Raw genomic sequence first — 243793 nt, forward strand, 5'->3', positions numbered from 1 at the left:
TTTCTGTCAACTTGAAAAAGAATTAAAAAAACCAAAGTGTGTTTTAAAAAAATGTTTCCAGTGTACCGCCTCTAAACAAGCATTTGCAATGCAATCGGTCTCGCATTGACGAGAGTTAGAGCGATTGGCGTTGTAAATGATAATAGGGCATATGTAGGTAATCCTTTTTGAAAAACAGGGGACCCCTACTAGAGAATGCGTTCGCTACACGTAGGGAATAATAATCATTTGGAAAAAAGGAACTGTAGCAAACAAATATATACTCTATACTACTATTATAAAGAGAGAACAGAAACCTTTTGGCAAGGTAAACTCGGGAACCACAGCGCCAATCCACACACCCAATACATTATTGTAATCCTCCGGGTGTGTAGATGGACATAGGCTGCATAAAATTAAAAAAAAACGTAAATTAAAAAGTGTAACTTTAAAAACAAAGTAGTCCCCTTAAAGTAGCGCCGGCCGCGACATAGCGCTGGCCGCGACCTAGCGATGTCCGCAATGTGCGTGATGACAACAGGCGGGGAGGAGTGGTGACGAGCAGCGAGGAGTGGCGGTGAAGTCCGGAGCGCGGGGAAGAGCGGCAGCTCAGGTAAGGCAAAGGAAAAGGCGAGGCGGGAGGGAGGCGGAAGGCGGTCTGGGCAATGTCGGGGCGGGCGGGAGTGCACCCAAGCCTGAAATGTTGCCCCCAGCCCACTTCTGCCCCAGGCAACGCTGGGGCGGGCTGCTAGTTATATCTAAAATGCCATTTCCTGTAAGGTGAATATCTATATCAACATGAAGTACACAACAACATGAAAAGACAACTAATGATTAACTGAATATTATAAAAATATATTTTGTTTATTCGTTTTTTCTTACTTTATCTGCATTTTGAATAGATTTGATATAATTTTTGACTCGATATTATCAACAAGCCCATAAAGAAAGACTATACAGAAGGAGAACATAAACAAAACCAAATGACTAGTTGGTTAGAGGGCTATTGATGATGGTTGTAACACTACGCGCGTTTCGGCCACTGCCTTCATCAGTAGACCGTCATTTGCAACAAAACAAAAAGAGGGGAAGAACACTGAAAAAAGTATAAAGAAATATATCAAAAATACAGTTGTGTACATTATTATACAGTATACATAGTTATAATAAAAAGAAACACCTTTAGGCATGGTCATATTTTTACATCAATAGTACATTGGTTATAGGTTTGTCATCTAGAACAGCAGCTAAACACTATGTAGTACATTATCAATTGATACTTATTTAAAGAATTAAACATGCACGGTTTTTCTTATTCTTTTCAATGAAAAAAGTCAATATGAGAATTAATTATTAAAAACCTAGTAGAAAATACTTCTGTTGTCACACAATCATAATTTTCTTATTATCATATACAGTGGATTTCAGTTTTAGTTCGCAATACATGTTTATACATTAGAAAAAACGAAGGTATCACTGACAGTTATGTACATGGACCAATCTAAAAAACATATAAAAAAAGCTTCATTGACATGAACCTAACAGAATATAATCTTATCCTCAAACCAGCAAATGAACCCATAGAAGAGATAAAGTAAAAATAAAAGCAAGTAAAGAAAGGCAATTATAAGGGCAGCTGAAACCCTATGGTATGGTTGTTAGATTATTTTAGACCATTTAACAAAAGAAATGGAAGGATTACACATTAACTTACTATTTTCTTGCTCCAAGTAAATATGGGTCTGTAATGAGTCAATGGAGGTAGTAATCGATGTAATAGGCTTCTATTTCATGAAAGATTTATTCGATTTCTTTTTAGTGTCTAGAGGTAAATCAAATCCTAATTAGCGACTATTCTCATTGTGCATTTAACAAACTAGCGCTATTAATTGTAGATAAGATAGATTACCAATGTGGAGAAGTGTGGGTCACTGGTTAGAGCGGAAGACTCTGAAGCAGAGATCAGGCCCTGGACCAGGGTTCAAGTCCCAACGCGGCAGGGTCTTGGGCTCAATGTCTGCGGACTCGATAATTCTCGCCTCAGCGCCTTCTCTAATCATGGGTCCCACGCTGCAACTCTGGGCAATAGCTTGCTTAATCTCCACAACAGCCTGTACAACACTGGGATGCCTGGCTTCACCTTGGGTGTGCCCAGGAGGGGCATCTCACAGGGAGAGCCAGGAAGGGTTCCACAGCGTTATACAGTGCCGGGACGCCCCGTTGGGGAAGCTGTGCTTTACAAAATACACTACATGTCATTTATTGCGGCAAACATCAAGACATCTAATCTCAAGTTCAGAAAAGGAGGTATTCAGACTGTTCCCATGTCCATTTAATTTTTAGTTAGAGAACAATTTTTTCCTAAATGGGCATAACATGAGAATTATCAGTACGAGTGATGACACTTTTAACAGTAGTAAACGGAAGAACAAAGAAAAGTAAGTGAGCATATACCTGATATAAATAAAGGGCAAATATCGATGTCTAGCGTGGTATTGTTCACACAGCTAAGACATATTGGAAAGCGATGTCTATCCGGCTGCTGTACTTCCTGAGAGTTAGAGGATAGTTTTAAATATCTAAATGGATGACATATAAAGGGGGGGGGGGAAGAAAACCGGTATTGGTAATTTCATCCAAATATGTACCTGGTAGTTCTACATTACATGGAAAAACCATTAAAAAGGATTACCTTCAGAGTCAGCTTTCTCCTTGGCAGAGGTTCTTTCTTGATTCCAGGATGATCTAATTTTCTGTTGTCAGAGGTCCTGTACTTATACCCCTAAAGTCTTTGTTCTCTCTGTGCATGTGGGCCCTGAGCCCGGTCTGAACCAGTTCTGGGTGGATCCTGAGCACTTTGTTTTGCTGGCTGCATCTTTCCTTTCAGAGTGAGGGGCAGTACCAGGGTCCACAGAGGAATTGTGGGTACCACAGCCAAAGGTGGGCAGGGTCCCCAGCAGAAGAGTGGGGGAGGGACAAGGGTAACCAAAAGGAGTTCTCACAAGGGCCCCAAAATAGTTCCCAGGAAAAGGATTCCCAACCCCCCAAATCTAAACAGCCATGGCCCTCTAAGGGCAGGCGGGACAATAGAGACAGGAGAAATAACCAGGGTCCTCCTACCTGCTATCACTGCAATGAGGTGGGCCATATTGCTCCAAAATGTCCCAAGAAGAAGCCTGCACCCACTGGTGCTCCCGCCCCAGCGTTAGCTAGTGTAGCTTTGGGTGAGGATTTTGTTTCTAGTGACTGGGGGGAGCTAGCAGTCATGACCCTTGTCTCTCTAGGAGACCAAGAGATGGTCCAGGGAAACCTTACTGCCCTCTAACACTAAGAAATATGGGCAGAAGGTGACCATCAATGGGAGGGAGGTTGAGGCTCTGAGAGACACCGGAGCCAGCGTGACATCCGTGAGGTGTCAGTGGGTGTCTGAAGAGCAAATCATCCCTGGTGTACTCCGCCCTGTAATGGCAGCTGACAGCTCAGTGCGCCTCTGCAAACTGGTGAAGGTTTCCTTTGAATGGGGAGGAGTCTCTGGTCTTTTGGAAGTAGTTGTCAGTGATGCCTTGCCTGTGGACTGTCTGTTAGGCAACGACCTGGAGAGTTCTCCATGGAAAGACATAGAACACAGAACTCACTTGGAGATGTTGGGTCTGCCTGCGTGGATCTGCGTGACCACGCGTGCTATGGCAGCCAGTAAGGGTGAATCAGCAGAACTGGAGCCTGAAACAGTGGCCCAGAGACCTGTCAGGAGAGGAAGAGGCAGAGGGCACGGGAAACCAGCCCCAGCCGTTCCCACTGTCCAGGAGGAAGCAGAACCTGTGGGGGATGCCCTGGAACCTACAGGGGAACAGGTGGCCGATCTGGGAGACCTACCTGAGCTGACCCATTGGCAGCAAGAAGGTGGTCCCTCCAGGGAGGAGTTCTGCCAGGCGCAGAAGGAATGCCCTTCCCTCATTGGTCTGCGGCAACAGGCTGTAGATCAGGCGGCAGGTGGAGCAGTCAGAGATCACTATGTTTACTGGGAAGGTGACCTACTTTATAGCGAGCCTAAGTTTGCTGAGCCCGGTGTAGCCCATGTGCTGGTGGTACCCGAGCGCTTCAGAAACTTCCTAATGGGTCTGGCTCATGACGTACCTCTTGCAGGACATCTGGGGCAAGACAAGACCCTGAACCGGCTTGTCACCCACTTCCACTGGCCCCAGATGAGAAAGCACGTTGGTTCCTTTTGCAGATCTTGCCAAACCTGTCAAGCTAGTGGCAAGACTGGAATGAAATTGAAGGCCCCCCTTCAACCCTTCCCAGTGGTGAGCACCCCTTTCGAGCGGGTGGGCATAGATATCGTAGGGCCCCTGGACCCCAAGACAGCCTTAGGCAACAGGTTCATCCTGGTCTTGGTGGACCATGCCACCCGGTACCCGGAAGCAGTCCCTCTCAGGACAATCACAGCCCCCGTGGTGGGCCGTGCATTGATGGGGATCTTTTCCCGTGTGGGGTTCCCCAGAGAGGTGGTCTCCGACCGGGGTACCAACTTCATCTCTAAGTACATGAAGTCTCTGTGGGAGGAGTGTGGGGTAACTTATAAGTTCACCACTCCTTACCACCCTCAAGGAAATGGGCTGGTTGAAAGGTTCAACCGGACCCTGAAAGGTATGATTATGGGCCTAGCGGAGCCCATGAGATGGAAGTGGGACGTCTTGTTACCATGCCTGTTGTTTGCCTACAGGGAGGTGCCTCAGAAGTCCTTAGGGTTCAGTCCCTTTGAACTCCTGTATGGCCACCCTGTTAGAGGACCTCTCTCACTGGTGAAGGAGGGTTGGGAAAAGTCCCATGGGAAAACCCCCCAGGAGGTGTTCAGCTATGTGCTGGCCATCCGCAACCAGACACAACGCTTCAGGAAACTCGCTCAGGCGAACCTGGAAGCAAGCCAGGAAGAAATGAAAAGATGGTACGACCAGAATACCACTCTGGTCGAATTTCAACCTGGGCAGAAAGTGTGGGTGATGGCGCCAGTGGAGCCTTGCGCGCTCCAAGACAAGTGGTCTGGGCCATATGAGGTGGTGGAAAGGAAGAGCGAGGTAACCTACCTGGTTAACCTGAAGACTCCCAGGCAGCCCCTGAGAGTCTTGCATGTGAACCGCCTCAAACCACACTTTGAGAGGTCTGAAGTAACCATGCTCATGGCTACAAATGCGGGAATGGAAGAGGATAGTGATCCTCTCCCTGACCTCCTGGCAGTCAAAGAGCAAGATGGGTCAGTGGATGGTGTGGTCCTCTTGCCCACCCTGACCCCAGTACAGCAGAATGACTGTCGCCAAGTGTTGGGTCAGTTCTCCTCTCTGTTCTCCCTGACCCCAGGAGTCACCAACTGGTGCGTCCATGATGTGGACACTGGAGACAGTCTGCCTGTGAAGCAAATATTTTACAGGGTAGCTGACAAGGTCAGGGCCAGCATCAAGGAATAGGTTTCCAAGATGTTTGCGCTAGGGGTGATTGAGCCCTCCAGCAGCCCCTGGGCTAGCCCAGTGGTCTTGGTTCCCAAGAAAGCTGCTATCCCCCGGTGGCCCTCCAGAACTCCGGTTTTGCGTGGACTACCGTGGGCTCAATGCGGTCACGAAGACTGACGCACACCCTATCCCCAGAGCTGATGAGCTCGTGGATCGGTTGGGAGCTGCCAAGTACCTCAGTACATTTAATTTGACTTCGGGGTACTGGCAGATTGCCTTAACTGATGGGGCCAAAGAGAGGTCAGCATTTTCAACGCCAGAGGGGCACTTTCAGTTCCGTGTCATGCCCTTTGGGTTGAAGAATGCCCCTGCCACATTCCAGAGACTGGTTAACCAGGTACTCTCCGGGCTGGAGGAATTCAGCGCCGCATACCTGGATGACATTGCTGTGTTCAGCTCCACGTGGGAGGAACACTTGCAACACCTCTGCGAAGTGTTGAAGGCTCTGCAAAAGGCAGGCCTCACTATCAAGGCCAGCAAGTGCCAGATAGGGCATGGATCTGTGGTGTATTTGGGACACCAGGTGGGGAGCGGCCAGGTGGCGCCCCTACAGGCAAAGATTGATACCATTCTGGCTTGGGAGCCCCCCAAGACCCAGACAGAGGTGAGAGCCTTTTTAGGACTCACCGGGTATTACAGACGGTTTGTCAAGGGATATGGCACCATTGTTGCCCCCTTGACAGAACTCACTTCCAAGAAGTTGCCCAAAAGAGTTGACTGGACTGACGCCTGCCAAACTGCTTTTGATGCCCTGAAAACTGCGATGTGCACAGCACCGGTGCTCAAGGCACCTGACTTTTCCAGTGAGTTCATAGTTCAGACGGACGCTTCAGAGCATGGTGTGGGAGCAGTACTCTCACAAGCCACTGAGGAGAATGGAGACCAGCCAGTAGCTTTCATTAGTAGGAGGCTACTCCCCAGGGAACAGAAGTGGAGTGCGATTGAAAGGGAGGCTTTTGCTGTGGTCTGGGCTCTGAAAAAGTTGAGGCCCTACCTGTTTGGGACTCACTTCCGTGTTCAGACCGACCACAGGCCCCTCAGGTGGTTAATGCACATGAGGGGCGAGAATCCAAAACTGTTGAGGTGGTCCATCTCCCTACAGGGAATGGACTTTACGGTGGAACACCGCCCTGGTACAGAACACGCCAACGCTGATGGTCTGTCCAGGTTTTTCCGCCTTAGTGAAGAGAACTCCCAAGAGGGTGGGTAGTTCTCCCCACTTTCAGCTGGAGGGGACACGTGTTAGACCTGGAATCTTTGGCGGATTACCCCTATCTTTTTGCCTCTGCCTCCTGTATTTTTTGATGCTGTGCTGGATTCGTTTTTGCTGGTTTAGATGCTTTGGACACTCTGCCACTGCTGATCAGTGCCAGAGTGTAAGTGCTCCCTATGTAAATTGTTATTCTGATTGGATATACATGTTTGGCATATTTGTATCACCATGAAGTCCCTAGTAAAGTGCACTGGGTGTGCCAGGGCTGGTGATGACAAATGCTACTAGTGGGCCTGCAGCACTGATTATGCCACAGACAGGAGTAGCTCTAAAAATAGTGTCTCGGGCCTGCCACTGCAGCGCCTATGGGCAGTTTAGAACTGCCATGTCCTCCTGGTCAGCGTCCCCGCTGACCAGGCCTAACCCTTCCCTTTTCGTGCACATCAGTCACCCCTATGGAAGGCCCAAGGTACCCCCCTGGGCAGGGTGCAGTGTATGTGCAAGGTAGAGCATGTACTAGTGCAGGTGACATGCTCTGGTAGTGAATTACAGCCATTTTCGTTTTTCACTATTGTAAGGCTATCTTGCTCAATAGGTTAACATGGGGGATGCTGGCTACAGTGGTTAACAGCATTTCTTCCCATAGGAACAAGATAGGACATAAGTATCTAGTATCCCTGAACTCAGAATTTAATAATACATCTTTTAGGAAAGGTGTTTTTTAAATCCTGTGTTTGAGAACAGCACTTTTAGAAAGTTGCTGTTCTCTTGTCTGACCCTTCTGTGTGCCTGGGCCTGTTTGTGTATTGACTGTCTGGGTTGTGAGTGACAGGGGCTGGGGAATTCCCCCAGAGGCTGGATGAGTTAGCACTAGGCTGAATGAATGCAATTGCAACCTGAGTGGTGGGAGGAGTTAGCACCTGGGCTGAATAGGGCTGTGCCTGCCTGCCACAATGCTGGCTCCACCTCCTGCTGGGCGGCTGAGGACCCTGCCCCTCACTCTGAAAGGAAAGATGCAGCCAGCAAAACAAAGTGCTCAGGATCCACCCAGAACTGGTTCAGACCGGGCTCAGGGCCCACATGCACAGAGAGAACAAAGACTTTAGGGGTATAAGTACAGGACCCCTGACAACAGAAAATTAGATCATCCTGGAATCAAGAAAGAACCTCTGCCAAGGAGAAAGCTGACTCTGAAGAAGGAAGACTGTCCTGCTGTTGCTCTGCTGGACTGACCTGCTGTTGCTTTGCTGCCATTGAGAGGGGAAGGACTTTGCTGTGAGCTGTGTCCCCTGTCTTGAAGGAATCTCCAAGGGCCTGAGAAGAGCTGGCTCCCTGTTTTTGAAGTCCCAGGAACAAAAGGACTTCACCCCCAGTTTCCCTGAACTCTGCTGAGAGAGTTCTGTCCTTCCTAGAGTGCTTGATCCAGTTGTGGGGCCTCTGGAAGTTGAACCTGAGCTGGGAAGCTTGAAACTAAGCTTGAGAGACTTTTGAAGCTGAAAAGTGTTGCATCGCTCGCTTGCGGAGCACATCCCCGACAGTGCGAGAAGTTTCCCGCCGCTACGAAGGTCGAGATCGGCGCAGCGCCTGACGCCGCTGCCGGAGCTGTCGCATCCTTCGTTTGCGGGACGCACCAGACCGGTGCGGGAGAATCGAACATCGCTGCGAGTGTCGTCGCAGAGCCTGTCATCGCTGGGTGAGATCACCGCACCGCTTGCTTGCGGACCGCATCACGTCGCTGCGAACATCGTCGCAGAAACGTCGCATCGAGGAGCTGCGAGAGAGAGGATCACCGCTGGACCGCGCATCGTCGCCCCGGAGATCGTCGCAGCCCCTACAAGATCATCGCATCGTGCCTTTGCGAGAACAGACTTCCTACGGAACCTACCCACCGGAATCCACGCAAGCGGCCTTCCTCCCCATACAGACCGGATTCGTCGCAACACGCCCGCTGCTGCAGCGGAGCTGTCGCATCGCCTCCCCAGGGTCTCAGGAGTAACGCATCGCTTGTTTCCACCGCACCAGCTTCCTGCTTGTGGAACTTTGTTGCATCTAAAAGGTACTGTGAGTAAACGTGACGCAACTGTGAACTTTTCACGCATCTGTGGATTATTTTAACGCAACTTAAAGAACTTTGATTACAACCTGAAGAACTCTTGTGAAACCATATTCTTGAACTGTGTATGTTGGATTTTTGTCGTTTTGGTCTTGTGTAGTTTAGAATAAATATCTTTATTTTCCTAAACTGTTGTGGAATCAGTTTGTGGTGTTTTCACTGTGTTACTGTGAGTGTTGGCACAAATACTTTACGCATTGCCTCTGGTTAGCCTAGACTGCTCAGGCCAAGCTACCTAGAGGGCGAGCAGGGGTTATCTAAGAGGGTTATCTCCTTGCCCTGACTAGAAGCAAGGGTCCCTATTTGGACAGTGGTACCTACCTCTGCCAACTAGAGACCCCCAGTTCTAACATTAACCCTAAATACCGGTCGGTAACAGCCAAAATTCGGTAATTTCGGCCTTTACCGACCGGTATTGGGCTACCTACATCTGGCCCAATGTCTTTTACCCATGTGTTTTGGATTTCAGTGGAGTGGATGTATGCGGTTTGAGTGCAATTATGTGGGTTGAATTGGAGGAACTGTTAGTTGTGGAATTGTGTGGTGTCTAGTGTATTTTTTAGTTTTATCGATATTATCAACACTATTATTTTCATTATGTTCCTCTTTGAATAATAATATTATTGCCATTTGAATGAGGTATTCTATTTCGAGACCATTTGTAACATAGTTTCCTGTTTACTCCCTGATATCTTAACATGATGACTTTGTTAGCATGGTTCCTGGGAATTTCCGAAATGCCAGATCGAATAACATGAGATCTAGATTCCAAATACACGTTACCAGGATGCAGAAGCAGGCTCGAGATTTTACATGACATTTTACAGCAATGCTGGCACTGCAAGACGGAAAGATTCTTCATTAATCACCAGCGCACTTCTTTCAGAAGCAGCAGAATACGAAAACATCCCTTGAGAATACAATTTTAATGTTAACAAAAGCCAAGAGACATTTAGTTGATATGATCTCTGTCCATAGGGCACAGTTGCATTCCCATTCAAATATTTACAGGCAACAGCACTACGTTTACTTCTCGAAGTCGGTGTACTATGACTGTTTTCTATGTTTGAGCTGCTTTGAAAACCCAGGATAATGAGAGCTAGTTACAAGCATACCTACAATTACTGGATCTTTCCTTTACTCCCATGTACTCCCTGCTACTTATGCTTGAAAGCGTAAGTTTAAAAGTCCCTTTTTCCCTCCGCAGAAAGGCGTATGTGCATTCTCGTGTTGCAGGAAATTCAGCTGAGCAAATCCTCTCCCCTTGCACGCCTTTTGCCTCTTGGCACATTATATTACTGCATTGATGTCCCTGGATCTAGTCAGAAAACTACACATAGATTTTTTTTTATAAATTCCACAGCAGGGGAGCGGGCTGCCAAAGTCATAATTGAAAGCGCGGCTGGTTGGAACTTACATGAGAATAGCTGTCAGAGCAGAGAGTGGAGGCTGGGTATAGCTGCACACGTTATGCCTCGCCAGGTGTTGTAATCTTGGGGTAGATTAGTAGACTGTTATATCATGTCTGGAACTTGACTGTGTTTTGGAATGCAGTGATGCATGCCTCCTCTAGATCTAGCATTCCAGAGCTGAGTATCCTGCTGTACAGTTGGTGCTGTGCGTTCGTGCTCAGATTCGTGATTAAACTTCAACATTATCATCTCTTGTGGAAGATGCATCATTTCAACACTGACGACGAGATAGGTGTTTTAGCCTGACTGGGGACAGGCACTTCCAGCACCAACTCCCTGGTTTGTTCACTCGGATTATCTGCCTATTTCGTACTTTGATCACAATCCTCATCAACCATGGACAGTTTGCGCTTCACTACGGGTGTACCGTGAGTATGTTTATCACTTTTTACATCCTTAATGCTGTTTTGTGAAAAGCGCAAGGTTGTTTGCCAAGCTCACCGTTAACGTTCACCGACCGAGCCATCTCTCAACCTCTCTTGCGCTGCTTCCATCACTGAAACGCACGCCGCACTCCTGCACGAAGTGATGCTGTGACACTGGGGTGTGTGGTCAATGTAGCGGCGTGTCTTGAACGCTAGCATTCTCATCATTGGAACGGCCATTTTGGTTCACTTTGTTTACATTCTGCTGTAATCGAACATTTTACCGGCATGGATGGAAATTGATCTTCTCATTATTTCACTTTTATCGATCCCTCACAAGAACATTTGTGGTAAGAATGGGCAATACTTTTACAGTTTTTGGCCTAATACAGCAGTGACGATCCAACACAAGAACATTTATGGTGAGGCTAGGCAGTGCTTTTGAACTTTTTTTGGCCTAATACAGCAGTGACAATTGTTTTCTTGTTGTTGTTCTTTCTATACAACTCCTGGTTTTCCTTAATTTGTTTACATCAAGAATTGGTCTTGGCTTCCACAGAAAGTATGTTCCAACCACCACCTTTTTTATCAGAGGAAGGTGAACCGATCCTTCCATGGAAGAGATGGAGAAACTTATTTGACTCCTACATAGTAGCAATTGGAGGAGAGAAGTTCTCAGCATTTAGAAAACAAGCTATCCTTCTTCATAATTTATGAATAGAGGGAAGGAACATTTACGATAGCACGGACCTTATCCCTGTTGGCAGTGGGGACAGAGAGCCTAGTGGCGTCTACGAAATGTCCATGTTAGAGAAATATTTTGGACCCAGCATTAATGTTGCACTAGAAAGACATACTTTTTTACTAGAGTTCAGGGTTCTGTTGAACGAGTTGGAAGCTATGTTGCATCTCTTAAGACTTTAGCACGTACTTGTGAATTTGGTGAACTCTCAGATTCACTTGTCAGGGATCAGCCTGTGAGATGTACTAATAGCACTCGAGGCCAAGAGAAATTGTTGTCAAAAAACCCATCATTGGTCAAAGCTGTTGCTTTAGTAGAAGGAATGGAGAACACTTGTACTTGGGTAAAGGAGATGAGGAAAAACTGAGAAGACAATAAAGAGGTGCATAGCGATGTTAATGCCTGGGTTGACTGTGAGACCCTGGAGGGCTACGATAGTGTTGCCAAGGTCTCGCCTATTGAGAAACATAAAGTCTAGGAGAAAGATGCACGGTCACGTGGTCCTCCTAGAGGTTCACCAACTAAACCAGACCGTGAAAATCACTCTCCGAATGCTAGTAGTGGTAGTGCCAACAATAAAACTTCTGGTGAATTTCCTAAACCTAAGTTTTGTAGGTGTGGCAGTTTTTCACACTTCTCCAATTATCCTCACTGCTTTGCCAGGGAGTCAAATTGCAACAAATGTGGTATCAAGGGGCATTATGCCAGGGTTTGTAAATCTTCCATCAAAACTCGCAACCCGGAGAAAGGAACTGGGACTGTGCGTACTGTGGTACTGAGCATCGACCATGGCGAGGATGAAGTTGGTGTTGGGAAAGTACTGATGAGTGTCGGGCATTATGAAGGAGAAGTAGATGCTGGGAAGATAGTGATGCCCGAATGTGATATCTATGTAGTTGGTTATGACTTTGTAGTTCTAGCTGATTCTGGCTCACTGTTCACAATGATTGGCAATAAGCAATGGGACGAGATTGGGGGTTTGGACAGTATGACATTATTGCCACCCAATATAAACCCTATCAGTTATGGTGGTGGGAAAATCAATGTCCTAGGGTATGTCGAAGCCAATATCTGTTTCAAGGGGAGACGTACAGTTGGTAAGGTCTATGTAGCTGTGAGAGGGGATAATCTTTTGGGATGGAGACACCAACGTGACCTGGGTATCATACTTAATCCCAGTGCACGAGATCCCAAAGATCAGGTTATGTTGGTGGACTGTGAAAATTATACCTTGGGATGCCGTAAGGGGTTTGAGTACCAAATTGTCCTCAAGGACCCCGACACCGCCAAAGCGAACCTTCACGAAGGTATGAAAGACGTCGCCGAATGGATGAACAGCAGCCGCCTAAAGTTGAACACGGACAAGACAGAAGTCCTCATCCTGGGAACATCCCCCTCTGCATGGGACGACTCCTGGTGGCCCCCAGCCCTAGGCACCGCACCCAAGCCAACAGACCACGCACGCAACTTGGGCATCATCCTGGACTCCTCCCTATCGATGACCAGGCAAGTCAACGCCGTCTCCTCATCTTGCTTCCACACACTCCGCATGCTCCACAAGATCTTCCAATGGATTCCCACAGAGACAAGGAAGACGGTCACCCAGGCCCTCATCACCAGCAGACTGGACTATGGAAACACCCTCTACGCCGGAACAACAGCCAAGCTTCAGAAGAGACTCCAGCGCATCCAGAATGCCTCCGCCCGACTCATCCTGGACATCCCTCGACGCAGCCACATCTCGAGCCACCTGAGAGACCTACAATGGCTCCCTGTCAACAAGAGGATCACGTTCAGACTCCTCACCCATGCACACAAATCCCTCCACGACCTGGGCCCTAGGTACCTCAACGACCGCCTGACCTTCTACACGCCCACCCGCCAGCTGCGATCGGCGAACCTCGCCCTCGCCGTCGTGCCTCACATCCAGAGAACCACCGCTGGAGGAAGATCCTTCTCTTACCTAGCGGCTAAGACATGGAACTCCCTGCCCGTCCACCTGCGACTGACCCAGGACCACCTCCAGGAAACAGCTCGAGACCTGGCTGTTCGAGCAGTAGCAGACCCCCCTCCCCACGCGCCTTGAGACCCTTCCGGGTGAGTAGTGCGTGATATAAATGCCATGATTGATTGATTGATTGAAGGAGAGAGCTGTACCCTGTGTGCATAAGGTCAGAAGAGTACCAAATATGATAATGGCACTGTTAGAGTCTGAGCTCAAAAGACTCTTAAGTTTGGGGAATATTGAGGAAATAGAAGGCTCTGAGTGGTTGACTCCCATTGTTTTGGCCCCAAAGAATGGTGGTGCCAGCTTTAGGATGTGTGTGGACTTGAGGGGCCTAAACCAGTGGCTATGGGTAGATCGCCAACCCTTGCCAAACATTTTTGAATCTCTTAGCATGCTCAAAGGAGCACAGATGTTTACTGTGTTGGACTTGTTGTCCGCCTACCACCAGATACTTCTTCACAAGGACTCTAGACATCTTACGTCTTTTGTGACGCCTCTGGGAGCTAACCGCTTTCTGAGAACACCTTTCGGGTTAGCATCAGCGGCGGCATGCTTCCAGAGGGTGATAAAGATGGTCCTGAAGGGAATACCTAACATCATGTTCTTTCAGGACGACATTTTGGTCTACAGGAAGAACGAGGTTGAACACAGCATGACTCTGACGTCTGTTTTGAAGAAGTTAAAAGAGAAGGGACTTACTGTAAAGAAACAAAAATGTAGTTTAGGGTTGAGAACAGTCACTTATTTGGGACATGTAATCTCTGGCGAATGGATTCAATCCAAGTTAGAACTTGCAGAAAGTATTGTAAAAGCTCCTGCACCCGAAGATAGAGATCAGGTCAGATCTTTTCTAGGACTGGCCGAGTTCTATTCCAAATTTGTAAAGGGATTTGCCAGTGTGACTGAAACCATCAGGGCTTTGCTTAAGAAAGGCACACATTTCTTATGGACTGATAGTTATCAAAGAGCTTTTGTTGACAACAAAACTAAGATTGGGAATTTGCCCACTCTAGGGCATTTTGACGTCAACCGGAAAACTGTCTTAACCACTGATGCCAGTCTCAAGGGGTTGGGGGCAGTGCTCTCTCAAGTTGTGGAAGGACAAGAGAGGACAGTCGCCTTTGCCTCTAAGGCTCTTAGGGATGCAGAAGTCAATTATTTGTGTATTGAGAGGGAAGCTCTGAGTGTGTTTTGGGATATTCAGCACTTTAAGTTTTATCTTTGGGGCATTCCATTCCTGGTTAGGACGGACCATCGCCCTTTAATTCAAATCTTTTCATGCCGTCATAATACGCATATCACGCCCAGACTTAAATGCTGGAGAGAGGGTCTCCAGGAATATAACTTCTGTGTACAACATATACCTGGAAATAGTAACAAGTCTGATGACTGTCTTTCATGGTTACCTGTTCAATGTGAGCAGAGTGAATCCCTACAGAAGGTGTACCCAAACTTTTAATTACCGATAATGGGGTGCAGTTTGTTTCTCATGAAATGTGTAAGTTTCTTAAAGATCATAACATCATTCATCAAAAATCAATCCCTTATTTAGGCATAGCCCATGCAGACCAAATACAGGCATGGCTACTTCCACCCGTACCAAACGTCACAATTATTTCTTGGAAAATCAGCTTAAGCAGTTAGGGAACTTCCCTTTGCTTGAATATTCATTTGTCCAAGAACTCATGTACTTTGCAAGGAATAACTATTCTCTAGGGGTTCTTTTCTGATGTTATTATGCCCGACTTTACGTCAATCTATGGCATTCCTAAACACCTTCAAGGTATAAATATACCTTCACATGCAATGGCAAACTACGGTGGTTCGGAGCAGTTCGACTATCTACTTGCCCAATGCAGCTCGCTACAGCAAGTGCAGAAGGAAGCAGACCATCCAGCTGACGCACTGATCAAGAGGCTGTCTCTCTCTCGCCAAGAAATCAGCTCCAGTGTTTCCAAGCTCCCCTTGCGGGGTGTTGGGAAATCGAGTCCTGAGACAGAGATACCAGACCTCCTTCATTCTAAACCAAGGTATGCAGCTGATTAGAACCTAGAAAAACCTTTGGTAGATTCTTGGCAAAAACAACTAAACCTATGCTACACCATACTTACTTCCTCCCGCGTGCTAGACTTAGGTTAGGTACATTGGGGTGTGCGTACATAGAAGCACCAGTTGAGTATTTTACTCAATGGTATTTATGTATGTATTTTTATATGGCTTAGAAACCATACAATGCTTTTACAGTATTATTTTATAATACTAATTTCGCTGTACGCATTATACTTTGCAGTCTGCTTAACAATTGTAGCAGTTCACTTCTCTTGCATGAGAAAGAAGACTGTTCAATAAACCTTATTATTGAAAACACCTGTCTCTCCATTTATCTGCAAACTCTTTTGAAACAAAGCATGCACGATTGACTGAGTGAAATACTTAACTATTGTTTCTGCAACTCGAGATATATTTCTTATTCTTGGGAAACAAAGTTGTCATGTTTATGCGGTTGGCAGAAACGAATCCCTTCTTGTGAATTCGAGAAAGTTTCTAGTGACCTCTGAGCTAGCTGGTACTCACTATTAAGACTAGTATATTCGATAGAGACCTAGTTGATCCCAGTCCTACAGCTAATCTAAAAGATATATTATTCCAATGCGCAGAGCCTATTGGGTATATAGCAACTACACTGCAGACGTGTGTGAAAGGAGAAAGTGGCACCTTGGTGACAGGGTTATGGTGAAAAATCCTAGGCATACTTTAAAAGGGAAATCTAGCTTCTTAGGTCCTTTCACCATGGTTGCCATTAAGAAGAATGTGGTGAAGGTTGACACGGGTTGCATATGGAGCATGTATAGACTTATTTTATTGTATTTTTACTGTTTTGTTCTTATTTCTAGTTATTTTCTCTGTTGAAAGGGGGACGTGTTGTAATCTTGGGGTAGGTTAGTAGCCTGTTATGTCATGTCTGGAACTTGACTGTGTTTTGGAATGCAGTGTTGCATGCCTCCTGGCAGATATAGCATTCCAGAGCAGAGTATCCTGCTGTACAGTTGATGCTGTGCGTTCATGCTGAGATTCATGATTAAACTTCAACATTATTATCTCTTGTGGAAGATGCATCATTTCGACAACAGGCAAAAACCAAGAAAGGGGGATTTGTGACAAGACAGTAGAGAAGTGGTCTACGGAGGCAGAGAAGGGCTGAAGCTGTTCTTTATAGCTCCCCATGCAATAGGTATGATATTTACAGCAAATCCTATTGCATTGCAAAAGGGTGGGTGAGAAGGTACAAACAACAGGAGGGTGGGTCCGAGAAGGCACGGACTGCAGGAAGGGAAGGCACAGGAAGAAAAGAGTGCTCACAATATACAAAAAACGTAATATGCAACACTCAAAGTAAAGGTGCCAGTAACCATGGAAGGATGCACATGACGACATGTTCATCATGAGGAGGAACTAACAAGCCTTGAACCAATCGGAAGGCAGCATTTAGGACCTGAGCCAATGAAAAAGATGGGCAGAGAGTGGACGGAGCTTCCACAAAGCTTCCACGCAATACTGAATACTGCATGCCTTACAAAGCTAGCAGCGCATGCGCTGCAATGCATTGCTCAAACTAAAAAGGGGACATAAGCTAAAATTGCCGCAATCTATCGGAACAGCTTGTGGAAATGCAGGATGCCTGTTCACCATACTCCAACATCCTGGACAGCCTGTGCACTCTTCTTCGTTTCCCTAAACTTTGCATTATTATTTCCCTAAACCTCTCCGCTACCAACGTTCTCTGTTCTCCAGTTTTCTTAATTGGTGCTCTCTCATTTCACTTTTCTTCACAAGCCATTAAATACATGCAGTCAAAACACTTCACCCAACTTACTGCCAAAGGCCATTTAATGTTTGCCAGGGTGGTAATTGGGTTCTTTGGTGAACAGAAGAAATAATACTGTTGAACCTGCTCAGAAGTGGTTCAGCAATGACAAAACAGAGCAATGGCATTCCGTCTCCTCTTAGCAGAGCCTGCTTTTCCACTAGTAACCACCTGCAAACACTGGCAGAAATTAAGCACAGTGGCATTAAAGCAAACAACAGTTTCATTTTCTGTCCTGCCAAAACTCAAAGCAAGCACTCCAAGGGGCTGATTACGATCCAAAAAGTTACATATTCCCCATGATAAATAACAATACCTTGAGGTATGTCGTCGGGTGTGATAAATAACACCTATTCTGAGTTCATGGACAATAAAATGTGGATATTGGGGTTTAACACACCAACATACACATGATATATTGGATACTGTATTATTACCCCTGTTAAATTCCTGCAGGTTTGACCTGCCGAAATTCAACGAAAAGTTGAGGTATTTAACATATCTATTGTTCCTGATAACTATTGGCTGCGTTAAATTCCTCAAAATCAGTAATTCCGACCCCTGCATGAACAGGGTTTTACGCAGGGACCAATACCATGAGGGACTTGAAATCAGGAACTAAGTATCAGCAGTACAAACTAAAATGTGGACTACTATGACATGATGTACCAAGCTGCTGGAGAAGGGAACAGAGAAAAGTCAAACATCAGTCTAAAACTTTCAGTAAGTGTATATGTTCCCAATAAGCATTTCCAAGGTACATGGCTGTCCAATGTCATTTGGCACTACTCTCGTTCATCTTGGGGGTCCCGGGACCACCGCAAGCCAATGTGTTTGAGGACAGCCTGGGGAGCCCACCCTCGGCTGCCCCCACCGTCTCCCCGCATGGCCAGCACCTTGGCATGCTGCCGTGGGAGCCGGCCCTGCAGTTGTGGTCTGCCTCGGGCAGACACGGAAGCTTGTGCCTGCCTCGGGGGAGTGCAACAGCACTCCCCCCTCCTCCGGCCACCCTCCAGGGCCCGGGGATGGGGTCCCGGGCCCTTATGCCACTTCCGGGGGGGGTGGGACGTGACGGCGCCCCTCTAATGTCTGCATTCTCATGGGGTCCTGGAGTTGGGGTCCCAGGCCCCGCCTCCTCTTTGCCGGGGGCCAGGGTGGGCTCCTGGCCCCCCATAGGGGTGAATCTTCACAGGGAGCACAAAGGCGCTCCCCGGCTTTGCTTTGGGGCCCGAGGATCGGGTCCCAGGAACCTAGGGCCAATTTTCCCAGGGGGGGCGCATCCCCGCCTCCTCGTCCATCAGCATCTCTACACGGGGAGCGCGACGGTGCTCCCCAGCCTCAGGTTCGGCGGGGGCAGGGTTGGCTCCTGGCACCCCGAGGGGGACACCCCACTTTGCTTCTCCTGGGGGCAGCACCCGGGACCTGACCCACCCCGAGGGCATCTCTGAGACCGACGGCGGAGCCCCACGCGCTTCGTCTTCGGTCTTCTCAGGGGTCAAAGGTCGCCTACCTTCCGCGTGCCATATCTCAGCCCCTGGGGGTCCGATCTGCCCCATTGTCGGGTCGTCTTGCTCCTGGTGGCGTCCCACAGGCACTGGGAGCATTCTCCTTCACTTCCAGGTCTCCAAAAGGGTGCATTTTGCAGGGAGTGGTCTTCTCAGGCTCCCTGCACCAGTCTTTTGCCTGGAACTCCTCCTGGGCCTCTCTTCTCCTGGCGCATCGGTCCTGGGATCTTCTTCTGGTGCTGTTAGGGCCCTGGGGAGCAGTCAGGGGGCACCTCCTTCCAACTGCCCATTGCACCAGGCTCCAGCACCTTCCGCCTCCGCAGACCAAACACCAGAGAGAGCTTCTATTCTTGTGCAAGTACTTTTTTAAAGTTGAGAAAGTCTCTGTGTGTCCTATTAAACAGCAACACATTACTTCCCTGCCCCTGCTCCCTCCTTCTTGTCCAGCCCCTGGGTTTGTTCAAAATGGCATCGTCCAGTGTCTCTGGCCACATAGCCGCTGAAACTCAACTCCTTCCCCCCTTACCGCCTTCCCTCCTTGGTGCAAACTGGTGCCTGGCACCCAGCGACAGCAGTTGATGGATTGGCTTGTAGCTTCACCTATCTTTTCTCCTTGGAGGGAAGATCTTCGCTCTGGGAAGAAAGGTCATTAATCTAACCTGCCATGGCCAGACCCCAGCTAGGGCATCAGAGAAATCTGACATTTCCTGGTGACCCAAAAGCAGTATAAATATGACTTTTGGACTCTGCAGAATACTCATTTTCACATCCGCTACACTGGACATTAGTGCGTGTCTAGAATCTGTAGGCGTTTTAGTAGTCATTTTAGCCATGGGCCCCACATCCCCTATGGGGAATAATGAAGTGAAAACACAGAAAAACACACTGACTTTCACAGGCATCTTCCTTCCCAGGGTATAACGCCTATTCCATATCACCACCCAATTCTGCATAAGTCCTGCCACACCATTCACTCTGTAGCTGCTCCTGTACTGGGCACGCTAGGAATCTCCCCTGCGCAGCCCCTACACATGTGCACACGCATGTACACCCGTGTCTGCATGGAACCAGCATGGTGTCCCATACTTCAGCTGCTGCGCAGCGGCTTAGTCAAGCCAGGGGTACACCAGTAAAATCTTGTTAGAAATGGCTATTTCTGGTTGGCTAAGGCTGACGCCAAAGCTAGGCAGAAACCACTATTCTAGTCAGGGCAAGGGAGTCACACGCCAAGATAACCCCTGCTCACCCCCTTGGTAGTTTGGCACTAGCAGACAGGCTTATCCCGGAGGCAATGTGTAAAGTATTTGCGCCAGCACACACCAGCAACAACATCCTAGGCACACCACAAAAGGAACTCCACACAAGGTTATATAAAAATAACTTCTGTATAGTCAAAACACATCAGATAGAAATCACACATGTACATTGTGCCAACTGGCACGGGCCATATTCACCAGGGATTAATTACACCAGGACAGGGCCACATGGGCCACTGCCAGAATCAGCACTTAGTAGAAATAGCACTTCTAGAACTTAGTATAAGTATAGCACAAAATAACAGTTATAAATCACAACCAGTAACTACTGGTAACTGGTAAGTACCACCTACGCAACCCTAACCACCTTAGGAGAATGTCACGCAGGGAACCAGGACCTCACTAGGGCCCCCTGTACTAGAAAGAACAACCACCTAAGTATCAAAGTACAATTAGAGGTATAAGCAAGAACACATTACACATGATGCATCACAACATTCAGAGCTGTAGGGAAGGAAAACACATGATGCATAAAACATACATTCAGCGGTGTAATAACGAGGCACATGACGCCCAAAAACATTCAGAGGTGTAAGATCAAGGTGCGTAATCATATTAAATGCATTACATTTCCTAGCACCACATCACATTGCGCAAAACTCACTTCAGGCAATTACCATCACATAATCACATTGCGCCTCAATAAAATCACATACCAGCCCCCATCTAATAAAGGGACTAAAGAGCCCTGTGTCCAGAATGTCAGGGAGCGCTGCCAACGCAGCGCCAGTCAGGGGTGCGCCACCGGCGCCAAACCTAAACGTTGCAGGTGCCCACTACTTGCTGGGCACCTGGGAGCAATCACATGGCCTAAACGGTGCAGCTGGCACTAAGTGCTGCGCAGCTGTAGCATGCCTGGCACCACTGTGTCATCTCTGTCCCACACAGGGACTCTCTTTCCCTTTGGCGCCTAAATGGTGCAGTTGCCCACTAATTGCTGGGAAACTGCGGTAGGCCTCTCGCTAGCCCTCAGGACAGCACTGTGCCATCACGCTGGAGCATGCTAGCCCCCTTTAGAATATGCCACTCCAGGAAACAACTTGTCCCCTCAGTGGAGCCACATAGGCTCAGTCAACAGTGGCACCCTTACAATGGAGCGCGCTGGCTCTGTGTAGGTTCACGGACCCCCATGGGCCCCTCTAAACATATATAGCCCCCTCTGAGCCACACAGGCTCTCTAAACAATTATGCCCCTACGTTGGAGCCTTGCAGGGCTCAAAACAAACAATGCCCCCGGAGCCTCTCAGGGCTCACAGGAAAATGCTGCCTTCGTTGGAGTCCCGCTCGGGGGACTCAAGATGCTAAAATGCCCGCAAGAGCCTCGGGGCTCAAACAAATGCCACGGAGCCTCTCTGGGCTCTAAATTGCAAATGCCCCAATGATCATTGAAGCGGCCCTCTGCCAACTGGGGCCGCTCTGAGATCAAAGAGAAAGACGCCCCCACACTCACCGGTACCTTGCTGATGCTGCACTTCGGTCTCCCGGCTCCTCTGATGGGCTCTCCTGGTACTCGTGGAGCCAGGCGGACGGCGGCACTTCTCTCTGGGGCGGCGGGGCTCTCCTCCTGACCATGGAGCCCCGCCTGCACCCTCCATCGCCTCTCTGCTTGCTGCCCGGCTGCGGGGGGGGGGGGGGACCTCCGGTCGGGCCGCGCTAGGATTGGCCGGCCTGTTGACCACTTCCGGGTTGGCGCAGGCAGCGCGGCGGGCCGGCGGGGGGACAACGAAGCAAATGCCGGGTGGGCACCGGCTCGGCCATAAATAGATCGAGGCGGGCACGAACACAACCAAGGAGGGGCAATGTCAAGTCAGAAACAAGAACATTTTGGAAGGGGACACAGCCCCTTTTTATACAGAGAAATCCTTTGTCTAACAGGGTGCAGGCAGTGTGAGAACCAACTAGAACTGGTTACAGGGAATTCCTTTCACTGGCCAGGCTAGGGACATCATACGCACCGCAGGGGGTGGAGCCAGCATTGTGTGGGGAAAACCCGGCCTCATTCAGGACCCTCAAACCAGACGGTCAATCCACAAGCAGGCCCAGGCTCACTCCCCCCTCACATCCGCATGCTAAACACACCATTCACCACCGGGGCAGACCCTCCCAGACTCTAGGAGCCAGGCTCACCAGCCAGCCTCAGCCAATCACACGCCAGACACAAATTACACAAATATGCCAACTTCTAAAAGCAGGTGGGGGGACTTTGCTGTGTGCTGACACAATCATGCCGCATATACCATTGTGCAGCATTCAATCTCACAAGTTCGCACATACCAAACTCCACCCTGCACTCCCCACACATCAGGAACTACCATGGTCATACATATTCCCCATGCATTCCTATGGGTGGGCAGGTCACTCTCACCACACACGCAGAGAGCTCACGCACTTTACACTGTACCACAGTGAAAAAGTACGCAGAGGCCTAAAATCACCAACACCAGGTCACAGAAACAGGCTAGGAAAAAGCAAAAAGTCTCGGAGGTCAAACACATCTCCATTCAGTCTCCTTCATTATGAGCTCACTGTGGGTGAGTCCCAGATTATGAGGCTCCCCCACAGTAAAAGCTCAACAATTAGGTGCTTAAAAAGCGAAAAATCCGGGTGGCCAATAGGGTCAGAAGCACCTTCTAACAGGCACCTCTGACTGTATCATGGCCGGGGGCACTGCCTCATCCCACACAGCAGTCTGGGCAGACCAACATCAGCTCCAGCTAACCGGCTATGTCACTTGATTTACAATCTGCCAGCACCACATTGAGCACTGCTTTGCCTTGCACCATAAGGCTTGATCTCTCCAATGCTGTCTGGATGATGGTTACCGAGCTGCTGCCAGCACTGCATCAAGTGGGATCACTGAAATAATATCGAGGGTCAAAATATCGACTTGCAAAAATATCGTGGACAAAATATCGACAGTCAAAATATCGAGTTTGTATCTACAAACAGGTAAGTACAAAAATATCGAGTACAAAATATCGTTTATAATAATATAGTTGTAAAAAATATTGACTTTATTAAAAACAGTGTTAAATTAAATTAATATGAAAATTTAATTACTAAAATATACTTAAAAATACTTACATTAACTTATAATAATAAAATAATAAATGAAAATATTAAAAAAAATGTTACAATCTTATTTGTTAAAACATATATATATAGTAACATACTATAATTAAATAAGATACTATTATATTACCGTACAATACCAGAAGTGTAAAAAATACTATTCCCACTCCAAAGAGTGCAAGCGTAGGGAAAGCGTTGGATAGCGTAGGGGTTAAAATTACTATTCCCACTCCAGTGGGTGCAACAGTAGGGAAAACTGACCCTGAACCGTAAAAATACCCCTTTACCCAAAAACCCAAAACTGACCCTGAACCCTAAAAATACCCCTTTACCCAAAAACTGAAAACAGACCCTGAACCCTAAAAATACCCCTTTACCCAAAAACTGAAAAACTGACCCTGAACCCTAAAAATACCCCTTTACCCAAAAACTGAAAACTGACCTTGAACCCTAAAAATACCCCTTTACCCAAAAACTGAAAACTGACCCTGAACCCTAAAAAAAACCCTTTACCCAAAAACTGAAAACTGACCCTGAACCCTAAAAATACCCCTTTACCCAAAAACTGAAAACTGACCCTGAACCCCAAAAATACCCCTTTACCCAAAAACTGAAAACTGACCCTGAACCCAAAAAAATACCCCTTTACCCAAAAACTGAAAACTGACCCTGAACCCTAAAAATACTCCTTTACCCAAAATTAATTAATATTATTTAATTACCAATTAATTATTAATTAACAATAACAATAAAGTAAATTTATTAGCACATTAGCTGTAATTAATTTAATGTAATAATTAATATTAATTTTTTTCCAAATAATTAATGTACAATAACTAAAAATTATATATATAAATAAATTACTCTAATTATTGTAATTAACTAATTAATATTATTTAATTACCAATTAATTACCAATTAAAAATATGTAAAAAATTATATTAAATAATTAACTAATTAATATTAATTAATTACCAATTAATTATTAATTAAACATATTTACAAACATATATTAATTAATTAATTATTATTAAATTACTCCCCACCCATATCCCCTATTATCCCAACATCCCGCTCCTAAACATTAACTACAATTTATATTACTATTAATACATTTTTTTTATTTTTTTAACCTTTTTATTACATATTATTGAAATTTTTTACTTTGACTATTTATATATATTTTGTCGATATTTTTGTACTCGATATTTTTTTAACATTATTTTAATCGATATTTTGACCAACGATATTTTTGTAATCGATATTTTATTATTATCGATATTTTTAACTCGATATTTTGTCCATTCGATATTTTGGAGTCGATATTTTGTCTGTGCACCCATCTAGTGGGCAGCACACCCCACACCAATTCTATTTTGCAACGCAACCGTGATGGTTGCCACAACTAGCTCGCACTAACGCCCCAGCGGCCACGAGAAAGGTACTGTTACCTAGACTGACTAAGCTTTCACTGATTTGTACTGACGCGGTCCGCTGGAACTGTTGGACTCTATTGTTATCCGCATCAAGGTAGCCCGGACGGAATTACTGACTCATACAAACTGTGTTTTAGAGGTATTTCTGAAATGTTAAGAATATCTTGCAAAGTATATATTTTTAAAGTACTTATGTTGGATTCTCATTGTTTTGGTCTTGCTTTGGGTATATAAAAATATTGGATATTTTTCTAAACTCGTGTGGTGTCCTTTTGTAGTGCTTTCACTATCTTACTGGTTATGTGCAAATGCTTTACACACTGCCTCTGAGATAAGCCTGACTGCTTGTGCCAAACTACCAAGGGAGTGAACAGAGGGTATTTTAGGAGTGTAACTCCCTCATGCTGACTAGGAAGAAGGGTCAATACATGGACAAACGTGCAAACCCTTGCCAACTAGAGACCCCCATTTCTGCACTGTTTTTACCAAACCGCGAAACCAGGGAAGGTGCAAGATATATACGCACTGCAAGAGTGGAAACAAAAACTTTTGCCAACTGAGTAATAGGCGAGAAGCAACAGAAGTGCTGTATAAATATCAGTTGACGGATCATTCATTGCAAAAAACCTGCACTTTCTCTACAAGTTTTTTCTCGCCTGAGGAAAGACTATCGGTGGAGTCAAGTGGAAAGTGGGTGGAAAGGTTTATAGTGCACACATTGTCGTCCTATTTTCTCCATCTTTTCCACATTGTCTCAGTCTGTAAATAATGAGGTCTGTATAAAGTCACCCCCAGGCAGCACATGTAGAGTAGAAAACTGCAGAAACATCAGAATGAGATGCAGATAAGGCAAATCAAAGTTCACAATGATATAATATCTGCAAAACTTTAAATCTGCACTGTAGCTATGGAGCTGTGGAGAATCACAACATTCCTATTACAAACCGGTTAAGTTGTATCTCTTAGAAATTCATTAAGGAAGGGTCGTGTCCTGGAAGGCCTTCAAAATCAAAACTGCAGTGGGCAAAAAAATTACACATTTTTAATTTCAGTGTCATGGCTAACTGCATAAGACAGGGAATGTGTCTCAGAGTTTGTGTGTAGGGTTTATGGAGCATTTGGGGGCACTAGTTAACGGTTTTGAGATGAACACATGGCTATAATGCCAAAAATGCAGGTCCCAGAGTGGTCCTGAGGGATTTGGGGTCCTGGCCAGCTGTCAAGCTATCTTTATATTAAACCACCACACGGGCAGGCCATGGCAGCAATAGGAGGACTGGTTAAACACAATAAAAGCCATTGGAAGTAGGGATGTGTTCTTTCAGTTGCCTCACCACCACATCACCTGCATAAGTAGAACACAATCTACCAGGCTGTCAGTTGCCAATCTGGTCTATGGTGAGAGGGGACAGGGGTTCATCAGGTGTTTAGGGCCAAAATTATCAAGGTAGAACTCTGGCCTCCCATCCCAGGTCTTGTGGTAAGCAGGTGAGGACAGGCTTTACAATTTGGAATGGTCTCTTGTCACTTTGGGCTGGCTGGGGGCTTCCACATAGGCAAGGAAGCAGCAGCATGGCAGGTCAGCCTAACGACATTCTGGATATGAGGTCTGTGTAGGTTCCTCAAAGGTCCAAGTCCAACAAATGTTCATTGAGCAGCTCAGCTTCTATTTCCAAAGAAAGGGTGTGGTGCAGTCATACACTGCATTCTTGAAATATGAATGTCCTGCCAACCAGGAACGGTACTTCCCCTTCAATGCACTTCAGGTGCCTAAGTGTAAATGCAAATGCCACTGTAGACCTTCCAGCAGGCTGTGCTGATGGGACCAGATTGCAAGCAAAAATAAACAGAGAAGATGGGCATTAGGTAGTGCCCTTTGGGCAGCTCTCACCTTACATTTTGCAACTACTTTTCCTACATATATATATAAATAGACGCTCCCAAATATGGGAAACACTAATGGCAGGTGGGGCATGGCTTGGTAGCATGGCCACATAGACGTGCTTGAGGAGAGCTCCCTGCGGCGGATTTGATCCTTAACTATCCTGGCTCATGTTTCAACTAAAGTGGGTCCCCGGAGTTCTGTAAAACCCTATGCTATCATGAAAGTGTGCCCGTTTGCCAGGGGCTGTAGTTTTCTCCGGTGGGGTAGCGGTGCAGTCTACCCACGTTCGGAGGACACTGTTTAGCCCCGGCGTGTGTGTCGTCACACGCCGGATATAAAATAAAGAGGCTTGGCCCGGCTCCGGCAGTCAGGACCACACGAGTGAAAGCAAAAGCTGTGTCCCTTGCCTAATTGCGGCTGTGGCGCTAATCCTAATCACGCGCCGGCAGCCCCATTACACTGGCGACGAGGCAGAAAAGAGACTACATGCACTGCTGCATGCACTCTATCCCCAACAGTGGTGTAGAGCCCCTGATGGGGGCCATATCACCACAGGGGTGCTAGTAGATCGCAGAGGCCTATTGTGGTGCTCCCGCAAGACCTGCCCCAGGCTATTGGAGACCCCCAGCCCCGTGGGGTGCCTGGAGGAGAACGGAGGTGTCCCTAGTTGCCATGCATGGACCCTAACTTGAGCATTTCGCGCTCCTCTGGAGGGAAGAACATCACGGTGTAGCCTGCCACTCAGAGTGCATAAGCGAGAGTACTGAGCTGAGAAGGTAGCCCGAGCACATGCCGCGAAGAGTGTCTGCGACTGCGCGGAAATGGCGTCGATCCTGGCCATTGAGCCAGGATCGTGCCCCATCTTCCCTCGCCCCGTGGTGGAGAGACTGGACTGACCGGCTCCAGATATACTTTGAAGGGGCAGGCATAGCCCGAGAAAGGCGCAGGGCCCTACTGCTCCATTTGGGAGGCAGGGACATCCACCGCATCTACAAAACCTTAGTGGAGGCCACACCCAAAACCTACATGATGCTACTTAATGCCCTAAACGCACATTTTGAACCAATGGCAAATAGAGACTATGAGAGATTTATCTTTCGCCAGGAAAACAAGAAGTGGAGGAGTGGTTAGACGCATTCCATGGGCGGTGTTAAGGAATTGGCAAGTACATGCGAATTTAGGGATGAACAGGAAGAAATCCGAGGGCAGATAATCCAAGGATGAAGTGTGGCTCACTGGTCAGAGGAGGCAGACCTGGAAGCAGAGGTCAGCCCTTGACCAGGGTTTAATTCTCAGCTCGGCGGGGTCTTGAGTCCTAAAATGTCCTTGGACTCGACAATTCTCGCTCCGGTGCCTACTCAATTCACGGGTTCACACTCTGCGACTCTGGGCAATAGCTTGCTTAATCTCCACAACGGCCCCTCGCGGTGGGATCCCTGGCTTTCACCTTGTGGATACCCTGCCGGGGTTATCTCACAGGGGAATACCAGGACGGGTTCCCTAAGCAAGCGCTTAGATACCGGGTCGGTGATTTGCGCTATATAAATACATGTACATTTACATGTTACTCGTCCAAACTCAGGGTGAACATCCTACAGGAAGATGGGAAACCTTTGGCTGATATCCTCACCCTGGGCCGATCGAAGGAATTATCACAAGCCAGGGCGTCCCATATGGAAGCAGCCCTCCACCGACCCATCAAAACAGAGCAGGTGAATGCGGTCGAAACAATAAACGTAGTGAGACCCAAGGCGCGCCAAGCCTCAGGGAGGAGACTGCAGGAGAAGAAAAAGGACTGCGGATACTGCGGAGGCACGCCCCACCGCATGCAGGATTTCCCAGCGAGAGGGAAGAAGTGCAGCTCTTGCGGATGGATGAATCACTTTGCGGTGGTATGCAGATCCACAAAATCGCGGAAGGAAGCAGCACAAGCGGTAGCGGAAGCACACAACAGTGAGGACATGGACGACGACACAGGGGACTACCCAGTCCACTATGTTTTTTGCGATAGACCAACCATGAAGGAAGAGGAGACGACTTCCAAAGTGCAGGATCAAAATCCACCAGCAGGACGTGAGAGCCACCATAGACACTGGATCCTTGATTGAACTTAAGGCTGCGAATGTATAAATTCAGTTAAGCCCACGCCCACCAGCAGGAAGTCAGAATCAGGGTGTTCACGTATGGACAAAAGAAGCCCATCCGCTCCAGGGATGCTTCAAGACTGAGCTAAAGCACCGGGACCTCAAAATCCCAACCACAGTGTATGTGACCCAGGAAGGAAGCGGAATGCTGCTGAGCGGGCAGTCAGCAGAGGATCTGAAGCTAATTTCGTTCGCCATGGCAGTACAAGAAGAAGAACTTGAGGTTATCATGGAGGAGTTCGAAGACGTCTTCAAAGGCATTGGATGCCTAAAAGGGAAGGAAGTCTCTCTCCACATCGACCCGTCAGTTCAACCAGTGGCGCTTAGACACCGGCGGATTGCGTTCCATCTGAGGAAGAAGGTGAAAGAACTGGAGGCCCTAGAGAGACAAGGGATTTTCGAGAAGGTCAGTGGGCCCACATCCTTGGTGTCCCCGATCGTAGTAGCACTGATACCGAAACAACCAGGATAGGTCCGCATCTGCATCGACATGTGCCTTCCGAAAGCCGCGGTGAGAGAGAACATCACCTAACCCCCACCATCGATGATATCTTGGGGGAGCTGAACGGAGCAAAATGGTTTTCGAAAATGGACCTATGATCTGGTTACCACCAACTGCCACTACATCCTGACTCTCGATACATCACCACCTTCTCAACGCACGTCGGTCTCCAAAGAAACCGACGTTTGAATTTCGGAATCTCGAGTGCTGCGGAGGTGTTCCAAAACACCATCTGCGACGTTCTCAGTGGAATCACGGGAGTCATGAATGTGAGTGACGACCTGCTAATATATGCTTTGTCGATGGAAGAACATCACCGCCGACTTCACAAGGTCCTCCAAAGGATCAAGGAATCCGGGCTGACCCTTCACCGAGAAAAATGTCTGTTCTTGAGGAACAAGATCAGTTTTTTTGGCTACACCTTCTCCGACAAAGGAGTGGCCCCGGATCCCGACAAGGTGAAGGATGTCCAAGAAGCCCAAGCACAGTCCAACATCTCGGAAATCAGAAGCTTCCTAGGGATGGTGAACTTCAGCTGGCGTTTCGTCCCAGACCTGTCCAAACTCATGAAGCTCCTCAGGGAACTAACTAAATCTACCACCACGTGGCAATGGGGCCCAGAACAGGAGCAAGCTTTTAAAGACACCAAAGCAGCCCAGTTGGCAGACACTACACTATCATACTTTGACCCAGCCCGACCCACCAATGTTGCTGTGGACGCCAGCCCCTATGGGCTAGGAGCAGTGCTCACACAATTACAGAGCAATGGAGAATGGGCACCGATTGCTTACGCGAGTCGCACACTGAAGGACACGGAACAGAGATACTCGCAAATCGAGTGAGAGGCGATCGCCGTCCACTGGGCCTGCAGGCACTTTCATGTATACATGTATGGCCACCCATTCACCGTATCCACAGACCACAAATGCCTTATCCCCCTGTTCCAGGGGTCGGTATCCAAACCTCCCCCGAGGATTGAAAAATGGATCCTCCAGCTGCAAGGGTATGACTACCAAGTGGAATACAAGCCAGGGTCCTCCAATCCAGCGGACTATCTATCGCGGCATCCTAGGGCTGCCACTAGAGCAGAATACGAGGACGCAGAGGACATGGAAGAATATGTCCGGCTGGTGTCCGAGAGGTCGCGGCCACTCCCCATGAGCCTTGAAACCATCATGGAAGCTACCCGGACAGATGAACGTCTGCAACTAGCCATCGGAGCAGTCCAATCTAACAGCTGGCACCACATCCAATCCACCATGACCAGGTGGACGCCACAAGCAAGAACTGTCCTGGAGGCCATCATGAAAGTAAAAAACGAACTGTTGGTGGACAACTGTGGTTGTCTCCTCAGAGGCCCTCGATTGGTGATCCCCTCGAGTCTTGCTCAACAAGCGGTGGACCTCGCACACCGAGGACACCAGGGCATGGTGAAGACGAAGAGCTTGTTAAGGGCAAAAGTGTGGTTCCCATGAATGGACCCCCCAGTGGAACTCACGGTCAGGACGTGCTCATGGTGCCAAGCGTCGGGCTAGCCAGACCGGCCCCACCCTGTTCTCACAGAAGACAACCCGCAGCGGCCATGGGAATGCATCAGTATAGACTTCGGACACCTCCCATATAGACGATATGCACTGGTGATCATTGATGACTACGCAAAATATCTAGAGGTCGAGATTGTGGGGAACCAGACAGCCACGGAGGTGATCACTAAGCTTGAGAAAACCATCGCGACCCATGGCATCTTTGAAGTGGTGAAAAGGGACAACGGCCCTCCTTTCCACGGACAAGACTTTGCGGATTACCTTAAGACATGGGGCATCCAACACCAGAAAGTGATCCCCCCTCTGGCCCCAAGCGAACGGGGAGGTAGAAAGATTTATGCACACCCTCAACAAGGTATACGCATTGCGCATGCGGATGAAGCACCACTTGAAAGAACCATATACAATTTCCTGCGGGAGTATCGGCTGACACTCCATCTCACGACCGAAGCAGCTCCAGGGCCGGCAAGCATGGGGCGAGTAGTACGAGACACCATCCCACATCACCCGAGCTGGACACCGTCTCGGTTTGATGCCGGAAAAGTATTAGCTAACAGAACCAATTCCAATGACTAAGCCAGCACCAGCCGACGAGTCAGAGTGGCAGACATCAGAAGGGGGGACAGAGTCTACGTCAAGGACCGGTATCCAGGGAGCAAATTCCGGCTTCCATTTCAACACCAACCCTGGACTGTCACTCGCCGCTCTGGCACCTTAATAACGGCCCGAAGAGGAGCTGAAGAAATCACCCGCAATATCTCCTTCTCCAAAAGGGTACATGCTGAAACTTAGATGCCGGACCCAATAATCGACCGGAAGAAGTAGAACTGGATGGTGACCAGGGGATAACTCTTGAAGGGACTCCAGATGTGGCCGGCCAGAGTACCCCTGAGCTGTTGGGAACGCCAGACAGAGTCCAGCCAAGACCTCGGGAGGGGGAGGTCTCACAAGAAATGGCTCCATCCTTGCCCTCCTCCTGGGGCTAACACTCCGGGTATGACCTGAGACGCAACCCGGTACCGTACTCCTGCCTGGCAGGGTTCCTGGTATGATGAACCACGGACTAGACTCTTCTAAGAACTGGTAACATATCTACGCTGTTGTTTCATTGTTAACTGTTTATTGTTTAAAAAAGGTTGAAAGGAATGTAGTGTTCTCCGGCCGGGTAGCGGTGGAGTCTGGCACCGACGTGTGTCGTCACACGCCGGATATAAAATAAAGAGGCGTGGCCCGGCTCTGGCAGTCGGGATCACGCGAGTGAAAGCAAAAGTTGTGTCCCTCGTCTAGTTTCGGCTGCAGCGCTAATCCTAATCACGCGCCGGCAGCCCCATTACAGGGGCCTCTCTTGAAGCGGCTGCGGAGCTCCGAGGTCGGAGCGATATCAGCACCATTTTGCCTGCTGACACTGTGATAGGGAGGCCACCAGGAACGGAGGGTCTTTTTTTCGGGACCGGCCTCTGCTCAAATGGACATGGATACGTGGACGGCCGACAGCGGTAGTGCGCCGGCAAAACAAGGCCGGTACCGGAGGGCAGCTGAGAAGTGTGACTGCCAACTAGCCGATACTCTTTCAGAGAAGGCTGCATCCTGCGACTCGGCTGTCTTAAGCCAGGCAGACAGCTGCCATTGGTGCTTTCCTGTGGGGTAAGAGACCTATGAAAATACGGCCCGGAGTGAGCTGATCGCAGTGAGAGTGCCCAGGGAGGGGCGACTCTGGAGGAGGCAAGAACAGTGGATCACTAAGCATTTTGTTGAGATTGGAATGGGCAGACTGGTGCCCCAAGGAGACCTCCCGGCAGAGCTGGAAATCATGCGCAGATCGGTGAGGAGTCTATCAGTGTACTTGTGGAGGTGGAGCAAGGTGGTATAAGATAGCGATCAAGAATGAACATTGAGGGTTGGCAATGGAAAGCTGAACAGTACAGATACGTTTGCTAAGTGTCTCCAATATGGTGGGATTACTATGAGATTGATATGCTGATAACTTGCAGGGATTCTTGGGAATCCTGTAATTGAGAATCACATGGGTGGACTCCTACGATGCATGGATGGAAGTCATATTCTTTATTAACTATAGTAGTATAGCATGGGCTGCTGCCAGAGTAGCAACCCCCTGTTAGAGCCTGAGCTCGCCTGGGAAGCTTGAGAGCAATCTTTCGCCTCGGCATGGCTTGTCTCTTGCACAGCATTTACAGGATACTTTTTTGTGTTTGTCAGTTCTGGTCGGACCGGGTTTCAACCTCAGTTACATAAACCAATGTTGAATGTTTTTTTGGGAGGAATGGGGTGGTGTGGGGCGGTATGTGTTCATTCTTTTCTGGATTGCACGGTGTACATTGGAGTATATGAAACTGCCCATGGGGTGGGGAGAGTGTCATAATTGTTTAAATTTCACAGTTCTTTCAGGGTGTTTGAGGGGTTATTCCTGCATTGCGTTAGATTGCACTACACTAACATGTCTACTTAGTCAGGGAGTCAGGAGCACGGCAGACCGGGTGGTATATACTGGGTGCACGTTTACAAATCAGCATGTCGGTGCAAAGATTGAAGATTATAACCTGGAATGTTAGGGGTATTGCGGGTCTCGACAGGTGCAGCAGAGTGCACACATTTTTTAAGCAGTATAAAATAGCTATTGCAGGATTCCAGGAGACACACATATGGGGGAACGAGATAACAAGCATACGGAAAAGATGGCAGGGACAGGTATATGCTCCCTCATTTTCTGGTTTTGCCAGAGGAGCACTGGCATGGGTAGCACCTGGGGACCCATTCCAACACCTTCATCATGTTTTGGGAGGTGGGAAGGTAAGGAAATTTGCGTTATTAATGTTTATGCCCCTAACTTAGAAGGTCCAGATTTGTTTCCGTCCATCCTAAAAGCAGCAGCACCGTACATGGGTGCAGAATTTATCCTTCTTGGTGATTTTAACTTTTTATTTTGATGCAGAATTAGATTGGGAAACCCCAAAGAGAGAATGCTAAGCCCCGCATGTCAAGATCAGTTGCAACTGTGCTGCATGGTATGCAGTTACGAGATGATTGGGGGGCATGTCACCCAACTAAATGAGAATTCTCCTGATACACACCGCTGTTAACACTTATACTCAAATTGACTACTGTTGCCTCTCCTCGTGTCTCTCTGCCAATAAAGTGAATGTCTCCTTAGTAGAGATATTACTACCTTGGAAGCTCAACTAAAAACCCTAGATGATGCTCTTTATAAGGCGCCTTTGAACTTGGACAAATGGACACAGGTTTGCAGCCAGGTCTAGGTTAGAGAAACATTAATATACTACCTATAGACAAAGATTTCACATGGAAGGGTAGAGGACGGGAGCTCTCTTGGCATGACTGCTCAGGACAGAAACGGAGCATGTACCCATTCTGCAGCTAATAAATATCTATGGGAAACATAATGTACACGCAGAACGCGATTCTTAAGGAATTTGTGGCTCACCTGAAACGCACTTGTACAACTGTTACTCTCACCGGGCCACGCAACGCAGGAATTCTTAGATACGATAATGCACCAATAACCAAGGATAAAGTTCTGACAGTAGTTAAAAGGCTGAAGTCGGAGAGATGCCATGGGAGGGATGGACTCCCAGGGAAATTTTATAAAAATGTCGCTCCGCAGCTGGTGGATCATCTCTTATAGGTATTTAATGAGGCTCTGACCCGGGGGGGCACTCCCTAATTTGATGATGCCTTTGATCCGCAATAAGGATAGAGATTCTCTTTTTCCGGCTTCTTACACACCCATCTCTCTCCAGAACACCGATAAAAAGTTATTAAGTGGTGTTTTGGTGGTGCATCTTGAGCCGTATATGGCCGGATTGGTCCACCTGAACCAGGATGCTTCATTCCGGGGCAAAACACCACATACAATTTGCATAGACTTGCACATGTATAGCAGGCACCTCATCTGTGGGAGGAGGATTGGGCCTTATATCTCTTAGATATGCAGCAGGCCTTTGATTCCATCAAATGGAAGTGTGTGTGGGAAGTCCTTAGTAAGATGGGGTTGGGGTATTCATATATAGGTTGGATACATTTCTTATATACTGGGCCTACGGCTAGGGTACACCTACGTAATCAAGTGACTGATAGGTTCAAAGGGGTACCTGACAGGGCTGCCCCCTGTCACCACTCGCGTTTGCCCTCGCGATGGAGCCTCTGGCGATTACCCTTTAAACTGGGATGCAGAATTGGGGAATCCAGTTGGGAGCTGCTACGCATGTGGTGTCCATGTATGCCGACAATATGTTAATATACTTTCGATGTCCTGAGGAGTTGGTCATTGTGCCATTAAAAGTATTGACTGGCTCTGGGGGGCTCTCGGGACTGCAACTTAACCTCTGGAAGTCTAAGCTCTTCTCCATGGGATGTTTAACCGAGCGGGAGGAACGTGACCTGCTCACGGTGAATATGACCTAGGTCAGGAATGAATTGAGTTATTTGGGGATTAGGCTTGCGCATTCAGAAGATGACTATTTGGAAGGCAACATGGGGAGATGTGTGAAGTGTATCCAAAATCAATTTTGACATGAGTTGCCACTTTCCCTGATGGGTAAGGTTGTACTAACCAAAATGGTGATTCTTCCATGCTGTCTTTATGTGATGCAAAACTCACTTAATCAAATACCACAGGTGTATTTTCGACGCCTTGACCGATTTTTGGTGGAGCTGCTGTGGGGAGCTAAAAGAAAGAGGGTGAGACTGGACACATTTCAGAGGACATGGGAACAGGGGGAACTCAAGTTACCTCAACTGGGTCTTTATTATATGGCAGCGTAGCTGCAGCATGCAGTGAAGTGGTTTCATAACTAAGATAATTGGTAGAAGCAGTAATTGACAGCTACACATCGGGGATTTCTTCTCCATGAACTTTTTTTGTTGGCGTCAAGGGATTCGGATTGGCTTCCATATATTATTCGACATGTAGCTATGACATGGGAAGTAGCAATTAAAACTGTGGTGAAAATGGCACCTTATGCTCCGTACGCACCACTATGGGCGGTGGTACCATGTAAATGGATAGGTTGTAACATGTCTGTTACTAAATGGACAGAGGGGGGATATCATGCGACGTGGGACCTATATTCCAACCAACAGTTCCTTACCAGGGAGGAGGCAGAGTCCACGTTCGAGCTGGGGATGGAACAATACCTTCAATACCGGAAAATATCAGTTGTAGCCCGCGAGTTGTGGATGATGTTCCCACAGGAACCGCTCATCTCGTCTACACTTCAGGCACTTGTAACCTTGACTGGAGGGCATAAATCAATCTTGCATATTTATCGGGCACTTAGCCTCCACCTCCAAGGCAGAAGCTCCGCCTCCGGGCCGGAAGCAACACCTCTGGACCGGAAGCTCCGCCTCTGGGCCGGAATTTCCAGCCGGATTGCAGACGTAAAGTTAGTAGTCGTAAATCCATTCTATGAATACCAAAAGTAGTCAGTGCATTCTGTGAATACCAAAAGTAGTAAGTGCATTCTGTGAATACCAAAAGTAGTAAGTTTAGGATTTTGTCTTAAGTTAGTTCTGTGAATCGGGCCCAAGATCCCTGGTCCATATCATAATAAATTAGAAATGACTTGCATGGTTATACGTTAAACTTGTTAGACTTCATCCATTTGCGCTGCCAGCAGGAAATCACTGACAGAATATCGAACTCAAACATATCTCAAACAAAAATATTAACGTCAAAATATCGATAAGCAAAATATCAACATGCTATCTTTAAAATGTAAATAACTAAAATATCAGAAATAAATGTAGTTGTAAAAAATATCAACGTCCAAAATATCATTTAAAAAAAATATATATATAAAAAAAAAGTTAAGTGGCAGGCCTTACGCACCAAACAAGATGGTCGCGTAGCTTCAGAGCTCTGCACCTCCGATCCCGACACTGTAGCAGGGTTTCCGTTCTCCCACAGAACTGTGCACAGAGATCTAGAACCTGGGTGAATTAGGGTGACCCAAAACTCACCTTAGTATCAGAAATCCCCTTACCGAGCTAGCTACAGCGTCTCATTGGTCATAACAAACTCCCAATGACGTAGACAATCCAGAACATGAACTTAGGGTACCTCAGGTATCGTGGAACACATGAACACTCTTTCTCTCTATAATCATTTCAAACCACAACGGGGAGTAAAAGAACACACGTGCAAGTTTGAAATATTTATTTTTCAATGCAAGGTTCTCAAACGCAGTATCTTATATAATACCAACATACATATTATAAAAAGCAGAGTTATCAGCATAGTCACTAGTCCATAGTAAGCGAACGGTGATAGCATATTATAATGCAAAAATCTATAGAAATCTGTATCACCTATATTTCGCGCACCCTATTTAGCATATTATATTATATCTAAGAAGGTCTCATTTGGGTTTTAGCAGGGCGGGCCCATACCTCTAAATGTCAGCAGAAGAAGATCACATCATCAGCTACCAACTCTCTCTGCATGCGAAGCACCATCAAGTGTGTTTTTGCATTCTCAGTAACTCTATCTTAAACCCGAGTAGAGCCCAATGTTGGCAGCAACATTATTTGTGTTATGTCTAATGTGGTGCGAGGATCAGGCCTCCCAGCAACCTTGTGTTAGGTTATTCTTAGAGGCTATAGCTCTCAGTGTGCAGACAGTGTACCAAGTGTCCCAGGCACGACTGATATCAGAGCAATAACATATTATTCTCAATAAATCACATCTTTCGTCTAGGTTTAAAGCTACAATAATAATTATGTGCCGTGTGCAAACTGAAGCCGAAGGAAAATATGTCGTTTAAACGTTTAATAAACTCATGCTAACTTAACACAATATATAGAAAAGCATTAACTATATGACAACGCGATTTCTTTTCAGGAGGTAATCCTTTCTTTTACAAGTTCTTGGCGCTGGATATCATCTCTACATACAGCAGTGAGCCGTTTAACCACTCCAAATGCTCATTTCATCCAATATTGACTACTGTTGATGGCGCGAATCAGCTTGAAGTTTGACCGGGGCAATTTTGTATTATCTTCTCATCATGCCCAACGTACTTCACGAAGACTCTCCTTGGCTCAGCTCTCCCCTCATGAGTTCTAATTGCAATTTTATTTCATTGTGCACAATGAATGAGTCTCTATAACATGGAAGCACTGTTGCTGTTGCTTTGTTTTCTTCTGGCATGTGCTAATGCGATTTGCCTAGTCTGAGAACAGCTGCCATTTTGTAATCCATTTGATGCATTCATGAGTTTAATACTCAACCAACATATTGCTGCTTTTTTTTGGTTCTTTCGAACTATACTGCATCTCTATGAGGGAAGTTTCAAAGGTTGGAGCTTGTGTATAGTCTAATTTGGATAGCTATTTAAGGATTTTAAAATCTGGTCTTAAGAGTTTAATTGTTTCATTAAACTACAACGTACTTTTTATGGGGGGATCGAAGATTCTAAAGCTTATTGCTTCTACTAAAGTTACTGCGTGTTCTGACTCAGTCTCTAATTCTAATTTTAATGAAATGGAGGACCCTACCTCTCACAAACATGATCATCCTTCAGGCACTAATTCAAAAACGCAGCTCTCAAGTAAATTACCTGCTATCTCTACCAAACGTCCAAAAAAAGGCATGCCCTCCAGGAAATCCTTCCTCAACCTCCATGGATATAATCCTTGTAGAGATTCGTGCTCTGAAACCTTTCATTGAGGGAACTAATAATACTCTACAATTTCTAAATGATACACGGTCTTACTTGGACTCACGAGTGCTCATTGTGAAACAATGAACAGAGTCTCGCCAAGCTTCTTTCTCTCGCATTTCAACCTTAGAGTCTGAAATATCTCCATTCAAGGAACAGATGGAGTAGTTGTAAACCGAAATCGCAGGAACAATCTTAGACTTTATGGTCTCCCCAAAAATATAGAAGGCTCCAACCCAACCGTCTTTTTTCAGTTTTTTTTACCCATGCTCCAGGATTTGCCTGCTACTCCTCCTTCACTTAACATTCAAAGGGCTCATACACTTGGACCAAAATTTTCTGTCAAGTTACGTGGTGTCATCATGCTTTTTCTGAAATATACAGACCTTATTCAAGTTCTATTTTTTGGGAAGGTCATAGTCTATTTTTTCTCTCAAGATGTAGCCAAGATTACAGTGGATCGTTGAAAGACATTTCTCGATCTACGTCCTCAATTATGTTCCATTAACGCCAGATTTCGACTTCTTCATCATTGTCTGTTCAAGGTTACATATAAAGAGAAGACTTTGTAGGTCCGGCGGCGCTATGAGAGTTCCTTCGTCTACTTGGAGCTGATGTTATGGACACTTCATAGCCTGCATGATTATCATATGTCCTTCAGTTTATGTATTTGTTTTCTTGTCCTGGAGTGTTGTTTTGCTTATATTTTGGTAATGTTCTAGTATTGCTGTTTTTGTTCCACATATCTCTCTCTCCGTAACACCATTACTCTTTTCATGATTCGTTTTTGGTCCATTCATACACAGGTGTTTTATCCATATAATTTTGTTACCTGTTGATTCTCCTGTTGTGTTGATGTTTTTGATTGTGATCCCTAAGGATTTCAGTGAAGCTTCGCTGCTGTCGTTGTCATCTTCTGTTGTAGTCACTCCCCAATCGTTTTGTATCTGTAGGTATGTTTTTCAGTCATCTTTTGTATGACTTGTACTGTCTCTTTATTCCTTACCTTATTCTTTCTCTTTTTGTTTTCTATTACATGTCTCCTTCACTACCCTTTCTTATTATTTTTTCTTTTTCTTATCCACCTCTTTCATCTCTCATGTCCTTTTTTTTAAAAAAAAATACCCTTTCCTTTTTTCCTTTATTTTCTTTTATACATATTTCTCTATTAATTTTAATCTCAGTTTCCGTAAGCCTGTTCATACTTGTCTTCTTAATATATATTTAGGGTCAAAACCCGGAATATTAAAGGATTAAACACTCCAATTAAAAGGCAACGGGTACTATCTCACCTAGCTATGCTAAAAACTGATGTTGCTTTACTCCAAGAATCTCATATTACTGAAGATGAAGCATCAAAACTGAAGAGATGTTGGGTGGGACAGGTGTTTATTTTTCAGGCACTGGGTAAGAAGATCGGAGTCCTGATTTTAAGACACAAAAAACTGCATGTTTCCATTGTTCAACAGGGAGCTGATACTGAGGGTCTCTGGGTTATTGTTAAACTTCTTATTGATAAGATTCCTTTAGTTATTATTAATCCTTATGCCCCTGCTTTGGTCGATAAGGTTTTTTGGTCCAAAGAATCTGAGAAATTACTTACCTACGATGATTATATTATATTTGATGGTGATTGTAATCAAGTTTTTGATCCTATTTTAGGTAGACTTTACAGAATGATCCTTTAAAATGCATTCACAATTCACTTCCTCAATTCACTGTAAAACGTTGGTGGGCATTTGGAGACTATGCCACCCTGACCTTAGGGAGTTTAGATTTTATTAAGCCTGACATTATTCCCAATCCTGTATTGATTATTTTTTCCTGAGTAAATCCCTAGCCCAACATGCCATCCAGTCTGAAATTGGTTCTATGTTAATCTCAAACCATGCCCCTGTACTTGTATTCATTGACCTAATCCCCTTTTCCCCTCATCTAGGAAGATGGTGTTTTAATAATTCCCTACTCTTTTATCCTATTTTTTGTCAGAAATTCAATTCCTTTGCCTCTGAGTTTTCTACTATCAATAATTGTTATGGTATGGGATTCCTTTAAGGCTGCCGCTAGATGCTTTATCATAAAATTTGTTTCACAAAAGAAAAAATCTGCAGAAGCCCAATCAACTCAATTACTTAACACAATGAAACAATTAGAATATACTTGTTATTATTTGAACAATGAGTCCTCTCTGAAAAATCTGATTGATGCTAAACTTACCTTTAATAGACTATCTACTGATGCTGGCTCTAATTACTTATTTCAAATCAGTTCTTGCTATTATGGAGGTCAACACAAAATGGGGCAAATATTAGCCAATTATTAAAGTAAGAAAAGAAAGAACAAGAAAATCTCCACAAGGTCCTGCTGGTACTTCCATCTTCTAAGATAAAGAGATTTTAAATTAATTTGTATCATATTATAAGGACTTATACACTCCTGACAGAACAGTCTGACCTTCTTTCCTACTGTCAAACTATTCCCTCTCCTCCATTAAGTCACATTGATTTTGAGTCTTTGGAAACTGATATGTCTTTAGCCGACATTTTTCATTCTATCTCTGTGTTGCGTCGTGGGAAAGCACCAGGCCCTGATGGCTTTACCATTTAATTTTAAAAACAATTTGTGAAAATCTTTTTGACAAATCTTTTACTTCTTTTTCAATCTTTTTCTGTGAATGGCTATTCCTGGGCCACTTTTCAAGAGAACTATCAGCCTATTTCATTGGTCAACACTGATTATAAGATTTTTGCCACGAGTGTAGCACTTCGTAATGATCCTATTCTACCCGATCTCATTGGCCCTTAGGAATCGGGTTTTGTTAAAGGTAGAGTAGCATCTGACAACTCACAAGTTCTTTTTAATGATTTAAGCAAAACTTCTTCCTTGGAACACCCTATTGCCACGATTACCTTAGATGCAGAGAAGGCTTTTAATAGGATTGGTTGGGATTTTATGCTTCATGCTTTAAAATGGTCTGGTTTTCCTTAATGAATTGCTTTAATTTCTTTATTATACTCAGGTCGCCAAGCTTCAATATTTGTCAACGGTATGACTTCTGACTATTTCTCATTGCATAGAGGAGTGTGACAGGGTTGTCCCTTATCTCCTTTATTATTTGTTATAGCTTTGGAACCCTTTTTAACTAAAATTAGATGGGATGACCGTATGACTTGTTTTCATTTTGGTCCTCATCAGGTTAAAAAGTCAGTTTATGCTGACAATGTTCTTTTATACTGTTCTAATCCCGAATCCTCGCTCACTCCTTTTCTTCAACTAATAACATCATTCTCTAAAGTCTCTGGTTATCAGCTTAACACTGACAAATGCGAAATTCTACCCTTAAATGTTTTGTGTCCATAGCATCTTTTTGATCATTCTCGGTTCTCTTGGCAACCACATAAAATCAAATACCTGAGTTTTATGCTTCGCTCCTTTATTGTCTGATACGTTAAAAAATTTTTTTGCTTATAATATTAAAAAATGTAATGACTCCATCACTTGCAGGCACCCTCTCTTTTGATCGTGGTGGGGGTGTCGCGAATCAATTAAGATGATGCTCTCTCCTCTTATAATATATATTATTTTCATGACTCCTTTTCAAATTCCTGAATATTACTTTAAGAAAATTGATTCAATTTTAATAAAATCCTTATGGAAGGGTAAATGTTCAGTACAGCTCTGTCCTCTTCAGAAAACGATACGCCTAATGGAGGTCTTAGATGTCTTGACTTTAAAACCAACCATACTGCTTTTTCCTATTAACAAGCTACTCAATGGATTTCCACAGATCTCCCTTTATATCCACCTCTCTAGTTAAAAATGGAGAACTCCTTTATTGCTTCTTTTGACTTTCCCGACATATTAGCCTTCACTTCCAACATTGCTTCTCTATGCTCTCCTATCATTTCCTATTCTTGTAAACTGTTGGTCCCTATACTATGATCATCATACTCCTCTAATAGTTCCCTTCATCAACAACCTTTTTGGCATAATACATCATTAAAAATTCGTAATCATTCTATATACTGGAAATCTTTGCATTCTAGAGGTTTAAGTTTGAATTCCCAGCTTATATCGGATAGCCAAGCCCTTACTTTTCCTTATATCCAAGCTCAATGTTCTCTACCTTTGTCTTCTAGATCCCAATACACTCTCCTATATCCTTCTATCATTCAATATCTCAAATATCTACCTATTACTAATGATCTTCCTATTTTGTATAAAAATGTATTCTCTAAATTGGACAATTACCCCATAGCATCTATTATATATATATATCCTTGCGCCTTCCCCCAGACAGACTCAAAACAAAGGTTGAAATGGCATGGGAAAAGGATGTTTCACAAGAATGGCCAATTACTACTTGGGATAAAATTTGTTCTGAAATTTAAAAGAATTCTCGGGCTGCAAACACCACATAAACCCTTTTTTCATTTATCATCGAGTACTATTTCCCCAAATGTCTTTGGGATCTTTTTAATCAGAAACACCCCATACTTGTTGGTCCCGCCCTTATCCCACCGCTGACTTAAACATATGTTGTTTGAATGTCTTCCAATTCAACAGTTTTGGTAATTAGTCTGGTTCCAAATTCAAAACATGTTTAGAGTCCAGATCCTTTTTTCTTATCCATACATTTTCCTTGGTACTCTCTCCTCCCAATGGCCTCAATCACCACTAAGTTGTAAGCTTTTAGATGTATTGTTAGCTATTGCATTTTATGAAAATAACCTCTGATTTGAAACAAGCTGATAAAGTCACTTTCAGATCTTGGTGGAATGTAGTCTGTTTTCATCATCAACTGGATACCAATTATGTCTCCCCCCTATCTTTAGCAATTAAAAGGAATCTTCTATGGCTCCCTCTGACAACTTATTTATCCCTAACTGCCTCTTTAAATGCTACGTCTAAGAACAGATCAGATAATGTATGGAAAACACCTTAATTTCTCCCTTTTCCTCCTCCTTTTTAGATGATTAGTTAGTTACTTACTACTGAATGTTTAATAATCTGTTTACTAATTTTATACAATATGCCTGTTATTTTCAGTGGTTCTACAGTAATTCTATTTTGCTTTATCTCCCCCTTTTTTCCTCCTTCCCCATTTCTTTATGTGATGCATTATTCTTTGTACAGCGCGAGAATTAAATCATTATATATTTCTACTTTATCTATTCAGGAAACCTGCTCTCTCTTCCAAAATGCAAACCAGATTGCTTTTCCACACGGGGAGCTGCATGTCAGCAGCTGCCCCTGTGAAAAATCAATGCCGGCTCCGCAGGACGTGGGGAGCCGGCAGGGACCGTGGGGGCATTGGGCCCCCCCACGGTCCCCAACAGAGAGGGCTAGCCCCAGGGGATGGGGTCCTCAGAGCTAGAAGTGGCCAAGGAGGGAGCCCATGTTGCCCCCCTCTTCAATAGAAATTAAATAATTGAAAAAAATACTAGGCAGAGCCCCGTGAATGGGGTCCCCAAGGCGAACAGAGGCCTCAGGAGTCCCCGGGGTAGAAATCAGCCTCAGAGAGGGGGGCCACGCGGCCCCCCTACCCATTTTCTCTTTACAAAAAGGAAAAATAGATAGGGGGCAGGCCCTGGGGGATGGGGTTTCCAGGGCCAGAAAAAAGGAAAATTAAGGGTGCCACACAGCACCCCTTATAAAAATCAAAAGGAAAAAATTGAAGCTGGTATTGCGCCGGAGGCCCCGCCCCTCCCTACAGCACTCTGCAAACGTACCACCTGGCGCATTGTAAGATGGGGAACTAATTCCCCTTGAATACTGGTGGTCCCTGGGGGCCAACTAGCCCACCAGGAACCTCCAGAATGCGCCAGGGAGCTGCATTGCAGAGAGGTGGTCCAGGCCATGCCCCTTTTTACACCGCTCTGCATCCCAGCTCTGTTGGGCTTACTGGAGGTACCTTGTGGGCTAGTACTTAGTGGGCTAGTAAGTGGAACCCTGGGACCCTCAGGATTCAAGGGGACTTAATCCCCCAACTTAAAATGCGCCATGGGGGGCGTTTGCACAGTGGTGAAGGGAGGGGGCGGGCCTGAGGTGACATGTGTGCAAACACGCCTTGTGACATGTTTTAAGTTAGGGAATTAATTCCCCTTCAATCCTGAGAGCCCCTGGGGGCCAACTGGCCAATCAGGTACCTCCAGTAAGTGCCAGAGGCCTGCGCTGCAGAGAGGTGGTCCAGGCCACGCCCCTTTTTACACCTCTCTGCAAGGCAGCTCTGTGGCGCTTACTGGAGGTACCTGGACATGCCAATACTAGTTACAAAAACCTATTCTGTAATTCCAAGATCTACACACACATCCACTCTTTCACCAACAGTTCTATACAGTCACTCATACATGTACTCACTCATCATATGTACTCATACACCTATACATTCTGTTACACGCCAACACTCATTCCATAGAGTTACTCACAAACATAGTCACACATGCAAACAAAGTATCAAACATCCATTTACTATTGTTGATGTTACAGGTACCCCACCTAGCACTTTTGTACATGTTGCTGATAAGGGAGTTTACTACTTATACTTGAAGACAGGCAAAGTCCTTTTCCTATGACGCCTTGTGAGTGCCGCTTGTGCAGTCATTATGAGTGCAATCCTCTCTTGTGCAGTCCAAGGATCCAGCCGAGCAATATTTTTTCTTCCTGCAGCTTGGTAGTCCTTCTTCTCCAGATGTTGAGGGACTATAACACCAATCCAAGGTTTCAGCATCTCTGAGTTGCTCCTTGGGAAGTTGGGCCTACAAAGCCCACAGTGCACCTTGCCAAATTCTTTAAAGTCCACTGAACGCTATCCAGCTGGGTTCTTTTTGATGGTGATGATGTAGGTGGAGCTCTCTTAAACTGTTGCTTTCAGGGAGTCAACTCCTTCAACTTTCAAAGCAAGGCAAAGCACTTTTTGGACTGAAGACCAAAGGGTGCAGCAGATGCAGTCCTTATAAGTGCCGCCTTCTCTTGTGCAGTCCAAGGGTCCAGCAAGGCAGTCCTTCTTTTTGCAGTTTTGAGGCAGGAATCTGAGCTGCTGGACAGCTCTCCCATATGTAGCCAGTATTCTTGGGTGACAATACTTCTGTATGCCCTGACCAATGGCATACAGAAGTATGAAAGCTCCCTCCTATAAAGCACTGTACTTTAAAATCCTTTCTCCTGGAGGTTAAGATCTGGTTAAGCCAACCCACTGGTGTGGCTAACTTTCTATAACACCCCCCTTCCAGACCCTCTGCTAATTCAATTGTCTGACTGTTGGTGCAGGACGTGGGGGTGATCCTGTGTCCTTTCCTAACTCTAATTTTCTCTTTGAAGACCCATTTGTCAACTCCACCCTAATCCTACCTTTTGCTCTGCAGCTGCAGATCTCCTCCCATCAGATGTCCTTTGTGTCTATGCAGATCACTTTGCTCTTCATCAGAGAAGCATGGCTCAGCCTGTCAGCGCCTGGCCAATTAGGGGAGGTTGCTGGATGGCTGAAGTTTGGCATATCTGAAAAGTATGTTTTATTACTTCTTTTCTGTATTAGCTATAGTAAATTGATTTATCTTAACTATTCTTTGTAAGTATTTGAAATATATGTTTAGCTTATTCCTGTCAATAGTTATACTAAACGATTCCCATGTTAGCCCATGGAGCCAATGTGCTACAATGGGGAAGAACAAAAATGGTAGTTATTCCCTCACCAGGGCATATAAACATCTTTTAAAATGCCCCTACCTATTTCTACATGGCTCCCCACCCAGTTTGCACCGAGAGTAGACCTAAGGAGTAACCTACACGTACAAAATAACGTAGTTTAAGATGATTAACATACCTTTAATTTCATAGTGAAAGATGCATATAAATAAATGTCAAAAGCAGACTGCAAAGCAGGCTGCTTTTAAAATGACAGCAGGCAACACAGCGGTGCACACTTAAGTGCATTAAATGTACTGGGCTTCTAGATCTTCATGCCCTACCATATACTAGGTACTTATGGAGAGGTTGTCAGTACCAATTTTAATTTTGCATCGCCGCTCCATGGAATAGCTGCAGCGAGACACATCCTCATCATAGGACCTTATGTCACTACTCCACAGCTGCTCAGACCTCCTGTTGCGCAATACATTCTCAATGCAGGACCACACATTTCAGCCCTGAACCACTAATGTGGTTGTGATTCCCTGCGGGGAAAAAGACTGCGGGATAACAAGACACATTCGGTGGTAGGTAATTATTATTACAATGGCGTAACGATCGTCACCACCGGCCCGGCGTTGGCGATTGTTACGCCATCATAATGAGCCACTTTGTTCTGCCGGCATACCCTGTTTTCTATATCCCGTCAGCACTTGAATGTGGTCAATCTGAACTTGTGAGTTTATCTCAGCTCAGTGTGACCAGATACCACAGATGGCGATGTGTGCTTTTCATCCCTATTCTCACTGAAATCTTTAAAAGTGCATATCTCTAGTTCTATCAATTGCATTTATGCTGTTTTGGAGACAATTTATTACATTTTACTGTATGTTTCCAAAATGATGTAGGATTATTATTGTGTTCTGTTTTTACTGTATTACTAATTAAAGTGCTGCATAAGTATTTTACACATTGCCTCTAAGTTAGGTCTGACTGCTCTGTGACAAGCTACCGGATGGTTAAGCACAGGTTAATTTGGGGTTTGCTTGCTTTTCACCTCGACAAGAATTATGGTTGACCTATCGACTAGAAACCCAGTTTCCTACAACTGTGATTGACATTTTCAAATAGATGACTCTAACCCTCCATTCGAGATTACAGTCCATCCAAGTAAGTGCAGCAAGGACAGGAGACTGTGCCTAGTTTGCACAGTGCAAATACCATCCTAATCTTCCCGAGCTACCATGAGTGACATCAGTCACTTCAGTTTCTGCCTTCATAACAAGAAGTGCTAAGTGCCTTGAAAATTAAAGGTGTAGCCAAGCATATTACTGGAACGGTTCCCTAGAAACAGCAACAAGCACTTGGCTTTAGCCATTTTTATTACTCATCTCATCAAAAGAAGTGTCACCTTCTATGGTCTAAAAAATGCGAAATGGACGGAGGGGCCTGTCTGAGCTGTTAAGAGACTGCATTAGAAGCTAAGCAAAGGCAAGTTGCCCAAAATTAATTCCCACAAAGGGTGTGCCAGTGCACATAATACATTATCCCATGAAGCTGCTGACAGCTTGCTTCTGGACAGCCTGTTCTTTTAATAATGTATTGGGTGGAGTGATGGTTGAGAGACCCGCCCAATCACTGACCAGCAGAAAATAACGAGACCGCCACATCAGAGCTCAGGCAGGATCTCACCTCCATCCACTGAAACTGAATGAATGCAATGGCCAGACAATCAGATGTGGAGAAGGACTGAAGAACTGCCCAGACCCAGATCTTCTGCACTGCCCAGCTCAATCCTTCCTCCAAAACCATGTGGGTGTTCCTCATCTCCGCCATCTTTCTCGCTTCTGTGATCACCAAAGGTGAGACATCTGCTGATTCTCAATATCTTTCGTTCAGTTCATAGAACTCAGGATCCCGTAGTCGAAAAGAGAAACTTTAAAGTCTTCTGCCAGAAAACAACTCTTATTGACACAAGAAAAGTCAAAACAGTACATGTTTACAACATGTACCAGAGTGCTAAACAACCCTACCAGTGAGGTACATGCCATCTCATCCTAGCAACATCCGAGAAATTGGGAGGGGACCCTCTCCCTGTACATGTTAGATAATGAGAATGCACAGGGAATAAATTCAATTATGAATAAATTCAATAATGGGGTTGGAATAGTTTCATGTAAAAGTTATTTCTTCCAGTAGACTGCATGGCTTCTGTGTGGGTGTAGGAGAATGAGGGGTAAAGTAGAAAAGCAGTTTTTCAACTAACTGATTGCTTTCCAACGTTTTACACACAGATGTTTTTTAAAAGACAGGTATTTCCAATAATCATGCATCTGAACTAACTGAATGTTTTCCATATTTGCAGATTTTTTTCACCTATTCACACAAACAAAATATTTTGTATACATCTTTAAAAATGGCAAACATGGAAACTAGGCTTTTAAAATGGTAGCTCCTAGGTCTTCCAGTGGCTATGAAGGTTGTAAAGGATGTTTTCCGTCCCTGTGGATCTCAGATGGCGTTCGGTCTTATAAGGTGAAATTAGGTTTGGCAGGTATGTGGGGCCTTTACCCTGCAGGATACGGTGACTGAAACATGGTGCCCTAAACGTGATGCGTTTCTGAACGGGCAACAAGTGCAATGTCTACAGTGCGTTCTTGGAAGTCGCCCGTCTCGGCAAGTTCAGCGCCAGTTGAGCTGCTGCATTCTGTATTGATTGCTGCTTTTGCAATCCCTTTTTGGTTGCGCCCAGGAGCATCACTTTCCAGTAATCTAGTATTGCTATGACCAGAGCATGGATCAGGGTTTTCCTAGCAGACATAGGTAGAATGTCCAGGGTTTTCTGAGTATTTTTAGGATTTTGAAACATCTTCCTGACAGACTCTTAATCTGGGTCTCGAAAGACAGTTTCAAGTCTATCCATACTCCCAGATTTTTAACATCAGTCGTCGGGGTTGGGACTGACCCTAGAATTGTTGCCCACCAGGCTGAAGACTAGATGGCTGGAGTGTGTCCTATTATTAATATTTCTGTCTTATTGCCATTTAAACTCAGGCAGTTGTCTGCCAACCACCCTGCCAGATCTCTCATGCAGTCTACGAAGCTGGCACCTCTTGTGCCCAGTTTGGGGCCACGGTGACCACTAGCTGTGTGTCATCTGCGTATGACACAATTGTAACACCATGCTTTCTACAACCCTAGCCAAGGGGGTGACGTACAGATTAAAGAGAGTTGGGCTCAGAATGAAGTCCTGCAGCACCCCCTGTGCTAGAGAAATGGGTTTAGAGGTATACGCAGATTGTGACACTTGGAAGCTGCGGTTCTGCAGATAGGATACCATCCAGTCCAAAGCAGCTCCATCCATATCCCCACTTCTGAGTCTGTGCACCAGCAGCTTATGTGACACTGTAACAAAAGCTGCACTGAGATCTAATAAGACCAGAGCAGTCATCAGTCCTTCATCCACTCTCTTCTGTACTGATTCAGTAGCATTAGCAGTGCTGTCTCCGTTGATGAAGTTGGTCTGAATCCTGATTGAGCGTGATATAGCAAGTTTTTTTTCTAAAGGTGTGCCCCAGCTGTCTATTGACCAAAGTCAGGTGTTCATCCGTGCCCAACTATATGGCATCTCCATTGCAGTGTTTGACTATTTCTCCTCACGCTATCGGGGCTTTAGGTGCTTTCCAAAGAACTACAAATTAACAATAAATTAATAAATAATGCATTGTAATGGCTACTTAATTAATGCAAGCAACTTGTAGTTGGTCTTTTGAAATTGTACATGACAGGACAAATAAATGTTTAAAATACGTGTTTATTTTCTTGCAGGGAACACAAAATAAATATTGATGGACTCATAGAAAATTGTAAAAAATAAATGCAAGTGAAATTTTCAGAAAATACAAAAACATTGAATGGGGAGTCTAATCAGCCGCTAATCAAATTGAAAGAGGACATATAATGTAGCTTGACCCTGGATTTTCAGACTGAAATTTTAAGAGTGCATTTAGGTGAAATGAAGACCAAAAACAGACAGTATGAGGTAATGGTCTTCACTCTAGTCTGAAGGTGATTGTGGAATGTGGATGCTCATATTCTGAAGGTGACTGTGGATTGTGGGTGCCCATCGACCGAAGGTGATTGTAGAAAGTGGGAGCTCATAGTCTGAAGGTTGATTTTGCAATGTGGGTGAGCTCTTTGAAAAGGTATGCACTAGTTTCAAGCACCACGAAGGGCTAGTTACGAATGTAGGTGCTATTTATCACACCTGATAAATAACAATACCACGGGCATGTTGTATATAGGGCGCAAAATAAAACTGTTACTAGATAGGTCGGGCATAACTTATGGATTTTGCAGTTTAACTCACCAAAATCTGCACGATACATAGCGGCAGCTGCCACTTACAAAAGAGTGGTGGGGTGCGGGAGGTGGCACGTGGGGCCTTGGGTGGGGAAGCCGGGAAGGTGTTCGAGGGAACTATAATAACAATTCAAATCATTAGAAAAAGTTAAACTTATCTAATGCCGGCCAGGTTGTGTCTCTTAGTGTAGTGACTTTCTTGCCCCAGCACATAATGTGACTATGTGCAGCACAGGGATTGGCCTGAGCCGGCTAGAAAGACGCTCTTCTCAGGTCAGAAAGTCTGTGGGGTTTCTCCAACCCGGCTGTGCAATACTGCCGGGTCAGATAAACCTAAGTGCGCATGTGTGTTTTGGTCAGTCTGAGATGGTCGACCAAACACATATGTGCCCTTAGGGAGCGCACATAGCACTCCTCTTCCTCCTCCCATGCCCCGGTCTCACCCCTCCCTGCACACATTTAAAAATAAAACAATAATTAACTATTTTGTTCTTTTTTTGCTGCTGTGTCTGAGCCAGTGGGACGGCGCTCCCCCGCCATTGTGTAGTGTTCCTTCCTGCTAGGTTACATTAGAATTGTTATGGTTCTTTCTTGTTTAACATTCCATGTCTGGGAGTTGAACATTTGGAGCCTGTATCTTAATGCTTGTGGTTGTCTAAGCTGTTTCTTCTGCAATAAATCTATCTTCTTCAATCAACACCTCGTTGTGGATTACTACACAATTTTGGCGACGTTTTGGGATTGGAAGAGAACATCATCTTCATTGGATTTATTTATTTTTTTTAAATTTCAATATTTAAAAAAAAGAGGAAAATTGAACCCTAATGAAGAAGAGAAGAACGGAAAACAGCGTTCACACAAAGGTATTTATTTGTTTAAAAGCGGGTGTACATTGATTGCACCAGCGGCTGTTTTTCTCTTAAAACGTGTGTTGATTGCACCAGCGGAAGTGTCCACATATTCGTGGGAGTGTTTGAATTGTCTCACCGAAATTGTAGTGAAAGTGTTTTCCGTCCACTTTCAGTTGACGGCTTCGATACATTTTGGTTTGTTTATGCCAAATCCTGTTTAAAATATTTAATTTAACATTTATCATTGCCTCTACGTTCGTTTTTCAAACTCACCGTTATTTAGTGACTGCATTTTTTCAAGTCACCGAAGTATTCTATGCATGGGAGATCCGTCATTGATAGGAAGCCATCGTCACTGAAATGCAAGGATCTAAAGAAAGAGTTGCAGAACGTTGTACGTCATCACGCAACGTGTATTACGCAACGTGCCGCCGTCTTGGAATAGGAATAACTTTACGAGTACAAGAACGCCGATAGCTCCAAAGCGTCTATATTTCTTTTACCTACAATTTTAGTTTAGTTTTTTCTAGCGTTTCCACAGAACACTCGATTTTCTGTCATTCAACGTGGTTTGGGAGGAAATAACTGCAAACAGATTTTTTTTTTTTCTTGTACTCAGATATGAAGAAGACAATAACAATTTCGTGAAAGCATACTCGGACTACGGTGACAACCTCTTTTATTTTAGTTTGTTATTTATCTTATTCTCTATTTTCTTGTATTTAAAAAAAAATAGACAATTGCTCCTTTTAGTTATAAGTGGTTACAGACAATACTAATTTAAAGCAACTTTAACAGTACCATTGCTATTTTGAGATGTCTAACAATATCATTTCTCCTGCACATTTTCTACCTTTAGCAGGTGACCCTAAAGTAGAATGGGATCTATGGTTTCCAACTTTCCTAGCATATGTTGATTTAGTTGAGGAAGATGGGTGTTCTCCGAAAAGGAAGTTGGCTTTATTAAAAAATTGTTTGGGTGGACAAGGGCTCAAAGAATTAGAGAATCTACCGCCTATTGAAGGTGCGGGGGATATAAATGTTTTTGATGTAGTGGTTAAACAAATGGGTACTAGGTTTGGAAGAAGAATTAATACCGTTATGGAAAGGTTTAAGTTCTATTCTCGTGCACAAAAAGAGGACGAATCAATAGAGAACTATGTAGCTGCTTTACGAACCCTTGCTGGTTCATGTGCCTTTGTAACAATAAATTTTGATCAAGTCCTCAGAGATCAAATTATGATGAGAACAAAGAGTAAAAAAATACAAGAACGGTTATGGATGGGAACTGAATCTACTCTTAAAGCTGTTCTAAATATTGCAAAAGGGATTGAACAATCCGAGTTATTTGTGAGTGAGATTGGAGGGCAAGAAGCGAAGAATAAGGTGGTAATACCTGAAGTTTCAGTCGTAAAAGATACCTCTAATTTTAAGAGATCTCAGTTTGTTCCGAACAAGAAGGAAGGTTTCAAAAAAGATTATAGACCATTTGAAGGAAAAAAACAGATAGTCTGTTATAGATGTGGTGGAAATGACCATGTTGGAAGTTATAGAGGCTGTCCAGCTTGGAATAAAATTTGCATGAAATGTAAAAGACCAGGTCATTTCAACAAAATGTGAAAATCTTCTCAAAAAGTGAATTTTCTTGGTGAAGAGGAGTTAGACCCGGGGGTTGATCCTGGTGTTAATAGTTTACTATGTGTTGGTGATACAAAATGTAAGGGCTTTCCTAGTGACAACATTTTAATTAATAATGTTGAGATTTCCATGCTTATTGACTCCTGTGCATGGTACAGCATTATTGGTAAAAACATTTTTGAAAAATTCTGGGACATTATAAAGTTGTTCCCATCAGACGTACAGCCTGGAGGTTATACAGGACACAAAATTGATTTGGTCGGTTTCATGTGGGCGGACATTGGATTCAAAGATAGGAAAATAAGAGGGAAAGTTTATGTTTCCTCTAAAGGGGCGTCAATTCTTAGTTGGCCACACCAGCACAAACTGGGCATTAAATTGGACCCCAATGCGTCACCTCCTGTGTATGTAATTCCACCAGGAAATGATGAGTTTACTTCCCAAATTAAAACTAGATTTCCTGCTATTTTTTCTGAAGTGTTAGGTAAATACGCCGATTTTAAACATCGCATTATCCTTAAAGAGGGTGCTGTACCTGTTCGGCACAGAGTGAGGAATGTTCCATTAGCATATCGTGATAAGCTTAAAGTAATTTTGAATGATTTGGTTGCTAAAAACATTGTGGAACCAGTTGAATCTTCTCCTTGGGTTTCGCCTATTGTTTTATCGATTAAAAGCAACGGCGAACTCCGTTTGTGTGTCGACCTTCGGAGTCTAAACAAAGAGATTTGGGTGGATAGGCATCCCCTACCCAATATTCACGAATTGATTGCAATGCTTTCTGGAGCAAGTGTTTTTTCTACAATAGATTTAGCGAGTGCCTACCATCAGGTACTATTACATGATGAGTCAAAGTTTTTAACTACTTTTATAACACCTGAGGGCATGTTTCAATATCGACGTATGCCTTTTGGTTTAGCCAGTGCAGCATCTGTTTTCCAGAGACTCATGAAAGAGGTTTTGGAAAATTGCAAAGGTGCTGTTGCTTTCCAAGACGATATTTTGATTTATGGAAAAAAAATTGAGGATCATGATAACAATTTAAATGCTGTTCTTAATCGCATTCAGGAGAAAGGTTTAACTTTGAAGTTTACAAAATGCAAATTTAGACAGGACAAGGTGGAGTATCTCGGACATGAGATATCGTCTCAGGGCATCAAACCAAAGCTTAACCATGTACATAGTATTCTTAAAGCTCCTTCTCCTTTATCTAAAGGACAGTTAGTCTCATTTTTGGGATTAACTGAATTTTACAGCAGATTTGTGCAAGATTATTCATTAAAAGTGCATTCTTGAAGATTGTTGTTAAAAAAAGATGCAACATTTCTATGGAATGCTGAGCAACAGTCTGCTTTTGATTTACTAAAAAAGTAAATTGTAAATGCTCCTTTTTTAAGAGCATTTGAAATGGGTAAAGAATGCATTTTGTGTGTGGATGCGAGCAATGTTGGACTTGGTTCTGTTCTTATGCAGAAAAGTAAGGGTGAAGAATTTGTAATTTCTTATGCATCAAGGACTCTTCGTGGTGCTGAGTTTAACTATTCTACTATCGAAAAAGAGTTATTGGCCTGCACATGGGCTGTTGAGCATTTCAGGCAGTTTATTTGGGGCACACAGTTTCGTTTGCGAACTGATCATAAGCCTTTAATCAATATGTTGGCGGCTGGTGGAGGTAGAACTTTGACAGCACGTTTAGCGCGTTTAGCTGCTAAATTACAGGAATACCAATGCATTTTGGAATACATTCCTGGTCGTTTGAATGTGCATGCCGACTGCATGTCCAGATTACCTTTGCAGGATGCTCTTCTCAATTATGTGAGTGACACAGAAGTTGTATTTTCTATTGAAGATCTCAGGAGTGATTCTGGGGTTGACATTATTTCAGAAGCGGATTGGAGAGAAGCTATGTGCAAGGATGTGGATTTATCTAATGTAGTTAATTGACTAAAAAATGGTTGGCCAGAGGAGCGTAAACTTTCTGGTGATAATTTATCTTTTTTCAAAGTAAGAGATGAGATCATGTTTGATCAGGGTTTTATTACCAGAGGTGACAAAATTGTTCCTCCTGTTGGTTTAAGGAAGCGTATCATTTCTATGGCTCATGAAGGCCATATGGGCATGTCTAGCACTAAACGTAGGATCCGTGAGTTTTATTGGTGGCCTGGTGTTGATGGCATGGTCGAGAAGTGAGTCAGTTCTTGTTCTCCTTGTGCTTTAAGTGACAAGTCAGTTAAACCTCTCAAAGTAGGTGTCTCTCCTATTGAGTTTGCTTCATCTCATTGGATGAAATTAGGTGTGGATATTGTTGGCCCACTTGATCTTTCCAACAATAAGGATGTTTTTATTTTGGTTTTGATCGATTACTTTTCTAAATGGCCTGAGTTAAAGGTTGTGAATAAAATTGGTTCGGCCCAGGTTGTGGAGTTCCTTGAAGAGGTGTTTTGCAGAGAGGGCATTCCAGCTGAGATTGTCTCTGACAATGGCCCACAATTTGTTAGTGGTGAGTTTTCTTCTTTCATGAAAAGATGTGGTATTGTACATAAAATAGTATCAAACTACAACCCACAGGCCAATGGTCAGACCGAACGCTTCAACAGGGTTATTAAAGAGTCTATTCAGCTTGCAGTTAAGAGTAATTTAAATTGGCGTGAGGCACTACGTGCTTCCCTATTATCATATCGGGTCTCCCCTAACTCCGTAACTGGCCTGTCTCCTTTGAAAATTTTGAGAGGTAGGAAACCAGGCTCAAGGTTATTACCTTGGTGGTTGAAGGAAAAAGTCCCTTGTGGATCTCCTTGTGATCTTAGTAAAGTCAGGAGTAAAGTTTTGTCATACCAGGAGAAAATGATAAACACTTCTTCTCCTTCTGGTAACTACACCAGGAAGATCAATATAGGGGATTTTGTTCGTGTAAAGTTTGGTAGGAATTTTGGTAACAAATGGGGGAAATGGTCCGATCCATGTAAGGTAACTGAAGTCTTTTCCAAAGCTGTGAGAGTTGAAGGTGGGAAAATTTAGAATTTCAGAAGGATTTCCATGTGTAAAGCTTTGGACTTAGCGGTTTCTTGTCCTGTTTCTCATTCTGGTTCTAGTGTGTTGGATGATGTTTCCTTTTCTAATATGTTGGACACTTTTGGACTGGATTCTCATTCTGATTCTATTGAGTCTTGTTCCGAGATGGTTTCCCGGGATGAATTTTTGGAGTCTTGCCCTTTGGTTACTAACTTTTAAGAAGCGGGCTGTCTTAGTGCTGTTTCTGATAAGCATCCCTCTGGAAGTGTGGTTGAATGTTGCACAAATGACTCTGTGAGAAGAAGTTCTCGTATAAAACATTCTCCTGTTAAGTTACGTGATTATTTGCACTGATTATTTCTTTTTTTGTTTTTTTTGTTTTTTTAATAGGGGGAAGATGTGTAGTGCTCCTTCCTGCTAGGTTACATTAGAATTGTTATGGTTCTTTCTTGTTTAACATTCCATGTCTGGGAGTTGAACAGTAGGAGCCTGTATCTTAATGCTTGTGGTTGTCTAAGCTGTTTCTTCTGCAATAAATCTTTCTTCTTCAATCAACCCCTCGTTGTGGATTACTACACATTGCTGCCCCTGATGATACAGTAACTGTTGTATGCGTTTGACCCGTTAAATTGTGGCAGCTTTGACCTTCCAAAAATGTAACAAAGGTTGAGGTATTTTGCACATTCAATAATTATCACATGCGCTTTAGATAATTTAGCGCACCTACCAACTCGTAATTGCAAACAATGTGTAGACGGCTCTTTCACGTTCTGGAGACAGTCCCCATTTCAGACCTCCAATCATAGATAGTGTAGATGGACTCTGAGAAAGCCTGTAATACTATTAGATGGATATACCTGCATGCACTATTTTAGAGAAGAAGCTATGAAATTGAATTATGCGGCAGGCGAGGGCCAAATTTAGAAGCAGGGTTGAGTAAATTATGCAGTAAATTAAGGCAAATCATGGGGCATAGTGAGGCACATTTTGTAACAGAAGTTCTTCAGTAGTTTGTCAGTTCTAAACTTTGTAGTACTCTCTGGGCAATGGTTGCACCTCATTAGTACTAGTTTAACACCCAAAATATAGTAATAAGCATCAGAACGGTGACCAGTCCAGTTTTGCAAACTGCTTTCCACTGTGTAATGCATTCTTATTAATTTTGTAACCATTTGTGCTAGAAACAAATCTTTTTGGGTTAAAACCTGCAGAATATGTGGCAGATGAAGTATAATGTAGCAAATACAACCAATCTATAATTATTCAAAAATTGTTGTGGCTGCACAATCGCAGAATTCCAGTGGCAATCCTACGACAGGAATATGCATTGAATACATATAATTGAAGTTGTTGAAACTGGGACAACTGTCCTCCCCTCATGGTAGTGCTTGACGCTTGCAGTGTAGTGAAGCGTAGCAGTCTAATGCCTTCTCAAGGTAGGTGGTGTGGGCTAGTAATCACCAATTATTGGCACACAATAATAACACTGAATAAATCATTGATCAGTCAGTACTTTTTCATGAGAAAAAGGAAAAGTAAATGTATTACACACACACACACACAACTGTATACTACGCAGTAATTTACAAATATATACATTGTCAGATAGAATATACAATAGATGACATTGTGTAATCACTGATGACCTCCTAGAGAGGTCGCTAAAACATACCAAGTGTGGTTAATCATGCTGTTTCATAATAAACAACATTAAGATACCTTTAGCAGGAATCATGGTCATTATTGCAGTGATCAACAAAGTATTATGGATCATTATAGTGAACCTATACAATATATGCAATCATTAAGCTGAACCAATAACTAATAAAGCATTTATGATAATTAAAACCTGTGGTTGTGTAATTCTTAGGCATTTGATACCAAGATCTTACCCAGGCCCAGGTCAGTGTTATGAAGAAAATTCAGTGATAACACACACACACACACACAAATTAGGGTACACTGTGTATTAGGGTAAGCTATGATTGACATGACCTATCCTATAAGTCCCTAGTACTTAATAGGGCAGGGGTAATAAAACTACCTTTAAGTCCCTAGTATATAGTAAGGCATGGCAGTTTTGAGGCCAGCAGCCCTTTCTGCTACAGGACTGTTTTTAAATGTAAATTGTGCCCAAACTCGACTTTGGTGGTAGGGGTACTTATCAATTGATAAACTACACTATGTTGGCATTTTTTGGGCGGGGTCAGGTACTTATAAGGAAGACACCTATAAAAGATACTTTATATGTCCTGGAGGTGAGGTGCTTCCCGAAATCGACGTTTGTGCTAGGAGCACTGTCGAGTGAGAATTTACATTATTTTTGAATAGTCATTACCCCTAAAGTCTCCTCTGGTATCCCAGGGATTTGGAGTCATGTAGCTTTAAGCAGGGTCCGTATGAAAGATGTTTTATAAGCCCTGGAGTTGGAGAAAGTTGACATTTCATTTTCCCCATTGTAGATCCTCAGCCACATAGGTTAACATCACACTAGTTTATGAACTCATAACTAACTCTAAGGATTACCAAAAAATATATAATTCAAGGATGTTGGAGAATGGCATTGATAAATCCAACAATATGATATTGTTGAACTTATCCTGAAATGTACAGAATATAAGTTATAAGACTTTCTTGTCTGTAAGCCAAAACTTCCTGTGGTTTCCCCAGATTCTTTAGAGTTAACACGATTAGCCAGGCTCGTTTGATGAGGTGATAAGTGGAAACAAGGGAGACAGGCTATCTAGCATGAGAAGGCACTGCTAAATAGGAATGCCAGAGCAGAGGGGAGGGGTTGTAAACCTTGAGCTTCAAAGGAAGAATGGTATAGCTAGCTGAGTGGGTGGAGGTCTCTGGGTTTTTGTGCTACAATTGTTAGGGCCCAATTTTGTTGTGGCACAGTCCTCACAAACGGCTTCACCCAAGAGCAATTTTTGAAAATAAGTATAAAGGAAATTGGAGGATTGTGCCCTCAAAGTCTGTCAAAGGTAGTCCAAAAAGAAAAAGTTCATGCGTTCCTTAATGGTATTTCGTATGTGTTTTTTATTGATTGTTTCATATGCGAACAAAGAAGCACAGCCGACACGTGTTTCGCCCTATTAGCCTATTGGCCATGGGCTTTTTCAAGGCAAAGTTCAGGTGTGTAGTCAGGGCAAAAACATGATTCTCGGAATGTCCGATATTCTGTTTCTGCGGTACTCGAGCGCAGAAACAGAATATCGGACATTCCGAAAATCATGTTTTTTCCCTGACTACACACCTGAACTTTGCCTCTAGAAAAGTTTCTAACGCCAAAGGTAAAACTTTGACCGAGGACTATGGCAAGTATTAGCCGCACAGGGTTTCATCACAGGCGACCCAAAACTTTGACTTTGTCCCAGTCTAGCACGACCAGATGTTCAAATAAGGGCCACAGGTTTCTATGTGCTATATAGTGCTAAATCTTTAAAAATTCATATCCCCGGTTCACTGCATTGGATTGTGTTTGCTTTGGTGTCATTTTAAATATAAAAATATGTCCTATTTGTATAAAATACTTCTTATTTTTATAAATTGGTGTTAGATTTTTATTGTGTGTTGTGTCTTTTACTGAATTGGTGTTGCATGACTGTCTCTGAAGTTAAGCCTGCCGGCTCGCAGCCAAGCTACCAAGGGTTGAGTAAGGTAATAGTTTTCTGAGACCTATTCTGAGCCCTAGACTGTGTTAGTGGCCTTATTGCAAGTAGTAGATTCATATTTACTACTACTAATAATCCACTTTCCAACGCATACAAATATACATGTTGAAACAACATCAACTCACAGTATGGTGTTAGTTAGAAAAAATAAGTTCCATAGGTTTACACAGACGCTTTAAAAAGCACAATAGTGCCTAAATGATACACAAGTGCTTCCCAGCTCTAATGCAGGATAAAACCACTGCCCTCACTCTGTAGTTCTTCACACTCCCTGCTCTGCACAGCCAACAGTTGGTCATGGCTGGATGTTGCTTCCATAGTAGTAAATGAAATAACAAGGGTAATGCGCCAAGACGAGTAGTTCTTCAAACCCCCTGCTCTGCAAAGCCAACAGTTGGTCATGGCTGGATGTTGCTTCCAAAGTAGTAAATGAAATAACGGGAGTAATGCGCCAGGACGATAGTGCAGCCACTACTCTTTGGCTGCTTTAGCAAACCCTGCGTGAAGGTAGGGTTCGGATGATATTGTGACATAACTGTGCAATACAAAGCAGCAAGAGCGGCCACTCATATTGCAAAGTGGTGTGGTGGGGAGGAGGGAACACAAACAAAATGAAAGAATTATAAAGAAAGAAAAATGCACTTACCTTCTCCAACCGCCGTCGCTTTCCTCTGATCCTTGCAGCTACGACGTCCAGGAACTGCTGGACACAGCACAGGCTCGCAATCCCAATTCTGCTCACATGCTGGAAATACTATTCTCAGAATGTGAGCAGCACTGGGATAGGTAGGAGGACCACAGTTCGGTGCTCAGACATAGACTGGTTTCTAAACCCAGATGTATAATGCAGCTAGGTGGAGAAAGGCCAAGTGTATGACTGTTTGACCATCCCCAGAGGGCTGCCCAAACTGTCATGACAACTTGGCAGTGCCCACATTTCCCTGGTGCTGCAATTACAGCTTCATTGTTGGTGGCCATGACCCTCCTTCGGCTCACAGTTCCAGTCTGCAGGCTGAAAAATAAAATGGTAATAAAAATGTTTTAGTATCATTTTATTTTTGCCCTTTGCCTCTGCTGGCTTTCAAAAGGGGGGTGACACTCCTCAGCCCTTAACAGAAGAGCCGCCTCTGTAAAGAAGGGCTGCCACAGTTACTGTATCCTCTAATAGTGAGGTCTACTTCATGGACTTATTTGCCAGGTTTTTGAAGCTTGCACGAGTTACAGGTAATTCCTACAGGTCCTACAGGTCCTGTAGGCCCAGTTTTTTTAATTGACTCATTGAGGCATGCTCTTGCATGAGAGTTGTCTCTGGTTGTTAACTCCATACAAAGGTGGGTGTTGAGGGTGTTGAATTGTGCTCTCTGTATGTTATACCAGAATTTTATATATGTGCCCCTTCTGGCGTGTGTCTGCTTCTGCAGGCCAAACTAGTAGTATCTGTGCTGATTAAGTGTACTTAGGAATGCTTAAGATCAGTCTGAATGTACCTGCCATTATTCCATCTAGGATCTCATCTCTGCCAGCATTGAATCACTCCTGCAGGTTACTGTGGGTACTAGCTTTGACTGAATTACCCGGAAAAAAGGTGTAAAACTGTGGCACGCAACAGTTTTTTTCAGGTTTTTTAATGTAAGAGTTAGAGAACTCCCTTGTCTCCTCAGGGCTTCTTTCTGCAGAGTGAATAACACGTAGTTGTTTATTATCACTCCTAAATACTTATATTCTGCGACTGTCTCCAGAAGTTGGTTGGCTAAGTAACAACATGGGGCTCTTTTTTTCCCTTCATTTAGTGTCAGAGTTTTAGTTTTTTCTAAGTTGATCATCAGGCCGTTCTCGAATGAGAAAATTTGTGTCAAGCAAGTTTTAGAGCCTTTCAACACCAAGTCATTGGGATGAACAGATTTGATAATAGCAACCACACCAGCTTCAGAGCGTGGCAGTTGCACCAGTTTAACTTTGATCTTCCATAAAAAGATGAAACAGGGGTGATATGACGCACTCCGGCTTCAGGCCTTTTGTGGTTAAAATGCTTCTGGGGAGATGCATGCCAGCCTCTACCTTAACTTGTACCTACATGTCTGTATACAGCACGACCAGCTTTTTCAGAAGGGCAGATGGGATTACCGAGTCAATCAACTTGCACAACAGCTTGTCCCGATCTATATGATCAAAAGTAGACCGGTAATCGATAAAGCAAGGATACATGAGTAACTTGGGAAAAAAGTATTTGAAATAAGTGGCTTGCAAGTCAGTATGCAAGTCATTATGCGATGAGATTACTAGAGAAGGTGATGTTTTTAGCGGCATTTGGAAGAGCCAGGCGGGTTACTTTTTTCTTTCTCTTCATTTTTCATGCAGACTCATTCTGTGGATTTCCGCTGTGGGGTGCACGGCCCCACTCATGCCCTGTTGGGCCGATTTGGATGATCGCAGGCTTGTTTTAATCTGGTGGGGAGTTCTATCCACCAAGGGCAGTTGCAGCAACCCCCTTAATCCAAAGTGGTATAGCCCTCAAAAAGCTATATTTCCTGGTCCCCTGCACCAGTTCTTCATTGGTTCTTTCCTGGTGGGTGCAGAAAGGTTGAGGATTTTCCACCAGCTTGTTCTCAGGGGTCTTTAGGGTGCCAGCCACACTGGCCCTTGGGGAGGACCACTGGTCCTGGGGTCAACAGTAGAGAGTCCTGGCTAGGGGTCAGATAGTTCCGTGTTCCAGTTCACCATGGCAGTCCTAGGATCCAGCAATGAAGTATGTAGAAATCCACAGGCAAGAGATTATCTCTTCTTGTACACAAGTTTTTAAAGGGAAGAGGAATCTTCCAGAAGACAGACACCCTTGGCTAAACCTGGGATGCCAGATCATCTCTCCACACATGAACCAACCTTCCTCCACAGCATGTTGGGACAATCCAAAATTGAGTCATCCATGAGGCACTGGTCACAACAGCTCCTGGGGTCTCAGCTCCACCCCTCACTGACATCACTACCAGGGACTTGCAAACTAGAATTTTTAATATAGCCCCCCTCTGGGTTGGCTCCAGTTGTCTGGGCACTCTCCTTTGTTCAGTAAGCTTGGGCAGGCCAATGCCTGTTACAGTGGGACACCCCTCCCCTTTCTTCCTCAGGAGCTGGTAGAAGCACTGTTAAGTGCTCCTTTTGAGTGGGGCAGCCTTTGTTGCTGCTGATGAAGAACATTTAAATAACTTGGCACTGCATGATGACACAGGGCCTGGGCTCTGACCTTGAGATGAGCCAGGGAAATATGGAAACCTGCACAGTTTACACTCCAATTTAAGACGTCAATGGTATTTGTAGGCCAAGGGGGAATGAAACTACACTCTTAGGCAGTTCTCTCCTCCAATTGTATAATGGGTGCCACTACAGGAAAAACAGTAAAAGACACTGACTTCTCCTGTATACTTCCCTCATAAGGTCTATCCCCAGTGAATACCTAATCCTATAGAGTCCCCATTACCTGTGCACTGTTGGAGGGCTTACACAACAGTAGTCTCCCATGCATAACCTGCAGACGTGTGCACACACATGTGCAAACGTGGTCACGTGTATCCAGTCAAATGCCCCTTACCATTGTTGTATTGTAGCAGCCTTACCTTAAAAGGTGGTAAGCATGCGCAGTGCAATCTCTATGTCATTACAGTGGGTCAGACTTCAGTAGTTAGACGCACCCACCATAATAGAATTTAAAACTGGGTGATCATAAAAGCAAAATATCCAGGTGTACTAAAGAGGCAGAACCCAGTACAACAGAAGTCATACATACAGAGTAGAACGAGGGACCCCTCAAGATTGCAATTGGAAAGGAACCATTAGCCAGTGGTATGGAAGCAAAAAGCAGGAACAACAAGGTTACAGGCTAGGCATAATTATCTTTTAAGCAGATAATATGCTCCTTTATTTGAGGGTATGCAGACAGTTTTAGGATTATCTATAGAAGATATATTGGGCCATATCAAGCATATTTCCAGTAGGGCTTGTGCAGAGAAGCAGAATGCCCCAAGATGTATCCACCCTATAGCTTGGAAGCATCACATTATGGTAGTTAAGGCCAGAGAAACATAGAATGGAAAGGGATATTATTGAAGACAATACAGGTCAGACTGAAATATTTGTCAGAGGTCCACATTCTTCGACTGTCCCAATCTGGAGCCTCCATTGAATAGTGGGTCCAACAGTTTAGTATACTGGACCTTGATGGGAGTGACTACAGATGGGAAACTTCTACAACAGGGTTCTCAAGCACATGACACATGAGAATGGGTTATCAGGTATCAATGGGACAGTTCATAACTCACATTAAATCCCCAAAGTGGTACAATAGCTGTGGGGCAGCAAAAGTAAGAAATCCCTGACACAGGTATGCACACAGTGGATTATTTTATGGAACAGTGGTGTTCTCGCTGGAAAACTCACATAAATAACTAAAATATAAATTTAGACACTGGTGAAATGTGTGATTTTAGCTTGATGCCAGATCCTAGCAACCAAAAATCAGCTTGCCGATTTGTTGAACGTGTTTTTTTTTCTAGACCAAAGGGGGACAGCTATATCCTGGAAGCCACCTAATGCTCCTGTGTTGCTTTATGGCTGCAAATAGTGGTTGACTGGCCTTGTGAGGAAGGAGCCACTTTACACATAGAGAAAAACATAGGCCTTCATATATACTCCTAGTAGAGTTTTAAGTGGGAAAGAAGGAACTGAGTGATAATCTGAGAAACCAGGGCCGGCTATCAGCCCTAGGATAAGACGCAACCTTATTGACTGAATCGACGGTACTCTGGCTTGCACCACCAGTTCTAGAAGTCTCCAAAATGAAGTAGGGAAAGCAGATACTTTGATTTCCGGACTATTTGGACCTACCTGATTATGAAATAATCTAGACCCTACGTAAATCAAAAGTAATGGGAGACAGAAGCATCTAATAATACTGTGTAGCTCCGACATATACATATGCACCTGTTGGAAATGACTACCTCTTGCCCGCTTTACCCTCAGATTTGTGCCTTGACTGTTTTTGGCTGTAAATACTTAACCAGTGGTAAAGTGCCTGTGCTACCTCTTTCAACATGGTGACATTGATATACCCTTAATTGGCATACTTATCTCTAGTCTCTAGTATAAGTGTACCAACAGAGTACCCAAAACCTATAGTTTAGAGGCCAAGAGTGGGCTATAGCACATATTCTGGCACAGTGTCTCAATACAGTAGTGACAGCAATAACATGTTGCACAGTTTCATTAGTTCTTGATACAGACTGAGACAACAATATAATTCCCTCTGTTAACAACCTATTTACAACTGGTATCTGGAGCTAACCACCCCACACTGTATTCAGATATAAGAAACCATCTCCTAAAACAACTCAGAACTGTTCTACTATAAAACGTCCCAAATCTCCCCCTGGGTCACGTTGGAAAGCATCTCCCTGCACCTTGTATCTCTAAATAGTCAGAACCACCCTCTTAGGCTTTTAGTAGATCACAATCCAGTATCATTCTCTGGTCTGATCCCATCTCTGGCCCTCCTCTGTATGTCTGTGTTCCTACCATTGCTTGTGAGAGGGGGTTCTCTCTATTGGGAATTCCTAATATCATGATTGGCCATGCCCTCGCATCATCTTTCAAGTTTATGTTCCGACAAAACCGCCTCATTCATTAACTCGGCTGTGGCCCATTCCCCTAGGTCTTTAACCCAGTTTTCCACTGTGGGGGACAGAGAGCCCATCCAGCTAATTGTGTTCCTTCTTTTAGCCAATACCAGTCCCAGAATCACCTGCCTAATGGAGCATGTCACTGTCCACCCCGTCCCCTGTTGTAGACATTCTAATATTGATTACCAAAATAGTTTCAATATTGGGAAATCACAAATCATATGTAAAAACTGGGCATCATTATAACCACATTTAGGACAGTGAGCGGAGGGATCGAGATACATTCTGTGCAATGTATGTGGAGTCAGGTATGTTTGGTGGACAATATTGGATTGTGTAAGCTTAAATCTCACGTTATTGCTAAATTGTTTGACCCCCAATGTACCTTTCCCCATTCTGAATCCATCAAAGCCTCTTCCAGTAGACCATCCCATCTCGCTTGTATTGGGAACAGATCTGCGGAAAGTTCCTCCCTTAACACCCTATATATATATATATATATATATATATATATATATATATATATATATATATATATATATATATATATATATATTTGGGACACCAGTCTGTGGTCCACAACCAGCGACGTGAGGGTCCGGAGCGAGGCAGTTATGGGTTATTTCTCTGGAAACGTCAGCCAGATCTCTTGTGCAATTGCCAAAATCTTTGCAAACTGGAGGTATTTTCCCCTTCCCAAACCAAACATCTACTCAATTTCCTTCCTTGAGATGAATGTGGACCTTTATATATAAAATTACCTACTTACAGTTGCCAGTAGGTAGTTATAATTAGGACCTAGTTTCCTCAAGGAAAGCATTTTTATGTTTTGTTAATAACTTTGGTGCTGTTTGACGAATCTTCGTTATATTTACAAAACTAGTTTACTACTCACTTACGCTGCTATCTGGTAAGAATTGGGGTGATTTGTCAAGTGGGGACGAGAAAAAGGTGGGGTCCCAAAAAGTGTTTCACTATGCAATTTCCCACAGGTATTTTAGACAAGACTACAGCTTCAACTGCTGAAAGCACAACATATTTGGGATAAAGCTAGATCTTGGTACAGAAAGTATTTTTTGTAATTTGGTGTAAATCTCTTCAGACGTTTTAGAGTTATTAAAGAAAAAGTTGCAGCTGCCATTTTGCCAATCAGGATATGTTTCCCGGGGGAGAAATCCTGACCCCAATGGGACTGATGGAAGGGACTGTGAGGGACCCCTCATGGACTAGAAATTGATTACAAATATTTTTTGTATGAGCGCTAGGATTAGCAGATTTACCATGGTTCTCAGCGCTGCCCACCATATGAATCTGTGGCAGATCAACAGATCCAAATCCCTATAAAATAAAAATTACACCACTCACAGACCTACTCACACACTCACTCATATCCACTTATCCACCCACACACTCACTGACACATCCATACAAGCATTCGCACACCCACTCGGAGACCCAGAACACCACTGACACACCTACTGACACACCCATGCAGCTACACACACTCACTCATACACTCAGAGAATCAATCACACACCGACTCACAGACCCACACAGGGACTTATATAGTAATCTCAAGAAACTATAACACATGCCCTAAGGTAACTAGAACTTGCGCCCTCGCCATGCACTGCTAATTTACCCACAAATTACAAACAAATCTTCTATGACATCATTGCTAATGTCGCTGCAACTCTTGAAGTGAAATTATTGGTGTGAAAACTGTGCATTGCAGGGGCCTGAGTTCTAGTTACCTTAGAACATGAGTTCTAGTTACTTGAGATAACTATAACTATAATTGCTGAATTTCTATAGTATTGTGTGTGAAAAATCTGAAGGTTAATGGGGTTCCGTATGGGAAGAAGGTTCATATATTACTACGCACACCTGAAAAGAAACTCCTATCCAATTGGCGAATTTGTGACAACGCGATCAAAATGATTGCGGAATGATACAGCGCAGTTTTTACAATAAAAGTCGTTACGACTTAGCAATAGTAAGATTTACTATTCCAACACCAGTCTACGTACAGTGGGGAAGGTGTTAGAATAGTAAATCATACTATTACTAAGGTTAGAGTGCCATCCAGCGCAAGTCATTGTAACGACTTGTGTTGTGTTACCCGCAATGTAAAGGCATTGCGTTGCAATGCCTGCGTGGTAAAGGATGTTTTCCCCACTGGGCAAGGTCCTTATCAGGTACTAGAATAGGAGACCCCAGTGACATACAGGGTATCCCACACAGAGGGCGGGTGGGATAAATGTATCAAGTAAATCTTTTGAATGCATGAGAGGAACCACCCCCTGCTCAAATGGACCAGGTACTCTCTGTAAGCTATGCGAACACCGGTAACCCCCTAGATATTCCCATTCAACCATTTTTGGACAACAATGATGAGTCCGTTCAAATGAGGAATACCTTAACTACCAAGCAAAAACATCAGCTAACTGCATTATTCGACCATGATTTTGGGTGTTCCTGGACGCACGTCCCTAGTGTTCCACAACATCATCATGGCAGGATCTGTGTAGTTATTCCTAATCCATACCACAAACCAGCTGCGAGATGAAAGGCAGTAGAACAGGAAGTAGAAGGCATGCTGAGAGCTCACATAATCGAACCATCCCAGAGTGCTTGGTGTTCACCCATGGTGTTGATACCGAAAGAGGACTGGAGACTTTGTTTCTCTATTAATTCCTGCTAAGCGAATGCCATGTCACGGTTCAATACCTATTCCATGCCCCAGGTAGATGAACTGGTAGCGAGCGCAGGGTGTAGCAGGTGTCATACCCATGAATGACCTCACAAAGGTATACTGGCAAAAACACCTTATGCCTGAAGCGCGGAAGAAGGCAGCCTTTGCGACACATTCAGGGATTTATCACTTCAAGGTTGTGCCATTTGGACTTCATGGGGCACCTGCCACCTTCGTGAGAATCGTGGGCATATTGTTAAAAGCACATCAGGCCTACACAGTGGCATATGTAGAGTATATAGTGGTAAATAATCCTAACTGGTGAACGCACCTGCAGCACTTTGAATCCGAAGAAGACACCTTTGCCACAGAACACATAGAATATTGAGGGTACATCATACATGCATGGGCCATGTGACCACAACTTAACAAACTCAAGGCCATTCAAAGGTTTCCATGATCCACAACAAAAAAGAACCTAGGTTCTTTTTGGGACATGTGCGATACTTTCACAGGTTTATTCCATGAGATATCATGTGACCTCCAGAGTGAGTCGGCACCATAAAAGAAGGACCGCAGTGGTTCAGGAAGGACAGCAGTGTTACAGAGGAGGAAGAACCTGGAGTGTGAGCAGGAAAAAAGGCGACGTCAGACAGATTTTGTCTGTATGTGAGCAAGGGAGGAGACGCTGAGGACTTTTAGGAAGTGGACGCGGAGGAAGAGAAGACCGAGGAAGGACGCAGCAGACCCGGGGAACAGGATGGCCATTGTACCAGGTTCAAGCCCTGGATACCCGATAGCACAGAGGGAGGAGAGGAAAATCCATGCCTGACTTTATAAGCTTGTAGGAAAACTGCACAAAAAAAGCCCAGCTTTGCACTTCTAAAATAGAGAATCAAATCCTATCTGCAGCCGGGAGTGTCCATCACAGGAAATAGCGTAAAACGGCTGTGCCCATTAGTTCTACATCTTATATAGAGACAAACTCCAATGGTTCATTTTTGCAGCATGAAAGCATAAAGGGTTGATGATACACTCTGATACTTAATAACCCACTGACAACTACATAGGGTTAATTCCTTTATTACGAAGCCAACAATAACTGGACTTAAAGGCACTAGATATACAAAGGAAATAGCATCGAGCAAAGCTAAATCTATGCATCCAATTTAGATGATGCAGTATGAACAAAACTATTAATTTAAGAAGTAGATTACAGAGTTCCAATTTCTCTGCAGGGTTGGTGAGTGAAAAGAATTGGATCCATCCCTATTCTAGCGCTATGGTGACATTCCTAGATAAGCATTTTCAATAGAAAGGTGTCAGTATGTGGAGTCTTCCTAAGAAGTCTCTCCACCATCCATGAGTTTAGTAGTATGAAGTCACAATCGCAAAGTAAGAGCTTGTTCTCAGATGATCTCTCTCTGAAGGCAAGAAAGAAGTGGGCTTTTTACCAACAAACAATTATCAACCGGTAGAATTCCCATAGTACACTTTGCACATGCCATCCACTCTGGCAGTCCTGAACACAATTTTCGACAGCACTGTCCATGTGCAACCTTGACAACACTTCGTCGTTGTCTCCCAGGCCTTCTCCCGTGTGAATGCTAATGTCCAAGTCACATGATTGTAACTTTCTCTCTCCTTGCCTAGCTGCTAACCATAGACATTATTCTGCCTAAATAGAATGCTTCATCATCTGCAATACAAAATGTGAGAAAGAACAGATTCCACATGAAATTCAATCTATTAATTCTAAAGCGAGAATGGTAAAGGACTTGGATTTCAGGCTTATGGTTTCAGCTAACATAAGAATATCTCAATTTATGCATTATAGATTGGCATTACCTTATTGCATTTTAATTAAAACATTTACCAAATGATAGAAACATTAGTAAATGAGTGGCGTTCACTTCACAACACTTATTCTTCATGTTAACGTGTTTTGTTAGTACATCCATTTCTTACATTAATTCCCCATGCTACTTTTCAATGACCTCAAACATGTCATGGACTTATGTTTATACATTGTAGCACCTCATGTTTTCACAGTTGTAAGATTATATGCGGGAGTGCTCTACACATTATTATGATGCACAACTACAATGAAAAGGGATTTCCTCTCCATCAGGGGTGACCACAGTCACCTCATTTATAGTTTAAAAGATCATTGCAACAGCACCGTCAAATGGGATCTTATGTTCTATATATCGAACCATAGAGCAACATGATGTAGTGCACCAGATGCCATTTGGAGCTTATCAAGTTTTAACACATAAATAATGTAAACACCCTTTACATAAATTCTGTGCAAAGGCGCTATTAATCAACGTTTATTGTACCAAATAAAAAAACAAGATTCTCACATGTTTAAGGTGCTGATTGTGAAAGAAAGTGCATCTCAGTAATGTAGGATCCAAACATATTAAAAATGAAATTGCAGCTCTTTTCCAAGTTTAAAAGAAATCTTACATTTTGAAAGTGCTAGATTGTATACAGTAAATGCACCCTCAATTGTTTAGGCACAGCTTTTAAACTTTCGAAAGTTGAGTTGGCCGATTTCCATCTACGGTTCGCCATTTATTCCTCACTATTTACAACAATGTCCAAGTTGAGGTTTAAAGTTACTCCCCTACTGTATTCTATATTGACAACATTGTCCTGTTTATGTAATCCGGGTTAGCGAGGACTATATCGTTAGCAATTTTTTGGGCTAAAGACATGAATTTCAAAAATCTTTCACTGAGTACTAAGTCACCTCCTTGCATGGAGGTTATTTCTTATTTAAAAAAAGCTGTAATAGCTGTGTACATTTGTCACCTTTGGGTCGCAAGAAAGGAAGGAGCCAACACTGGAGGGCGACGTTTGAACTCTTTTATTGAGTTTCTACACAAAAAGGTTTGTGATAATCAAGAAACAATAAGGGTTCAGGATCCTTCCTTTGTGGTCTCGGCTTCAGTCCCTGGGGCGGAGGTGCGGGGTTTTTTCCAGCACATGTAAGGAAAACAAAAAGACAACAAGGCTTTTAGGGGCTGGTCACTTTGTATAGAATAGCAACGGAGGGGGAGTGAGGGAATAGCCAGAACCACCACCATCAGCAACGGACTCCCGTGAACGGTGCTCGAGAACTGCGGTGCCCAGGTGCTCCCTCCCGTCTCCTACCCGGTCCCGCCCTTCTTAAACCTAAACAGCGAACCCAAACGAGCACGCACCTGGAGAAGCCACGCGTCCTCCTTCGCGTGGCTGGGCGATTCGCGGTACCGTTGGCCTCCTGGCGATTCAGTTGCCGGTGTCTGCTTCTCCTCCGGTTCCGTCCTGACGCCACGTCCTGTGTCGGGTCTCGCGAAGGGCTCCGACGCCTTGGTCTCGGCTCCCGCTTCCGTTGCGTTGGTCTCGGCTTCCCTGCTCCAGCTCGCGTTGTTCTCCTGGCGTTTCACGTCTTCTCCCCACGACGAGTCTTCCAGTGCCACCCGAGACACGGCGTCTTCCGGGTCCTCCTTCATATGACGAGAGGTAGAACCGGATAGGCCCACAAAGTCAGGTGGTCCAGAGGCGAGGCCGCCTCCAAGAAAACAAGGGTTGTTCTTAAAGGGCCCGTAGCAGTCTGCCTGTTGGTAAGACGGAGAATCAGTTACCTCAGTCTGTGCCGAGCAAGGGACCCCCTGACAACGTTCTTCTATAAATGCTGGGTATATGCATAAAATGTGGTATAGGTTCTTCCTCATGCAATTGCACAGGCGAAAAACAGTGTTGATAGATGGTCTTCTCCAAGAAAGGGATGTATGTAAAATTATAACGTAGCCCAATCTATAGCCCTTCAGTTTCAAATTTGCTTTAAGGTCAAAGGGTTCCCTCACATGGCTTTGTGGTTTCAGGCGGCTATATGGACCAAACACCCTATGTGAGTGGGATCTTTTAGGAAGCAAATCCTTGTCCATCAACATTGAAGCCTTTTTAACCCCTGAGTTCACCGCTTTGTTGAAAGCATCCTGACTGAGAGAAAGCATTCATTGTCGTTTAATCGGCAGCCTTTGTATGGATAAAATCATGTATTTACTTGCTTGGGTTTTTGCCTGTGCTGGGTACTGCCTTCCATAGGATGGTGTTTAGTGTGCCTTCCTTGCTCTTTTCATTTTTCTGCGTAAGAAATTGAGATTGGCACAACCAGATTCACTGGCTGACTTTTGCTGGACATAAATGAAGAACCAGCACACAAACAAAAATGACTTGCCAACAGTTCATCAGCAAGTGTTAACCACCCATTACCTGTCCAAAGCATGGGGTCTAACCGTCTGTTTTACTGTGTTTAAAATAATTGTGTAGTAAAAAAGTCCCTGGAAACAGGTAGGCGCCAGCAAAATAGCTTTATTGCCGACAGGGACTGTACAGCAGGTGATAAACACAAAGGAACAAAGGGGGTCTGCACGCCAACTCGTGTCGCTGGCTACCCTAAACTCCAATGAAGGTTATGAGTAGGTGCCCTAGTCACCCTGGATAGCCTGTTTAGCAAGATTCATTGTAGCAATGGGTATGCATGCATAGAACTAGGTACACACAGTGCCAGTTTACTAAATCCCAGTAGCTCAAGTGTGGATTACCATCAAAGGAACTTAGTGATAAGTTCTATCATTTGGTTCACCCATATCACGTGGTTGGTCCTTTGATCATCGAAACCATTTAACCACAAACTCGATATTAGAGTAGGATCAAGTCCACAGGCACTTATGACAGCCGATCATTGATGGTTACGAGGATAGTGAACACGCATTGCAACAGAAGAATGTAGTGGTGAATTAAAATAGAGTGGGATGTCCTAGAAAAAGTGAATTTTATTATGCTAAGGACATCTCCCCTTATTAAAACCGGAACAGTGCAAACGACAGTGAAAACTAATGTCTGTCGTGAAAAAAGGCCAACATGTTTCTGCCTAGCGGGGAAAAAATGTCCCCCGGCTTTCGTCAGGGCCTCTGCTCTTGAAATATTGCTACTGCTTGAAAGTGATAAACTAATTATACCCAATGTGCAACAAAAGAAATTGTGCTAGAGGTTGGAACAAATACAACCTGTCATGTACTAATCCTCCGTTTCAGTGTATGTATGTATGTATAGGCATTTATATAGAGCACTACTTACCCGGAGGGTCCCAAGGCACTTCGACCGCTGCGAAACCCTTCCTGGCTTCCCTGAGAGATGGACCCTTAATGGGTATCTCCAGGGTGAGACCAGGTATCCCCGGCGGTCTGGTGGGGCCGTTAGTGAAGATGAGGCAAGCTAATGCCCAGAGTTGCCGAGTGTGAACGCTGATCAGAGTGGGCACCGAGGCGAGAGAATTATCGAGTCCGCTGACCCTGGTCCAGAAAACTGCCGCGCCGGGAATCGAACCCTGGTCCTGGGCCATCCTCTGCTCTCGGGTCTGCCGCCTCTAACCAGTGAGCCACACTACTTCACTTGCACTTGCACAGTGGATGCATGAACACATCCAGCTTGACCGGGGACTGGACCCCACCTCACCTGGACCGTGCTCAGGTTTCTCGAGGCCCGCTCTGTCCGTCAGTGCCCCAAAGACTCAGGCTTGAGCTTTGAGGCACCGAAGGACAGAGCTATCCAGGGTGACTAGGGCACCTACTCATAACCTTCATTGGAGTTTCGGGTAGCCAGCCACACGAGGTGGCGTGCAGACCCCCTTTGTTCCTTTGTGTTTATCATATGCTGTAGCTGGGGACCTGAACTAGGAGTGGTCTTTAAATATTTGTCCGTCCCTGCGCCCCCTCCGTCCCCATTTTTATGAGACTGTACAGCAGGTAACAGAGGAGACAACTCAGAACAACTGACTTCTACATTAAAAAATCGAGTTCAAGAATCTGTTGTTGAATGCACACATTCAAGGATCCACAAGGGGTGAGAGTTCCACAACAGAGAGGCACACAGTGAGTGAAGCCACTACATTATCACCTTCCTTTAAATGTTTTTTTTTTTAAAGGACACAAAAACAGGAACCACAAGAGAAAACAGAGGAGAGCAGAGAAGGATGAAAGGGGAGAAGGAACAAAGGAAATGGGAAATGAACTAGGAAAAGCGGACACAGCAAAGAATAAGAGAAAAAGATTTAACAAAATCTTATAGGAACAAAACGTCGTCAATGGCTCTTGCGCAATTACAGCGGGAGAGGAGCATCTCAGTGTTTAGCATTAGGCAATTCTGCAGAACTGCTAAAGAAGCAACTGGTGGAAGCATGACCAGTCAACTTAACAACCCTGGACATGTTCAACCAATGTTTGTTCACCCTAACAGCATTTCCACAAACCTTACCACAAGCATGGGTTCTGAGAATTTAGTATCTCCCTTCTTGCTGTGAACAGGAATCTTCACTCGCACAATGTACACAATCACAAATGTATGCAGAACCGTGCTTCTCCTGGCAACAAAGAAATACTTTTGGCATAACTGAGCCTTGGAGACATTTTCCCTGATAATATCATCCACACCCTCAATGGCATTCATCTTCACCCATTTAGACATCCATCCAGGACATACCTTGGAGGAAGCCTTCTTTCCCCACAACAATTCAAAAGTGGAAACATTGGTGTATGAGTGGGGGGTGTTGTGGGAGAACCATAGCATGGAGAGCACAGCATTCTGAACAATACACTTGCTAGCAACAGCCCATTGTACACAGTTGTTCAAAACCCGTTTATTCATTCCACAAGTCCTGAGTGATAAAGAGAACTCTTGGAGTGAGCAATACCACCCTAAGTTAAAAAGTCTTGGAATTCCTGACTAACAAACTCATTGTTAGTCTCACCTAGTGCTTCCACTGCTGAGCTGCAGCACAGACTTGCTTCCTTCCCTGCCTGACTGCAGCGTTGCTCAGATGCCTCCGATCTCCGGAGGGGGAGGTGGACTTGTAGCCAGCCCCTAGAGATGGGATACAAATTCATTGCAGCTGCGCGCCCAAAGTGGATTTTTGTTTTGTGAGCGATCACTTCAAAGCCTAACTGAATGAATGAATGAATGAATGAATGAATGAATGAATGAATGAAAAATATTTGTAGAGCGCACGATGGCCAAACGGCTTCCTGGCGCTGGGAGCTCTAAAGAACCGAACAGACAGGGCCAGGAGGTTTAGCAGGGGTAGGCCAGGGCAAACAGAAAAGTTTTCAGCGCTTTACGGAAATGAGAAAAAATAGGGATCGAACGCATAGAAAGAGGAAGAGAGTTCCAGAACCGGGGAGCAAGGACAGAAAAACGGGTTCCACCAGTGCGAGATTTGTGAAAGCGGGGAACAGTGAGGAGGGCAGAAGATGAAGAACGGAGAGTGCGGGCAGGGGTGTGACGGGAAATCAAAGAACTGATGAAAGCCGGTGCAGAGTGATCAAGGGCCCGATAAACAAGGCACCCTAGTTTAAACAGAGATCTCTGCAAAATGGGCAACCAGTGAAGGGATTTGAGGACGGGAGTGATGTGATGGGTTTTAGGCAAGTGAAAGATAAGACGGGCGGCCTGATTCTGGATAGCTTGTAAGCGGCGGGTTTCATAGGCAGGGATGCCAGAGAACAAGCTATTGCCATAATCAAGGCGGGAAGTGATAAGGGCAGAAATAATGATTTTAAGGGAGTCAAGAGAAAAGAAACGAGAAATTTTCCGGATCATTCGGAGGGAAAGGAAACAGGAGGACACCACGGCACTGACCTGGCCATGCATGGACAGGTCCTGTCTGACCTTGATGCCCAGAGTTTTAACAGAGGGAACGGGGGTGGGAGGGGGGCCAAGAATGGGAGGCCAGAAAGCAGGGGACCAGGGACTGGATGAGCCGCCAATCAGGACAAGCTCAGTCTTATCTGGGTTGAGCTTGAGGTGGTTGGCGCTCATCCACCCAGAAATGAAGACCATGGTGGAGTGAAAAAAGGATAGAGAGTGAGAAGAAGAGGAAAGATCAAAGACGAGCTGGAGGTCGTCAGCGTAGTTATACACAGAGACCCCCAGCTCAAGAAGGGAAGAGATAAGAGGGTGAATATAGAGGTTGAAAAGGAGGGGAGAGAGAGAGGAACCTTGGGGGACCCCACAGGGCACCGGGAGGGGAGAAGCAGAGAAGCCGGGAAGGTGAACGGCTTGAGAACGCCCTGTCAGGAAGGAGGTCTTGTAACACCTTCTTACCTTTAGTTTTCTTTCAGGCCCTTCTACCCTGCTAGGCGCTGGGAGGTGCCTGGCTCCCTTGCATTATTGCACTATCAGTTTTTAAAATACTTAGGTGTGCATTAGGAAGTCGGACGGTGGCACCACCGCAGTGCTGGCGGTGCGGGAAAATTAAATGTTTCCTCCTGTGAGCAGCAGTACACACGTCCGCCATATTAGTATGACCAAACATAGCCCATTTCCCATTCGCCAAAAGTGCTCTATCCACCGCAACGGTGGGAGCCAATGGAGACTCACCGCCGTGCGGAATGACATCTGCCCGCTCCACAAATTAGGATGCCCCAAACAAGCAGACACACTGCATCAGAGAAACCGGTGAACCAGAGGCGGCGGAACCTCGACAGCGAAGCGCAAAACCAGAGTCAGTCCCGGTCCACACCACCCGGTCACAACGCCATGGATCCAGCTCCACACGTTTTTCCAGTGCGGTATCTGATACATCACCAGCATCTCATGCACCGCCGTGGACGCCACCGCAGGTACGCAATAACACAAACACAACACACAACACATGGGCTGACACAGTTTCCAAATCCATATCCTTTGGACAGAAACACATCCACAAGGGCACCCACACAACACCCACCTGCCACCAAGTCACCCCTCTGCTTCCTGGACATACATCTTCCGCAAATATGCAGAAATGTCCCGGTCACGTCACCGCAGCAGTGAACATAAGGGAATACATGCGCACAATGCAGGAGGCAGGGCCAGTGACAGGCATGGGCAGGGGACAAAGACCACAGGGTCACACCTCCTCCCACCACACATTAGCACATCTCATGAAGGCACGTGCCATGTGCCCCTCCTCTGTACCCCCATGCACAACAAAAAACAGGTCAATTCATGCCCTGCACCACAAAACAAACAACCAGGGAGACAGCAACTGCAGGAATGGCTGCACAGGAACACATAACACACAGCACAGTAGAACAGGGCCAGGGAAACACACACACCACAACAACACCACACTCAAGAAACAAACATCCAAATGGACACATAGCCTGCATAGTTGCACATACATACCACAGACTAACACAGACACATACACACCCCATATGCCAACAGCAATGGAGCACAACAAATACGAAAGCCAAAGTGGGCTGCCCCTAAATGGAAGGCCATGGAGACACACAACAAGCATGTCTACATCACTTGCAAGGCAAGGAACAGAGAACAACACCCTCAGACCATCAAAGCACACATGGCTGATACAGTCAGTGAAGTAAAACCACAGACATCACAGTGCAACAACACAGGGAGACAGCAAGGCAAACCATGTGTAGGCACAAGGATGAAAGGAAGGCCCTGAAGTCAAACTGTGAACAGTCACACTTGTATACAACTACTTCACAGGAGTACACCAGCAGTACAACACACAGGGGCCATTGACACACTCCATGATGGCCAAACACCAGTAGAAATGTACACACATACCCCCCTCCCACCAGCAGCACACAACACCAGTGGCAAACACACTGAAGCCAGTCTATGCAAACACAAACAATCACACACCCTGGGGGTAGCCACAAACAGCACACACACACACACAAGTATGCCAGAACAAATGTCTGCACAAAAACAACAGACAAACACATAACCCAACAGAAACACACACATAACCACAACAAGTACAGACATGCCCTGTGCAGCTAAACTGTGGAAAGGCAACAGGAGCACAGGCACAACAGGAGTGCACAACCTCTTCACTCTGGTACAATGCACAGACAACATACCACAACACACACAAGAAGTGCACCATCACAGAACAACACAGCCACATCAAACAAACAACAGATGCGCAGGCAAGAAAAATCATATAGTACACACAGCAGGACATCAGGGGATGCACACCAGGCAATGACAAGGCAACATACACACACAGCACTGCATGCACAACAAGCAATGTGTGCACACCAAGCATACCAGCCACACACAGAAATGAGTGACTGAACATCAACCCACACAACACCAATCAGCACAGCACAAAGACAACAGCACACCCAGGAAGTGAAGCAATACCACAGCCAACACACATACATCCATTGCAACACCAACAGAAAGTCTGGGACAAAAACAATGTAAACAAATTGACTAGAGTCCTGGGCAGCACACATAGTTGAACAGCATATGAGCAATCATGACTGCCAAACAGCACAAGAACATCACATACAACCCATTGGGGTAATGCCCTGAGTGACACATTGATCCTGGCCAAGGAACTGCACCACATAGCACAGTGTCACAAATGAAGTGATGGGCAGGCACACACACATGTAAACCAAGGGGACAGTTGAAATCAAAGTGAAGTGTACTGCATGTAAGTAGAGGACAAGGCAGGAGTGTACCATACACAAATAGAGGTAGTGCAGACCCACAATGGTTAGGAATCTGAAGCACAGTTATGCAATGGTATGACACCACACACAACATGCCACACTGGAGTCAAGAAGGCACCATTTGACAGCAAGGCATGAGAAAACACAACCACAATGGCAGTGTGGAGCAGGAGGTCTGCACAGTCACCACATACAGTAACAAGACACATGGGTGATCAAAAAAACACAACACTGATTTGCCAGTCACACACTCTGCATACTCACACGTGACAAAAACAACAAGTATGAGTCAGACAGAACTGCACGGACACACCAACACACTGCACAGTGCACAACATACAACTCACACATGTGCATACAACCACATCAACAGTGCTGAACAATCAAAACAACAGGCATAGAATATCTGGGTGACACATGTGTAGTTGACAATGCAGTGGCATGCACACATCAACACTTCCGACAAACTTACCCCCTGTACACTTCACACTTCCTGACTATCCAAGAGCACACATGTAAAGTAAGCCATTGGTCTAGGATGACTGGTTATCACAAGATGACCACACACATACACCACTGGGCACACATAAAGGAAGAATACACATACATGATGACCCTAGCCATCCTACCTGCAATACTGTGGATATACTCCCACTCTGAGCTGGCAGTGCACCCCAACCTAACATGTGTACAACATAGCCAACATGAACAAATTAAAAAAATGACAACTGCTTTCCATTACAAATTGATATCATTGCCCCACAAGTATCTAAGTCAGGAAGCACTGACATCTGTGTCACCCCTGTACAAAATAGAGTAAGTGAGCCAAAACATAGACTATGTTGAAGTGCCACACAGGCCATGTGGCACAGTAAGCCACATGCACAAAGAAAAAGAACTATATTCAGAAAGGACGCTGACAAAATAGACAATAGGGGCAACTGTCTTTATTCACATATTGCACAGATAGGCACCATGAGAAGAGAAGAGCAAGGCACAAAATGCAGAGTATGTCCATGAGAAGCGGCAAAGGCAGGGGCAATACAGCAGTGAACAACAAGGCCAGTGGCCGGTTCAGGGTGCAAAGTATGTCCATGAGAAGTTGCACAGGCATGGGCAAAACAACAGTGAACAAAAAGGCCAGTGGCCAGGGCTAAGTGCAGAGTATGTCCATGAGAAGCTGCACAGGAAGGGGTAACACAGCAGTGATCAACATGAGAAGTGGTCAGTTCAGGGTACAGAGTATGTCCATGAGAAGCTGCAAGGGCAAAACAGCAGTGAACAAGGCCAATGGCCAGGGCTAAGTGCTGAGTATGTCCATGACAAGCTGTACAGGCAGGGGGAAAACAGCAGTGATCAACAAGGCAAGTGGCCAGCTCAGGGTGCAGGGTATGTCCATGAGTAGCTGCACAGGCAAGGGCAAAACAGCAGTGAACAACAACGCCAGTGGCCAGTTCAGGGTGCAAAGTGTGTCCATGAGAAGCTGCATAGGCAGGGGCAAAACAGCAGTGAACAAAAAGGCCAGTGGCCAGTTCAGAGTGCAGAGTATGTCCATGAGAAGCTGTACAGGGAGGGTCAAAACAGCAGTGAACAATAAGGCCAGTGGCCAGTTCAGGGTGCAGAGTATGTCCATGAGAAGCTGCACAGGCAAGGGAAAAACAGCAGTGAACAAAAAGACTAGTGGCCAGATCTAAGTGCAGAGTATGTCCATGACAATCTGCACAGGCAGGTGCAAAACAGCAGTGATCAACAAGGCAAGTGGCCAGCTCAGGGTGCAGGGTATGTCCATGAGAAGCTGCACAGGCAAGGGCAAAACAGCAGTGAACAACAAAGCCAGTGGCCAGTTCAGGGTGCAGAGCATGTCCATGAGAAGCTGCATAGGCAGGGGCAACACAGCAATGAACAACAAGGCCAGTGGCCAGTTCAGGGTGCAGAGTATGTCCAAGAGAAGGTGCACAGGCAAGGGCAAAACAGCAGTGAACAACAAGGCCAGTGGTGAGGTCTAAGTGCAGAGTATGTCCACGAGAAGCTACACAGGCAAGGCAAAACAGCAGTGAACAAGGACAGTGGCCAGGGCTAAGTGCAGAGTATGTCCACGAGAAGTGCACAGGCAAGGGGAAAGCAGCAGTGAACAACAAGGCCAGTGGCCAGGGCTAAGTGCAGAGTATGTCCATGAGAAGCTGCACAGGGAATACTTGAACACAGCTAAGAGTAACAAGGCCAGTGGCAGAAATGAGGTGCAGGGTATGTTCAGGAGAGGCTGCACAGGGAATGTGTGCGACTGTACCTTGTCATGGTCAGCAACACAGGCGGGGGTAACAATGTGCAGTACAGGCCCACCTGTGTGAGATACAGGTGTGTGAGGGTGACTACCACTCAGACTTGGCTGTCAGGTGGACTGGAAGCTAGCTGTGTCTCAGGGACTGTTAGGGCACTTGACCAGGGAGAGAGTGAACCAGCTGAGGTAGAGCTATCAGTGGCTTGGCAAGCCGGAGGGCTCCTTGGATCAGGTGGTGTAGTGGCACGTGGAGGCGGAATTATGTGGCTTGGAGATTGTAGAGGGGTGCCTTTCCACTTCTTGGGGAGTCTAAATTAATTGGCTGACCCTGTATCAATGGGAAGTGGTGTGGACACAACAGGAAAACTCACCACCAAAGCTGCATCAGGTGCAGACTCTGGCACTGTGCACAAAAACTGGAGTCTAGAGGGAAAGACAGGACTGAATGAGCTCTTGGAGTGGAACAGGCTGCGTTGAGATAAACGGTGTGAATGCTCCTTGGCCCAGTCAATTGCTATATCCTGTATACATCTCCCAAATTAATATATGGGGAGATGATGGAACATTACATGAGAATGGTACCACCTAAAACTCATTCTATGCACTCCCCATACACCATTCAAATATGGCCCCCACGTGATTTATAAAGTTACTTGATCTAGGTGGTTAACCTTGAACCACAATATGAAGTCCACAAGATAATGCATTCTGCATCTAGTGTACATTCACACATGTGCATAATATGAGTCCGCCCACGCCGTGGCGTAATGAGTAACCAAAATTAAAAATAAAAATAAATCCTTAATTCCTAAAGTTGAATATAGAACAACATTTTTCTTTATTAGGGATTAGAATTTTTCTTTATTAGGGATTAGAATTTGTGGGCGTTTAGCGCTAAAAAACTCGGAGCGCTTTTGTCCCTGCCTCTCGAGAAATAGTACATTTACTGAGAGCCTCCGCGTTCTCGTCATAAGAAACCCCATGAATTTAATACTGGGCCATGTAAACGGGCCTGATCTGACATGGCCGCTGGTTCCATGTGACCACAGGAACCAATCAGTGGAGATCATTGTCAGCCAATAGGAGACCCCGAAAATCGGCACTGACGGCCAATGAGAGATCCCGAAAATCGGAACTGAAATACACAAATAGTACAGTTCCAACACTCGTTCGGCGTTCGAGTGATGAGAAGACGCCAAACGAGTATTCTCCACGGGTGAGATCGGAGGGTTTTGTTTAATACGGGGAGAACCTTTGCTGACTGTATTATTAAGCATTATGGTTGCGCTGTAAAAGGGGCTTGACGACCTGGCCTATTATTAATTTTTTGCAGCAACCTTATTGAAGGGAGATAGGACTTCGCCCACCGAAGGGGGCACAGTTCCTTTGGTTTTACTCTCGGCTGGTAGGAGAGGTTAAGCCACGCAAAGGGTAATTATGATACTCTGTAGTAAGCACAGCATGAAAGTTGGACTGCTTAATTTTTAATGCTTAAATCTCTACCCCCCAGTCTGGTGGCCTGACAGGTAACCCCATATATGTATGTCTGTTTGTATTACAGCATTGGCAGCACAGCGTCTTTAGCAGTGGCTTTCAAATTGAGTGGCCCTGAGGAAATTGCCTGATTTATACCACGGCAATGAAACATGTCGGCTGTAAGTGGGGTGTGAAGTGATAGGTAGTCTTCACACTCTCCTTTTTTAATTTAAGTGTTTTACTGTTTGCAACAGAGAAAGGAACAGAAGTAAAGTTTGAAGTCCTAGTTGCACAGTATCTTATATGTTTAAATGTTTAATGTTGTTAGTTTTTGTTACATATACGTTGTGTCCACTGCATCACGCACTGTCTTTACACTTTGGGTTTGAGGCACGTTTCCGTTAAAGCTTGATGGCACCAATGATGATAACAGGGCCATCCTGGTGAGTACCAACCAGGGGTCCCATTGGTGGTGCGCCCGTGAGGTGCCATCTCGCTATTCACACATTTTTTGTCCGTTCAAGGTGTATGTGAGTCTTGTGTTGTCTTGTACTGTCGAGATCAGAGCGAGGCTGCTTTTTATTCAAGCAATAGATTAAGAGATCATGAGTATCCCTAGATGAAGGAACTCCCTGGTGTGATCTACAAACAACCAGTGATCTCTAGATATCTTTAAAAATATTGCAGTGAGAACTAGGACTTGTTTTGTTTGATGGCAGACTCTGGCACCCCTTCTGGTGATGTGCTGGACCCAGCTGTACGCTTTGCCTGGCTTCGTCTCTGCCCCCCCTTCCCCTGTTTACTAGGTGTCACCCCTACAGTTCCCTCCTTCCCCTGCTTCACTGGGCTTGGAATGGGAGTCAAGGTGGTGGGTGATTCTGCATTGGGGCCCTTCCTAGGTGTACCCTTGGCATGCACCACCTCCATGGTGGGCACAGAAACTGTATTTTTCTCTTTGCCAGATGCTTTAGGGACAGGAGAGTCCTTGGCATGGGATGTTTCTGAGGCACATGTGCCTGAGGTATGCTGCTTTGTTTTTTGGCCCCTGGTGTCTCCTGATGGGCTTTTCTCTCTGCGCTCTGGGATGGATTTGGTCTTCTGTGGGGATGGTGTCTGAGCCCGGGACTGCTTGGGTTGCTTCTGCTGTGTGCTTCGTGTGCCGTATTGTAACTTTGATGTATGTGGACCGTGGTCACTATTGTCAGACGTGGCCACTGCCAGGGGGTGGACAAAGGGACCGAAGCTGGACTGTGAGCATGTGCCTGTTGAAGGGCATATGTCACTGTGGAGGACAAAGCCTGGATAGTCCGGTGCAGCCACCCACATCTGAATGTATGGCCTCCATGAAAGCAACCACCTGGGCCAATTTTTTGTTGTGGTCAATGAAGGCATTCAAAAATTGCATCATGCCACCGCAATCAAGGTTCCCATTGGCTCTAGGGCATGCTCCATGGTGGTGACACACCACAGGGGCCCGGTGTGCGCTACTGCGATTTAGGTGGCGTTTTCCCATGTCTCCATGCCTATCACTACTGCACTTGTGTGAATGGGGGTGCTGGTGACATACCACTGGGGCCAGGCGGTACCTACTGTGATTTGGGTGGCAGAGCATGCCCACTGCTATTTGGACATGTCTCTATGGCTATCACTACCACACTTGTGTATGGAAGATTGTTGGTGACACACCTCTGGGGCCAGGCATAGCTACAGAGATGTGGCTGGCGGAACATGCCAACCACCATTTTCCCATGTCTCCATGCCCATCAGTGCCATACTTGTGTGAATGGGGGGTGCTGGTGACATATCACTGGGGCCAGGCGGTAGCTACCGTGATTTGGGTAGCGGAGCATGGCAACCTCCATCTTCCCATATCTCCATGCCTATCGCTGCCACACTTGTGTGAATGGGGGGTGCTAGTGAAACACCGCTGGGGCCAGGCGGTAGCTACCGCGATTTGGGTGGCGGAACATGCCAGCCGCCATTTTCCCATGTCTCCATGCCCATCACTGCTGCACTTGTGTGAATGGGGGGTGCTGGTGACATATTGCTGGGGCCAGGCGGTAGCTACTGTGATTTGGATGGCGGAGCATGGCAACCTCCATTTTCCCATGTCTCCATGCCTATCGCTGCTGCACTTGTGTGAATGGGGGTGCTGGTGACACAACGCTGGGGCCAGGCGGTAGCTACCGCAATTTGGGTGACGCAGCATGCCCCACCATTTGGGCATGTCTCTATGGATATCACTACCACACTTGTGCATTGGGGATTGTTGGTGACACACCGCTGAGGCCAGGCATAGGTACCGCGATTAGGGTGGCGGAGCATGGCAACCGCCATTTGGGCATGTCTCTATGGCTATCACTACCGCACTTGTGTATTGGGGATTGTTGGTGACACACCGCTGGGTCAGGAGGTAGCTACCAAGATACAGGTGCCATACAATGGCAATGGCCAACTGGCAAACATCAACAGTGCACAGTACCCACATGGTCAATGGTACATTATTGTGCACACAATGCCAATGTTGCATTGACTCCACTGGTGACTACACATGCCATGTTTGTCTATGTTATTTCGTAGATTGGCCTGTACTCCCTCACATGTCACTTATGAATTTGATGGTTTTGTAGGAAGAACAATGTTGTTCTGGACTCTACAATGTGTGCACATGTCAATGTGTTGAGGTGCAGTGACAATCACAGCAATGCTCGTCTCAAAAAATGATGTACTTTTTTGCATGGCCTCGTGTCTGCTCACACACACAATCGTCATTTCTGCGCCAACTGTGGTCATTGTGTTGTGGATGTGTGCCATGTTGAAATTACGCATTAAGGTGTGACAGGTACAGCAGCTAGGTATGAGACAGTGGGGTTGATTTGTTACACATATGCTGGGCACTATGCTCCCAGGCGAGCCCATGTGAAATGTGGCCATATCCCTATGTGCATTCACATTGACCAAGGTGGTGTTTGAGGTACTAGTGTTGTGTAATTTGACAGGTGCCCTTTGTGTAGCTGAAGGTGTCCCTACATGCAAGCTGGTCTGTAGCTTAATTTTGATGGCAGTCATTGTTGTCCAGAATGTGAGATGCTGTTCTCATCTCATGATGTATTGCATTGACATGTGTCCACTTTCATCTCAACTTGGAGGAGGCCAAATCTGATTCGTCACTTAACAGTGCTGGACGACATGAAGGATGTGGCGATCATCTGGAAATTCCATCTGGATAGAGCCACCCTAAAAACCCTTTGTGATATTTTGGAGCCTCACCTGCAGCCTTGCCGGACATATCCAACAGCTTTCACCCCAACTAATAAGGTGATGGCAGGACTGCATTTTTTTGCCACTGGATCATTCCAGCAGACAGTGGCCAGCGCTGGTGGGATGTCACAACCAATGTTCAGTATGGTGCTGCAAGTTGTTCTGTCGGACATGATGAAATACAAGGACAGATATATCCATTTCCCCAGGGGTGATGAATTGCAAGCTGTGAACGGAGACTTCCCCTTGAGCACATCCTCAATGTTGTTGGTGCCATTGATTGTACCCATGTCGTTCTTGTGCCACCACAGGCAAGTGAGCACATTTACAGGATTTACAAACAATACCACTCCATAAATGTGCAAGTAGTGTGCCTGGCAGAGATGATCATCTCCCACGTGTGTGCCAGATTCCCAAGCTCAGCCCATGACTCCTACATCTTGTGTAACAGCATTGTGCCCCAGCTGATGGCTACTCTGCTTCCTGTGCTTGCATGGATTGTGGATGTGTATGCCTAGTAATATGGCATGCTGGGTGTGGTGACATGCTGCCCTCTGCCTCAGCGACATTGAAATATCTATTTGTGTTTGTCATATCTAGATGACTCTGCATATCCCAACCGTCCCTGGTTGCTGAGCTCACTGCGGAATCCCAGGACCCCGGTGAAGTACACTACAATGAGGCCCATGGGAGGACACGTTGTGTGGTGGGGCATACTTTTGGTCTGCTCAAGTTACATTTCCGCTGCCTGGACAAGACCGGAGGTGCACTGGCATACTCGCCCAGGAAGGTGGGTTGGATTGTAGTTGCATGCTGCATGCTCCACAACCTAGCCATTCGCAAGGAGATTCCCCTGCTCCTGGATGATGATGAGGACCCAAGGCCCCCCCTGTAAACCAACCTGTGTCCAGTGATGAGGACAGTGGAGAGGAGGAAGGTGTTGACCTTGAGTCTAACCACCCCTACCAGTTCATTAGACTTGTCCTCCAACTCTTTAACAGAAGATTTGGAGAGCTCAATGCACTTTGCAGTGCGAATTGTCTCCTTGAGGGAGGGATTTACCATGGATATCATTTTCTGCTGGATAGGCTTGTCGGAACACTTACATATATATTGGTCTCTGACCAATTGCTCTGCTAATGCCTCATACTGACAATCAGCCCCCAATTTACGGAGAGCACACACAAAAGCATCAACATCTTCTCCAGATCACTGATTCCTTTGGAAGAACTTGTGTCTAATGACAACCAAGCTAGGCTGTACGTCAAAATGCAATTTCAATTTCTTTACTGCCTCAATGTATTCATCAATGTCTTCTTCCTCCAGGTCTCGTACTAAAGGTGGCAAATGTTTGAATACTGATGTACCCTCAAAACCTAAGGAGTGAAGCAGGAGCTATTGCTTCCTTTTTGTCCTGTAACAAGATGCTCCAATATGTCCTAAGTAAGCCACAAATGCATTGTACCAATTTTTCCATTTTCTGGGTGGGTTTCCAGCCACCTCGATAAAGGGGGATGGGGGAGAAACAGACTGCATGGTGAGTAAGTATATGACTTAGCTGACACAATACCACAAGAGGCAATAAAAGTAAAATACAACCACCAGAACTGAGGCATTAGCAATTGTGGAAAACCTAAAAAATCAAATCAAATAAAAAAAAAACAGAAAAGAGAACAAATTATTTATAAGATGTGCATGCCACCATGAGCTGCATGCACAGGAAATGTAAAGTAACAGGAATGTGTGCCAACGTAAGCAAGAACTCACACCATAATTGTTGTCTGAGTTAAAAATCTGCCCTGAGTTAAAGTACCTGTAGACCAAGCCTGGTGTGCGTGTCACAGTTGTGAAGCTTGCATTCCATGCACACCCCGAGATAGAAGGACCTAATAAGTGACACAAAGGGTGTGCATGTCGCCGTTGATAAAAATAAGGTGCAGCATGTGGAAATGCAAAGTATGACATGCCAGGTGTGCGTGTTACCCTAGGTGCGGAAAGCTGGCTTTCTGAAGCGCAAACAAAGATAAACTGTGATTGACACGCAAGGTGTGTATGTCACCAAAATAACAAGAGCTCTGCCTGAGGAAACAATGCATCACTGGGGAATCTCCACTGATGGGCAAGGTGTGCAAGTCACTGAAATTTGAGGCTAATTAGCAGATGGCAAGCTGGCTGAATTGCAAGCTGATCCGCAAGGTGTGCATGTCACCGCTGTAAGCTGTGTCTAATCTGCAGAGACAGGAACGGTCGAAAATTGGAGAACCAAAATGGGCACGATACTGGCTATGCTGCAAGCATAACCTGCATAATGACATCACATATTCCCTCGTTCTAAGCTTGATTCCTGCCTGACGAGCACCTGACAAAGAAATGGCACCTTGGGTGACACGAAGTTGCTTTCCAAATACCTGGCCCCAGCTTGAAGGAAGCTCTTGCTTGGACTGCTGTTTAGGGGAAGGGACAAGCAGGGAGACAGCTCCTTGGAATGTCCACCCCTGACATGCTACCAAACTTGTGTCGATAGGAAAGCAGAAGGTCGCATAAACCACAGGAGGGTTGCGAGGTTTTAGAAGTTCCAAAGTGAAATAGACAAAAATCGTCGTCCAGATCTCGAAGGTCTTTATGCCGCTTGTGGCCACAATAAATGTAGTGAGGAAGTCTCTTGAAACTGGCAGGTGCCAGCAAAACAGCTTTATTAGTGACAGGGACTCAGCATCAGCCAACAGAGGAGATAACTCAAAATAACTGACTTCTACATTCAATAAAACGAGTTCATAGCACACACGCAAGGGGTGAGTATTCCACAACAGAGAAGAATAAAGTGAGAGAAGCCACTACAAATTGTTAACAAAGACACCAAATTACAAGCTGGGACACTCAACAAAGCTGAGATGGCTAAAAAAACACACACATGAATGGTTCTGAAAATCTATGCGGAATGGGGCCCACAACCCTACCCCATCAATTCATTATTTTCTGCTTTTATTCTGCCTGGGAGTCTTCCCATCAAAAGAACAGGTTCCAGCAAGGAAACAAACTTGGCTGAACCCTTAGGGGTCCATTAGCATGTCGAGCGGATCGCCACTGTCCGCATGGCGGCGGCGATCTGTCTGACATTTGTGCCCGCCCGCATGCCAATTCCCCCGCCATATTACTATGGCGGGGGACTCTGGCAGACAGAAAGACATCAGGGGCCCATAGCAGGTGCCCAGGGATTCTGGGTGGTGGGGGGTGCATATGGGGGGTACCTATGGTACCCCCTGCATTTCAATGTACAACGTGGCAGGCACCGCGCGGTCCGTTATCTGTTACTGATGTTTTACATTTCGCACATTTCTGTCTTTTTTAATCATCCTAATTATCCAGCAATTAAAAATGATTTACATTGGGTGAAAAATCATTTGTTCTGCAAGGTACAGGTGTTTTGCGCCTTCACTTCCTTCTGGTCCTTGATCTCAGCTTTCAAGTGACTGATCATCATTCGAAGAGAGTTTTATAGGGGTGGGCACAGTACGCGTAGTCCTGCTACACGAAGCTACGCAAAGACGTTCTCGCACTACGCGAGCTTCGCATAGCTTCGCAAGTATGCGTAGTAGCTTTTTGGACCCTTTCGCGAGATGTTTTTCTTGCTCGGGAGCGCATTGTGCGTGTTCGGGGAGCTGTCTGCTTGCTCGGGGGATTGCAGCTCGCGAACGTACCCATGCGGTGGGCTATGGGTGCGGCCATCTTGTTTTTTCAATTTTCCCGCCCGCTTGCGTTGCCTTATTTCCTGTTCCAGGTCGCGCATAATGTGTTCGCGTTGCGCAAGTCATGTTCGGGAGCGCATCTACTTGTTTTCGCCGACAAAGTGCCTGTTAGCGAGAAATATCGCGCATACTTACCCTCGTCGTCGCGATGGGCGCAGCCATCTTGTTTTTCACACTCTATGCTATGGTCCTGGGACTAGTTTTCTGACCAGCTTTCATCTCTGCAATCTTTACTTATTTTCACAGTTTTTCTGACTTTTTTTTACTTATCATCTATCTCTCTCTGTCCCTAAGTTTATATTTTGCATTTTATTTCTACTTTTATAACTTTTTTTTCACTTTTCTACTGTTTTAGTTTACTTCTTTCTTTAAACAGCTCCTTCTTCCCCCTAACTTTTTTTCCTTTTGTTCTAACTTTTCTTTTCTGCCTCCACCCCAGAACCATGGCAGAGAGCAGCAGCAGTACCGGCTCGAAGGGCAAAGCGCCTGTGCCCAAGAGCTGGCTGCCTTGCGGCAGAATGCGACCTGCAGGGGTGCAGGCCCGGCAACTTTTCGGGGAGGCAGAGGTGGCCGCCCTTGTTTTTTTCATCCAGTGCCACCTCCCCTTGACCTTGGTAGCAGGCGGCAGGCCAGGCTACCTCACAGAGGAGTGTCACCGCCGTTGGGTGAAGGTGCGCCGGGCAGTCTTCCGCTGCTCGGGTATCCGGCGCACCCACCAGCAGCTGGCCCACCGGTGGGCAGACAATCTTGACCGGGAGCAGGACCTGTTGGACCTGCTAGGTGTCGAGGTTGTGGGGCTTGGTGAGTAGCTGCTAGCTAGTACTATATATATATAGTAGTATAGGTATTGTGTATGATTCTTTGACGAATAAGTAACATGATTACTGGTGGGCTTAGTTACATTGCAGATCAATTCTGTTTCAAAATCTTCTGTGATTGTATGACCCAGGTGCTGCTCGGCACTTCTCTTACTTGTTTGTAACTTTGCGCTAGCTTGGGCAGATTATTGTTGTTAGAGTTTACTTTATAGAACTGAAGTTAGTTAATGCTATTGCTAGAGTCTAGTCCTTCCATTGTCCTTCAGTGAAATAGTGGTGGATGGATATAGGTTTACTTAGTGTTAGTTCACATTTTTTTTACGGTCTGCATGACGCCTCCTCTGTCAATGAATGCTTAGTTCGTTCTTACCCCAGCACTCAGTAGAACCTTTTTGTAGTTTGTTTAGTCAGTGGTAGGCTTAGTTAGCAGCAATAGCATTGTCAGTCAGTAGCAGAAGAACATATGACGCAACCAACCAACAATTTAGTGTATGCACAAATGTATGCATGTGTCCTCCATCTCATCTATGCATTTTTGCTGGCAAAAATAACATGGAAATGCCGACTTACTGAACAATTGGCCTGTCTGGAATAGGTGGTGTAGGTCAGGTGGTACTGGCTTTGTTAGTTAGTATTCTGCAATCAGAATGATTATGGAACATTTGATTAGTCTTCTATAAGTAGACCGTCCGTGAATCCTGCAAGCCAGTAGTCATTTAGATAGGTCAATTTTATTGTAATTGTTGTCTCCTAAAATCTTTGAGCGTTTTTTTAATTATGTATTTGTTTCACAGCACTCAATGTTTTTCTCTTTCTTTATTATTTCTTACATGATCAGCATCCAGGGCCATAAAGACGGGGTCCGAGTCGGCGGGACAACCACGAGAGCACTCCTCCACCGAGGATCCTGCTGCTGGCCCCAGTAAGGTCTACAGTACTTCTATTATTAACAAATATATTTCCCTAACTTTTTAACGCACCTTATTTTTTCCAACCTATTAATTAAGCTTCCTTCCTAATTCAATTTTAACAAAAACTTCTTTGATCTTCATAATGTTTTCCAAATTTTGGGTATCTATCCCTGCCTTTCAGTTCCTTCAAACTGCCTCTGATATGATTCTCTGTGCTACTACTATTATACTGTCCATAGCTAAGCTTGCCCTGTTGGCCACTCTTTAGTTAAGGTATTCTTTTGAATAAAGCTGTGATAGAATAGGTGTAGCCACTGGGTCCACTCCAGTGTTTTGCGTTGTCCTCTGTAATCTGTAGGCTTTGTCAATTCCCACCAACAAAATGCACAACCAGATGTTTGTCTAGTATTTTTTGTTAGGTTAGTATACTACTACTACTACTCAAGATAGGAGCCAGCACAGAACAGGCCCACGACACCGGGCCGTGAGTCCGTGACCCAAACTCTATTTACCTTAATTTTTCACAGAGCCAGACGAAAGGCATATACAGCAACCTAGTATTTTCCAAATCAAGTGACTAAATCAATGCGCCATTATCAATCATCAATCATACCACTATTCTACTCCACAACTGCACACACATGTAGCCTAGGTCTGCTGTGGTTCTTGTTGATTGGTTTTGTTTACCTTGTATTCCACTTCCTGAAAAATATCCCATCAATCATCTCAGATCCTACTGACTGACAGGCAGCGTGCAAAGATAGTATGGTGGTCATCATCATCATCAGGTGTGGCACGTGTACGTGTTGTCCAACAGACCAACAGCAACTCAGTCTGTAGTGAGTGACTACGATTAAGTAAGCAAACAGCAGAGTACAAAGTTCCCCAGGGAAAGTGTGACAGCGTGGAGAAAAGAGTAGGTATCACAAGTAAAATGACTGGAAGGGATCCCTTGTCGGAACTTGGAGAGCCTCACACACCCAGAGTATTAGGTGTGGAACACACCCTGACTGGAGGGTGTCCAGTGTCATCATCGACTCACTGCCCCTCGACAGACCGGAGCTGCAATGTCTGACGGAGCACCCAAAGGCACTCTTTTGGCGGGGTTCTTTTGTTCCTTGCCGATGGTGGGTGTGAGTGAGGATGAAAGAAAGTGTAGTCGGTACAAACGTGAGTGAAAGTTAAAAAGGGTAGTCAGTCCACACTGACTTTTATTAACGTGGCTGATTCCCTGGTTAAAAGGGGTGAGAGGGGAGCTAGAGACCGTATAGGTATACAGAAAACTAACTCAACCCCCTGGTGTGGTCAACATGTTTCTCGCCAACCGGCGATTCGTCAGGACCTCAACAAAGTACTACACAAAAACACATGCTCATTCACTTTGAAGAAGGCAGATACAAACTCACTGGGTTGAAGAAAAAAGAGGGCCAAGGGGTATTGCTTTATTTAGGCGACCTAGAGGTAGGGTAAAAAAGGTAGGTTAGAAAAGAACACGTCAAGTCAAATCTCACTTAAGTGACTTTCCGCTTAGAAAACATAACGTGACTTTGGTGATAAATTTCCACACTGTGAGGGGTGAGGGGGGGTATATGTGAAGGGAAAACAGGCGTACCGGACAATGGGTGGAAATTCCCTTCTAAATCGGTCTAATAATGGCACGATTAATGTCTCACATTGGAGGTATCCCAGAGTGCTGTTCAAACACAATACTGAGGTGTGAAGCCAAGACTTTAAAGAGGACACCCATTCCTAGGAAAAAAGCAGGCATATTCTTACCCTAAGGGAAATGATCAGAGCCTCGCAGCATACTCCCGTGAGGCCAGCGCTGTTAGGTTAGATGAACCTGAGGGGTAGGTAAGGGAGGTAAACGTTGGCATATAGTCCAGCAGGGTAGGATTGAGGCGATCTGGTGATGGAGGCTGGTTGGTGAAACCTTGGTTACCATTAGGTATAGGTGCCAAATTGAATGTCACTATAAATGAATTAAATTCCCAAGACATGGAGGTGGTGTGCATAATCTATTAGACCAGGGCTTGGCTGGATTAATATTCTAAGATCAAACTACATACTCCAGTGTCCAGCATAATGTCCAAATTGGCGCTAGGGGGAAGGACTTCAAGGCGTTGAACCCAGCCTACTGGGTGAATAAAGAGGTGAGTGGGAGTCAGTTCACCTTGTGCATAACGTTGTATTGTCACTTGCGCTGTTTTCAGACCATAACCCGTGCCGAATTGAGCCATCAGGGGGTAGAATTGACCCGGGGGCATAGGGGCCGTAGGCGAACCAACGAAGAGGGGAGGGGAGGGGAAGAGAGGAGGAAACACCTCAGGGTACTGCCATCACTCCTTTCGATTCAAAGCCATATAGCATGGAAAGGGTGAAGCGTTGATGATTAGGGTTGGGTGTAAAGTGCGCTGCTGCTACTGCCCCCTAACTAGCGGGACAAATTAAGGTTATTTAAAAATAGTGGAGACTCTCAGCGATACTAGTTAACCCGCCGGGAACCATGCCGGGTGCTATCCGTAGGGCTGAGCTTGGGGCAACTACACGAGCCTCGGGGATAAGAGTAGGCGCTTACCTTAAGTCAGGCACTGGATCGGCGGGACACCTACCCCTCACGCTCACGGCACCTGGTCAGGGTGCGGAGCAGCTGGTGAGGAGTCCCTCCGGTGACCGCCTATATGTAGGTGGTTGTCCTTTGACGTCGGGGCTGAATCGGTGGTGTTGCGCCTGTCGCACGTCATGCGCATGCGCAGAACAGATGTAGAAGTCTACACCGGTCTCTAAATTCAGATGGTACTGTTCGGGGGCCATCTTGGAGGAAGCGCTAATGCTAAGGAATGAGGTCTGCTAGGATAGCGACAAACCCAGTGTCGGGGTAATACAAATGAATCACAGAGATATTGAATTAAGATCTAGGCAGGGCGATGTGTCAAATTGTGCCAGTCGAGCGACCTGCGCGTGCGCAGAGTCAATGCAGTAGCCTCAACCTGTATCCGAATTCAGATGGCAAGGTATGACAGCCATCTTGGGGGAAGCGCTAATGCCAAGGGAGAGGTCTACTTGGATAGCGCCAAACCAGATGACGGGGGAATGCATAGCAGGCGAGGAGAGTTAGAGTGAAGATATCGCCACAGTGGTGTGCCTTCGTGCAGATTGTAGCCCTCGTCAATATCAAGGTGTGCCCCTCTATTTGTTCGGATTGTGTAGCTCTTCTGGAATATCACAGGGGTCGATCAGGTGTTGGTGGGGCCCTGGGGCAAGGACAACAATTTGCTGATGGGACAACAGGGTAGTAGAATAATGAGCCTCTGTTGGGGGCATTGTTCATCAAACTCAGACTCCCAATTGGGGGCTGGAATGAGTAGTGAGGTAACCTAAGGTGCTGGCCAAGGAAGTAGGCTTGAGGTGTAGACCCCGGGATTGTTATTAATAAGTCCTGCGATTTCTCTTCCCGATGCCAAAGGGGATGTGACGGTGGAGCCTATTGGTATGTCAAGAGCCCTCTTTCATGGGAAGGTTAATGCCTGTGTATGTCATATTATCTAGGTAGGCGGACAGGCGAGCAGGGATGGGGTGGGGGGGCTGGGTTAGGGGATCTTATCTTGAGACGGTAGCCCAGGGGATAGCATCATTGAGCCCTATTGTATCAAGCTGGAGACGGTGAACCCATCTCTGTTCAAGCCTGAACAGTGCTTGTTTAGTCATGGCTGGTTGGGACTCAAGCACTAACCATTGAATGCTGTCAGCAGAGTGATTGTGTAGTTGGTAGTGTTCATACAATCTCGTGTGGGTCTTTGAGCATCGTATGTTGCTTTTGTGCTCCGTGTTTCTAAGCTTAACCTGTCTCATGGGCATCCCTACGTAAAATTTGTCACAAGGACGAATAAGTAGGTAAATACACTTAGAGCTGTGGCAATTCGTGTGTCTGTTAAGTTTCCATGTGAAAGAATCAGTTAGCTTGATTTATTTGCATTGTATACACTGAGGACAGACCGCACAACCCCCGCACGGGTAGTGTCCAACAACAGGTGGGAGGTCCCACAGTGTCCGTTGTCCAGCACCGGGTTGTTTTTTAGGACGTGTATGTATAAGGGAGTCTTTTAGGTTAGCCGTGCGTTTAAAAGCGAACCTAGGCTTAGGTAAAGCAGTGCCCCCTGCATTGAGGATGTCCCAGTGCTTGTTCACTGTTTTTTTAATGAAGTTAGAGTTTCTGGTGAAACTTGTGACGCACGTTATTAGGTCATCACGTTCTTTTTGATGTACTTCAAGGAGGGCCTCCCTATGGTTGTTTAGGGCTCTCTTACTCGAGTCACGTAACAATTTGGTGGGGTACCCTCTGTCATGTAGTTTGTGTTGTAGGGTGTTGGCTTCTATTCTGTAGTCATCTTTAGAGGAGCAGTTTCTACGGACCCTCAAGAATTGGCCAAAGGGAAGATTTTCGCGTAGTGCTCTGGGGTGATGACTGTTGAACAGGAGAAGACTGTTTCTGTCCGTCTCCTTACGGAACAGAGTGGTGCTCAGACTGGCTGGTCCCAGCCGTATCGTGAGGTCAAGAAAGGGCAGGGCTGTCTCAGACATGGAGCCTGTAAATTTCAAATAGGGGTTCCGTTGGTTGATCCAAGTGCAGAACTGAGTGCAGCTATCGCGGTCACCCCTCCATATTATCAGAATATCGTCGATGTAACGACGCCATAGTGTAAGATGTAAGATGAAGGGGTTCGAATCAGGATAGATAAACTGGTTCTCAAAGGACGCCATGTAAATACAGGCAATGCTAGGAGCAAAAGTAGAACCCATTGAGGTACCCCTGATTTGATGGTACATCTGTGATCCGTATTGGAATAAATTTTCCGTTAAGGCGATACTCGCACAAGCCATGATAAATGATATTGTGGTAGGTGAGGACCATTCCTGCTGCATGATGGCAGATTCTACTGCTTCTAGTGTAGCTGCTTGGGGGATGTTAGTGTATAAGGCTTCCACATCAAGCGTAAGGAGTAGGTCCACCTCTTCTCTACCTTCGATGGACTCTATGAGATGCAGGACATCTCTTGTGTCCTGTAGGAAGGAAGGTATTTTCTTCACAATGGGTTGGAGGAATACGTCACAGAACTTGGACAATGATTCTAATAATTAGCCGATTCCCGAGACGATGGGTCTTCCTGGGACTGGGCTGGTACCTTTATGAATTTTGGGCAGCGTGTAGAAATAAGGGACCACTGGGTCCGTTGTCAGAAGGAACTCTGCCTCATGTTTCAAAATCCAGCCGTTAGCCTCGCCTTCAATGATAAGACTGGAAATGTCTGTGATTAGCCTGTTTGTTGGATCAGCTGGAAGGGGTCTATAGTGGGTGGTGTTAGCTAGCTGGCGATTACACTCTATGTCATAATCGGTGGCATTTTGTATGACAGTTGCTCCCCCTTTATCAGCTTGTTTAATGACGATGGAAGCGTCATTGCCCAGGGATAAGATTGCCTGTCTTTCACCTCTGCTCAGGTTGTTGAAACTACTGGTATTTGGTTTAGTCTCCAAGGATTTTAGTACAGGCTTCTCAAAAGTCAGCACCTCTGGAGGGACCATCCCATCCGTGGGGGTAAAATTTGAGGGATTACGTAGCCCTGTATCAGTCTTTTCAGTGGCTGGCTGATCTTGGAAGTAGGCCCTAAGGCGTACTTTACGAAAGAGCTGTTTAATCTCACATTTTTCTGTGGAACTGTCCGGGGTGGGAGTAGGGACAAAACCTAAACCCTTTTCAAGAGTAGCCAATTCAATGGGGGTGAGTACTCTATTGGAGAGGTTGACTACTAGGCTCTTCTCCCCCTCGCTGTACTCCTGGTTTCCATCGGGGCGGATGTCGATGGCTGATCTTGCCACTGCACCCCTCTTGTACCGCTCCGCTTGCGCCCTTTTCCTCTGCCCCAACCTCTGTCGTGAAAAGGGGGGTTCTGGGGGTAGAATTGCGGGGGTCCCTGTGGGTAGAAGGGGTATTGCCAATGGGGCAGCATTTGAGGGGGTCCATGAAACATGGGTCCTTGATGGTAACCTCGGTTCCAATTAGGGCGACGTTGGTAACGGTTGTTGTTAGGGGTAGTGCTAGCACTGGAGTCACTGCTTGAAGACCCCCTGCGACTGTCAGTGCCAGAGTTCTCATCAGAGGAGTACCCGGTTTTCTCATTAGTATATCCTTCCTTGAGGTAAGGATAGACTTTTTCCTTGTCAAACCTTGCAACGTCTTTCTCAAGTTTAGACAGTTTTTGTTTGAGGAGATATTCTTGATTGTCGGCAATCTCCTGGTTAATTTCTGCGAGTTTGGCGGAGAAGGTCGTTTTAGAATTTTTATTGACAGCTGCCTTCATTGTCGTCTCTATCGCTGTGATCTTGTCCAGCAAAGCATCAGCCAGTCTTTTAGCTGTTTTGACAATCAAGAATAATAGATATTTTGTGCATTTCCAGGAAACCTGGCACCAGTCCCCTTTGAACTGGTTGTCCTCAAGAAAAATCCTGGGGAAGAGGTTGACGATGAGTCCCTTAGGGGCGATGTTAACTCTCGGGTACTCAGTCATCATTAGTCCATGTATGGTGATTCTCAACCACTCCTTTTTCAGGGAGGTGAGTGTTGTCCAGTCGTCATTAGTAGAGCCAGTGGCGGCTGCTTCTGATGTTCCCAAGAGTGAGGGTGTAGATCTCAAGGCTTCGGCTATAGCTTCCTCATCGAAACTAATACCCGGGACGTCCTCCATGGTGGAATGGTCAACCAGGGGGATAAAGTCGAGGGGAAATACGATTAAGTAAGTCCATACTGCACCTGCAGTAGTAGGAGTACAATTGGTTAAAACTATTAAACAACATGGAAACATTGACTATCACTTGAGTACCACATGTACTTGGTTATTATCCAGCTAATAGTATAGTTCTACTGTATGCACATTTGCTCAGAGTCAGCAAGCATCCAATGCAATGCATGGCAACATTCATTTCAAATACCTGACTTGCTCTTCTCTTTGGGTGTCAGATCACAGATGCTGCCGAGCCTTCTGAAAGTGATGACAAGTTTACTTTAGTTTTGGATGCCTGCTCAAGTTCTGCCATTGAAGAGTTGTGTATGCCCGCAGACAGAGTTGGTAGCCTTAAGACAGTGATGACTTTCAGATTGGAAACAAAACAGAAGATGGCTATTGTCACGTACGTTTCACTTGTTATGGAGGGACTGTTAGAGGCTACATTATTGTACTATTCTCCATCTCCATCCAATGTATGGCAAGATGAAAATGTATTTAGGGCGAGTACGGAAGATGGAGCAGGACTCTGAGGAGTGGAGTGGACAGTTAAATGCAAAAACGTGCAATTCCAATAGGTAAATAAAAATAAGAGACAGTGGTGATGGATTTGTTGTGGTTGGATTTGAACCAGAAAGACAGATATACACACAAATAAAGGAAGGGAGAGAGTAACAATTTGAAAGCCTAGTTGTCAGGGAAGAGGATCTCGTCCTCAAACCCTGTGGTTCGGACAGAAGTAGGTCATGTAACCCACTAGTTATGTCTTCGGACTCGCTCTCCTCTTCCTGCTGTGATTCAGGTATGTTGTAGTCTGGTGGTATGAAGTGCTGATTCATTTTGATCATGGTTAACTTCTCCACGCTTTTGGGCGAGAGACTGGTCCTTGTCACAGTTACACCAGCTTTTAAAGAAAACAAGGGGGACCCAAGAGGTAGCTAAGGACCAAGGGTGTAGGTTATTTCAATAAACAAAGGTCCTATGCAATTTAAGGAATGTAAACAAATATAATATAGAACACAATAGTTACTATATAGTACTCCTGTCCAGCCAGACCAGGGATTTATTTACATAGAATAACAGAATAAAATTGAATACAAAGGCACCAATTACTGAAAGTAGGTCACAGTCATGTACAGTACTTGTGAAAAGGACAGAGTAGTAAAGAGAATTGAAAGAGAGAGTTTTACAGGCAAAGAAACTGAGCAACCTTGACACTTTTAAATCAGTGCAGGTAGTGTTCTCCAGAGTCGACAATACACAATAATAAACAATTGTTACATGTATGTCCTCTTAAAAATCCATTGCTCTAATTAAAAGGGATCATCATCAGGACTACAGATAAGATTATTTTGCCTGGTTTGAATAATACGCCTGTTAAGAAAGTGAACAGGGAAAAAGAACAATAAAGTTTTCTTAGAGGGTCAAAAGTCAGAAAAGTCAGCATTTCAAACAGTTTTACCACATTTGCATAATTCGGAAGCGCAGTGAGCCTACTGGTGTTGTGCCACTTGTGAGGACACGTGCAAGGGTGAATTTAAGGCGTGCAAACTCGATCGAATCACGAGATGTGACTCGCGTTGAGAAGGAAGTGCCGGTTGGAAATATCCACGTACATCCCTACTAGTCGCAGCCATTTGGGATAGGGTCAAAATGTTGGTCTCCATGTCCTCGGGCCGGGAGTAATGCTTGTGATGACTGGGTCTGACTCATCATCATCATCATCATTATCCTGCTGTTCTACAACGACCTCCATAAGTGTAAGGGTTGCTGGACTCTTCCTTTTCCCTATCCTGGTCTTGGGTTGTCTCTCCCCCACCACTCACATGGTCAGCCCACCCTCAAACAACAAAGTACATAGAGAACAGAAACAGGAAGTGGTCCATGCACCAAAAACAACAACCAAATGACAACCTGAGGAGTTTTTTTAGCAAAATGAACAGAATCAACATTTTCGAGAAGGTTTTAAGCAACTCGAGACATATTGCTCGCGAGATTGAAAATTTGGCGTGTTCGGCAGCGCGAATTGTACAAAACATCATTATCGCGTGCCCGTGCACACAAATTGAGCGCGCGAAGAAGACAAAAATGTAAGGTCGTGTTCTCGTACTGTGCAAAGTTACCAAAACTACTCAAGCTGAATTCCTAGGGTTACCTACTGGCTGAAAGCGACATATTATTTACCACACACCCAAAACCTGCAATTCAACACCAAAAACAGATTTTGAAAATCAATCCAATGCCATCCATGCCATACATGTTACAAAATAAAGATACACCACAAAAACAGTTGATTCACTTTCATGCACCCATGATGAATCCAGTAGTACCTCTGGGCTACTGCCAGAGTAAGCCACAAGCTTGGAGGCCTATGGCAAAAGCACAGTGGCTGGAAACACAAAATGGCCACCACCCCTTGGCCAGGCCAACCACAGAAAGTAAATACAATGAACTCAAGCAGGCCTACACTAACTACATGAACTATTAGGGTTTGATATTGGCTGAAAAAGCCAACATTTAATTACACACAAAAACTGAAATACCACTACAACAGAGTTTGCAATTAAATCCAATGCCATCCCTGATGTTTAAAAACTTGAAATTTAACAGACATCACAGAAACATGGTTGGACCCATGGGTACCTCTAGGCCTACTTGATGAAATTTTAAAGAAATACAACTTGGCCCCTCATGAAAGTACAGGCCTCCCTCAATAATAATTTTTAACAAGGATTGAAAAGCCCAGAAAACTGTACTTAAAAGCCAAAATCAAACAAACATGTTCACTAATTCTCCAACTTACTTGTAAAAGAAAATTTCAAATCCAAAAGTATTCAATAAATGCAATCAAATGTTGTGATGCAGCAGAAATACACAAAAAGTGACCATTCCAGCTCCAAATCCAAATGAAAGTGAACAACACATGGACAAAGCACTGGGAGGAGCCTGGTGGACAGGAACAGGGCGTTTGAGACTCAGGGGCACTTCCTTACTCTTGAAAAAAAGAGTAGAAACAAAAAGAGGACTCCTTGCACACAAAAAATACAGCCAAATGACAATATGAGGGGTTTTCCTGAGCAAAATGATCATTTTTTAGAAGGTTTTATCATGCTTGAGAGATAATCTGTGCAAGATTGCATTTTCAGCATGTTCGGAAACTAGAACTTAACAACATGGCGCCGCAAGGAAGATCGAGCGTCCTAATGACGTGATCGCGTGTCCGAATGAGGTGATCGCGTTCGCACAGTCACGCAGGATTGTGCAGCCAGATTCCAAACATCAAGGCGCACGCGACCAGGAGAAAAAATCAAGAAGGCAAACGCAGAACCACAGTAAGGCATTACCGCACACGCGAGAACGCTATTGAGCGCGCGAGGAAGAAAAACTACTACGCTACGCTTTAGATTGCGAAGTAGGCGACAACTTTCCGCTCACTGCGAAGTGCGAAGTTGTCGCTACTTTGCAGACTCCGCAAACAGAGCGTAGTACATCGCCAAGGGTTAGATTTATTGTGACCTGCAGGATAGTGGTCACTGGGACCGCTTTCTTTCTGGATAACCCACGGTTCTGCTTGTATCTCAGGTACTCTTGGTGACTTGTTTGTGCTAGAAGTATGAGGCACAACCACTTTTTTATGTTACATTTATTTTGCAAAGTGGACCTTGCTATTGTTGGAGAACTCCAGCTTGATCCTGTTACTATGGCCTCCATTGATGATTCCGAGGCTGACACCTTCTTTTTGGAAGCTCATCTGAAGATGGAATATATCTGATCCATCTGTTTGGTTTTGCCTCCTTGAGATGGCTGACAGTTGTAGGCCTTTCCTTGTCATTTGTGCTGCTTTTTGACGCTGACTAGTTAGCCCTCGCCAAAGAATCAGTTGTTCCGATGGCAAGAGGATGTCTCTTTGGAGAGGTCTGTAGACTCAACCTACTCTGAGGTTGAGGGTAATTCAGTACTATCATTAAATGGTTATCATTGCAATTCATTTGTAAATTTGTGGTTGCACAGTTCCTGGCTAAAGCTGGAGTTTTATTTCATTTAGTACCGCATCTAGTTTGTAGTGTAGTTCCTATATTCCCAACAGGCTCTGCGCATTGAAACAATATATCCTATAGATTAGATTTAGGATTGAGGTCGACTAGGTCTCTATTGAATATATTAGACTTAATTGTGAGTGCCAGCTAGCTCAGAGGTCACTAGAAACTTTCTCGAATAAACAAGAAGGGATTAGTTTCTGACAACCGCATAAACATGACAACTTTGTTTCCCCAAGAAAAAACGTATCTTCAGAGTCGTGGAAACAATAGATAGATATTTTACTCAGTCAATCGTGCATGCTTCGTTTCACCAGAGGTGCAGAGAAATAGAGAGACGGGCATTTTCTATAAAAGGTATTTATTGAACAGTCTTCTTTCTCATGCAGAAGAAATGAACTGCTACAATCGTAATTCTGGCAGCAAAGTATAATGCTTACAGCAAGAAGAGTATCATAAAATAATACTGTAAAAGCATGGTATGGTTTCGACACAGCCACATCTCCGGACACCTGAGAGACCTGCACTGGCTCCCGGTCAACAAGAGAATTGCGTTCCGACTCCTCACCCACGCACACAAAGCCCTAGATACCTCAACAACCGCCTCAACTTCTACACTCCCACACGCCAGCTTCGATCGACCAACCACGCCCTCGCCGCCGTACCCCGCGTCCGAAGAGCCACCACAGGAGGAAGGTCTTTCTCCTACCTGGCTGCCAAGACATGGAACTCCCTCCCCACCCACCTCCGCCTGACCCAAGACCACCTCGCCTTCAGGAAGCAGCTCAAGACATGGCTGTTCGAGCAGTAGCGGTCCCCCCCTCCCCAAGCGCCTTGAGACCCTGCGGGTGAGTAGCGCGCTATACAAATGCATTGATTGATTGATTAAAACAGCTAAGATGTCTTTTTAGTTTTCCAGAATTACTAGGCGCACTTCCTTAGTGGCAGCAAGGTAATGTTTATATTGGTAATCAGTTTAGGCAATGAGGCGAGCGGTAATACCTCTGAACCGCTCAAATGTGGACCAGCAGGCTGATCCACTCACAATAGAAAAACGACTATGCCCCTGCACTTAAACAATTCAGTGAGTAGATTGTAATTGTAGTATTAGTTTTTTTTTAAATTTGACAAATAAGACATTAAGACAAATCTAAACATGTAGTAAATCTCCGAGAATGAGTATATGTGCATAGGTAGAAATACAGTCTGTTCTTGGTGTGGACACTTCTGTTTTATTGTTCCATTTCAAAAGCCAACACGTGTTTCATCGCAGGGAACAAACTGCGAATCTTCAGGGCTGGATAAAAACATAAAATACATTTTTTTGGAATCATGTTCTTTATGTAAACACATTTAGGTAGTGACTTGATAGTGTCATCCCAATGTGACAAAAGCATGCCATTTTATGTGACTTTGTGCGGTGAAAGATCAACTAAACTGGTGATGTTTGTGGGTAAGAGATATGTTTAATGCCCACAGGGACAGAGAACACTGGCCGGATCAATGGGTGAAGTGGCAAGGTGAAAAAAAAATATTTTTTTTCCTTTTATGACGTGACCCCAAGTGACTTAGAAGTGGTGTTATTAAAAACAAAGGAAAGAGTGGCAGACAAATTGTCATGAATTCCAATATTTACCGCGTCGGACATTTGTGCACATATTCTTTATACATATTTGCTCTTTATAGAATGCATACTATGGTTGTTTGTGCAATTGTTTCAAGAAACCTTAAATCCCTCTCGTGTGTGGCAACCATTCTATTTGGTAGAAATCCTACCTGGATTTAAAAACCTTTGGGACTAAATACGATCCGTGCGGATGTCTAGTCATCTGTCATTGTTAGGTAATGAAATTTAAAGGAGATGGCTGGTCAGTGTGCAAGACTCTGTTCCGTGTCTGCAAGGGGTAAGGGAAAACGAAAAAAGAGAGCAAGGGAGATGAATTTGTAGGGGATATACTGGGTACGCAAACAAAATACGCTACGAAATGTAGGGTATTATAGAATGAGCTCTCCCTGATTCTGGAAGCCGAAGTCACTCCCAGTGGAGGCCCATATTAAGGAGATAACATGGCAACAAACACTCACCCTCGTAGGAAAAAGTTATGGTAGATGTTCAGTAGGAAAAACGCCCAGTCCGGGCGTGGAATCCTGATTTGGATGTCCAATTTACTTTATCGCGTTGTACGAAATCTGGGAAATATAATGTGTATAAGACCCCGTAAACAAATTGTCTAATCTTAGATTGTTAGAGATGTAAGCAAACAATCCTAAGATAATGAGAAGCATAAAAAGTAGCGTGTTACAATGGGAGCCTACCTTGTTAATCCCCGTGTGAGGAGGTAACCGGGAAGAGAGCTACGTTGATGGTGGGCGGGTACGCCGTCTTGTCAACGTAGGCAGCTAACCTATTGTAAATAATGACAGACAAAGATATCGGCAGTTGTTAGTCGAGGAGCATCTAGAAATGGTATAAAATTACTGTCTCGTATGTTTTGTCTTTACGATGGAAGACTTAAAGCCTAATTCCGACTCGAGAGAGCGGGAGCTCGCTTACCTAGTAGTTGTCGATCTCCCTCTCTTAGGTTTCCCGGTGCCGTGTATCAGGTAAGGACACGTGACCGGAAGTTCAGCCGACTCAAATACTATTGTTTAGTTTTGAACAGAAAAACAACTAGACCGTCGAGTAGACTGCTCCTTATCAGTAGATGGCATAGAGAAGAAGAAATACTGTACTCCCTGATGTATGCAGTATATTATGCACTTCGTTTCAGAAATATTTGAGAGAAATTACTGCCGCTTGTTTACGGGTATATTAGACATGAGTCGTGAACGGAACATTATTCACCAATTGGTGGCGTTGTTAAGGATTTCTTATTTTTGCCTGCTTCTAGTGATGTAGAAGCCAGTTTAAGGAAAAAAGGGGGGGGGTTGTTATATATTAAATACGAGAGGGTACTTCTGGAGTGCCAGGTATACTCTCTCGTCGTTTCGTGGAGGATGAGCGAGGAGTCAATATGGCTCATTAGTTGCATGATGAGACCCAGCAACAGCCTTTGAAAAGACGACAAGAGGGGTAATGGGAGCATAGTTGTGCCCATTCATATAATTTTGTGTTATAGAAGCTATTATTATTGGTGTATGGCATCCATATCGTAAGTACCATGTGTAAAAATTATTTGGTCTCTCAGTTGATCAATATTTCTAAGATGAGTCAAAAAATCCCTCCAGTCTTGGCTCATAAGAGCCAATTATCTTGACGTGAGCACCGAGTTAGTGACATTGATATATATAAACATTGTCTAGTTATGAACACGTACGAAAACACTTGTTACTACAAAGATGAAAGTTCTAGACATGTAAGCATATACATAACTTTCTTTGGATCAAGCAAATAATTACTAAAGGACAAAAAATATTGCTATAGTTACTTAATAAAAAGTAAATCCCAATGACCACCCTATTGTTCATGAATCAGTGGCGCCTAGTCCCCCAGAAAGAATTGCAGTTCCGGGTCATAGTTTAGGCCTAGCTCATTGCTTCGAAGACGCATAATCCAAGTTGCTTCTTTAGGTCTCAAAGATAACTCACGATTGCCCCCCCTAACTTAGAAAGGCACAGTTTCAATTCCGAAAAATGATACTTGAAAGTCTTCGACATTCGCTTGACATTTAGCTACATGTAGAGCTACTGGGTATTTAGGGTCCTGCTTTTGAATTGCCCTCATGTGCTCTGACATTCTGTCCTTCACAACCCTAACCATACTCACCAACAATTCTACCATCATTATTCGTGAGGCTGACAAGGGAGGAAATATTGTAGTTATGAACGCAGACGACTACAACAATGAGATACTTAATCAATTAGCAGACCATTCTTGTTATGAACCAATTGCACAAAACCCAATGGGTGCACTGACAATAACCATCAACGACAATCTTCGAAAATGGAAAGAAGCGGGTCTCTTGAACGAAGACGAATACATGTATCTAAAAGTGTTCAAAGCAACATACCCATGGCTCTACACTCTTCCGAAAATTCATTAGGCTCTCCCTTTTCCACCAGGGAGTCCGATAGTTTCTGGAATCGGAGGTCCAACTGAAAGACTGGCAGAATATGTGGATCTGTTTCAGGGCCCACTAGTTAGAAATCTACCCTCCTATATCCAGGACTTGAAACATATACATAGGTATAGAAGCGGTCGCCCGTGTTCTTTCAAACCGGCCGGCATCTCTTTGAACACACACACAGATGCTAATTTCGATGATGAACCTAATCTTGAACAACTATTTTTTCATCTTCAATAAACAGTGGTACCAACAAAAACGGGGAGTAGCCATGGGCTCCAAGTTTTCACCCTCATTTGCTAACCTGTTTATGGGTGCGTTTGAAGCAGATCACATTTGGGGTACACAAGGCAGCCTATATACTGACTCCATTTTGTTTTGGGGTTGGTATATAGATGACTGCATCTTGCTATGGACTGGTACAAATGAACTACTATAGAGTTTTTTTGACCATCTTAATTCTAACAATTGGGAACTCAGTTTCACTATGAAACATAGCAAGTCACAAATAGAATTTCTGGATTTAAAGTTCTATGTAAAAGGGAACACTTTGCATAGTAAGCTATACAGGAAACCTACATCCTGCAATGCAATTCTACGAGCTGACAGTTTTCATCCTTTCCATCAGATCAGATCCATACCCTTTGGAGAATTTCTTCATGCTAGATGCAATTGCAGTGAAGACGATGAACTCAATATCACCTTAGAAGACATGGTGAAGAGGTTTGAGAAACGTGGCTACCCAAGGACGATATTATCCGGAACCAAAAGGAAACTAAGCAAAATTAAGAGACCTGAAACTTTGAGAATCAAAGACAACCAGAAAGTGACCGACAAAACAGTGAGAATGATCACTGAATTCAACGCACTTCACTATTCGATCAGGAACAGTATGACTAAACACTGGGGTCTGCTAAGAGATGACATGATACTAAAAGAAATGATCCCAATAACCCCTCAGATCACATTTCGCAAAGGGAGAACATTGAGGAACAGGCTGAGTCCTACGGTCCCACGTATCGATATGACCCCCAACTGGTTAACACAACGCAGCAATGGGTTCTTCAAATGTGGCTTTTGCACCATGTTCAAGTGGGCCAAACATAAAACAAAGCACTTCAATGGCCCGTCAGAAGAAATATATTCAATCAGAGTGAATATCAGTTGTGCTACGAAATATGTGGTCTATACTATTGAATGCCAATGTGGCAAGAAATATGTTGGCAGCACAATAAGGGCTCTGAAGGACAGAATGTCAGAGCACATGAGGGCAATTCAAAAGCAGGACCCTAAATACCCAGTAGCTCTACATGTAGCTAAATGTCAAGCGAATGTCGAAGACTTCCAAGTATCATTTTTCGGAATTGAAACTGTGCCCGTCCATGTTAGGGGGGGCAATCGTGAGTTAGCTTTGAGACGTACAGAGGCAACTTGGATTATGCATCTTCGAAGCATTGAGCTAGGCCTAAACTATGACCCAGGACTGCAATTCTTTCTGGGAGACTAGGCGCCACTGATTCATGACAATAGGGTGGTCATTGGGATTTACTTTTTATTAAGTAACTATAACAATGTTTTTTGTCCTTTAGTAATTATTTGCTTGATCCAAAGAAAGTTATGTATATGCTTACATGTCTAGAACTTTCATCTTTGTAGTAACAAGTGTTTTCGTATGTGTTCATAACTAGACAATGTTTATATATATCAATGTCACTAACTCGGTGCTCACGTCAAGATAATTAGCTCTTATGAGCCAAGACTGGAGGGATTTTTTGACTCATCCTAGAAATATTGATCAACTTAGAGACCAAATAATTTTGACACATGGTACTTACGATATGGATGCCATACACCAATAATAATAGCTTCTATAACACAAAATTATATGAATGGGCACAACTATGCTCCCATTACCCCTCTTGTCGTCTTTTCAAAGGCTGTTGTTGGGTCTCATCACGCAACAATTGTGCCATATTGACACCTCGCTCATCCTCCACGAAACGATACTCAGACGAGAGAGTATACCTGGCACTCCAGAAGTACCCTCTCGTATGTGATATATAACAAACCCCCCCCTTTTTTCTTTAAACTGGTTCTACATCACTAGAAGCAGGCAAAAATAAGAAATCCTTAACAACGCCACCAAATGGTGAATAATATTCCGTTCACGAACTCATGTCTAATATACCCGTACACAAGCGGCAGTAATTTCTCTCAATATTACTGAAAAGAAGTGCATAATATACTCCATACATTAGGGAGTACAGTATTTCTTCTTCTCTATGCCATCTATTGATAAGGAGTAGTCTACTCGACGGACTAGTTGTTTTTCTGTTCAAAACTAAACAATAGTATTTAAGTCGGCTGGACTTCCGGTCACGTGTCCGTACCTGATACACGGCACCGGGAAACCTAAGAGAGGGAGATCGACAACTACTAGGTAAGCGAGCTCCCGCTCTCTCGAGTCGGAATTTGGATTTAAGTCTTCCATCGTAAAGACAAAACATACGAGACAGTAATTTTATACCATTTCTAGATGCTCCTCGACTAACAACTGCTGATATCTTTGTCTGTCATTATTTACAATAGGTTAGCTGCCTACGTTGACAAGACGACGTACCCGCCCACCATCAACGTAGCTCTCCTCCCGGTTACCTCTTCACACGGGGATTAACAAGGTAGGCTCCCATTGTAACACGCAACTTTTTATGCTTCTCATTATCTTAGGATTGTTTGCTTACATCTCTTACAATCTAAGATTAGACCATTTGTTTACGGGGACTTATACACATTATATTTCCCAGATTTCGTACAACCCGATAAAGTAAATTGGACTTCCGAATCAGGATTCCACGCCACGCCCGAACTGGGCGTTTTTCCTACCGAACATCTACCATAACTTTTTCCTACGAGGGTGAGTGTTTGTTGCCATATCATCTCCTTAATATGGGCCTCTACTGGGACTGACTTCGGCTTCCAGAATCAGGGAGAGCCCATTCTATAATACCCTACATTTCGTAGCGTATTTTGTTTGTGTACCCAGTATATCCCCTACAAATTCATCTCCCTTGCTCTCTTTTTTCGCTTGTTTTCCCTTACCCCTTGCAGACACGGAACAGAGTCTTGCACACTGACCGGCCATCTCCTTTAAATTTCATTACCTAACAATGACAGATGACTAGACATCCGCACGGATCGTATTTAGTCCCAAAGGTTTTTAAATCCAGGTAGGATTTCTACCAAATAGAATGGTTGCCACACACAAGAGGGATTTAAGGTTTCTTGAAACAATTGCACAAACAACCATAGTATGCATTCTATAAAGAGCAAATATGTATAAAGAATATGTGCACAAATGTCCGACGCTGTAAATATTGGAATTCATGACAATTTGTCTGCCACTCTTTCCTTTGTTTTTAATAACACCACTTCTAAGTCACTTGGGGTCACGTCATAAAAGGAATTTTTTTTTTTTTTCACCTTGCCACTTCACCCATTGATCCGGCCAGTGTTCTCTGTCCCTGTGGGCATTAAACATATCTCTTACCCACAAACATCACCAGTTTAGTTGATCTTTCACCGCACAAAGTCACATAAAATGGCATGCTTTTGTCACATTGGGTTGACACTATCAAGTCAGTACCTAAATGTGTTTACAAAAAGAACATGATTCCAAAAAAATGTATTTTATGTTTTTATCCAGCCCTGAAGATTCGCAGTTTGTTCCCTGCGATGAAACACGTGTTGGCTTTTGAAATGGAACAATAAAAAAGAAGTGTCCACACCAAGAACAGACTGTATTTCTACCTATGTATCTCCATGCACATATACTCATTCTCGGAGATTTACTACATGTTTAGATTTGTCTTAATGTCTTATTTGTCAAATTTTAAAAAAACTAATACTACAATTACAATCTACTCACTAAATTGTTTAAGTGCAGGGGCATAGTCGTTTTTCTATTGTGAGTGGATCAGCCGGCTGGTCCACATTTGAGCGGTTCAGAGGTATTACCGCTCGCCTCATTGCCTAAACTGATTACCAATATAAACATTACCTTGCGGTCACTAAGGAAGTGCGCCCAGTAATTCTGGAAAACTAAAAAGACCTCCTAGCTGTTTTTGTGTAACTTGACTTCCAGAGAGGGCTGCCCCCGCCATCTTTCTCCACTTGCACATATACTTAAAAAGCACACAAATCTAAACTTCTCTATTATAATATGGATAGAGACAAAGTAGCTGCGGACCTCTTAGAGAATTTAGCCAAAGGCATGCCCACGCATACAGCAGCTGCCAATTCTGGTCCCCCTCGGATTGAGGGCCTCAAGGATAAATTCAAAAAACTTGAAAGATTGAAAAAACAAGAGAACTCACGATGGTGGGATGCCACCACTTTAAAGCAGTACATGCGCCTAAAACAAATACCTAGAGGCTTGCGCTCCCAAATTTTTCCAACATATGACGATCTTGATGTGGATCTAATGAAAAAGTGGGAAGATTCTGTCAATAATAACTCCTTTGTTCTTATGGACATTCTGATAGAAAGCGCAGACCGCAAGTCCACTAAATTACAGGGAGAAATTGCTACCTTAGAACAAGAAATAAAAGACCTAAACCTGCCTGAACCTACAGTGAAGAACTATACTATCTTGGATGAGGTCTTGCTCAAACATCAGGCAGACATCAAAAATAGGAAAGCGAGACAATTAAAGAGAGATGATGGTGACTACCACAATGGTAGAGTTTTTACTTACGCCCACAAATACGATGCAATGATTCCCTCAAATAACACCAGTAAACCCGGGGTAATGCGTCCGCTCCCAGCTCCATTTCATCCAGTAACACATCCCTTAATACTGTAGGTACAAGCGAACCAGAACCTGAAATAGGGGACCTCTCAGATGCCACTAGCACTCCTTTTTTAGTGGAAATGGAACGCATCCGCAAGGGCAACAGGGTGCAATCCCAAAGAGGCGCACCTACTCAAAAACCCACAGGCGGAGCAGGGGTGGGCAACGAAGCCTACTGCAAAAACTAAGATCCGGTGTAACAAGGAAATAAACAATGAGAACAAAGAGGTTCAGGTAATCAACCTATCCTCTTTCCCACTCACTCAAGACATGACTAATTTACTTGCGAGAGGCCTTAGTTTTAATCCGTACTCTGCCGGAGACATCTGAAAGAGCAAAATAGATCTCTTTAAGTTTGTCCGCAATTTAAAACTGAAAAAGCACTTTCCAGGAAAAAAAACCACTAGAAAAATGCCAGAAATATTCCTGATGTATTGGAAAGTGATGTACACACAATAAAGGATATACAATCAATTCATTTACTGTTGTCATTAACTGAACGTGAAGATAGCCCTCTTGAAATGGGGCAACTATTAGAGGAACTTAACATTGATACAGATCTTGGGGTTGCTAGTGGTCTCAAATCCAAGTCCACGTGGACACCCACATTACCAGGAGGCAATAGTATTGATAATTTTCACAGGCATGTTCTGGAAGACTTGAATAAAATCAATACAAAGAAACTGAATGAATCTTTTACATTCAAAGACAATTTAACAAAAGGAGAGCGTAACGCCCTAACCATACTTACCAACAATCCTACCATCATTATTCGTGAGGCTGACAAGGGAGGAAATATTGTAGTTATGAACGCAGACGACTACAACAATGAGATACTTAATCAATTAGCAGACCTTTCTTGTTATGAACCAATTGCACAAAACCCAATGGGTGCACTGACAATAACCATCAACGACAATCTTCGAAAATGGAAAGAAGCAGGTCTCTTGAACGAAGACGAATACATGTATCTAAAATTGTTCAAACCATGGCTCTACACTCTTCCAAAAATTCATAAGGATCTCCCTTTTCCACCAGGGAGACCGATAGTTTCTGGAATCGGAAGTCCAACTGAAAGACTGGCAGAATATGTGGATCTCTTTCTGGGCCCACTAGTTAGAAATCTACCCTCCTATATCCAGGACTTGAAACATATTCTTAGCCTTTTGAGACACTTGGAATGGCAACCAGGCACCACCTTAGTCACCATGGATGTTGTCGAACTCTATACCAGCATTAATCCCATCTTAGGTATAGAAGCGGTCGCCCGTGTTCTTTCAAACCGGCCGGCATCTCTTTGAACACACACACAGATGCTAATTTCGATGATGAACCTAATCTTGAACAACTATTTTTTCATCTTCAATAAACAGTGGTACCAACAAAAACGGGGAGTAGCCATGGGCTCCAAGTTTTCACCCTCATTTGCTAACCTGTTTATGGGTGCGTTTGAAGCAGATCACATTTGGGGTACACAAGGCAGCCTATATACTGACTCCATTTTGTTTTGGGGTCGGTATATAGATGACTGCATCTTGCTATGGACTGGTACAAATGAACTACTATAGAGTTTTTTTGACCATCTTAATTCTAACAATTGGGAACTCAGTTTCACTATGAAACATAGCAAGTCACAAATAGAATTTCTGGATTTAGAGTTCTATGTAAAAGGGAACACTTTGCATAGTAAGCTATACAGGAAACCTACATCCTGCAATGCAATTCTACGAGCTGACAGTTTTCATCCTTTCCATCAGATCAGATCCATACCCTTTGGAGAATTTCTTCGTGCTAGACGCAATTGCAGTGAAGACGATGAACTCAATATCACCTTAGAAGACATGGTGAAGAGGTTTGAGAAACGTGGCTACCCAAGGACGATATTATCCGGAACCAAAGGGAAACTAAGCAAAATTAAGAGACCTGAAACTTTGAGAATCAAAGACAACCAGAAAGTGACCGACAAAACAGTGAGAATGATCACTGAATTCAACGCACTTCACTATTCGATCAGGAACAGTATGACTAAACACTGGGGTCTGCTAAGAGATGACATGATACTTAAAGAAATGATCCCAATAACCCCTCAGATCACATTTCGCAAAGGGAGAACATTGAGGAACAGGCTGAGTCCTACGGTCCCACGTATCGATATGACCCCCAACTGGTTAACACAACGCAGCAATGGGTTCTTCAAATGTGGCTTTTGCACCATGTTCAAGTGGGCCAAACATAAAACAAAGCACTTCAATGGCCCGTCAGAAGAAATATATTCAATCAGAGTGAATATCAGTTGTGCTACGAAATATGTGGTCTATATTATTAAATGCCAATGTGGCAAGAAATATGTTGGCAGCACAATAAGGGCTCTGAAGGACAGAATGTCGGAGCACATGAGGGCAATTCAAAAGCAGGACCCTAAATACCCAGTAGCTCTACATGTAGCTAAATGTCAAGCGAATGTCGAAGACTTCCAAGTATCATTTTTCGGAATTGAAACTGTGCCCGTCCATGTTAGGGGGGGCAATCGTGAGTTAGCTTTGAGACGTACAGAGGCAACTTGGATTATGCATCTTCGAAGCATTGAGCTAGGCCTAAACTATGACCCAGGACTGCAATTCTTTCTGGGAGACTAGGCGCCACTGATTCATGACAATAGGGTGGTCATTGGGATTTACTTTTTATTAAGTAACTATAACAATGTTTTTTGTCCTTTAGTAATTATTTGCTTGATCCAAAGAAAGTTATGTATATGCTTACATGTCTAGAACTTCCATCTTTGTAGTAACGAGTGTTTTCGTATGTGTTCATAACTAGACAATGTTTATATTTATCAATGTCACTAACTCGGTGCTCACGTCAAGATAAATGGCTCTTATGAGCCAAGACTGGAGGGATTTTTTTACTCATCCTAGAAATATTGATCAACTGAGAGACCAAATAATTTTGACACATGGTACTTACAATATGGATGCCATACACCAATAATAATAGCGTCTATAACACAAAATTATATGAATGGGCACAACTATGCTACCATTACCCCTCTTGTCGTCTTTTCAAAGGCTGTTGCTGGGTCTCATCACGCAACTATTGTGCCATATTGACACCACGCTCATCCTCCACGAAACGATACTCAGACGACAGAGTATACCTCGCACTCCAGAAGTACCCTCTCGTATGTGATATATAACAAACCCCCCCTTTTTTCCTTAAACTGGCTTCTACATCACTAGAAGCAGGCAAAAATAAGAAATCCTTAACAACGCCACCAATTGGTGAATAATGTTCCGTTCACGACTCATGTCTAATATACCCGTAAACAAGTGGCAGTAATTTCTCTCAAATATTACTGAAAAGAAGTGCATAATATACTCCATACATTAGGGAGTACAGTATTTCTTCTTCTCTATGCCATCTACTGATAAGGAGCAGTCTACTCGACGGTCTAGTTGTTTTTCTGTTCAAAACTAAACAATAGTATTTAAGTCGGCTGGACTTCCGGTCACGTGTCCGTACCTAAAACACGGCACCGGGAAACCTAAGAGAGGGAGATCGACAACTACTAGGTAAGCGAGCTCCCGCTCTCTAGAGTCGGAATTAGGCTTTAAGTCTTCCATCGTAAAGACAAAACATACGAGACAGTAATTTTATACCATTTCTAGATGCTCCTCGACTAACAACTGCCGATATCTTTGTCTGCCATTATTTACAATAGGTTAGCTGCCTACGTTGACAAGACGGCGTACCCGCCCACCATCAACGTAGCTCTCCTCCCGGTTACCTCTTCACACGGGGATTAACAAGGTAGGCTCCCATTGTAACACGCAACTTTTTATGCTTCTCATTATCTTAGGATTGTTTGCTTACATCTCTAACAATCTAAGATTAGACAATTTGTTTACGGGGACTTATACACATTATATTTCCCAGATTTCGTACAACCCGATAAAGTAAATTGGACTTCCGAATCAGGATTCCACGCCACGCCCGAACTGGGCGTTTTTCCTACCGAACATCTACCATAACTTTTTCCTACGAGGGTGAGTGTTTGTTGCCATATCATCTCCTTAATATGGGCCTCTACTGGGACTGACTTCGCCTTCCAGAATCAGGGAGAGCCCATTCTATAATACCCTACATTTCGTAGCGTATTTTGTTTGCGTACCCAGTATATCCCCTACAAATTCATCTCCCTTGCTCTCTTTTTTCGCTTGTTTTCCCTTACCCCTTGCAGACACGGAACAGAGTCTTGCACACTGACCGGCCATCTCCTTTAAATTTCATTACCTAACAATGACAGATGACTAGACATCCGCACGGATCGTATTTAGTCCCAAAGGTTTTTAAATCCAGGTAGGATTTCTACCAAATAGAATGGTTGCCACACACAAGAGGGATTTAAGGTTTCTTGAAACAATTGCACAAACAACCATAGTATGCATTCTATAAAGAGCAAATATGTATAAAGAATATGTGCACAAATGTCCGACGCGGTAAATATTGGAATTCATGACAATTTGTCTGCCACTCTTTCCTTTGTTTTTAATAACACCACTTCTAAGTCACTTGGGGTCACGTCATAAAAGGAAATAATTTTTTTTTTCACCTTGCCACTTCACCCATTGATCCGGCCAGTGTTCTCTGTCCCTGTGGGCATTAAACATATCTCTTACCCACAAACATCACCAGTTTAGTTGATCTTTCACCGCACAAAGTCACATAAAATGGCATGCTTTTGTCACATTGGGTTGACACTATCAAGTCAGTACCTAAATGTGTTTACAAAAAGAACATGATTCCAAAAAAATGTATTTTATGTTTTTATCCAGCCCTGAAGATTCGCAGTTTGTTCCCTGCGATGAAACACGTGTTGGCTTTTGAAATGGAACAATAAAAAAGAAGTGTCCACACCAAGAACAGACTGTATTTCTACCTATGTATCTCCATGCACATATACTCATTCTCGGAGATTTACTACATGTTTAGATTTGTCTTAATGTCTTATTTGTCAAATTTAAAAAAAACTAATACTACAATTACAATCTACTCACTGAATTGTTTAAGTGCAGGGGCATAGTCGTTTTTCTATTGTGAGTGGATCAGCCGGCTGGTCCACATTTGAGCGGTTCAGAGGTATTACCGCTCGCCTCATTGCCTAAACTGATTACCAATATAAACATTACCTTGCGGTCACTAAGGAAGTGCGCCCAGTAATTCTGGAAAACTAAAAAGACCTCCTAGCTGTTTTTGTGTAACTTGACTTCCAGAGAGGGCTGCCCCCCGCCATCTTTCTCCACTTGCACATATACTTAAAAAGCACACAAATCTAAACTTCTCTATTATAATATGGATAGAGACAAAGTAGCTGCGGACCTCTTAGAGAATTTAGCCAAAGGCATGCCCACGCATACAGCAGCTGCCAATTCTGGTCCCCCTCGGATTGAGGGCCTCAAGGATAAATTCAAAAAACTTGAAAGATTGAAAAAACAAGAGAACTCACGATGGTGGGATGCCACCACTTTAAAGCAGTACATGCGCCTTAAACAAATACCTAGAGGCTTGCGCTCCCCAATTTTTCCAAAATATGACGATCTTGATGTGGATCTAATGAAAAAGTGGGAAGATTCTGTCAATAATAACTCCTTTGTTCTTATGGACATTCTGATAGAAAGCGCAGACCGCAAGTCCACTAAGTTACAGGGAGAAATTGCTACCTTAGAACAAGAAATAAAAGACCTAAACCTGCCTGAACCTACAGTGAAGAACTATACTATCTTGGATGAGGTCTTGCTCAAACATCAGGCAGAAATCAAAAATAGGAAAGCGAGACAATTAAAGAGAGATGATGGTGACTACCGCAATGGTAGAGTTTTTACTTACGCCTGCAAATACGATGCAATGATTCCCTCAAATAACACCAGTAAACCCGGGGGTAATGCGTCCGCTCCCAGCTCCATTTCATCACGTAACACATCCCTTAATACTGTAGGTACAAGCAAACCAGAACCTCTCAGATGCCACAAGCACTCCTTTTTTAGTGGAAATGGAACGCATCCGCAAGGGCAACAGGGTGCAATCCCAAAGAGGCGCACCTACTCAAAAACCCACAGGGGGAGCAGGGGTGGGCAACGAAGACTACTGCAAAAAACTAAGATCCGGTGTAACAAGGAAATAAACAATGAGAACAAAGAGGTTCAGGTAATCAACCTATCCTCTTTCCCACTCACTCAAGACATGACTAATTTACTTGCAAGAGGCCTTAGTTTTAAATCGTACTCTACCGGAGACATCTGCCAAAGCAAAATAGATCTCTTTAAGTTTGTCCACAATTTAAAACTAAAAAAGCACTTTGCAGGAAAAATCACTAGAAAAAATACCAGAAATATTCCTGATGTATTGGAAAGTGATGTACACACAATAAAGGATACACAATCAATTCATTTACTGTTGTCATTAACTGAACGTGAAGATAGCCCTCTGGAAACGGGGCAACTATTAGAGCAACTTAACATTGATACAGATCTTGGGGTTGCCAGTGGTCTCAAATCCAAGTCCACGTGGACACCCACGTTACCAGGAGGCAATAGTATTGATAATTTTCACAGGCATGTTCTGGAAGACTTGAATAAAATCAATACAAAGAAACTGAATGAATCTTTTACATTCAAAGACAATTTAACAAAAGGAGAGCGTAACGCCCTAACCATACTTACCAACAATCCTACCATCATTATTCGTGAGGCTGACAAGGGAGGAAATATTGTAGTTATCAACGCAGACGACTACAACAATGAGATACTTAATCAATTAGCAGACCATTCTTGTTATGAACCAATTGCACAAAACCCAATGGGTGCACTGACAATAACCATTAATGACAATCTTCGAAAATGGAAAGAAGCGGGTCTCTTGAACGAAGACGAATACATGTATCTAAAAGTGTTCAAACGAACATACCCATGGCTCTACACTCTTCCGAAAATTCATAAGGATCTCCCTTTTCCACCAGGGAGACCGATAGTTTCTGGAATCGGAGGTCCAAGTGAAAGACTGGCAGAATATGTGGATCTCTTTCTGGGCCCGCTAGTTAGAAATCTAACCTCCTATATCCAGGACTCGAAACATATTCTTAGCCTTTGGGAGACTTGGAATGGCAACCAGGCACCACCTTAGTTACCATGGATGTTGTGGCACTCTATACCAGCATTAATCCCATCTTAGGTATAGAAGCGGTCGCCCGTGTTCTTTCAAACCGGCCGGCATCTCTTTGGGCACACACACAGCTGCTAATTCCGATGATGAACCTAATCTTGAACAACAATTTTTTCATCTTCAATAAACAGTGGTACCAACAAAAACGGGGAGTAGCCATGGGCTCCAACTTTTCACCCTCATTTGCTAACCTGTTTATGGGTGCGTTTGAAGCAGATCACATTTGGGGTTCCCAAGGCAGCCTATATACTGACTCCATTTTGTTTTGGGATCGGTATATAGATGACTGCATCTTGCTATGGACTGGTACAAATGAACTATTACAGAGTTTTTTTGACCATCTTAATTCTAACAATTGGGAACTCAGTTTCACTATGAAGCATAGCAAGTCACAAATAGAATTTCTGGATTTAGAGTTCTATGTAAAAGGGAACACTTTGCATTATAAGCTATACAGGAAACCTACATCCTGCAATGCAGTTCTACGAGCTGACAGTTTTCATCCTTTCCATCAGATCAGATCCATACCCTTTGGAGAATTTCTTCGTGCTAGACGCAATTGCAGTGAAGACGATGAACTCAATATCACCTTAGAAGACATGGAGAAAAGGTTTGAGAAACGTGGCTACCCAAGGACGATATTATCCGGAGTCAAAAGGAAACTAAGCAAAATTAAGAGACCTGAAACTTTGAGAATCAAAGACAACCAGAAGGTGACCGACAAAACAGTGAGAATGATCACTGAATTCAACGCACTTCACTATTCGATCAGGAACAGTTTGACTAAACACTGGGGTCTGCTAAGAGATGACATGATACTAAAAGAAATCATCCCAATAACCCCTCAGATCACATTTCGCAAAGGGAGAACATTGAGGAACAGGCTGAGTCCTACGGTCCCACGTATCGATATGACCCCCAACTAGTTAACACAACGCAGCAATAGGTTCTTCAAATGTGGCTTTTGCACCATGTGCAAGTGGGCCAAACATAAAACAAAGCACTTCAATGGCCCGTCAGAAGAAATGTATACAATCAGAGTGAATATCAGTTGTACTATGAAATATGTGGTCTACCTTATTGAATGCCAATGTGGCAAGAAATATGTTGGCAGCACAATAAGGGCTCTGAAGGGCAGAATGTCAGAGCACATGAGGGAAATTCAAAAGCAGGACCCTAAATACCCAGTAGCTCTACATGTAGCTAAATGTCAAGCGAATGTCGAAGACTTCCAAGTATCATTTTTCGGAATTGAAACTGTGCCCGTCCATGTTAGGGGGGGCAATCGTGAGTTAGCTTTGAAACGTAAAGAAGCAACTTGGATTATGCGTCTTCGAAGCATTGAGCTAGGCCTAAACTATGATCCGGAACTGCAATTCTTTCTGGGAGACTAGGCGCCACTGATTCATTAACAATAGGGTGGTCATTGGGATTTACTTTTTATTAAGTACCTATAACAATGTTTTTTGTCCTTTAGTAATTATTTGCTTGATCCAAAGAAAGTTATGTATATGCTTACATGTCTAGAACTTCCATCTTTGTAGTAACGAGTGTTTTCGTATGTGTTCATAACTAGACAATGTTTATATATATCAATGTCACTAACTCGGTGCTCACGTCAAGATAATTGGCTCTTATGAGCCAAGACTGGAGGGATTTTTTTACTCATCCTAGAAATATTGATCAACTGAGAGACCAAATAATTTTGACACATGGTACTTACAATATGGATGCCATACACCAATAATAATAGCGTCTATAACACAAAATTATATGAATGGGCACAACTATGCTACCATTACCCCTCTTGTCGTCTTTTCAAAGGCTGTTGCTGGGTCTCATCACGCAACTATTGTGCCATATTGACACCACGCTCATCCTCCACGAAACGATACTCAGACGACAGAGTATACCTCGCACTCCAGAAGTACCCTCTCGTATGTGATATATAACAAACCCCCCCTTTTTTCCTTAAACTGGCTTCTACATCACTAGAAGCAGGCAAAAATAAGAAATCCTTAACAACGCCACCAATTGGTGAATAATGTTCCGTTCACGACTCATGTCTAATATACCCGTAAACAAGCGGCAGTAATTTCTCTCAAATATTACTGAAAAGAAGTGCATAATATACTCCATACATTAGGGAGTACAGTATTTCTTCTTCTCTATGCCATCTACTGATAAGGAGCAGTCTACTCGACGGTCTAGTTGTTTTTCTGTTCAAAACTAAACAATAGTATTTAAGTCGGCTGGACTTCCGGTCACGTGTCCGTACCTAAAACACGGCACCGGGAAACCTAAGAGAGGGAGATCGACAACTACTAGGTAAGCGAGCTCCCGCTCTCTAGAGTCGGAATTAGGCTTTAAGTCTTCCATCGTAAAGACAAAACATACGAGACAGTAATTTTATACCATGTCTAGATGCTCCTCGACTAACAACTGCCGATATCTTTGTCTGCCATTATTTACAATAGGTTAGCTGCCTACGTTGACAAGACGGCGTACCCGCCCACCATCAACGTAGCTCTCCTCCCGGTTACCTCTTCACACGGGGATTAACAAGGTAGGCTCCCATTGTAACACGCAACTTTTTATGCTTCTCATTATCCTAGGATTGTTTACTTACATCTCTAACATTCTAAGATTAGACATTTTGTTTACGGGGTCTTATACACATTATATTTCCCAGATTTCGTACAATCCGATAAAGTAAATTGGACATCCGAATCAGGATTCCACGCCACGCCTGGACTGGGCGTTTTTTCCTACCGAACATCTACTATAACTTTTTCCTATGAGGGTGAGTGTTTGTTGCCATGTCATCTCCTTAATATGGGCCTCTACTGGGAGTGACTTCGGCTTCCAGAATCAGGGAGAGCCCATTCTATAATACCCTACATTTCATAGCGTATTTTGTTTGCGTACCCAGTATATCCCCTACAAATTCATCTCCCTTGCTCTCTTTTTCTGTTTTCCCTTACCCCTTGCAGACACGGAACAGAGTCTTGCACACTGACCGGCCATCTCCTTTAAATTTCATTACCTAACAATAACAGATGACTAGACATCCGCACGGATCGTATTTTGTCCCAAAGGTTTTTAAATCCAGGTAGGATTTCTACCAAATAGAATGGTTGCCACACACGAGAGGGATTTAAGGTTTCTTGAAACAATTGCACAAACAACCATAGTATGCATTCTATAAAGAGCAAATATGTATAAAGAATATGTGCACAAATGTCCGACGCGGTAAATATTGGAATTCATGACAATTTGTCTGCCACTCTTTCCTTTGTTTTTAATAACACCACTTCTAAGTCACTTGGGGTCACGTCATAAAAGGAAAAACATTTTTTTTTCACCTTGCCACTTCACCCATTGATCCGGCCAGTGTTCTCTGTCCCTGTGGGAATTAAACATATCTCTTACCCACAAACATCACCAGTTTAGTTGATCTTTCACCGCACAAAGTCGCATAAAATGGCATGCTTTTGTCACATTGGGTTGACACTATCAAGTCACTACCTAAATGTGTTTACAAAAAGAACATGATTCCAAAAAATTTTATTTTATGTTTTTATCCAGCCCTGAAGATTCGCAGTTTGTTCCCTGCGATGAAACACGTGTTGGCTTTTGAAATGGAACAATAAAACAGAAGTGTCCACACCAAGAACAGACTGTATTTCTACCTATGTATCTCCATGCACATATACTCATTCTCTGAGATTTACTACATGTTTAGATTTGTCTTAATGTCTTATTTGTCAAATGTAAAAAAAAACTAATACTACAATTACAATCTACTCACTGAATTGTTTAAGTGCAGGGGCATAGTCGTTTTTCTATTGATTCATTGATTGATTGATAATCCATAAAATAAATAGAATACATACCTGAATAAATAAAGACTAAAAGTACTCAGCTGGTGCTTCTAAAATACGCCTTAGTACGAGGGAAGTAGTAAGTGAGGTCTAGCATAAATCTAGCATTCTTTTTGCCATGAATCTATTCAAGATTTCTCTTAGGGTCTAATCAGCTCCGTATCTTGGTTTAGAATGAAGGAGGTCTGGTATCTCTCTGTTTCGGGACTCAATTTACCAAGAACCCGCAAGGGTAGCTTGGAAACACTGGAGCTGGATTTCTCGGCAAGAGAAAAGACAGCGTCTCTCTCAGTGCATCTGCTGGAGGGTCGGCTTCCTTCGGCACTTGCTGTAGCGAGCTGCATTGGACAAGTAGATAGTCGAACTGCTCTAAACCATCGTGTGTTTGCTATAGTAAGTGTGGGCATATTTATACCTTGAAGGTGCCGAGTTTGGCGTAAGGCTGGACATATAACGTCATCAAACAGTCTCAGTTCTTTGAAAACTCCATGAGTTCTTGGACAAATCAATATTCAAGCAAGGGGAAGTCCCTGACTGGTGAAGGCAATTTTTCCAAGAAATCGTTGTGGATTTTTGGAACTAGTGGAAGTAGCCATGCCGTATTTGGACTGCATGAGCTTTGTCTAAATATTGTTATGATTTCTATGCCTATATAAGGATAGGGTGATTTATACCTATATAAGGGCATGAATCGGGAAAATTACGCTAGGGTCCTAAAATCCTATAGAACAAGTTATGCATGTAAGGTGGATAAATTGTCAATTAATGTCCTGCAGGTTCCAGCCACTGACGAATGTGCCACATCTGCTTGTGCTCTGTATCAAAATAATTAAGGCCGCTATTTTGGTATCGATTGCATTGACATAAATTCCCAATGCATTAAGTAAATTGACCCGCAGGTCTACTTTGTTTGACTGATACGTTAGAACACCTACTGCTACTTGGAATCAATTTAGCAGAACATTCTAGTCCCCTGCGTTTCATCTATTTGATGCTGCTGTATTGGGGAGTTTCGAGTGTTGTTTACTATTACACTAGTTTCAGCCAGATCCGGAGACGGATCACAAGAGACATCAGTATGTGCTATTGTACCTGTTTCGACCAGACTAATTTCATGCAATTGGGGACTACCTTCCAAGGGAGAGGCAAATGAAATGGAGGTCGAGGCCAGCCTGCCCAACAACCATCTAGAGTCATTTATAGGTTAGTTAAGTGCATGCACCTGGGCAAGATGCGCCTGCTGGCGGATTCTGTTTGCTTGTCACTTGATCGAATGGAGCGTTAAACTACTCCTATATAGCTGCTGGTAATAATGAAGCATGGTTGAGTTCGGCTTTAACTACATGCACTCTCTTTTCAATGGGAAGTGCGACTAAAGTACAATTATTATTGACCTGATAGTACTGGAGGATTCATTCGATAGCCCCCCAGGTTGTTCATCTGAGTTTCAAATGTTCACCCGTGACCTAATCTTGTCACTGGGATTACTGTATATGGGGGCTTGCTTTGAATGTACTTGCTCACTTCCCTTTTGATTTATCACTTCTTACAGCCCATTCTTACATTTGGAATGATGATGATTTTATTTTGCTTTCCGATTTTATCTTCTGCACTTAGTTACCTTGGTTACCTTCACATTGTAATTCATAAGAGGGAGTGGTGTGTGGCTGAAGGTGAGCTTGCAGTCCGTAGACTTCTTTATTTTAATTTTAATTTTTTTTTAATAACTAAATGCATTTGACAGCCCCCAGCTTAGCTCGATAGGATGGTTCCACTGCAGCAGGTGAAAATAAGGGCCCCTCGTCCTGCTGTAACATTAGCGGCGGACCTTCTGGAATGCTGTTACTTTTAGCCGCATGTGTGCACCTCTGCTGACGCCCAGTGGTTTTCAGTGCCACTAGTTTTGTTCCCCAACCTCATTAGACCCTGCCTGGTGGGTTGGGTTTGACCCCACCAAGCACTTTTGGGTATCAAGGGAACGTGGGAGAGATGGCCTCTACTCCCAAAGATGCACCTCTCTCTATCCCTCTAATTCTTTAGATGATGTTTGGCTGTTTGTAGAAGGGAGCAACTTTTTTGTTGATCATGAGTCGTAAGCCATAAATTGCATGCCACTGAATAGATAGGCATGTATAGTTCTTGGCAATAACCACACTCTATAGTTGAAACTGATACTGTGAGCCTAGGAAAAAAGCTTAGGGTGCCTTCATAGAGCAAAGATCTTGGTTTTAATGGAGCAGCGACTATCTTTACAATATGCAGTGCTTTGTATGGCTTGGCGTTGGAGACTATTTGGAGACTACTCTTAGATCTTGTGTGGCACACCCATAAAGAACATGAGCATATGTGGGCCTTCAACTTCGACTTACAACTATCCTGCTGGCTTGCAGGCGGTGCTCTATCCTGTGGGGCAATGGGATTCTAGTTGCCCCCTAGTGGTCCCGAAGAGCCAAAATGCTGGTGCATGGAGAGGGGCTTGATCGTAAAGAGTCTCCGGCCTTCATGTACTAGAAGTGCTTGTAGTGGCCACGGCTGTGGCATCGCTGGCAGCAGCTTGAGTGGGAGGGACAGTGTAGGCAAAACATTTCCTGCATGTCAGCAATCCATTCATCTGCCTCTGATTTGAAAGTGTAGGTTTATGCAAACAGGCCTTTAAGTGTGGGTAGTCACTACACTTAGTTAAAGTAAAGGCTGCAGATAGATATTTTATTACAAGAAATATCACAGATGAACATTGTTATCTAAGGGTGCAGTTTGGGTACCCCCTTGGACAATCACTTGCAGTTCAAGATTTGCATAGTAATAATCCTTGTTAGGCCGTATTAACTGGGGTTGCCAATTGCTTTGCTAAGTGTAAGTTTGTACATATTTGTTCTTCTTCGGCTGTTGATGATTGTTGTTGGCTCATGTGAAAGACAGGAGGCCTCAGTTTAATATTGCGATAACCCAATAATGAAGATTGTAGTCTTGATTGGTTCATTGGGAAACAATATGTCAGATGCCCCAGGTCTGATATGTTTATTATTAAACATTACAAAGGGAGTAGGCCTGGCCTACGTATTGTGAAATACATTTTTTAACTCCAATAGCCCTTTACAAGTGAATGGTTTTGACACTGTATTGAAGGCTGTAGACTGATATTTTGTTCTGTGGCATCTCACAGATACATCGGACAACACGTTGAGTAGAAGATTGGTATTGTAGTAATCCTTGTGAGGCCTGCTTAAGTGGGGAAGTGTCTGCCAGGTCCTTGTAAAAAAGACGTGTCTTACCTACTTACATAAAAGGCCGTTGGGCCAAACCTCTTCTATCTGTTCAAGTGCCATTCGTATTCTGCTTATCTGCATTACAGCATACTGCATGGGGCAATCATTTTGCCCATTTCTGCAATTGGCAGTGAGTAACAGCATTTGTCCTGATCATATGTTCACATCCATATGAAAATGAGGGCACTTCTTTTTCTGGGTTGGTGACCAATCAGTTAGTTTTCTGTGTTTTTGTTTCATAGGTCAGATTTCATTTCATTCATTCTTTTTCATGAGCGTCCTGCAGCTCACCCACTCTCCTAGTGGCTGCTTGCTTGCCCCAAAAATTAATTTGCTGCATCCGCTGTTGTCACTATTTGTAATAAGGTTGCCCATCTTGAAATGGTATTTTCTATAGTGTATCATTGTTTTATAGTTCCAAGATGGTCAACATATTTAGAATTGTTATGTTGGTGAACTTGGCTTACTATGGCTTTAGCATTTTAAGATTGTATTGTGCACCTTGTGTCATTGTGTTCACTGCTCCAAGGTGGCCAACACATTGCTACTTAATGTGGCATCTATGTTTAAAATGTAAAACAGTTGTACACTGTGTACAATACCATTGAAAGATGACCACCTCTTCCTATGTTCAATATTATGTTTGCTTTTTCTCACCAAGTTTAGGAGGTGGTATGTTTTCACTTTTCTACGTGCGCTCTTTTTAATTATCATGTATGTGGGCATTTGTCAGTATGTTGTAATGTGGGTGGATAATTGTCTAAATGCAAGAATGACCCAAAGGATGGATGAATCCATCTATCGAGTTGAGGAATGAGTGACAGAGTGCATTCATGACGATTTAGTGTGTTCCTAATATACATCAGTGACAGAAGAGAAACTTTCAGTTATAAGCCAGACCTATTAGCAGTGCCAGTGTTTCTTTCTTTTTAGCAATCTCCTTCTCACGTCAATTCTTATTGTGCATAAAATATAGAAAATGATTCATCAGCCTTTGGCTCAGCATCCTTTAATGTACATAGTACTCAAACTGGACAATAGTCCCAAAAAGAGAAATATAGGTGCGGTTTAATCGAATACCCACATATGTACTACAATGTGTTGTACAGTAGAGCCAGGTTGTGCCTTTGAAAACATTCTCAGAGCAAACACATATCATAAATATAGGTTTCCGACAAACATGCTGGGCCCATTAGCAAAATATTTGGATAATGGAAAATCTAACAACACACAAAATCCAACAATATAAACATTCTTTTCTTTTCAGGGAGTTCCCTCATTTGTGAGATGTGCGCAAGCACCAACAAATACAGTTGTTCTGGTGGGTCTTTCCCGTGCCCCCCAGAAGTCACTCACTGCTGCAGTGGCCTGCGGAGAACATCAGCAGGTACGTGTCGATGGATGCATGGTGGACTTTTGTGTTCATTGCCGACCCAGGCACGTCTTATACATTGTGCCCAGGTGGCTCACCAAGCATGTGCGCCCGCTTCGAGCTCCCCCCAGGCACAATGGTACTACAGAAGGAGTGGCAGACGCTTGTGTGCCCCCTTCGGAAATACAGATAGTGCTGGTGCACAAGTTGCTCCAGTGCTATCATGAGAGGTTATTTTCACATTTGCATGGGGAAGTGGCTCCATGTAAATGAGGGAATCACTTTACCTCTGCGCCAGTGCTGTATTACCGCCGTGGGCACAGACGTAAACATGCCATTGAGAGGTGTACTGAAAGTGTGCTATAAAAAGGTAGTGCACTTTCAGTGCGCTTCCTAACAGCAGCCCTCTCGAGGGGAAGAAATAGGGTCCCATGGAACTCCTCAGGCATTACCCTAAATGCGGGTGCAGTTAATAACTGCACACAACTGCAAGGGGATCTCTAATCTCCCCTGCAAGTGTAGTTGGATGACTGCCTGCACTGTGAAACGCGGGAAGCTTTTAAACATCTAATCTGTATTTGAATTGAATGCGTTGCCCCCAGGGCAGCGCAAGTTTGTGGTTGCTCTGAGGGCAGCACATTAATTCTAATATGGCGCACTTTCCTTATTTGCTCAAGGCGCAGTTCAGAACAGCGCGTAAAAAGTAAGACCATACTCAATTTACTGAAAGCTTGTGTAATTTAGGTAATTTTCCATTGTGCATACTTTGCAAAAAGCCAGAGGAAACACCATTGTGCAATTTAATACATTTTCTGGCGTGGAAGCTGTTCGAGCACAAAAGGTCTTGTGGGGGACAGATTCTGGCAGAAAATGTGCCATAAGAGAAATTTCCAATATGAACCATTCCGTTTATCAGTGACTTTTGAATGTAAAGAATGTCAAGTGTTCACCAAAGTGCATTTTGTGTACATTACGTGTTAATTTTCACAATTTTCTGACATTTCACATCATTTTGGATTTACAATGAAGAGATTTTGCCGCCTTTGGTGTAGAATTTCAGGAAGAGGGACATTTGGCAGGATATTGGTAAAGTACTGGAACATTGTTGAAACAGTCAGGTCAAACTTAAGGATGGGCTGGTCCGTTAACAGCAATTAAACCTAAATGCATTCGAACTTGGTTTAACGCGCATAGCTGAGAAGATATTCTGGAAATTAGGTTAGAAAGACCATTTACAAAATGAAAGAAGAATTTGGTGAACAATGCAGTCGGAGACCATCTAAGGGTCTTGTGTTGCGCTTTATGGGGGTGAGAAGTGTGGGTTACTTACCCACACTCTACTAGCTCAATATTTAGATAAAATTGTATGGCCATTTTTTTTGTATTGCACATCAATCAGTTGTTCCTTCTTCTATTTAATACGACATCATTTTAACCTCTGGAACATTTATAGAACTTTCTTGTCATGCCAGGAGCACATTTTGCTGCTGTTAGAAATCAGAAGAGTAGCTGTTGGTTTCAACAACACACTTTGAACTGAGAGAAGCAAGTGCATAATGTACTGAAGGGATACAGAAAGGAAGGAAGAGATTCTAATAACAGTCTAAAAATCACCCTGGGTGCCACAGTGTCATTGGAAGATAGAGTGCCTGTGTTTGTGCGGGTGTTAGATCTTTAGCTGTTTGTTTCTGCAATTCCCTTTTCTTTTAACCATAAAATGTGTTCTTTTCACATAGGGACCAAAGTCGTTTTAACTGCATTCAAGGGTTGCGTGCACCCCGACAAACAGGCCACCTGTGGAAAAGAAATTGTGATCAGGGGTGCTGGCGTTCTTTTGCAGATCACACGAAAGTGCTGCGACTTAGAAAAATGTAACAATCAAGAATATAAGGGTAAGGAACATGCCTGATCTGCCATCCAATATGTGACCGGGCTCTTGAAAATTAAAAAGGTTTAAAAATGTTTAAAGGGGACCTCTATTTGTAAAATTTGTACTTATAAACACAGCATAGTAGCGTTACCAACACATACTTTTAGATATAAATTGGCTGCTATTTGGAAGCCCATGGAAAGCAATCCACCTACCATCAATGAAGAATCCAGCAGTGAATTCAATCCATAGACTAATTACTGGATGAATTTGCAGTTATTTGGAAAATATTAATAGGACTGTCAAAGAACAACTGCACATGTACCAATTAAAGGACAAGTAATCAGCTGAAAGCAGCCTGTACAGAATACTGCTGACATTTGCAGGGCTGCATAAGGCAGACTTTTGTGACTGAGTTTTTGAGGTGACAGGATTTCCACAATGTTGTCATATCGTTATGCCTGACCTCTGTCTAGAGACAGGGCAGGCAAGCAGGAAGGGGCGGGACCGGAAAGGGAAACATGGGAATGGGAAACAGTTATTATGAGCATGGTAGTCAGTGAATAAAGACGTACCATTATACGCTCTGACTCCGGTGTATTATTCATGGGGCATGCGACACTGGTGACGAGGATGGGATCCTTATATACCCACCGCAATCTGACACAGCCCCAGCCGTCCATGCATGGCCTTTAAACCAGCGAGTCTGCAGCCAATCACCCGTCAGCGCGAAAGAGCGCGTAAACGGAAACACTCTGCGCGCCGTGTTCGGGCGCTGCCGAGGGCGTGCGAGCCCGCGCGAAAGGCGTCACAGAAACGAAGACCACAGTGGAGGCCAAACAGTCGCAGACCCCTCACCTGAATTAAATGTGATTTTGGGGGAATTCGCACCACGGAAGCGTCGCGAAGCCAACGGAAGTGCCAATAACAACCCCAGCCCTGGCGAGTTCTACATTTCGAAAGAGGGGCATTGAAGCAAGACACAAGGGCGGGAAGCAAGGCCCAATACAGTGCAGCGTCCCGAGAGGCGGCCATCTTAAGGTCAGGCACTGGCCATAGACCCCACACGACTTTGGAGAGGCGGCCATTTTGAAGTCATTCAGAAAAGGGGGTGGTGATGAACAGAGTGTCTGAATTAAGCAGACCACTCTTACCCAGTCCAAAGATCAGGGCTTGATCCATCACCGTTTTTTAGCTCACTGCACCATCCCAGCTCAGAACTTTCCATATGCAAATTAGTCTGACCCTGGCCCAGTACATGATGGGAACAGGGCAGACCAAACTACCAAACCAATTCTTATACTGGGAAGGAAACAAGCTACCGGGGACCGGTTTCTGGCATTTCAGCCATCTTCGGCCCGGCTTGCTTGAATCCAGATGGTGCAATGAGCTAGGGACTCACATCTGAGTATACCCTTCCACGCTTATGGTGGACAAAAATTATTCAGAAAAGGGGGTGGTGATGAACAGAGTGTCTGAATTAAGCAGACCACTCTTACCCAGTCCAAAGATCAGGGCTTGATCCATCACCGTTTTTTATCTCACTGCACCATCCCAGCTCAGAACTTGGCCATATGCAAATTAGTCTGACCCTGGCCCAGTGCATCATGGGAACAGGGCAGACCAAACTACCAAGCCAATTCTTATACTGGGAAGGAAACAAGCTACCGGGGACCGGTTTCTGGCATTTCAGCCGTCTTCGGCCCGGCTTGCTTGAATCCTGATGGTGCAATGAGCTAGGGACTCACATCTGAGTATACCCTTCCACGCTTATGGTGGACAAAAATGATTCAGAAAAGGTAGCTTGTCTCCTTTCTGGTGAAGAATTGGCTTGGTAGTTTAGTCTGCCCTTTTCCCATTATGCACTGGGGTGGGATGGTGCAGTGAGATAAATAACGGTGATGGATCAAGCCCTGATCTTTGGACTGGGTAAGAGTGGTCTGCTTAATTCAGACACTCTGTTCATCACCACCCCCTTTTCTGAATCGTTTTTGGCCACTATAGGTGTGGCAGGGTATACTCAGACATGAGTCCCTTTCTCACTGCACCATCAGGATTCAAGCAAGCCGGGCCGACGAGGCTGAAAGGCCAGAAACCGGTCCCCGGTAGCTTGTCTCCTTTCTGGTGAAGAATTGGCTTGGTAGTTTAGTCTGCCCTGTTCCCATGATGCACTGGGCCAGGGACAGACTGATTTCATATAGCCAGGTTCTGAACTGGGATGGTGCAGTGAGATAAATAACGGTGATGGATCAAGCCCTGATCTTTGGACTGGGTAAGAGTGGTCTGCTTAATTCAGACACTCTGTTCATCACCACCCCCTTTTCTGAATCATTTTTGGCCACTATAGGTGTGGCAGGGTATACTCAGACATGAGTCCCTTTCTCACTGCACCATCAGGATTCAAGCAAGCCGGGCCGACGAGGCTGAAATGCCAGAAACCGGTCCCCGGTAGCTTGTCTCCTTTCTGGTGAAGAATTGGCTTGGTAGTTTAGTCTGCCCTGTTCCCATGATGCACTGGGCCAGGGACAGACTGATTTGCATATAGCCAGGTTCTGAACTAGGATGGTGCAGTGAGATAAATAACGGTGATGGATCAAGCCCTGATCTTTGGACTGGGTAAGAGTGGTTCGCTTAATTCAGACACTCTGTTCATCACCACCCCCTTTTCTGAATCGTTTTTGGCCACTATAGGTGTGGCAGGGTATACTCAGACATGAGTCCCTTTCTCACTGCACCATCAGGATTCAAGCAAGCCGGGCCGACGAGGCTGAAATGCCAGAAACCGGTCCCCGGTAGCTTGTCTCCTTTCTGGTGAAGAATTGGCTTGGTAGTTTAGTCTGCCCTGTTCCCATGATGCACTGGGCCAGGGACAGACTGATTTGCATATAGCCAGGTTCTGAACTGGGATGGTGCAGTGAGATAAATACCGGTGATGGATCAAGCCCTGATCTTTGGACTGGGCAAGAGTGGTCTGCTTAATTCAGACACTCTGTTCATCACCACCCCCTTTTCTGAATCATTTTGAAATCAGGCACCACTAGAATTACAACCCTTAAGCCACTAGGAAGAAGCGGGAAAGCTCAGAGACACTGCAAATTAAGCCACAGGAGCCCACCAGGTGACATGAATAAACCATAATGTCTGTAACCAGCTCTACAGGTGCCTCAGGAGGAGCGACGGCTCCAGGCAACCCACCGGGGCCAGCAGTCCCATGCAACCCAGCGCCGATCCCCCAAACACACATGGGAGTACCTTATCTACGGCCACCGGAACCTCTAGAACTGACGTCCGGCAATAGCATGGGACCCAAATGGAAGAGCTGGGCCGAGGACTTTTAAGACTACATAACCGGGTCTCAGGTACAGGACCCCAAGCAGAAGCTTATAGCCCTATGAAACCTAGTAGGAAAGGACATCGCGCAGATCATCAAGGAACTGCCAAACGCAGCCACTGCTCCTTATGATGATGTAAAGGGAGCCCTTGACAGAAGATTTCTACATAAGCGTAACCTGGATTACGAACGCTACATGTTCAACTTAGCCACCCAAGAAAAAGAAGAGCGCATGTGTGATTTCATCGTTCCTATCAGAAGACTAGCGTGCCACTGCGAGTTCGACGATTTCAACACTGAAGATGCACTGCGACTCCGCATAATCGAAGGCTGCCAATCCGAGTCGCTACGCCGGCAGCTACTAAAAAAACATTACACTCTTGAGGAAATCGAGGAACTAACGAGAATCAACGACCAAGCAGAAGACTACGAGAAAAAGATGGAGACCCATAAGACTGAGAGGAAGGAACAAGCATTCCGGATGCAAGCACATAAAGACACGAGATACAAAACAGACTCTCACAAATCAAGCAAACCAGCTCATTTCACGACCTCTAGGAGAACATCATCCCGACACGAGTCACGACATACAAAATCCAGCAAAACTGCACCAGCATGCTACAGGTGTGGACAGGACTACCCTCATTCAGGACAATGCCCAGCCATCGGCCAGCGATGCCATCGCTGTGGGAGGGAAAATCACTTTGAGACAGTTTTTCAGACCCAACTGTCAAGGCGAAGGCCTTCCAAAACCCGACCTACCACACGACACCACGTTCGTGCAGTAAAAGGAAGGGAAGGACGTTCCTCCAGCTCTTCCAGGTCAAGCGTCAGGTCAGCAAGCTCATATCGATCACAAAGCTGGTCAGCAAGCTCGTACCGATCACAAAGATCAACGTCCAGCGAGTCATTATCACACACACCTGTGTCACAAGACAGTGACGAATACATCTGTATGTGTCAGACCCTGATCGCCTGAAGAAGTACCCGAAACTGGACTTCCGGATTGGAGACCATCCGGCCAAGTTTGTCCTTGACTCAGGAGCGTCGTTAAACTACATCTGCGCGCTTGAGTACCAGAGCATGAAACCACGACCCAAGCTAGAGCCAGCAGCTGTCCGTATACTCACGTGGATGTCAAGAAAACCACTGCCATGCTTAGGTTGCTTCAACACGACTCTATCATTCAAAGACCGGAAGATCACAGCTTATATCCGTGTCGTTCAAGGTCCAGATTTAGCTGACTGCCTGCTCAGTCTGCCAACAGCTGAGAGACTAAAGCTAGTGGAACTTCTCTACATGACCGAAGATGCCCCCGACATCGTTGCAAAATTCCCGAACCTCTTCAAAGGACTAGGTAAACTCAACCACTTCAAAGTAAAACTGCACATTGACGAACGTGTGACCTCAGTCGCTCAACATCACAGAAAGGTGCCCTCTCATTTACAACAAGCTGTAGACAATGAACTTCAAGATCTTCTAAAGACGGACATCATCGAGCGCACTTCAGGACCGACCCCATGGGTATCACCGGTCGTAGTAGTACCCAAGAAAGGACAAGACAATAAAGTGCGTTTATGTGTGGACATGCGCGCGCCCATCACCGCCATCGAGCGGGAACGCCACCCGGGGCCACATATAAGCGATATGATTACTCGCCTCAAAGGAGCCACAGTATTCTCCAAGCTTGACCTTAACAAAGGTTATCACCAGCTGGAGCTCCATGACAAATAGCGGTACATCACAACCTTCACAACACATCAAGGTCATTTTCGTTATAAGCGACTGAACTTTGGCATCTCATCGGCCGCTGAAATCTTCCAAGAGGCCATTCGGCGAGTCATCCAAGGGATTCCCAATGCTTTCAATTACAGCGACGACCTACTTGTTTTTAGGAAAGACCAGACTGAACATGATACTGCTTTGGACAGAGTATGCCATGCTTTGCTAAACGCAAACCTGACATTAAATGCAAACAAATGCGAGTTTCACAAGACCACTTTAAAATTCTACCGCCACATCTTTTCCAGAGAGGGAATGAAACCAGACCCAGAGAAGGTGTCTGCTCTCGCTGACACCCCGACAACCCGAGACGTCAGCGATCTGCCTCTTTCCTCGGAATGGCAAGCTACTGCGCACGCTACATCTGGGATTACGCTACCATCAGCTATCCCTTAAGAGAGTTCACACATCAGGGTCAACCGTTCACGTTGTCAACCGCGTGTGAACAGGCATTTGTCAAGATCAAACAGGCCATCAGTTCAGCCATAAATCTGGCCTATTTTGACACCAGAAAGAGAACGGAAATCACCGTCGATGCTAGCCCTGTGGGTCTAGGTGCTATCCTGGCGCAATATCAAGAGGACTCAGATCAACGCCACATCATTGCGTATGCCAGCCGCAGCCTTACAGATACCGAGAAAGCGTACTCCCAACCAGAGAAAGAAAGCCTGGTGGTGGTGTGGGCGTGCGAACATTTTCATCTCTTTGTATATGGGAAGCATTTCACCATTATCACAGACCACCAAGCCCTTGTCACCATCTTCGGCAACCCCAACGCCAAGATGCCCCCGCGCATTGAATGATGGGGACTACGTCTCCAGGACTACATCTATACCATCGTCCACAAGCCGGGAAAAGCAGAAAATCCGGCTGACTATATGTCCCGACATGCCCAACCACTCACAGGTGTGGCGCACTCCCTGGCAGAAGAATACATTCATTTTGTCGTTGGCAACGCCTGCTCACCTACAGTCCCACTGGAAGCCATCCGGGAAGCAACAGCGCAAGATTCAGTCCTGCAAGATGTCATGGACCGTGTACGCAGCAACTCCGGCGCCATGTAAAGGACACATCACAAGACTCCAGTCAGCACATCCGTGACCTGGTAGCATTCAAACATGTCCAAGAAGAACTGTCCATCAGTGAAGACGGTCTACTCCTGATAGGGGGGAGGATTGTGATCCCACAAGGGCTACGACAAGGAGTGATCAACCTCGCCCATGAAGGTCACAGAGGCATAAGTGCCACGAAGAAGGCGCTACGGGAACGTGTCTGGTTCCCCACACTGGATCAGATGGTGGAGACTACCCTCAAAGACTTCGTCCCATGCCAACTAGTGAGTCGCGAAGAACCACCCGCTCCCCTCCAAATTTCAGAACTGCCAGAAGGGGTATGGAAACAAGTCGCCATCGACTTCTTTGGTCCTCTAAAATCAGGTCAATACATTGTCGTCGTCATGGACGAATACTCGCGATTTCCATTCGCACACCTAGTGTCATCCACCAGAGCGTCCACAGTGATTCCAGTGCTCGATGAAATCTTTGCAGCATGGGGCATCCCGCTGCGAGTCAAATCCGACAACGGGCCCCCATTCAATGGCCATGAATTCACAGTTTGCAGAACACCTCAACTTCAAGCACCAGAAAATCACACCATTGTGGCCTCAAGCCAATGGTATGGTGGAACGCTTTATGGGGACTCTGAAAAAGGCGGTTCAGCAAGCAGAGTTAACTCATCGAGATATCCAGTAAGCCCTGAACGAAGTATTACGGGCATATCGCACCACGCCGCACAACACCACTAATCAGTGTCCGGCCACTGTGATGCTAGGAAGGACTCCCCGCACTCGACTACCCACGCAGCATAGCACACTCCAGCCACTGACTGAAAATATTGATCATGACACACTAGTCAAGATAGACTATGAAAAGAAACTACAAATAAAGACGTATGCGGACCGGCGCAGACGAGCCAGACACGCTGACATCCAAGAAGGGGACTGGGTGATGGTCCCGGGTGACCGAAGAAGAAAAGCAGACAGTCGCTACCTCGCCCATCCTCTTAAAGTCAGCAGACGAAAAGGAACTATGATCACAGCAGAGGCTGACCACAAACGGATTACTAGAAACATCTCACATTTCAAGAAGTGCAATTTCAATAGCCACTATGAGGCCCAACCACGTGAATCCTCCACGGACTCAATGAGCCAAAGTGAAAACAGCGACCAAGGTCACTATAGCCCAGCGAGACCTGATGACACCACGGATCTCCACACCAGGATACCAGAGCAATCGGGCCGCCCCAGAAGACAAGTCAGATGGCCAGCATGACTCATCGAAGAGAGATGAGAGACAGTAAGACTTTGTACAAAAGGGGGAGGTGTCATATCGTTATGCCTGACCTCTGTTTAGAGACAGGGCAGGCAAGCAGGAAGGGGCGGGACCGGAAAGGGAAACATGGGAATGGGAAACAGTTATTATGAGCATGGTAGTCAGTGAATAAAGACGTACCATTATACGCTCTGACTCCGGTGTATTATTCATGGGGCATGCGACAAATGTGACCAGTGATAGAGAGCTTTGCTCCATGAAAATTCTAGCACAAATTCCGGTTTGGCAAGCACTTTCCGATAAATCTTTAGTTCCTACTGAGGCTGGGATCAAACATCAATACAATTCAATAACATCAAACACTTTTGGCTCCACAAGTAAGACAGAGAGTGGTTAAGTTTCAAAAGCATAAAGGTTTATCAAAGGGGTAGCAAAGTTGTAAACTCTAATTATCAAATTAGTTTTTAATAAATACAGAAATGTGTTAGTCAATATATTCAAAGCAAATCAAAGATCCTGACCAAACACTATTATGTGTCTCAAAGGCAAATTAAGCAAGGCCAGTTCTACCAACAAGAGACCACCCAACCTTGCTAAGTAAGGGAAATGTTCTGCTAGGATGTCAAGAAAAAGGGATCTGCTGTAAAGGCAGGTGAAAGGGCATCTGTTTATGCACCTGAATCTCTGTCTACATTGCATTAGTTTAAACCACACAGTTCTAACACTTGGTACACCTACCCATGATTTATTCCAACTCTAAACGTACTTTGGACTTACAGTTTTCTGCAACATAATGAGATACGCTGCGCATAAGTGTGTTCTGAACAGATTGTGTAAACACAACTTTTCACATAGAAACAGAAAACAAAAGTGACACCATTTGAGATTGCTGGTTCAGTTTCTCCTGAAAAAAAGAAATATGCACAACATGGAACAAGATGGCAGCCAGGCACTGCACTAACCCTTTTAAAATGAGATCTACATTAGCAGTGGTCAGTCTAAACATTAATTGTACACACCTAGTACATTTGTGTTTTACATGTTATTATCAGTATGAATTTGAAAACATTAAATAGTGAAAAGATCGTCTTCACAAGCACAGAAACAGCAGTATAGTTTGTTTTGTTTATTGTACAGTTAATAAAAACTCACAATTATAAAACGTACAAATTTTAAAAAGGCGGTATCTTCATTAAAACTAATAAAGTGCAGTAGTTCAAATGTAAAAAGTCTCAGCTATTGTTGTATATGAGTCTGTGGAGTTTTCGTGTCCTTACTGCTTCTACTTCGATGACCGTGGTAGCCAGGGGTGTTTGTTTTATTATTATTTGACTTCTGCTAGAGAAGACCCTCTGGATTTTTCGTTTAGTCTTTTGGCCACTATCTCAAAGTATTTTGTTATTCTGCAGTTTAGCTGAGTTTCATCAGGGTTGAAACAGAGCATCACGGCCTGTCTGCAGCTCGTTATGCCTTTCTGGTTCCATAATGTTCGTAGCAGAGAGCGCCTTATGTCCAGGAGTTTTGTGCAGATGCAGATTATGTGTATAAGGTCCTCTTTCGCAGAAAGACAGAGGCGGCATTGATTTGCGGGGTTTTCCCTTGCCCGTGGTGCCAGGTGCGGAGCTATAGGAATTCTGCCCATGCGCATGGTAAGAAACTTATTTTTTGTCTTTTGTGTGAGGCCCATCATTAGGTAGTCTTGTGGTTTTAGAGCGCTTTAACCTTTCAGTACCGCCCAGCCGTGCGCTCTCTTAGCTTTGGTGGCTTTGTCCTCGATTAATGAAACCATCTTAGTGACTTTTGACACCACTTTTTTGAAGGTACGAGGGTCAGTTGCCGACTCCCATAGGTCTGTGAGTCCTAAGACCTTCATTGAGTCCATTAAGTAGGTCCTTGCAGGTTAGTTGTCTCTAATCGATAGTTCCGCCCATAGATGGGCGTTTAAGGACCCTTGGTCCGCATCTCTGATTTTCCGCCAGCTTTTTAGGTATGCGCCTCTTCTCTCGACTGCTTGTTTCTGCAGGCCGAATTCTAGCCGAATTTGTGCTGGTGATGAGTTGTTGGGGAGATGGAGTATTGCCCTGTATGCTCGACTGATGGTATTGTCTAGTGTAGTTGCATCTTTCCCTCTCATGGCCTCGCTGCCGTAGGTGAGCATGGGCTGTAAGCGAGCTTTTTTTACCTGTAGGAGAGGGCCCAGGGTCCGGTCTGGGAGTACTTTCTGCAAAGGTCTTATCGATAGATGGAATGTCGTGCCCTTTCGGCGAATGGCATCTAGTTGTTGTTTGAAGGAGCCATTGCCGTCTATTATGACTCCTAGGTATTTGTAGGAGGTTACCTGGTCTAACCTCTGTCCGTTCAGGAACCATGCAGGTTTCCGTTTTTTATGGTAGTTTATTGTCATTACTTTTGTTTTGTTTAAGTTGATAGTTAATGAGTTGGTTTTTGAAAATGCATTGGTTTTATTGAGGAGATGTTGAAGACCGATAGGGGACCGACTGATGAGGACTAGGTCGTCAGCATATAGAAGATTTGAAAGCGTGATGTTGCCTAATCTTGGGGCGTGGGATTTGACTGTCTCCAGGTCGTCGGGGAGGTCTGCGAGAAAAAGGTTAAACATCGTGGGGGCTAGGACGCAGCCCTGTTTCAGGCCTTTACTGGTCTTGATTTGTCTTGAAAGATGCGTGCCGGAACCCAACTTGATCCTGACCCAGGTGTCGGTATATAGCATTATCAGCTGTTGTAAAAGTGGGCCTGGAATTCCCCATCTGTCCAACTTCCGCCAGAGTTTTTGCCGATCCACATGGTCGAACGCGGCACTGTAGTCTATGAAGCACGTGAAGAGTGCCCCCTTAGAGGTTTTTGCAGTGTCGGACAGAAGGGTTAGCGCCATGATGTTGGTTGAGGTGCCCTGGCCGCTGCGGAATCCAGTTTGGGTTGCTGCGATGATGTTTTTTCCTGTTGCCCAAGATGTTAATTCCTCCAAAATGAGGCCTGCATAGTATTTGGCCTCTGTATCGATGAGGGCAATAAGACGATAACTACTTGGGTCATTCCTGGCTCCCTTTTTGTAGATTGGGCTAATTATTGAGCCTCTCCAGGATGTTGGTATGCTGGCCGTTCCTCTTATTGCGTGAAATACTGGTGTCAGAGTATTGCACCAGAAGGCTGGGTCTTGCTTGTATAAGATCGGCGGTATCCCGTTGGGACCGGGGGCCCCCTCGAGTTTGCCTTTCAGGATTAGTTTCCTTAACCTGTCTGGGTTGACCTGGGGTAATATTTCTTCCCGGTGCGCGGTTGGGTCCAATATGGGTGAATGACCTCTAGCCACGACTGAGTTTTGGTCCTTGATTGGTTTAGACCTGCCGGCTTGGTTCTCTTTGTGGGGGAATGTGCCCAGTTTGTTGAGGCTCTGATACCCTGCGTCTGACCACTCTCCCCCTGTTGGCTTGATCACTGTTGGGTCCGCTGTGTTAAAGTGAGCTGATAGATGAGTAGCCCAGTCAGATTCGGAGATGTTAGAGTCAATGCCTTTGTGGCCTGGTTGTTGGAGACTGTGGATGATCTTCCAGAAGCCGGAGCTATTCTTCTGTTTGGAGTTGTGGAGGGTTTTTGCCCAAAGGTCCTCATTTAGTTGCCTTTTTCTTTCCCAGGTCTTCTTTTTTAGCAGTGCTTTTAGGTTGCGGAGGTGCTTTTTGGTGCCCTCGATGTTAGGATGTTTTCGGAGTTCTTTGAGGGTCTTTTTTATTTCTTTCTTTATGTTTTTTGTCTCTGCAGTTGTTATTTTGCCGTATGTGATCCTGGTGATGTTATTGCCTTTTTGGGTTTTTATCTCTGTTGCGTGTTTGACTCCTATGTCCGTGACGAATCGAGCCCAGGCGTCGAGGGTTTTTTTGTTTGAGCTGGATGTCTGATGTAAGATTATTTTAGCGCTATTTAGGAGTTTCTCGGGCTCGGTGGGTTTACATCTTATTCTTCTGTAGTTGATGGTGTGTTCTGTAGCAAAATATCTTCTTGGAACTGCTTTATTCACGCTGGTCAATTCAAGAGTGGATTCTAACGGCAGGTGGTCGCTTTGGGTGCTGTATCCTATCTTGAACGAGCTTATCTTCTCGTACAGTGGGAGAGATACGAGCATGAAGTCGAGGTGTGAAAAGGTGCTTGATGAGAAATAAGTCGGTGCTGGAGGAATGTCCTCAGTGAGTCGTCCGTTGAGCACTCTCAGGTTTAATTGCTCGAGATCTTGTACAAACTGGGTTGCGGTTTTGGTGTATCTGTTTCGGGGGGGGAGAGATTGGCTTGGGATTTTCCAGATGGTATCCATTTCCTTTGTCATATCGTCCGTGGTTTTTTCTCTGAAAAGGTTAAGGTTAAAATCTCCTGCCACAAGTACGTTTTCCATATCCCCCTCGGCCTCGGACATGAGCCTTGTCAGTTCTTTGATGAGTTCCCTTGACCCTGATTTTTTGTGCTTCGGATGGATGTATGTGTTTATGACGTGTAGCTGTTGAATGACCTGTTCGTTTTTAACTGCAAATGATACACACTGTATTCCGTTTGGTGGGGTGATGTTTGCTCTTTTTATTTCCGTTGCACCGATGCTAGGTATTGAGGAGAGTATTGCGAGTCCTCCTGAGCATCGGCCATAATGGGAGCCTCTGGTTGCCGGATGGGTCAGGGTTGTATAGCCTTGTAAAGGGATGTCATTTGGTTCCCATGTTTCCTGAAGTAGGATCAGGTCAAAACTGTTTAAATAATTTTGTGTGTCTGGGTCATCCAGTTTGGTTGAGAGGCCATTAATGTTCCAACTGCATATTTTGATTTTAGTGAGGGTGGCCGTTGGGTCGGGTGCTAAGGGTGGCACTTTTTGTCAGTTGGAGTCACCTCCAGGTATAGTACGTGTGATTTTAAGACTGCGTGATGTTGTTTGCTGAGTAGAGGGCTTGTGAGATAGCGGCGAATATTTGTCAAACCCTGGTGAATGACTAAGCGCTCCTTTTAGTATTGATTTGACCGGTTGGGTGAGTTCTTGATTCCTTTCTTCAAGGAGCAGAGTGGGGTAGGGTGGCTTTTTTTCTGCTTCGAGTCTGATTCCCCACTGTGAAAAAAATGGGAGATTCTTCCATAATTAGGTTTCCTACCTCCCTTGATGACCATGTGGTCTTTGTTGTTTCATTTCCTTGTGGGTTGGGGGTTGATTGAAATTCGAGTGTTAGCAGGTCGGTGTTTTTTATGTTTTTTAGTTTCTCGATTGAATTAATGAGCTTTAAAATGTTGCCCCTGTTTAGAGTGTCCACTCTTCCTCTGGAGATGAATTCTGGAATGAATAAGATTGTGTCCGAGTCGTTTTCCCCCAGGGGAGATGTTTGCTGGTGCTTTTGTTGCTCGGTTTGGGTGTTACCGTGTGGTTTATGAATGTACACTGTTGTTGTTCTGCTATTCAATGTCACACCCTCCGGTTTCTCCTTTATCTGGCTGCTTAACGAGATGTCGGCACTTATTGATCGGCGGTTCTGTGTTGTATCACTGGTGCCGGTCTCATGTTTGTTACAGGTGCATTTTTCTGAGGAGTTTTTTGATGTAGCTTTGGTTTGGGTTGGGTTGGGGTCCTCTCGGGGCTGTCTGCTTGCTTCCGGGGTTGATTGTGTTGTTACCGCTTGATAGGCCCGTTGCTCTTTTTGTTTCTGTCCTGGTGGGTATCCGGTTGTCGGTTTAAATGATTGGCCGACAGGGTTCTGTTCTAAGTAGGGGCTGGGGGCCTCTTTTAGAAGCGCGAAGGATCCTATTCCTACTTTTGTTGGTGTCTTTGTTTGTAATGAAATTATGTGTGGTAATGGGAGATTTATAGGTTCCTTGTGGTGCTTGCTGTCACCTGGCTGCTCCTTGTCCCTCGGTGTGGTGAGTTGACTGTGCTCTTCTCTACTTTTCAATTCTGTTGTTTTCTTGTTCCGGCCCTTTCTTTTTTGCTTACGTCGGGCCTGTGCGCTAGGTGGGATTTCCAGTTCTTCAACTTGTCCTCTTTTGAAGATGTTCCGAGGCGGTTCTTCAGGTGAGCTTGTTATGGGTGGGGGCAGGCACCACTGCGTGATTGTTTTTATTTTGTGTGGTTCTTTGCTGTTTACTGTTGCCCCTTTGAGGTGAGTGTTATGGGGCCATCTCGTTGGTGATGGGGATTTCACTGAAATTGGTTTTGTTGCTGACTTATCATGCCTTTCGATTATTGAGGGGGGCTTTGTGATATTTGTTTTTATTTCCTCCAGAAGGTTTCCCAACATCGTTGGTAGAGATGATAGTTTGTCAATGATTGGGGAGCAGATGCAGTTGGTTCTTTCAATTTGAATAAGGTTAGCTGACTCCTGTCCTCTTTTTATTAGTCCGTTAAGGTCAGCTAGTTTTCTGTCGATCCCCATAGTGGCCTCTGCTAAGCTTTGTAGGACTGACAGTTGTAGATCGAGTTTATCTGATTGATACTGAAGTGCCGTTGAGGTTAGCTGTGCTGTATTGAGTAGGGTTGCCCAGAAGAGGTTGGGGGGGATCTCCGGTCCCCTCTGTTGGGAGATGGGAGTTTTCTTCGCTGTTACCATTGGTGGGTCCTGTGACGTTGTATGTTGCCACTAACTCGCTCCATTCTTGAGATACCAGGAAAGACATGTCCCTATCTAGGGAGTTTTGGTCCCCTCTTACTGTGTGTGGTGGCGGGTTTGCAGGGTCAGGTTTTGGTCCCGGTGTGTCGGGGGCCGCAGTGTGGTTTTGATTTATTTGTGCTGTATGGGCGATGGGTGCTAGTGGAGGTACTGATTCTTGAGTTGTTGGTACTTCTGCCGCCCCTTGGTGTGTGTGTGGGGAGGAATTATTTGGAGATAGGTGTTTTTTGTTGCTATCCGGCCCCAAGGGCCCTGGCAGCTCTGACAGGTGTTTCCTTGATGTGTCCTCCTTTAGTGAGGGACTTATTTGGATTGTTTCCACATAACATCCATCACTACTTCCCTTAATTGGTTCCTCTGATAGGGGGGCTTGGCTGGTGGTGCCTTCTAGTGACTCCTGCCTTCTGGTTTCTATTACCCCATTGTCCCCTGTGCCTGCTTCGCCTGCTTCACCTCCTGCGTCATTCATTCGTTCCCTTTGGGTTGGAGCGTTGTGGATATCTGCTTCTGAGTAGCTCGTAGTTTGTGAAAAGGCGTTATTTGCCTTGGCGGGTTGTAATGGGGATTGGAGGCCTGTTATGGAGTCATTCGAGGAGAAGATGACATTTCCTGGATTTTTTAGGAAGGCAAATTTTGTGTAGATTTTCGGCTGAAAATTGTGTTTTGTCTCTGTTTGCTGACCCGCTACATTGAGTAATTGGTGAGTGTTTTTCCTTTTGTTACTTCTGGGTTGTTCTGGAAGTTGGATTGGGCTGTGATTATTGTCCTTATCGGATTGTTGACAGCCGGTTTGCGGACCGTCGTTTATGGTAGTGTTGAATTCATTCCTTGTTGTTTTGTCTTTTTCTTTTTTACTGTTGGTAGCTCGCTTATTTTTTTCCGGTGATGCTGAGCTCGTAGTTGTGTTGTTTCTTTTTCTTTTGGCTGGTTGCTTTGTTGGAAGTTTCCGTTCCCTGCCCGACCTCATGGTAATCTTGTGAGTTCCTTCCGGGGGCGCAGGAAGTCACTCTGTCTCTCTGTGTCTCCGTGTCTTTGGCGCCGAGACTGTGGTGCTTCTGCTTCTGTTGCTATGGACCGGTGTTCTGGTGCCCGTTGGCGCTGCAACGGTTTTGCGTGAGTTGCAGCGTTTCAGGCTTCTCGGGCTTCTTTCCTGCTGGTCTGAGACGCTTGTTATTGGTGGGCTGTTTGCGTGGTGTTGTGAGGGCTGTTGACTGTGGTCTATTGGGTTCACCAGCAGCTGATTGCAATGCTTCACATGCTCAGCCTAGGGGAGGTGGGGCAGAGAAGACTATTACAGGTGCCTGCCGCTGGGAGCCTCAGCTTCCAACCTCCTGCTGTTGTCACCTCGCCCGCTCTCACTGTTCTTTGCTGGCTTCTCTCGCGCTCGCTGTCTGGTAGGCGCTTTTAAGGGGGAAGTGTGGTGGGGTGCGGGAGGAGAGTGAGGATGGAGGTAAAGGAAAAATGTATTGCGTACTCACTCTCTCCACCGTGGTCGTGCTCGCTCGCCGCTGCCAGTGGTCGTCAGGTTGGTCCCCCGGATGATTTCCAAAAATTCCCTGGAACTCCAAATCCAAGTTGTACTCTAAGCCGCCCGCCTTTATTCACGGGCAGATAGGTTGTGTCAGCTCTGCACTTAATGTTGGCTGCTGTTTTAAATGGCAGATAGCAGATGGTGCTCAGCTACTCTGCTTCGTTGAAATTCCCGGTCAGTCCCCTTCTCTGGCTCTCTGCTGCTCTGCTACTCACGCTCGCGCTGGCTCTGTTGCTGGTTGCTGCCTGGATTGCTGTCTGTCTCGGTTTACACGCCTCTTGCTTTACATGGCTCGAGATTCTCAGCCAGAGAAGGAGAGCTGAGGCAGGGCGCAGGGCAGGTATACCAGGCTGGGCTGCTGGCTGCTAAACGCAGGCTGCCTCGAACTCGTACCTGCTCCTTCGCTGCCTGCCGCTTGCCGCTTACTGGGAGCTTGCTGGGAGCTGGAAGCCAGGCCAACTGCCTGAGGTTTCACCGGGTGTCCCGAGCCCCCATATTTGCGAGGTGAAGGTTCCCTGTCACTTGCTCAGTGAGCAGCGAGAGCCTGGACGCAGGGTGCCGGCTCCTGGTGCGGCTCTCCCTTTCAGCGCTCCCCCTTCAGCGCTCGGGGGCCAAGTTTCCACTTCCCCTCTCAGTGTTTCTACGGCCTCGGCAGCAAAACGGCCCGGCAAAACGGCCAGGGGTGCAGCGTGGACGCGGACGAGGCGTCAGTTCAATCCTGCTGGCGTCCCTACCATCCCGTCTTGCTGAGCACCGGGAGCACCGGGAGCACCGGGAGCCTTTTACCGGGTTACGGGTGGGTCCGGGGGGGGGGCGGTCCAGGCCGGGCCAGGAAGGACCTTGAGGGAACACTGAGCGAGGGTTCTTCTCGCTGCTGCCGAGTGTGCGACTGGCGTTCTGCTCGCTTCAGGAACTGCTTCTCTGCTGCTCTCTGCTGGACACTGTGGTAGGAGTGTTAGTCTTGTCAGATTCTGACCCTCCATACTTGCTATTCCTGGGGCCCTGGTTCCCCCACTGGGCATGGATAGGGCTCCACACTTTGTAAGATAAAGGGAAAGGTGGTCGTTCAAAGAGAGCGAGTGGGATATAGAGTTTCAAATAAATAAGCAGAAGGCTTGCTAGAGAATGAAGTAAAGCCACACAGGATAAAACAGAAGGAAATCGACAGAGAGGAAGACAATAAGTCGAAAGAGGAGATACTGGAGATGAAGCTTGCTAATTTTATAGAATTGAGACAGTATGAGCTTCCATCTGCCACTGTAGCTCCTTCCAGGAAGAGATGCACCTCAGACTAGTACCCCTCCATGACCAAGTTCATGGGTGAATTTTTTTAACTGCCACCTTACCTGTGTCCGTTATGTGTAGATGAGAAAATATAGCTGCTTTACTAAGCACTTTTCTTTGTATGCAACGTGGCTCCAATGGAGCGTAGTAGAACCACGTGAAGGTTTCTATCATTGTCTGATTTGGGTGGAACAATAACATAGCCTTTAGAGCCCGTCAGAGCAGACTATATTTGACCATTAAAGGCCTGCTTCAGTGTTAAAGGCCCAAGCTGAAAGGGAGGGGCTTTTACAAGGATGCGGGCCAAATGTTCTAATTTGTAAAAAAAAAGGCCTCACAGAGCCAAAGGGGTTGTAATCCCCTTGAGCATCATGAGGCCTTAGTCAAACATTACAATGTTGATGTTCAGTGCGTCTACCAGCCTTTAAAAGCCCAGAGCACTCCATTGTTTTCAATGAAGTGCCCAACATTCCAATGTTCTAATCAGTATTGAAACAATTTAAAGGTCCTAAGAAGATGTTGAATGTGTATTGAAAAACATTTATTATTGGGATTTTTAAAGTTTGTGTGGTATGTGAAGAGAAATAAACTGATAATCTTCCATGGATTGCTTATTTTGATATGCAATTTTGCTAGGTATGCTCAGAAAATCTTTGTCATGATTGATTCACAGAGCAGTGGCATTACATTATTTACAGCACATTTTAATAAGTGAGTTGTGAACAGGGAGGTCAGAAGAAGCAACCTTGGTGAAAAGAACATGTGGCAAAAGGCAGAAATGTCAATAATGAAAACAGTAAAGTGGACAGTCTTGAAAGTGTATGAAACATATTTGCTAATGGACGCACTGTCAGGTCCTTTGTTTGTCTACTTAATAAAAATATGTATGAAAAAAGAATGAAAACAGTAATTCTCTTATTTAAGTTTTTAAAAAAATGTGAATGGCGGAGGTAGGAAGGAGGCCCATCAGCTCAAAACGGAAAGAACATTTGTTGTAGGGCACAGGGTCACTTAAAATATAATGTCCCAAATATTCCGCCACCTGTATAGATTTCAGACAAGCACATTTATCACAGTTGTGCTAGTAGCCCCTCTGAGGAAATAGAGCTGGCTGTGAATGACTTGGATAGGAGGACAGGTACTAAACCTGAAACCCCAACCAGAAGCCAGGAATACCAGGAGCCTATGTTTGTAAAGTGCTCACTTGTAACACCACCACTCCCTGTCCAACTATGTCTCTTTCAGAAACAGTAGGCCAGTCTAATAATTTCCTCACAATCCCTTGGCACATAATCATTGATGAGCTGAAGATGAATGGTGAGTTCAGGTCAGCTGCTATTGCCCTAAAATAAGGTCTAGGTCTGGAATGCCTGCTGGGCAAGGGTCTTAGAAGTGGAGGTAGTGCTAACTATAGCACAAGCTGCCACAAGAAGCCACTTGATTTGTGCTTCCGCCAAGTGACGTGGAACTGCCTTGGTAGGTCTAGGCATGACAGGAGCATTACCTCAGGTGCCTTCATATATGGTGAAGGAAGAGAAATGCTAGCAGTAGATCCTACAAGAATGTAAGCCATTGATGTAAGTTGAAAGTCCCGCCAAAGTAGAATTTACGAAAACTCCACTAGAATGTACCAGCTCAAGCCCAATAGTGGAAAGCCCATGGGTTCAAAATGGTTACGTATATGGAATACCCTCTACTGAGATAGCATATCCTGAACCTATACCACGCAAAAGCACATTCTTCTGTGGTCACCAGAGAAGACTGTGGAGCCCAGACACAATAATGTGATGCACTTCACCCTAACTAAAAAGAGGCTGGCCTATTAAAATAAAGAAGCATTTGATGTGTCAAACCTCTTGCCCTGACCACTAAACCACTAAAGGGCAATACAAACTTTGGAGGGCCTCTTATTTGTACATCTTTGCACCAGCTCAAAACAAGTGAATCACTTAGAAACAAACTTCTAGCGAGTTGCTATTTATCTACCCCAGTTGGGGTCAAAATGTGTACTCTTAGAATTTGCTTGGCTGGTGTGACCTGTGAGGAGTAGAGAAGCTGACAGAATCTGACTTCCTCTTTGAAAGAAGGAGCTGAATTCCTTTAAAAGAAAATAGAGGCTGTCCTAATAATTAGATAATCTGCACAAGACCCAGCAGGATGGAGAATATGGAGGATGCAAGGCTGGACAGGCCCTATCGGACATCAGTTGTTTCCCCTGGAGGATGGAAGGGTGGGGGCGGTTTTGTTAGTGGGGGCTAGTTTGAAAAGCACTGCAAGATTCTTGTATATTCAGCAGTTTTCAGGCAACAATAAAAGTGTCAATATAACTCAAGTGATTAAAGTACCTGCTGGAGAGATATGAGTGTTTTGTCTAGTGTCAGTATTGACTCATCGATGGAAGTGCACAGGGTTAAATATGCCTTCTGCAAAGATCAGGTACCATGAATTTTCACAGAACAGTATTTTTTGTGTATAGCTCATTTGGCTACTTCGTTTGTCACAGAGATTCGTTTGTGACTGTGCAGTTCATAAGTTGCAATGGTAATCAAGCACTATGAGCAATGAAGTGCCATCAAAGAGCTGCATGCAAGCTGCTGGGTATAGTTTGAAAGTTATGTTTTCCCAGTCTTTCTTTATCCTGATAATTCTAAAAAAGGGTTTGGTTGGGTAGAAATGCATTCTTATTAGTAAGGTCAAACAAACCACTCTGTTATGTTCTGAATCGTGGATTTGTGCTTCTCCAGACCAAGCACTCTTAAACCCTGCCTACTAGTATCAGTAGCATGTGAAGCCTACACCTTATAGTCCCCTTGGCCTTATGTAACATTTTCTATACTCCTGTTACACATGTATGATACATTGACTCTGTGTGTGTGTGTGTGTGTGTGTGTGTGTGAAGTGCACCAACACCCTACACTGGTATGAGAGGTGATTTAAAACAAATAAAATACATGTGAGAGAGAGGCTGCACGGAGATGGGAGGCGCTGGTAGTCGTATCCTGTTGCACAGTAAGGTCATCATTTACTATGCTTTAAAGCTAATACAAATGAATATATATCAAGTGAAAAATGTGTTGTATATACACTATTTTTCCCCAAAATTTTCTCGGGCGGAGAACCCTCTCCCAACACCCCCAACACCCCTATTTGTAGTGGTCAGGCTCTCTCAGTGCACACGCTATGCAACGTTTGGGGGCTAGTCTGACAAATTTTGCCAGGGATGCTTTTGATTCCCATTCCGGCCCTGGGAGGATGCATCAATGAATAGATCCCAACCCAGAGCCATCAACCTCCACTTCCAAGGATGATACTATTTTTGTTTCTGCTGGTTCTCCATCCTAAAGCCCTGTTTTCATGGGGACTGATGGTGTACCTTACAAATAGAAGATTTCAGTTGTGACCAGGAGTGTGATAGCACCATCCATAATCAATGGAGTACTTCACAGTGAGTATTGATACACTATCACTATCACATCCCTCCATTGCTACAAACTTAAAAAACGTTTACAGCCTTAATAGGTTTTGAACAGTGTTCTGTCTAACAATTGAGTAGCTGCAGCTTCACCCAGCAGACTAGTCCTCTCACACCGGAGCCATTAGAACAGAGTCAGAAATATAAGATGTTTGCAATAATGTAACATTATAGCACATGTGGCAAGTCCCACAGTTCTCTGGTTCAATGCAACTATAGCCCGTTGGGACACCAATGTTATAGCAACCAAGTGCATGAACACTATATGAGTGCTCTATGTTGTTCCTCAACGCAAGAAGGTGTTGGGGCCTTTCAGGGTTCTCTGTGTATTTTGTTTAATTTACTTTTTAACACACCTCTAAATAAAAGCCCTTTCCATCGTGAGTTTATGTGCTTATTTACTTTAGTGTGCTATAGCTTAGTCTCTATTAAATACTTCTTCAAGAATAAGCCTTAATGGTGTGGCTCCACTACCACAGTAGAGAGTGAAAAGGCCTCACAGTCTACATTATATGAGGTCCATGGGGTTGGCTCCGAAGTTTATACTGTGGCGTCCACGGGCTGCAGTGTTGTGGTCAGAGGTTCTGGGGAAAATGTTAATCCATTCATTTACAAAGATGCTGGGACAGTTTGCATTGCAGGTTCTGCATGTCCAGAGTAAAGGAGATGTACAGATGGACTTGGTTATCCATCCATTCGTTAAGTCAGGAAACTGTATGTTTTTCCACAAGTGCACACTGGGACTCCCTTTATATGATAGATTTGAGAAGTGAGTACCAACCTCATAGAGTTGGCTAACTGGGACAGTGTTACAGGGAACAATGTGGTCCATGTAAGGACAGGTCCTCATATCCCAGTGACGTTGGGTCAGAATTCATCACCTTGGTGACATGTTTTATTTCTCAGATGTAGTGTAAACACCCATGGGATGTGTTTTCCTTGTTCCCTTAGAGAATCCTGTAAATGAGACCACGTTGAACGGATACAAGTGTCCAACTTGCTTCACGGACCAATCCTCTGATGGATGCACACCTGAGGGAAACATTTTCTGTGTAGGCAAGGAGGAACACTGTGTCACCTACACTAGATCAGGCTCCAGACCAGGTAATCCTCATGGATGATGCATCATTGTTATCAGTTCTTTAATATGGTTGCTTATTAATAGGTCCCAGTAAAAAGCTGCGCATCATGTTGTAAATTGTACAGCACGCTGATACACATGTGCCTTAGAGCACTAGATAAGAATGCTAAAATAAAATAATTGTTTACTTATTAAATAAAATACAATATCATGATTGCCTACCGGTTGGAAAAGACCTGCAATATGGTGGCAGTGCCTTGCAGACAACACCATCCATATAAGGATGTTGGCAGTTTAATGCCTTTTCATGGCAGAGACCCCGCCATGATAAGGCATGCAGTGTTTACATTGGGGGTCCATTGCGAGCCCTCAGAGGTTGTGGGGATGCACTTGGGGGATACCCATGGTACCCCCACAATGGCATACACAAGGTGGCAGGCACCTCGCGGTGCCTGTCACGTTGTGCATTCCAATGCACAACACGCATTTACAACATTGTGGCGGATGCTTCTCACAGCCCTGCCCACCACAATGTTGTATATGTGGGATGCGACCGTTACAGTGGCAGTCGCCTCCTAATTGCCGGTGCGGGACCGCGGCAACACTGGCGGCTGGTCCCAGCACTGCTAGGGTGCCGTGCGGACTGTAGTTGGCCTGCCATCCTAATGGACCCCAAAGTACATGGGAGTGAAAAAGGGTAGAGTGGAACAAAAGACAAGGTCAATGTTATGTGAGTACAGTAGAACCTGAAAAATTTGAACAGGTCAGTGTAACTGGTAAATGACTGCTTGCTTGAGGTACATGCAAACAGAACAATTGATGGACAAAATGCAGAACAATGTCATACATTCACCCCAGTACAGAGATCTGGGTCTAAATCCATCATTTTTATGCTCACCATGCCATTCCAGTTTGGACCCAGTCATATGCAAATCACTCTTGACCCTGCGCCCAATGGGAACAGTCCAGGTCCTCCCTGGACTTGAAACAAACATCCTAGGACTGGTTTCAGGCTTTCAGCCCTCATCAGCCAGGATAGCTTGACTCAAGTGGCATGGAGAGCAAGGGACTCAAGTCTGAGCATACTTGTCCCACTCGGGGTGACAAATGCAAAAAAACAATTGATGGACAGAATGCAGAACAATGTCATACATTCACCCCAGTACAGAGATTTGGGCCTTAATCCATCATTGGTATGCTCACCATGCCATTCTAGTTTGGACCCAGCCATACGCAAATCAGTCTTGGCCCTGCACCCAATGGGAACAGTCCAGTCAGAACTGCCAGGCCAGGTCCTCCCTGAACACAAGCAACCTAGGACCGGTTTCGGGCTTTCAGCCCTCATCAGCTAGGATAGCTTGACTCCAGTGACATGGAGAGCATGGGACTCATGTCTGAGCATACCTGTCCCACTCGGAGGGAAAAATGCAAAAAAAACAATTGATGGACAGAATGCAGAACAATTTCATACATTCACCCCAGTACAGAGATCTGGGCCTAAATCCCTCCTGTTTTTGCTCACCATGCCATTCCAGATGGACCAAGCCATATGCAAATCAGTCTTGACCCTGCGCCCAATGGGAACAGTCCAGCCCAAACTGCCTCCCCAAGTCCTCCCTGGACTGGAAACAAGCATTCTAGAACCAGTTTCAGATCCTTGTGACTGGGGTGAATGTTTGCATTGTCCAGCATTCCCTCCATCAATTGTTTTTTTTGCATATGTTACAGTAAGTGAGAAGGGTATGCCCAGACATAGGTGCCGTGCTCACTACACCACTGGATTCAAGCTAGCCTTGCTGATGAAGGGTGATGCCCAGAAACCAGTCCCAGGATGCTTGTTTCTAGTCAAAGGGAGGACCTGGCTTGGCAGTTCGGGCTGGACTGTTCCCACAAGGAACAGGGTCAAGACGGATTTGCATATAGCTCGGTCCAAACTGGGGTGGTGTGGTGAGCAAAGAGCAAAAGAATGATCGTTTAAACCCAGGGCCATATTATCTAAAAAGGGCGATACATTATTGCCGCTTTCATCGACAGGAAACTGCTGCGAAAGCGGAGATAATGGGCTAGATAATATGCCCTTGTGAATTCTCATAGGTTCTGCTGTTACCCTGGACTTCTACGGAAATTCACAAGGGCATATTATCAAGCCCATAATCGCCGCTTTAGCGGCAGTTTCCTGCTGATAAAAGCAGGGATAATGTATTGCCCTTTCTTGATAATATCGCCCCCAGATCCTTGTGACTGGGGGTGAATGTTTGCATTGTCCAGCATTCTTTCCATCAATTTTTTTTTTTGCTCATGTAACCCTAAGTGGGAAGGGTATGCCCAGACCTGGGTTCCGTGCTCACTATACCACTGGATTCAAGCTAGCCTAGCTGATTAAGGGTGATGCCCAGAAACCGGTCCAAGGATGCTTGTTTCCAGTCCAGGGAGGACATGGCTTGGCAGTTCGGGCTTGACTTTTCTCACAAGGAACAGGGTGAAGACTGATTTGCATTTAGCTGGGTCCAAACTGGGATGGTGTGGTGAGCAAAAGAATGATGGATTAAACCCAGATCCTTGTGACTGGGGGTGAATGTGTGCATTGTCCAGCATTCCGTCCATCAATTGTGTTTCTTGCATATGTCACCCTAAGTGGGAAGGATATGCCCAGACGTGGGTCCCGTGCTCACTACACCACTGGATTCAAGCTAGCCTGGCTGATGAAGGGTGATGCCCAGAAAACGGTCCCAGAATGCTTGTTTCCGGTCCAGGGAAGATCTGGCTTGGCAGTTCGGGCTGGACTGTTCCCACAAGGAACAGGGTCAAGTCTGATTTGCATATAGCTGGGTCCAAACTGGGATGGTGTGGTGAGCAAAAGAATAATGGATTAAACCCCGATCCTTGTGACTCGGGGTGATTTTTTGCATTGTCCAGCATTTGGTCCATTCATAGTTTTTTTCGCATATGTTACAGTAAGTGAGATGTGTATGCCCAGACGTGGGTTCCTTGCTCACTGTGCCACTGGATTCAAGCTAGCCTGGCTGATGAAGGGTGATGCCCAGAAACCGGTCCCAGGATGCTTGTTTCCAGTCCAGGGAGGACCTGGCTTGGCAGTTCGGGCTGGACTGTTCCCACAAGGAACAGGGTCAAGACGGATTTGGATATACCTGGGTCCAACCTTGGGTGGTGTGGTGAGCAAAAGAATGGCGGATTAAACCCAGATCCTTGTGACTCGGGGTGAATGTTTGCATTATCCAGCATTCCGTCCATTAATTGTATTTTTTGCTCATGTCACCCTAAGTGGGATGGGTATGCCCAGACATGGGTCCTGTGCTCACTACACCACTGGATTCAAGCTAGCCTGGCTGATGAAGGGTGATGCCCAGAAACCGGACCCAGTATGCTTGTTTCCTGAACAGGGAGGACTTTGCTTGGCAGTTCGGGCAGGACTGTTCGAACAAGGAACATGGTCAAGTCTGATTTGCATATAGCTGGGTCCAAACTGGGGTCGTGTGGTGAGCAAAAGAATAATGGATTAAACCCCGATCCTTGTGACTCGGGTGATTGTTTGCATTGTCGAGCATTTCGTCCATCAATAGTTTCTTTTGCATATGTTACAGTGAGTGAGATGGGTATGCCCAGACCTGGGTTCCTTGCTCACTGTGCCACTGGATTCAAGCTAGCCTGGATGATGAATGGTGATGGCCAGAAACCGGACCCAGGATGCTTGTTTCTGGTCCAGGGAGGACCGGCTTGGCAGTTCGGGCAGGACTGTTCCCACGAGGAACAGGGTCAAGATGGATTTGTATATACCTGGGTCCAAACTGGGGTGATGTGGTGAGCAAAAAGAATGATGGAATAATCCCAGATCCTTGAGACTGGGGGTGAATGTTTGAATTATCCAGCATTCCATTCAGCAATTATTTTTTTTTGCTCATGTCACCCTAAGTGGGATGGGTATGCCCTGACATGGGTCCTGTGTTCACTACACCACTGGATTCAAGCTAGCCTGGCTGATGAAGGGTGATGCTCAGAAACCGGTCCCAGGATGCTTGTTTCCGGAACAGGGAGGACCTGGCTTGGCAGTTCGGGCTGGATTGTTCACACAAGGAACAGGGTCAAGACGGATTTGCATATAGCTGGGTCCAAACTGGAATGGTGTGGTGTGCAAAATAATGATGGATTAAACCCAGATCCTTGTGACTCGGGGTGAATGTTTGCACTGATCAGCATTCCGTCCATCAATTGTTTTTTTGCTTGACGTACGTAGGCACAACTGACAGAGCTGTACTCTTAGGAAGAACTGCAAGCAGAGCTCAAATGAGATTAAGAACAATGGATTTAACTAAAATCTATTGACTGGGGGAGAATGTTTGCATTGTCAGCATTACGCCCATCATTTTTTAGCTGTAACACTTTTCACCCTAAGTGGGATGGGTATGCCCAGACTTGTGTCCCTTGCTCACTGTGCCACTAGATTGAAGCTAGCCTGGCTGATGAAGGGTGATGCCCAGAAACCGGTCCAGGATGCTTTTTTCCGGTCCAGGGAGGACCTGGCTTGGCAGTTTGGGCTGGACTTTTCCCACAAGGAACAGGGTCAAGACTGATTTGCATATAGCTGGGTCCAAACTGGGGTGGTGTGGTGGGCATAATAATGATGGATTAAACCAAGATTCTTGTGACTGGGGGTGAATGTTTGCATTGTCCAGCATTCTGTCCATCAATTGATTTTTTATGCTTGAGGTACATAGGCACAACTGACATAGCTGTGCTCTCAGGAAGAACTGCATGTAGAGCTCAAATGAGATTAAAGGTGGGGGATCTCTGCAAGGTGCTTGGCATTTTCATTGATAGATATGACTTAAATACATACACTTTCTCTGTGTGTTTACCACCCAACCAGTATTTTGGTTTCTTTCTCTCTGAGCTTTCTGTTACTTTATCCCATATAATAGCACAACAGCATAAGAACACCTAAAACTAGACAAGACTGTTGGCTTTGTCAATGATTGTTTGTGTGGAGAAAAACTAGGCAATTGGTTGACCATGTATTCTGAACATCCTATTGACAGGCATTGTGAGAAACTCACACTACTTTTAGTCTCAAGTACAGAGCTCTCAGTCGCGGCTTTTATAAACACCTGAAGATGGTTTAGTCCAAAGCATGCACCATATAAGAGCAATATGCTACAAAAAAATACAGAAAACCAACATCCTGGAAATAGCTAATATTAATGGAGTACGAGATTAGGACAAGATGTGAAATATAAACCAGAACTCAATCAATGACATGGATTACCTAAAACTGTATTACATTGTTCAGAAATCCCATGGAAGTCAAGGGCATGAATATATGCCCCTAATGGAACCCATTTCAATGTCTGTTCTAAAATACTATTGAGTCTGAGAGCTGAAGGGACCCAGGCAATTTAAAGCCTAGTTGCCTAAACAGTTAAGCACATGTACTTTGAACTCCTGTCCTCTTGGGTTGGCCCAATGGCCAGTGGAAGAGTGTTCTAGTGTTTTGGTCCCAGAAGGACCGGACCTAGACGCGCATGGGGGAGTCTATTTGCGGTTATGAAGCAATTGTTGTGAATTGGCAGCGATCAGGTTTGCGTTAGCAGAAGCCATCCTGTATTTAGAGGCTATCCTTCCCGTTTTGTGGAATCCATTTTGTATGCCATGTGCTACCTCGTGTTCACCATGTGCTCTGTCCTACCTTTCTGTTAACTGCTCATGAAATCTGCCTTGAGACGAGATATATTTAGCATCTTCCACCTTTGCACATGCTCAGTTGATCTTGCAGCTGTCTTTGCAGCTGCCACTAGAATGTAACTGTCAGGATGTGTTTGCCAAAAACATCCACTGTTGACTGCATTTTCTGTATGACCATATATGTACCTAAAACCAGCATTTTGTACTTGTACCGCCTTCATTTGAGCCCCTGTGTGGTTATAAAAGGACCAAGCTCCTTCCATTCAGTGTGCTACTTCATGCATTACCGAAGGGTGCTGGGTGAATGTAGTTCCACCTTATGAGGTTTATTAAATCTTTATTTTCTATTCCAGTTTCTGTGCCAACTTCTCTCCTATTGGACTAAGGAGTCTGTGCAGAGAAGGGCGAACACCTTGCACTGGTAGGCCTTGCTGAGGCTCGCTACTACAAATTGGCGCTCCAACGTGAGGCTCATCGGCGACTCGGATGCCCGAAGGACTGGTCGAAACGAAGCATTTGAATGGCTCTTTGGACAAGATCGCTGCGTGAGGAGACCCGAGTCTTGGCAACCACTGCGTTTTTCCTTTCTTTCTGATCTGACCATCCAGGTGGTGCCGGTCCTCAACTGAGATCTCTTCTGTTGATTCACTGTGCAGTGACCATTTGGTCGATTTGAGAACTTGGCAGTTGGAACCTAGAACCATTTGATTGGTAGGAGTCATTCTGCGGCACTTGCTGTTGGTTTTTGATGCCTTGGATCAGTGAGGTAGTTTACTAACACTTACCGTGGCTTTTGATTTGAAGGATTGGCCAATATTTGTATTTGTTTGTAAGGTATATATAAATTGAAATTTATATAGGCAGGTAATGAGGAGATTTTTCTCTATTAGAATTTGTTTGAACGGCGCAACGTACGAAGAGTACCTTAAGCGCTACTTTGATTATAATAGTGCATATTTTGCACTATTTTTGGCATGCCTGTTTCCAGCACACTTCGTAGGATGTGTTGCTTTTGTAGAGGTACCAGTTTGAGACTCGCTGAAGCACAACCGGCCCCCCGAGGGAACGCCTAATAGGGACATGTATATTAAGTATGGTATTTCTTCTATAATGTACAGCACGTTATGGACTAAATATACTCGTAAGGATCCTGAGTTGCGTTGGCCTTTGCATGGGTCATTTGATTTGCGAAAGATTCAGTATGTGGAACAATGTATGTTTAAGTGAAAGTCTAGGCAAGATATGTTTAACTGTGTGCGAATCCAGGAGAAAGAAGAGCGTGAACAAAGGAAGCATGAGCAAGCCTAGATTAAAAAAGAACAACAAAATAATATTTATGCGAAAGCCTTAGAGTTAAAAAACAAGGAAACAAAAGAATTAACAGAGAGAGGGGATAGGGAGCGCCATTTACAGGTAACTGGTCAGTACATTGTTCAGCAATCCCTTTATCCTATCCTTAATAAACCTCAAGATGATTGCTTGTTATTAGATCGTTCTCCACCTCATAAGTCCAATGAGGAATCTTCTACAGATCAGGTTAAAGCACGAGAAACTTGTTCTAAGTTGCCCACTACGCGTTCTGCTGAGCTTAGATCTGCTGCTCGCAAAGCCAACAAAGCCACAGGTAATACTGCTTCTGCCTCTGAAGTTTTAGATGTCATGAAGAATTGGCAGGAAAGGGAGCAAGTATATTTTACAGAGGTGTTTGGCGCAGAAGTACAGTTTAGGAAACATTCTGAGGAATTGGAGCCTTTTGATATAGCAAATGATTGTAAGCAAATGCGCGATGGTCTTTTTCTCTTTTCTCAGGTGGCTGATTTTATCAGGCGTTTGGTTAAATTATGTGTTGAGGCAATCCGTTTGCGAGAGGAGAAAAAAGCAGCAGACGCAGCTGCACAAACATCTCAGACCGGCGTGGCACAAGCTTCTATCTTCGGAACAGATAAGACTATGATAGTTCATGCAAAACCTATGCAGGAGGCCGCGCCTTTGTATGTTCCTCCTAGAGGCGAGGGAACAGATGATGATAAAAGTTCTGCCGATTCGAAGGGTTACTTTATTTATAATTGGGTCTACACTCCTTGTAATAGAGCGGATGTTATGGCCCTTAAAATGCATTGCCTGATTGCGCAAAAATCCAGCAGCTTTTTATGAGGAAGTTGAGGGTGCTATTAGCTCTTGTACCGTGACTTTGCCTGATATGGATTTGTTTTTCGGGTTGATATTGCCGCCTGACATGTATAGAACTGTGCGTAAAGTTGATGATCGTGCAACTTTTGGGGCATTATGGAAAGAGTTAGAACAAATGGATGTAGAGCAGGAGCCTGCACAGAAACCGTTTAAATTGATTTTAGATCTTCGTACAGCTATATTAGTTAAGTTAAAGATGATTATTCCCCCTAAAAAGATAGATTGGACTGTATTTGCATTGTGTAAGCAAAAGGCAGATGAATCGGTTTCAGATTTCTTTACACGCTTTGAGGAGGCATTCCACGATTTTAGTGGCCAGTCATTGTGAAGATGACACGGGTAGGCATCTGTTTGTCGATAAATATGTCGCAAACCTTTTGCCAGGAATAGCTAGTCGCCTAAAGGCCAGTGAGAGTTCATGGACTACCTCTTCTCTGGTTTCTCTTTTGACTATGGCTCAGTACTATGAATGCCAGGAATTAGAAGCGAAGGGCAATGAAGATAAAAAGACTTAAGAGTTGAAAATGAAGGTTATGTTGGCTCAGACTTATGGGCCACCTTCTAGGTAATGATAGAGATGGACGTGGATCTTATGGTTTGTCCTTTCCTTCCTATACTCGTTCGAATGCGTCTGTTGACCAGTGTGCGTACTGCAAGAAATTTGGACATTGGATTTCTGATTGTCCAGTGCTGCGTGCTCAACAGTATCCACATGGTCGGGGACAAAAGAGAAGTCGTTCAGGATATTCAGGGCCTATAGGAAGCACGCATGATTGCGCTAGAATGGATGCTAATACACGTGGCAGTATGGGTTTAACACTTTTGATAGAAGGAACCAATATCAAATGTCCGACTATGGGCCATCTGATTTTCAAGATTCTGCTTATGCATAGAATTGCCTAAGATGGGGTAAGGAATCAGTTGAAGTTCCAGTAGATCAGAGGGGTCCCTATGGTACAGTATATGTTTTGGGTTCTACTGATCATTTTCTGGTTGATACAGGAGCTACTCGTAGTGCCTTATCTAAACAATTGGTTCCAAGGGCTCCCCTGTCTGGCTCAACCATTACATCAATAGGGTTCGATGGAACACCTTAACTTAGCGCATTGTCAAAACCACTTGCATTCCACGTTGATACGTTTACTGCTCCATGTCCATTTTTGCTTTCTCCGAACACACTAGACAATATTGTGGATCTTGATATGCTCAATTATTTCAGGGCTACAATACGATATTCTCCTGAAGGAGTGCGTGGTATTTTGAATTACAACTATCCCACAATTGAGAGATCTTGTCTTGATAAAGAAGATACTGCATTAGCTTCACTCCCTAGTACTTTGTGGGCTACTTCAGACACAGATGTAGGACAAATGGTTATCCCACCAGTGCATATTAGTGTCAAGGAGGGCGCTTCATTGCCACGATTGCCTCAATTTAAAGTTTCTCGGGAAGGCGAAGAAGCACTTATACGCATTGTTCATGATTTGATTAAAGTTGGGGTTGTGGAGGTAGTCCCTTACAATCTTTGTAACAGTCCTATTCTGCCCATTTTGAAAAAAGATACTGATACTAGGATTTACAGATTCATTATTGGTTCGTGAGAAGTTAACAAGATTGTCGTACCACAATATCCTTTAGTTTCTGACATAACGACACTACTTACTTTGGTTCCTCCGACAGCAACTACATTCTCCGTGATAGACTTGAAAAACGATTACTTTTCAATCCCTATTCATCCTGATGGCCGATATTTGTTTGGTTTCTCTTTGAATAATCAATCGTATAGATTTTGTAGAGTTCCTCAAGGGTACACTGAGAGTCCTAGTATCTATAGCCAAGCACTGAAAAGAAAACTTGATTCTTTCGTCTTACCCAAAGGAGTGGCTCACGTTCAATATGTCGATGACATCTTTTTGGCAGCTGATATGCCTGAACTGTGTGAAGAGTGTACTTTGTCTTTGCTTTCTTTTCTTGCTACACACCATCATAAAGTGTCACGAAAGAAAATGCAATATTGTAGACCGAAGTTAACCTACTTAGGTCACCTTCTGTCTAAGGAGGACCGTGCACTTACATCAGATCGCATACGAGCAATTTTAGATACTTAAGTACCTTCCACTCAGAAAGATGTCCATGCATTCATTGGTCTGACCTCGTTTTGTAAGCAATAGATATTAGGGTTTTCTCACATTGTCAAGCTCTTATTAGCACTTTTGATGAAGGATACTCCAATGCCCCCTCCATGGACAACTGAATGTGAGAATGCTTTTCAACAGTTAGGTCAAGCTCTTTGTTCTACACCAGTGTTAGGCACTCCAGATGACACAAATAAGTTTACACTCTATGCACACGAGAAAGATGGATGTTCATTTTCAGTTCTAGTACAGACACACTGTGACAAGCAGCGTCCCTGTGCATATTTTTCAGTTGTCCTTGATCCTTTTGCTCGTGCATTGCCTGGGTGTTTTCGTTCAGTTGCAGCAACAGCTGTGTCCATACGTCAGAGTGAAGGGATAGTTTTTTCACACAAACTGTTGGTGCTAGTACCCCATGCAATAGATGCCCTTTTGAATCAGACCAAGACACAACACTTAACTAGTGCCCGTTTGACAGGATATGAATTGACACTGTTAGCACCTCATAGTACCTTGAAGAGATGCGCAAAACTGAACCCAGCCACTTTGTTGCAATATCCTGCGACTCATTCTCAGTCAAAGGAGCGTCACAATTGTATATTCCTTACTGAGGAATAGACAAAGGGTTGCATCGGTTTGCAAGATACGCCCCTTCCAGATGTACATAAGGAACTGTGGGTTGATGGGTCCTGTTCGAAGTTTCCAGATGGTATGACCTCATCTGCATATGCAATTACGACACTACAGACAGTATTGGAAACCGCTCGCATACCACAGAAGTCAGCTCAAGCAGCTGAACTAATAGCTCTGACACGAGCGTGTGAACTTAGCACTGACTTGCGTGTGAACATCTATACAGACAGCCGCTATGATTTTGGAGTGGCCCATAATTTTGGCCTGCTTTGGAAGGAAAGAGGCTTTCTTACATCCCACGGGATGCAGATAATGCATGGAGAATTAGTGCAATACCTTTTGACTGCACTGACATATCCGAAGAAGATAGCGATTGTGAAGTGTAGCGCACACAAGAAAGTGACTGACAAGATAGGACAAGGTAATGCTTTTGCTGATCGCGTAGCTCGTGAGCCTGCAATGCAACGAAGCACTACTTCCATGTACGTAGTGAAGTCTCAAGCTGAGCGATGGCATGATGTTAGAGCAAAAGTACTACATGTACAGAGATCAGCCTCTGAGGTGGAACTTGAGCAATGGTCTAAAGAAGGAATATTGGACGATGAGGGCTGTTGGCGCAACAAAGACATGGATAGATGGAAATTGCCTGCAGCCTATTTACAACCTATGGTTCAAATGGCATATGGGCTGGCACATGTTGGAGCTCTAGCGATAACGACATTGCTTACGCAAGTTTGGGAGCATCCTGAATTGCCAGCACAGCTAAAAGAGTAGTACAGTCTTGTTTAATCTGTTGGCAGTATAATCCTGAAAAGGGACACAAACTCCTACAGGAGGGTTTGCTACACCGACTGCACCTTTTGAAGTCTTGCAGATGGATTACATCCAACTTGAACGCTGCAATAATCTGAAATACGTCTTAGTGGTGGTATGTGCCTTCAGTAAATGGATAGAGGCATATGCTACAAAGGATAATACAGCTCTCACTACAGCGAAGGTGCTTCTTAAGAAGTTTTTCCCTAGATACAGTGTTTGTAAACGTTTGTGGAGTGACAACTGACCTCATTTTATTGGGCAAGTTGTTGAGCATGTCCTGAAAGGATTAGGGATCAAGCAGAAATTCCATGCAGTCTTCCACCCACAATCAGCAGGATTAGTGGAGAGGTACAACGCCACTTTGAAACTAAAGTTGGCGAAAATACTGGCTTCCACATCTTTGAAGTGGCCGGATGCACTACCCTTGGCATTGTTGTCCATATGATCAGTGCCATATTCACGATCCGGCCTTACGCCCTATGAGGTGGTATTTGGGAGACCGATGAACATTTTGGGAGTTCCAAAGCCACGCCCCATAAATGATGTACCCTGTGTTCTGATGAATGATTATTTGGCACAGTTAACCAACCGTTTGATCTCTATTCATCAACAGGTTCGTGAAGCTCTTCCTGACAGATCTACAGGTGAGGCCCACGAGCTCCGACCTGGTGACCATGTTATGATAAAGGTCTACGACAGATCGAACAGCTTGGAGCCGAGATGGCGAGGACCAGAGCAAGTGCTCCTTGCGACCAGGACTGCAGTTTTAGTGAAAAACAGAAAGAACTGGATCCATAGCACACACTGCAAATGTGTGTCGCCTACCTTGGTGGAACCTGCTGTGTTGACCGACCATCGAGAGATCCTGGAAATGGAGAAAGGCCAAGCTATTTCACCTGACAAATCTGAAGGATTATGTCTGGACCACACGGTCGCTGGAGAATCCCGACATCATCTGAGACCAAGGAAAGAATCTGCTTTGCCGAAAAAGACTGGTTAAGCTACCGCCCTGGGTTAGTGAAACGGAACACTGATGTGACAAGGGGGGATCAGTCCTGCGTAGTGTAGTGACACCCGTCTTGACCCTCTGTGAAGAAATCAGCGACTGCCCAGGGATAAAAGATCCAACGATTGTTTCAATGAGTTTGCAGAAAGATCGATTATTGCTGTTGTTAAAATGCATAACAAAAGAATAATTTGTGCTGTAGGGTTTGTTGGTGCTATGGAGGCTATGGCAGCAATTACGTGGTACATTGAGAAGGTGGCCCCTGCTCAACAGCTTTTTGTTGCCACTACTCCAGTACCGGTGTAGCACCACTACTTTACACTTTCCTACCATGAGCAAAAGCATCAATAATACCTTCATCCAGATTTTGCATCATACACATAATGCCACGAATACCACCAACTGTTGGGTATGCCCACCAGAAGTTGTTTACATATGTTGTTTCTATTGTTTAGTTGTGTTGTGCAGCTGCCTTGTCGGGCGCCAGGACGCTCCTTAGCTGGAGCATCTGTGCGCCAAATAAAAACGCATAACATAGCATAACATAACATAACACCTTTCATTCATCTTCCCTTCTCTCACAATGGTTCTTGTCAGCTAGGAATGCGCTTTTCTTTGCATCTGGAAAGCCTTCAGTAGGTGGGATTAACTTCCACCTTAATAAAGTATGCTACCAAGATAAAGAAGATTATCCACAAGCTAAAGGGACTAAATGGGAATGGGAAGGGTATCGACCTGACAATAGCTCAGCACCATATGTCTTCACGAATATGAGAGCTATTAAGACCAATGGACTATTTGTGATTTCTGTTACTAGAACTAAAGCAGATTTGTGTATTAGTAGTGCTGGGAGAATTCCAGTAGGAAGAAGTGACTGTACAGTGGTACTGACTATTGAAGGTGCCAATAATAGCAGTTTTACAGCCTCGCATAATACTTACTTCATGTGTGGCAATAAGGGATATTATCAACTACCTGTTGGGTGGTCAGGGATTTGCTAGGTATCCTTTCTATTGCCCCCTGTGTTTCTGGCACCTGCATCTTATCACAGAGACTATAAACTTTATAATGATATCTCTAAGAACTGGAATAAGAGAACAATAGGTATGGACAAAGTCGATCAAACTGACACTGCTCTAAAACAATACGTTGATTTTAACTTAGGATTGTTCTTCTTTGTGGGTGTTGCATTGAACAGCAGAAAGATAAGGTGATTGACTCATTTTGTGGAAGCTGTTACCAATCAGACAGCTATGGCACTTGGAAACATTACAGAGTAGCTACAAGTTGCGATGATTATGGCACTCAAGAATCGCATGGTATTAGATGTGATTCTGGCTGATCGAGGTGGTGCATGCCGCATCATTGGCAGTAGACATGGGCAGATTTTGCAGATCCACGATCCACGGATTTTGCGGATTTGCGGATCGTAGATCCGCAAAATCGGCGGATTTGCGGATTTGCGGATCCGTGGATTTGCCCTGCCGAATGAGTCACTGCATTTGAGCTTCAACTAGTTTCAGCGGCCATGTGTGTGTTACTATACAATCGCCCCGAGGGGGGCAGGGTTCCCTTGGGTGAGCTGTCCATCATAGTGGGTCAATGGCGGGAAGACGGTGCACACTGCGAGTGTGTGGAGGGGGGACTTCCAAGCCCAAAGTCAGGCGCCCCGAGGGGTGCAGGGGTCCCTTCAGCTCCTGGCCACAGGAACAGCATGAGGATTGCGCTCGTGAAAGTCAAGGATGCAAAGGCCTCTTTCACAGCTGATTTTCGAGGGTAGATTTGGGAAGAAGGCACACCTGCCTCGACGACGCTCACGATTGTTTTTGGGCTGATGATAGAGTCACTTCATTTGAGCTTCAACTAGTTTCAGCGGCCATGTGTGTGTTACTATGCAATCGCCCCGAGGGGCGCAGGGTTCCCTTGGGTGAGCTGTCCATCATAGTGGGTCAATGGTGGGAAGACGGTGCACACTGCGAGTGTGTGGGGGGGGGGCTTCCAAGCCCAAAGTCAGGACCCCCGAGGGGTGCAGGGGTCCCTTCAGCTCCTGGCCACAGGAACAGCACAAGGATTGCGCTCGTGAAAGTCAAGGATGCAAAGGCCTCTATCACAGCTGATTTTCAAAGGTAGATTTGGGAAGAAGGCACACCTGCCTCGACGACGCTCACGATTGTTTTTGGGCTGATGAATGAGTCACTGAAGTCACAGGAAGGGCATGTTGTAAATATTTTACGATGGTGCCGGCAAGCTGCCAGCGCCATCCTAAAATAGTTACTAAATTAGCTTCAACAGGAAGCTCTAATAGATAAAATAAAGCAGGTGCGAGCACCTGCTTTATTTTATCTATTAGAGCTTCCTGTTGAAGCTAACTTAGTAACTATTTTAGGATGGCGCTGGCAACTTGCCGGCGCCATCGTAAAATAGTTACAACAGGCCAGCCAGGCATCAACTTTTGCCCCCGGAATCCGCCGCTCGCGGATTTGCGAATTCGCGGTAAATTCGCGGGAGTTCGCGGATCGCGAATTTACCAAAAATTCGCAAAATCCGCGAGCGGAACGGATTTTGCGCTCACCCCTAATTGGCAGCAGCTGTTGTGTCTTCATTCTGGATCACTCGCCTTCAGTATATGATGGAATCTCTAAACTGCACAAGATTGCTGTAGAAATTCACCCAGAGACTAGTACATGGACATTTTCGAACTGGATATGGACACTCTTTATCATTTAAGGCTGGAAGCTACTGACTGTTCTATGTATACTATTGGTGATACTATTTACATGCTGTGTATGTATACAATATGGTCCCATGCTTTGCTCTATTTGCATTACTGCTTGTACACCTGCCAAAATAAATGTTGCAGAAATAAAAGCCTAACAAATGCTAACTAAAGAGATCACTGAACTAATGAGCATCGATGTACAGGATGCATGTCTAGATTACCCCAGAAAAACAAATGTCTTCAGCTAACGCTAAAAGTGCCGTCTGTTGGAAATTGGTAGCAATCGGGTTAGCGTTAGCAGAAGCCATCCTGTATTTAGAGGCTATCTTGTCCTTTTTGTGGAATCCATTTTGTATTTCTGTCAGCCATTTTGTATGCCATGTGCTACCTTGTGTTCACCATGTGCTCTATCCTACCTTTCTGTTAACTGCTCTTGAAATCTGCCTAGAGACGAGATATATTTAGCATCTTCCACCTTCGCACATGCTCAGTTGATCTTGCAGCTGTCTTTGCAGCTGCCACTAGAATGTAACTGTCAGGATGTGTTTGCCAAAAACAGCCACTGTTAGCTCCTCCCACTTGTTGACTGTGCATTTTCTGTATTCCAGTTTCTGTGCCAACTTCTCTCCTATTGGTCTGAGGACTCTGTGCAGAGAAGGGCGAACCCCTTGCACTGGTAGGCCTTGCTTGCTGAGGCTCACTACTACACAATGATGAGCTTATATTAAGTTGCAGGAAGAGATATATTTGGCAGCAGAAATAACATTTTGGGATTACCATAAGAGACTTTGAGAACATTGCAAGTAGAGGGAGGGCCCTGTTCTGAATGAAGAGCCTGTCAGCTTGGCAATAGTGTGAAGGTAGAGGTGTCCGATTCACAACGATGTTGATGTGATTATACTTGTTGCACTCCCTAATTCCAGGAGAATGCCAGGGGTAATGTTGGTTCTCTTGTGAAATTCATGAGTAAGCTGGAGGTCTATAAAAGTAAGTCACACAAACTTATACATCAATCTTTTTGAATCCAGCCTGGGGTGTTCACAGCAGAGGGTAGAGTGCTCTAGTGGTGAGTAAGTGATATGGAAGAGTCACTAAAGTACTAATGCAGTAGCCCAATTTCCTGATAATGAATGAGTTAATTACAACCTTAACTTGCAGAAAGGAGCTCTTGTGCAGAAGCAAATCTCTCTGGGAAGCGGAATTAGAATGCATTTTACATAAATTAAGTTTTTTATGCATAGGTTTAGTAGTGATAACATTGTTGTGGTGCTAAATGCTGTTGTATCAGAAGGAAACTATATATATACCTAGGAGCAGGGGTAACAGCAGAAGAGGATTACTGCTGCTGTGGGTGGGGGTTCCTGGAAGGAACCTTCAGTCCCTGAGATGCCTGAGTTGTCACAGTACCAAAGCTCATAAAGGGGTACAAAAGGGGGTGGTGATGGACGGAGCATCTGAATCAATCAAACACTCACACCCAGTCAAAAGATCTGGGTTTAATCCATCACCGTGCTTTAGCCCACTCTGCCACCCCAGTTCAGACATGGCTATGTGCAACTCAGTCTAACCCTGTACCTTATGGGAACAGTCCAGCCCTAACTGCCAAGCCATGTCTTCCCAGGACTGGAAACAAGCTTCCGAGTACCGGTTTCTGGCATTCCAGCCGTCTTCAGCCCGGCTTGCTTGAATCCAGTGGCAAAGTGAGCAAGGGACTCACGTCTGAGCATACCCTGCCACACTTATGGCGGCCAAAAGCGGTACAAAAGCGGGTGGTGATGGACGGAGCATCTGAATCAATCAAGCACTCACACCTAGTCAAAAGATCTAGGTTTAATCCATCACCGTTCTTTAGCCCACTCTGCCACCCCAGTTCAGACATGGCTATATGCAAATCAGTCTGACCCTGTGCCTCATGGGAACAGTCCAGCCCGAACTGCCAAGCCATGTCTTCCCTGGACCGGAAACAAGCTTCCGAGGACCGGTTTCTGGCATTCCAGCCGTCTACAGCCCGGCTTGCTTGAATCCAGTGGCAAAGTGAGCAAGGGACTCACGTCTGAGCATACCCTGCCACACTTATGGTGGCCAAAAGCGGTACAAAAGGCGGTATTTTTGCATTTGGGATGCATCATCCCAAATGCATAAATCGTAATGTAAGTAATCGCAAACATTTTGATTTCTTAATTTACGATTGCATTTAAGGAATCACAAATTGCGATTCCTTAAATGCCATGCATGAAGCAAATTGAAATTGCGATTTTGCTATTAGGGGGTCGCAAATTACTGTCACATGACACTGGACGGTATTTTGCAAAATCTTTGAAAAATTCACTAAAGTGCATTTTTCAAAGTTACATGTTACACACAAACACATGGCCTTGTGGCATATGTGTGTGCAACATGTGGTCACGTGGCAATTTCAGGGGTGCAACAGGGTGTTCTTTTGGCATTCTTGCACCCTACAAATTGCATGCACAATTTGCGGGTACCTATTTGGTACTCGCAAATTGCACATTCAATTTCTGTTGATTCCTATCAGCCTCTAGGCCCATATGAATGCATGGGTAGCAATTCCTTTATTGCGAGTCGCAATTTGTGTGCCACAATTAAGGAATGTTTAGAAATCCAAATTTTTTTGTGATTCCTACATTTATAGGCAATTGCGATTCTTGAATTGCGATTCTTTAAAAATCTAAATTAAAGAATCGCAATTGCCTATTTTGATTCAAGTGCGCATTCATGGTTTAAGGCAGTCTCGGAGGAGGGGGATTTGATGCTGCCTCCAGATTACGCTGCTCATCATATCCCCCCCACCAGAAACTCCTTAGCTATAATTTCATTTAAAGTTTCCATGACTATGTAGACATGGGCCAGTGGGGGTTGGACATAATGCTAAACATGTTGTCACTGCACCAGTTTGGAGTGGGACTAGTTCCCCCAGACATTCCAGTTCAAGGCAGGCCCGGGAGCAGGGGAGTATCATAGCGAAAGAAGAGACCAGGCCAATTTTCTTTCATTTGTAGCTTGCTGACCCTCCGCTTTTTGCAGTGTAGTGCCCTGGCTTTGCTATCTCTAGGTGGTGTCGGGTCCTGTGTGCTTAGCACCTTCATTTCACTCCGACTTTAAATTCTCTTGAGGTCCTTGCATAGTGGGGAAAGAATAATGGGCAAAAAGAAAATTGTAAGGGACATGATCCTTACTTCTGGAGTCTTTTTTTGATTTGTGTTGTCAATGTTGTTTCAAAGGAAATATAACTGACAGAAAGGCATCTCTCCACAGGTCCCATCATTCCACCTGGATTAATGGTGGATATGGCTACAGACCAGATGGCTACCCAGCCCACTCCATGTTTCTGCAATCCAGACATTATGCAAATCAGTGACAGTGAACCTAGCTCCAAAAGGAAGCATAAAATGAAGGATGGGGGGGCGTGCTAAATTGCAATGCAGTTTCAGTTATGTTATGTTATGTTATGTTATGTTATGTTATGTTATGAGCATTTATTACGCGCACAGCTGTTTCAGCAAAGGAGTTTCCTGGCGCCTGACAAGGTAACAACATAACACAGCTTAAAAGGTGGCAAACTAAGGATAAAACGATTTAAGGAAATAAAAAGGTCTTAACGGCCCTACGAAATGAGAAAAGATCATCAGGGGCACGAATCTTTAGAGGAAGGGAATTCCACAGGGCCGCAGCACGTACTCGAAATGAGCGGCCGCCAGCACGGCTACGCTTGAACCGGGGGACTACTGCAAGTTCAAGGTCCGACGAATGTAGAGGGTGGGCCGGAACATAGGGAGACAAGAGATTCAGAAGAATCTGGGCAGGAGAGCCCTTGAGGATCTTGTGGGACAAACAGAGCACTTTAAATTGAATCCTCTGCTTAATCGTCAGCCAATGAAGAGAGCGCAGAGTGTTAGCAGCGGAGCAGAACCTGGGTAAGCCAACGACTGCTCTAGTGGCCGCGTTTTGCACACATTGTAGGCGAGTGATTTCGGCCTGGTTTATCCCTACCAAGAGGGAGCTGGCATAATCGAGCCGAGAAATCACCGTCGCCTGCACCACAAGCTGCCTGGTCGAGGCATCAACATTTTTTAACAAAGGTCTTAAGCCACGCAGGATACCGAAACAGCAAGCAGCAGTTCTCTTTGTGTGGCAGACAAAGCTAAGGGCAGGATCTAACCACACCCAAGGTTTTTTATCTCCGAGACCCGAGTCGGGGTGGGACCAAGCTCTGAAGGCCACCACATATCGCCCCAGAGTTCCGCTTGCTTGCCGATGATCAAAATTTCTGTCTTTTTTGCATTCAACGGGAGACAGTTGGAGTTCATCCAGCTGGCAACCGCCCGAAGTCCATTCTTGAATCTTGGGGCATCCAAACAAGAATCCCCGCTGAGCGTGACCGCCAGCTGAGTGTCGTCAGCGTATGACACCATAGTCATACCCCACTGCTTGACGACATCAGCTAGCGGCCTCACATAAAGATTGAACAACGTGGGGCTCAGCGACGATCTCTGAGGGACCCCAAGATCCAGAGGGTAAAATTTAGACTGATGGGGTGGGACGGCCACGCAAAAAGATCGGTCAGCAAGAAAAGAGCGGAACCACTGGAGAGTAGGGCCAACGATGCCAGCTTCCTCCAGGCGCTGCAGAAGAATCCTGTGCGACACGGTGTCAAAGGCGGCGCTAAGATCTAATAAAACAAGCGCCGCCGTTTGACCCGAATCTAGCACAGTGCGCAGGTGTTCCACCATGAAGAGGAGGGCAGAATCTGTTCTGCGTGGCGTCCAAGATGTTGGCCCGCGTGAGATGGTCTGAAAGAGCAATGTTCACATGCGCCTCCGCTAATTTTGCTGGCCACGGAAGAAGCGATATCGGACGATAGTTCTCAGGTTTGCTAGAGTCCAGAGACGGCTTCTTCAAAATAGGCATGACCACTGCCTGTTTCCACTTGGCGGGAACCAAACCAGATGCAAGCGAGATATCAATCAAGGAACAGACCGGCAAGAGGTCGAGAGATGCGGGGTCTCTAAACAAAGCCGGCCTTAAAGGGTCTGCCGGAGACCCAGACTTAACTTGCTGAGCCAGTTTCTTGAAGCTTTCGGGTGGTAGGCAGGGAAGAGAGTGTAAGACATCCTGCACTGGAGGGCTAAGAAGCCCTCCGCCATGGGCATAGCTGTGGGAAAGGCTCGATAGATGGCTTGGACTTTTTCAAGAAAAAAGGCCACCAAGGTTTCGCAATGTGAAGTGGAACAAGTTTCATTCACAGAGGCCTTTTTTGCCACCAGATCTTTGAGAGCTTTAAAGATGGTTTTAGATGGATTAGTGCTGTTGCGGAATTCAAGAGCATAGAATGCCGCACAAGCTCTGCAGACAGCGCGATGGTAGGATTTGATGGTGACCAGATACAGGGCTTTTTTACTGGTGTCATAAGTTTTCCACCATTTTCTCTCAGCGCGTCTACACGTACTTTTAAGCGCACGCAAAGATCCATCATACCAAGGACTGGGGTCCCTTAATCCGCATTTGCACAACGCCACCGGAATAAGGGAATCAAGGGCCCGGGTGACCCATCCACAGAACCGGTCATAGCCCGTTTCCATAGTGTCTAACGGGCCCAGCGGGTCCTGAGACAAAAGGCGATGAAAATCCTCGAGTTTTAGTTTATTCCAATGTCGTCTAGGGACAACTTGGACCGTTGATTTAAGAGGGTGCTCATACAGTGGGCACTGGATCGTCACCAAGAAATGATCCGTCCAGGCAAAGGGGGAAGGGGTTGAGACCCTTGCTTCTGCGAGATTCGTGAAGAAGGGGTCCAGGGTATGTCCACCTACATGTGTGGGATACGTGATCAGTTGAGACAGTTGAAAGGCCTCAAGATCGACCAAAGTGCTACTCACGGCAGGCGCGGTCAGATTGTCAAAATGGAGATTCAAATCCCCGAGAATAGAGAAATTGGCACATCCTACAGCCAGCGTACTAATAGCGTCTGGGAGTGCCTCCCTGAATGCCACGTCGCTGCCTGGCGGGCAATAAATCAATATGCCAGAAAAGGAGAAATGGGAGGTGATGGAGATCTTAAACGAGGCACTTTCGCAGCCTGCGATTTTTAGACCTCTCCAATCACAGGGGTAGCAGGATCTGACAGCAAGCGCTATTCCCCCACCTCTAGTGGAGCGATTAAGCGTGTAAACCGAGTACTCAGAGGGAAAGGCCAAATTAAGAATAGCCGTGTCAGTCTGCTGTAGCCAGGTCTCAGTCAAACAGAAGATATCAGGTGACTCATTCTCAATGAGATCATAGATATCTTGGTAATGTTTCACCAGCGACCTAACTTTCAAGTTCCAAATACTAAGCTCATGCAGGTAGCGTTTACTTCCAGAAACAGAATCCTCACTTATACAACGAGGGAGGGCGGGGGCACCAAGCGACCATAGTACTGGTCGCAAGGAGGCTGAACACCCCCCCTCTTGCTAGTGTCTCAGGCTTCAATTAGACCTACTGCTGAGGTACCACCACCTATCGACTGGGTTGACATTTTGGGCAGATGTTCTTCTTCTCTGCATGCATGTATTTCTCCCTTGTTGGATGAGATTTGTTACGGTGAACATACTGTTAGCCTGTTGATTTCTTCTTTAAACGTTGCCTCATGTTGACAGTTTTTGGCACAGCTGCAGTTGACTACCTCTGTTGATAATAGCACTCCTCAGTTGTCCTCTCAAGGTTACTGGATAGCGTAGGCCCTGACCAGTCCTTCCAAGTTCGAGGTGTTTTGTGAAGCAAGAGGGGCAGATGGTTCAGGGGTTCAAACTTTAGGATTGGGTGCCCTGTACAGGGCACATCGATAAGGGCCTAAATCGCAGATTCAAGCTACTCCCTTCAGCCTCAGTCCTGCCTGAGCCTCCCCCTTAACTGCTGTCTCTATGTGGTCATTCTAAATGGAGATCCCCCACCCCAGGCATGCCGTGAAGAGTCTTATGGGTACTATAAAAATAAGGTATGTCACTGTTTGATCAATCATATGGATTGCAAAATCCCTGAGTATTATGACATCCTATTGGTATGGAGGGTGGGCCCATCACCCAGGTTTGGATGGGCCCATCACCCAAAAACATTAGAGAGGATTGTGTTGGTATCAATTGTAGGAACTGTGGTCTGGCTCAGCGGTCAAGAGTGGTTCTAGGGCCCATTTAGTGGGAGACAACATTAGCTTGTCCACTTGGCGTTTTTTTATAAGCATTTGTCACCCAGCAAAAGGGTGGAATACGAGCCCTTGCCCTCCAGGGATGCTACTGGGGATGGGTTTTCAGTCTGGACCTCCAACAGATTTTTTCATCTCTCTAACCTGGATAGTTTATAATGACACCCTGGTCTGTCTACCAGCAATAGCGATATTCTGGCTACTAGTCTCTGAATTCCTTCCCACCAAGGTGCAGCCGTCCCTCACTAATCCAACATGTTCTTCCCCTACTCCATTTGGAGTGTGCATGCTCTCCCTTAGTTATGTTGGGCCTCCTCTTTTATCCCATGTAGCCTGGGAGTCTCACGTTTTGGGCGAAACTGCTCTGCTCCTCCATTATAAGATAGTCACCTGGAAGGTTGCTGGCTTGGTGTCAAAACTTGAGTCCCCCGATTTGGGTTTTTCGACGGATACATTTGCCTGTTCCAAGAGACTTTGGGCCAGCTTGACCAATTCCTCATGCAGCGCAGTGCAGCATCCGCAAGTTCTGTGCTAAGTGAGAAGGAGAGAGCAGGAGAGAACCACATTTACTGAAATATGGCACTCTCATACCCTGAAATTGGCTGCCATACACCACGGAGACGCCTTTGCGTTATAGTGCAAAGGTGTCTCCGTGAGTCAAGCATAGGTTTTGAACTGGAAGGATACCCTTCCAGTTAAGAAAATTATGCTTAGACTAACTTTAAACATTCTTCCACTTTATATGTGTGCTATAAAATGTAGTACACATGCAAAGTCGGAAAATAAAGGAGAAAAAATAATTTCTCCTTCCTATGGCTTGGTTGAAGGGTGAGCTATTTTCTGATACCAAACTCTGTCTACTTTATTTAGGAAATTGGGTTTAGTGCCAGAAACCTTCGATGGTTGCATAGGAATGCCCATAGTACTAAGTAATTCAAAGCAGCGCCATGCGCTGCTTCGAGAAACGTTCACATTGTTTCCAGCGCAAAACAAGTTTAGCACTGGAAAGAAAATTGGACAAAAAGATTTGGCGCCAATATGTTGGACTTTTGTGACACAAACACAGCATAAAATCTGCCTCTTTTTTATTTGCCCCAGGCGTCTAGCAGGGTGTGTCAATTTTAACCTGAATGCTGCCCCCACAGGGAAGGGAAGACCCTCAGGAGCGTTGTCAGTTTGGATCAAAACTACTGTTTGCTGCATGACCAGAGAGTTTGCATTGGGTAGTACTGACGTACAGTGTGTTTCCGTTTCCTACAGGTAGTGTATACTACTTATATAATAAGGGGATTTTGGTGCTGAGCTTCAAATAACTGTCATTTTTTTTTTTTTTTAGTTTTATATAGCCCAAACTACACCCGAAGATATAAGGTATCAGAGCTCTTTACATGAGCACCAGTTTTGTTATAGATGGACACATTCATTTTTGTTGGAACTGGGAGATTAAGTGATTTGCCCAGAATCACAGTATGTTGAGCATCTTTGCTGAGACTCAAACCCGCTTCCACAGTTTCAAGGTCGACCGCTCTAGCTTTAAATCTACATCCTCTCCCTTGAACAGATTGGTTCATATATGGCTGCTCTGGCTCCAGATTCTTTTAAAATAGCAGCAGACACTATTTAATTCGAAATTTGAGCCCTTGTCTGTCCTGCTAGAAGATCCTAACAGTTATATGGATGAAGCCTGGGGTGTTCCTGGCCTCACACTTCCCCTCTTCAAGAGGAGATCTGCTGCTCTGTTATAACTAAAAACATTTACATATAGCAATTGTCATGCAATGGGAGGACCAATTCTGACCGGGAGGGGAGCCACATGTATCATCGACCACAGTGCACCAGCCTTATTGACTATATCTTATTAGAAAGTAGGTTGTGGAAATACTTTGTAGACATGGAAGTAGTCCCCAGGCACGATAGTGATAATAATGCTCTGGGGCTGATATTGGGTGCTCTGGGCAACACCCTTCTAAATACTTTTTATGAGGCACTAGACAGAAGGTTGGATCCAACCAATAATCGGCATAGGCTCAAGTAGAGCTTTCTGATGGAATCAGAAAAAGCATTGGGGAAGGTGTTTGAGGTAGTGTCTGTTAGTTTGGATGACTCAGACTCCCTGTTTAGACTGAGTGAAATTTATAAGCTTATGTTCTCCTTACTAAGGAACTTATTCTTGATAGAAAGTAGGCCCATTCCCTCGAGGAAGAAAGAAGCCCCCTGCTACACCTGCTGAGTGGCTAGGTGTTGCCTTTCCCGATCCATCAAAACTGGGTGTAGAGTCCCCATCTGGATGGACAGATCACTCTACAAAAATCAATTGTTGATTATAAAAGAGATTAGGAACCTTCTAAATGGGACACTATTCTAAGTGCCATCAAATGCAAGTATTATAATTTTTTTTGGGTGCATCATCCCAATGAGGTCTCTGCCATCCATGCCCCATTGGATAGTAACATTTCTGCTACTGCTTGAGTTGAGCTTTTCTCCCAGTTATATTCGGGATCTGTTGATTAGGATTTGTCCCAGGCTGCCTTTCATACTCAAGTTACCAGGGTGGCAAGTATTAACCCCTTCCGTAATTTTATGGCTGAGCATTCCATTGAGTAATTGACGCAAACAGCCCACAGTATTTCCAACATTGTGATCTCTAAATCATTAGATTGGATTCTAACAAATAAAGGCCCAGGTTTGGATGAGATGCCAGGTGATCTTTTCAAGACTTATAGAGATGCATGGGGTCCTTATTTTTTCTCAGTTCTTTAGTGCTATAGTGATCGGTGCATCCATGCCTTCCACTTGGGCGGGGTGAAATTTTCGAAACTAACTGCAGACCAATCAGCCTAATTCGTAGTTCATAACGTTTGTTTAGTCAGATCACTTTAAAAAGGTTAAATGAGTGGATGTCTGATTTGAATGTACTAAGTTCCTTGCAGGTGGGTTTCACGGATGGCTTAAGAACAATTGACCAAGTGGATTGTTTGGCACCCACTAGATCTCCAAGACGTAGTGTTTGAGTGAGGTTTGTCAAAAAGCCTTTTAGCTCAGATTTAAAATGAACTCAGCATCTGCAGGGGAAAACCAAAGATTCTTGTACCCACTCTGACCCAGCCTATACTACGTTATCCGAAGCTAGGCAATCCTACAGGTCATCTATGGCCATAAGAAATGTCACGAGCTCTGGGGTAACTCAGGGGCATATTACCAAGAAGGGCGATAGGCAATTATCGCCGATTTAGCTTAACATTTAGTTTTTGGCCGCTAAGCGGCAATAATTCTATTGCCCTATTAGCAAGCTGTCGCTAACTGATGTTTGCGACAGGTTTTAGTTGATAGCGAGCGATTTGGGGCCCGCTTTGCATGTCAGCGATGTTTATCGCTAATGACATGCAAAGTGGGCGTACCCAACCAGTTAGCGACTGAAAGAAGTCACTGACGTCGCTATCCCCTATTAGCAAGGCAGGCGTAGCATTGGAAATATTTGCGCTAAGCGCGAATATCTCCAAATACTAACACCTGCCCAGACCAGTTCTTAGCCATGTTATCCAATGGGAGGTGGATAACATGGCTAAGAGCATCTCATCGCTAATGCGTGAATATCGCTGTATTCTCAGCGATATTCAGGCATTTCGCCGCTATTGCTGGCTATTTTAGCACAATGGAGAAAAACGTTGCTAATAGCATGTTTTCTCCGCTAACATATCCAGCAATAGGCAACGATAAAAAAATCTTCGCTAAGCCTATTTAGCAATAAATATCGCTACTTGTTGGTAATATGCCCCTCAGAATCTCAGCCAGCACAAAAGCTGTCTTAAACAAGTTGTGTTATTGATGCATCTATCACCATAATCTAGATGCAGGGGTACAAGTGGGTGCTAGCTGGTAAGCCACTTAGGTTCCTCATAAAAAAATATTTTCTATAATCTCTATGGGTATCCATGAACTTTTTTTCTTCCTCCTGTATTTCCTCTGAACTGTTTATGTCGGTTGTATGACTCTGGGCACTTTACCACTCCTGATCAGTGCTAAAGTGCATATGCTCTCCATATGATAAATGAATGTATGGATTAGTGACTCCATGATTGGCTTATTTGATTTACAGTCAGATCCTCACGTGTGTGCCTTGGGCATGTAAATCAAATGCTGATGGTGGGTTTGCAGCACTGGTTGTGCCACCCAATGGAGCAGCGTGTAAAGTGTGTCTCAGGCCTGCCACTGCAGAGCCTGTGTGCAGTCTGGTACTGCCATGTTGACTTGGTAAGTGCACCCACTTACCAGTCCCTAAATCTTCCCTTTTCTTCATATCAGACCCCCTAATGAAGGCCCAAGGGAAGGGTGCATTGTAAGTATAAGGTAGGACAAGCCCTGCTGTGTGTGGCATATCCTTATAGTGAATTACAGCCATTTTTGTTTTTCACTATTACAATTCCCCATAGGCCAGAGTGAGCAGTTTGATTATAACACGTTATAATCCTAACTGACCCAGGGAACATGGTGGAAATTTGAGTTTAGTATGTCTGAACTCAGAGTGATAAAATAGATCTTTAAGTGAAGATGGTTTTACCATTCTGTGTTTGAAAATACCACTTTTAGAAAGTAATTATTTTCTTGCCTAACTATCCAAGCCTGCCTCTGCTAGGTTGTGTATTCTATGTCTGGAGTTTGAGTGACAGGGGATGTGGGATTCCAGGAGACAGGGTGAGTCAGCACAAGGCTGAATAGAGTGAGAGGAGGGGTGGCACCTGGGTCTGAATAGGGATGTCCCTACCTTCCACAAATGCTGGCTCCACCTCCTGTGATGCGTCCGATGTCCCTGGCCCACAGGGCCAAAGGAAAGAAGGCGTCCTGTAAACAAAGTGCTCCAGCACTGCAAAGAACTGGTTTGGACTAGGTACAAACACTCTCTGCCTTCAGAGACAAAGGATTTTGGTGTATAAAAAGGGGGACCCAAACCCCAGAACTTTAGATCACTTCTGGGAAACAAGAAGAACCTTTGCTGAGGAGAGGAACCAGAGAGAAACTGAAGGAGGAGACTATACCTAAGGTGAGTGCTGTTTGGGGGATTGGCCTGCAGTGGTTGCTTGACTGCCAAAGAAAGGAGAAAGGAACTTTGTGCTACTATCATAACCTTGTAAAGGATCTCCAAGGGCTTGACGATTGAGCTTGCCTCCTGCTGAAGTCTTAGGGATAACAGACTTCACCAACCAGCTCCCCTGAATTCCCTTGCTGGGAATTTGAAGTGCCTGCTGTTGTGCTGGGCCATCTGAGAGACTGCGTGTCGCTAGGAGCAGAAAGCACGACTCACGGAGAAGAAGCGTTACGCCGCCACAGCTGCTGTTGTTGCATCACTTAGTAAGAGTGCCACCGCTACCGCTGTCGCCATCGCATCTCCGAAGCACCTCGCATCACCAGAGAAGAGTGTCACAGGGCCTGTCACGTCTCAGAAGATTCACTGAGTCGCCGCATGATCATTGGGCGTGCACGCATCGCCTCTTCGTTGTCGCATCAAGAAGAAGACGCCATTTTGTTTTATTACACCGGATCGGCATTGCATCGCGGTGCTGCTGATCGCATCGCCACAGAAACCCAGTAAGAAACCGACTCATCACCGCCCCACGTGGAGAAGAACTGACGCATCACCATTTTTGGGTGTAAGGAACCGACGCATCACCTTCCCAGCAACTCTTTTGTTTGTATAGTGTTACGCATCCAAAGGTACATTGAATGTAAAGTGTTGCATTTACCATCTAAGGACAACTAAGCCATTTCTACCATTTTAAAGTACAGTATTATGGATTTTTGTCGTTTGTGGTCTTGTGTTAAGTCTATATAAAAATGCTTATTTTTATAATACAACCTGTGTGATGTCCATCTGTAGTGTTTTCACTGTATCACTGTATGTGTTCACAAATGCTTTACACACTGCCTCCGAGATAAGCCTGTCTGCTCGTGCCAAGCTGCCAAGGGGGTGAGCAGGGTTTGTTTTAGGAGTGTAGCCCCTTACTCTGACTAGACGCAAGGGTCCCTATTTGGCCAGAGGTACCTATCTCTGCCAACTAGAGACCCCCAGATCAAACAATGCCACTTTGTAAATATGGAGAAGGGCATATCACTACCAGAACATTGCTAAAAGTGTTGTTCTGGTTGCGATATCTTCTTGTAAATATGCCCCTCTGTGTTTTGTGGACTGAAAAGGTGCGATGGAGCTCAAGAAGTGTGAGCAGACATAAATAACTGAGATAGTGTCCGATGAAACAACCAAGTACTTAGTGTAGGACAGGGTGGCTGAGCATAGGTGGAAAGGTTAATAGGTGTAAGGGAAATGTTATGTCCAATTGTTTTGGTTTTATAGAGATGCAAAACAGAAAATATACTGCAGAAAGTAATGGAAGTAGTTCACCTAAGAACATTTCCGATAGTGTGTACAGTTTTTGAAGGTTACCTATTGTGTGTTCAGTTTTTGGAGGTTGCCTATTGTGTCTACTGTTTTGTGCAGTTTTTATAGATGTGGTGGAGGTGAGTTATGGAGGTTTTGAAAGTAGAGTATTGGACCGGAATGCTGATGTACATGACATATTCTGTATAAAATTCATGAGCACTGTATCACATTTATAATAAGTCACTTGGGTGCAAACACATATGCTGTTTACCATTTAAGTGAAGGAGAATATCGTAGATGTGATGTTTTGTGATAAATGAATTAAAAAAATACCTGGTCTAGTTTAACACTACAGCACTTACAGCCAATTGAAATAAAAACATATATTTCCACTAAATTGTCTGATATTGTGATGAATGTACTGCCTTCAATAACAATGCAGTATTTGTATCTCTCCAGAATCTAGTTGACTATATTGTACAGCTGGGAGATTATAGGCATGGTGATTTGTTTTGAGGGTCTACCAAATTATTATCCTCAGGCAAGTTTTGTCTAATAATTCTTTGCATTATTTTTGGTGACAAACTCTTTTGTGGCACATATTGAGAAGCTTACCACCTGGTTCTGTATGCGTAAAGTAATCAGAAACATTTCTCAATTCCTGCAGAGAACAAAGCTCCCGAAAAATCTATTTCATGCTCTTATCATTGCTATCTCCTCTAAAAACTACAACTTTGCCAGAGTGCTTATTCTGGGCCTCGCATTTCTGTCCATCTTCCTTTCCTTTAATGGCAATGAGCAAGTGTTGGTTATTGAAGAGCTTTTGTTTCTGGGCCATATACATCCTCACCACTGATAGTAACTTGGCTTTTCTTTTCTTAACCTATCCTGCAACTAGATACCTTCAATCAAGATCTTTACATTATGCTTCCATACAAGACAAAAATATATATGTAACATAGCCTGGTTCTCTTGTGGAACCCTCCATGTGAACCAAGATCACAATGTATAAAACTGCAAAAAATATGCCATAAGAGCAGCCTAGCGAAAGGCAGAACATGCTTTTGAACCCAAACAGAGAAAACTACTAGTAGCCAGATCAGAATGTTCTTAACTGTATGACTGTGGACGTGGGTGAAGGGACGACCGTGACACCAACTATAGGATTTAAGGAAGGTTTTATTTTGATAGATCTTATCGGCTTATTAATCAACGTCTTTCGTGTCCTGAATGTTAGTCTTTCACGGGCGAAGGTACTGGAGTCCGTGGCGCTGCTCGTCTATACGTATTTCCCCAGGAAGTCGAGTTCTTGCTTCGGGGGTCAGGAGTCTCTCCACATGTAAAAGAGAAGACCAACAGGGCGGAAAGCCGTTAGGTCACAGTCCTCTATAGGGATTGCACCAGGGGGACCCAGGGAGTGCGTGGTTTACACCCGGTGTAACTAACGGTAACTACAGTGCTGTGCAAGAGGGGTTGAGGTAGCAGAAAGGAAGGGTAGGGTGAGGGGTAAGGGAGATAGGTATGAGGGACGGATGCAGTGAGGAAAAAGGTACACACAGCTGTGCTTTAAACGCTAGCGTTACGCTTTCCTATCCAAGCTGCAAAACGCCGCCGTACCTGTGTCAGCCACACTCCTCCCTCGGGAGTGTGGCACGGCGGTCCGCAGGGACGTTGGCCTCCTGGCTCGCCTCGTGGCTCAGCTTCCCCACCAGCTCCTCCGTAGGCTCATGCTTCGGTCCCTCGGGTCTCGTCTTCCGACACACTTCGCTTCTCCGTCTCTTTGGGTTCCGCCTTCTTCCTCGCGGTGTCTCCACACCCGGTGTACAGGACTTCCCCTGCTTTAACCATTCCAGAGTCCGCGACGTCACGGAGGGTCAGGGCTTTCCCCTCGTATGACGACGCCCACTTAAAGGGCCCGTTGTCTTCGAACCCGTTAGCGGTCTCGTTTCCGTGTACCCACTCGGTATCCTGTGGAGAAGCCGGAAACGACAGATCAGTAGAGGTTGGGCTCCACCATTCCCGACGGGTAAGGTCGCTGGCTTTACATTCCTCCCCCCCTGGTTTCTCCCGATCGGGGAGAATGGGCATTCTGGAGAGAAAATCAGCGTTCCCATTGTCAACCCCCTTCCGATGCACAACCTTGAAGGCAAATGGTTGAAGGAAGAGGAACCAGCGGAGAATCCTAGCGTTCTGGGACATTTTTCGTTGCATCCACTGGAGGGGAGCGTGGTCGGAGTATAAGATGAAAGATTTACCCTCCAGGTAATACCTCAGTTTGTAAATGGCCCATCTTCCACAACAAGATCACGGACATACACAACAGCTTCAACAACCAACCAACGCACACCATGACCGAACAATCACCCCCCACCACCACCCTCCACGCCTGGACCCCGATCAGCACCGAAGACACCATCCGCACGATGAACTCCATCCACTCTGGATCACCGACCGACCCCTGCCCTCACCACGTTTTCAACAAGGCCGACGCTGTCATCGCGCCCCACCTGCGAGACATCATCAACACATCATTCGACACCGCCACCTTCCCTGAGAGCTGGAAACACGCCGAACTCAGCGCCTTACTCAAGAAACCAACAGCGGACCCCACCGAACTCAAAAACTACCGCCCCATCTCGCTCCTCCCGTTTCCAGCCAAAGTCATCGAGAAGACCGTCAACAAGCAGATGGCCGCCTTCCTCGAGACGAACGGATCCCTCGACCCCTCACAGTCCGGCTTCCGAGCCAATCACAGCACCGAGACCGCCCTCATCGCCGCCACCGATGACATCCGAGCCCTGATGGACAATGGAGAAACAGCGGCCCTCATCCTCCTAGACCTCTCCGCGGCATTCGACACGGTCTGCCACCGCACCCTAGTACAGCGCCTCAGTAACATCGGAATCCAGGACAAGGCGCTGGAATGGATCATCTCCTTCCTCGACACAGAGAGTCCGCCTACCACCATACAAATCAGAAACCTCCGAAGTCATCTGCGGCGTCCCTCAAGGATCATCTCTGAGCCCCACCCTCTTCAACGTCTACATGAGCCCCCTCGCGGCCATCGTACGCAAACACAACCTCAGCATTATCTCCTACGCCGACGACACCCAGCTGATCCTCTCCCTGACCAACGACCCCGCCTCCGCCAGAGCCAACCTGCACGAAGGGATGAAAGAGGTAGCCGAGTGGATGACGACCAGCCGCCTGAAACTGAACTCTGACAAGACGGAGGTCCTCATCCTGGGCTCTTCCCCCTCCGCCTGGGACGACTCCTGGTGGCCTCCAGCCCTGGGCACCGCACCCAAACCAACAGACCATGCACGCAACCTGGGCTTCATCCTGGACTCCTCCCTCTCCATGACCAGGCAAGTCAACAACGTCTCCTCGGCGTGCTTCAACATCTTACGCATGCTACGGAAGATCTTCCGGTGGATCCCCACCGAGACCAGGAAGACCGTCACCCAGGCCCTCGTCACCAGCCGGCTGGACTACGGCAACGCCCTCTACGCCGGTACCACCGCCAAGCTCCAGAAGAGACTCCAGAGGATCCAGAACGCCTCAGCCAGACTCATCCTCGACATCCCACGAACCAGCCACATCACCGGACACCTGAGAGACCTTCACTGGCTCCCCGTCAACAAAAGAATCACCTTCCGCCTCCTCACCCACGCACACAAAGCCCTACACGACCAAGGCCCGAGCTACCTCAACAGCCGGATCAACTTCTACGCTCCCAAACGCCACCTCCGATCAGCCAACCACGCCCTCGCCGCCGTCCCCCGCATCCGAAGAGCGACTACAGGAGGAAGGTCCTTCTCCTACCTGGCCGCCAAGACCTGGAACTCCCTCCCGACCGACCTGCGCCTGACCCAAGACCACCTCTCCTTCAGGAAGAAGCTGAAGACCTGGCTGTTCGAGCAGTAGCGGCACCCCCCCTCCCCCCCCAGCGCCTTGAGACCCTACGGGTATGTAGCGCGCTCTATAAGTGTCACTGATTGATTGATTGATTGATTGATCTGATGGCGAGGCACTCCTTTTCCACCGTGGGGTACTTCTGTTCCCTTGGATGGAGATTTCTGCTGACATAGAGCACGGGATGTTCGACACCGTCATCCCCTTCCTGTGATAGCACAGCTCCTATGCCGGTGTCAGAGGCATCAGTGGCCAGTGAAAAGGGTTTCTCGAAGTTAGGTGGGATGAGAACCGGACTAGTGGTAAGGGCAGTTTTCAGGGACTGGAACGCTTTGATGGCACCGTCCGATGGAGGGTTTGGCAGAACGTTTTTGACGTGTTTCTGCAAAAGGTTCGTTAGGGGACTAGAAAGGTCTGCAAAGTTCTTGATAAATCTTCTATAGTACCCTATGAGTCCAAGGAATGCTCGTAACTCTTTTTTTGTGGTTGGGAAGGGAGTACTAGTTATAGCCTTGATCTTCTCCTCCTGAGGTGCTATGACTCCCTCCCCTAACATGAACCCCAGGTATTTCACCTTTGGGAATGCCGCCCTTGATTTTTTTGCATTCACATGGAGTCCTGCTGCCTGTAGTGCGGTTAATATATTGGATACATGTACCAGATGTTCTTTCCATGATGAACTAAAGATGACTATATCATCCAGATACACCGAACTGTATAAGGTGTGTTTTGCCAGTACCCTGTTCATTAACCGCTGAAAGGTAGCGGGGGCTCCATGGAGTCCAAATGGTAGGACAGTAAACTCAAATAGCCCATCTTCCGTTGCAAAGGCTGTTTTGTGGCGATCTTCCTCCCTGAGTGGCACCTGCCAATATCCCTTGGTCAGGTCAAGAGTGGTAATGTAATGGGCATCCCCTATCCTCTCTATTAGTTCGTCTACACGGGGTATTGGAAAGGCGTCAAAAGAGGACACAGCATTCAGGGCCCTGAAGTCCATGCAAAATCGGGTAGACCCGTCAGGTTTAGGGACCATTACTATGGGTGAGGACCAATTACTCTTAGAAGGTCTTATCACCCCCAAACGAAGCATGTCCTGTACCTCTTTTCTTACGTCAGCCCTTTTTGCGGCAGGAATGTGATAAGGCCTCTGCTTTCGTATCTGACCTTCTTTTGTTCGTATCTGATGCTCCGCCATTTGGGTGCACCCAGGGGTGTCTGAAAAAATCGGGGAGAAGGGTAGAAGAGTCGACCTTAGCTCTTCTTTTTCTACTTCAGTCAATTCTGTATTTATTGGCAATTGGTTCAGGGTGGAACCGCTCTTGTCTTCTGGCAGAGTTAGGTTGGCCGGACGTGGACATGGTCCAATCCACTTCTTAAGGAGGTTGATATGAAAAGTTTGTCTCCTGTTCTGAGACATTTGTAAGCTGTATGTGGTACGTCCATACGTTTCCACAACTTTATAGGGACCTTTCCACTCACTCCGGAACTTTTGGGTTGATGAAGGTAGTAGTACCAGAGCCCAGTCCCCTTTTTCTAAGGTCCTCCATTTCTTTCCTTTGTCATAGTACTGCTTTTGAGCAGTTTGAGCTTTCTCTAAGTTGGAATATGCCAAATCTCTTAATTTGCCTAACCGAGATCTTAATTGGTGTGTATATTCCAACAGATTTCTTTGTTCAGCGGCTCCTTCTTTTTCCCAGGCTTCCCTGGTGATTTCTAACAGAGACCGTGGTTGGCGGCCATAGAGCAATTCGAAGGGTGAAAATCCCAAACTACTCTGTACTTGAGCTCTTATTACGTACAACGCTAGAGGTAGTACTCTGTCCCAATCCTTATTTTCGGTAGTGAGTAGTTTCTTCAAGGTGGTTTTTAGGGTTCTATTGTACCTCTCCACGAGGCCGTCCGTTTGTGGATGATAGGCGGACGTTCGGATGTGGTGGAGGTCAAGTGTTTTGCACACCTCTTTCATCATCCGGGATACAAAGGGTGTTCCCTGGTCCGTGAGAATTTCACGAGGGAACCCTACTCTTGAAAAAAGTTCTACCAACTTGTCCGCTACGTTCTTAGTAGTCGGGGTACTGAGCGCAAAGGCTTCTGGGAACCTAGTGTTGTAATCAACCACAACCAGAGCATATGTATGACCACGCGATGTACGTGGTAGTGGACCAATCAAGTCCATTCCTACCCTATCCCAGGGATTCCCTATGATGGGCAGGGGTTGTAGAGGTACTGCTGGTGGACGAGTTAGATTATTTTTTTGGCACACCTCACACTGTTTGCAATATGTGTCGGCTTCCTTGTATATTCCCGGCCAATAAAAGAGCCGTAGAATATTCTGTGTTGTTTTCTCACTACCGCTATGCCCAGCAGTAAGGTGGGTATGAGCATAGAATAGTATCTGGTCCCTGAACTCCTGGGGCACTACCAGTTGAGTGGCCTCTCCTTCTTTGCTTTCTCTATAGAGCAGATCATTTTCTATCCTGAATCTAGGGTAGCTCTTGGAGGAAGTGGTCTGTGAGATATGGGCTGCTTCCCAGGCGTTCAACAGAGAGGGATCATTGACTTGTGCGAACTTAAACCCTCTATCTAATACCCATGGATCTGCTGACAGATAAGCTTCTGCAGTGTTATCTTTTAACTCCCTTTTGAATAAAGATAGGAAGTCTGGGTTATCCACTCCTAGTATTAACTCTTCGGGTAAAGACCTTACTACCCCCACCTTTACTGAACAGGGATCTCTACCTATAGGATGTAGGGTAATTTTTGCCATAGGGTAGGGTTTGACATCCCCATGGACACACCTAATAAGGACAGTCCCTTCCTGGCCTATCTGATCTGGGTGTAGAAGTCGCTCCTGAATAACTGATTGACGACAACCCGAATCAAGCAAGGCTTTCACTAACTTCTGGTTGACTCGTACCCTTACGTAAAAGGATGGGCCCATTTCGGAGGTGTACATGACTGCCCTCGGGATATATCCGACCTCCATGGGTTCTTCTGCGGGTCTTCGTTGGGGGCACATTCGGGCTATGTGGCCCCATTCCCCGCATTCAAAGCACTGCGGACCTTTCATAGAGGGACCTTCTTGCTTGAACTGCCGAGGTTTAATAGGTTCCGGTACAGTTTTCTTTTTCTCCGGTTTGGACGTCGAGGTTATGACCTTGGAGTTTTTCTCATTGTCCCAGGGAAAAGACCGGGGTGCTGCTCTTTTATAGTTGGCTGCCATTTCTATGGCTTGGGCTGCCGTTAGTCCAGGGTGTTGTCTTAACCACCTCTGTGTTCCGTATGGTAAGACTTCCATGAACTGTTCCAGTATAATACTACTCATGACCTCTTCTTTACTCCGGATATCTGGCCTGAGCCATTTCTCAGCCGCCATTTTTACTCTCAGATACATGGTCTTTGGGTTCTCACCCGGTATTCCTTTCTCTTTTCTAAACCGAAGACGGTATGCCTCCGCATCCATTCCTAGGTGATCTAAAATCACTGCTTTTATGTCGGCATACGAAGACGTTCCTGTATGATTCGCCACCTGATAGGCAGTTTGGGCTTCTCCCGAGAGTAAGGGCGCCAAAAAGAAAGGCCATTTCTCTTCCGGCCACCCACATGCCCTGGCGGCACGTTCAAAATTTAGCAGGAACGCGTTCGGATCTTCCCCATTGACATATTTTTGTAAGGCTACCCCTGATGGGTGTGGACCTACTGGTCTCCTGTCTGTTGCGGTTGTTGAGAGGGGAGTTTGTACAACTTTTTGGATGGCGTCCAACTGTTGGGTCATAGACATTTTGAACAAGTCCCGGTCAGCGTCTGCCGTATTTATCTGTTGGCCTATTGCCCATTCCAATTTTTGTTGTCCATCAATAAGCGTTTGGATCACTTGCTCCATTGCCATGGTCGTTTGGGGAGGGGAGGATCCCACTTCTGACACCAGTGTGGACGTGGGTGAAGGGACGACCGTGACACCAACTATAGGATTTAAGGAAGGTTTTATTTTGATAGATCTTATCGGCTTATTAATCAACGTCTTTCGTGTCCTGAATGTTAGTCTTTCACGGGCGAAGGTACTGGAGTCCGTGGCGCTGCTCGTCTATACGTATTTCCCCAGGAAGTCAAGTTCTTGCTTCGGGCGTCAGGAGTCTCTCCACATGTAAAAGAGAAGACCAACAGGGCGGAAAGCCGTTAGGTCACAGTCCTCTATAGGGATTGCACCAGGGGGACCCAGGGAGTGCGTGGTTTACACCCGGTGTAACTAACGGTAACTACAGTGCTGTGCAAGAGGGGTTGAGGTAGCAGAAAGGAAGGGTAGGGTGAGGGGTAAGGGAGATAGGTATGAGGGACGGATGCAGTGAGGAAAAAGGTACACACAGCTGTGCTTTAAACGCTAGCGTTACGCTTTCCTATCCAAGCTGCAAAACGCCGCCGTACCTGTGTCAGCCACACTCCTCCCTCGGGAGTGTGGCACGGCGGTCCGCAGGGACGTTGGCCTCCTGGCTCGCCTCGTGGCTCAGCTTCCCCACCAGCTCCTCCGTAGGCTCCTGCTTCGGTCCCTCGGGTCTCGTCTTCCGACACACTTCGCTTCTCCGTCTCTTTGGGTTCCGCCTTCTTCCTCGCGGTGTCTCCACACCCGGTGTACAGGACTTCCCCTGCTTTAACCAATCCAGAGTCCGCGACGTCACGGAGGGTCGGGGCTTCCCCCTCGTATGACGACGCCCACTTAAAGGGCCCGTTGTCTTCGAACCCGTTAGCGGTCTTGTTTCCGTGTATACACTCGGTATCCTGTGGAGAAGCCGGAAACGACAGATCAGTAGAGGTTGGGCTCCACCATTCCCGACGGGTAAGGTCGCTGGCTTTACAATGACATATCTTCTAATTGGTTGAAAGCATGCCCAATCAGAACTCTTGAAGGATCATGTTATTGAAGAATCAGTTTGACAACGCATTCATCCAATCAGAACAATGCCTTCACTCACACCATTTTCAATGGCTATATGGTAGTCAGTAGGAACAGCTGTGGCATGGGGAGATGGTAAACATGTAGTCATCTGTAGACTGGAGTGATATGCTCTTACTATTATTTTTAATTGCCTGGTAAGCCAAAGTGGGTCTCCCCTTCTTCTTACCGTGAACTAAAAAAGATAAAAAGTAGTTGAGCTCCCATATGTACAATGGGGGTAGCAGTCAGAACAACACACAATGGTTCAGTGATGTCTACCCTTAACACCCACAGCAGCTAGGGTATTACAAAACATTATGCTTGGTTAACCATGTACCAAGTTATTACCCCTCTAAGTGCACCTGCTAACTCTCCACTAAAATATACATCACTGATATTCTTATAGATCGGTGTCCAGGCTGTTGGGTACCCATACTAATGTATTGCTATGGAAGGTTACGCTCTTAAAATGTATTGTTAGTCAAGCACATGAGGACTCTAATATACTTACTGCATACCTAAGAAATGATAAGATTAATTTAGTAAGGAGGTTCTTCATCTGTTTCAACATTTGTTTTCTTGTTTTATTGCCCAATCCAGCCTTGAGAAAGCTTATTCAATCAATCCAAATACCAAGTGAAACATGTGTCAGCTTAAAGTTTTTGAGAAGGTAGAATGCAGTACAATGAAAAAATAAATTAATACTGAAGTGCTTTATTGCAGCAAAAGTGTTCATTCTAGAAATGTGTTATTTTTGCCCTGAGAAAATTACCTATCTGTGTATGAGGTTCCCACCAAGAGCAGTCAATGGCACATTATGTTCTCTTATTAAGTTCTTAGTATCATGACTGAACAGAAATAAGTAAATTGATTGGTGCTTTCTTTTTGTAGAAACAAAAGTCTCTGTTCAATCATGAAACATGCAGGTTTAAGTGACGTACATCTTTCCATACTCACACACTATTTCACCCAGTCAAACAATGCATGTTATGGAGAGTTCTACAGTTTTACCAACTTACAAAGTACACTAGACGATGGGAAACTGAGGTGTGCTGTCTTTGTGTTTCAGGTAAGCCGGAGAAAACGTATAGCATGAAAGGGTGTGCTACCAAGGATGCCTGTGAAGTCGGACTTCTCAGCATGGTGTCACCTAAAACATATCATTATGAGTTAAAGTGTATTTCTTCCAATAAAGGTTAAAATCCAACATTTTCTCAGCCTTGTTAATCATAGGTAGCATCATCAATAATTCACTGTTGCCATTGGAACCATCTGATGCTGAGAGTCAGGTTTTATGAACAGGAACACAATTTGAACTAACCACATCTTTGCATCACCACCCTGGCTACAAATAATTAGGCCAAAGTGATGCACATTGTAAAGACACCATGCTGTTTATGGGCCAATCCCACTTCCACTGGGCAAGCTTTGTCTGTAGATTGGGTTCCACCTGTAGGCACATTGAAGCCTAGAGCATTTATTATATGTAAGTATATATGTAAGTCACTCATAGAGAGGAAACGGAGAGATATGGATAGTAGATGTTGACAGTACAGAGTGGGCAGACAAAGAGGATATGGATTTTTGGAGCAAGGATACAGCCCTGAGTGAACTTTGAAGAGCCAACGTTGAAGAGCCATCATGAGCATCAAAGTGAACATGCATATTATTAGTCAAAACCTATTTTAGCATTGTACAAAATGTGTGATGTACTTGGTCCAAGAGGTATCAGTGGGAGCTGCTGGGTGCATGGGGCAAATTTGACCAATGAATTAGATTAGGGTTTAACTTCCAACTACATTGTATCATGGCTGATCCTTATTAATTTGCCTGATAAATCTTGAAATATGCTGCAGGCTGCATGGCTAGCTAACTGCATCCCTTTCTTCCCAGTATCATCTCAAACTTGAGCAGCTCCTTCGCAGGACTAGCAAGAAAACGCCCACTCACCTCTGACAGAGTAGTCTAAAATTTGCAGATGATCAAACTCTGTAGCTGATAATCCCCATGTTCTACTCCACCTCCGGCCAATGTCCCCCACACCAATTTTCCACACTTTTTCAACACAGAATGCACTTATATTTGTGGGACTTTCCTGTGTGTTCCCATATTCATCCTGCTCTGCCACATCACATTTTGTTGGATGGGAACAAGTAAACACAGGGAAAGCGGCCTAGGCAAACAAAATATGTCATTAAATTGACCTTGATACTTTTCATACCTTTGCACCTGGCTACTGTGGTGATGGCAACATGACACGTTTTTTTGGTTTGGAAATTGGAATCAGCCTTCTTCATGTATCTTTGAGCCTTCGTCACTGTTGGCAACGATCATCTTTTATGTGGTTTTCCCCCATATTTTTGCCTTCTTTTCCTGTATTTGTTTTTCCTGCCCATTGGACTGTTTACACCTTACTACTGCTGACCAGTGGCAAAGTGCTTGTGAGCTCCTCTTTAAAAATGTTAGAATTGGTATACCACTAAGAAGCATATTTGATTTATTTGTGAAGTCCCTAGTAGATAGCACCACTTGTATCCAGTTTCGTGCAATGACTTACCCCAAGAGGGATGAGGCATGCATTTTTGGGTCTGGTGAAAAACGGTTGTATGACTTTACAATGCATACAATTACAACGCAATTTTTACATCGCAAGTACTTCTACAATGCAAGTTTTTACAACGCATACCATTACCAAGCAAATATATGTAATACATTAAGGGGTCGGTTCCGATTCGGGAAACAAATCCGTACGACGATTCGTATTCATAGCCGTTTACGTATGAATCGTAGTAATCCGTCGAATCGCGTAGTACGATCCGTTGCCTCGAAATATGTACGAATCGTCGCGAACCGTACGAAAGTCAAGGGTTTGTCTGTACGACATGGACCCGCACAGTAAACCGTACGAATCGTAAACATGCCGTACGACCCGCCAAGTACGATTCGGACCGGGGAATGGGGATACGATTCGTACGGATACGTTGGGTATGAGCAATTCGTACGGAGATCTACACTATCGCATAAGCACCGTACCCCTAAATTTAAGGGGAGTACGCAGGGGGTATACGCACCGTACAAGTACGACCTTGGGGTATACAGACCGTACCCCTATGCACCGCACACCTACATTCATGGGGGGTACGCACAGGGACATACGCACCATACCCATGTAATCCAGGGGTGTACTCACCGTACCCCAATGCACCGAATCCCTGCAATAATGATTTGTACGCAACGTACACATGGGGGTCAGTTTCATAGGCATTTCGAGCCAAAATCTGGTTTTCCGGACGTTTTAAACTCCCGTAGCAAAAGCGTTGTACGGAGTACTGTCGACACGAATTGTACTTGCTGGGTCGTAAAAAGCTGCTTCGAACCATACGGACGTCGGGTACTGCGTGTTCTGAATACGATTCGTACGTATCAGTGTGTCTTACGGGCTTTGGTACAAATCGTACGGAGAACTGCATTGGGTACACATTGTATTAAATTGTACGTATGGGTACGGTTCTCTGTACGATTCGTACGCGAAAAAGGCTCCGTACAACGATTCAGACTGGATTTTACTGAATCGGAATCGGCCCCTAAATGTGCCATTACAACGCAAAACAACACAACGCTTACTTTTATAACGCATTTTTAAAAAAATGTATAATAATCCCCTGGAACAGGATGCAGGGAAAATTGGGGCTTTGGGTGGGGAAGTATATTAAAATGTGGTAAAAAACAACAACACTAATGAAGAAAAAAAATAATTGTGTAATAAATTAATACTTGGCTACTAATTTTATTACTTTAATAATAATCGTACATTTTAAAACTTATTAATACATTTATCAAGACACAATCTTTGCATTTAAAATTAAAACAAAATATATGCATGCAATATAAAACGCAATGCAAAAAAACGCAAACTACAGGTAGGTAAACAAAGGATCCACCATTTTAAAAACTGACAGAGGCTTAAGTCCTACAACACTTTCAATGAAATGAACTTCACCCTCAAGTAGACAAAATGGAGGACAAAACAAACTATAGCAAAGGTAACAGAAAAATACATTAACATAAATTAAATTAATGTTTTACACAGCATATGAATGCCAGAAAATAAATATACAAGAACATATTTTTGTAAAAATTTAGGTACAATACAAAAAAGTATAAAAAGGAGCCGACCACCATTTTAAACTCAGTGGTTACCTGACTACCAGAGGCACCACACGCATTCTGCTGCCAGACAGTGTCACATCGCAAATTTACCAAACCAATATTAAAAGTAAGTATTATAGATAACTTACATTAGTAATATATCTGTTATCAAAAAAAGAATTATGTTACAAAATATGTTAATTTTTTTAAGAATCTTGTCGAAGCTATCTTGAAATTGGTGAAGGTGACTCACCTTTTTTGGACGTTACATTTCAAAAGTAAGTAAATAGTACTATTAAAAAAACATATAAAATATAATATTAAAAAAAGATATTTGATCAAATCTATATTTTAAAAATTACTTTAGTAATTGATTTTTGAAAATTATTTGCTTCATGGAAATAACTAGTGGTTAGTTGTGATAAATAAAAAAAGTAATATTTTTTTACATTAAAACACCAAAATGGTTCCCGCATTCGGAAAAATGTAGAATACTTTTTGGTATAAATACTCTTCCTACTAAAAGAGGTGACAGGGACAGGATAAACAATGGATAGTTGTCGGATTTTAATTATGATTGAAAATCCAAAGAATAAATGACTGAGGTAAAACGCAGGAGGGTGTTAGGGGCTTGCATCATCGAAAATGCTGGACAGTGGTGGGATTTTAATTTACTGTTCCAACTCAAATGGGGTGCTTGCCTCATTGAAAATGCTGGATAGTGGTGGGATTTTAAGTTACTGTTCCAACTCAAAAGGGGTGCTTGCCTCATTGAAAATGCTGGATCGTGGTGGGGTTTTAATTTACTTTTCTAAAAATTTTGAATTCTCCACATATAACACTACAAAAAACAAGATGAACGTTCCTTTTTAAAATCATCTCATTGTCACTATCAACATCAAGACATCACTAATACAGGTACATGATTATGCAAAAACTTGAATGAAACATGCAATTAAAAATGTAAACATACAAAGCAAAAGCATAACATTTTCTAAACATTGTTTGCAGCACATTCTTATATCCAAACAAAATGAACAACCTTTTAAGTACTTCAAAACAAACTTAAAAGGTGAGTTTATTTCGCAAATAGGCAAAAGCAACCAAAAAACCCTTTTTTCAACCTTGCAACAAACATTAGTTTAAAAATTTCATTAAAATACATTACTATTCTTTTATTCTTCCAGATACAAATGAAAGAGCAACAAAAAACTTTAATACAGAAGAGAAAGCAGCCAGAGACCATCCACAACAATTATTCCAAATTTGAATACAACTAGAAGCAATAAAAGACTTCAAAAAAGGTGAATAGAATGCAACCTGATTGCAACATTCATTTTTTCTTTCTTTCCAGTCCCCTATATCCTTTTTTCTCATTGGAATAGTCCATGGAAAATAAATCTCAAAATTGTTAAAACCTTCATTTATTTGACTAATTTCAGTTTCTCCAGACATTCAACTAGCTATAAAAATACTAACCAGCAGTTACTTTTGGTAAAAACCACAAAACATAACCACTCTGCCTCTGCAATGGAGATTGAGGTTAGAGAAACAATTAATAAAATTAAAAATATTGCATCCCCCTCTACCGACAACTGTGGTTCTATTTTGAGGGAGGTAGCACAACACGTTCCAAGACATATTGCCAGCAGTATGCCCATTATTCCTAACCTGAGACGTATTGTACAACGAGAAATACAGGCAAGTAACCTTCAAAGATTAACACCCCGAACCTTTTCTGATATAATTATTACTCCTGAACTCTGTGTTTCTGTTTCAAATGAACCTTTCCTATTGCAGGACAATAAAAACCCTAAGAAAAGAATCCTAATCTTTACCATGCCCTGTAATCTTGTTAGGTTGGAGAATAGTGATATTTGGAAGATGGATGAGACGTTTAAAAGCACACCCCATCCATTCAACCAAATATACACTTTGCACGCACAAATTAACAACGCAGTAGTCCCCTTGGTTTTCAGTTTGCTACCAGATAAACAAGCCCGCCCTCAACATACACTGAACTTTTAACAGTGGTAAAATCCAAAACATCTAACAAAAGTCCTAGAAAAGTAATAATTGATTTTGAATTTGCAATGATTAATACTATTACCAAAATGTACACGGATAACCAAATTCAAGGAGGTTTTTTCCACTTTTAACAGGAATTTTGGCTTGAAATACAAAAAACATCCTTATTTGAGGATTATATGTCTGTTAGCAAACTTCAGTTTGAACTCTAAAAACGAACTGCCCTTTGCTGTGTTCCTCCTGACAGTGTAGACAAGTTCTACACTTCCATTACTGAATCTGACTACTTTACTACAAATGAGGAAAAATTGGCATCGCTACTAAATTATTTTGAAGACACATGGATTGACCATCTAAGAATGTCGGGTCGCAGGAGGAAGACACGTTTCAATGTGGAGTGGTCCAACTGCTACTCAACCTGCTTAGAAGAAGGAGCCAAAACAAACAATGCATTAGAGGGATGGCGCAACTCCTTCAATCATACAATTTACAAACATCATCCTAATCTCTATCATTTTTTGGAAATTTTGAGGAAGGAGCAAAGTTTACAAGAAATGAGATTAGCACAAGCATTAACAGGTAGTCTGAATTCACGTATTTCCAAAAGGTCAAAGGAAATGTCGGGAAGACTATTGGTTGCACAACAACAGTTTACGTAGTGTGTGGCTTCAGACTACCTCGATAATCTTGCCCAAATCCTGCATTACTAACTCACACAACCCTATTACTTGCCCTAAAAAAAATCCCTATACAATTTGGCATTCCTTTGAAAATTTAAAATTTAAAGTCGGATCACCTTACCTTGTGATGTTTTCATTTTTCAACTCTTGGTCTTTTCTTCTTTTCATCTCTTCACCAAGCGCCCTTTCTCAAAATGTGTAAACCATAAACAATAATACACCAGGATTTGTGTAAATCCAAAGCGTTTTAAAAAAAAAATCTATTTGCACAAAGATATTACTTCAAAACATGTGCACTCACCAAAAAAAAATAGTAAAAAGGAAAATCTTTGTTCTGACATAACACATTCAAATCGACCGTTGCAATCCAGTCCGATACTTGAACAATCTGAATTTCCTTTTCCTAAAGTGATTTTTTTCTTCTTCTTGTTTCAAAAATGACCAAATTTTGAAAACCAAAAATATAGGCATCCTCTTGAAAATTCCCAAAAAAAATCATTATCGTTTCCTAAAAAGGCAAAAAAAACAAGCATGATCCTAATTCCATAAACGCGACGATCCTCAATTTTTTAACAATTCGCAATGAAAATGAGACATACATTTCAAAATATACTGTTTATTTAATACATACATCTGGTTATTAATATAAATAAACATTAATAGTTTTGAAAACAGGTGACCCAACGAGGACTGCTATGGCAACATTGTTGATTTTCATACTTAAAAATCATCTAAAACACATTTTCTATTTCTAAACACCTCCCTCATCACTCCTTACAATACATTTTACCCCTACAGTATGCATTTTATATAATATAAATGATCTTAACTTTATGCTGATCTCCCATGAAAAGGGACATTTTTTCCAACATATATTTACTATAATTTATAGTTATAACATTTACTATTTCTTTAACATTTAGATGCATCCTATTTTAAAATATTTAAATAATTCCTGAGTAAAACATTAAATTATATTTTTAAAATTACTAACTCACACAACCCTATTACTTGCCCTAAAAAAAATCCCTATACAATTTGGCATTCCTTTGAAAATTTAAAATTTAAAGTCGGGTCACCTTACCTTGTGATGTTTTCATTTTTCAACTCTTGGTCTTTTCTTCTTTTCATCTCTTCACCAAGCGTCCTTTCTCAAAATGTGTAAACCATAAACAATAATACACCAGGATTTGTGTAAATCCAAAGCGTTTTAAAAAAAAATCTATTTGCACAAAGATATTACTTCAAAACATGTGCACTCACCAAAAAAAATAGTAAAAAGGAAAATCTTTGTTCTTACATAACACATTCAAATCGACCGTTGCAATCCAGTCCGATACTTGAACAATCTGAATTTCCTTTTCCTAAAGTGATTTTTTTCTTCTTCTTTTTTCAAAAATGACCACATTTTGAAAACCAAAAATATAGGCATCCTCTTGAAAATTCCCGAAAAAAATCATTATCGTTTCCTAAAAAGGCAAAAAAAACAAGCACGATCCTAATTCCATAAACGCGACGATCCTCAATTTTTTAACAATTCGCAATGAAAATGAGACATACATTTCAAAATATACTGTTTATTTAATACATACATCTGGTTATTAATCTTAATAAACATTAATAGTTTTGAAAACAGGTGACCCAACGAGGTCCTACTATGGCAACATTGTTGATTTTCATACTTGAAAATCATCTAAAACACATTTTCTATTTCTAAACACCTCCCTCATCACTCCTTACAATACATTTTACCCCTACAGTATGCATTTTATATAATATAAATGATCTTAACTTTATGCTGATCTCCTATGAAAAGGGACATTTTTTCCAACATATATTTACTATAATTTATAGTTATAACATTTACTATTTCCTTAACATTTAGATGCATCCTATTTTAAAATATTTAAATAATTCCTGAGTAAAACATTAAATTATATTTTTAAAATTGATACCCGAGTAATATTTTAATTATGCATTTGTTTTAATATATTTACTAATATTTTAATTATAATAGGTAACATTTACATTTTTTTATAAAAGAGTATTTTATTATAATATTACTATATATTACAGAGTAATACTTTAGTAGTATTTATTAAAAGTATTTGCACATATCTTATACAGTATATTATAAAAATAATAACAAATAACTTTAACAGTTTATTTTATACTAAATTTAAATTGTATTTTTTTAATAATACCTTAGTAATACATTAAATTATTTGTTTATATAAATTACTGAAAAAGAATGTAATTATTCATTCCGTTATATATATTTATATTTTTTTTATATATTAGGTAACTTTTTCTTTTTTTCATAAAAGTGTATTGTTGTATTTAGCCTGTCTCTTTTCTACCTCTGGGTTTTCATAGTTATTCACATGATGTCACCACTAGAACCTTGGGTGACATCATGGAGTGTTTGGGGCTTAGCCTGGTGACAACTGGCAGTTGGAACCAGGCAGGCCGAGTGACAAGCTGGTCCCTCCTGGTGGGTCTTCTCTGTAACTTATTATTAACATCTTGAAGCCTTGACTATAATGAATAAAGCAACCTAAATGATACCCGGCTCCAGGCTTCTATTTACAACATTTTTGGCGACGAGGATTGTCGGGCAGACTGGAGGTTGTGAACACTTTTACAAGGCTACTGCTACATGGGCTGAGACATATGTCTTTTGGAGAGCAGTCCGCCTTTTGAAGACAAGATACCCTCGGGTGAGAGACCGCTCACAGGAGCATGGGACTTTCTTTAACATTATTTTTGCTGGTCATTTTTAGTGTTTGTCTCGTGCTTTCAGGGAGTGGTGGTTGGTGAGTGTGTAGTGGTTCTTTAGTCTCATTTCTGTTCATTTTGGCGTGGAGTGTGCTTTGTGCAGCATGTTTCAGGGTGAGAGTGTTTTCTTTTAGGTATTGTTGGTGGCAGGTTAATGGCGAGTACAGTGAGTACATCTATAGTGTGTTGTGTTTGGACTGTTGTGAGTCACACAGAGTATTTCCAGCTGTTGTGAGTGTCGTGTGAGCGGCAAGTGCCCTATTATTGTGCACCTACAGGGTGGTGTGCATTTATAGCATGTTGTATATGGGGTCAGGAGGGCCCTATAGGCCAGTTTATTGTAGGAGGAGTTGAAATCTGTATACACGGTTTCCATGTGTGGTTGTGAGTTGTAATTTATAAACTTCTATACTTCTATTTAAAAGAAGTGTACCCTGTCTCATCTATGGTTTTGGGACAGTTATGGTTCACGGGGAGAGAAGTACCCCGTTACGGTTTAGAGTATGTTTTAAAAATTTAAGGGTGGTGAGTATCCCCCTAGGAAATTGGGGGCAGAGCAATGGTTACTCCAAGGTGCAGTTCATGGGGAGAGTTGTACCCCGTTGTGTGCCCCATTTAGAAAATTGGGGACGGAGCAATGATTACGCCAAGGTGCAGTTCACGGGGAGGGTTGTACCCCGTTACGGAGCAAAGTGGACTCCATTAATTTTGGCACAAAATCAATTTGTGTTTGTGTTTCCCAAGGAAAGGGGATGGGTCTTGGGACTCGTGTTTGGGTCTAGTTGTGTTTGGGACGAGTTGTCTTTGGGATGTGTTAGTAACTCTATCTTTGGAATGGGTGTTATGTACTTGTAAATCCATTTGTACACTAATCTTAATAACCTATCTTTCAGAATGTACTGTGTACTTTTGTCTGGATGTGTACACTCAAGCTAATTTTATCTATTATATTTTCATCTTGTTGATTTCCCTAAAGAAAGGAGATGTGTTGTATTTAACCTATCTCTTTTCTACCTCTGGGTTTTCATAGTCATTCACATGATGTCACCACTAGAACCTTGGGTGACATCATGGAATGTTTGGGGCTTAGCCTGGTGACAACTGGCAGTTGGAACCAGGCAGGCCGAGTGACATGCTGGTCACTCCTGGTGGGTCTTCTCTGTAACTTATTATTAACATCTTGAACACTTGACTATAATGAATAAAGCAGCCTAAATGATACCCGGCTCAAGTCTTCTATTTACAACATTTATTTAGTTAGAATATGACTTTATATTACCGAGAAATACATTAGTAGTATTTATTAAAAGTATTTAAATCATATTTAAACTAAAACATATTTTTAAAATAATACCTGAGTGAAAAATTACTTTTTATTTTTAAATGAATGTCTGAGTAATAATTAATACCTGAGTAATAATTTAATTTATATTATATATATATATTTAAAAAATATGTTCTAATAGGTAACTGTTTCATTTTTTATTATTAAAGGATATTTAATTAGAATATTAATATATATTACAGAGTAATACTTTAGAAGTATTTATTAAAAGTATTTGCACATATCATAAACAGTTAAAAAAAAAAACATATATCTTTTACTGTTTATTTTACACTAAAATGAAACAGTATCATATAATTATAGAATTTTTAAAAAATAAACTTACCATGCTATGCGTTGTGATGGCATTCGTTGTGATAGCATTTGCATTGAATTAGCATTCGCTGTAATGGAATGTGTTGTAATAGCATTGACGTTGTAAAAGTTGCTTTGTAATGGCATTACGTTGTAATGCCTGTGTTATAATGGCTGCTTCCCAGTGAAATATATCAATAAGGTGTGTTGTTGGTCCACTGCCTTCATTACTTTGATGTAGACACACACAGACTCCGCAGACTGTTAGATCATTGTGATTGATAGGGAAGCAGTCATGTGTTCCTTTCAGGTAGGGAGATGATAACATTTCAGTCTTAATACACAGTCAGCTTGATATTTGTAAGTGTTTCCCCTGCTGAGGTGCAGGGGAAGAAGACTCCTGCTTCTAAGTGAATGTCTGCTTTATACATGGCAGAGCAAGCTTCCAGGGTGTGGCCCTAGAACATCATTACCTGAATATTGACGGACATGAGTATTGTATCTTAAATGTAATTTGCAAAAATAATGCTCCATTGGGGTTGAACAGAGAAAAGCTTCACCCAATGAGGCTATATGTGACCAAATTCATGTTTTTTTCTTTGAGTCAATACTTGTCATAATTATATTCTGACATATAACTGTTTCCAGAGTAGACCCACAGGGGAGGTTAGAGCCCACAAACTGTTGGCTATTGAAGGAAGAACTTGATCCCTGAAGAAGCCAAGGGGTAGTTGTCCAGCAGGTTTCCATCTTTCTGAAATTCTGACATAGGTGTTATTTAGGGGCCGATTCTGATCTTGGTTGGAAAGCACTCCAACCGAGCCCCAACCGGGGTGTTTTCTGACCGATCTGGACTCCTGCTGTCCTACCGAGCGAGTACGATGCGGCCGTATGCTGTCGGACTGGGTTCGATCAGACTCCCATAGAAGTCAAAGAGAGCTGATCGTACGATGCATACAAGGGCTCCCATTGACTGAATGGGTACGTGAGGACAAGTGCACCCCCTACAGTGGGTATGCGTTGATGTTATCCGCACCGTACATGCCTGTGTTGGGGAGACCCATGGGTCTCCCCCTGTGTCCAAGTCATAAGGCTGCAGGTAACAGGGGGTCTGATGCGGACCCCCAAAGACCAACTCTGGGCGTTGTTGTGAGTCGGAAGCTCCGACTCGATCCTGCTGTCCAAATCGAGCATCGTACTGGCTCGGTTGGAATTCGCCTCCATTTCACACCACGGTTAGCTTACGGCCGAGACGTACAGAGCGGTTCGGATCACGAAATTATTCGGACAGAGATTTTGCGCTTGTTCGCATCGTACTTTCACGTCCGGACCCGTTTATGAACCGGGCAGAAATTCAGCCTCCGAATCCGATAGGCTAATGCCGAACCCAATTCGATGCCCTTCCGACTGAAATCGGAACCACCCCTTAAGTGTTGACTGGAGGTGTTAGCAACACTAGGCATTCTGTTACCATTTAGTTGATTGCATCTATGGTGTCTAGAAGAGTAGAAGCAACAGGAGTTGAGAGTGCTGTATAGCAAGCTGAAAGTGTCATAGAGAGTATGGCATGATTATCATTGTGCCACTGAGCTAGTGTGTACCCAATTAGCGTTCTCAAGGCTCAGATTAATATGAAATAGTATTTTGATGAGATAGGACAATAAAATAAAGTTGGTGTATGTTCAACAAATAATGTGTCTGGCTGGATCACTAACCATGGGATTTTCAGTCTAAAAAGAGTTAAAGCTTTTTCTCACCAGTGTATGCAACATCTAAGAATTTCTTGGGCAGACTAAGGGTATAATTTATGAGGAATTGACATAGGGCAGCGCCTCAAGTCTTCTTGCTGTGCTTCCCTATGCCAATGTGAAAGGGCAGAAATGCACTGTATTTATGAAGTAAGGTGCATTCCTGTCCTTTTACCCCTGCTGTGGCAAACACGTTGCTGCCTAGCACCAATGTAGGCACCCTTTCCCCATGGTGCAAGGGTGCCTCCATTTCATGCAGGATTGTTTTTGAGCTGGAAAATATACCTCCTCACTCAAAACATACCAAGAGGTGTTTTACTCATTCTATGTGTGTTGCACAACACATGGAAAGCAGAAAAAATGAGAAGTAAAAATATTTCTCCTTGTTATGCCTGCTCTGAGGAGCTGTATGTTTTTGGCTCTGCCCGAGGTTTACATGATTAAGCAAATCTGGGGCAGCGTCAAAATCCATGGATGTTGCATGGGAAACCCCACATCAATGTCCATGGAATGCCTCCTTGATGTTGAGTACGGCTTGGCAGGGACGTGCGCTGCTTTGTCTTACTCCATATCTATGAGGCCATGCAAAGGCATGCAGAGTGGCTTTGCTTCACCTCATAGGTGTGATTGAAGGACTTGCGCTGATGTAGCATCAAACAAAGTGACTCAACAACGGTGCAGCCTGCTTGTAAGTGACATCCGGGGTCTTCTGTATGAGGCTTAGAACTGAAAATCAAAGATCAACATGAAGCCAGCAATTCCTCAGAAGTCTCATGTGGTGCCTGTTTTGGAACAGATGACCATTTTTAAATTGTGACTACTGAGATAGTGGAGGGGACACTGGGATGTGACACGGTTGAGGTAAGACCCAGCAGATGAAGTCCTCTGCACGATGTTCAGGACCACCACCCAGAGATCAACCGGAATCCTGTGGTGCCTTAGCACTGAGTCTTGGGACCCACAAAACTGCCAAGGTTTCAGATTGTTTATGATTGACACTTTTATAATTTCAGTGTAATTATGAGTGACAGTCAGTGACTATGGTTTACGTTTTTTTGTGAGCCTAACCAAGCAATGTATAGGAGAGAAACATATAAATATCAGAGGTTACACCCATTTGAACAAGAAGAATCTTTAAGAAGATCTTAAAACTGCTGCAAAGCACTAGAAATGAAAAGGTGCTAACCTAGTGCCTCACTGTAATTTTTTCAAAAAGACTCAACTTAGGCTCATGGTGACATGCTCTCAGTTAGTAAATTAAATTAGGATTCATTGGAGAAGATCATAGCTGCCAAGTTTGTCTGTATATGTGTGAAATTTCCGTGTTTGCATTGTGATTGTGTGCGACACTTCATTGCCTTATGATACCTTTATGCATGCAAAAAATAAAAAGTTATGCCCAGTTAGATATATGAATTTCAGATATGGTTCATCTGTTTACAAAACCCATGTGCTGTTGGATATCCTGAGCTTTTGAACTGCGGTTATTGATTCTGCTTTACGTTTTGAGATATGATCCCAGGTGTGTGTAATGTGTGTCAAAGTCTTACAGCTGGACAGGAGCTCATAAACTTTTCCAGTGAAAAGGAAGTGGAAAACATAGTTCCTGGACAGGGGCACCTTTGAAACTTGGAGCCCCTCATTGTGAGAGATGCTTCTAAGAGCAGCCCCATCCCAAGGTACTGCATCTCACTGAACCTCAACTGCCTTTGAGAGCTCTTAATATCCAGAAATGCTGTATTTTTACTTCTGGAAACGTTAGTGATAGGATAGAGTCTTCAGTGCATTACAGTGATGAGAGGGCCCCAACCACCGAACACCCATGACAGCTGTGCATAGCTGAGAGTACTGCTGTCTAGCTTAATCTGTGACACTGCAAGTACAATGCTTCGGCGGAGCTGTCAAATGAGGTTAAGCTGTGAAATCTCCAATGGGGTAAGTTAGCAGAGCAGCTCAAAATGTGTTTATTTCAGGTGACATCACTAAATCACTTCCGAAGGATGAAAGTTAATTTGTTACTGTTCAGCTCCACTTTGGGGGGAAATTGGCTCATTTGAATGTAACTTTGAGTCCACTGTTTTTGACTGCCTAAAGCCTGTTGCTTTGAAGAGTTAGGCAGCTGCCTACACTCCAAGGTAGACGTCTCATCTAAGAATTGGCCTTACAGCGTCAGTAGTAATTCAAAGGGGTAATGAGTGCTCTCCCACAACACACCAAATATCTGCTTGTCACAGTGGAGTCAAACATATACTGCTGTTTCTTTCTGAATTTTTCTAATGAAGTTTATTGACAATTTCTATTGCATTTGGTGATTTTTATTTTTAAATAAAGCCTAAGATATGCATTAGACTTGCCAAATATTATAAAGGAATGATAAGGGGATCAACACTCAAGAGCCAACCTCTTAAACTTAAACACTACTTGTAAGATTAAAAGACCGCTGAATTTTACATTAATAATGAAGAAAATCATGACCCCACCTAAAATACATGGAAACATGGTTTTACAATGTATGTTTTGTGGAAACGAATATTTTTAATCAGAAATGTGTTAAAGATATCATTTTGCATATGGGGAAAATACCAATCAGAAGAAGTATTTTCTTGAAACTGAGTGAGAAATCTGTTTTTAACATTCAGAGGAGCTGATGAATCCCAATGTAAATAATATTAATGCTTTGTTTATTTAACTGCCACAGTGCTGGGAAAGATTGAGCAAGGTGAGGGGTCTATCATCCTCAGGGTTCCCAACCTGAGTTATGGCCGCCATCCTCAGACTCAGCAAGCTACGATAGAGTGCTTGCAGTGATCAGGCCGCTTCAACAGCATGTCTGGTATGGGTGAACAGGGTTTAGCATCAGCATGCCTGGTTCAAAGCTAGTTGGACCCACAATGACGACTTCCCCCTGCACGGCCCGGGCTGCGGACAGTGGCCTCTGTCCAGGACTTGATGACTCATGCAGGCTGCCTGCTGAAATTGAAGTATGGCCACTCCGGCAGTGACCACAGTCTGAGTTGGGTCACGGCTGTCACCACATTACGGTTGCATGGCATGACAATGCATGGTGCCTGCTGGCAAATTTATACTAACTGTTGTACTGCCTGCTCATGCCGCGGGTGCCAGGGCATGCCTATTGATGTGTGTAGTCAGTGCCTGTCGGAAGAAACCATTGGGCTGGGCATATCAGGCAGACACTGATTCACTTGAGTCATCATGCAACATAAGTGAATCTGAATGATGTGCGACGGATGAAGCAGTTATACAGTAGCCTCTAAATTCAGCCCAGAGCGAGCTGAACTAGCCCCCAAGAATGCTGCAAGCAGTGTAGACTGAGAGTGTCCAGCTTCATGTCAGTGGTGCTAATTAGCAGCTAGTGCTCGGCTTGACAGCTGAGGGAGGTGCTATAAATGCGTTACAATGTATTTCAGTGCAGTGATGGCGACCACCACACAACAATGCTTTAGTCAGGGGCGGACTTAGGCATGTGCAAGCTTTGCACCTGCACAGGGCCACCAACCCCCAGGGGCCTCCATGCCAATATATATCCTTAATCTAATTATCCTCTGAGGATGGATACATATTTGAGTGGCGGCCCCTGGCAGGGATTTGCCAGTCTCCGGCTCTGTTCCACTTCCTAACACCCTGACCCCCCCTCCTGAGCTCTGGGGGGCTCCGACCCACCCGGACCCCCTCTTCCGGGGCCCCCTACCTACGCTCCCTGCCCTAGGCCACCAAGAACCTAGAGCCGCCCCTGCTTTAGTCTAACCGCTGATGTGTGGTACTTGGCAACGGCTGTATCCAATTCAGGAGCAGTGTCCTGATGGTTGTACTATCCAAAGGTGAGCAGAAATACCTTCAGTGAAACACGTTTATCTGTGAGGATTGGGCAAAAAGAAATCCAGCTGCAGCTCACAAGACTGTGACTTCTCACCTGCACAGTCTGCCAAGGGAATTTCCACCATAGACTATCAAAGGAAAATGTATTGTGTTAACACTTTGAAAATAATATTCTCTTGAGTAAATTAATTCAATTTAACCACCAGGGGGCACCAAAGCACTATATCTTCAATGCTCTTCCATTGGTGAAGAACAACTCTTGCTTGTCTGTATGTTTTTTTTTACTGCAAATAGGGGCTTATTTATGAGAGGTTTGCATTATGTTTGCACCACACAACCTGGTACATGTGTGACGCAAACCTCTAAGTCATATGTTTAAAGCCATGCAAACTCACTTTGTGTGGCTCTGAGGGGCTTAAAAATCGGGAGTAAAGCAAAACAGTGCAAATTGCTGTGTTGTGTTATTCTAATTTGGGAAGACGTTCCATGGGAGTTGCCTGGGTATTCCCATGTCACGTCCATGGATTGTGACACATACTTACAAGATGTAGTGAGATCTAGTAAGTCATACTTACAAGATCTAGTAAATCTGGGAATGTGCCAAAAACATACACCTTCCCAAGTAGGCATAACAAGGAGAAATATCTTTATTTCTCCACATTACTTCCTCTTTCTCTGTGTGCTGCATCATACAGCATACATAGGGGCTCATTAGTATGGCGGGCGGACTTTGTCTGCCCCAATAGCCCCGGGAAATGGGACCAACCGCAATGTGTGTGGCGGTCCCGCACCTACATTTAGGATACGCCCGCCACTCTGGCGGGCGCACCCCTCATTTGTAACATGCCACAAATGTAAGTTTTGCATTTCAATGCACAACGTGACAGGCACCGCACGGTACCTGCCATGTTGTACATTGAAATGCAGGGGGGTACCATAAGTACCCCCCATGTGCACCCCTCATCCCCCATAATCGCTGGGGGCCCGCTATGGGCCTCCAATGTTGAAGACCGCATGCCTTTCCATGGTGGTGATTGCGCCACAGAAATGCATGTCCCCACATGCATTCTAATATGGATGGCGGTGTCCACCAGACACCGCCATCATATTAACAGCTTTTCCACCCGGTCGACTCATCGACCGGGCGGTAAACCTGCGGACGGAAAGTCTCCCCGCCATAGTAATGTGGCGGGGGGAATTTGCATGCGGGCGGGGGAATATGTCGGGCGGATCCGCCCGACATAATAATGGGCATCATAGAAAGAGGAATATGCATCATGCAATTGCTCTTGTGAAGGAAGGTGCAAGGCTGCCTGCCCTAGTCTGCCAAAAGGGCACCGGCACAAGAGTAAGGACAGGAATGTGCTATATTGACTGAAATACGGTGCATTCCTGCCCTTTCACTGTTGTGCTGCGCAGCAAGGGGAGTTGCTGCCCTGGACAGCATGACTTTCTCATAAATGAAGCCCATTGTGTTTACAATACATCAACTTTTGTCTTTGCTATTCTCTGACTATTAGGGACAGGTAGGGACTCTATACAAGTCTCTAATATTGTAATAACAAGGAACTCTAACCTATCTCCCCTCCCATAAACATTATCCACCCACCAAACACTCTAAAACCACCTTCCCTTCTTTTACAGGTGAAAAACCCAAGAGATCAACATGACATCCTCTTAATTCTTATTTCTTGCTCATTCCTGATCTTGTACCTCCATCGACTGTAGGCATATTTTGTGCATTGTCCATAAACTGGAAATGTTCTCCTTCCCATTCACAATGGACTCTAATTCCAGTCCATAACCATACCGGAAAGCATATCTTATAACAAGATATATTTGAGCTGTCAGTAACAAGCAGAAAGGTCGTATTTATAGCAGCATGTTTATTTGTTCACTCCTTAGGTAATTATAGGAAAGTTGAAATCTTTCTGCATGTTTCTACACATTGTGATCAACTGCAGCTTTTTTTTTATTTAAAAACTCACTTGATATAAACAGATTCTAATAATGTTTTACAAACCATATCTAATAGCTTTTTTTAAATATTTAATGTTGTACTAGAAATTCCATTTGTATTCTTCATATCCGCAAACATGTTCTTTTTTTCATATGAATTAGCCGTGCACGAGGAGCTAAATGTATAATTTTGCCACGCAATGCAATGCAGCAAAACACATTGGGGCATATTCTCAAGGACTTTTCGCCAAGTTAGCTGCACTTTATCGCAGCCAAAGTGGCGATAAATGTATTTCCCTATACACTCTGGACAATCTGTAAGTCCCCGCCCGCAAGACAAAATTCAAAATTAGAAGGTGTGGCATGCGCTCATCAAAGGACAGAGAGAGAGAGAGAAATAAAGACAGCAAGAAAGGGAGAGAGTCAGAGAGAAAGAAAGAGCGGGAGAGAGAGAGAGTAAAAGAGAAAGAGAGAGACAATGAGAGAAAGAGAAAGAGAGAGAAAGAGAGGGAGAGGGAGAGACAGTGAAAGTAAGAGAGGGAGAGAGAGTTCCGACACTGCGCACCCAGGCCTCACTGCTCACCTGCTGCCACTAGTTTGTCTCCAACCACATGCCGGTATACACTGCAGTCCACAAGGTCCCTTATCTGAAACAGAGTCCAGATTTACGAATGGCAGAGTTGATGTAAATGCACACTCCATCATCGCTTGCCAGCCCCTGTGCACACAGGCTGCTGCACCCCAGCCCCTCCTGCCACCCAGCTGTGATTTCCCGCCCCTGCGCACCCAGGCCTCACTGCTCACCTCTCAACACCGGCATGTCTCCCAGACAGCCCACCAAGTGTCGGTGCAAGTTCCAAGCCCGGGGCCCACAACCGTGGCTGTCTCCACATCATGCAGCCTCGCACAGCGGGCCACAAGGTCACACACGGGATTATGGGTCTTGATTTCACAATGGCAGAGATCACATAAATGCACACAGCAACATCGCAGTGTACACCCACCCATCTCTTTAGGTGCCAATAACTCTGTGAACCTCGAGGTAACGCCACGTGGCAAAAGGCCCCCACTGCCTGCTGACTCAGGCCTACACTGCGCACATAAAGCCTCACCAGTCCGGACCTCCAGGACGGCGCATCATCGCAGGCTGAACACCCGCTCAGCACTTGAGGTGCCCCAACCTAAGTGCACCGAAAATCACCTTCCCATGGCGGTAGGCCCGTGCCTGCCGCAGTATATCCGGTATTGCAAACAAAACAGGTGATGGACCGAATGTGGATCAATGTCACACATTCATCCCAGTCAAAAGATCTGGGCCCAAATCCATCGTTTTTTTGCACTCCACACCACCCTGGGTTAGAAAATGGCGATATGCAAATCAGCTCTGACCCTGTGCCCCATGGGAACAGTCCAGTCCGAACTACAAAAGCCATGTCCTTCCCAGAACGGAATCAAGCATCCGAGGACTGGACCGGTTTCGAGGTAACACCTCTCATCAGCCCGGCTAGCTTGACTCCAGTGGTGTGGAGTGCCTGGGACCCATGTCTGAGCATCCCCAGCGCACTTATGGCGGTATTGCAAACAAAACAGGTGATGGACCGAATGTGGATCATGTCACACATTCATCCCAGTCAAAAGATCTGGGCCCAAATCCATCGTTTTTTTGCACTCCACACCCCCCTGGGTTAGACAGTGGCGATATGCAAATCAGCTCTGACCCTGTGCCCCATGGGAACAGTCCAGTCCGAACTACAAAAGCCATGTCCTTCCCAGAACGGAATCAAGCATCCGAGGACCGGACCGGTTTCGAGGTAACACCTCTCATCAGCCCGGCTGGCTTGACTCCAGTGGTGTGGAGTGCCTGGGACCCACGTCTGAGCATCCCCAGCGCACTTATGGCGGTATTGCAAACAAAACAGGTGATGGACCGAATGTGGATCAATGTCACACATTCATCCCAGTCAAAAGATCTGGGCCCAAATCCATCGTTTTTTTGCACTCCACACCACCCTGGGTTAGACAATGGCTATATGCAAATCAGCTCTGACCCTGTGCCCCATGGGAACAGTCCAGTCCGAACTACAAAAGCCATGTCCTTCCCAGAACGGAATCAAGCATCCGAGGACCAGACCGGTTTCGAGGTAACACCTCTCATCAGCCCGGCTAGCTTGACTCCAGTGGTGTGGAGTGCCTGGGACCCACGTCTGAGCATCCCCAGCGCACTTATGGCGGTATTGCAAACAAAACAGGTGATGGACCGAATGTGGATCAATGTCACACATTCATCCCAGTCAAAAGATCTGGGCCCAAATCCATCTCGTGACTTGCCAGGTGGCGTCAGCCATGTCACCTCCGGCAGTGGGGAAGAACTGGGATATGTAGCGTCTTCCCTCCCCCCCTTTATACATAAGCTCAGCAACAGCCCCCCTGCCCGTAAGACCTCAGGGAGAACTATACCTCTTACATATTCCAGCAGTGCCCTGAGGGCTTTCAAGCCAAACAAATCTGACCAACTTTGCAGTATTTATCTACCTGAACACGGGCTCTCTCACATCTCGAAGCTCTGCACAGGCTGCAATGTTAAGATTCCTGAGTTGACATCACTTCCTGTGGCAGGGCTGACTAGGAAGCAGGTAGTCTCTATCCAAGGCACTGTCTGGAAATGTGTCCTGTTCAATGCAAGATCGCTGGTCAAGCACAGTATTGAATGTGCCTCCTTTTTGGAAAATGAAGGTATAAAGTTAGCTTCTGTTACTGAGACCTGGACGGATGACGCCTCAGGGCCTGACCTGGTGAAAGCCACACCGCCTGACTATATCTGCTATTCACTTAGCAGAGCTCAGAAAAAAGGAGGTGGTCTAGCAGTCATACATCACAACACCATTACATCATCCTTCAATCCGCTAATAAATGAGGAATGTGAAGCGCTGGATTTCTGCCTTCAGATTTCTCATCAAGATTCCTTTAGAGGCTCCCTTACCTACAGACCACCAGGCCCAAGAAAACCTTTTATAACCCATGTAGGCAACATTTTAGACATAGGGCTTAACATGCCCTCATTTACAATATTAGGTGATTTTAATTTCCATCTAGAGGCAGACCTTGACCCAGATACAGCCAACCTCCTGGATCTCATGTCAGGTGGAAATCTAGAACAATTGGTCTCCGGAGCCACGTAGGGAACATCGCTTACGACGCGGTTTTTACACCGAAGTGCCTTTACCCCGCAGCTATTACAACGCAAGTCGTTACTACGACTTGCGCTGGATGGCGCTGTGGGATAAGGAATCTTGCAATTTTATATTCCAACACCTTCCCTACTGTTACGGGGACTGGTGTTGGAATATAAAATTATAAGATTCCTAAATCCACGCCCCACAACGCAAGTCGTTGTAACGACTTACGTTGTAAGACTTGCGTGGTAAAGGCATGCGTTGTTACAACATGCGTTGTAACAACGTACATCCGAGCCACGCACCAAGCAGGTCACACTCTAGATGGGATCTTTTCCAATAACCCCCTTCTCTCTTTCACAAATGTACTTCCTCTTACATGGACCGATCAATCAGCAGTACTCTTTAAGCTTACCATATCCAATCGGTCGGGTACTAAACCCTCTAATAAAAACGTTGAATCTAGAGCCTGGAAAAGCATAGCAGGGGAGGATTTACAAAGCCTCCTTATAACTGCCAACACCCCATCTCCCATGAACCTGGATCACGCTACCAAAGCCTACTCAAAATGGCTAGAAGAGGCAGGGAAGAAGCTAGCCCCCTTAAAAACAGTTGCCCTCCATAGAACACAACCTTCTGCACCTTGGTACTCACAGGAGCTCAAAGACCAGCAACTTATATGTAAACATCTTGTAAGAAATTGGAGAAAGGGATATAAGGACAAAAACAAAAAGGAATATAAAGTTAAGTCTACCTCACTATAAACAGCTGTTGCAAAACACTAAACAAAAATACTATACAGACAAAATACATGAGGCCAAAAACTCACCCAAAACACTCTTCAAAACTGTTAATTCCCTGGCCCACCTAAGAGCCCCAGCTTTCCCACTAAGCCAAGACCTATGCAATAAAATAGCTAAGTTCTTCTATGACAAAGATAACGTCATTTTCTCAACATTTTCAGATTCACCTAAGGGAATGACAGCCGACCCAGTCACCTGCACTAGTACAGGCTCAAATAAAATATCTAATCTCGGACTTACCAGTTTCAGCCCTCTCTCCGAAGGGGACACTTAGGGGCATATTTACAATAACTGGCCATCCCTGCAAATCAGCAGGGATGCGCCAGTTATTGTGCGCCACAGCTCCGCCATCATGGATGCGCCGCATTGTATGGTGCAAAAACGGCAAAGATGCGTGACTCATCTGTGCCGTAAAAGTGATGTATTGCTGGAGTTGCATCGCAAGTGCGACGCAGCTCCAGCAATGCTCTGGGGGCCCTATCTAGTTAAAGCTGCGTCAATCCTTACCTCTGCTTCATGCAGGCGCAGGGTTTTGACGTAGCATGGGCCTAAAAGTGACTGAGTGAAATCTTGTAAATTTCACTCAGCCACTTTTAGGAGGCGTTCCTGCGCCGGAACGCCCCCCCCCCCCCTGCACAGGAACCCCTACATGTGTTGCAGGGCATTACAACGTGACTCATTCTCCCAGATGCATCACGTTGTAAGTACCCCTGCACCATGGAGCAGGATTTGCGCCGCCGCTGCGTCACAAAAGTGACGCAACAGCGGCGTAAATAAGCCGCAAGGGGCGTGTAAATCTGCCCCTTACAATCTCGTGGTTAAAACTAAATCAGGTTCCCCCTATGACCCTTGCCCGATAGAGGTATTAAAACTAGCTGGTTACACTGTGGCATGCAAACTCACTTCCATCTTTAACCTCATGTATAAAGAAGGATACTTTCCAAGGGAATGGAAACAGGCCTCCATTCTGCCGCTACTAAAAAAAACTAATTTTGACTCTAACGATCCGAACAACTTCAGGCCTATATCCAGACTTCCTCTCCCAGCAAAATTATTAGAGAAAGATAGGAATAATCATCGTAACCAGTTTCTTAATCATGCTCAGGCCCTTGACCCCGCACAATACGGATTTAGAGAAGGCCATAGCACGGAAACAGCTCTTATCAAGTCCACGGAATAAATCAGAGCTACTCTAGATCAAGGAGGCAGGGCTGCCCTGATCATGCTGGACCTGCGGCATTTGATACGGTCCACCATGCAGTACTGGTGGGCCGATTAGATGAGAAAGGAGTTAAGGGCAATGCCCAAAAACTTCTAAAATCCTTTCTCTTGGAAAGAACCCAAACTGTCAAACTAGACAAATCTGAGGAGGATGCCTTCTCACTACCATGTGGAGTCCCGCAGGGGTCTTCATTGAGCCCGACACACACGTTTATGTGTCCTCTCTTGCGCCCTTCATTGAATCCTACGGTTTTAATTTAACATCATACTCTGACGACACCCAAATCGTAGTAACCATTCAACCAGAAAGACCACAAAACACTGCGGCCAAATTTCATGACTGTATGTACGCGGTAGGAAACTGGATGGCACTGCTTGAAGGTAAATGCCAGTAAGACCGAGGTTGTGCTATTCGGGAACAATCCAGCTTTCTGGACACCCAACTGCTGGCCAAACTCACTAGGACTTCTGCCAGTCCCAACCAGGAAGGTGAAAAACCTCGGTATTTGGATCGATGACACTCTTAGTTTCAAGGACCAGGTGAACTCCGTGGCATCCTCCACCTCGTCCACCCTTAGAGCCTGCAAAAAAATGATGCCACTAATTCCAAAAGAAGCACAACAAACGGTAGTAACTGCATTAGTGATGTCTAAATTAGACTATTGTAACAGTCTCTATCTCAAGTTACAAGAAGGCCTAATGAATAAATTACAGATTCTCCAGAACGCAGCCGCCAGACTTCTTTCGGGAACGCCTAAATATGCACCAATCACAGGTGCAATCAGATGGCTACACTGGCTGCCGAAGAGGAAGCGTACCAAGTTTAAGGCCTTGTGTCTGGTCTTCAAAGCATTGCATGGAATAGGAACAAAATTCCTAAAACTACACTTCCTTTTTTTTTTTTTTTTTTAATATTTTTATTGAGATGTTTTACAGTTATGTACAGGGCACGGCAATATTAATTGAGAAAAAATGCATGACATTGAGAAAAAACAACAAATAAAGCAACGACAGGCATAATAAAGAAAGCGACATCCAGTTAAGGCAAAGGACTAAGGTAATATGATCCAAAATATTATTCCAAATTGTATAACCTAAGGCTAATCAAACAAAGTTACCCTTCTCTAATGTTTCCATAAAATCAAATAAATCTCTCACATTATTACCAACATACCAGTTTATAACTCATATGTGATCCTCATTTAACCAAATTTCAGACAAAGCTCAATTTTAAACTATTCAATCATCTTTCCACCGCGTGATAGGGTCCCATATTATCTTGCCCAGCTTCCTCCCTCTTTTTCCCTTCCTTGCATAGATCTCTTTCTCCACATTGTATGTTGTTAATAACTTAGCCAGCCATTTATGGAAGATAGGAGGTATAGAGTCAGTCCATGCAGAGGCTATGCATAATCTCATAACAGATATTGCAACAAATAGAAATTCCCTCCCGCTAAATGGTCGTGCGTCCTCCAGATTAACTCCTAGTAATATAGTTCCGGGGGTTAACACAATTTCAGTTCCTAAAATATTATTTATGAAACGTTCAATATCTTTTTTTAGTAAATCTAGATGAGGACATGTTGCAAATACATGTTGTAAATCGGCATCAGAGCTTCCACACCAATAGCACTTAATACCCACTGTACCTCCCCATTGTGCTATTTTAGCAGGTGTATAATATAAGTGATATATCGTTTTATAATGTTGCGCCTGCAATGGTGCTGAACATAACAAAGAATAACCCTTTTCTAGAGAGATACCAAAACTTTCACAGCTAATATTAAGATTATCCTTCCATTTTTCACTCCATTTTTGAAGGTCATCCTGTTTTGATTTTATCAGTTCAGCATAGAGCCTTTTAATTGTGCAATCTTCCCCACTTTGAATTACTTGCATAATTGGATTGCGCCTGAATCCCAGAGCGCCTCCTTTTTTGTTCAAGAGAAAACTCCTAACATGTAAGTATTTAAAGAATTGCCTAGTTTCTAGGTTAAATCTAGCTTGTAAATCTGAGAATTGAAGAATCCCCTGGTCCCCCTTTACATCCCCTATAGTTCTAATTCCCCTGTTTTCCCACTCAGCAAATATAAACCCCGAAAAAAATATCTTGTGGAAGATTTGGGTTATGTGAGAGTCTGGTGTATACATTATATTTCCCCAAACCTATTTTTTTAGAGAAACTTTTCCAAATTTCATATGCTGCTATGAGCTTCTTAAACTTTGTCCTCTTGTAATAGCTAGCCTCTGTACATTTCAACAAAACATCCTTCACTTCCATTCCCAAGGTTAGTCCATAAATTGCTAGTGTTCCAAATTTGCTCCACTCTTCTGATTCTTCCCCTCCCAGCATACCAATCATATTTTGTAGAGCTGCCGCCCAGTAATAAGATTTTAAGTCTGGAACTCCCCAGCCTCCCCTTTCTCTCGGAAATGTCATGAATCTAAGGGCTCTTCTCGTTTTCCCCTTTGCCCAGATGAATCTATTTATTATACACTCTAGTTTTTTAAATATTTTAACATCAAATAATAAAGGTATTGCTCTGAATAAATATAAACATTTTGGGAGTATCAGCATTTTTATTATATTTGTCCGCCCCACTATTGACATATGCAAGTTGTCCCACCTATCCAGATCTTTCTCTACTTTCTTAATCAAAGGAATGATGTTCTTTTCTACTAACACATCCAGATCTGCCAAGATGATAACCCCTAGATACATGCCTTCCTGCGTCACTCGATTGTCTATACACGGAGTAAACTAATTTTTTATTATCTGCGTTTTAGATATATTTAATTTATACCCCGATATCTTTCCAAATTTCATCGCCTCGAGTTCCAGGTGTGCTATAGATTCAGAGGGATTTGGAGTGATTACAGCAATGTCATCTGCATAAGCTAAGATTTTACATTGCCCGATGAATGTTGTTAGGGGTACAATCGTCTCAGATGTCTCTATTCTTCGTATTAATGGATCCATGTATATAGCAAACAATAGCGGTGAGCAAGGGCACCCCTGTCTTGTACCTCTTTTTATTTGGAATTGACCCGCGTTTCCACCATTCACCCGTAAAGTTGCTACCGGTTTTAAATAAAGAGTTTGTAAGACTTTAATAAAACCTTGTTTAATGCCTGTTCTTTCCAGAGCATACCAAAGATAGCCCCAGGAGACCCGATCAAATGCTTTTTCTGCATCAAGTAACATCACTGCCATCGGGTCTCCTGTGACTGAAGTAACATCGAATAAAGTTATTACTTTTCGTATATGGTGGGTAGTTCCTCTCCCTGGTATAAAACCGTGTTGGCAGCTACTGACTATTTTATCGATAACTCTTGCAAGCCTAGATGCCAATGCCTTGGAGAAGACTTTTACGTCCGCATTGAGTAAAGTAATGGGTCTATAAGATCCTGGATCTTCTGGGTTTTTCCCTTTTTTTAATATTACTACAACCTCAGCGCTCCCCCATGACTTAGGTGCTGATTTGCCCAGCTGTACCAGTTGCATAACCTTCATTATCTCTTCTACCAGGAGGTCCCAAAATACTTTGTAAAACTCTATAGGAATTTGATCAGGACCTGCTGCTTTACCAGAGGGCAGATTCCATATTGCCTACTTGATTTCTTCTGTCTGCAAGACTCCCTCTAATCCATCTGCTTCATCCTCCTCGATTGTATCTATAGGGATCTCTTGAAGATACTCCTTCATTTCCTCATTATCTCTTTGAGAATCTCGACCCTCTAGTTCATCATCGTACAACGTCTCATAAAATGTCCTAAATACTTCCCTTATTTCATTCGACTCTGAGTGAACCGTACCCGATGTATCCCTAATTTCTCTAACTATACCCACAGCTTCTTGTTGCCTTGTCCGAGTAGCCAAAATTCTGCCTACTGACTCCCTTAACTCATAACACTTCTCTCTTTTAGTATTGTAGATTTTCGCTGCTTTACTAGCGATTTCGCCCTCTGCCTCACCTTTTACTTACACTTCCAATGGTACTCATCTAAAAGAACACTCCGTCATTCGGATACCAAAATGGCTGTTACATCCTGGACGAAGAAAGCCAATTGGGGCAGCAGAAGCTTTATCACTAATGCAGCCATAGCCTGGAACTCCCTCCCTCCACACCTAAGACATTTGACCAACCTGATGGAATTCAGAAAGGCCTTAAAAACATGGCTTTTTACCAATTAGGTTGAATTTAGTATACAAATTATTCTCCTAGTGTCCGTCAGTAGGCACTTCACCCTAACGCCAGGACACCTTTTTGGTAACAGCAGCGTTTTACAAATGCAATTAACATTTACATAAGCCGAGTGGGATGGCTCGGCGTACGCCAGGCCAGTGTAGGGGTGTGAATAATTATCTCTGGGCTCTGGGTATGGTTCAGGTCTGGGCTGGACAGGAACCAACTGATGTATGTGTCCCAGTCGCAGTGTCTGCATCACACGGCCCACAATCAACAATGTTACAATGACTCATGCACTATGAGGGTGGCCGGCATGAAGGGACTGTTCAGGGAGCGCAAGACTGCTCGGGCTCCTGGCTCATACATGCCAACTGTTGCGTGTGTATTGCTATTGGTGCACCATAAGCCTAAGGCTTAGCCTCAATTGTAGCGAGAAAGCCACATCACATTTCCAGAATGCAAGCAGTAGTCAGAGTAACATTAGGGATGAAAGCACCTTTGTCTCAATACACAAGTCAGCAGAAGGACATCTGCAACTCCCTTCTTGGTCTTGCATGCGGCAGGCACCCTCTGAGAGAGATACCATGGCAGATGATGATGACTCCCACTGTAGTGAAGATACAATATTGCCTGCAGACATTGCTATGTTAGCATAAGTGAACTAAATGCTTAGACACCATTTTGGCGCATTTGCACCTATCACTACTTGCCTCTGTTCTCGTAAATAAAACTGCTTGCTTTTCTTCATATGAGACCGGTCTGTTTTTCACACATCTAGTCTTACACTGTGACCTCAGTCTGCACAGATTGTCAAGGGCCAATAACAATGTATGCTGTTTATTCATGTTGATCAGTTCCACGCACTAGGACATAACAGGAACGAAGCTGCAAATAACTGAAATTCTGGTGCTTTTAATATTGCATTGCATGCATGAAGGGAGGACTTGGAAAAAACCTTTCCATCTACAGAGAGCTATGCTTGTCATGGGATGTGATTTTCTGCATCTGATCTTGGAGGTATGGGTTTCCCCGTTCAAGCCTAGAGGTCTTCTATTATTATAAAAGCTAGCTCCTAGCCATGGGAGGGTGGTACAAGGCGCAATAGACCTGGTTCAACTGTCATTTTAATATGATCTCCCCCTTTGTGTTTTATGGAATTGTAACAATGCTGCTTGAATTATTATTATGCATCTTTTTATTAGTATTCGCAAAAGTACTGCATCTTAGAGCATGTACTCAAAATAAACATTTTAAACTATATTCTTTCTCTGATTATTCACGTTGTGGACTGGTATTACTGTTAAAACAAAAGAGTGTTCTTGATTCCCACTATTCCTGAGAGTTTCCTAAGTCGCGTGTTCTGAGTTGTCTAATTATTGGTAGCTTTGCTGTAGCATAGAGAATGAATGAGACACTGATGCATGTCGGATTGGGGTTCTGGGCACTGAGGTGGGTTTTTGGTACACCACAATACACTGAGGTCCTGGTTTCCTGCGCATAGTTCTGTGCATGAGCAGAATCCCTGCAACAAGGTGCACCTAACATTTGTTCTTATATTCGAGACACTTTACTAGTGCTTATACTTGTCCACAACACCCTCACTTCTGTTTCTGGATAACAGTTGTGACGGCATAACCTACCTATATAGTTGAATTATAGGTTTACTCAAGCTTGAGATTTAGAGAAGGTTCACTATTTGAATTGCTAACCCTTTTCTTGCTTCCATTCATATGAATTGTTTTCCTCTTCTTTGTCCTTATGGCTGCGATTGAAATTGCTCCGCGTAGTCGTGCGGCACTCCAACGTCATTTGACGCAATATGGAGTGCGTGACGCAGGTATGGCACTTATTTTTGTGGTTGGTGCAACCGCAGAGTACCAATTTGAGATTTTCTACTCTTCGGTTACCTTTGGGGCAGTAGATTGGGATGATATCTTATTCCATGCATTTACTCCCATCGCAATACCTGCGAATTATCCGCCAAATACGACACAAGAAGTTCTGATTTCAGCATGGCAACACCTATTTGGTTTATTGGGCCCTCCCTCACTTCTTGACTCTGGTCCGGTTCGGCCTTTTGTCAATCCCTGGGACCACTTGGCCAGTTTTGGCCAGATACACATCACATCCACGTTATTTTCAAGTCCCAGTAGACGATTTACTTGTCTTCCATACCTTCTTAATTGGGGTACATCGGGCTCTAGTACAATACGTTTCTCACAATCTCCAGGTGGGGGCACCTGGGGTTGCGCTGCACCCAGTTGGACGGGTCGGGATGTTGATTAGTCCTTTCATGGTTAATTCGGTTATGGGCAAGCGCCCTCAGAATAAGGACGATTTACCTTACTGGCTTGCTGAGAAATTTGACCAACTGGAAGCAGTATTTCCTAATTCACACCTGTGGCAAAACACAGGATACTCACAATTAGTTTGCAGAAAGACTAAGTACCAGAGGTGACCAATTGTTAAAATTGGGGTAATGTATTCACAGCAGTATATGTGAAGTGCTTCGGCACAGCATCTATGACTATTATGCCCTCCATGATCAAGCGTGTTCAGGATGAGCACAGTCTGGAGGAGGCAGTTGAGTTGGGAATGAGGTTTGTTGGAGTGTTTGACGTAGTTGCTGATCTCATCCTTGCGAATGTAAAGGGAGATGCGGTTAACTTTCAGGTGTCTAATGCTTTGCGCCTTGTCCCAGATGCCGCAAAACCCTGTGAGCTACCGAAAATTATTGCGGAGGCTTATAAGACCATTGGCCGCAATAGTTTGGGTTGTAAACCTTTTGCTAAATCAGCGACACAACCGCAAACTCAAACGGAGCAGTCTAATAAAGACGACCGTCCAGTTTTTCCTAAAAAGAATTAGAAGAATAAAAAACAGTGAAAGCAAGAACAGAAACAAGGGTTGTGTGCTGTGTCACCGATACCAGAGTCTACTAAGCGCACTTATAATTTGCGCAACTGCGTGAGACTTAGGTCTCCTGATAGATTTCAGGTCCCTGATCAACGTTGTCCTCGTTCTTCACAGGAAACATCGTGCTCACAAGCCAGTGAAGGTGAATGTGGCAGAGCTCGAGGTTGAAGTGCCCCGCAAGGACACTAGCATCCTCGTCGGACTGATGGTAAAGGCAAACAGGACGATTTTCCTCATCAACGCCCTCTGTTTCAGAAAAGGAAAGTTCCTTCATTAATAGCCGGGTATGCCACAGACGGTGGGAATGCAACTTCGGAACCTAACATGGACAGTAACGCTGCTAGACATCGTAGCAGAGGTTACAATAGTGCGGCAAGCACTGCGTCCATTTCTGAAGGCGACAACAACTTACATTTTCATCACAGTTGAAACTACTGACACCCGATTGGCTCTGCTTGATAGACTATTTGACATTGTTTTTCAAACAGGTGACATACAACGTGTAGTTAAATGGATTTTTGGGGAATATCTGACTTCTTCGTATTAGATGTTGTTAGCAGAGGCAGACTGCCCCCTGCCTTTTGTTTTAGCCGCTCCCTGAAGGGAAGAGGTAATCCTTCCTAGTTTTGCACATACGGTGACCAAGGAGCGAGTGCAAACATTAGCAGAAGAGTGGGCTCAGGTCCTTGCACCGGCTTTGTACTGTACTCATGTAGGGTGGGATAAGCTTTCACCACCTCATGAGATACCATTGCAGTCTATGCCACAGCCACAATCCCCAAAAAAAACCAGGTGGGGGCGAAAGCTCCCATTGCTGAAATCCTTGAACAATTGGAATATCAAGGTGTGATTGAGACATGTGTCACCAATGAATAACCCACTGTTTACTGTAACCAGTGGGTTGTACCGCCCAGTTTTGGATTATCGACATTTGAACTCCCATTGTCGAGCCTGTGCAGTTCAGAACACCCATAGTTAAGCCCTCGTGGATAGTCTTGGAAGAAAATGATTAAAAACCACACTTGACATTTGTAATGGCTTTTTTAGTCATAACCTGTCCTCTGTAAGTAGTGAATGGACAGCATTTACTTCCGGCGGCAAATAAAACAATTTTAAAGATTAGCCATGGGCTATTAGAACCGCACAGGCGTATTTGCAGCTTGTGTCATCTCTTTGTTAGACAAGATTAATCTTGAAGCATACTCTTACGTTGATGATATTTATCTCATGAATGACAACTTATGGCCGCATCTCAGTCACGTTGACCACATCATAGCATGGTTTGTGGACTTCGGATACAAATGTAACTTTGCAAAATGACACATTGCAGAGTACACAGTGTTGTTTCTGGGCTATGAGCTCAACAATAAAGGTCGAGGTCTGGCACCTCACTTCCTGGAGAAATGCGTATGTTTGCATTCTCCTACAACTCTAAAAAAATTACAATCTTTGCTGGGTTTATAAACGAAAAGCATGACAGTGGAATCCTCTGAGCCATAGCAGCTGAACTGCTATCCCTCTAATATTCTGACCCCTCTATACTTCATGGGGTTTGTGTTCACTGGAATGCACCCACCATCACAGTGTAAATACTCATACGATCATAACAATTTAAAACATAAGCACAGGTGGACCACACTTGAATTACAAAAACTGAGAGAACAAATGTATAATTTGTATACAACGCAGACATTATTCCAAATTTTCCTTTTATTCCAAATTCCTATTACTTTTAAAACGTGGTCATAAACATCAGTTTTCACAATGATATAGCCGACGGGTTTCGAACTACTAGAGGACTTCTTCAGGGCACTGATAACTTGAAGAGATCAATCACAGCAAAGAGGAAGAGTCAACATGATTAACCAGAGCAACTGCCTATATGTCGTTCCCCATCTAAGTCACGGTTAACCGGAATACTCAATATCAAATGTATAGGCAACATTCCTCAAAGTCATAGATATTAAAAAGATACAGAAAGCAAGGATGTCGGCTGGGTATAATAAGGGGGCACTGTCGGTTACACAGAGGAATGCGAAAAAGAGAGGGGATTACACTGGATTGGTCGATACTGAGTTTAAGTATCAATCAGTTTGCAGGTTCCTTGTAAAAGAGGACAGGTATCAACAATATAGATGGAACCCCAATGCAAAGGTACACATATGTACTTAGATCTTGCAAGCCTGCTTGTAATCACCTGGTTGAATCAAATAAGCACCATATCATTAGCCTCAATACCGTATGCAGCAGACCCAAACTATGTCAGTTCAAATGCAAGCTGTGTGGGAAAGATCAAATGTCAACTGCCGATATTAGACTGTCATCAAGTCTCCAAGAGCCCAGCATTATGGCAGGAAGGAAGGGGACGTGCATACGTTATTGGGCTCTTGCAGCAGTGACGAAAGCCAGTGTATCAAATTCAAAAGCTTTGCATCCTCTTTAGATACAATGAGCTACTTCATTGAATTCTCCTAATGTCACATTAATCTTCAACAACTCCTTGCAAGCTCAGGAGTTCTTACAGTATGAATTTGTCCATCCTGCTCCTCTGTCTATACGCCCACTTGAAGGGTACAATTGTATCATTTCCACCAACGTTTCTGCGCAACCAGCGACTGGCTCTAAACATTCTTATTCAGCAGCCTGCGCAAAAGTGGTAGCTACCATAGTGAAAGGAGAGTTCAAGTCCAATGCAGTGCACACCTAGGCACTGGGGGACTGTACCGCCCAGCTTGCAGACCTGCTTGATCTGGTGCTTGTACTGGAGTTTGCTGGCCCTATTGTGACACCTTTGATTGTAAGTGACTCTTACTACTGTGTTCAGTCCTTCAACGACAATTTAATCTTTTTGACTCAGAATTACTATTGTGATTCTAAAGGTAGCACAATTAAGCATAAAATGATATTGGTTCGTGTCGCAGAACTTAAAGAACATCTGCCTCTCACACAAGTAATTCACACTCTTGGTCACCAGCGCGAAGGAGTACAGGCTGTTGGCAACAGTTTAGCTGATGAAGCAGCAAAAACAGCAGTAGCCAGATACTTAGTAGTAGCAGTTACAAGGTCAAAAAGTAAGATTGATGAAAACATCTTGTCAGCTATCGCTGCTACACAGAAGAGTGGTAATTACCCAAAGGGTTTCCCTTCTAAATATTATTATCAATTAAGTTCTGATAATGTTCCCTATGTGAGAATTAATGACCTGGTGATAGGTTGATTCCCAATGCGGACTGCAGACTTTCTTTGATAACAGCCGCTCATGAAGGCATGGCCTCGGTTCATGCAGGCGTTTCGGCGACTGTTACTATCCTACAGCAACGTTAATGGTGGCGTGGGTTGTATAAACAAACTCGTGAGTATGTCCGTTTTTGTGACATTTGTCAGCAGATTAAACCTTACACTGCTGCACAGCTGCCACAAACACAGCTGTACATATCTAATAAACCACTTGGATGTGTTTATCTAGATCGCTGCGGTCCATTTTCATCTGATACTGCGTATAAGTTTATCTTAGTTGTGCAAACATTTTCTATGGGTCTGACCACAATGCAGTGTTGACGCACAAACTGTCATCAGGGATTTGCTTGCCTTTGTGGGAATTTTTGCATGTGGTACCTTCCATTCTGACCAGGATCCAGCGTTTGCCTCTAAGGCGTACAAGGAAGCCATGAGTTCTTTGGAGGTGCAAGTCAAATTGTCGTCTCCATACAGGCCCAAAGGCAACTCAGTTGTGGAGCGAATGAACCATGACATATAAACAATCCTTGACTGCTAGAGTTTTAGGTACTGGCAGGAACTGGTTTGCCCATTTATATAGCGTACAATGTGCACTCAATAATCTCCCTAGAGGACCTCTGGGTGGGGGGACACCAGACGAAATACTCTTTGGCATAAAAATGTTTGTCCCGGACCTTGATGGTCTAGACATGGCGGCAACAGCCGCACCCTTTGATGTAGATAATCAATCAGCTGTATTACAGAACCTGCAAGAGACTCATGACAGTCTTGCAAAGGAACATTTTCCCTCCGCAACTGAAGCTGCACTACAGATTCCAGTAGTTGGCTGGGAACCTCGAGTCGGTGACCTGGTCCGTGAGAAGGTGGAGAACAAGAAGGCGTTTGGACCCTCTTATCGTGCCCCGGGTCCAGTGCTTGGCGTGAAAGGGACTAGAAAAGTCATTTTACCACCACTTCCTGGTCGCAAGGATAACAGGTACATCTCCATTGACAATGTCAAAATACAAACGCTAAAAACACTATGCTCGTCATCCAAGCGCTGTAGTGCCAAAAAAGCTGGTTAACACTGTCGAAGAATGAATCACTTTAATACAGGTACTAAATAAATTCTCCTCATGTGGGAATAAAATGTACAAAAAAGAACGACATGAATCGTGGATTGGGCAGAAGTATGATCGCAGGGGCATGGATGGAGGTCTTGAGCCCAATCGTTCATCATAGGATGGGTGACTAATCTGTGAAAAAACCCCAGCCAGAATCGGGTTAATAGGAACCTGTCATGAGCTCCTGGTACAAAGGTTAAATAGGGTTGAATGTTAAAAGAAGTTAAAATCATTTGGTTGTGCAGGACTGTGGGTTTTAATATCTCAGTTGACATTCTAATGGAGTTCTACAGCGGAATACCCTCTTTTCTTAATCAGGTAGAGGTGATGGTTGCAGGCAGCAGAGGCTGGAAGCAGTGGATGTGTGGTGCTCAAATTCACACATTTATAGGGCCCTGAGCTGATATCAGTGGCACACGTCTGCAGCAATTGGTGTTCCCGGGCTGTCTCATTCAAAATGAGCCAATGACTGGCTCCGCTGTGGCGGTGCACGGTTTACGCTTTTTTGGAAATTGCTTACGCATCCCACGGTACCTGTTTCCATGGGCTGCATGTGCAAGGACCATCACGGTCACACACCGCCAAACGCATGTGCCCGCTAGCGCGATGGTGCATCATTCTAAAATCATCGCTGGCCTGGTAATGGCAGTGCACGCATTCCACGGGGGCTTGGCAGGCTAACAGATACATTTGAATGTGCAAGTGGAAATGGCAGTTGGTATCCCCCAATTCAGTCACATAGCGGCACCCACCGCCGGCTCCGGGCGGTGGGTGCCGCTATGTGTATTGATGTTACCGTGACATGGATGGCCATTGCGATGCCAGTGAGTGATGAATTTCAAATGATGCTGCATCGCGGTAGCGCGCACATGCGTTGGCGGTGTGTGACCGTGATGAACCTTGCACATGCAGCCAATGGTACGCACAATTGCAGTAGCAAGGATCATTTTCTGTGATGGCGGACGGCGTGCACTGATGCAGTGTATACACACACTGCATGTCTCCGCCCACATCTAATGATAATAGGTGTACATGTGTGTCAGGGCATGTACGGAATGCCTCAAAACTCATCATGTTCTGTCAATTGCCCGTGTTCACGTGTCTCATCAATGTCCAATTGTTGCATGTCTGATCATACTATTGACATTGCCAGTGGTTTTCAAAGGACATTGATGTGAGCTCAAGTTGCGTCAGATATGCATGGCAATGTGGTGACATCTTGGTTTTGAGGTCACACGTTTCAAAGAGTACACGTCAACACAGTCCATTAAGGCTGTGTACCCACAGTTTGATCCAGTTGTGAGTGTGTGTTTTGTGTGTGCAAGAAGCAATGATGGGGCGATACATGCATTCTGTGTATGCGTCTGTGTGTCGTCTGTTGTATGTAAATGCCTGTCATGTGAGCATGCACAGCAATGTTGGTGGTGTCATTGGAGCATGAAGACAAGGAGGATGTGTTCCAGGTTCCTGTTGTGAGTGCACATCCCTGTGTGTCTGTGGGGATGCTTGTCCACACATGGGCCCTCTGTCATGTGATGTTGGCTGTTCTTGCAACTTGTGTGCACATTCCATTGTACATATTTGCACACAGGATGCTGTTTGTGGGTGAACATTGTGTGTGTAGTTAGCTGTAGTGTCTATATTTCTGTCACGTCACACATACAATCAATGTCTGTAACATGGATTATTTGTGGTGTGTTGGTCAAGATGTGATAGTGTGGTTCAGCTGTGCCGTGTTGTACAATTGACATCTGCTCCCATCTACTCCCACACAGGAAGGCTCCAAATGTGTATCGACCAAACACTGTGCTGGAGGACATGGGGAGGAGGTGATTCGCTAATTCCGGCTTGACCGACCGACATTGTAGGACCTTGTAGCACAATAGACACCGCACCTGCAGCCATGCAGGCCATATCCTGGAGCAATTACACCCACAGCAAAGGTGATGGCGGCACTTCACTTCTTTGCGACGGGCACATTCCAGTACAAAGATGGTCAGCCGGGGGGATGTCCCAATCCATGTTCAGCATGGTACTGCGGGATGTCCTGGAAGCCATGATGCGTGACAAGGATGATTACTTCCATTTCCCACGTCCAGCAGAGTTGGCAGCAGTGAAAGGGGACTTCTATTCCCTGACCCAGATTCCACACGTAACGTAGTGGGTGCCATTGATGGCACACATATTGGTCTAGTTCCACCCCAGGCACGTGAACCCATCTATGGCAATCGGAAGCACTACCATTCAATCAATGTGCAAGTGGTGTGCCTGGCTGACAACATCATCTCCCATGTGTGTGCCAGATTTCCGGGATCCGCACATGACTCCCGCATCCTGCTGAGCAGCATTGTCCCCCAACTGATGGCTAATCTGTGTCAATATCATGCGTGGCTTGTATGTGAGTGTGCTGTGATGACTACTGTGTTATATGTGTGCCATGCTGTTCTCACCAGTACTGGTACTGATGTATGTGTCTGTCATCCCCCCACCTAGGTGACTCTGTATACCCAAACCGCCCATGACTGCTAAGCTCCCTGCAGAATCCAACTACCCCAGATGAAATACGCTATAATGAGGCCCATGGGAAGACACGTCGGGTGTTGGAATGTACATTTGGACTGCTGAAGTCTAGGTTTCGCAGCCTGGATAAAACCAGAGGGGTCCTGCCATACTCACCCTGCAAAGTATGCAAAATCGTGGTTGCCTGCTGCATGCTCCACAACCTGGCCTTGCGCAAGAATATTGAACTGATCGTGGACCCTGCAGATCAACAGGTTGCTTCGGCTCCCATCCCACCCATGTCCAGTGATGAGGATAGTGGGGAGGAAGAAAGTATGGACCAGAGGCGTCAGCTCATTGACCGCTACTTTCCTTGAATGTGAGTAACTACGTCTTGTGCTGCTGTTCAATGCGTGATGTATGTTTGCTGGTGATGGGTGGATGTGGTGTGTGAATACTGCCTGTTCTGGTATGTTCTGTTTGCACATGGGTTTGGGACATGGTGTACATGCTATGCTCCCTGATGTGTGTCCTGTGATCCGCTTCATTTGTGATGATTGTGGTTTGTGGGATATTGAGTACGGTGTGGTGTTTGGGTGTGATTCAGTTTCCTGACATGTGCTTGTTGTTCTATCATTATCCCTAGGTCACTCACTCAGAGCCATGATTCCGAACAACATTGATCCCTGCACCTGGTAATGACAACAACTAAGCCAAACCTGTGTTTAAACATGGAGGTCACACAGCCTTGAGTGTTTCTGTGGTGTTTATTTACAGGGTGTGGATTTGTGTTAGTACATATTTACAAAATGGTGATGGAGGGGAAGAGTGAGTTGAAGGTCATGTCAAATGATACCACCGTGTAGACACCACATTGTGTGGTGTAAACCTAGCGAACAGACGTGTGCCAATGCTTGGCAATGTGGGGCAAGATAGTGCACAGAGTGAATGCCAGGATCAAGGAAGGGTGAAATCAGTGCCAGCCCCTCTTCTGGCGGGTGTCTGGTGCATTGCCACTGCTCTGTCCTGGATTCAGCCTCAGATGGCCCCTCCATCTTCGAGCCGGAGTGGACCCAGCTGTGGGGGCAGGTTGTTCGGGGGACACCTCCCTGTCAGTGGCCTCAGGTGGTGGTGGTGGTGTCCTGTCCCGCTGGCCACTTGGGGGAGGGGAAGGTGGTGTGTTGCGGGATAACCACTCCCTCCAAACAGATATTTGCAGCCCCATGAGGTCCACCATTTGTCCCATACGGTTGTCCGTGGACCTCAACAGCTGGCGGGTCTCAAGTGAGTCTTGGCGGGCCCGATCCGCCTGTGCCTAGGACCCCGTGTACGATGCATGCACTCTTTTTTTTTTTTTTTAATCCTCATCTGCCCGACACACGTCCCTTAGATGCAGAAGAAACCAACAAACCATCTCACTGCTTTTTGGAGCAAGGCCCTGAGAATTGAGCCGCTTCACAACTCAGCAGAGAATTTTATGAGGTGATAGGAACAACCATACATCTTGTGACGATGTCTCAAGGCAACTTCGTGCCAAAATATTCAGTATATAGATGTCGAATTCTGGGCAGACCACAATACTGAACTGTTGAGTGGGTGGGCTTAATCATTGGATGTTGGGGGGAAAAAGAAAAAAAAACCCAAGGAGAACTCACTTCCATTTTGTCAAAAGCTTCCAAAAGGTGAGATTTTGGGCTCTGCATGATCTTCTCAGATCTACCTTTAAGGTTTCATATAATGAGTTTAGCCATGCTGAGTGGGTGGGAGGGGTCTTGTCCACCCAATGCATGCAAATCTGCCGTCTTGCCAGCAAAATGGCATAAAACAGAAAGGATCGTGCTGCCCCAGTTATGTTCTGGTCTAAACCGAGAATGACAAATGATAAAGATATTGAGATGTCAATTTTGGTAATTGAGTCCAAAGTAGCTTTGATCTCTGTCCAGTAGGAAGCTAAATGGGGGCAATCCCAGAGCATCAGACATTCATATGTTCTGGGATTGCCCCCATTTAGCTTCCTACTGGACAGAGATCAAAGCTACTGGACAGATGCATGCACTCTTGAAATGACATCCAGGGTCTTGGTCCCAGGATTGGGTGGGTTTTGCCCCCCACCTCGCCTTGCACCTGCACTCCTGTTCCGAAGCTGTGGCCTTACCTGTGCCCTCACCCGTCCACTCTCCCTGCTAGCCTGTGATGTTGATGGTCCGCTATCGTCCAATGGGTCAGGGAGGGTAGTACTGGCAGGACTGGTGGTGGTGGTGGTAGCTGCACAGGTCACAATGGCAGAAGTTGCTGTTGTTCCACTGGCCAAGTGGTGGGGGCAGGGATGTCCTGGGAGCCTTATGGCCCTGGGAGTATAGGCGCACCGGCATCGCCCTCCGCACCCAAGGTGTCCAGGGAATCATCACCGGAGAGTCCATGCTGTGAGGGGGGCGACTGGTGCTGGCGGTTGCTGCTTTCTCCTGCCAGTTCTCGGTCACCTGAGGGGCTAAGAATTTAAGAATCAATGCTGTGGACATGACAGGTTTTTTGTTGTTACATTTCAATTTTCTAGGGATTCAGGACATGGTTGTTGATGTCATCACATTGGTGTTGTACACAGTAATTGGCATTATGGTGGTGTGGAAGTGGGGAGACAATACTTGGATATGTGTTGTGCTGTTCTGCTATTGGATGGTACCCCTGGACTCTGTGAAGTTTGGTAGTCATTTTGACATTGTTGCTGTGGGTCTGCAATGTGGACTAGGGCATGTTCACCAGGGTTGTGGACAACCTACCTTGCTACTGTACCTGGTCTAGTCATTGTCAAAAGAGGCATATGTTGGTCTTTCATGTGGATGGTCTACCTTGTGTTAGGGACAGGGTTTGGACATTGCATCCATGTGCCTTGTGTCAGGACACATATTGTACTTGCTGTTGTCAGTATGTCAAGTCTCACAACATGCACAGACTGCCTACTACATGGATTGTGTGGGCTACCACCATTCTTTGATGCGTGCAGATGTGACGCTTCTCTTACATGTGTCCAAGAGTCTATTATTTGTGGGTCCTTCTGTGGACATATGGCACTTGTTTGTTGTTCGACGAATGCAGTATGCAGGCACTGCGTACTCACCTGTCCCATGTTTAATTTCACATTTTAACCATGGAGTTACTACGTAGCTTTGTGTTGTGTTGCTCCTCGCTGCAATCATGAGGGTGTAGGGTGCACATTGGAATTTGGAGTACAGACTTCCCCCTCACAGCCACCCCTCCCTGTGAAGATGGCTACCTACCTGTAAGTTTGAAGAGGGAGATGCACTGGTCAGGATAGGGTGTGGGGACTCCATCTTGCTCTGGGATGGGACAAGGGAGAGTTGTAGTGCTGGCCTCTCACCCACCCCCATGCTCCCTGTAGACATGGGGGCCTGTTGGGAGTTGTAGTACTGACCTCTCACCCACCCCCACCCTCCCTGTAGACATGGGGGCCTGTTGGGAGTTGTAGTGCTGGCCTCTCACCCACCCCCACACTCCCTGTAGACATGGGGGCATGTTGGGAGTTGTAGTGCTGGCCTCACACCCACCCCCACACTCTCTGTAGACATGATGGCCTGTTGGAGTTGGAGTTCTGGCTTCTCAACCACCCCCACCCTCCCTTTAGACATTGGGGCCTGTTGGAAGTTGTAGTGCTGGCCTCTCACCCACCCCCACACTCCCTGTAGACATGGGGGCCTGTTGGGAGTTGTAGAGCTGGCCTCGCAACCACCCCAACCCTCCCTGTAGACATGGGGGAATCCCTCCCATTACCACAATCCTTTGCATCACAGCACAGCTGCAAGAAAGAGGCACACATCACACACAACAGACACACACAAACACACATACAACCTGCACACCAACACACCCACCACACCAACCCCCACAACACCATACCTACATACCACACACCTGCACACCCAACAACCCCAACACTTTGCACATCACACACCATGGCCCCCAAGAAAAACCCCAAGTTTACAGAGAGTGAGTAAGGTCATGGTGGATGGAATAATCTGTGTGAAACCACATTCGTTCGGTACCCTAGTGCAGCAGACCACCTTGGCAAATAAAACCACTACGTGGGACAGGATAGAGACCAGAGTGAATGCTTCAGGGACCGTGCCACGCACCAAACACGATATCCAGAGGTGGTGGCAGGACCTCAAGGCAAGGGTGAAAGGCATCAGGGCCAAGAACCACCTGCGGGCACACGGCACTGGCCGTGGCACTCCCATGGATCCAATACCATACACCGAATGGGAGGAGAAGGTGCTAGGCACACTGCACCCTGGGAGCCTTGAAGGAATAGATGAGGGAGTGGAGGCTGGTAAGTACAAACCAATGACCACCATCACACTGTTATGTCTTGCACATCTGCTAAGACACATCTCCCAGGCTCCAATCCATGCATGTGGACCACACAGTCACCCAAATGTGAAGCCCAGGGCTCAAATGCACCCACCATGATCAACCACAAATGTAGCCTCCTACGTTCCCAGGCTTGCATGTGGTCAAGGGGAGAAGTGTGGCTCAATGGTTAGAGGAGGCATACCCGGAAGCTGAGGTCAGACCCGGGACCAGGGTTCAATTCCCGACGCGGCAGGGTATGAGCCCAAATGTCCACGGACTCGATAATTCTCACTTCGGTGCATACTCGAATCACGGGTTCACACTCTGCAACTCTGGGCAATAGCTTGCTTAATCTTCACTACGGCCCCCCGCGGCGGGATGCCTGGCTTTCACCTTGGGGATGCCCAGTATGGGTTATCTCACAGGGAAAAGCCAGGACGGGTTCCCAATGCAAGCGCCGGGACACCCCGTTGGGGCAGCCGTGCGCTATATAAGAATACTAAAAAAACACACAAAAAAGCAGCTAACAACACAACTCCCAATAGGCCCCCATGTCTACAGGGAGGGTGGGGGTGGTTGATAGGCCAGAACTGCAACTCCATCAGGCCATCATGTCTACAGAGAGTGTAGGGGTGGGTGATGGGATCATCTTAGGAGGCATGTAAGGCCTCAGCACTTAAAATCGGTATCATTAATCCCCTGGAGATGATATGTTTTTCCAACTGCTTTTCAAACATATCTGTCCTTGAATGGGTGCTCTCTCACCACGTTACTGAGTACCTCTCATTTTAGCCTAGAAAAAGAGATTCCAAAGGAGGTAAGGTCTCCCTCAAAAAGAAAATGTCAACGTCCCTCCCTTCCTGACAAGTTTGGAATGACCACCGACCTTGATACCAAGGTGGTGGTATACATTGCCATGGGTGGCAAGGACACTAGAAAAGGGTTCGACAAGGGCCTAAAGTCTTGCTACAATCGTCTACGTGACATCCCTGGACCCCTAACCACATTTTTTAAATGGCTGAGGTAGCTTACCTTGGAGACCCATCTGTTGACCCCAAAGAGCTGCCCCAATGGGACCAAAGGGCCATCTGTGTTCTAGTCAATGCAAATACTGCAATATCCAATGAAAGAAGATAGGGTGTCTTACTAAAAATAGAACCTTAACTGGTTGGGTTGGCCAACAAGGAAGGAGGCCCTACCTTTCAAGGGCTCCCCTTTGGCGATGATTTTATTAGGGACATAGCCAAATATGTGGGGTTATTTAGCTCCATCCTTGGCTGTGATCAAAGCACAACAACACCCTTACTGGGCCTTAGCGGAAGATTTTCACAGTCAAGGTTCGGCACCCACCAAACCTTCTATCCACAAAAGTAGAAAGGATTCTCTGCAGGTAACGGTATGTAAAACCCTTTCAGGTACCACAATAAAGGTGGGAGGCAGACTGGCTCAATTTTGTGGGAATTAGACTATAATTAACTCAGGACTCTGGAGTTTTGGACGTGATCAAAGGGTACAAGTTTGAATTAGTAGACAGCCTGGTCCAACGCAAGAATTCACAGAAAATGTATTCTTGCACGAGGGTACGAGCTTGGTGTAACAAGAGGTATAGGAATTGCCGGCCAAAGGAGCAATTCAAGAGAGAACAGAGTCAGGTTTTGCCAGTAATATCTTACTATGAAAGAAAAAGGACAAAGGTTTGAGACTAGAGATACAGTTAAAAGATCTAAACAAGTGGGTAACCTACCATCATTTAAAAATGGAACGTGTCCATCTTCTGAGGGATGTACTGAAAAAAGAAGACTGGCTGGCAAGAATGGATCTCAAGGATTTGTCTTTGACTGTTTCAAGTTTGCCCCTGCATTAGAAATTCCTCTAATTTATTTGGAATTGAAGGCTTTGGCAACTTTTCTGTCTCCCTTTGAGCCTCTCTTTGGCACCTTGGTGCTTCACCGAGGTCCTTTACTCAGTAGAGGCCTGTCTTCAGGCAAGGGAAGGAGTCAGGATGATAATATACCTGGACGACAAAGGCAATTTCTGGGCTTTGCCGTAGACATAGTGAATTCAGAATTAAAATTACAAGGAGACAAGTTAAGGAAGCTCCCCAAGAGGCTTAGGAAAATACTGGGGAAAAAAGGAATTTCCCTTAAGGTTTCTAGCAAGGATACTGGGTCTCCTGTCCTCAACGAGCCAGGATATTTTCCTGGGCCCCTTGTATTGCCAGGCCCTCCTAAGTTTCTAAGCAAGGGTATTGAGAGCTAAACAGTCTTACTTCCAAATGTTGTACTTAGTTAAGGAGTTAAGGAAACAATTACTGTGGTGGCTGAGGAACGTAGAGGCATGGAATGGCAGAGCCATTTTTGGGAAGGACACAGAAATATTAATTGAATCAGATGAAAGTTTAAAAGGATGGGGTACGAGATGTGGTAACTCATCAGCAGAGGGGCTCTGGACAGATCAAGAGAAGAATATTACTAGCAGATTTATTCACAGGTTCATTCACAGTTCCCTGCTTTATCCAGGGTTTGATGAATTGCTGTGTGATACTACACATGGACAACGTATCGGCAGTGAGGTATGTCAACAACATGTGGGACCAGCATTCCAAGCAGATTCTCGGTTGTGGCAGAACACATTCCTGGGTTAAGCAATGGTGTGGAAAAAATCAGTTCTCTAGTAATTTCAAGCAATTGGAGATTAGACAGGGACATATTGCTGATTATTCAAGTGAATTTGGGGCCCCTAGGGGCATATCTCTTTGCAAACACACTGGAAATGCAGCTGACAAGTTTATTTTTCAACTGGAGGCTGCGCCCTCAGGCTTTGGCGGTAGATGCGCTCTTCCAGGATTGGAGGGATTTAGCACCTTATGGTTTCCCTCATGGTGGTGATAAAATCCCTTTGGCGGTCACAGGCATGGTTCCCATTCATGCTGGAAATTACTATGGTTTCCCTATCTTAATACCAATATTCAAGGATGCAATCCTAAGCACAAAAGAAGAGTCACACCCTCTCGTAAAGCAAGGACTACTGGTAGTGATGGCCTGGAAAATTTCAGAAGCCAGTATCAAATCCCAGGCCTTTCATCAGATGCTTTCCTACTCATATCTGAGACATGGGTATCTGGAACAAAGAAAACATATTGATTGGTTTGGAAGAAATGTGTTTGTTTGTGTCTTCAATGGAGTCGCAATCCTGTTTCAACTGATCTAGCGCATGTAATCAATTACCTATGTGAATTAATTAACTTAGGTCTAGTCTATAGAGCAGTTAATGTTTACAGATCAGCTATATCAGAGTATTTGGTTCCTGAGCCCTCACACTGCAAAATGCACTGCATTGTGGGATGTTAATATCCAATGGGTCTTAGCTAGTTGGGGTGAGAACTCTAATTTGTCTCTCAAACGCATCTCCTATAAACTTACTGTCTTACTCTGCCTTGGTCTTTTAGGCAGACCTCAGTCATGAAGGTCTTAGATGTCACTAGTAGGGCGTATCAACCGGAAGGAGTATGTTTCTATTTTGAGAACAAGAGACTTTGCATAGTGAATGGCTTGAAAGAATATGAGAGAATTGAGAGTTTGAGAGGAAATGCAGGCAAATTGTTGATTCCCCATACTAGCCCTCATAGAGCCATTTCTTCACCTACCCTAGCAAGTCATGATTGAGTGTCAAATGGATGTTCTTAGGGCAGCAGATTGGTCCAATGAAAGTTGCTTAAGAATTGTTATTTTAGAACAATCACAAACTCAGTGTCATGCTATAAAATGTTGGTTGTTCAATCTAGGTGGGTAGAAAATCTGGATTTTATTAAGGACATGGAGGCTAAGCCTTTCCCTCCATATAACATTGTTACCCAGCAGTGGTATTAAAAATATTATGTCAGTTATTATCTACATTATTTGGTTTTCTTTCAGAATAAGAAGTTACCTCTGTTTGGGATTACTACTAGTGAACTGTTATCCACCGAATTTAAGTTTCTTTGAAGCTATCTTGTTCGCAGAGCTGGAACAAGGAAGAAGGCTGCGTGTGGGGGAGACTTTATACCTTGTTAGAATGTTCCTTGAAGTTCTATATTCTTCAATTGTTGCTTCTGTGAGCTAGCAAAAATAGGGTATTGCATAATCTTAGCCTCCTTGTCTTTAATGAAATTCAGATTTTCTGCCCACCAGGCTCAGAAAAATCTAAATTGCCTGGCTGGAAACCTGATCTGCACCCATGGGCCGGCCTTGTGAAGACTGTGCCTGCTGCGCTATCTGGGACTACAACTCTGAGGACTTTGCCATGCATCAAGAAGTAGTACGGAGTGGACTTCCTGCAGGAACAGGTTAACAGAGCTTAACTGACCCTTTTCTAGCCAGAGCCCCCACCCTGGAGTGCCTCCAGCAGAGTTTTAAGCGGTTGATAAGTACATTGTGGGAAATGAAGCCCAGGCCTACTAAAGACAATCTAGGAGATTTCAGACACATGGATTTGTGTTTTGGACAGTTCAAAACCACCAGGAGACCTCCTAGAAGGACCTCCAGAAGTTTGGGAAACTTTTGGGAAAAAAACTCCAAGAGTTGACCAACCCGACCGCGAGAGACAAGCCGGCCACCTTCAGCTATGACCATACCCAGATTCCAGATTCGTCTTCCTGAAGAGATCCGGAGGTCTGACTTCCATAGTTTGACTGGGTGCTCCCTGAAAGTTAAGCCTGCGAACCCTCACCAAATGCAGACTGGTGGAGAGCAGCGAGGCCCTTGGTGGAGAAAGCTCCAGAAAGGTTTTGCAGTCAGAACTTAAAATTTTGACAAAGGCCTACCACTTGGGGTATCCGAGCTGCGCTCCGTCAAGGTCTGCCTCAAACTTTGACTTTGTCCTGGTCAAGTGCAAACTGATGTCCAGAAGTGGCACTATTGTTTTTTAAGCACTAGAAAGTGTTTATTTCTTGAAAATTCATATCTCTGTTTCCCTACATTGGATTTTTATATTTCCTATTTTTATAAATTAATGTGGGATTTTTATGGTGTATTGTGTCTTAATTATTCACTGTATTGGTGTATTTAAATGCTTTACATGCCTGTCTCCTACGTTAAGCCTCTTTGCTTGGTGTCAACTTCCAAAAGGTGAGCCAGGGACCCAGCATCATGTTGGCCTTGTTGCTGGTGTTAGGAGCCTACCTACCACTCCCTATTGTCCACATTAAAACACTCACCCAGAGGTGCTGTGGCCTGGTGACTAAAGCTGTCGACTTTAGAACATGAAGGCACCAGTATCAAATCCTGGCTTTGGAGCAGCTACTTGTGATTCTAGGCAAATAAATTCATCTTCCTGTGCCTACAATAGAAACAATTTTTAATTTGGTGGAGCCTGATGTTAAGCGCTGTAGTGCCCTTTTGCTAGGTTTCCGCTATTTGAATGGACGTACCATGAACACTACATTCCGAAGAAGCTCTATAAGGAACCCACCCTCCTTCTTACAATATGCATGTGTGAGGAATAATTTACTAAGCTGATGATCCATGTTCAGGCCCTCACCATAAGTGAGGATTCAGTGGTGGAAGGAAAGTTGTGCGACTCCGCCCACTATTTCTTAATTGACTCAATGTAATAAGAAGTGATAAATACATTCTCATGGAGTTATATCCTTATATTTGCAGAATCTGTCCCTTACATGCATGCTGCTATTAATCCATAGCGGAACAGATAATGCGTTGCCCTGATGTTCCATGCCACTAACTAATTATGTGCTCCTTGTTAAGTAATCAAACGTGAGGTTGCTAGGAGGCACTAAATCTTCTCTTACTCTAGATGCATTCATACTTTCAACCACGAGATAGCACTGCAGATGGTGAAAAGGTAAAGCTGTACTAGGTATAGCTAAGTCTCTGAAATAATTGTTCAGAAAGTGCACATTTTATTCTGGACATGGAGGGTACTTAGGTACACCCTAGATTGGCTGCTGATGTACCCTTGTTAGTCCCTAGTATATGGTTCTAAGGTGCCCAGGGCATAGGTACATCAGGGGTCCCCAATGGGATAAAGCATGTATTATTCCACCCATGGGAGACCATAAACAATGTTGGAGGTATGATTCCATGCACTGTAAAGCTCCCGGTTCCAGTTGTTTAGGCTTTGCCAGCATACTATGTCTGCTGCCGAACAGAGACACGATTCTGCCCATCCTGCAGCTGAGCCAAGCTCAAGCAGGGAAGGCCGGAAAATAGGTTTCCTGTCACAGGGAGGTGTTACCCCCTCACCAACAGGATGTAGTCTATTGGGAGAGGGTGGGAGAGCATTCCTGTGCCACTAGATTGCATTGAAGGGAACATTTGGTACTCTCCTTGCATACTCCAGTTGGAATCAGTTCAGGGAGCCGTTGACTACCACTCTGGCGTGAAACTGGACAAAGGACATGGGAGTATCCTCCCCACTGTCCAGCCCCTCCTGTGGGAGTAACCCTGAATTGTTCCAACCCTTTCCTTAGGGTACTTAAGGGCTTAACTGTGGGTGGTTCCTAAGATTCGCCATTGGACAAGATTCAGACACAAACCCACTTCATCTTTAATCAGCTGGGCACTTTGGACTTCACTGGACCTTGCTTTCAATCAATCAATCAGGAAGTTTCAAGCACCCTACTCACCTTTGAGGGTCTGGAGGGGGTGTTGCAGCTCTGAGTTAGCTGAAAAGCCAGGTCTTGAGTTGAGGCTCTTCCTAAAGGTGTGCAGAGTAGGGAAGCTGAGACGGAAACCGGGAAGACTCCTGCTGCTCCTGGTATTGTCATCCTGCCAGTCTACTACATTGTCTCGGCCTGTGATCAATGCAGGTTCTTCTACAGGCCAGTGGACATCCAAGAGACCCAAAGGAATCTCCCTTGAAGTGAAGAAGTCACTTCGCTGCATCTGCAGGCACCGCAAAAAAGCTGACCAATCTGCTGTTCCTGAGCTAAGACTCAGAAAGGTTCAGCAACACAGGTGGTGGCTCTGCAACTCACTTGAGGCCTGTACTGTCTTCACTGCAAGTTTGAAGTCAGTATCCCTCGTCGGAACTGCTGGTGCAGTTCCCTGTGCACCGTGTCTACTTGCTGTTTCAAAGGCTTGTTGACTCTCTTCACCAGAGATCTCTAGGCTCCATGAAGCTCCAGCATCTCCTGTAACCAAGATCTTCACCTGCACCGCATCCTCTGCACAGTGGGCCTTCATAATTTGGTGAGCTGCTCGAGGTCCTCTTATGACTCCTTCAGCCCGTGGGTCATCTTGAGTGTCTTCTTTGGCTCCAGTGGGCTCCCTGCTCTGACTTACATGCTTGTGGTAAGTTACGTGGACCTTGCTGGTTTCGACACCACACCTATTTGGCATACAACATTTGCTGCCGTTACCAAGGCCTGTTGGTGTTCGCAGCAGACACTGTCCCCTGGCTTTTGACATCCGACGTGGGGCAGCACGAAAAGGGGTCCTGGTCTTCCACAGCATCACCATGTCCGCACAGCTGCAGCTCCAAAGGCACCATCAAATCTCCTGCATCCCCGACATCAGTGGCCATTTTGTCTTCCTTGCCTCCAGGTCACTCTGGAGTAGCATAGACTCTGTTCCCTATGCTTGCAGGTACCTCTCATTTTAAATCCACCTTTGGGTTCCAACTGACTTTTTCACCTACTTCGCCAGGGGCATCTTCACTCAAATCCTCCATTGTGGTCTACGGAGGTTTCTGACGTCTCTTCGCACCTATGCACCCGCTTCCCTGGTGTAGGTATCCTGGTTCCCAGGGTTTCTATGTGTCGCCTGCTCTTCTACATCTTCAGGGTCCTGTCTTAACTTAAGTCTTGGATCGCACTCCACTTTAGTAGTATACGGTTCTTTGTTCGCATTCCACTTTAGTGGTATACGATTTGGTATCCCTGGAGACCACGTTGTATTTGTGCTACTTACATGTTTGATTGCCAAACTATTGTGTGTATTGTGGGTATATCTCCAGGTAGGAGATATTGCAATGTGTTAGTGAGTGTTTATAATAAATACATATTTTTACAACTACACTGTGTAGTTCATTTCACTTACCCAACACTAAATCATTAATTCTGGTAAAACAAGCTGCTTTACACTCCTTCTGGGCTAAGCCTGAAGGCTGCTCTCTACAGCTATAACTTAGAGAGCTTTCTAAGTTTGTCTAAGACTACTAAAATCACCATAAGAGTCGTCTGGAATAATTCAGCGTGCAACACTTACATAAGTGAGCACCATATACTAAGCCAGCCTCCTACACACAATTCTTTTAATACTCTAAAAGAGCTTGACTATTGGGCCACATACATTGCACACTCATTAGAAATAGGAGGAAGCGATACATTTCAACCATAGATGAGAAAAACACTCAAGTTCTCAGCCTCTGAACACCAAGATGTTTGTTTATTTTCGATTTGTACAGTTATGATTGTGTGTGTGTTCCAAGCATTTACAATAGCCACTCATCTCTTTACCATTGAAATTAGAAATGTCTTCCCATCAGGTTGACGATTCGCTACATAAGGGCTGCAGATCCTGAATACATGACTGCTGTAAAAAAATATCTTTAGATCCTATGCACATATAGCATTTTCCATTCCTAATGTATGAGAAAGATTCCTAATGTATGAGAAAGGGTCCACAAGGTTCTGCCAATTGGTATCGGAGAGAAATCTTTATTCATGTGAGTTTCAGGACCTAGAAACTCACAATGCCAGTTAATTGACGGATATTGGCAGAAGTCGCTCATTTATACCCCATTGTCTACATCTCTAACTGCCAGTCATTTCTTATTTACGGCTTAGGTCGGAATTTTATTTGCATTGAAATCTAGAGCCTCGTGTTTATTTGGTACCTTGTGGATGTAAGAAAAATAAAATGGCATGAAGAATATCCAAATTAAAATATGCTTAGCATCTGAGAACTGTTTCCTTTGTGCATCATGATTATATGTCCACCCATGTACCCCCATTCTTGTTCCAAACACTTACCTTGTAATACACACCCCTTTTTGTGCAGAGATATCACCACTTTGCAGCTTGTGTTGTGAAACATATTGCTAAATGCAATGTTTCCAATAATAAACAGAAGAAATAAAACATACTTCCTTGTTTTATAGTAAACATGAGGCACAAGAACTAAACGAGCGCATTTGTTCCGTCCACAGAAATACTTAGCCCTGGAAAGGAGAGCTGCCGGAGCAAAGCCCGCATCCTACCCTAGAAGCCGCCACAGGGAGCGTTGATGCTCACTCTCACTGCAATACTACTTGGGAGTGAGCTTTTGAAAAAAGGTGGGAGATATGTAGAAAGTAAATTACTGGTACACAGAAGTAGAAATCAAGAACAGGTTTGTTCATGAACCGCCCCACATCTAGTGCGGTGCGTGGGTCAGGAAGGTCATCACTGGAATGACAGTTAGGCAGTTGGAGTGGAACAGAAGGAAGGGTGGAACGTTGATAACCAATGGAAAGGGGTATGGTGACAATGGGTGCTCTCGCTCAGGAGAGGTGACTGGTTGTCGTCACACACGGGGGCACGAGGAAGTACAGAACTGGGATATAACACATCTTCCTCTCTTGAGAGTTTTGACTAGTAACTACATTCTGTGGTATACAAACAGTCATGTGGATAAAACTATGAACCTTTAGTCAAACACAAAGTCTTCATAACGTTTCGGCTTATGAATGGCTGTCCCAAATCTCCCCGTGACAAAGTGAGGATCAGGAACACTTTCGGTGTCGGAGTGAGGATCATTACTGGTTCTGCCAGTCCTACCACTGAAGCTATAATTGTCAGACATGGCTTCAGAGTCAGAGTGTGAGTCGCCGTAACAACTCCGCCTTGGTATCGGAGTGTGAGGACTGACATCAACTGACTGGTCTGATGAGTGACAATCAGCAAAGTCAGTGACAGGTGGGATATTATATGAAGTCTCATTACTGGGCATGCAACCTTGTTCAGAACTGGTCTTATCAACATCAACCTACAGATCTTTGCCATACACACTAGGTTGCAATTGGTTGGGTACATTTCCTCCATGATGATATCTGGCCAATCTACTCATGTGCCACACTTTCCCATCGCTGAGCCTTGCAGCGTTGTTATAAAGTTCATTGATGTGAAAAGGAGTGGTGAATCTGCTTTCTCCTTTTCTTACTTTTTTTTCTAAACAAACTTTTACAAGATCCACTACCTTAAATGAGTGCTCTTTTGCGCCGTGTTTTGAGTCATACCATTCTTTGTAGTATTTTTGCGCCTTGATTATGTTATTCCTGATGATGTCTGGTGACCATTCAAGTTGTTTTGATGTAGGCATCATCCTAGGTCTATACTCAGGGGCTGTCTGCTTCTCATGAGAACAAAAGGTGCATTGCGAGTGCTGGCACAAGGAGAAATCCTAAAGGCCCAGATGAGTTTGAATACTTCTTCTTCCCGGTTAAGGTTAGCATTTCTTGACAATTGTGTGTGTCCCTTTAGGACACAGTTTAAACGTTCAGTGAGGCCATTATCTTCAGGATGGTATAATGAGGTAGTGTGGTGGGTGATACAATTCCTTTCGAGGAATGATTTGAACGACACTGAGCACAATTGTGAACCATTGTCTGTGAGAACAAATTTGGGTAAACCTTTACTTAAGAACAATTTATCCAGGAAGGATATGACTGTAGAGCTGTCTATTTCAGAAACAATTTCTATTTCCTGCCATTTTGAGAAGTGATCAATGACCACCAAAATGTACTTGATCCCTCCGACATGTCCTTCAATTGGTCCAGCAATGTCCAGGCCTAATTTTTCCCATGCCATTAAGGGGGGGTTGAAGTGGAGAAAGGGACACTTTGGATGTTTTGAGGATTTTATCTGAATCACTGCATTCTACACAGTTTCTTATCAGGATTTCAATTTGCTTGTCAATACCGGGCCACCAGTAACAGGTTCTGACTCTCTGCTTTGTCTTTGTAATGCCCAGGTGACCTATGTGGCAAAGTTTTAGAATGTTGTCTCCGAGTGTGATGGGGGCTATTGCCTAGCCGATTCTATATAACACACCGTTTTCACAACTGAGTTCATTTCTTATTTTCCAATAAACTTTGACATTGTCATGAAGATGGCGTTTCTCTGGCCAAGTGGTGTTGACAAGTTTACATACGTCTTTAAGTGTTGAATCCTGAGACATGTGATTCTCCCATTCTCCTGCAGAAATTCCATCAAAATTCGTGTTAAAGAGCAAAGCCACTTTTTCATCATCCTCAATTGTATCCATATTTTCATTGTGTGGCAGGGGTAGTTTGCTGAGGAAATCTGCAACTTTGTTCTTGATCCCCGGCCAATATTCAGCTGTGTAGTTGTAATCCAACAATTTGATTGACATTTTACTTAGTCGTGGTTAAGCATTTTGCAGACCAGAGGCAGATAAGATTTTAATTAAGGGTTTGTGGTCCGTGCGAAGATGTATATTGTATCCCCATATGTATGCTCTGAAATAATTGAGCGCCCATGAACAGGCTAGCATCTCACATTCTATTACAGAGTATTTCTCCTCAGCAGGGGTGAGTGATCTTGAGGCAAAGGCCACAACCCATTCTTGGTTTGAATTATCCTTCTGCGCTAACACAGCACCCAATCCTTTGTTGCTGGTATCAGTTGTTACATAGATTTCAGCTCTGGAAACAAATCCTTTGAGGAAGGGTGCTTAGCCGATGTCTTTTTTTATTGTCTCAGAGGTGTTATGACATTCCGTGGACCATACAAATTTTGTTTTATTTTTTAGTAATTGTCTTAGACTGTACATTTTTTTCAGAAAAATTTCTTATGAATTTGGAGTAATACTCAGTTAATCTGAGAAAGGCTCTAACATCATCTTTGCTAGATGGGCAGGCAGCATTGAGAATGGTATCTACCAAACCTTGTTTTGGTTTGATACCATCGTGGCTAATAGTGTGCTCCAACTAAACCACTTTGCCCTGAGATATTTTACATTTTTCTAATTCAACAGTAAGACCATGCATTTTCAGTTTGTTAAAAACTTGCTTTAAGCGTATGTCATGTTCCAGTTGATTGCTGCCCATGACCAAGATATCGTCTTAGAAAAACCGGATACCATCAAAGCCCTCAAAGATGGAAGTCATGACCCTTTGGAAAAGCACTGCGGCCGAGGCTAACGCAAACGGTACCCTGGTGAAATGGTAACAACCAAATGGGGTAATGCATGTGGTGTATTTCTTGCTGTCCACATCTAGGGGTATTTGGTGATGCGCGGATTTTAAATCAATAATGGAAAATACACACATATCATTGGTGGCATTGAACATTTCACAAATACAAGGTAGTGGATACTGATCAACAATAATGTTTTTGTTAAGGTCCCTAAGGTCAATGCAAAGTCTAATTTTTCCCATTGGGACGTTTGACCACCACCAAGGGAGAAACCCACTCCGCAGACTCAACCTCCTCAAATATTCCATCATTGACCAGTCTATTCAGTTCAACTTGAACATCATTTCTTACAGATACTGGTAAGTGTTTTACCTTGTGAATACATGGCACGGCCGAGTCTTGTAGTTCTATTTTATGTTCAAAACTGTTAAGGAGACCAACTTTACCGGAGAACACTTCTGGAAAGTCTTTGTGAATGGTATTCTTACATGACTCATCAACAGACAAAACAGGATCTGCACTGTTTGGGTTGAGGATAATTCCCAGATTGGCTTGATCGCTCCAACCAAGTACCGAAGGTCCCTTCTTAGCCACAAAAAGTTTACAACATGCTTTCCTGTTTTTGAATTCTAATTCTAATTCACGTGTTCCTAAAAATTCAATGTTTTTGTCAGTGTAACTTCTAGCAATGATATTGGATTTTTCTAGTGATGTACGAATTTTGTTAGTGAGCAGTTGTTTCCATACATTCTCATTGATGATCGTGAAAGGAGAGCCAGAATCAGCCATTAAGTTCACAATTACCCCACCCAATTTCACATCACACATGGGTTTCTTTTTCTTAGTGGGTGTGAGCTCCAATACGTCATATTCAATGTAGAATACGTAGTTGATGCTATCAGAGTCTGAGTACTCTGAATTTTCTTCCGAAGAGTCACTCTCTTCTTAAATGTGTTTGACATGTTTGCTATGTTTAAAAAATCCCCTATTGCAAGCCTTAGCAATGTGACCTGTCAAACCACATGACATGCGTTTCTGATGTCTGGCAGGGCATTTCGTGGAATCAGCTAATTGGTTAGGAGAACCACATCAAAACCATTTGAGTTCAGGGAGATCTTTGTATTTTATGCTGTGGCTCTTCTCACTTCTGTGTTTGGATTTGTAAGGTACACCTTTCTTGTGATAATCATGCGCAACTTCCTTACTGTTGACCTTTTGTCTCAGTTTGTTAGCATTTGATGAATGTATAACTTTGACAACAACTGGTTCATCCAAAACTGCTTTGGCACATCTGCCGGTAAGTTCTGCTTTTTTAACCAGAGCGACAACTTCTTTTAAGGAAGATTATCCGTTCACCCAAAAGTTTGTCTTGGATGTTAGGGTTGCTAGCATGCATGATAATTTGATCACGAACAAATTCTTCTTGCAATTGACCAAATCTACAGGTTAAAGCCAAATTGTTTTGGCCGCGACATAATCATCAATGCTCTCATCTTTGCCCTGTTATCTTCTGGAAAATTTGTAACGGTCAACAGCAACACATACTATAGGTGAGAAATGAGCATCCAGGTCATCTAAAGCGTGTTGATAAACATTATTGCCTTCTCTCATTTTTTTTTCAATGTTGTTGTAAGTTTTGAGACCCCGAGGACCTAAACAGTACAAGAGCACTATCTTTTTCTTTTCAGCAGTGAAGTCCTCATCCTCAACAGTTTCTATATAATTTGTAAAATACTCTTTCCACTCCTTCCATGGCATACATGGAGCACCCTTGAGGGGTAAAAAAGCTTGATGCTGCGCAAGATTCAAAGAACTTAAAGCACACATGGCAAATTCACGTTAAGGAAGGAAATTTAAACAGCTTCCTGTTTTGCATGCACAGATGAAGGTTGGCATTGCAGTTGTCACCATATGGTATTTTTTTTTCTTCTTCTCTTACTATTTACATAAAGATTCACACAGTGGCTGATAAAATGGAGATGAAATACTATTAGAATAATTAAGGATACACATTC

At 44.6% G+C, this 243793-nt stretch overlaps 1 protein-coding gene across 1 annotated transcript; it reads left to right on the forward strand.

Annotated features, from left to right (window-relative positions):
- Positions 1-118913: 118913 nt before the first annotated feature.
- LOC147701146 (uncharacterized) lies at positions 118914-241783 on the forward strand. Its single transcript, XM_086929312.1, has 8 exons — positions 118914-119142; positions 126273-126392; positions 128114-128269; positions 149573-149725; positions 188384-188509; positions 218011-218119; positions 218550-218643; positions 241676-241783. Exons 1-8 carry the CDS (start codon positions 118914-118916, stop codon positions 241781-241783), a joined length of 1095 nt encoding a protein of 364 aa, XP_086785438.1.
- The last annotated feature ends 2010 nt before the right edge of the window (positions 241784-243793 follow it).

The sequence above is a fragment of the Lissotriton vulgaris genome, chromosome 7 (genome assembly GCF_964263255.1).
Source record: "Lissotriton vulgaris chromosome 7, aLisVul1.2, whole genome shotgun sequence".
Taxonomy (NCBI): domain Eukaryota; kingdom Metazoa; phylum Chordata; class Amphibia; order Caudata; family Salamandridae; genus Lissotriton; species Lissotriton vulgaris.

What these genes read in the sequence shown, in the direction of transcription:
- LOC147701146 (XM_086929312.1), top strand. Translation starts at nt 118,914, where the DNA reads ATGAAATATGTGGTCTACCTTATTGAATGCCAATGTGGCAAGAAATAT. An exon ending in TAGATCAGGCTCCAGACCAG is followed by an intron (nt 149,726 to 188,383) that starts GTAATCCTCATG and finishes TTTGTGTTTCAG; the next exon opens with GTAAGCCGGAGAAAACGTAT. An exon ending in GCATCCTCGTCGGACTGATG is followed by an intron (nt 218,644 to 241,675) that starts GTAAAGGCAAAC and finishes GTCATGTTCCAG; the next exon opens with TTGATTGCTGCCCATGACCA.